We start from the raw sequence: 288,358 nt of genomic DNA, 5'->3' as shown, positions 1-288,358 counted from the left end.
CGCTATTCAAAGCTAGGGAGAACACCACTCCGGTTAGTCACTTAGTCGGCTAGTCTAAGTCTTAGATGCTCAATTTGAGTTTTTGACACAATTTATTTTTACTATTATTAATTAGGTTGGTTATGTTTCTTTGCACTGAGTGGTGGCTGCAATACGGGTTAGACTCGGAGTACTTGATTAAGATTGCAGTTAGAGTGCTCTCCCAGACATCTTCTGCCACCGGCTGCGAGCGTAACTGGAGCACATTCAATCTGATACATTCTAAGAGGCGGAACCGTTTGGGGGTGAAGCGGCTGGAGGATCTTGTATATGTTCATTATAATATGAGGTTGAGAGAGGAGCACATTAGGTTAGGTCAAGAGCAAGGTAATGGGGATAAGATTGAGTTGGCTGACATCTTTGCCATAGATGATGATGAGGAGGAGTACCCCTATTTGAGTGGGTCGTAGAGCCATTATTGGATGAGGCGGGAGGTCGACCCAAAGTGATTGCACGAGAGATGGGAGCTGATGTTAATGAGTTCTTGGCCACAGAGGGGAGAGTGACACCGAGCCTAACCGTCCTTTGTACCACACCCGGTGCATCCAAAGGTCGGTGAGGATAATATTATATGGTCAGATGATGATGATGATATTACTCACCCACCCGCTAGTCGGCACAGGATGATGCAAAGGATGATGATGATGATGGACTTGGTAGTGGCCCTAGTGGGAATGACAAGTGGGAGTGATGATGATGATGATGATAATGATGGTGGTGGTGGTGATGATGATGATGGTGGTGACGGGCCAGCTGATCGAGATTCACCTGAACCACAGAGAGACCACCACGAGAGCCAGCTGAGAGTCGTGGACATGGAGGGCCATTAAGATTCACGGGGAGAGTCAATTCACCCATGCTACCTGTGATGTCGACCACGGTGCAGTCGTAGTTCCACTTGCAATGGAAGGGGAAAGGGAAAGGGAAGCACCATGGACATGGGTATGAGGATGACACTTCATCGTACGGGTCTTACAATCCCATTGAAGTGAATAGCTTGAAGTGCTCCATAGGATCTATGAGTCTAGATGAGTCAAGAGGCTCCACCGTCGGATACCGGATACCGGCAAAGAACTGATCCCCACTGCACGAGAGCGGTGCGCATCTTCTTCTGGGCCTTATAGTAGTGCATCTTATGGTCGTGGGTTTCTCGGGATTATGGAGGACATACGAGAGGGAAGTGGAACAGGTAGGATGTATTATCCAAGCGTCTCGATGGGAGGACGGTATATGTGCATAGGGGTGCAACTTATACAGATGCTGATTCGGGGCACAGATGTTTGTGGAGCAGATCTTCGGGTGCAACCCCAACCCATACCCCCGAGATTCATCAAGAAGGACTTCCCTATCCTTATTGTGCATTCCCTCGATCGGATATCTTATGCATGTTGATGACCGGACCTATAGAGCCATAGTTGTGATTACCTCGACAACCATAGGCATCACATGTCATGGGATGTCTATGTCCGTTGGTCGAGGAGAGGATGTCACAAGCACAAGACTACTCAAGTCACGGGATGGATCCGCCGAGGCACTCCTATTGGCACCGACTTAGTGAGTTGTACTTCCATTTTATTTTTATTACTAGTTACATTGTATCCGATGTTTAAGAGTTTATTTGATATTTCGAATTGAACTTAAAAGTTAGAAGTTAGAGCTTAGAAGTTAATATGTTCATGTTGAATGTTATGCTTATTTGCTTAAGTATTGTTAACTTTATTGTGTACTTCTCGGTCATCTTTACATTAATGTTATGTAATTTAAAAGACATATTTACATTGATTTTTTTACTAAAATGCATGTGCCAATGTGTTCTTTATACACTAATTAGCTTAAATACAGAATCCCACCCCAAAATAGTGTCTAAAACCCGTCAAACTTGATGTCGAAACTTGTGCGAAAAAGTCCTCGGTTTCCTCGAAATTTCCCAAGTTTCCACCTAAGTTTCCCATTTTCACCCGGTCGAACAAAAAAAAAAAAAAAAAAAAAAAAAAAAAAAAAAAAAAAAAAAAAAAAAAAAAAAAAAAAAAAAAAAAAAAAAAAAAAAAAAAAAAAAAAAAAACTTTCTAAATACTAATAATGTATTATCATATAACCAAAAGGATTAAAAAAAACAAAACAAAAAACACTACTTCAAGATTAACTTGCATAATTTGCATTCACATTTAATAACTCAAGAACTTCTTACAAGTATTAAGTATAGATAAGGTTATAGTCATTCAAGATCAACACTTAAGTCAATGTGAAATTATTGCTAGTCATTAGGTCATGGAAGCGATCTAACATTCAAGTAAAAGATTCACATCAATAATATAATGGTATGTATGTTTTCATGGCATTTATATTATAATTGTGTAGGTTTCATATTGACGCTCTCATTTTTTTAATAATTTAAACGTCTTAGAAGAAATAATAATAACATCACTAGGATAGACCTTGATTTAATCTCATATCACTAGTCATTAATTAGGCTATTCCAAATGATTTCGATCTATAAAATGCTAAAGAAAGTGGTGACTTAGGACACAATGCGAGAGAAAGGTTAACTTCAGAGTTTTCTATTTTTCATTTCCAGTGACAATGCTATTTTATTTTATTTATTTACTTATTGTTTTTGTTTTAAGTGATGTCAGGTTCTTTAAAAATTATAAGACAATTAAATGAAGTAATATTTATGATAAACATACATGAGATGTATGTCAACTTAAAGAGGTATTTAATTGGGTTGACACATGACTAATTTAAAGTATGTCATTTCTTTGCATAAGACAGAATAAATACATCACACATCCATTTGGATAGTATACATGCCTCATGGTGTTCTAGAAAAGAACAAACTACAATGAGATTTTATTTGTATTTTTAAATTTCACATTTTCTAAATATTAATATGTTGAAATATATAAAACCAAAAGTCATAGATGTAAGAAAATGATAGTTTGGAAACTTTCTCATTTCTCTCCTACTCCATCAATACACAAATACTAATGATGTTTACTGTTACTTGTAATAGTACTCTAGGTCTTGAAAAACACAAGAATTACAAAAAAAATGTGAGTAATATAACTAAGGAAGCATTCGATTTTTTTTTCTTTTTTAACCAAATGGATATGAGTCATCATGTCTGGGTGCCCATAGGTCTTTTGGGGATGGGTGGAGATGTGGAGGGAACGGACGATTGAACTATAGTCTTGTTAGGACTTTAGGCCTGTAATAAGAGCATGTCTTCCAATGCACTAGAAGCACACCCACAAAGCATTCGATGATATAATAGGTAAAGAGGTAGTGCAAAAAGAACAGGAGAGTTAAAATGAAGAAATGTTTAGCGGCGCTGAAATTCAAAATCCAAGTGGAAGATAGGGTAGAAAAACTACTTGCACTGTTAAGCAAGGAGTGATTACTAAGAGGGATGAGAGTTAATAGTTGCTGAATCTGTTTAGCATTAAGAAAAGGGTTGCTGAGAAAGGATTGTAAGCTTAAATGTCATATGTCCAGTGTATATTCTCTGTACAATAAAGTTGATATTTACAGCCAACACAGAGTTGTTCTAGTAGTTGAAACCAATACCTCTTAGTGAAGAGGACGTGGGTTTGACTTTCGCTAAGATATATTAATATCCCCATCCGCCTGGCCTACTAAAACCCATTTGTATAAAAAAAAAAAAGAAAAAGAAAGAAGCTGATATGTACTCTCTTGACCCTACTTTCCCCCAAAATTCAGGTGAAGCCCACCTCTGAAAGATAATAATAGAAAATTTTAAAAGCAAAACCCTGGTGGGTTTCACATATGTCCCACCCAAATTTGTGGTAAAAGAAATGTCAGTGCTTCTTTGATAGGGAGATGATTTAGAGATTTTTATTTGCAGCAGCCAGCAGGGTGGCAATCGTGTTACATAATTAAAATAAGATCGAACAGTTGAAAATCAAATAGTGGGATTTATTTACAAATATTATTTTTTATTTTACATTTTAAGGGTTTAAAATTTGCTAATTTACAAAATCAGACCCTCATTTACCCGACTCCCACATAAAGTGAAGCAAAGAGAGAAGCGTGGTTTTGTCTTGTTATTCCACATAGAAGAGTTTAATTCTTAGAAGCAGAGAGGAAGCATCGATGAAAGACTCCGCCATGGTCATCTCGATTACATCATCAGAAGGAGCTTTGTTGTTCGCAAGGGTCGAACCCATTATCTCTCCACTAAGAAATATTGATCTTACCACTCTACAAGTAAACTCTCAACCGTTCAATCTTATTTTGATTACGTGGTGTGATCTCACACCGTTGGCAGCAGCCAGTAGTGCTGCAATCAAGACTCAATATAAAATTTATAAAAAATAATGGTGTTATCCCATGCATCTCCACTACCCAAAATAGGGTGGGGTCCACCTCTAGATTTTTTTTTTTTTTTGGGTAAAAAAAGAGATGAACCCCCTTGTGGGCCCCTCCTAATGTATGGGGGAATAGCTGATTACAGGATTTTTATTTTAGAGTCAAACAATGCAGAGTTGATCAAGAGACCACCGAAACAGCACAAGTGAGTGGCCCAAAAGATGTTGAAAGACCAAAGAAGAGCCAGCCTCACAAGATTATGTAATCAACTAACTGACAATTCGACATAAAGAGGACCAACATACTCTGTTCAACGTTAGGGGTTCAGCTACAGAATCACAGTATTCCAAAAGTGGAAAGAGATCGAAATGGGTACTCTGTGTGATTGTGGAGCAGCGGATGAAGAGCGTCATGATCCTCTTGCCATGACCCAAACTCATGACCCAATCAAGAAGCCACTGGATGCCGGAGCTCTCTTCGTTCTCAAATCCAAAGGTGCCCTCTTCCTTCCTTCCACTTTAATAATTTGTATTCTTCTTCATTGATTTGATCCATCTTATTCGATCTCCTTATCCACTGCTTTGGAACAGGTTCATGGTTGCACTGTGGGTACCATTTGACAACATCGATAGTGGCTCCACCAGTTCTAAGTCTACCATTTGCAGTGGCTTCTCTGGGTTGGATTGGGGGAGTAGTGTTCTTGATGATAGCAGCCATGGTGACGTTTTACTCCTACAACCTTGTCTCACAGGTTCTGGAATTCCATGCCCACAAAGGCAATCGTATCCTTCGTTTCAGAGACATGGCCGACGAAATCTTGGGTATAATTAATGTTTAATCCCATGCATTTACATATAATTAAACAGTTTTTGAATCTGGAAATGAAATTAACAACTGGGTTTTGCAGGGCCAGGATGGGGGAAATACTTTGTAGGTCCTATTCAGTTCGTAGTCTGCTATGGCTGCGTTATTGCTTCTATTCTTCTTGGAGCTCAATGCATGAAGGTAATCCGTTCTCTCCTTTTCCTCACTATTCATTGTTCTGGGTTGGTTTTTGTGTGAAAATGGTGAATCTGATGAAACCAAATCAATAAGGAATCTATTCAGGTTTGGATTAACATAATTATTGGAGTATATTGATTTTCTGTGAGGTTTGGTTTAGGGGTCATAAAACCCTAATCTGAAACAGGCCAAAATGTTGTCAGAATCCCTAAAACTAAAGCTTGCAAGGATACTTACCAGCAGCTAATATTGATGTACTTTGCAGACAATTTACTTGCTATCAAGCCCAGATGGAAGCATGAAGCTCTATGAATTTGTGATCATATTGGGAGCTTTCACAATGGTTCTAGCCCAGATTCCATCTTTTCACTCACTGAGGCACATCAATCTCCTTTCCTTGATCCTTTGTCTTACCTACAACATCTGTTCCATGGCTGCATCTGTCTCTATAGGTACACAACATAAAATTAATGAACAAAAAGAACAGAGTCTAGAGTGGTTTAAAGAACTCTGGCTTTTGATTTTGTAACAGGAAATTCAAGCAAGGGGCCACCAAGAGATTATTCTGTTCTGGGTAACACCGAAAATCAAATCTTTAACGCCTTCACCGCAGTAGCTATCATCGCCACTGCATACGGGAATGGCATGATCCCAGAAATACAGGTCTGCATCATCTCATTACTCTTCTCTGTGTTAAGCTTCATCACTAGTTACCTGAAATTTTTGTTGTTGCAGGCAACCATAGCACCTCCAGTGAAAGGGAAGATGTTCAAGGGACTTTGTGTTTGCTATGCTGTAGTGATAACTACTTTCTTTGGTGTAGCCATTTCTGGGTACTGGGCTTTTGGCAACCAAGCTGCTGGAACTCTCCTCTCTAACTTCTATGGCAATGGAGATCTGTTGGTGCCCTAATGGTTTCTTTACATGATCAATGCCTTAACTTTCATCCAAGTCTCAGCTGTTGGCTTGGTAATTCAGAACCAAATTTTAAGCTAAACACTCTCTAATTCTCAGTTACAAACCTACTAATCCCATTCTTTGTTACAGGTTTATCTGCAACCCACAAATGAAATACTGGAGCGTACATTTGCAGATCCAGAGGAAGGAGAGTTCTCTAAGAGAAATGTGGTGCCAAGGTTGATTTCAAGATCAATATCTATTGCAATCGCAACATTAATCGCGGCAATGCTTCCATTCTTCGGAGATATAAATGGTTTAATTGGAGCATTTGGGTTCATACCTCTTGATTTCATATTGCCTGTGATATTCTACAATTTGACATTCAAACCAACAAAACAAACCCCAATTTTCTGGGTGAATACCTTAATTGCTACTGTATCTTCAGCTGTAGCAGTTATATCAGCAGTAGCAGCTGTTAGACAAATAGCTCTTGATGCTGGTACTTACAGATTATTTGCTAATGTATGATAATCCCTAACAACACCATGCTTCAATCACCTTGTGTTGAAGCTGTTCTAATAGCTTCAAAGAATTGTATTTATAACTGTAAATTCCTTCAAATGAAAAAAATGAAGCACTTAATGTCTCACCTCTATAGTGATCAGTTGTTCGTTTACACGAAAGCAAGTACATAATCGGATAGTTATTTTCTTAAATAGGTTCTTCAAAATGGACCTGGTTGAATAAAAGTTTTTGACTACTTGTTGTCATCTTTACCATTTTATTTGTGAGGCCCGTTTGAAATTTAAAAAATTAGCAACTTGCGTAGTTATTTTCTAGAAAAATAGTCACGTATCTCAAGTAAAAAATTATAAAAATAAGTAACGTAATCGGATAATAATCGGTAGAAAACAGGTATACTAAATCTGCATCTTATTAGTAATCGGACGGATTCAGATACTGTTAAGCGGATGCAGATGCAAATTCAAGAGTGGGTTTTGGTTATCCATTTACGCCCCTATATATACGTGAATAAAATGTGAGTCATCCAAATAGAATCCACCATATGGGTCCACCGACCACCTCCCCTTATATGTTGAGTTCAAAATAAAACAATGCAAACCTAGTATCGAATGTGCATACAGAGTTGTGAGGGCAATATTCTTAGGGCTTGTTTGGTTACATGAATGCAAAATTTTCAATTCTATGGATTCACAATTGAAAATTTTATACCCGTTTGGTTGTGTGAATCCATGGATTTCATGAAATCTAGGATTCACATTTTTACACTAAAAACATGAATATGTAGATTTATGGGTATGAGGTGAAATTAAAAATTTTCAACCTTACTATGAAAGCACTAAATATTTGTGCATTCATAAAAGTAACTTGACAGAACTCTCCAAGTCCAAACCACAGATTCAGGTTAACCAAACAGTTAATTTTATGAACCATGACTCCATTTCCAATGAAATCTAGAGTTCTTTGGCCCTATATCTACTTCATTGGCGTAGGATATTAAAAGTCAAAGTGTCAAAAGCACTTAGTTACAAGGCATGATTTAGGCATGACAGAGATTCCACCACATTCCAACAAAAATGGAGATACGTGAGAATATGAGATTAAAATTTGACTTTTGATCGATAACTTATCTCAAAAAACAAGGAAAATAAACTATATTCTTTCTAGGTGTCTTGTTGCATTATGAACTATGACACTTTATTAATTGTGATTGTGATTTAATTAGGCATAGATAATATATGTTTCAAATGAATTTTATACTTATCTGTTTTATAGTCCTAAACTAATCCCATTTAATAAAATTAATCAAAATTTGACAATCCAAAATATCTCCTTTTACATAAAGGGTGATGGCCGAAGACTTTGATATAACACTCTTTAAGGTTTCTTGTTCTATAGTTTCTTTTATTATCTTATCATTTGATAATAACACTTGCAATTCACTCTCATATTTAAACCACGTTTTCTATGTTACCAATACATTGGTGTTGGTCATTAGTTCCATGAATTTCCATTAGTACTCACATAAATTGACCTATCCAATATTGATTTTCTTCATACATTATTTAATTGTTTCTGGCTAATCTCCCCCGAGTTGGCGGGATTCACTATCCCGATAAGTAAAGGATTGTATTCCTTTCACACCTGTCTATTTCATGTTTAGGTGGGAGCTAGGGGTGTCAACAGTGCGGTTTGGAGCGGTTTCGGGCTGAAAAACCCCCCGCCCAAACCAGCCCATTTAAAAGATAATGGTTTCGGTATGGTACGGTTTGGGTTCGGGTTGACTAACGGTTTGACCTAATGGTTTGGATTCGACTTGGCTAACAATTGGACTAAATTAAAAATCAATATTGAAATTTATTTTAATTTTTTCCTGAACTTCAAATCCTAATTTCTCACACACAAAACTACAAAAGATAGAGAATGAAGACTCCAAGTAGATCCAACTATAAGTGATGGCATTAGCATGAAACGGTGAAAATGAAATTTGAAACCCGGATGTTTGATTCACAAAAGTGAAAATGTGAAAGACTGAAAGTCTAAAACTGAAACAACGTTAACGATTAAGATTAAGAATTAAGAATTATTAATTAAGACTGTTAAATTTTAAAATAATAAAGCTAAATGAAATTTGAAAATTAAAAGTTAACGGTTAAGATTAAGACTTAAGAGTTAGGAGTTATCAATCTTAACTTTTAAATTTGAAAATAATAAAACTAAATGAAATTTGAAAATTAAAAAGTTAAAACTTAAAACTTAAACCTTTAAACGTGTTAACATTCAACTCTCAACTACTCAAACTCGAGTCTCAACGTCTCAAACATCGAAATTCATATATCATTAATTACATTTAAACAATACCAAAAAAAATTACTTACATTTAATATGTTAATTTTATTTAGGGTAAATATCACTTACCTCCCCTCTTAGCTGGACAAATAGCACTTACACCCCCTCTTAGCTGGATAATATCACTTACCTCCCCTCTTACCTAGCAAATATATCAAACACCTCCCCTCTGTTAACTTTCTCGGTTAAATTTAACGTTCACCGTTAAATATTTTTCTAAAACCCCAAACTACCCTTGGATTAAAAATATTTTTTATTTTAAACCTTAAATTACCTAATCACTCTAGCAATTAAATACTAAATTACCCTCAATTAAAATAATTATTAAAAACCAAAATACCATAGTTAAAACCCGTTAAATATTTTTCTAAAACCCCAAACTACCATTGAATTAAAATTTTTTTTTATTTTAAACCCTAAATTACCTAATCACTCTAGAAATTAAATACTAAATTACCCTCAATTAAAATAATTATTAAAAACCAAAATACCATAGTTAAAACCCAAATTATATTCAATTATTAATTAAAGACCAATATATCAAAAAAATTATCAAACAATTAAAAAAAACCCAAAATAGTAGTACGTGTTTTTTAAATTGTTTGATAAATTTTTTTTTTTTTTAGAAAACAAAGGGTATGTTGGACTTTTAATAATTTAAGTTTTAACTATGGTATTTTAGTGTTTAATAATTATTTTAATTGAGGGTAATTTAGTATTTAATTATTAACTTAATTAAATTAATTTAGAGTTTAAAATAAAAAAATATTCTTAGCTAAGGGTAGTTTAGGATTTTAGAAAAATATTTAACGTAAAAGTTAAATTTAACCGAAAAGTACGAGGGGAGGTGTTTGATATATTGCAGGTAAGAGGGGAGGTAAGTGATATTACCACAGAGGGGGGAAGTGCTATTTGCCATAAGAGGGAGGTAATTGATATTTACCCTTTTATTTATGTAAAAGACAACAGTGACGGGGCCGCCCGAGGGGCGGGCCAGCCGAACGCGGGCCGAGGACCCGCCCAAACGCCCAAAAGACGGTCGGCGGCGGGCTATCAGCCGGTCGGTCCGGTTTAACGGTCGGTTGAAAATTGACATCCCTAGTGGGAGCTCACCTCCAGTTCATTTTAATAATATTTAGATGTGGGCTCGAAGTATGGATCATCTTCCTTGACGGGAAGTATTATGTGCTCTCCCGACGGCATTACAATCACAAATTATGTGGAACCCACAAGTTAAAAATAATAAAATATTTTAAAAAATAAACTCCATCGCCCTAACCCTGTGGGTCCCCTTATAATCCGTGGTCAACAGTCCTCGGGGGAGACGATCCAGACTCATGGGCTCCCTTCTAAGTATATGGTGAAAGAGTATAGGGGGAGCACAATCATGTATATAGGGTAGAGGATCCAAACCTCGATCTATCCATTCGAGTAGAGGTCCATACATCCATCACAATCTTCCATACAAATTAGGAGGAGATCCAGTGAGATTCTATCTATGATTTATTTTGTCAACATTCAAAGGTACCTCATATCCTTATTGTGAAGTGACTTCAGTGAGGACACATAAGAAAAACATAGAACTCTATCCATCCGGACAAGTAGAAGATCTACACTCCCCACACCCACCATTATCTTTCTTTTCTGTTTTTTTCTCCCAAAGAGAGGAGTGTAAATTGTTATGTGAATGCTCTATGATGGCTTCTCTAGCTAATTTCTCCTAGTGGCCGGAAAGAGACACAAAACCTAGTGGTCAAGTTGAATATTTTGAACTCCTTTCAACCATTGACCTGCCGTTTCCTTCCTTTATTTTAAAGTAACATTTTTCCCTTTCCCACACAGCTGTAGTAGTCTCTTCATCTTTCTCTTCTTTAATTCCTATTGGTATTCAAAGTTTGTGGATTCTGTCCTCCAGTTCACTGCATCCATCCAAAACAAGATCTTATCTAATCGGGTTCATAATAGCAATAAAAATAAAAATAAAAGAAATCATAGCCTTTGTTAATGATCATACAAGAGTTTTTTAATTGGAGGAAATTTTGGTCACTTAATCAGCACTAATATTGTGACATTAAAAATATTGAGGATTGAATAGTAAAATTATTAATTAAGATTTTATATGAATTTATTAAGTTGGTAAAAAACTAATTTCATATTTACGGTTAAAAGAAAACTGGCCGTGTGAAGTGTGGAGGGAGCTTTGTAAGATCTTGATTATGGGGAAGGTGTGGAGTGTTTGTTTCCAATAAAAATGGAGGATGATCATGTAAAGCTTTCTAGAATTTCAATAAATTTATCAAATGAAGATAAAATTGTAAAATCAAAGTTAAAACTAACGGAAACCTAACGGTGTCAAATGTGGAGGGGCACTTTGTAAGGCTTCAATTTTGAGGGGGTGTGTCGAGTTTCCAATGGAAACCGTGGGGGCTTATGTAAAAAATTCATTTTATAAAAGTATTTCACTCCACAATTTGAAGAGGCTCTTATAATTATTTATTGATTGAGGTAGCATACCTCTTATAGTTTATTTTTGAAGAGTCTTTATTTAATCACTTTTAGATTAATTTAGGGTTTGTTTTATAGTTGAATTTACTAAACCATTATCATAACAAGATACAGTTGATATACAATTCTTTTGACCTTGAAAACAATTATTATCTTCATTCGGTTTGAAATTTTATTCAAGTGGTACTCTTGAGTTCTAGTAACTTATTTCGGTTGTTTGTGTATTGACAAAGACCCTATGCAACTATTTAAGTATTTCTATTGATACCCACTTGCTGGCGTAGGTGCCACTCTCTCTCCCTCTCTCTGAGATTCCAAGTTGACACCAACAATTTAGGGGTTTTATGGCAATGTTTTTGTTCCATTTCCTTATTTTTAAGTAAGAGAAGTTTTTCTTGTTTCTATACATTTTCGTTGTTTTTCACTATTTCTAGGTGCTGAAATCATGTATGGATCAACAAGAAAAAATGTTGATTTTTTACGGTTTTAAAATAGGAAGTCACACTTTGATATAAAAAAAACAAGAATGCTGCTTCTTCACCTTTCCAAAAAAAGCATCTTCTTTCATGAAATATTAAGGACCCGTTTAATAACCCACAAAAAACAGTTTCTAGTGTTATTTGCTCTGAGAAGCCAAAAGAATTGTCTAAAAATTGTTTCGTTTTGCATGATTTTTACTACATAAATTGAAATTTATGAAAACTTTTACCTCAAGAAATACTTTTAACATGTCTGTTTTCAGAAGCAAAATTGGGTGTAAGATGGGTTTAAGTGAAAACAATTTTAGAAAAAATATTTATAGAATTTAGCATAATTTTAAATTTTCTACTTCTAGAAGCAAGTTTTATCGAACGCTTACAAAAGTGAGAATTGTTTCTAATTTTTCTCAAAACAGATACACTTCTTAAATTTTCAAACTGGACATATAGTGTTTCTCAAAATGGGGTTAAAACTACTCTAAACAGTTTAGTTAAACCATTTCATTTAAAAAGTAGAAAACAGAATACAAGAAACAAATCGGGTTTCACATACATGATTTGGAGAATCTCCATTTCCAAAAATATTAAAAAACAAAAATCAATAGCAACAAATAGCTGTTAATATTACTATGCAACTCCTTAGATTCCATGAGCTCCTTGACAAAGAAAAAATAAAAATTCCACGACCTCCAACTTACAGCAAAAAGTCGTTGAAGCTGAGGCAATAAAAAATGAGAAAGATATGATTTGAGGGAAATTTGTTTTTAATCTTTTCGCAGTTTTCTGGCAGAAAATGATTTAGAAATTAATATTTTTACTATAAAAAGGGAGTTCAGATCAGGTTTTGAATCTATACGCAAGACACCAATCTCTTCTCCTCCTTTCTCATCTCTTTCATAAACCAGAATTAGAATCAGAGCAGGAGTCTTTATATTACAGTTTTCAGTACATTCAATTTGGGTTATTTGTTTGTTAAGAATTATTAAGTTCTGTTTGATTCCCTTTTCATAGTATCACTTCCAACAGTTATTCATGTAAGATCTTTTTACAAATACAATACTCTTTGATCCACCTTTCTTCTCTCTTCTGCAACAAATCTAAGAACACAAAACATCTCTCTTTTGCAGCTGATTCAATCCCTAAGAGAGATGGGAACCCTGCATATGAATTCAATAGGAGCAGATAAGGAAGAAACAGTTCTGGGTTCTTCTTCTTCTTCAAGACTTGCTGATCAGCAAGGACAAAAGCAAATCGAGCTCGATGCAGGAACTCTCTTCGTTCTCAAATCTAAAGGTACTCTTCTATAAATTAATCTAAACGCTACTGCTGTGTTTAAACGCTTTGATTAACAAAAAAAAGGAATAATTATTGTGTGATTGATTTATGAAGGATCATGGATACACTGTGGATTCCATTTGACCACATCAATAGTTGCACCGGCGCTGCTGAGCTTACCGTACGCGTTCGTCGGACTTGGATGGATTGCTGGGGTGGCGTGTTTGTGTTTAGGCGCAGCGGTGACATTTTACTCTTACAATCTCATCTCTTTGGTTTTGGAACACCATGCTCACCTTGGCCGCCGCCAACTACGCTTCAAAGATATGGCAGATGACATTTTAGGTACAATCATTCAACCAGCAACAACTAATTCTTTACTTTTTTTTTTTTTTATTGTTCTTCTGGTTTCTGTTCCATCTTCTAGAGTAATTTTTATATATATATAATTTAAATGCACAGTAAAGTTTTGCTCATGTTCTAAGAAGCTCAAAGTCTTCTAATTCCTTGTCTTCCTTTTCACTTAAATTTTTTTAGTAATTTCAGTATTGCACTGCCATCTCAAAAATGAAAGTTTTAAAACATTGACACACCACTTTACATTTGAAAAACACAGAAATTCCAAAATTAGATTTTTATTGATCAATTTATCGCTGAAAACTGTTAAATCATGTCTTCTTCTTTTTTTTTAATTCCAAAAGTATCCCTATTATAAACAATGAATGCTTTTCAGTGGCAAGTTAGACTAATGTGTTTAGGATCTCTGTGATTTTTAAACATAAAGTGAGGTGTCAGTACTTTGAGGCCTCAAATTTAGGGTGCTAGTGCAATTTACTTAATATTTTATGTATTAGTATCTTATATTAGCAAATTTCTTTTCTAGAATGAAATTTGCTCGAATAAGCTTACACGTGGATTCCCATATTTTGTTTGTTTTTTTTTTTATGGTTATACGCTTACACCCGATTTATATATATAATTAATGCCCCCCGAACTGCAAACTTCCCTAGGGAAGTTGAGCCTTTAACTGCTTTAGTAACCCATCATTGACAATTCACATCCTTTGTAATTCATTTCATTACGATTCCCTTCTAAAATTGTGCCATGTGGCATTTAAGGATCTCTGTGATTTTTTTGTACGTACGTTAACTACATCATCACCTTGAAAGAATTCAAACTTGGATGTCAAGTTCTTTGTTGTCAGTCAAATGATGTACGGTGACACGTGTTATTTATTTGTTGAAATAAATACGTGTACGGTTGTTATTGATGCAGAGATTTTTTCTCTAATGGACACGTGTTCTGGAATCGTTCCAAACTGCAACTGCACCATCTGGCGCACGATAGTCTTTTAGGTCGGTTTTCTTGTGGTTTATTTAATGCGTTTCTTGGGAACTTGATTGTTGGAGAGGTATAAAATTGATTGAGTAGCAAATAAGTTGATTATGGCAAACTTTGTTAATACTCACATTTTCTAAATCAAATTTTTAAAAAAAAAAACTCCTTAGAATCTATATATTTTTTAGTAATTTTTTTTAATTTAAGAAGAAAGCAATTCAAAAGATAAAAAATTTGATATTTATTACTTTTCGAGGAAGGAAAAGGAATTAAGAGTAATCTTATCAAAGGAAGTGTAGAAACTTCAAGTTTCAATTTATCGGTTCTACTTTTATGTGGTGCAAATCTATTTCTTGTCTCTTCTGAAAAAGATCATAGTTCGAAACTTTATGTTTAACTTTTAATTATGTTAGATTTTTCTTGAATAAGATTTGACAAGTTTTGATTGATGACAATTTAATCTTTTTTCTTTATTGAATGATAGGTCCTGGATGGGGAAAATATTTTGTAGGGCCTATACAATTTGCAGTTTGTTATGGTGCTGTTATTGGTTCTGCTCTTCTCGGAGGTGAATGCATGAAGGTAATTTATAGTTCCAATATTCTCTTCTTTCATCCTCTTTAATTCATTTATAGAGATTTTCATAGTATAGAGTGGTTCTTCTATTGTTATTCAATATTTTTAATTTGATTTTTAAATTTTAAAAAAATACATATTATTTTTTTATTCTTATATAATGGAGAGTTAATTGTCATTAAAGTCAATTAGGCATGAATCACAACCAGCATGACATGCATTTCGATTATGACTTAAATTTCACTCTGACGAATGGAAGTCTTCTCTCATGTGTGTCAAATTTTGAATCTTAGTTAAGGACAAGCGGAAATTAATTGAAAATGGTTCTTCGATGACTCTATAATTTACTTAATATATATATTTTTATATAAAAACTGTATTTATTAAAGTTTAACCAAATTATAACAAAATTTCAAACTTTGACTATTAATTATTAGGTTGGATTACCCAACTTAACATGCCTACATGATAGCTAACTTTTTTCCATATTAGTCTTAGACAATATAGTCATGACTGGTATTATATAGAAAATTCCCACAATCTAATTGGTTCAATAAAGTTGAAGATGACTTAAGAGTTGCCTAATTTGACTTTTACATTTCTTAAAAATGTCTAGATTCTGTTCCCTCAATGATTTTAATGAGATTCCTTTGAATAATTAGGATTCTTTTTGAATTTCTAAATAGATAGATAGAAAGACTATCTCACTCATATGTTTTTAATATTATATTTTCACTTTTATTTAATTCATCAAATGGGTTTTTTTTTATAATTATTTTTTTAAAAAAAAAATAAATAAAATCTATGTAATGATGATTGGTGTGTTTTGTTTTTGAGTCAAAAGAGTGGTAATGGTGTCAATCGTTTAAAAAGATGATATAATCATATAATCAAGTCTTAATCAAACGTCAAAGGGTTATACGATAACATTTCATTTCAGTTCAGATTCCTGCTTTTTATGTTAGAAATAGTTTTCTTTGTTTCTATGCATTCCCCCCCCCCCAACTATTTTTGAATGTTGAAATTATGTACGCAAGAAAAAAAGTTTTTGTAAGAAAATAAAAATAAAAACAAATGAATAAGGCAGAAACTTTGAGTTTTTAAGTTTAGAATTGAAATTTATGTTTTTGATGTGAGAAAGACAAGAGTGTCACTGTTAGAAGATACTGTTTCTCTGCCTTTTTCAAGAGAAGTATTTTTTTTTCCTTCTTTTATTTGAGTGTCTAAGTCTCAAAGTGAACTCAAAATTGTGCAAAACCATTGGTTTGTTTCAAGAATGAAGAAAGGAACACAAGAAACATGTCAAATTGGACATATATGATTTGAGTTATTTCTATTATAAAAATATAAAAGATCAGAAGAAACAAGAACGTCACCATACAACCCTTATACGATCAAATGGTAGAATCACTTTCAAGTAAGTTGATGCCGGACTTTACTCCTAAATGCCCGATCAAGATCATATATTTTTTTTAATTAATTTTTGTCATCCAAAGTTTGGATTCTTACATTAAGGAAATTTTGATTATGGATGAGCAAGAACTGATTAAAATTTGATTTGCAGGCAATTTACACGATAACAACACCAGATGGGACCATGAAGCTTTACGAATTCATAGCCATATTTGGATGTTTCATGTTGATGTTAGCTCAAATCCCATCTTTCCACTCTACAAGACACATCAATTTTGTTTCTCTAGTTCTTTGCCTTGCTTACAGTGTTTTCACCACAGCAGGTGCTATCTACGTAGGTAATGTATATATATATATAACTTTCAAACACTCTACAGCTTACTTAACTAGAGATTACAGAAAATTAATATGGTTTTAGAGGAGATGAAAGTACTAATAATTATCAAATTTTGACACAGGAAGCACATCCAAGGGACCTTCCAAAGACTATGGCCTCCTTGGTGATCAAACAAGCAAGGTCTTTGGTGTCTTCAGCTCATTAGCTATCATTGCCACCACATATGGGAATGGAATCATTCCAGAGATTCAGGTTTGTATAGCTTCTTCTACTACTCTTGTTAGCTTTTAAGGGTGAGTTCTACCCAAGTTCTAACTATTGGCTTTGTTTTCATAGGCAACCATAGCACCTCCTGTTCAAGGGAAGATGTTCAAGGGGCTACTAATTTGCTACACAGTAGTTATGATCACCTTCTTTAGTGTTTCCATCTCCGGATACTGGGCTTTCGGAAACGAATCTAATAGTTTGATCCTCGTTAACTTCATTGACACCGATACCGGCCGCCTCTTGGTCCCCAAGTGGTTTCTTTTGATGACCTATATCTTTACTCTTCTCCAATTGGGAGCCGTTGGCGTGGTAAGTATAGAGGATGTTCAAAATTTGAATTCAAATTCCAAAGTTATACTCAAGTTCCTAATATAAGTTGATTGAATTGTAGATCTACTTGCAACCAGTAAATGAAATACTGGAGAGAGTGCTCGGAGACCCTCACAGCGCGGAGTTCTCCGTTCGGAACGTCGTGCCGAGGTTGGTTTTTAGGTCATTAGCTATTGCAGCAGGAACCACACTTGCAGCAATGCTTCCTTTCTTTGGAGATTTGAATGCTTTGATAGGGGCTTTTGGGTTCATGCCTCTTGACTTCGTCTTGCCAGTGGTATTCTTCAACTTAACATTTAGGCCATCCAAAAGAAGCCTCATTTTCTGGGTAAACACTACCATAGCTGTTGTATTTTCTGCTTTAGGAGTGGTGGGTACCATTGCAGCCGTGAGACAAATAGCAATCGATGCCAAAAGTTATAAATTGTTTGCTAATGTATAAATAGTTTTATTATGGTTTTCCTAAAAGAGAAACTAAATGAGTCTGGGATGCCATTGACAGTTCAAAACTGTTTTGAGGCCTATATGTTGTTTGTAATATTCAAAGCCATTCATTCAAATGATATTACGTTTTTTTTGGTAGGCATTCGAATGATATTTTTGTTTAGTGAACATTCAAATGATATTACATATTCATGAAAACAACCGGGCCGGGGCATCAAGTAGTGGGGACCCATAGGCCTGAGGACTTGAGGGGAGTGGGAAAGGTGTGGAGGGATGGAGTTTTGAACCCATCACCTGCTTGGACTTACTGCGTGATCAACATTGGAGGTTGTCACCGCCATGCTAGAAGCACATCTATTGTTTTTGTATTCATTGATACTGATTAACCTTGCATTAAAAAGTATTTAATAATTACTGCAAAAATGCGTTCAAGATCATATAATAGTGATCTTGACTACAATGGATCTAGATACAAGAGGTGTCTCTTTGTATTCTTGATCTACCTTCACGTACTCTTGTAGGTTATTTCCACACTTCCAAATCGATGAACCATAGTGATGGAAGTTCATTATTGACTTCTTTCTAGAGAGAAGTCACAAAGAGAGCAAGGGAGGGTATTCAATATTTTTTTCCAGTCACCTGTTTCATATTCCATCCCTCTATTTATAATATTCTTTCCCTTAACCCTAATCCTTTAATTAAAGTTTCACTTAGATTCAACTAAGCGAAAGAAAGCAATATTAGAGTCATGCATAGACTCAAAGTGTAGTGGATCCCACCCACTAAGATAAATATCTCTCACTCGCCACAAGGTGGCAGAGTTATCCAAATGTGCTAATCAACTCTAATCCTTTCAATGCAGAAATGAAACGTGCGACCCAAGAGATGTATCTAAGGCATGAGTGTTATATTAATTCTCCATTTAACCAACACGGCACATCACTTGAATTATCTCATTATACCCTAAACAATTCAACTATACACAGGTCACACTCTAAATCCCTCATAGTGAGTAGTGTGAACCATTCTCATATGATGTATAAGTCGTTCGAACAATGAGTCATATCACTATAAGGTATAGAACGAAAAATTTTCCCAAAGCCCTCATGCCATTTAAATTATCCCCAACTGCTTTCCCAGTCTTACCCTACAAGACCGCATCATCTCTGTTGTTGCAACCTAGAGGGGGTGATTAGGTTGTACATAGTGGATTATCACAAATTCTTGGTTTAATTGCAATTTCAAAGTGAATTGACGATTTAAATGAAATTAGACACTATCAAGCAATTACAACGCAAGAATTTATAGTGGTTCAACTTCACAATCTACGTCCACTCCTCTCTTAGCCTCAAGAGAGTATTCCACTAATGAATCTCTTTCAATACGATGGGTAGATAATTAAACCCTTACAATCTTTGTTACGGGGCAAGAGTACCTTTTACAGTCTTTGTTTATCAAGTAAGGCAAGAGCACCCTCTAACAAATTCTAATAAATCTAAACTAGAATACCACAATCAATTCAAATAAAAGAAGTGTTGGATATTACCTAACAAGGAGAGTGACACTTTACCCCTTGTGTGAGTGTGATGCAATGAATGAATGGTTCAATAAAGGCAATGCATCAACAAGAAGTCTCAATGACCTTCAATAACTCCAAGCTTAACTCTAAGGAGTTTGCTTAATGACTTTGGAATGTTCTTCAAAGTTGAGTGGAGTTGGAAAGCTAGTAATCAATGCAAGATCACTTGAGTAGTTGCTTTTTCACTTGAGAGGGAGTAATAGCTTTGTGGGCAAGATTAAACCCCTCAAATGGGGGTGGTTGGGCTTATAAAGAAGTCCTCCAATTGCTTGGCCCAACCTCCCAACGAATATAAATTTTAGTGAAATTTTATTCCAGACGGTCGTCTGTTTGCTAGACGGATGTCCGTCTTAAAGAAACTAGCCGTTAAACTAGCTGTTTGAGTTAAGCCAGGGCTAGACAGTCAACCGTTTGCCCAGACGGTCGTCCGTTTGGCTTAAGTAGCCCAGATGGAACTTTTGTCTGGCCTACTGTGTTTAAAAACACAATTAGCAAACTAGACGGTCGACCGTCCGCCCAGACGATCGATCGTTTGGTGCACATTTGCTTAATCATTTTGGGGCTTGGGCTTGGCTTGGGTTTTTTGACTTTTTGATCAACCCTAAGCTTCATACACCTTACTAACATGTCCTAGTTCAGTCTAATGACATGAATTACATATTATCAATGAACTTACATATGTGTGTATGCAAGAGTGTTATAAGCCCTAATTCAACCTAAGCCTCGATCTTCAACTTGATCTTGTGCATCGGACTTGATACTCATCTTAACTTTGGTTCTTAGTCCAAGATAGCTTGACTTGACTTGAGCTTTGAGTATCCAGTAAGTTTTTTTGGTCCAGTCATATTGCATCGAGATCCACTTTAGTGATGAACTGGATAAGACATATATTAATGAAGACATTAGTAGATTGTGTTTATTATCATTAAAAATGATGGAGGCTGATGTGGCAAATGTTGATATGGCATTTCCCAACAATCTCCCCCTTTTTGATGATGACAAACATATAACTGATAGAGTGATAGAAAAACTTAAAAACTATCACTTATGCACTTGGATAACCATATAGCCATGAAGTATATTAATTAACCTCCATGCTTTGGAACATTTCATAAATCATCACATGAATCTCATATGACATATACATTAAACATTATGCTAATATGTTCCAAACTTCATGCTATTAAGGTTTACAGTCTTAAAAGAATGTTAACTAACTGTAAAATATCTCCCCCTTTGTCATTAATAAAAAGAGAAAAAAGCGTGGCATACTCCCCCTAAATATGAAGCTCCCCCTAACATGAGCTTCTCTTGCAATAAAAACAAGATGACAGTAGAGAAATAAACTTGCATTTCATGAAAAATAAGTCTTTTACATCAGTCAATACAAAGATTCATATGTAAAGATAGGTGTTCAACATAACAAAAAATATATAAAACAATAACTGTTCAACTGATCAAAGCAAAAAATATCATAACATGAAACAAAAGATAAATGAAGCTAGTCTTCATCTGCAGCATCCTCTTCATCACCGCTACCACCTTTGTTGCCACTTCCGCTTGCCTCAACATCTTCGTCCTCATCCCCTTCCTCGTCCTCATCCCCTTCCTCATCCTCATCCTCTTCTTCATCGTCTTTCGCATCTTCAACTTCGGGAAACGGCATAGGAGGAATCTTGAGATGAGTCATCATATGTTGCAACACTGTTGTATGATGAGTCATCGTATGTTGCAGGACTATTGTATAATGAGTCATCATATGTTGCAGGACTGTTGTATGATGAGTCATCATATGTTGCAGCACTGTTGTATGATGAGTCATCATATGTTGCAGGACTGTTGTATAATGAATCATCATATGTTGCAGGACTGCTGTATGATGAGTCATCATGCCTTCAAAAAAGTCCATGCGGGTACCCAATGAGTCAAACCGAGTATCAATGTGCTGTTGCATGATATGGGCTACTCGCACAACATCGTCTCCTGCCGTTTCCATCATCAAAGCCGACGTCTCTGATTCTATTTCACTTCGAGAGCTATGCATCAAAATGAAGCTTGTGTTGAACTACGTCGGCCCCTTTCACCTTTATGGGGAGCCCTTCATCTTTGCTTGTGTTGAAAGGGGTTGTGATTATTGGACATATGTAATGAACCTAAATTCATGAAGAGGATGGAAGCACTATACCACGACAAGGATTTGGACAAGGAGTCCTTTGTGGTTTCTGCTTGTGGGTTTGATTTGATTCCAGCGGAACTGGGTTTGATGTTCCACTTTAATCACTGGGAATCACCGTCGGTGCCTAATAGGTGGAGGCATATGTGAGTTTGGAGTCAAACAAGTGGATATGTTCAAGTATTACTAGCAGAAACAACTGTCGCAAATAAAAATCCTACACCTATCACTTAAAGGTGTTTACCAATAAAAACTATTCTCGAAACAGAAAAAGAAAAAGGGTAATTTTCATCTGGACCCCCTGAGGTTTGGCCTATGTCATTTTCAGTCCAAAAGAATTGAGACTTTGCATCTACCTCCCCTGTACTATAGAAAAAGTCAATTTAAGAACAAATCATCACATCTATGACGAATTTGCCATTTTTTTTATTTTTACATTTTAAAGGGTTAAAGTTTATTAATTTACAAAATAAGACCCTCCATTACCCGATTCCCAAATTCCTGGTTTTACCAATTCTAAATCATTATTTTCCTAAAAAGTTCAACCCTATAAACCAAAAAGAAAAAACAATCAACAACAAATCCCTGCTAGGGCTTCACATATTAAAAGAACACAACGAACAAAGAAATCCAAAACCAAAATCTAGGGTTTTATGAGTAGCTAAAAACCAAAAACACAAAAGAAATAAAATGGTGGAGGAGAAGAAGTGGAATCTGTTTCGTGCGTACTTGTTTTTTCTTTTTCTTTTTTTCTTTCTCCAGTAAACTGAAAACAGTTTACTTTTTCTTTATTCCCAAGCCCCTTCTCTCACTAGCCACTCTTCTCTCGCTGGCCCGTTCTCTCTCTCCCTTCTCCCTTCTCTCTTCTCTCTCTAAGTTTATTCCCAAGCCCCTTCTCTCACTAGCCTCTCTTCTCTCTGAGTTTGGCTCCTATGACAGAAGTGATGGAGATGGAAAATCAGGAAATTATTGGTAAAATAAGTGGGTAAAATGAATTTAAATGTGAGTAGCAAATAAGAATTTAGAATTCATAGAACTAGGGATTTGGGAATCAGGTAATGAAGGAGGGTTTGATTTTGTAAATTTAATAAACTTTAACTCCTTAAAATGTAAATATAAAAAATTTAAATAAAAAAAATAAGAATAAGGGCAAATTCGTCATAGAAGTAATAATTTGTCCTTAAATTGATTTTTTTCATAGTACAGGGGAGGCAGATGCAAAGTCTTAATTTTTTTGGACTAAAAATGACATAGATCATACCTCAGGGGGTCCAAATGAAAATTACCCAAAAAACAAAACACAAAAAACCTAATTCTGAAATAGCACATCTCTTTCAAAAACTATCCTTTTTCTTTTTTTTCTCCAACGGATTCAGTAGCTCACAATTGGGATCTGGACAGAAAAACCTTGTTTCTAGTCTTTCGTCATTATGAAACATGATGGCTGATTTGGTCGATGAGTTACGCTCCAACCCAAGAGAGTGGACGATTCCGATTCAAATCAATTCTATTTGAGCTTCTATAAATGATATATTCTACTAATACATTAAAAAAAAAAACACTTCCAAAGAAAACAAACAAGAAACATATTGACTTCTACCATTATTTAATAATTACTGCAAATATGGATTTAATATCTAGACACTGGAGCGGTGCATCTTTGCATTCATGTTCACTTGATTGCCTTTAGGGGCAGACCCACTAAGGGGCCGGGGCCATATTTCCTCCCCGAAATTTTGTAAATTTTTTTATAGTTCTTGTAATTTTTTTTCATTTTTTATATTAATTTCTTTCATTTTTCTAGTTTTTTCTCTTCTCACATGTGAAATATTATTATTTACCCCACTCCAATATTGAAAACAAATTTTAAAGGTAAAATAATATGTATAAATGTCATCCCTAGTTAAAAACTAACTCCTCAATCCCTATTTATTTGCTCATATCTCCTTTCTCCTCTTTTCTTCCTATTTATTCTCTTCTTTCTTCATATTTATTCTTCCCTTTGTATAATAAGCATGGGTTAAGGAAAATTTGGGAAAAAATCTTCTCCACAATTTGATACTCTTTCTCTTTCTTAATTTATTTATTGTTTCTCTTATTCTCATTTTTTTATTCTTTATTTAATTTTATATTCTTTGTTTCTTTATTTCTTCTGCAATCTTTATTATTTGATTTTATATTATGAATATAATGTTTATAGTTGGTAAGGTAAGCTAACTACCATTAGTTTGCATCTTTTACATAATAAAAAATAAAAAAATAAAAAAATGGTTTGCATCTGATTTTTTAGGGTTGAAGTCATGTGTAATTTTTTTTTTTTTTACTAATGTTTTATTTACCTATATCTTGTTGAAAAAAATTATCATTATCAAACACCCACCAATATTTGAGATTTCAAATTGCTGAATTCATTTAACTAAACATGCCCAAAATAACATCTAATATTCATCAATTCAAACAATTGAAAATACACCAATATATGTCCAAAATATCTACTTATAAGAGAAAATACATACACTAATAATCTAATTCAAAATAAATTTAACGGTAATTTTTATATGGACCCCCCGAGGTTTGGTCTATGTCATTTTTAGTCCAAAAAAATTGAAACTTTGCATATACCTCCTCCTGTGCTATAGAAAAAGTCAATTTAAAGACAAATTATCGTTTTTATGACCAATTTGCCCTTATTCTTTTTTTTGGACAACTTTCATTTGGACCCCCTGAGGTTTGGTTTATGTCATTTTTAGTCCAAAAAAACTGAGATTTTGCATTTGCCTCCCTTGTATTATAGAAAATGTCAATTTAAAGACAAATTATAACTTTTATGACCAATCTGTCTTTATTCTTTTTTTTTTTTAATTTAAATTTTTTACATATACATCCTACCTGTCATGAAACTCCTGCTCCCTCTTAGTCCAAAAATTATAGAAAAATCTTAAGATTTAAATAAATTTTAAAATATGACCAAAATGCCTTTATATGTTAAAATCACTCAAGTACCCTTAGCTTAAACCATATTTTTATATTAAAAGGGGAGTCACGAGTTTAATGGCAGGTAGGATGTATATGTAAAAAATTTTAATTAAAAAAAAATAAGGATAAATTTGTCATAAAAGTGATAATTTATCCTTAAATTGACTTTTTCTATAACACAGGGGAGACATATGCAAAATTTCAATTTTTTTGGACTAAAAATGACATAGACCAAACCTCAGGAGATACATATGAAAATTACCCTAAATCTAACCATATTATGTGATTGATGATTCCATAATCAACCATATCGAACGTAGAAGTTCGATATCCTCAAAAAGATGCATACCAAGGTGCAAAATTTCATTGGGTATCGCAGGTTCGCTGGCGATAGCTTCCGAGCCAAGATTCTCCATGCCCTATTCTCGCTAATTCGATTCAACCACCAAAAAGTAAAGCTTGAATCCAACGCTGTCTACTGTCTCTCTCTCTCTCAGCCATTTCATCAAACACTTGATCACCATTTCTAAAGATTGAGGCAACTCAAAACTTAACTACAGCTGTAGAATTAGCCATTTCTAATCAAGTTAATCATGAAATTTGGAGGCAATCTCGAGTTATAAGACGACAAAAGCAAACCCATTTGTGGATTTGAAGCACCTTTACACTTTATCTACTTCAACGAATTGGGATTCAGATTTAAATTGAACACCCACCCCAACACAGAACCAGTAACACGAAAATCTAAAGAGAGGCGATGAAGAAAAAGTCTACAATGAAACCTTCGAACGGATCCACCACAAACGGCAATGGCCACACTGCAACTAGTTCTGGCCTCAACGTGATGGGTGAAGAAATGCAAAACCCTATAGGCTGTGTTTGTTTACTGAAATAAAGGTGGGGTGGAAAAATTCTTGAAAAGAATGTAAATTTTTTACTTTTTCCTTAAATTCCAAAATGGTAGATTGTTCGATTGCTTGGGGTGGGAAAGTGAGAGACAGGTTTCCTTGTTTGTTGATGTGGCACCACAACTGTCCCACCCCAAGCCATTTTAAAACCCCACATATTTGGTGGGACTTGGTGGGAAAGTTGAGAATAGTAAAAAATGGGACCCACTACCATTATTTTTTCACAAAATTTTTTCATTTCTTTTTTTTCTCCCTCACCCTACTACACATGGGACCCACATATTTTTTTTCCCACCCTTTTTTTCCCACCCCACCTTTGCAAACAAACGCAGCTAACACTTCCAACCATTCTCATCCTCAACTTGATCTCTAAGGTGGATCTAATCCTAAATTCATCGAAACCGGCGGCCTCCACCTTTATCATCTTCGGCGCTGAAGTGGTAAGAGGGAAGGACTGTACATAATATTTCTCAAGCTATCGTTGTTCGGCGATAAATGGCGTATCTCGCCAGTTCGCGGTTCGGTCTTCGTTTCAGTTTGCCATGAACCGAAACCACCAAAATTCGATGATATGCAATATCTCGCCAGTTCGTAATTCGGTCTTCGTTTCGGTTTACCATGAACCGAAACCGAAATTCAACTATGTTTCACTGAATTTAGACGATACTGCTGACCTTGTTAAGAACCTCATTTTTCATAAGCATTAATTAAGTCAAGTTAGATCAGAATTCAATGGATGGGGTACTTGTGCTTAACCATCGCAATCAACCGACAGGCTTGCATTTATCATCTTCATTCATCCACAGGGTGAACCTCCGTTGATCACAACACTCATTCCCACAGTTCCTCTCCTCCTCCTTCTGCGTCACCCATAGCGTCACCACTCACCAGCAAAGACTTACTTCCATCTTTTCACATTAATTGCCACCAAATATATTAACTCTCTTCTTGACTCCATGCTCGCTTGTCTGCTCCTGATCAGGATGCTTTCTCTAATTCTATCGTTGCAGAAATCTCTTGGTGCAACTCTCTCGTCTCGTAGTTCTTGATGGTAGACGTACAGCGGACAGTTGGGGGATAGCACTTGGGGTCACCGACGCTAATCCCTAGACACCTGTGAGCTTCTCCTACTTCCACGTGTTTTTTTACTTCTTAAATTACCTCGATAGCAGTTCTGGAGAAATGCATGTTTTTCTCGTGTTTTTCCACCACACAATAAAAATGAAACCCTATAACTCCTATTGGGGGTTTCATCTCTTGTTCATTTTGTTGGTATTCAAAAGAGATCCAGATCCTCTGTGTTTGCTCAAACCCACAAGCAAGTCATCGTCCAAGCAAACATACGAATGCACAATCTAACCAGACACGAATGATCGATGTGTTACTCAAAGGTGGGCCTGACCTCTATAATATAATAAAGAACTGCTATGATTAGAGTCACGGTACTTCATGTTGGCGATATATCGCCATGTCGCCCAAGTCCGACACGAAACTAGCAATCGAAACGAAAGGTACAAAATGTTGCCGGAAGTCGGTGATTTTTCGTCGAACCGGCGAAATGTCGACGAAATCAAAGATTTTGTCGCCGGCGGCTAGAGTACAACCGCTGCTGGTGTGTTCTACCGCCGGAAGAGAGGAAGAAAATAACTGATACAAGTCGCAGCTTTTCCAGTTTTTCGACGGATTGAATATTCCGGTCTTCTCTCCATTCGCCAGTAACAAAACTAATCCAAAACCCACTCTACTCTCTCTCTCTCTCTCTCCAACTCTTCTCCACCACTGCTGCAAGCCTACAAGGCTGCAACTCTTCTGCCGCATGAGCTCACTACCTCAGTCTGCGATATCTCCCTCTCCAACTCTTCTCCTCCACCGCTGCAAACCTGCAAATCTTCTCCCACATGCGGCATGACCTCTCTCTCAGTCTGCGACGGTGTACAACCGTCTTCTCTTCCAGTCTACTCTCGCGGAGTTGCGGTTCGCCCCACAAAATGTCGGCGACAAGTCGCCGACATTTCGGAGTTTCAGTGATGTAGCCGGCCACCACACGGCGACACCAACCGGTACTTCAGACCTTGATCAAAATACATGTCTCTCCCAAAGAGACAAACTCAATTCTAATAAGGGTCGTGTTTGGGTGCTGTGTAATTAATGTGTAGCACCTGTAGCACAGGCAAGATTACGATCTCGACCGCTCTTTTCAAAAAATTCACTTTTTGAAAACAAGCGACCCTGATAAAATTATCAATCTAGATCTTGATCTAGATCGTACGCTGCACATCAGCCAAGCAAAATCAATTCTGATTGACCAGCAGCTGGCAGCACCCAGCAAAATAAATTCTGGTGGACCGCTAGCTGGTCCAGTGGTTGGTTTTTAGTGAGAAGTAGACGTTAGCTCCCCAAACATATCCATCCCTTATTAGTTTTGCAATATTTTGACGTATGGTCATGAAATTCAATGAAGTATAGCGGTCGTGAAATTCAGTGAGACTGACATTATCCAATTCCAACTCCAGAAGAGGAATATGTCAACTAACCTTCCGCAGATTTGGGGAACTCCATTAATGGCTTCAAATAAAGAACAGGATAAAGATGAACACAAATCAAACTTTTACTGAACCCACGACACCCTTCCATACACGCCAGCTTGGGGTATTACCCCGAACATAATTGCATCTCTTCCTGTTCACTCAAGAGTACGTTGCATTCCTCTGCTATAAATACCTCTGTAATCTCACTTCTACTTCATCAATCAACCATCAGTCACTTGCTCAATCTTGGTTCTTCTTCTACTTTCGCTTTCACTAAACTTTGACTTGATAACCAGTAACTCTCTCTATCTCAATGGGAGAAGTAGGAGAAATCTTTGTTCCACAGCATTCTCAAGGTCCAGCCACAATACTGGCCATTGGCACGGCCAACCCAGCAAACTATACATATCAGGCTGACTTGGCTGATCAATATTTCAGTACCATACAGGATGAAAACCTGATCAAGTTGAAGGAGAAATTCAAGCGAATCTGTAAGTAAAACTCATTCATGTCTTAATAATATATATTTTTCATTGCTTTTTGGTTTGTTTCATTAAATTGATCAGAGTTTGTTTTCATCTGCTTAAAACAGGTGATAAGTCAGGAATCAGGAAACGTCATACTTACATGACAGAGGAAATCGTCTTTCAGAATCCTGATCTCTTCAACCTAAAAGCTGCAACACTTGACATACGTCAAGATATAATGATAGCTGAGGTACCCAAGTTAGCCATGGAAGCTGCATCAAAAGCAATCCATGAGTGGGGTCAACCCAAATCGAAGATAACCCACCTGGTATTCACTACTATTTCAGGTGTTGATGCACCTGGTTATGACTTCCACCTCATCAAACTACTTGGTCTTTCTCCTACTGTTCAACGTGTTATGATGTATCATTTAGGTTGTTATGGTGGTGGCTCTGTTCTCCGTGTTGCCAAAGACCTTGCAGAGAACAACAAAGGTTCACGTGTCCTTGTTGTTTGTTCAGAGTTGAATTCCGTAAGTGGGTTCAAAATGCCTTCAGCGTCTGATCTCCATTCCTTGTTAGCTCAAGTGATCTTTGCAGATGGTGCAGCAGCTTTAATAGTTGGTGCAGATCCTGAGACGTCAATAGAGAAGCCGTTGTTTCAGCTTTTCTCAGTTAGTTCTCATATACTACCCGATTCTGAAGAAATGATTGGAGGACACCTACGTCAAACAGGTCTCCAAACTAAATTATCTATGAAGATTGCAGAAACCATCTCCAAGAACATTGAGAAATGCTTGGTGGAAGGGTTCACAAAGATTGGGGTAAATGATTGGAACTCTATATTTTGGGTGGCTCATCCAGGTGGACCAGCTATCTTGGATGCACTTGAAGTAGCACTAGGATTGAAGAAAGAAAAATTAAACACATCAAGAAAAGTGTTGAGTGAGTATGGTAACATGTCGAGTCCTACTGTAATGTTCATCTTGGATGAGATGAGGAAGATGTCCATCGAAGAAAGTAAAACTTCAACTGGTGAAGGGTTTGATTGGGGTGTGTTGATAGGGTTCGGACCAGGTATTACTGTGGAGACAATTGTACTTCGTAGTATCCCTATAGTTTGAATCATTGAGCAAGAGAAATGCTTGGTGGTTTCTTTCCTTTTTAAAGTAACATCAAAATAAAAGAGGATAATCTTCTTATGGGTTTGTGGGGTTGTTCAGAATCAATAGAACAATTTTTTTTTTATTTCTTGTGACTTGTAAGGGAGTGACATCTCTCATTATAAATGTCTTATAATTGTTATTTGTATAAATGGGTTGTATTTGTTATTATATGATTATTGGAAAATATCTATTCACACGTTCTCTTCATGGTATCAGGTTTTTTCTGGTTGACGCCATTTTGTTGATTTAGTAACTGCTCGTATTTTCCTCGGTGTTTTTCTGTTTTCTTGATTTTCTGATCTTAGTGTTATTCGCCATGGCTATGAGCTATTCTGTTCATTAAAGCCAGGGGCAGTTTAGGTTTCATAAATTTGGTGACAGTAAATGAAGCACTTTTGATGAAATTAGTATGGAATTTTATGAATCAAGAAAACACGTGGACGGCAATTTTGAAAGCTAAATACGGAGGTGATCAACGGAAAGAAAGGTTTGCTACCTACCTATTGACTCCCCCATTTGGAAAGCGATGAGTAGGATGGCTCAAATGGTTCAAAAAAATTGTAAATTTATGGTAGGTAATGGGAAAATAATTTTTTTCTAGAAGGATAATTGGATCGCAGCACGGAAACGCCTTCTAGATGAAGCCACAGGTCAAATTTCAAAAAATATGATGAAAGGAAAAATCTACAATTATGTTAATGACAATCATGAATGGCGATGGGATCGCTTTCAACATCTCCTCCCATTGGAAATATGCACAAAAATTCTAGAACATCCAACACCAAAAGAGGAGGAAGGGTGTGACATTTTGCTCGGAACCCATCTCCAAGATGGCTGCTTTTCCACTAAAATTGTGTAGCAGATGCTTGAGGCGGAGAAGGAGTCTATATCGAATCTAATATTCAATGAAAACTATTGGAAGAAACTATGGGAACTCAAAATGCCAAACAGAATTTTTAATTTCTTGTGGATTCTCAATCACAATCGGCTGCTATCAAATGTTAGATTAAGAAAAATGAAACTTCAATCTCATGCATCATGCAGATTCTGTTTATGCGAATCAGAGAGTACACTTCACATTTTTAGAGATTGTTCATTTGCTCTTGGCATTTGGAATAGACTACTGCCGAAGTTAATGCAAATATGGTTTTTTAGGAGTAATCAAAAGGACTGGCTAATGCTCAATATATGCGGAAAAAGTCAAGGTTGGTACCCAGATTGGGCGATAAAGTTCAGTTGTGTGGTGTATAAAATTTGGTGCTCGAGAAATAGAGAAAGCCATGAAGAAATCTTCACCAGACCAGGAAAGCCTATACCTACGCCTTTGAAGCCCCTACCTATGCCTTCACTGGTGCTGGTTCAACCTTTTAGTTGGCTTGAAGTATGCTACTGGGCATAAAATATACTACTGGGTGAGAGACTGAGCCAACTTACTGCAACATCGACTTCTTAATCTACTACTGCTAATCCGCTAGAGGAGGATTTATTCAATCACATAGTTTGGTCTCCTAGAATATGGCGCCCTTGTGGCAATCTATTTGATTGTATCGAAAGGCCCAATGAATTGAGATTTTCCTATTAGGCCAGGTCATTTAAATGATGCAGAGCTTTGTTTAGATGTCTTCAACCAAGTTAAATCAATGTGGGGAACAAATAGAGAGGAAACAATAAAACCCAAATGCCCTAGAAGGGCTGGTGGATGGATTAATCCTGAGGAAGGATGGTTCAAAATAAATGTGGATGCATCACTATGCAAAGGAGAATACAGTCAGATAGGAGGTGTAATTCGCAATACAGAAAGCAGCTTCCTTGGAGGATTCGTGAAGAGAAAAATGAAGATGAATATTTTAGAAGCTATATTGCAGGCGATCTATGAAGGAATTAACGTTGCACGCGAAAAGAATTTCATGCCTTTATATGTGGAATCAGACTCTCTTAAAGCTATTGATCTGTTAAAGCTTAATGCAAGAATACAAGGGAAAGTAGCAAGAGTGGTGCATGCAATAAAGGAAGAAGTGGAAAGTTATGATTAGATTCCAACATGCGTACCGGGAGTCCAACTACGTTGCCGACTGGATCACAAAGAGACCGACTTCTTTAGAGGAACCTTCGCGATTCTTTCTAAATCCACCCCAAAAATTGGGGAGTTCCTACTGCAGATAAGATTTGCTTGAGTAGTTTTCTTTTTCAAGGTTACTAAACCCCGTTTATTTGTTACCAAAAAAAAAAAAAAAAAGCCAGGGGCAAAACCACAATGGGGCTTGGGATTTTTATATTAATTTCCTTACTTTTTCCAATTTTTTTTCTCTTCCTACATGTGAAATATCAAATATCACTATTCTCCCCCCCCCCCCCCAACCCTCAATATTGAAAATAAATTTTAAAAGTAAAATAATGGATATAAATGTCATCCCTAATTAAAAACTAATTCTTCAATCCCTATTTACTCTCTCCTCTCTTCTCTCTCATTTTTTTTTTCTATTTATTCTCTTCTCTTTCTATAAACGTGGGTTAAAGGAAATTCTTTGAAAAAAAATCTTATTAGATATTCAAAATATCATTCCTAATTAGAAACTAGCTCCTCAATCCCTATTTATTATCGCCTCTATGCTCTTTTCTTCCTATTTATTCTCTTCCTTTCTACAAGCATGGGTAAAGGAAAATTTGAAAAAAAAATCTTCTCCGCACTTAGGTACCTTTCTCTTTCTCAATATATTTAACGTTTCTCTTTTTCTCTTTTTTTTTTTTTATTCTTTTTATTTGATTTTATATTCTCTGTTTCTTTATTTCTTCTGCAATTTTTGTTATTCGATTTTATATTGTGAATAAAATGTCTATAGTCACTAGGTGACTAACTACCATTGGTTTGTATTTCTTACCTAAAAAAAAGAATTGGTTTGCATCTCCTACCAAAGAAAATTTTGGTTTGCATCTAATTTTTAAGGTTGAAGTCATGTGTCTCTTTTTTTCATTATTATTGATGCATTAAGTTACCTATATTTTGCTGAAAAAAATATCAATATCAGTAATTTATCTTTATTTTTCAAATATATATGGCCCCACAAAATATATGTGAGCATATTCTTCAATATAATAAAATAATTCATAGGTGGGACACTGGGTTACTTCTCTTTGTCCAGCCCTTTGCCCCTTTGTATGTCTTCTACATCATGCACAACCGGAAGGAGCTAGCTCCAAGGAATTTGAATTCCATAAGTGAATCTGGGTTGGTTGAACAACTTCAAGGATTTGATTGAAGCTTACTATGGTATCATTCTATCTTAACCCATCTAAACTCTAAAGGTTGTTCATCAAATTACTGATTAAGATCAAGCACGGAGGCACCAAAAACAATACGATAACACAAACGCATCCATCGACAAGGTCAAGTTCCCAACAAGCAGCCTGATCAACAGAATTTACTCCGTTGCAAGTTGCTTGCAACCATGCTCTTCCAAAGATTGTTTATATGATATACAAGTTTCTTTTCAAATTTATATTTATTCTTTATTACAAAACATAAAGCACGAGCCTTGAATCCCTTGATGTCATACATGGAATGTAAGCAACTGATCACTACCTCCCGTCGAACGGATCAAATGATCAATTTGTTGAATCACAAAAAGACACAATGAGACTTGGTGTCATGGAACATTAGCACATGACCACTTACCGTAGGATGGATCTCTGTTTAATGACAAAAAGAATGGATTTCATACTTTCATACCGTAACAAAACCGAAGCGTATACCGAACCGTGCCGTTTTTTAATACCGATTTCTTACCGTTTCTATACCGTATCGTTTTCTAAAATACCGTTTTCATACCGTACCGTATAAATTCGATACGATACGGTTTCGGTAATGAGGTTTTCAAATTCAATACCGTACCGAATCGACACCCTTAGCTCCAACCAACTCAGACTACGGACTCTTAATCCTACCACATAATAAATGGAAAACTCTTATGTCCTCTCATGGGTTGTCTACCGGTCTTGAGCGCCCATGAGCCCAGGCTTATCATGCACGACTCTACAAATGAATGGCCCTCACAGTGTAATTATGTCCTCTAACAGATCGGATACCGGTCTTGAGTGCCTATAATCTCCATTGCTACCATGGGTCACTCACCTTAATACCCACGCTGATAGGGCGAGATATGACAGGATTTCTTAGCCAAACATATCTAGATAAGTCCTAAGTATGTTATCCCGTAATTATGGAAAGCGCCAAGGGGCACCATTGAAAAGCGTCCCATACCACCTCCACTGATGTCCCGAGACAGAAATACCAAAAGGGCATTCCCCATTCCACAATCACATTAAAATATGATTCCATATATAATATCATATCATATCATAATCCATTCATATTCCAACATTCACATTTAACAAATATGCATATCACATAATGATTATCATATTGAAATTACAGAGGCATATCCATCATACACAAGTCCTAAAAACAATAAATAAGATCATGCTCTCAAAATATCAATGTTATTTGTAAGTGAACGTCCTTACCTTATGTTTGATTTGAAATCTCTGAAGAATAGATCGAAGGATAGGTTCAAAGTTGCCAAAGAAACCCTAATCATACAAGGATTAAGTATTAAGAACAAACCCTAAAGAATCGAAGATGAAACGGGATCAAAACAGGGCAACTTGCTATCACTGTACCTTTGGGTTGCTTGGTCTGGTTGCTCAAGGCAGTCGACCAAGCCTTCCTAGTACGGACAGTAAAACCTAGATTTGATCGGAAACCCGTTGTTTGAGTTCCAAACACTCCCAAATTAATAGGAAAACTCTAGAATAATATAAGGAAGCTATCTGATATGGTTTAGGCCTCAATCATGGTCAATGGAATAAAAACCTAATGGATCACATACTAGGGTTCATCCAAAATCAATCCACAAATTTCACGGATAGACTAAAGTGAATGAGGATTCACTCTAAGACTAAGAAAATAATAGATCAAAGTTTGAAAATAACTTAGAAATAGATCTAGCATGGATTAGAAATCAAATAAATCAAAAGAGAATACAATCATGAAAGTCATGCTAGGCTTTTATCGAAATCACATCGTGATGTTCACAAAAGGAATAAAGTGAATAGGTCACTAAAGTAGCATAAGGCCTTCCTCACAATCACAATAATGGGTAGAATCAATAGAGAGAATAGATCTAGAAAGAATAAGAGAGTTTACTTACCTTGAAGAATAAGAGTCTTCAAGCGGAAAATCTCACGGATGCTTGGGAATCTACATTGGCCTTGGAGAGAATGTTCTAGGGTTCTTCTGACGTTCTCCAATAGCTTAATGAGAAAGTGACTTGAATTAGATCAAAGTTTGAATACATAGGGCTTCGGAAACCTAATTTCCAAAAAGTACCAAAACTGTCTTGGGACTGGTTGGTCGCTTGGCTTGGTCACTTGGGGCGACCAAGGCACGCTGCCAACCTATACCTTTTTGCTAGAAACTGAATTTTGGTCTCTAGAAGCAATAAACTCCTCTTGGGGTCCTTTTCCAAGTTTTAAAATGGTCTTACCTGGTTCTATAGGACCTTCCACTTGTGTCAACATTGCACTCATGGTCCATCTACCAAGTCCGTCATCATTCAAGTTGTATCTTCATCCAAAATCAAACAAGGTTTCTATCATAGGATCATCACATATAATTTCATTGGTTCCAAGTCAGATCCAATGGGTTCAAAAGGGATGATCCACAAATGTCTTCTTCCTTCACTTTGAGTCTTCGGACCTACAATATAGGTTCTCGGGTTAGGGTTGTGAGGGATTTCACACATCCTCTGTGCACCCGCTCCAAGTCTGGCATTACTTTCCCTCGGTCCCATCTTAATTTAGTGGTGGTTTGCGATGATACTATAGTTCCAACCAATCATATTGTGGCTTTACAGTCTCCACAATGGCATTCTGCCATGCTTGATGAATTTAATGCTCTTCTCCAAAATGGTACATGGGTATTAGTTTCGTCTTTAGCTACTCACAATGTAGTAGGATGCAAATGGGTTTTTCATGTCAAACGCAATCCTGATGGTTCGATTGAACGATACAAGGCACATCTCATTGCCAAAGGTTTTCGTCAACGACCAGGATATGATTTTCATAATACATTTAGTCCCGCTGTCAAACATAGCACCATACAAGTGGTTCTATCCTTGGTTGTGACCAATAATTAGCCTATTCTGCAACTTGATGATTCCAATGCCTTTTTGCATGGTGATCTTAGGGAAGATGTTTTCATGACTCAACCATCGGGCTTTGATGATCCTCAACATCCGACTCATGTTTGTCATTTGCGTAAGTCGCTTTATGGTCTCAAGCAAGCTCCTCAGGCTTGATTTCAGAAGCTTAGTTCTTTTGTGCTATCATACTAGTTTGTTAGGTCTAAGACTGATTCTTCTTTATCCATCTATCGGTCCAAAACTGTGACATTATACTTTCTCATCTATGTCGATGATATTTTGGTGACTGGGAATAGTCTATCTGCCATCTCATGTCTTCTCAAAGCTTTGTCCGCTAAGTTTGCTTTAAAAGATCTTGGTGATCTACATTTCTTTCTTGGTATGGAGGTTACCCAAACTTCAGAGGGATTTACTCTTACTCAACAAAAATATGTTACTATTTATTGCATCACACTAACATGCATGAGGCCAAACCAGTTCTCACTCCTATAGCCTCAGGGCACTCTCTTTTTGCTGCTAATGGTCGTCCCTTGACTAATGCCACGAAATATCGTCATATAGTGGGTGAATTGCAATATTTATGCACCACCAACCCTAATATTAGTTTCGTTGTAAACAAGGTGGCTCAACTCATGCATTCTCGGTTTGATATTCATTGGGCAGCTGTCAAACGTATCTTGCGTTATCTAGTTGGTACTTCATCTCATGGTTTGTTTTCCAGATCTCAGTCCAAGAGTGCTTTGCAAGCATTTTCTGATACTAATTGGGCTGAATGTCATGACGATCGCCACTCCACTACGGATTTTTCCGTTTTTTTTTTTTTTTTTTTGTCATCATCCTATCTCTTGGAGTTCTAAGAAATAACATACAATTTCCCGTTCCTCAACTGAAGCCGAATATCGGGCTATTACGTCTACCACGGAGTTGACCTGGCTTCATTCTCTTTTTATGTGAGCTTGGTGTCTTTTAGGCAGCTACACCAATGATTTGGTGTGATAATCTTGATGCAACCTACATGACGGCCAATCTAATATTTCATGCCTGTACTAAACATATTGAAATCGACTTTCATTCTGTTCACAACTTGGTGGCCTCCAAACTTGTAAGGGAGTTAATCTGTCATATTATAAATGTCTTATATTTGTTATAGCTATTAGTATAAATAGGTTCTATCTGTCATTATAGGATTATGGAAAATATCTTTTCACACGTTCTCACATAACTGGACCAAGCGAATCTGGGCAGCAAGGCCTTTGTGATTGAGAACCGAATTTCTTCTCAAAGATCTTTGGTTCTTCTCTGCAATAGTCTTATGGGATATTTTAATCTTGATAAACCTTCTTTGCAGAAATGATGTATTGTTTAACAATCATCCACCTGAACCTGATAGAGTTGTCCAATATAGAAACTAGTGGCTGGCTGAGCTGAGTAATGGGCCACCTGGGTTGAGAAGTTTCCAACTGTGGATATGCAAGTTATTCATGGCTGTTTCTGTTTTTTATGGAATTTACTAATTGATATCCATAACAATCTAAAATCAACCAACTTGACCAATTTGATTCCGATTCTTCAAATTAATCACAAATTCACAATCATAGAGATAAAGCTCCTGAACATTAGCAACGTGTAGATCGCATAAAATATCAATAAATTTAAGCACGTGACATATATCAGGATAATATATATATGATTAAAGAAATTGACTCACAAAATTCAAAAAATTTCCTGCACCTTTTAAAGATATCCCATGTGAAACAAAATTTGTCCGGAGTTCACTCAAGATAGTGAGATACCTTCCCAAAAGAATTTCTTGGTTTGGATCAGCTCCCCACATGGGGATGGTTGGAGGGGTGGGGAGCAGAAGAGAGAGATGGGCAGTGGTGTCATGGGTGCTTACTGTTCAAGGAATGGCCAACAGAAGAAGATAAATTTCATGTCAACTTGATCTTTCTCTCTTCAAAGAGTGTATATCTAAAGCTTCAAAAACCAAAATAAAAAGGACAAACCCAGTGCCGAAGGCTTCGGCATAAGCAGAGTCCAAGGGGGTGTAAGCTAAATTGGAAAATAAATCACACAAATTCTCACCACATGTTTCTAAATTTCAAGTTTAAATTACTTCTAAGTATAGTTTTCCAACTATATTTAACTTCTAAAAGTCATTATAAGCTTTTGTGGGTAACACCCACCTATGATCCCATAATTAACAACAGAACAACAACAAATAACAACTACATAATCCCAGGAAATTTCAGAAAGTCTTATGAGCTAGAAATACTACAACGATAACAAAGCAGTTTTCCGCAGCTTCACCTCCCCAATGATTCCAGTCTCTATGAGCATATATCCTAACATCTAAAAAAAGCAAATTAATCATCAAAAGGGGGAAACAAACTCAAAGTGAAACAAACTGAATGAAAAACAAAGCCGGGAAGGGAAGAGAGGAAATTAGAAATGCACCTTGTATATCATTCATCAGTTGCGCATTCATTAATGTCAGGAGACACTTTCTTCGCCGACTTGGTCTCTGAAGCATCCCAATCAGCTTGGAAACCAGAGTTTGAATTTGGGTTTGGATTACCATTCGCACTTTTCTCTTCTTCACCATTGCTATGTGCTGGTAACACAGATGTGGGGGTGACACAGTTGCTATCATCAGGTACAGCTAGAGATATCGGACTTGCTGCTGTTACTATATCTTGGGCACCTTGGACAGCAGAAGCCACTGGATATTTATACTGGTACTTCTTCTTGTGAGTCTTGTTATTTGGCATGAAACTTCCTACCACAACCTGAAAAAGCAAGCGAAATCCCAGATGAATTATACATCAAACATCCCTGTGTAGTACAAACAATATTTATTCTTTAAGAATCTGTTGAGCCAGCTCATTATAAGCTGAGGGTAGAAATCAGAAACATGGCCAAGCCACAATTACTTCTTGATTTCATCAGGGATAAAAAACAGAAAGAAACTCCTGTTGTGATTTGTGAGGGATTCAAATCATTCATGCAATTTTTCATAAAAAATTGACAGTAAATTGATAGATCAGCACTTACCTACTTCCAGTTCCTTACATTTCTAGTCTTTTGATGGGTAATTATGTTGTATGCTTCAGTTATTATTTGTTCTACCTCTAATGCAGTCAAGATTGTTATGCAATAATTGCATCTCAGTCTTCATTTTTACACAATAATATTGTTGTTCAGAGTAACATATGCTCTCTTTGAATTGAAGCTGTTGATGGGCTATAACTCTATCTGAAAGCCACTTTCCTCTACATCCACAATGAATGGATAAGACACTTCCAAACTTGTAAAGTAACCAAATAAAAGTTAGTGTCATGGGTATATCATGGGTAAGATTTTGCTAGACAATGATGATTACTGGTTGGTGGGCCAACATGCAAAAGAAAATAATGTGCTCTATATGATAACGCAAGCAGTTCCAAAACATTCTGGAAAGTAACAGTTAATTCATTCATTTCATTCATGTAAAAATAGAAAAGCAAGGCCTTACTTGGATTGGACTAGCTGCCAGTAATAGACCTGCTACCACACCACCAATCACACGACCATCAGGGCCAGCCAATGAAACACTCAGCCCACCAGTTCTATTGCGCATGATGCCACTTCCAGTGAGTGTATAGGAACCAGATAAAGACAATATCTCAAAACGGCCCTGCGCAAACAAAATTATAATAAGCAATACACTCCTTCTAACAGGAACCATAAACTACAAAAATTGGATTCACTTTACAATGAACTATACAAATGAAGAATTTTCCCATTAAAAAATGATAAATATTGAAAGGAAAAAAAAAACCATGAATTAGGACTGTACAGATAATTAAAAATGAAGAAAAACATGTACTTTTCTCGATTCAGAGTTCACAAAATTCTACTAATCAGGCGAGAAGGGAAAGCTTGCCTTGACCTTACATCTTTAAGATACTGAATGACAGCTATCTCTCTGACCATGTGGAGGCAGGCATACAAAAGTGCATGATAACACAACTGAACCAAAAGATAGAAATATAAAGTAGAATCACATAATAATTCACAATACCTCCGCCCATTTCAGCCACCCCATTCTAATTCTACACAACATATAGCCAGCATCCATCTAAATTGAGATCTAGGGTGAGCTAATAGTTCTAGGAAGATTTCATAATGGTGCTTCCATGGTGTTAGACTGTTAGGGACTGCATCAACCAAATTACCAGATACCAAACATTGTTTATACTATTAAATGAGGTTAGACGCATCCCCAACTTGGCTATCTAATATAAGAGCAAAGCCTGAGGTTAGCTGCAGATAGCATATATCACTCATCCCATTTGAGTACAATGCTGAACCTTTTTTGATGGGCAGCTGGGTGGTTCTGAATATGGGTATTTCATGGGTTAAGTAGTGCTTAACCAGCATGAAGTCATCTGCCCGCCCCCAGTTGGAAAAAAAGCACACCCCAAAAAATTGCAAGAAAGTATCACAAGGCCAAGAAATCAGAGCCTATGAGGAGTGGGCAAATGTAAGGCCCATAGGTGGAAATATAGGTTACAATCCGTATGAGATATTGCATTTTGGAATCTAACAGCTGAGGACTGAACTTACATATTTTTAATATGATAAAAATGTACCTCAAAGAAGGGTGATCAAAGTACATTTTAACGATCAAGAGAAGCATTTGAAGTGTTGGGTGGTTGATGTAACTGACTAGAAAGGCAACTACTATTATTTATTGATGGACCAGAAATGTTGTATGGGCTGAATGCTGGCAAGAAAAGACCAACAAATATAATAGTGGATTGTAACAAATATGAGACCATTGAGATGGATGAGTGGCATGACTAGGACAGAGATTATAAAAAATACATACATCCCAAAATGTATAAATAGACAAAACATAGAAGTAATACCAATAGTCAAAGAGTTAAGAAAAGTAGATTTCAGATTGTTTGAACATGTGCATCACAAACCATCAAGTGCACCAGTGAATTCATAGTTGTCACAGAGTGTAGGCAACTCTAGGTGTTGAAGGAGGTACAAATGAAGGCGATAACAAAAAGGCAAATAAGTGACACCTAAATAAATGTGTCCAACTTTATGTGGAGTTCTAACATTTTGAACAAAACCCTCAATGGTTTATAGTATGCACACCTGCAAAATAGTCTCAATCGCTCTCCCCACTTACATCCTTTCTCCTTACTTTGGTCATATCATTAAGCCACAAGGCATTCGATTACACAGGTTCTAAGCTAACATGTGCTTGAGCAGGTACCACTGGCCGCATATTGACACATGTCACCAGTTTTAAATAGGGGAACAGAACATACAATATTTGCACAGAAAAGGTTCAATTATGAAGTTTTTGGGGGAGAGAGAGAATATAAAAAATAGAAATACAAAGCATTCAACAATCTTCTCAACAATAAGGAAAACAGAAAAGAAGAACAAAGTAAAGTTCAAGATCATACCTCATAAGTCAAAATACCACCATTATAGCCAGGCTGATGAATGGTAACATTAGAAACAGTTCCATTGGCTGAGAGAATGCAAACAGCTCGAGGACCCCTTTGAGCAAATGAAAAAATTTTATCCGCTACATCCTAAAATAACAAATACCACTTTCATGTAAAGACAACCCCAGATCATATGTTCATAAATAGATCTTCAAGAGCAAGTAAAGAATGATAAATTTTGAATTCAAGGGATCATTAAAAGCAACTTGCATGATCGATATATTACCTCCCCAGTATATATTGTAACCACATGTGGTGTGAAGCTTCTTCCAGCTGAGCTCGCAGCCCAGCCACCTAAAACAACATAACAGAGTATCAGTGGTGAGATTGAACCTAGTTACTTGTTCTTGACATCTCTATCTGACTCAAAAAAGTTTTAAAACTGAATGCACTTCTTTAAATCAACTAGATGCCCATTTGCAGAAGGTCTAAACCTTTCCAACCAGACCTTTAATATTTACCAAGCTCATTTCCATATTTTATTTTTCAGATGACTAAAGAGGCCATAATATTAAACATTAAAATGACATTTTATCTACAAAAATATTTTTTGCAGGTGCTTCCTTTCCCTTTTACGTCTTCAAAGGGAACCCAGTAAGGAGAAGGTTGACCCAACCAAAGAAGAAAATCCACAGCGCTATTTGCCTCTGTACAAATAAAACCTTTGAAGCATATTTGAACATATTTACAAGCCAAAAACAATCTGAGTAGTAAAATTCGGGGAGTGCAGGTGGTGACAGTCGCTTTCCAGTTTACAGTTTCCACTACCAGGTTGCTTATTCCAACCTCAACCGCAAAGCTAACACATTTCATCATCTCAAAACAAAAACCTTACCACCATTCCCCACAAAAAACCTCGAAATTCAACCTGTTTTCAGTGTTCACTTACCTTTCTCCTTACAAACTAAAACCACGAAATGTGAGGTTAAAAAAACAAAATCAAATAAAAAACACACACACCCTCATCGATGAAGCTCTATCGGGGAAAGGGGGATTTTAAAAAGGGAAAGCCCAAATCTAGCATATTATTTTCTTCCATTAACTAAAATTCCGAAAATCTCAAAGCCACCAAGCAGAGCATTCACCAGCACACATCAATTTTAGTTCTCAAAAAATTATACAGAGAGAATTCTCAAATGGAACAAAATCAGATCATATATATCTCACACTTAATTCAAGTTCTGCATGTACCATTTTACCATTTGGGATGTTTGAACTCACCTAAAGACTCAAGCACCTGCCGATTACAAGAACCAGGTGGCCGCCCTCTACCCCGCTTTGCAGAGAATTCAGAGGAAGGTGGTGAAGAATAGGCTTGTGTGAGAGCCAATGCCATGTTCCCATCTGGAGCATACTTTCTGGGTCTTCCTCTCTTCTTCTTACCCATCATCAAATCTACCTCACCCACTAGTCCTCCTCCTCCCAAGCTCCTCTCCATACTCATATTCATCATCTGAGGAACTATTTCGCCGCTCGGCACTGCTCCTACTCCACTCATCGGCGAATCACTCTCGGTGTTAGCAGTGGAGTTCGAAACGGTGCTCTCCCTCCCCTCCATGCAAATACTCGCTTTCTTGTAACAGAAGTTTCGAAGGAGAAGGAACAGAGAACAGAGAAGCAAAAACTGAGAGAGATGAAGTCGAAGAAGTCTGAACTCAGAGGAGAAGGAACAGCATTTTTCTTTTCCTTTTTTTTTGAAATCAAGACGTTTCTGTGCAACTCTCGCGCCACAAGTAAAATGCTTCAGTTTGCGAGTTGCCTGAAAATTTTTCAGAGAGGAAAATTAAAAAAAAATGGTAAAAATACAATTCTTTTTATGTCCAAAATACCCTTTTTCTTCTTTTGTCTTCATTTCCATTTCTGTGTAATAATGATAACTTTTTTCCTTTTTCTTAACCAAATTAATTACTGGAGCATGTCTTTCTCATGCCACAGTGAAGGAGGAATTCCTTCACCAATGCTATCACTACCCTTGGATGGGTATCTAGATATAGTGAAAGGAATTTTTGAAGATCTAAAAAGAGGAGGTGTAGTAAAATGGATGTATAAAGGTCGAATCCATCACATAACAAGTATCTCAACTGTACATCAGCTACATGCAAATAAAGTTAGCATTTACCCCTAGAAGGAAAAGAATTTCGACGAAAAATCTCGATTGGATATGGATTACAGTCGTGGATAGGCTCCAGATAAGTACAGCAATATCCTAGTTGTCATAATAACTTTCGCAGTAAATCCCGCATCAACTTAATGCAAAGCATGTGCAGGTTAAACTTAACGGCTCATCTTCTTCAGGCATTTGGAGAGGCCAGATATATATGTGCTGGACTAGCCATTATGACTCTACACATAATTCACGCGTTAGAACGTGCATAGCATGAGTAGCCTCAAGTGATGACTCCTTTTCACATCATAATTTTCGCAGTAAAACCCGCATCAACCTAATGCAAAGCTTGTGCAGGTTAACATAACGGCTCATCTTCTTCAGGCATTTGGAGAGGCCAGATATATATGTGCTGGACTAGCCATTATGATTTCTACCACATTATTCACGCGTTAGAACTTGCATAGCGTGAGTAGCCTCAAGTGATGACTCCTTTTCACATCATAATTTTCGCAGTAAAACCCGCATCAACCTAATGCAAAGCTTGTGCAGGCTAAACATAACGGTTCATCTTCTTCAGGCATTTGGAGAGGCTAGATATATATGTGTTGGACTAGCCGTTACGACTTCTACCACATAATTCACGTGTTAGAACGTGCATAGCGCGAGTAGCCTCAAGTGATGACTCCTTTTCACATCATAACTTTCACAGTAAAACCCGCATCCACCTAATGCAAAGCTTAAGTAGGTTAAACATAATGGATCATCTTCTTCAGACATTTGGAGAGGCCAGATATATATGTGTTGGACTAGCTGTTATGACTTCTACCACATAATTCACGTGTTAGAACGTTCATAGTGTGAGTAGCCTGAAGGTGATGACTCATTTTCACATCATAACTTTTGCAACAAAACTAGCATCAACCTAATGCAAAGCTTGAGTAGGTTAAACATAACGGCTCATCTTCTTCATGCATTGGAGAGGCTAGATATATATGTGTTGGACTAGCCTTTACGACTTCTACCACATAATTCACGTGTTAAATGTTCATAGTGTGAGTAACCTTAAGGTGATGACTCTTTTTCACATATTTACACAGCTAGATGTCTGTGTGTTGAATAGTGGTACCCAGTTGTTACAATAACTTCTGCTACATAAAACTCGTGTTGCATAATGCATAATATGAACAACATGAAAAAAATGGATTTTCTTTTCTTTTCTTTCTTTTTTTTTTTTTTTTTTTTTTTTTTTTTTTTTGGGGAGTCCCCGGTTACATAAATAGGGCCAAAGGCCCAAACAAAGGGAAGTACACTACATAGATGAAAATCCCAGAAGCTCCGTCAAAGGATCTCCTCTAATTTCAAAGGAAGACCCAAAAAGAACACCACAAAGGATTAGCCACCAATAGAGGTATATTTGACATCTAATCAATAGAAAGATTGACCTCCCTGTACACATGGCTAAAATGAATCAACCCCCCCCCCCGACTCACACACACACTAGCCAATGCTAAAATGCCCGAAATTATCTTCACTAATCTCCCAAACACTCCCATATGGCGAAAATCGAGAAGGCTAATAGCCTTAGCCAAATCAGACTCTAGGCATAATGGGACTCTCCCTAACTTCCTTGCCAATACAACCCCTTCTTTAATAGCCATCAACTCTGACTCTAGGACCAAGCAATTCATAAATCAGCTTTGTAAAGGCACCTATAAGACCTCCCTTGTGATTTCTTATCACGTCGTCCATCTTTGCTAAGTATTTGAAGAGGTGAGGTAAATGTATGATGGATAGTGGAATTTAGTTTTTATATTAACTTTTGCTATGTGAAACTCATGTTAATATAAAGCATAGTGTGGATCATCTGAAAGTAATGGCTTCCATTTGGATGTTTTGAAGAGATCAAATATGTGTGTGATGGATAATGGATCTCAACTATTATAATAACATCTAACACATAACCCTTATGTCAATGAAATACATAGCATGGTTAATTTGAAACTTGAAAGTAGTGGCTCCTCTTTAAGTATTTGAAGAGGCCAATTCTGCGTGCTAGATTGTGAATCTCAACAATTACAGTAAATTTTACCACATAAGGTCTATGCTAGCATATGGACAGTCTTAATTAACTCACATTGAATAGTGCTTCTCAGTTGTTATAATAATTTCTACCACATACATCTCATGCCAACATAATGCTCATTATGTTTAGCCTAAAGTAATAGCTCCTCTTTATGTGTTCCGTTAGGCTTGTGTGTGTATGTGTGTATTCCACAAAAGACTTGTAGCCACATAATAAATAGTATGATAGCTTGAAAGTAATAGTTATAGGTGTGTTTGTATTTATTGGATAGTGGATCTCAATTAGCTATTACAATAACTTCTGCCACAAAAGATTTGTGTTAGGTTAAGGCATAATATGGATATCCTAAAGACTGCAGGTCCTTTTTTTCAAGTATTTGAAGAAGCCAGAAATGTTTGTGTGTTGAATAGTGAACCTCAACTACTGCAATAACTTCTACCACAAAAGACCTATTAGTGTAATGTATAGATAGTTGAACAGTAATGACAACTATTTAGGTACTTGAATAAGCCAAATTAATGTGCCTATGATAGGTAGTGGATCCTAACTATTACCTTAATTTAATCCACTTAAGACTCGTATCATCATAATACATGGCATGAGTAACTTAAGTTTAACAGCTCATGTTGTTTATATATGTGTTAACATAACACATAATGTGGTAGCACGAAAATACCAACTATCTATTTAACAAATTTTATTACATAAGACTTATGTTAACATAATCCGTAGGATAGATAACTTGAAAATAATGGTTCTTATTTTAAGATGTATGAAGAAACTATGTCTATGTAAATAGTGGCTCTATACTATTACAATAACATATACTACATAAGATGTGTCAGCATAATACATAGCATAAGTAGTCTAAAAGTAGTGACTCCTTTTTAGGTCTATGAAGATGAAGTGGATACTAGCCATTTCTTCTACATAAGACTATTATCATCATAATGTTTTGCATAGATAATTTCTTCTTCATAAAACTCAAAGGAGAGGGACAGAGACAGAGGCTTCTCCAGGGATGGTCCTTACTTGTATCTAGGGTCATAAGTTCTATAGTACAATGGTGAAAAAAACAATGTGCTTCCTAATGATGATCCTAACTTATATCTAAGGTGCGCTATGTATTCCATGTATGAAAATTTTATAATTAAGTGGAGCACCCCTGTGGTGGTTGCTTCGCTGACATTCCGGACTGCAATTTTTTGCCGATATTTCATTCCATGCTTGTATCTAGGTTTATGAGTTAGTACAATAGAGAAAAGATAGTGTAACATTTTCATCATTTTTTTTAGTAATAATATGACTAAAAAGAGTAAGAGATCACTATTTAATTGCGTAGCACTTCCACTAACTCAAGACCAACGAGAATACACAAAGAAACATCAATACCAACAATTTTTTAAATTTTAGGAGAAACTCAATTATAATTTCACGCAAAGAGCCATATGACCAAATTGCATCATTTTTTTACCTATTATATTATAAATCATTTAAAAGAAAATCATGATCCTAATGGTGATTAGGACATTTTTAAAATTAGTTCATAGTCATATTTGTCCCTAATTATTTCAAATAAAAAAAATTAACTTATTAATTTTTCTTGTCAAACCTAAATCTATGTTGATTTTAAGAAATTCCATTTTAAGATACTTCCTTTTCTTCTTGTAACTTATCAACATTGATAGATTTTCAATCAATAGATTATTGAATTGATTTCTTGTTAATTTAGAGATAATTAACCTCAAGAAGTGAGAAAAAAATTTGCCTATATAAAATTTCCCAACACCACCAACCCCTTGTATTGGGGTTACTGTTAATATTTTGTTGAGAATTATCCAAATGGAAGAAACAGAATAAGGGCATAACTGGAAATGTAACAAATTATGTTCAGGTTCACCTACCTGAACTAAAGGGACCCGACCCGACCCGATTACACACCTAGCCAAGGAAGGAGTTAGTAAGGTTGGCAGGCGGTTTTAACTTTTAAAGAAATAGCCTTGAAATCCAAAATTTGTAGGTATTGGAAAATATATAATACAGTCAACTATTGCTATGCTGTAAAAGTTAATATCCCACTTAAAATATTAACCAAAATGTTCAAATCCCGAAACCTACGTTTTATATAATCCGGGTTTTCCCTTTCTATTTTATTCTTTTTTCTTCTTCTATTTTACTATAAAACAAACAAAGAATATATATATAAGTGTGCAAGCAAAGAAAAGGAAAGAAAGGAAAAGAAAAGAAAAGAAATTTTAGGTGTTAAAGAAAAGGAAAGGAAAAATTATGCTTCAAATCTGCCAAAGCAAACAGCAATTTAAAAAGCTGTCGGAAGACCGTTGACGGCCCGGACCTATTTGCCTTACTGTCTCTTCCCAATCAGAAACCGCAGACATTAAAGCTACTGATTGGATAATCGGATATTCTTTTGTATGTATACGAAATAACAAGATTTTTGTGTACCATGTTTCATCATCGTCGGATTGGAATCTACACATTTTATAGATTTAGATTCTAAGCCAACGGCATGTTGATATGGTCTGATCATGGGTTTTGTGAATCGGATATTGAACCCGAAACGCTCCCAACCTGATCCCAATTCTTGTTGCTCCGGAGCAGGCCACGAGCCATCCGTACTGGGTTTCGAGTAGGATTTGAGAACCAGAATTGGGAGCGAAATTGGATCCAAACCGAACCAAATAAGTCAAATGAGATATTCGTAAGTTTGACCAATAGTTAATCCAGTAACCAACCAAAGTCAAATACAAATTGATTGATTTTGATTTTTCGAAGTAAAATCGATCGATTGATACCCGTCAGGATAAAGGATCTGGACTCCTTATAGGGCACACACATAGGAGGTTGGGCCCACTGAGTAGAAGCAAGTTGAAGGATTTAAGAATCAAAATGGGTCCTATAACAGCTAAAATACAACTACCCCTCTTTTCTTTTGATTCAAATGGTTGGTTATAATTGTAGTAAATAAAATAATTAAATTAAGCTACTCCATTGCATTCTTCCAAAATAAGGCTAAAAAATAAAATAAAGGAAAAGTGAGATTCCCTAGTGATGAGCATGTGAGATCTAAGAGGTTTTGATAGGCATGCCATTAAATATAAGAAATAATAAAATTAGAAAATTGGGATTTCCAATAAACTCTAGAAATTAATGTTATCAATTCTGAAAGAGAAAGTCATTTTTGAGTAGAAAATGGCACACATGCCCACTTTAGTTTTGTTTATCCTCCATCACTCTTATTGATTTTATCATCACTTCTTTGAACTAAGTAGTAAAGAACAAAATTTTAAAGAAGAAAAATCAGGCACAAAAAGAAACAAGAACTAAAGCTGCAAAGTGATAATTAAAGTGATGGATATCAGAATCAAAAACCCTTTTCTGGATCACCTCCATGTGGGTGATTTTTATTGTTAAAACTTAAAACTTTCCCTCAAACTTCAGCATTTGAGAACTATTCCTGTGTTTTAAGTCCACCAATCACATTTGTTGAGACTTTATCAAAGTATATTAGTAAACAAAGTTAATATGAAAAGTTTTCAACAATTGCCTGTCTCATACTGATTTGTAACATTGATATATACCTCAGTTGAAGTATACCAGGCAAAACTGAAACCAACATGATCTGCAACTTCAAAGGAAACAGGGAAGTTCCAATTTCATGACCAAACAGTTGAAGCTCTAGATTCTTCTTGAATCTGAAAATTACAAATGTGAGATTTAAGAATGTCCTGAACAAGGAAACTGAAGCCAGAGTTGTATTGCCAAAGCAGAATTAGAGGAATTGTGTGAAGCACATATAAACTAAACAAAATCTCTATTGCAAGTTTGCAACTATGGCAGTTATTATCCATTAGGAAGTACCTATCCATTATCCAATGGTAGGTTCCATTTTATCAAACACAAGACATGTTGCTTATGGGGGCCATAAATCTTGATGCAGGTCATATGATTAGGGTAATCTAACAAGAGAATGAATATAAAAATGGAAGTGATGGTTACATTTTCTCTGAGATTGCTGAGAGACACACTGATGAGAGTTTGCAACCAGTAACCTGAACTACATATGGATAAATCTTTATAAGCTCAAAATCAACTCAGTAAGCCTCATTCAACTGATTCTGGTTGGCTATTTCCTCCAAAAAGTCCATTACAGTAAAAGTTTCACAACTCTTCTCCCTAGCTACTGGTTTAAGGACTCAAATCATCAGAGGATGAAGAGTGTTACAACAAGTGGATTGGAGTACATAGATGCATCAAGCACCTATTAAAGAACTCTAATACAGAAAAGGGAGGTTTCTCTTCAAATCAACTTGAAATGTGGGATACTTCTCTTTGTTGAAGCTATAAATATGTCCAAACCAGGTCCTGAGCATGATGTAACAATTATCAACTCCTCAATCCCATTAAAGTTAAATAATTTATCCATCACTGTAGCTATCAATGACAGTTTTATCCCTAACCCAAAAGAAAAAATAATAATAATTTCTAGGAGAACAGCTACCATCAAGTCTGTATCTGCAAATACCCTTTTGTACTTTTTATTCACCTCTGAAAGCAACTTAACCCTTCAATTATTCTGAACTTAGCATGCTTTGTAGCTTTAAATTAAAAAAGACACTCCTACTTGACTCTAAGATGCTACAGTACCACAATTTATTCCCCTTTAAAGTTAAATCAAAATTAATAATCTGATCCACCACACCTAATCATACTATTGAGTTTAAAAACATAAAGGATACAGTGCCTATAATATCCCAAGCTCATGACATATCTAGTTTAGAGATCGTATTTGATTTTCAAACTGTGCAATTTAGTCAAACATATGTCAAAGATTAGATTTGTCCACTTGCCTTGTGGTTTACTCAACCCCCTCAAAGCAAAAGATAATTAAATAAATAATGGGCTAATCCAGTAGCAAAACAAAACATTTTCTTAGTGAGCCAACTCATTAAGTTGGTACAGTTCCTTAATTAGGGGCTGTTCATTACCACAAAACCTGGGTTTTGAAGCATCTTCGTCAACTAACCAACAGGCTCCAAAAATCCTCACCAAATAACAGAAACTTCATGCTTGTTCTTCACATCTTAATGTGAGCAAGACAAGGCAGAATTCCCCAAATCAAAGTGCCCCTAGAACTCAATTTAGCAGTTCTCTTATGTAGGTTTAAATCAATGCAAGTTAGGATTCCCCCCCCCCCCCCCCCCCCAAAAAAAAAAAAAAGAGCACACACACACACACCATAGCATTACTATGTAACTAGCCCCTCCACTGAAAGTGAACTAGAATGTAGTTCAAAGCCAATGTTCCAGAGAGCATATCAGTCATCCCTAAAGTATGAGCATAGATCAGCCAAAAACTTAAGATAATAGGTTTTGAAAAGACCTTGAAGATACCAACATGAAAAGCTTAGATCAAAAGTAAGCCAACATCCAGCACTGCTCTTAACTTTCTTGGTGCTCACTTTACAGAGGCAAAAAAACAAACATGTTACAGAAATGAACAGGCTATAAAACTGAAACATGTATCCCATACATGAAATAGATTTAAAGTTAAGGGGATGAACTTTTAGGAGTGAGGTAACCTTTTCTGAGAGATGCCCTAGCTCTGCAATGCTACTATTTTATCCTGTCTGCTTCCTTTAATGGTGGCCGCTTGAGCTACCATAAGGTTCATCCTAGTGGAAGATCTCCATATCGAGTTTCAGAGCCAAACTCTGCAAAGCAAGGCAAGAAAAGCTTGTAGGAACAGAGTACAAGTGAAGAAAGCAACTCGGGTCATGGCTGCTATCGATAGACATTGGCAAGTAGAGTTACTAAGCACCCTTTAAGATTTGGGTCTTGCGAGTCCTACTACAGCCCATATCAGGTTGTTTCAATTTTTCTTCAATTCCAGAAACGTTCGTATGAATTGTTGAAAACGTTGGATTTTTAAAGAGCATTGCAGGGCTTTTAGGTTAAATTCGTTGCAGAGAGGAGAGACCATGATTCCTTTGCTGATACCAGATCTGTCTGTAAATGATGTACACAATCATCATCATCATCATTTGCAGATAAGTATAATGAGTAAAACCCGCAAGAGTCCTAAAAATATAAAGAGTAAATTACGGAATGCAAGCATTAGTGAAGCCTAAGGAAGAACCCTGGATTCCAACAACAATCACAGATAAAACTAAAATTTACTCTGGTTTGGGAAGAAAACTTACATTTTTCTATTATTTTCTGGAAGAACAAAAAATCTTTATGTCATTCTTCACCTTAATTCCTTTTCTTTAGGTGGAGAGAGAGAGAGAGCGGGGGAATATTTTAAATAATAACTCGACCCCAACAATGTGAAGGAACCCAGAATGAAAACCAACAGCTCAAGCTGAAGGTACAATGGAGCAATACAACAAAAACCAGAGCTCAAACAGAGGGCCCAGGAAAGCAAGATCTTTACGTAAAGAGTGTTCCCACAAAGCATCGCAAAGAGTACCTTTGATTCTTAGTTCTGTGCTAACGCCAGAAACGGTCAATTATTCATGAAGAGCATAGATGCCTTTGTTCATGTCCAAAACATAAGGCTGTTTTGGTTGCGAGTTTAAAGAAAGTGATACTTTAGAATCCACCCAAAGCTCTTACATATTTGAAATATACGCAGTCATGAATACAGAGTGACACTACATAACCATATCTGATGTGGTTAACTAGTTAATTACAACAGTATGCAAGATAATGACTACAAAATGTTCACTTTTCCCTTCATATTATTCCACTGATCTTCACTTTTACCCTTCCCACTGAGACACTCCTTTTTTTTCAGTTTTTTAGTTTCAATTGCAATACAATTAAGGGCCACGCAGAGCTGTAAGCACAGCGACAGATACTTCAAAAACCTGATCAAAATTTCTCTTTTATGTTGGCTGTAGAGTTGCAAGTGATAGAATGTCACCCTCTCAACTGCTAAAACATGAGCAATAATATTCGGATCAGGCAAGTTAAGAACCACAACAAAATTAGAGAACACGGTAAATCCGAAATTAGAGCTCCAACAGAGAAAATATGAAGATCAGTGCGAGTAATTTAATCCTTTCCATATTCCTGCAGATAATACCAATGATAACAACATCCACTGCACAATATCTTAGGATGATGATCTTACATGAGGATAAGTAAATGTGTCTTACATTATCTCAGAGAATACATGGACCCTTGAACAATGCTACAATGTTTCCTTTGTTGCTTGTTCAGTGACAACATAGGATACCATTAGCACAATTGAGAAAAATATTGAAAAGAAAAAAGATGCACTAACGTTTCTCCTGTCATCAAGAATACGAGACTGGAACTTGCAGCTTTGCAAAATAGATTAGCAGCTCATTGTGAAAGTAGACCCACCATGCATTTGACTCTACTTGCGGTAAGAATACCAAAATGGGATTGATAACTTACGAAAATATTGCGATCAATCCACTCATAAAAATCTACACACGTGGTGCCAGGCGTCATGGGTTTGTTGCTGCATTTAAACATGGTTTTCTACTTGACAATACTTGCAAGTTGTAGCCGCAGGTTAGTAGCACAATTATCTCCATGCCCAATAATACTTGGAACATGATGAGCAATGCAGATCTATGAGAAGAGCATTTTCAATTCCTCCATACGTGCAGTACGAACTTCCTGATCAGTCAGAGCACCAGAGATTATCCGTTGCTTTCGGGCCTGCACCGCTTCCATTCTTTCTTCAACTGTTCCCTGCCACCAGAACATGTTCATTGTTTATCAATGTCTCCAAAGTACAAACCCCATGCTAAATTACCCTGTCAGTCACGTTCTGGGGAACAAGAGGCCAAAATCCAACACCAGGAGTCAGTCAGCAATTTAGCATAGATGTGCTTGTGGCCTGATTAACCACTTCTCCAACATAGTACTTATTGGTTTATCATCCATATAAGCTTAACCACCCACCCGATCCCCCAGAACCCAAGTGCCAAGCCGACCCCCTAAAAAAAGAAAGGGTTTCCAAGCGGTCACTAATTCATGCATAGAAAAAAGCCCACGAACATTTAAAAGATTAGGTTAATAGGGGTGATTTGGTCACAATGTCCAATGAATCAGAGGTTCAGTCCCAAAATCTAAATTTTAGAAGATTTGGGAGAAAGATATTGAACTTCTGGCTTCATATAAAGCAATAAAACATGCCTCTTGTGTAATCCATGAGTCCCATTGTAAACAAGTATCCATGAAGCAATATAAACACTTCACCTAACGGCCTTCAAAACCAAAACAAGAGAGACAACTTGTGGAAGAGGGTCCACGTTAAGAACTAGGAACAATCAGCTCCATTAACAAATGATAAATGCAGCCTTAGATGATACCACCGCAACCCCCCCCCCCAACAAACACACACACACAAAAGAAGAGCAAATAAATAAATAAATAAGAATCAGGTTCATGCACTATTAATGCTTCAGACATTAAACCTAATCAAGCAACCAGTTACTCTATCAAATACTTGTCATCGAAGGTTTAAAAATATTTGGACCTCTACTTTGATTAAAATGTAGAAGAAAATTGTACCTTTAAAATGAATCTTCTGATTATTACCCTTTTAGTTTGACCAATTCGATGAATACGCATGACAGCTTGTTCCTCAACAGCAGGGTTCCACCATGGATCCTATAAGAGAGACAATAACAGGACTGAGCTTATCTCCTGCCAAGAGGAAATTAATCAAAAGAAACAGAAGTAGGAAACAAAAACTAATCTCAGCTTGGCATATAAAGGGAGATGGAAATTCATGATTATAGGATAAGAACTCATCCCATGCACAAGTGGGCACCCATCTACCTCTAAACACGAGAACAAACTAGATTAGCATTTTGTGAAAAAATGGCAAAACTTTCAAAACCTAACTGCCGAGCCTTGGAATGGGAGGAAGAGTATATGTAGTTCACCGATGGCACTAGGCAGACACTCAAACAACTGCAGAATTGCATTTTGCACAACCACACACCCAACTTAAGGATGAGTTAATGGGTCAACAATCAGAGAACAATGATTATCATTTAAACTTAAAAACCAATTTGTAAAAATATTTAAATTACAGCATAACTTCTAACTTCAATAACTCATTTGAGCCTAACAGAGACCACGATGTTGAGATTTATAATGGCATGACTAAGAATTGAACTCCACAGATTCTAGGGATTTCACAAGAATGTTTCAAGGGGAAAATAATGAGAAAATTCAATTCTTGGTCACTATAAGGATGCCTCACATGCACAGAATTGCATGTTTAGGAACCAGAAAGTACAAACACATCTAAGCACGACATAAAAGAGATTATTAAGTGATCCATGCTGGCTCAAAAGTTGGCATTTCTATCAAAAAAATAATAATACCACTTGTGCAGAAGCCTTCACACCAGGTTCACCCTTTTTATTCATGTCGAAGTATGGAGCCCCAAGTGCAAGCATAATGCCATAATTCATACAACTGGTTGACATGAAGCATCATGGTTCCATTAGCCAATACAAATGCCAGTTGTTTATGAAATCTGCTTTCATTTTCCAACTTCTTTTCTGCCTCAATATATTTTCCAAATAAAGTTACAGGACAGGTTTCTGGTGGGTTTGCGATAACATAACTTCCTGCATGGCAACCCAGTTACCCCCAGAAGAAGGTGGACATGGCATTATCATGTATACACCAATAAAATTTCAAACCAACCTGAAATCTTCACAAGTCGTTATACTGGTCAGCAAAATGACCAAGAACCCAAGGAAGCTGTGCTAAATAAGGACCATTTTAAAAAACAAAGAACCTCATACATGAAGGACCACATGGTGGAGGGGTAGCTAATCAGGAAAGCTCCCCATTTTTCCAATTGTCAGAGTGCAAATATAAGTCCATCTATCAGAAAAAAAAGGGGGCCCTGCTGGGTAAGGATATCAATGTAACCCTCCCAGCAAGATGTTAAAAAACTGATTGCTTGAGTTCCTGAAGTTCATTATATCAATAAGAACTAGCCACCACTAGCTACCAAACCCTATATTGTTTTATCTCTCAATATCCTTATTCCTTCAGGATCTTAAATTGTGAAGTCAACAAGTTCTATACTAGTTTGTAAATTTTCAAAAAGTACACACATGATCCATCAAGATTTGTTTTGATTTTTAATTTTATACCCTTTTGTGGTTTTCATCAGACACAATAGCATATCTCTAACCAGTAACAGTTCCCTGTAATTTGAAATTCCAAATAGAATCATTTCACCACAAGAAAGAAGGCTAGAATGTTCTAAAATACCATAACAAAAGCACTGGAGGCTGCTGTTAGGTTTATTCCGACACCACCAGCCTTCAATGACATCAACAGCACCTGTGGTTTTAGTATCAATGTTCAAAAGGTTAAATCCTGTTCAGCATATCACCCAAAAAAAAAAAAACTATAGAAATAAGATTTTTCATCACAAACCAGGATGTCACTGTCCTCCGAAAATTGCTTTATTACTTTATCCCTTTGCTGTTGATTTAGAGTCCCATCCAAACGAACAAAATGGAAGTCATTTCTGGCAATAAATTTTGAAGCAAACAGTGATAAATTGCAATTGTATGTGACAACGTTCAATAATTTTCCCCCTTCTCAGGGTGTGGCCACCATAGTGTTTCAGAAGACAACTACATGCGCTAAAACAGGAGATATGTATGAGCCATTAAAGTTGCTATGTCGGGGAAAAAAAGAATCAATACTTCTACTTGTTCAGATAGAAGAGTGGCAGGAATGGAAAGATAAAGTCAGAGATAAAATGAATTCACATGACAGGCAGGTAGCCCCATTAGTCCACCAAATGAAGCCAGAGATAAAATGAATTCACATGACAGGCAGGTAGTTCCATTAGTCCACCAAAAGAGGGCAGAAGGAAATAGATCCAAAAGATGAACAACCACCAATGTTTGCAGCAGTGGGAAGTGGACATTCAAGCACTTGCAAAAATAAAAAGCATCTAAAATTTAGAAAGCTGAGGCTCGAATCAGCAGAAAATAGCAACTAAAGTGAAGTAATAGTAAATATAAGCCCGAGGCCCATGTCTCTTTCTTCTATCTTTGGAAAGGGTAGAGTTTGAGCTACTTTCCCCCACATCCCCTGAATCCTTTCTAGATGTCCCAAATTTTGATACAAATCTACTCCCTGTCAATTTGACTTAAAGATTGGCTAGGCCTTTCTTTTTACTATTTTTCAATATTTTATATAAGATTGTAATAGGAGCAAGTATTAAAACAAATTGATAAAAAAGGATTTTCACTTTTGATGATTGCTACCCATGAGATACAATGGCAAAATGTTGAGTGACCATCTTCCTCTTACTACTCCCCCCCCCCCCCGTGGAACCCCAAATGATGTAGCCTTAGACTGAATATGATCCGCTAGGGGCCAGTCTTCCAGGATCCCAGTCCAAATGGTTACGAATTTAGGTTTTTGGGTAGTTGATAATGTTCAAAAGAATATAGGTTAAATTGGTTGGATGAGGATGAAACTTGTATAGAACTCAGGTAATGATATATGAGGGTGATCCCTGAAGTATGAGACTGTTCTAATGGTTAGATTGGTGTATACCTAAGTTTGAAATCTGAGTTTTTTTTGGGGGAGTACAAAAATGGAAATAAAAAAAAGGAATTTAGGGTTGGAAACTTGGTAGGTTAGAAGATTCTTGGGGAGGGGCAGGCCTTGGTGTGATAGTCGGTTTGACCTCAGTTGTAACCTGAGGTCAAGGCATTGAAATAGCCTCTCAGCAAATAACTGCTGAGCTAAGGCTGTGCACGAAAATCTCCACCCCCTCCCCCAACAAAAATCCAACCCCAGGACTCTGCTTGTGCAAAAGACTTCTGCAACAGTTCACCCTTTTAGAAGAAGATTCTTGGGGATGGGGTGATTCAGCTTACTGCTGATTTGAAGAACACCAACTGATATGTGAAGCCCTTGATGAAGAAACCACATAAGAGAGAGAGCGGGGGAGGGCAGGGGTGAGAGAAGATGGTCACACAACCAGCCTATGCCACTATATGTGTACCTAACCAGCAAAAATAAACAAAATTCAATATTTAATTCACGGCTCAAGTGCTCAACTGAGCAATTACACCTATATTTATAGCTGAATTGGCTGACTTTCATACTTAAACTAGGACTCAAAATTGGAAATTGACTCCAAAATAGACTCCTACCTAAAACTAAAAGGGGAAGGCCTAATCTAATCCTAAACCAATTAGGTAACCTAAACTGACTAGAAAATTGAAATAATAAAAGGAAATAGATTTTTAACAGGACTCTAACTAAACCAAAGAAAGAGACTCGTTTTCCTACTTTCTACCCATATAGGCCCACCAAGTTGGCCAATTATAATATAAACCCACAAAATCAAAGGCCAAATACATATATGGTCCACTCCTAGAAAGAAGCTCAATTTAGTGACGATTTTGCATCACCCCACCCTGTTCGCCCACCTTAACCATGGATCCAAAATTGGTCCAATTATATCCAAGAAAAACCCTAAACTTCCGCATCCATATCTAACATGCTAATTCCATAAAACTTAAATTACTGTTGTTTTAGCAATCCAAACCTCACCATATATTGATCACATTCTCCCCATATCCTCCCAATAAAACTGTTTGTATTTGTTTGCATTCTGAATTGCCAAATTCCTAGAATCTCATCTCTTCACTTTCTTAAAACCTGGGAAAACCCTAACTTTTTCTGAATCTCCAAATCCAGCATTCTACCTTACCCGTGAAACCTGAAACTTAACTGATAGACTCCCCATCCCTCACTAGTCATAAATACCATCAGACCCTAACTCTGACCTAATACTAGTCTTCAAGTGGGGCCCACACCCATATTCAACTAAGAGAGCTTATCAATTAGTCCCAGATCTTGGGAATTGGATGTGGCATCAACAGACTGCCAAGAAGCAAAAGGGTTTTGCCCAACCATTTCAAGGCTCAAAAGGACAACGGTTTCGGACAATGAATGGCCTTCAAGAGACGCATAAGTTGGAATTCTGTGGGCACACCTGTTTTGGGCTGTCCGTGGTTAGGAGAGCGAGTGCCAGGGATAACAGACTGAGAGAAGAAGGGCAGGTCTCTGGTGGAGTAGAGAATCAAGGGAGGACAGTAATTAGTAGTAATGGCAAAAAGGAAGCTGCCCTCAGCAACAGGTACCATATCTTGACAAGCATAGACTCACAGATCTTCATACTCCAACCAAAAACCTAGCAGACCAAGCTGTGGAGGCCTCTAGCCAAAGGTGATGTCCTGATGGAAAGAAATTGTCTCCATCTTTAACCGTGATGGAAGTAAGATGGTGCTCAAATGCAAGAGTTCAACACATGCGAACAAAGGCATGGTGATCCTTTCCCTTGGTGTACCCGTATCAAAGAGGAAGAAGGGTACCAAGGATAGAGTCAATGACACTCAAACCCTAATTGCCCCATCAATTAAGGGAAGGCCAAAAAGAGAAATCCATGGAGGTATAGAGGTCAAGTCAAGAGGTGAAGCAAGAGCTGGCAGTACCAAAGGACAAGATGAGCTAGCAACCCACTTGCCATCATCCTCCTTCAAGGATTCGAAGCTGTCTTGCTCATCATCAAATTTGAACATACCACCATTGCCAATTATTAAGTTAGTTCCCATATCTCCTTGTAATACATTGCTTTGCGAGGAACAGCTTTACAATGTGAAACTCTGGATGGCTTTCAGGGAAATGACCAACTGGAGAGTTCTCCAAAAGACTAGCCTCATAGTCAAGCAACCCAGAGAGGCAGTGAGCAGTTTTCAAGTTTCCAACTCTGCATGGGGCAATAAAATGGATGGAAAGACAATCTCCAGAAGGGGCTTGGCAGAATAGTGCAGGAGGAAGATGGAAGTAAAATTTCGAGTAAGAAACACCACACAAGAGAGACCATGGAGGCTGGTGTCAACCATCAGGCTAAGAGGTGAGTATTCAATCCAAAAGTGAAAAACTAACATAGTAGTTTAATAAAATTGCAATTTAACTTCCTTTAAATTCTTTATGTATAAAGAGATTACCGAGATAGAGGAATCTGAAGAAGGTCCAGAAATGCCGTCCACTGACTAAAGACAATGCTTTTGGATCCAGAGGAACGAAGATTTTCTAATTCCTGCAGAAGAAAAGAAACTTTGGACGATTCCACCCAGTTTTCCTCAACATTAATCCGGAATCGACTATCAGTTGGGGCAGTAATAAGTTCTTGCCTGTTGATGGTTTTCCTGTAAACCAATAAAAAAAAGAAGGGGGGGGGGGGGACTAAAAGGTTTACAGGGAGAGACTAGTTTACAAAATCAATGTCTGATGGCTGTCATAAAGAACATTAGAATGAAAGGCAGTGATAATAGCAAGAGATGTGGATTTTGGACATACCTACAAACAGGGCAAAGACCAGAAGTAGGACTTCGCCAGCTTCCCAAGAGGCATTCTCGACATAAACGGTGGGCACAAGGTGTTAAAACTGCATCTTCAAAAGCTTCAAGACAGATTGGACATTCGCCTTTTTCTCCTTTGCGCAGCTCTTCCACAACCTCCTGAATGTAAGCCTTCGACGGCACATCCCTTGAAACTTCTGGGGTATCTTCACCACCTTTAAGGAAACGTCTTGCAAGTTTATTGAGATCAGAAAATTCTTGAGTATCGCCACGACTGGACAAGTATAACCCACCAGAAACAAATGTCACTGTAAGTTATTCCCAAAAAAAATTATAATCTAAGGAAAAAAAGGAAATAATTAACATTATAGGTGAATATATGCATCTGACTGTTTACAGTTCTGGATAGCTAGTAAAAATCAAAAGAAACGGTCGTGATGATCAAAAAACATGAATGTAATGCTCAAGACCTTGAAAGCAATTAACAACGAGAAAGAAATAAATCAAGGGATGCACCTGTGAGTCTGTGACCCATTTCAGTTACATCTAAATTTAAGACTTTTCTGTCTCATATTTCTTTATGGGAAGAATATATCGGGAAAATGGTTAAAAACACAAAGATGAGAGTTTTAACATTTATTGAAGAGATCACCCCAAATGGGATATTCGAGGCTGCAAAATGTTTAGTATCGTCAAAGGCACGGTTGCAAGGACAGTAACATCTAGATTTAGCTTGTCGGTGAACTACAGATGTCAAGTCCCACAGCTTACAAACTTTCCCTCATGCAGTACATTTACTGGACAGGCATGAGCCCATTTGGCACCCAGCTCAAGACTAACCAGGTGCAAATCTGGTTTTTGTCCAGTAGGATATTTAGGCATTATTTTGGATTGATCTTGTAATTTTTGTTTGAATTTTATTTGTTTTATTTCGAGTTAGATACACAGGAGATCAGATTTAATTGTTCAATTTCTTGGTTTGACCTGCCTTCCATTTTCATTTTAGCATTGGATAGGAAGTCTTTTCTTCAACATAATTAACTGAATTAATTATATAACAGAAAGTTTACTTGAATCATCCACAATGGCTGTGAATTGCATGCAACCAGATAATCAATCATGCCTCCCTCTTACTCATTCTTGGTTTCATTTTTCTTCCTTATCCCAGGTATATAGATCGATCATGCCTTCCTCTTCCTTCTAATCTAACTTACATCCTTCTTCCTTATCCCAAGTACAATACCCCTTCATTCTTCCATTTCTTCTTTTCCTCTGTATTTTCTTCTCACATTTGATGACTTGTTCTTAAATGAGAGTAACAGCCCCATATAGTTGAATAGATCACCCTGACCATCAAAAAAATTAGATCCCCCTAAGTCTTCCTCTTTCATTATCATATTTGGGAATCATTATACTTAAGCTAGAGCAACCTAAGTCGCAAAATTCATATCCATTGGACCTCGAATTAGAGTCCCAAACCGAAACTCGTCTGGATCCTTGCCGTTACTGCCAAATCCGATTGCAGGCCTTATCTCCCAGTTAATCATTGTAGTTTTCACTTGGTAACTAAAAAAAAGGGGGTAGGGGATTTTGGACGCTATCCTACAATTTCATTAGATTTGTACCCAAAGGAGATATTTCCCTTGTATTTACTACATCAGGTTGATCGGTGGTTGCTCAGCATCATGAGTTGAAGAAGCCATTGTTACCAATTTGCATAACCCCTTGTTTCACAAAAATAAAGAAAGAATTTATGCTCTGAATTTATCTACACACTTGATCTTAAAGCTAAGCCATTTCATTTTCTCCACACACACACACACAAAACAAAACAAAACAAAAAATTCATGGATGAATTGTCCCCAGAAGGTTTCATTAGTCTGGGTGGGCCCACAACGACCCAAAACTTGGGTTTCAAACATAGAGTTGCATTATAACCCATACAACAAATTTTTTTCCAACGATGGGCTGGTATCTCTTTCCTGCATCCACCACCCTGTCAAAAAGAAATAGATTTCTTCCATATTTCACTTTATTTCCTTTTAATGGTAGCTTCAATTAGAAAACCTAAAGTAATAAACTTAAAGTTGCTCACGAAGCAGGAAAATCCACCTAGCTGGACAGCCCAATTTAATTCTTGACATGGACACTAGAGGAACCAGGCTGCAAAAAACTAAAGATACCCAAAGCAACCTGTCAGCTAAAGGTCCAGCAACTCTAAGGTTACCTTTGAGAAGATCAAGTGATCAACCCCTCGAATAATTTCCCTAATTTGAGCTAACTCCACAAAGTAAACCTCATAAGAGTAGCAACCCTTCCAACTATATATACCACTGAAGCGCATGAACACTATGAGGCTTAAAGGCTTAAATGTGATGTAATAAAAGTACAATAGACTTTCACAGATTTAAAATAACATGTAATATATAGCAGTAGACTGGTAGCAGCTCCAGTAATGTACAATGCACCTTCCACTTTCTTGCCAACATATTATAATCCAACTGAAAAAGAAAAACTTTGAAGCAAACCTCATCACAAGAAACGGATGATCACAGCATTGACGAAGACGCAAAAGTAACTCCAAAATGGAAGCATAATTATGTAAGACTCGTCCTTCCTCAACAAACTGGTCAAACTTCACCTGAATGGTGGACCAGGAATACATAGGTAAAAGAAGTAGCAATAGTAAAATCACTGAAAGGCACAACCACCTAATTAACGTACCTTTGATCTTTTAAAGAGAGCATCATATAAGTCCTTCTCAGCTGCTGTGGGTTCACAATAAATTACCTGAACATCAGCTGGAGGGAGATCCAAAATTGGCCTGTTGAAGAACAAACAATAATAAGAAGAAAAAACATGCCTAGCCAGGAAGAATGGAAAAAACTGCCAAGGAGCTACATGTGATCCTCCATTTTCTTACCTGCCCTCTCTATCCACGGTAGACTTTGTTCGTCTCAACATGATTGGCCTTAATACAGACTGGACCAGCTTCAATCCTCGCTCATCACCCTCCTCAAAAGGCTTTTGAATGAGTTTATACCACCTAGACAGGACAATTTTATTTTTAATTGTGTCATCTTTGCAAACATAGACATGTTTACAGACAAGATTCCAGAAATTTCTATCACGAGGGAGGGGGGGAAGAGAGAGAAAATGTCACTAGAAAACACTCTTTATCTAAGAGGGAAAGAACCCAAGCAGAATCTATGTAACAATGGAATGAAAGCTCTATCTAAGAAGATACCTGATAATAACTCCTACCAGAAACTAAATAATATAGAAAATAAAGCCAACCGTCCTCCCCGCAAGAACTTATTTAAATGAACTTAATGGACTGAAAGTAGGACCCATGACTGGATTAAAACTCCACCAAGAAGGCCGGAATACTACTGGCCATGGCTGGCTTGATGGGCCTTCTCCTTCTTTGAACTACAAAGCTATTGGAAGACATGGAAACAAAGAAAACCACCATTAGCTACTGGTACTAGGGAGCACATAGGAATTGTATGACCAAACCCTGCAAGATTCCCACAAAGATGAATAGCCCGGGAAAAAATAATAAAGGCCCCTGCAAATCTTTAATGATTTTTCCAACCAAGAAGGCCAGCAGAACCTGAATTTTCTTTTGGGCTAGCAGGATTTGCTGATGTAAACCAGAATTCAGCCCCCGGCCGAACTCCTGGAGTGGACCCCAAAGCCACTCCAAAATGGCACACCTAGGGCTGGCTGAACCCTCTAGGAGGGGTAGTTTGGTCCATCCCAGCCCTAATTATTTGCCAATTTAAATTTTCAGAATTTTTTTTTCAATTTTCAGAGGAGTCTTGATCAGTTAGGCCTTAGGAATCTAGTTTGAGATAAAGATAAGCTCTCGAGTCTTTGGGATTCTTCTTTAAAGATAGACTTTTATCAGTCTTTATTTACAAGAAGAATTCCTTTAGTATTTAAATCTTAGGAGGAATCTATTTTCAAGGAGATTCCATTAGATCTTTACTTACTTATTTGGCAGGTTGAGATTGATGGTAAGGGGATCCTAATCTATAAAGGAAATCCACCTAGGTTTAGAGTCTTTTAGTAAGCTATAAATAAGTGTATTCTTTCTTTGTAAGTTTTTTAAGTCTGAATTATTTTGAACAAGAATAGTTGAGGACTGTGGTCCTGTTTAAGGGGGCCATGGAGGATTTAAAGTAAGCTTCTTCTTCAAAGATCAGCAAAACACTCCATCTAGCACTCTTCTTCCAGAAATTCTAACAAGGCTACAAGTAACAACCCCCAGCCCCTTCCCTCTCTCCCTTGCCATCTCACAGCATCCACAGCCCCCTTCCCCACCTCCCCAAACCCCTGCAATGCCCTCCCCTACCCTCCCCTGTTCTGGGCAACTCCCAAACTCCATCCCCCTCGCTGCTGCACCTTGACAGCAGCTTCCCTAGTCCCTCCACAACATCCCTAACCCCCTACCCTACCCCTTACGACCCTCTCTAGTCCCTCCCTACACCTCACCTCCCCTATGGCACTTCCCCTCCCTCCCTCCTCCCTCTCTCTCTCTCTCTTCTCTCTCTCTCTCTCTGTGTCCCCTCTTCCTTGCGATAATCCAGAAACAGAAAATCCGAAAACAAAGAAAGAAGAGAGAAAGAAAGAAGGAAAGAAAGAAAAAAGAAAGGAAAGAAAAGAAGAGAAAGGAGCAAGGACGAACTAGATGAGATCCTTTCCTTCCCAAGATCCATTCTCAAAAACAATTCTATTTTGAAACCCTAAATTTCCCAAATCCCACAAACCATAACCATCCCAAAATTCATCCTAGACCTTCCCATACCCAACCGCAAGTTTCCTGGCACCTTTGTTACATCCCATATTAATATAATATTGTAAAGGGATAATTACTATTGCCCCCCTATACTTTGATTTTATTACTATGTATCCCTGTATTGTGCAAAATTACTAATCCAACCTTTCCCTAATCTTAGGTTTTGTTAAAATTTTAACCTTCCCATATTTCTGTGTTAACCAAACTTACTTATTTTGTTAAATTTAAAGTTAACCAAATTCTTCAGCCCAAATTAAAAAAAAAAAAAAGGGGGAAATCAAATTTGAAACCACATATAATCCATTTGATTGCCGGAAGATTCTGGGCAAACCCTCAATTTTAAGGAATTCTTCCAAAAACCCTAACCCTAAAATTGGGTTTTACATCAATTGCTCTCCATTAGACTCTTTGTGTACCCCCATCTTCAATCCATTGATCCATTCTCAATTTATGGGAAGAATCCCCAAAACCAAGATATATCCTATGCAAAACAACCAAAAACACTCTCTAAATCACACTTGCTTGAGATGAAATGGGTAAGCAACATCATCGCACCATTGCTTTTAAGAAGTCCCAAGCATCTCATTAGTTTTCAACAAATCAATGGCTACAATGTAAAAATCACATAATTTCCTTGATTTGAACAGCTCAATTGCACAAATAGATATCTCAAACTCTAGATGCCTCTGAGTAAGCTTTGTCCAAGACCCGAATCACAAGTATTTTATGGAGAACGATTTTATTACAAAACTCAACAAAAGGAACCCCACCTAACTCCTCATAACATGTTTGCCTGTTGCAGATAAAATCTCTCGTTACAGTTTTGTATAATACAGATCATGCCCTACTTCTAAGTTATAGTTAAAAATTTTCGCTCATCTTAAGCAAAACCTCCCAATTTCTTTCAATAGTACAATCCATAAGGCACCTCTGTTGTTGTTTGTTCCCCATGTTAGGCTCAAGTTATTAAGGGCATTGGAGGCTCAAGCAACATAAATGCAAAGAACATAAAGAAGGAAGAACATGCCAAATGCCTGCAAACTCATTCTTATGGCCTTGATTCATGTTATAAAACAAGAACCTTAATTCAGCATCACCCAATTATATGAACATGATCCTTGTCTTCCTAGAGCTACTTGGTTCCATCGAAACATTAAACCTAGACAACTGAATCCATCCAAACATGCTTAGACGAGCATACAAATGCAAGGAATATGGAAACCTTAAAATAGACCCAACAACCAGAAATTCCCTAGCTTAGTAGGAGGTCCTGAAACGTAAAAGCAACAAAGAGTAAATAGAAATTGCACATATCAAACAAAGAGTTGCAAAATGTACCAAGCCCAGTTGCCCCATGGTTCGACCTTCAAAAATCGTAAGAGACTATAAATGTCCTCCAAGCTATTCTGCCATAGTAAAATAACTCCAATAAGATATAAATGCTACAAATAAGTGACAAACCAAACATTTCAGGCACATGAGAATAAATGAAGTTTTTGTTGGTTCAATGGAGCATCATATAAGGCAGCCATATTCCAAATAGATGCATCAATTAAGGGAAAAAGGACCAAAACACTGTTCACGTGACTGTTCACATGAACAGTCTCACAGCCAATACTTGCCTTTTTGGGGATGATTTCTAGAAGATTCTGTGGACCCGTCAACTGGAAAGATTTTATCCTAATATAGTTTTTAGTTTCTTTTTCAGACATAGAAAGCATGTTTTATTTCATTGTAATAAAACCATAAGTAGTTTCTAATTTCAGCTATTATCTTATGAGTTCCTGTTTTGATGTTTATAGGAATTTTCTATTTCTCAAGTTTCTATTTTTTAAACTTTCCATTTTGTAATGTTGTAATAGACCATTTTCATTGCAATAGAAGACTTGGAGAAATTGAAACCCAGAAGCCTCATTTATGGAGTGAAATCCATGTTCAACAGCTGAGATAGTTGCAGATGAGATGGCCCAGAGTTGAGATAACCCATTCCGCCTACACCCTTTCTTCTTCTAATTTTATGTTCCTATTTTCTACATATACATGTGTATGTGTGTTTTGGCTAATTTTTCTTTCTTTTTTTTGGGGGGGGGGGGGGGGGGGTTGATGTGAACACAAGGACCCCCTGGCAAAACCCCAATGTGGGCCCCAAGACCCTCAACCAAGGGTTACCGATCTATCTTTATTTTTTTTTCTTTGGTTTAGTATTTTGTGAGCAACAAAAGAGTCCCAAACCATTTTAAATTCTTATTTGAGTTGTTTTTGAGTGGGTTTCCACTAGTTAAGTTGGGGATAAGACTTTCTACAAGAAGGGTTCTTATCTTTTAGGAGTTTGCCTTTGATTAGAACTTATCTTTATTAAGTGGTTGTAGTTTATTTAGGTAGGGAGTCTTTTCCTAAAGAGGGACTCTTATAGATAAGTCAGTCTTTTATTTCAAGAAGTCTTTTATTTTAGGTGGTAGTTAAGTTGGTCTCTAAGTCTTAGTTGAGTTTGAGTCAAGTTCTTCTTTCTTTGTAAAGGCTATAAATAAGCCTCATTGCTCATTCTAATTCTTAAGTTGGATTGAATGAAAAGTTATTGAGTAAGGACCGGGGTTCCTGTTTTGAGGGGCCTCGGCGGATTTTAGAAGATCTACTTCAATATTCAACATCATTCAAGTTTCCAGTAGGTTTCTTCAAGCTTTCTGGATTCTGTTCTGCAATTTCCAGCAAGTTTCCACAAGCTGCAGCCATCAAACGACAGCTCCAGATCAATCCCAGGTTAATCCAGTCCCCTCCCAACCCCATCACAGCTTCCCTACCCCCTCCTCCCTCTCACGCAAGCCCCCCCCCCCCCCCCCCTCTCCCCCCTTACATCTGCAGGTCCCCACCCACCCCATGCCAATCCCTTTTCCCCAGCCCCTCTAGCCTCCTTTTTTCCTCCCATTAGGATCACACCACCCCCTAGAAGACAGTCCTACTGTTATTCCATCAATTAAACCCTGTTTCCCTAGCTTTAAGAAAATTCTACCCTTCATCTTCTTCCTCTAATTTCTGCAACTTTTCTCAACTTCTGAAAACCTTAAACTTATGCAATTCAGACCCTCCCCAAGTCCCAGAATCATTAAAAACAGGTTTTGATATTGCAGAAACAGCAAGGGCACCCTCTTTCCAACCCTAGCCCAAACCCTAGTTTTCTGATTCTGTTAAAATTTCAGATCTGAATTCACAGTGCAGCAGGGTTTTAGAGTAATAAAATATCATATAAACCCAAGGATAACCATTCTCTTATGCTAAAAATTCCTGGACATCCTTTAGAATTAGGGAAACTCCAATACTACCCTTAACCATAAATCTGGGTTTAAATCAGGGGACACCAAAGCATTCGAGTTATTATTTGGTCTTCATCATTGAATTGAACCTGCCTGTAATTGATCTTCCGCTGGTTTCCCCAGTTTGAATTAGGAACCACGCATCTTTTTTTGGGTAGTATTAATAATAAACATGCTACATAGTCTAAATATAACATATAAAAGAGACTACATAGTCTAAATATAACACATAAAAGAGACTCATGAATAAAATCCTATTACTTGAAATTGGGAACACCAACCAAACAAATTCTGCAGGAAAACACACAAATTTTCCAGAGCATTTTCAGTTGTAACTTCTGCTTAGTTGTTCTAAAACCAGTGAATCGTATGCAATAAAAGCAGTGCTGGGCCTTGACAACTGCTGTTTAACCAGCAAAAGGCATCTTCAATATCCAAATTTATATTTCCAAACAAAAACTCACCTGAATAGGGGTACCAGTAAGACACCACCGACGATCAGCAGTTAGAGCAGCCACAGCAATTGAAATTTGGCTTTTAGAAGATTTAATGGTGTGTGCTTCATCAAGGACAACTCTAAACCACCTGACTGAATAAAGTCCACCATTGCTTTCAGCATTCTACAAGAAATAGGTGAATGGAAGAAAATAACTATGTCAGCCTAGTAGCCCAGTTACAGCTCCACAACATCTATCTAAAAAGAACAAGCATCTCACTCTACCTCTGCAGAGTATTCAGAAGCTAATACACCATACGTAGTGAGAACAACATCATTCTCAGCTAAAAGTTTTGTATCCTTTGGTCTGCTTTGACCATAATGAACATAAATTGACAAAGATCCAGGTTTTGCATGGCTTTCAATCTCTGCCTGCAGTCAGAATGCAAAATAAGAGCCTTTTCCCATTACATTCGATATGAAGAGTTTTATATGAGAAAGAACCAAATATCTCAGTACTAGAGGCAAAAAAAGCAGAAAATCAGAAAAGAATAGCCTACTTAATGGTAGATGCAGGAAATAAGCATACAACATGAACCCAGTACTTCACCTTCCATTGGCCCAGCAGAGTCATGGGACAAACAATCAGGTTTCCACCACCAACAAACGAGGTCCTTGATTTCATCAGCTTATCAAAACCAGAAAACTTGGTAACTTTCTTTCTTGGAGATTCATCAGAAGCACTGCTGACTTCACTATTTTCAGTGGGAGCCTGACTCATAAGATAACCACTGGATGATGCCCCTCTGTCAGTATATGCAAGCAGAAGACCTATTGTCATAATGGTCTTCCCAAGCCCCATTGCATCTGCAAGGATCTTCACATGCATGATTGGGTCAATTTGCAGCAAAATATAACTAAAAAGAATTTCATATATATATAACTAAGATATGGGGAAGACATACTCCTCCTCTTGACATTTGGAGGGTGCTGGGAAATTCAGTTGTAGCATCCCCAGAAAACGCATTCAAATAGACAACAACATCCCTCCTAAGAAACAAAAACAATAGCAACGTCCATTCCATCAGCACGTTAGAAAACAAACATGTTGAGAACCCAACATACCTCTTTCCAATGTAATATGCATCCCAACATGGGTGCATCATAGTCGCTGCTGCCTCTTCCAGGCACCCTCCCTTCTCAACTTGGATCATCCAATAGAGAGCCTGTTTCTGGTAAGGCCGTAGTTCACAACATAATGTATTTGGAGGGTCCCATTCCTGCATCAAGTAATATGATTGGAATCAACCTCCAGGGATTCAATTTTTGTGGGCAAAGGATAAGAGTAAGGAGATGATTTGGCATGCTAATACCTCAAGCTCGGAAGTTTCTCCAACACTAACAATACTTTCAAGATCAGAATTTGAGATGGACTCCTGATTGTTTTCGACAGTGCTTTCATGAACTGAGGGCTTCTTAGATTTGTCAGCATGAAAAAGCGAAGCATGAACTACAGAACTGTCCTGTTTAAAGCACGATTACTGCCCAAACCCAGTATCACAAACCTAAAAAGAATATATTTAAACATAGATATTAGCCATCACCTTTGACTCTAAGGGTCTCTTCCTTGTGTAAAGTTCCTCAGGGGTGAACTCTGCCTGGTTACGAATAATCATGAAGAAGAATCAGAAGTGAACCACAAACATTGTCATGTCAATTACAAGTTGCAGCAAAAAGTAAAAAAAAACAAACAATCAACTTTTTAAGCTAAATGCAACCAAAACGGGAATCCTCACCTTCTTGAATGGGACAAGTCCAACCAACTTGAACAAAGTAGGGAGAGGATGAACAACTGATTCCTCACTGACATTGCGTGTCAACTTCGGTGAAATATGGCGGCGCTTTTGAAACATTGAAGTACTAATATACACACTGTACAGAACATTTGATGGAGAATTGTTCATATCAAGTATTAATCTAATAAACTGAAATCACAAGAAGCATTATGATACTCCTACATAATTCCAGATTTGACATTTCTTTATAACATCTATTTACCTTGGCATACCTGACAGACAAAAGGATCGTGTCCATAATGCCAAGGACATCTGGAGCATATTTACAACACCCTTCAATACGGACCTTCCTATCATTCACTAGAGGCAAAAGGCACCGGGCCCATTCATTTGGAATTCGACCAATCTATAAATGCGAGAGAAAAGAAGCATTAAAAGAAAATGTCAAACCAAAACAATCCACAAAGAGAGTTCAGACAGCCAAACATGCTACACACCTCTACTGAATCTTTTGTAGAGAACCTCACAATTTCTGAACAAGCTGCCGCCGCTCGTCCTCGCCCAGGGAATTTGGAAGTTGAGGGAGACTTTGACTGCTTAGAGGGGAATGAGAACATCACTTCATCACCAGCTTTCAGCTTCCTACCTTTACAGGTCGACAAAGCTGGTAATTCAGCATCGCCAACGAACCACCATTCAGTGGAATTTGACGTAGAGGGCTGCAGGCTCACGGGTTCTACAAAAGTACGCTCAGGCATACTACTAGTACGTGCCCCAGCCACTTCAGAAACCAACAAGCAATCCCGACTCTCATTACTAATTCTCTCTGGTTTTTCGACAACAGTCATTTCTTGCTTTGACGTTCTTGAGGAAATTCCAGGGCTCCTCCGAGCATCAGTTCTTTCTTTGTTGCCAAAATTGGGCGTATCAAAGATGATGTTAATGGCAGCAGTGACATCGTTGTTACCCATATGAAGGGCACGTATAATATCCATATCCGTAAAATCATTACAAATTACAGACCGTACGGCAGTTATCAATTCCTCTGTAATCTTGCTCCCCATCTAATAAGCTCCGACCTAAACCCTAATTCAAATTCAAAATTGGCTCAGAGTCTAGCAATCAGGAAAGAAACCAAGGTATCTGAAATGCCAAACCAGTGAATTTTAAAAATTTTAAAACTAAAACCCTAGTTACAAAATGCCAGGAAACCCTAGAACTTCGTTACAAATGGTGCAGTGTTGCAATTCTGCAAATAAAAGAAGCAGAGAAAACCTACCTTGGATTTGAGTTTGGTGATCGTCGAGGGGCCAAGCATGAATCTATGTTGCTGACGGAGGGCGATCGATGGACGGTTCAACCAGTCTTTGGGTGTTTAAATATTGGAAACGAAGCAATTAGCTCCTTAGGCCAAAGCGGCGCCAAAGCTCCCTTTCCCGCCTTTTCTTCTATGTTCTTATCTATGTTCTTTAACAGTTTTCACAGTTCCCGGTTCTACCCGAATATCTACCCGTTGTGCTCTGTGACCCGAACTCTTGCTATCCATGTTCCTGGTGAGCCAGCGAAGTTAACTCGGGTAGGGTTTAGGGCATACAATGATTAATGGACAATCCAACGGTTGAATCCATATGCTAATGCCCAAAATTGAGGACTTAAATTTTAGAGCAAATTGCTCTAACACCCCCAAATGGAGGAATTGGCACTTCCATCTTATGTTTAAAAAAATAAAAATACTTTAAAATTGAATTTTTATTAGACACATTAGTCCAATTTGTCATTATAAATTATTAAACCATTGTTTATTTTCTTTGAGTTTCAAAACTATCCTTATCAAAATAGGATGAGGAAAAATAAATAAACAATGATTTAAATGTTTTCTTTGAAAAAATATACTAATGTGTCCAATGAAAATTCAATTTTGATGTGCTTGTATTTTTCAAACATAAAATGGGGGTATTAATGTTTTAAAGCCTCCATTTTAGAGTGTCAATACAATTTACTCTTAATTTTAAGGGTGTCAATTAACTGAATATCCAGTTCAGTTTAAAGTTGTGGAAATGATATCCAAATCCAGGCCGCCAATGTAGTTGTAGACTTTTTCATTAGGTTGGCCATGTTAGTCGAGCATCTAACATCGTCTCTTTAATCGATCACAATGACAAAGGGCCAATAAGTATAGGGGAGGAGGAAACTCAAACCTGAGACCTCCTTAATCTTGGAATTTTATCAAGTCCATTTCTTTGCAAAAAATTGACCATCAATTTTATTCTAGATGAATGACATATGTCCATCAGTCACATTAAAAAGTTGAAGTAAAATTGAAAATATATAAATTTTTTTAATTTCAATTTAATGTAAACCTTTAGATGAAACTGATGGATATGTATCCTTCATCTAGATAAAAATGAATGATCGTAATCAAATTTTCCTTAGTCTTACTCCTTGATACGAAAAAAATTACACCGAACCCGTCGGACCGGGTTCGAACCTTCTGTCTCGGTTAGACCACAATCGAGACCCACCTTAACCTAATATCACAATCGAATGAGGGCGCCGCACACTATTGCTATCAGTCATAAACGACCTCCCGAATCTTGCGGTAGGCAGAGCTAACTTGTAGGAAGCAACTATCGTCAAGACGGAGAAGGAATAGTGCTAAGAACAATAACTACCTACACCCTCGAATATATAGGGCAAAACCTTATGATCGGAGAGTCATCTGAAGAGATTGAGAATTCACTTAACGGTCGAAAATTGGAGGTGACATCTATATAAATGAGTGATCCACTCACTCCAAAGGTATCTGAATTGTTTCCCCACTATTCATATTCATTTTTAGACCATGCATTCAGCCAAAGCATTGTGATCAATTCAACAATTGACTTAAGCTTCGGAAGTGGTCTTCCGACCTCAGTGGTCGGACTACATCTAACCCTGTTTTGTAGATCATTCTCATTAATCCAGAGGCTTAACAATTTCTAGACGCATCACTTCTGGGTAGAATATTGTGACGATTGTGCGGAAGCACATTGGGATAAATTGTCTTGTAGTATTTGAAAACGATAAAAAAAACATGTGATAAGAAATCATCTATAATAGAAATGATACTTTAGTCAAACAGAAAAGCAGTCAGTTTTCCTTTACGAAAAGAAAAAGGCCAAAAAGACGCATTAGTGAATCATAGCACCTCAACAATATTTCTTTTATAGGTTTGAAAAGTCAAACTCTAGAAAGCAGTCAAGAATCACAACAATCTTCATTTTATAGTAGTTTCCGAGAAACATAAACTGACCACCGTATCATATATTATAATCAAGCACATGGTTATTTTTAAGAATTTGTTTTTATACAACATTAAAGAAATACATATCAACCTCATTGGTTACCCATCAAGTGTTTTTATTAAAAAAAATATAAAAAATAGTGTTTGTTTTTTATAAACGAATTTTCTTTTCTATGCATTTATTAAAATATATACTTTTCTATGTATTTATTAAAAGATCTCCCAACTGACCTGACCTGTGACAGTATCAAAGATGTATTCATGGTAAGACGTATCGGCAAAATATTGCCGAAATATGACAATATTTCGTCGTTTCAAAAGGTGGTGAACCGAAAAAAGGGTGAAGTTGATTTTATCAATAAATCACCGAAATGTCGCGTGATATAGCTGATATATTACCGAATTATCAATTTCTCGCAATATTTTTAGGTGAATTTTTGCTCAAATTTTCTTTGTTTTTCCTCTCACGTTTCTTGCATTCTTTATCTATTTTGCTTTAACCTTTGATACTTATGCAGTGTGTGCGAATAAAAAGGCTAAAATTACTCAAAATTAAAAACCTAAATCTAACTAGTAGACTAAAAGTGGCCAAAAAACACCCTGAACGATGGAATTTGGAAGTCAAAACGACACCTACTAAGGTTTGAAGTTTTACAGTAAAATTGAGCAAATGTTGATCAAGAACATCAATGTGTTTATTGGCCTCAAATTAGACTAAACAACAAATTTCGGTAAAAAATGACATAAAATACTCACAACTTGTGTACGCTTTACTTCTTAAGGGGATTTTATTTTAACAACAGGAGAGAATTTTACTATTAACTAGTTAGAACATTGATGGACTTTTCGGTATATAATTAAGGGGATTATTTCTCAATGCGCTTTTATATAATTAATATAGGCGGTGCTTCGCCCCTGACCTCAAGGGAATTCGAACTCTGACCTCCTATGTAGAAGCGTTGGGCTTTGCCAACTGAGCCACCCTCGGGGTTGGGGGTAAAGAATATTACATATACCGTCATAGATGATTGAATCATAACCTTTCAATTAAGAGATATTGGTCATTACCAAGTGACATGACCATTGATGATGTTACGGTGTGAATTCTTGTGGTATTTCCAATGATCTACTCATAAGGGAAATCAAAAGCAAAAGTCACTAAGAAATGGGTATGAAACCTAGATGGGATGATCCACAACTCACGCTCTAGCTTTTGGATTGTCAATCTCTGAACCTCGATATATGGGGCTACAGACCTCAGGGTTGGTTGTTCTTTATATTCTTCTATGAGAATTTTTGTGGTCTATCCAATGGTCAACTCGAAATGGAAGTTGAAAGCCAAAGTCACTAAGAAATGGGCATGAAGCTTAAATAGGACGAGCCATGACTCACACCCCAACTTGTGGATTGGCAAAGTTTGAACCATTGTATTAGGGGCTATGGAGCTCAGGTTGATTATTCAATATATTCATTTCGTGTGAGTTACTGTGTTCCTATCTAATGGTCTACTCATAATAATAATAGAAAGCCAAAGTCATAATGAAATGTGTTTGAAATTGAAATAGTACGAACCCCAGCTTCTGTAATTAAAAAAAAAATGAAATGAACCACAAGATCTGGGGCTATGGAGCTTATAGTTGGTTGTTCTTTATGTTTATTCTGATGAATATTTATGTCAAAACATTGTCATTGTTAATAAATGCATGAATGAAAGACATCAAACTCACTGAACAACATAATAGAGTATTTCAATTGCTTGGATTTATGAGGACAATAAAATCCCAACAACCTGAATGGTGTATATAGCTCCATGATTATATTACAAGATGAATGAGAAGTAGTTTCATGACAATGTTTCCACTAATAAGAACAATAGTGTACAATTACGCACTTCTAGTTTTGATATTGATTGGTATCATCATCGCTAATAAAGGAAAAAATGTTGGTGATAGTTGTGGTATCACCCTACCTGTGGTGAGATGCTTATAAGGAGTTTGATCACACCAAATGTACCGTAGATGTACATTTTGTTAATGCGCTTTTTGTATTACAATCTATATAATTTCAAATAAGTACTTCAAAAGTTGCCCGGGTTGAGCCCTGCCTTTTGTAGATCCCTAAAGATTCCATTTTGAATCAGTCCTACAATCCATCTGACGCCTTGTGGCTCAGTAGATATACCTGCTCAGTAGATAGAACCCTCATTTTGATCTAGGGTTGTAGGCTCTAGGTTTTTTTTTTTTTTTTTTGGTAGAAGGCTCTAGGGTTGATGTGCACATCATTTGCTTCTTCCCCCCCCCCCCCCCCCCCCTCTCCTTAGTTAAACATCAGTTACTTCTTACTCTAGACATATTAATCCTTTCCAAATAATGCAATTTACATGTCAGGAAACTCCCACGACCTTATATCTACCATATGGAACAAATCAACCAACTTTCATCACAAATACCGTTTAAAAGAAATTTTCTCGTTCAACTCTTAAGTACGAGATTTTTCATAAAGATTTGCTTGGAAAATCCTAGTCCAGTAGACAATAATCAAACTCAACCTAACTACAATAATGTAAAGCCAAGACATCATTAGGCAAGTAAAGAAGCATATAATGCCATCACAAGTCGATGTCATTTTCCCTCTAGTTACTATGTCAAGCATCATACGATGGAGCCTGTGAAAATTTCGGATTAGGGGCATGTGAGCTGGCTTTTTTGGTTCGTAATTATATAATCAGCTAGCCATCAAATCAAAGAAGATCAATTATCCAACTGGATTTTTTAGTGAGAGGAAGTTGTGTAAAGTCTATGAAATTTTCAATCCATAAAATTTAGAGGTTGTTGCTGTAACAATTGCCAATGAGCTCCATACCCTAGCTAAAGGAATGTAGAGTATCTCACCAAGCCATGCCCATAGCAAAGACCAAGTGCCCAATTGTTATAATGCCTTGAGTAGCACCATGGTCATTGGCCTTGGAAATGCATAATCCCTAGCGACTCTTTATGTCACATTTTTAGATGTATAGGTATTGAAAAATAAGTAGGAAGAAAATAAACCCAAATTCTAGAGAATATTAAATACCCACATGGTAAATAGTGCTACATTTGTTGCATAACTTTAATTACATAAATGAAAACTTTTGAATCAACCAATCATAGAAACATTTAAAATGCTATCATTCTGAATAGAGGAAGAAAAAAACAGCACGACAAACACAAACAAAGAAAAGAGCAAAGGAGCCACAAAGACAACAAAGTAGGTCAAGATAGAGCAAAAAACCAAACGAGAGCCAGAAAAAGACACAAAACCGACAGCCAGAACCAAGATCCAATGAAAATGCAAAAAAAACAAAAATCGAAGCAAGAGCCAACAAGACAGACAATGAAAAAGGCGAGAGAGAAGCAAACAAGCGAGAGAAAACGAGAAGAGAGCCACGGGCGGCAAAAGGGGAGGCAAACGCAAGAAGACACGGGAAAACATCACGGCGAAAAACCACCACACCACGATCAACAAACAGGAGAGAAGCAAGTGCCTGTCGGAAAGCCGCCAAAGCAAACCACCAATGTCGAGTTTGAAAACCACACAGGAGGAGAGGAACACCAAAAAAAAATAAGAAAAGAAGAAAAAAAAGCAACATCTAAAAACAAAAAAAATAAAGCCACACGTAAAAACAACAAAACAAAAAAACAAGGAGAAGGACAAGCACCAAAGGAGGGGAGAAAAAACATAAAAGAGACAAAAGAAAAAAACAAGGCCGGACAACACCAATGCCAAAAAAAAAGACAAGAAAGGCAAAAGAAAAGGGGGAAACAAAAAAAAAAAAAGGAAAAAAGGGGCAAGATAAAAAAGAAAAAGAAGCAACAGGAGAAAAAAGGAAAAGAGGGATAAAAGAAGGAAAAACCCACAAAGAACAAGAAACAACAAAGAAGAAAGAAACACAAACCAAAGGACAAAAGAAGGAGGAGGCAAAAAAAAAAAAAAGAAAGAACCAAACAAAAAAAAGAAAAAGACAAGAAAGAACCAAAGAGAGAAAGCAAAAAGGAGAGAAAACAAAGAAGAAAACGAAAAAAAACGGCGAAGAAGGAGAAAGCCCAAACCAAGAACCAAAGGGAAGGGAAAAAAAACGGGGAAACCAATGTGGAACACATGAAAAGATGCTGATTGGCTTCTTGAGGAAGACAATTTTTGAGGGCATAGTCTGCACAAAATTGAGAAAAATCAGGATAGTTGACGTAAGAATGCTCTAAAGACCCCTATTTCAAGCTTTCTTATTGGTACTTTGATGGATTGTTGGCTTTATGGATGAGATTGTTGAGTTGGATTGAATGGAAAGTGTAATCTTACTCCATATTATTTTTCATAACCCCATTAAGTGATGAATCATGCTATCCCTTAATTTTTAGACCAATTCATAATCTCTAGGATGCCCGCAGACAACTCTCTGACAACCAAATTAGGGATTTTGTGTTGGAAACTAATTGGGGTGTTTGGAATGTGTTTTTAGGACATAGATGACATCCTATTGAAGCCCTATAAGTCCCAAAAAGTTTGAGTTTTGAAATAGGGCAAGAAGAGGCTTTTTGTTTTGAAGCCTATGGGCGATTGACTGGGTGAGTGATTGACCATATCCAACCAGTCCCCTCTTTGGGTGAGGTGAATTTGACTCATATGATGCTTAGTCTTGTTCCTAAACTTAAATATAATTTAACCCTTTTGTTTCTAGGTTAGTTGTGAGATGTTTACATGTTTTAATTGTAGAATTCTTGAGCATTGGTGATTACATTGTAGATTAGCAAGGGATGGATGCATTTTTATATATCATGTTGTTAATTTGATTTAAATGCTTGTTAATATAAATTACAATTATTATCTTATGAACTGTGTGAGACTTTGCACGATAAATGGTAAGTTGATATTTTATATTTATTTATTATTCAAGCCATTTCAAATTATGGTTGTGAATGTGATGTATTGGGGAATTGGGTGACAATGCATTGCATGTATATCAACTCAGGGTTGTGGGTTCACCCATTGCTCTTGGTGCCTTCACATTCATTTAATCAGTTATGTGCATCATACATAGGTGTATAGATGCATAGCTAAATTACCTTATTGAGTACTACTAACCTTCTAATAAGGGTATTGAAGCCGGGTAACCCATGAGGTCAGTGGCTGGGTCCTGTGTGCATCGAGTAAGCCCACTGCCATCATGAGATGGTAGGGTTGCATATGTATAGTGTTGGGCTCGTGTCACTTTCAGTGCAATGTGCAATTTTCACCAGGAAGCCACGAGAGCTTCCGCCTATGCATTTGTGGATGACCATAGGGTTGAGGAATGAAATATAATAGATGCATCCCATTGAGGATGCCATTCCCATGTGGAAAAGGATATTGGACCAATAAATGCCTCATGTTGAGGAAATATATCTTGACCACATGTAGTATCAGATTATATGACTATGAATTGGACCTAGAGTTATCCTTGACATACACCAGTTCTTAGATCAAATGGTGATATGAGAGAGTGATGATCTATTTCCTAGCCATTGTTCGATGAGACTTTATCCAACTACCGCGGAGAACCCAAGAGACTCCTCTTGTTAAGGGAGAATGACGATACCGTTAAGAGGAAGCTAATGTGTAACTTAATGTGTGTTTGAGCATAATTGCATATTCATTAATTTATTCATCTCATTTACATATATACATAGATTGTTTATTGAAATGTGAGATGGATGCATGATATATGGTCATGTTGACCTCATTGAGTTTTGTTGAACTCAATCATTTTTATATATACTTTTTAGATCTTATTACATGTTGTGAAAATTTTACCATTCCAGATTATGTGCCACTAACCAGGCAGTATGACATTTTGACAAGTGGAGATGTGGACACCCATGGGGATGCGTGTCCATCCTTGGACAACTCATAAGGTGTTAAACCCTTGTGATTACTGTTTGATTTTGAGGTGTGATAGAGTCTAATTGAAATTGTGTAACTCTTGTTTGGAAAATCGAATGATTAAACTAATTTCTCACAAACCTTTATTGTTGATGTTGAGACTTTCGTTGTTTGATATTCACTTCTACCTTAACTCTGATTTACATTTGTTTATCTTTTCGGAAGAGTATAATAACTTTGTTAAATGTTACTTTTATATTCTTTTGTTTTTGGATGATATTATATTGTATCATGGTTGTGGATTGGCTGCGAACCTAGGTCCTATAGTGTGCATCAACCCCACGGGCATTCAGGTAAGTCCAATATTAGCTGGATGGGGTGTGACATTCACATCGTATAGCTAAACGGTGCCAAAAAAATAAAATTTATATTAACTGAGAGTCAAAATTATTACCTAGTAAGCCATTGAAGGGATTCTAAAGCAAGAGCAAGGTAGATTGCCAAGAGTTCCGTGAATCCCATGCAATTAAGGAAAGAATCCAAAGAAAAACATGAAGAATAGAACCGAAACTCAGAAGGGAGACGACTCCACCTGGGAGAGGATTTAGGAATGAGGTATGATCGCCATCGAAGAGTCAGTTTCGCCGTTAAAATATGGGAGAAGGAGTTGGTCAAGTGAAGAGAAAGATTATCCCGCACAAGAATAGAGGATTTGATTAAATAAATGAGAGAGATTATCGGCAATAAGTCCTTATAAGTCGAAAATAATATGACAAAAAGTATATGATAAGTCATTATAAGTGAGAAATAATATGATAATTTTTTTAAAAAAAGATTAACTAAAATTTAGCTAAAGTTCCTTATTAATACTCTGGTTTAATTCCTAAAACTTACCAATAAATAAAAAAAATCATAAATTGTAGCTACTATTTTTAATGCATTTTAATTTTCTATTTTTTTAAAGAATTTACTCTTCAGAATAGTAAGAAAGCTGAAAAAATAATAGACAACTTTATCTAAGAAATAATAAAATTATATAATTTTAAATAATTATATTTGTCCAATAAAAGATTCGTTAATTACTAAATATTTTTATATAATAATAATATAATGCTAATAAAAAAATATTACGATATTATATTACAATCTCTGGACGTAATCGTCATATGCAGAGGAAAATTAATTAAATAATTAATGTAAAAAAAGCTCCATTAAATAATCCCCTGTTGCTGCTGGTGGTTTGTTCTCGTTACGGCGTTACCCTTCTTGTGAGTTGTTAGTTGTTACCACCAAAATCGCCTACTGGACTGATTACGTCTTTCCAGAGTTTTACTCGATCAAGCTTAACTCTTCTCCTGTTCACACTACTCAGCTCGTCTCGCTCGCTATTATCAGTTAAAATGCGAACTGATCTGAGTTTCGCAACACCACAGCAGCCATGATTCACTGACTAGTTAGTTCCAGTGTGTTTACACCTCACACATCCACACACTTTAGTCTTCAAGTGCAGCTTCGCAGCTGTTTCTCTCCCAATCGCTTTATATAAAAGCCATTCTGCTTTTCTCTTTTTCTTTCTACTTCTCTATTTTCTTTTTTCCCGAATCTCTTTTTTTCCCTCTTTAGGGGAGAGATTCGGTGCCCTTAGGACTCGTTACATCATTCTTCTGCAGAGATTCTTCAGTGAGGTATGCCAATTTCTTCCTGATTTATACTGCTTTTATTTGGCATTCTTAACGCCGCTACTTATAGACCAAGATCGACTTTGAGCTTCTGTGGTAGATTCACGATTAAGGGTTCCGCTTTTTATGAGTGCAATTCCACGTGAATTGACATGAATTAGGGTTTTTTTTGGGGATATGCTCATGAAATTCGTCGTTAGCAAAGTCATTTTCTGTTTTAAATAATGATCTGGTTTTGCTGCAGTAATCGCGAGATCTACTGTGGAAGTGGGGTTTGGGTCTTGGTTCTTGGAGCAAGATGGTGATGGAGTCTTGGTTTGGTGGGTGGTGGAAGAATACCCGGAAGAAAAATCCTGAGCCTGGGAAAGTGACCATTGGGGTGTTGGCATTTGAAGTTGCGAGCTTGATGTCGAAGGTGGTTCATCTATGGCAGTGTTTGAGTGATAAGCAAGTTGATAGGTTGAGAGAAGAGATCATGAATTCGGTGGGTGTCAGGAAGCTTGTATCAGACGACGATGAGTTCCTAGTGGGGTTAATCTTTGCGGAAATGGTTGATAATCTGGGGTTTGTGGTGAGATCTGTGGCTAGGCTTGGGAGGAAGTGCAGTGATCCCGTTTTGCAGCGGTTTGAGCATGTATTTGACCAACTGGTCAGGACTGATGAGGATCTTTATGGTTGGGAATTAAGCTGGAAGAAGATGCATACGAAAGTTAGAAAGATGGAGAGATTTATTGGCGTTAGCACAAATTTGTATCAAGAGTTGGAAGTTCTTACCGAACTGGAACAGAGTCTTAGGAGAATGCAGGCAAGTAATGATGACCCAAATCGGATTAGCTTGGTCGAGTTCCAGCAGAAGGTTGTGTGGCAGCGGCAGGAGGTAAAGAACCTGCGAGAGAGATCTTTATGGAGCAGAACATATGATTACACCATCCTTCTCCTTGGGAGGTCTCTGTTCACAATATTTAGGAGGATCAAACTTATGTTTGGAATCAGTCACAATGACTCCATAGATGGATTTTATGATTCAAAAGTTTTGAGGTCAGATAATCTTTCTCGAAGTCATTCTGTTTCCACACTGACGCAAACATCAGTTCATCCATCTGTGAAAAACCGACCTTTGTCCTCTTCAGGTCCTCTTGGTCAGTCAGTTTCAAAATCAGGGCCTATTTATTCAAAATCAGGCCCTATCTCTATATCTGGCATGAAAAGGGCGAGCAACAGGCATCATCATACTCATGAGAACTCGTCTACACCTCTCCATGGCAAGAATCTACTCTCAAAAACAAAGCGGTTGACTACTGTAGGCCCTTTCAAAGGATGCATGATGGGTGGAAGTGACACTCCAGTGTTGCAAAGCTACACACCTGTAACTCATGGTTCTCGGAAGTCAAATGCTATTTATTCTGGAACTCTCAACGAAGTAAAAGACGCTAATGCAGAAATGCTTCCTCAGAGCAGAGTATTCCATACTAATCTCTCTCTCTTTAGTTCGAAGCACAGATTCCTGAATCCTTTTCCATCAACTCTTGGTGCTGCTGCTTTGGCACTCCATTATGCAAATGTTATCATTGTAATTGAGAGACTAGCAACGTCTTCTCATCTTATTGGTCCTGATGCAAGAGACGACCTGTATGATATGTTGCCCACAAGTGTACGAATGGCGCTGAGGGCTAGGCTAAAGTCATACGCCAAGAACATGGCATCGTCCTTTTGTGATGCTGGTCTTGCAGCCGAATGGAATGATGCTTTGGCAAGGATACTAGAATGGTTGGCACCACTTGCTCATAACATGATAAGGTGGCAGTCTGAGCGGAATTTCGAGCAGCAGAATTTAGTTTCCAGGACAAACGTGCTTTTGGTACAGACTCTATACTTCGCAAATCAGGCAAAGACAGAAGCTGCAATAACGGAGCTTCTTGTGGGTCTCAATTACATCTGGAGATTCGGGAGAGATCTCAATGCAAAAGCTTTACGGGAGTGCACTGGCAGTGGAAACTTAGACGACTGTTTGGTTGTGGCTTCTGGCTGAATATCTTCCAAAGATTCTTGGAAGTGTTTTCAAAGGTCCAGTGGCAGATTTCAGGAGCACGGTACCCATAGAGGTTTGACCAAATGTAGCTCGAACTGAAGTTCATGATTTTACTCATGGACACAGTTTCCAATCTGATGAACCCTGGGTCATCTTCTTGGAGGAGTGAGTTGCATGTTTTTCTATTGAATTTTTTGGTGCCATTGTGCTTCATTCAAGAAGTTTTAAGGTACAACTTCAGGATCCAAGCTTTGAGTTTTTCCCTCTCTTGAGGTTAAGTATGAATTTGCCTCTTGGGATGTTGAGATGGCTGGCACAGGCTGCCTATCATGAATCATATTTTGACATTGTATCCTTATCCACCATGGTCTTCCAGAAATTGTATATTGATAGCAACCTTCAGTGAATATGAAAATTTTACCATATAGAAGCTTATATTTGCTTGCAGCTAATTATGGAATATGGTGCGGTTCAATGTTTGCTTAGTCGAACCAAATGCTTGCACTAATTCTCATGGTATCACTTTACCCAAAGAAGAAAAAAAATGCTCATGGTATCACTATCTAATGCATTCTGGTTGTACTAACATACTCTGTTGGATACTTTATTCCTTAATTTGCTTGCCACCCACTTTTCAATTTCGAATGTTCTGATTTCAATATATTCATGCTTTTCTGTATAGTTTCCAAACTTAATAAAATAAAAAACGAAGAAGAAAAGAAAAGAAAAGAAAAAGAGAGTAGGATTGAATTTGGAGAAGTTATCAATTGCATGATTTAGGGGTTTGGACTTTTAAGTTCAGCTTATCTTTTTCCTCAATAAAGTTGAAAGAACAAAATAGCATCTTATTTCTTCCTTCTTCTTCTTCTTTTTTTTTGTTTTTTTTTTTGGGGGGGGGGGGGGGTGTGTGTGTGGTAATTTCAGTTGCTTTTTGAGAGAATCTATGCTCTCTGCTCAGACAACATGAAAATGACTTCTTTAAGAAATCAACTCAGATGCTTACTGGTATGTTCTTGAGGATTGATAAATAATTGCAAATGTGACCTAGATCTTTAAGATAGTGGTAGATTTTTATTTTTCAATTAATCATGTGAGTTTCTTTTGAAGTCTAGGTATTTATTTTTCAAACTTGGATTTTATTCTGATTCTATCTGTTAATTACTTGTTTTATTTTAAAATATTTGGAATAGTGTTCTGTTCTGGTACAGTGACAGATCCATTTTTCATCCCTGGATCTTTCAATTTTATAGCAAGCTTATTTGTTTTTTCAGATTCCATTTGTTTTGCTGGTTCAGCGTAAAGCTATTGCTTAATATTACTTGCCTTAAATATTAAGTTGATTCCTGTTGATAGATTTTATGACTCTTTGATAAACCACCTGTTTAGTTTGAGTTGCACAAAAGGAACATCCAGTTTCCATGTTTCCTTACGTTTTGCATTATACTTGGTACAGATCTATAAGGATGCTGCTGCCAAAGCAGTGGTTTGTAAATCTTTTGTCTGCTCAATTTAGTTTTAGGGATTTATATATTTGAATGGAATTTTGATGCTTTGTACGTGATTTAAGAAAAGCTATTTTTTTAGAAAAAGAGGGGGGGGGGGGGATGGTTGGCTTTTTTCTTGTTTGGGTTTATTTGTGTTTGCTATTTGTTTTTATGCGTATGGCATTTTATGATAGGCTGTAGATTTATTACTCTGTCACTGTTATTCTAAAGTTTTTGTGGCGGCGACCCGTGAGCAAAACCAGTGGACTGAAACCAAGTTTTGGTGCCAAACCCATCACTTGTCCGGGAATCACCAACCACAAAACTTTTCTCCTTCTTCTGTGAGACTTGAGCACAATAAATTGCCTCCTCCTAGTGAAAGTAAGCCTTTATAAGATTAGAAAAATTATCAATGTGGTGACTGATCAACAGCTTGAAATCTATGCATGGACTAGAATTTTAAAATTGTTTAAAGTTAAAGTCTAACTTACTGTGCTAACACTCCTTCCATCATGTTGATACCTAGATAATTGAGCACTTGATGAAAAAGGTCCCAAGGCTAGAAAGACAAGCCTGTTTGATCTGTTGCTATTGAAAGTTGAAACTATTTCTATTGGTCATTCTCTGTATGATTGTCCATAGATACTTGTCTCTCTTTCATGAGGCACTTGAAATAACTTAACCCAGAACTCTGAAAAGGCCAGTTTAGTAGCCTTTTTCTTTTGGCGCTTTAGAAACAACTGCTGAAACTGATGTCCTTAGGTTCTGGTTTGATGATATCTAGTATGGTTTGTTTTGTTGGATTTTCTGCATGATCCCAGTCATTTACTCTCCTTCGATTAGGCACTATGGTTTTGGTTTTCAGGTAGCATTAACCAAAATCACACTTTTGTAGCTGCACTCACTTACAATGGGGGGACATGGGCATGATGTCCATATATATATATATTGATTCATCTGTTTTATGATTTTTTTGTTCTGTTTTCCTTCTAAGAAGGAAGAACTTTTGACAGGTCTTTGGCTTTACTGTTCAGATTATTTTTCCATTTTGATCTTAATTTTCACCTGTTACTTTCAATTCTCAATTGACTGTTCAGGTTACTTTTAACAGTTCTTTTGATTGACCGTTCAGATTATTTTTTCCATTTGAAAGATGAAGATTTATAGAGGCATCTTTCCCTTCTCAATGTCAGTTGCAGTGGAGTATGGTTACTTGACGATGAAATTGTGTATAACTTGGAGGCAATTCAGAATAGAAAAGGAGGCATGGATAGGTAAGAAGTGATGTTTTGAAGAATAAACATGTCCTTAAATGACAACAGGTAACCTTGAAGAGTGTTTTTTTTTTTGGGTATAAACCTTGAAGAGTTGTGGCTAGTCTAGATGATAAGGTTAGAAGGCATAGCTTCATAGCAATGATGGAAGCAGCGTATCTTTGCATTGGGTCAGAGTGCATGGAACTGACCAGTTTCGCATTGGTTAAGGGTAATCTAAACCGGAAAGCCTCCTCATAAACTCCTGATTTTGCTTCAGTCCTGCGGAGTGTCGGATCAGGATTTGGTCGAAATTTGGACTGAAATCTTGATCCGACGGCCAATTTGGTCGGCAGGACCGTCCTGCACCATTATGGTGCAAGTCTGAAGCAAAGTCTGAAGCAAATTCCATAAATTCCCAAAGAATAGAGACTCACTCATAAGTTGTACCCCCGAGGAAAGAAAAAAGGAAAAACAGAGACACACCAGTCTGAGGTGGCAATATTGATCAAATACAACATGATTGATCAATGATATCTAAGGCAAGTGATTTTTTTTTGGCTAATTTTCATTTGGACTCCAGGAGGTTTGATCTAAGTTATTTTTAATCCAAATAAAATGATATTTTGCATTTGGCTTTTTTTGTGGTATAACAAAAAATCAATTGAGGATGTGTCGTCATTTTTATGACCAAAATATGCTTATAAATTTTCGATTTCCTTTGTTCAACTTGTATCATATTTGGTTAGAAGCTTACTTTAATACCAAATTATTGGTATCTCATTTCTTTGTTCAAGATCAGGGTAAGTTGTTTGACCTTTCCATCATTTGACAAAATATCAAATCCAGATGCAAACTATCATTCACCAATATTTTCACTCATCTTCAGGTACTCGCTTCCTTTGAAGATTCTACTAACCTTATGGGACATATGGAAGTTATATACAGAGTTGATAGATAAACCAAACCAACTTTTGTCAATGTAAGAAACCATTTCCAACATTGGTCGTACTTGGGTACTGAATCTATCACACTTGGTTTTCTCGACAAACCCAAAATTCGAGATGCAAGGTTTTTTCATTGGAATGAACTGCCGGTAGGATGGATAAAGATAAATGTTGATGGTTGTACCTTCCATCAAAGGAAAAAATATGGATTTGGGGGTATAGCAAGAGATACAAAGAGGCGCTTTCAATTTGCTTATGGGGTGGGCTGTGGACATTTGGACGCCATTTTTGCAGAAGCCTTAGCAATTCGTAAAGCCATACATTGGGGAGCTAATATGCAGATATCACAACTTCTGATTGAAAGCGACAGTCTATCTCTAATCAACATCCTTAACAATGGATCTCAATCACCGTGGAAAATTTCTCATATCATTGATGATATTCGGCGATAGCAATAGTTTATTTCACAAATTCAGTTTCGCCATATCCATTGCGAATGAAAATTTTCAGCAAACTCTATAACCAAATATTCTGCCTTTCAACATAAATCTTTCATTTCTCTAATTCCGCCACCTTGTATTGAATGGGCTTCATTTTTAAATACTTTAGGTTGTAATATTTCATGTGGTTTTTCTCTCTCCTAATATTATTTTCTTTTATCAAAAAAAAAAAAAAGAAAAAGAAAAAGGATCATGGTAGGTTCAAGACTAGTAAGATTACACATGCAAATGCACGTAGTTGTATTCTATTTTAATATAAATTATGTAATTTACTTTTATAATTACATATTTTCTCAATTTGGGCAAGTGAGAATTCCCTGAATTCTCCCCCAATTATATATATTTTACGTTTTTTTTTTTAATATATTCAGAGTTATTTTTGTTTAAATGAATAAAAAAACCTCCTAATCCATAATAGACTTTTGGTCCATTATGGATGATGGCCAAAAACTTACTTCATTAGCATTTGTACAAAACCACTTAAAACTTAGATTCTTATGAAAGAGATAATAATAAAAACACATTCTTTTGTAAAACCTGTATTTTCTTGATTGTTTCGTTCCAAAACCTTCGACCATTTCTCACAATTTTGCTTCAATGTCACCCTCAAGCATCTTTGTTCACCCAGGCGAGAACCACACCCCCCCAACAAAAAAAAAAAAAAAAGAAAAAAAGAAAGAAGAAGAAGAAAAGAAATCCAATGCTCTCATGGTGGTCCTCAAGGGAGCTCAAGCCCATCAATGCAACAAAAGTAACAAGAACCCCTTTTAGGCGTAAAGGTAGAGCCCAATCTAAAGAAAATGACGACAGAGTTGAAGAAAGAAACCCAGAAGTTCGAAAAATTACTATTGAATCAACTTGTAATTGGAAAACTACAACTGAATCAACTTGTTAGCCAACAAAACTATACTTACGGCAGCTGTAAAGGGTTTAAAAATGTAATCATAAGGCTTGTATGGAAAGGGCCTTTTTGTTTTCAATATCTTAAATGTGAACTACAAGATTCCTTCTTCTGTATCTAAACTCCAGGTTACTGTAGTGTCAAGCTAGTTCTCAATCTTGACAGTAAATGAGTGAATATATAAAGAAGGCTTTAGATATTCTATTGAGGGCTAAGAAGAGGAACCTATATTTTACAAGTGAATTTGAGCTTTAATCTGTGGTTAGGGAGCTTTTTGCATAAGATTGAGAGGAGAGAAGTAGGGAATTGGCCTCTCAGGAATGTTCAAGTGATCTCTTTGGAATGGAAAAGTATCCTCCATGGCAGGGAGTTACTAGTAAGAGGGTTGTGAAAGTGTATGGCCATGGTACATTTATATTTCGAAAGATCCTTAGATCCTCTCCTTCCGTAATGGTCTTCCATCCCATCCTACTATCGTTGATCCTCCATAGAAGGTCTCAAAATTGATTGGTTGAAGGTTTAAGAGATGGAAAGCTGATTCGATAAATCAATCCTTCAACAAGCAAGATGCAGAGGTTATCATGAGGCTTCGAATTTTGTAACAGGGGGCTCAGGTAATACAGTTTTAGGGACCACCAAATCTCAAACTCTTCTCACTAAAATTAGCTTACTTCTTGGCACTTTGAGCTTCTAATGATATAGTTGCTTCACCATCTTAGGCACCTTGAATCCTTGTTGGAAAGAGATATAAAACATGACAATTCAATTGAAAATAAAAATATTTTTCGTGGAAGTGACATGTATTTCTTTTGGCTTGCTTTCAATTACTAAATGCCGCTCCACACACACACACAAAGAAAAAAAAGAAAAGGACAAAAGGGCAACTTTAAGAACCGCTGTGAAACAATCATTTGGCATACATTTTGATTGTACGCTTGCATGTGTAGCAGATCACACTTTTATTGGGAATTAACTAGTGTTAGACTGACTTTTAGAAAAAGTTAAGAGGGGAGTCTTGGCAATGATAGTAAATAGGAGCAAAAGATTTTTAAAGTCAAAGAAAGTATAGAAAAAAATAAGTGAAGGAAGACATCCAAGCCACATCTTAGTTAAAAATGTCTACAATGGAAGGGGGTGCCGGTATTCGCGGTCTTACTCAAGGATCCAGTACTAGTACAAACAAATTTTTTCTTGCAACTCTTCAGTAGTCATTTAAGGATGTTCCCTTCCTCTTCTAATTCCTTGAAACTGAACACGATCACACTTCCTTACTGGTGCATCGGATGATCTTCATTTGACGTGACTATCTTGCTTCAAGTGATTCTCACAAAGCTTTTCCCATATTAGTGCAACTCCATATCCAAGACAATCATTATGCATGTATTCTATCTCTTTTGGTATTGTCACGTGTTTTCTTTGACATCCTTAACTTCGTCACCCTCATCCTATCCACATTATGCTTTTTAATTGCTCAACACCCCAACCCATAAGTCATGGCCGATCTTATCACTATTATATGGATTTCCCCCTCGAGTGTACCTAGTATGTATTTATCACATCACTCTCGAGACACCTATCCGTTTCATTCATTATAGTTTAACTCAATGAAGAAACATGAACTTCTATATCACCCTTTCTATCAAAGATCAATCCAATATATTTAAAGCAATCACTTTGTTGTAACCCTCTTCAAGTTTTACCATTTCATCGCCTCCCTTAGTTTGGCTAGAGTTTTTACATCGATCACATGTTTTATTTTTAGTTCATTTAACTTGAAGTGTCTTAATCCCAAGCTTGTGCTCCATAGTTCTATCTTCACATTAAATGTTCTAACTGCCCGCCCTATCTGTTAAAACAATATCATCTAAGAAAAACATATACCGTGTTTGGTTAAATCATCCAAAAAATGATTGCATATAAACAACAACCTACAACTAGATCTTGATGCCGAGCCTGTTTGAAATTCAGAACTCACTACTTATACGAAAAATGTCCCCCAGGACTTTGTCCTTTTTTCGTTAATCAATTTGCCAATTGGCAAGACTCACTTTCAACAAAGTTTCAACAAAGCACATTCTTTGTTGAAATTGGACATCATCTTTCATTTTCTTGTGCTTACAAGCATTACATCAGCAGCTTAGAAAACCTGACCCTTAGTAAATTAAGTCCATTTATATAGGGTAATAATCTAATAAAATATTATTTGTAATATACTTATTTCTTATTTTTATTTCTATATTTATTTATATATATATATATATATAATTTTTTTTTTTTCTCAAGTTTTTTTTTAAACTTGAAAGCAAATGGCGGGTGATACAAGCAAGAAGCTACCTCGTTCCCGCCAATTATATTGTACTGTTAGTCCCAACAAAAGAACGTGTCTCTGCGACTCTGCCCACCTAAGCGTTCTTCCATTTTAACCGTCACTAAAACAAGCGTGCGTATTCAAATAAATCACCGACTCAAATCATACCTGGTTAACTCACTGAGCTAAAGAGAGTTGACTCGGATACAATTTTCATAGATGTAACTCGGATAAATCGATAAAAAAATTCAAAATCAATTTATTCCAAAAAAAAAATGGACATGCACAGTTAAATTAAAGATTATATTGTATATATATTTTTATCAAAAAGAAAAAGAAATAGTGATGTAAATTGGAATCGGAGTTAAAGCAGTTAAACTCGGCCGAGTCAAAACCTAAAAACGTAAGAGAAGTTCCAATGCCGATTCTAACGACACGACCGTAATAGAGGTGGAAAGATTACAGGAGGTGGTTGAGAGCGTCTCTGAGACCGGCCCAAATAGGGCAGAAGAACACTACTCTCTCACCTTTTCGTATCTTCTATTCTCCCTTACCTCTCGCTTCTCTGGTTTTTCTGTCACTTCCGCCTCCAGCGAAGTTCATTAGATCATCGTTTCTGTGCGGTTTGTGAATCATATTTACAAGGTAAGAAATCTTCATTTTCCAGAGCCTTCTTTCTAATGGCGGATTTTTTTGCAGTATTTTAAAGGTTTGATACATCTTCTACTTGAATGTTGATTTAATCGGGGTGTTGCTGTTGTTCCGGAGGGCCTGTGGAAACCCTAGATTGGATTTGAGATTGTTCAAGGGTTTTGTTTCGTTTTTTGTACAAGTCTCTGGTTTAGAAATTGTTTTCAAACCCTAGTTTATTGAGGAAGTGGGTTGTAATTTGGTTCTTTAAACTTCATTTGGGTTTTGGCGCATGGGGTTCGAGGAAAGTAGATCTAAGGAGGATCGTCCGAAGAAGAGAAGGAAGAAGGGAGTAAAGGACTCGGGTGTTGGTCGACCGGAGACTAGAAAGACAGTTGGGAGGGCTCTGGTGGGACGGTATGTTAAGAAGGAGTTTGTTGGGATTGGGGTTTTCCTTGGCAAAATTGTTTCTTATTGCAGTGGACTGTACAGAATTGATTATGAGGATGGGGATTGTGAGGACTTGGATAGTGGTGAGATTCGTGACATTCTACTAGGGGACGGTGATTTTGATGAGGATCTTAATGCTAGGAAGGTGAAATTGGATCAGTTGATTTTAGGTGGGGATCCTAATGCCAGGGAGGATAAATTGGATCAGTTGGTTTCAGGTGGGGATCCTAATGCCAGGAAGGATAAATTGGATCAGTTGATTTCAGGTGGGGATCCTAATGCCAGGAAGGATAAATTGGATCAGTTGGTTTCAGGTGGGGATCCTAATGCCAGGAAGGATAAATTGGATCAGTTGACTTCAGGTGGGGATCCTAACCCGACGAAGGAGAAATTGGATCAGTTGATTTCAGATGGGAATCCTGATACCAGGAAGGAGAAGTCAGATCAGTTAATTTCAGTTGATGGTCCGAGTGCAATGAACAGAAGATTGGATCAGAATGTTGGGGAATCTGCAAATGATTTCAATGAGGTTGAAACATCTTCCTACAGTAAGTTGGGTCCTGATAATGAGAAAGACTTCAAAGGAGAAGAGGTTCAACTGGATGGAGATGCAGACTCTTCTAGTGACTCGTGTGAGCATTTTCAAGTTTGCAATTCTAGCATGGAGATTGAATATCCTTCTGTTCCACCCCCTGCGCTGCCTTCATCATCAGGCAATATAGGTGTGCCTGAGGAATCGGTTTCTCATCTGCTGTCAGTATATAGTTTCTTGCGTGCTTTTAGTATACAGTTATTTCTGAGCCCCTTTGGACTGGATGATTTTGTGGGTGCACTTAACTGTGTGACCCCCAACACATTGTTGGATGCTATCCATGTTGCTCTCCTATCTGCATTAAGGCGTCATCTTCAGAATTTATCTTCCGATGGAGTCGAGGTTGCTTCAAAGTGCTTGAGGTATTCTATACCCCATCCATCATATTGCTATATATGAAGTATATAAGTTTTACCTTGGGGTGCTCACTATTGTGGTATAAATGGAGGCTCACCCTTCCCTTATAATATACTTCCTTATTTGGTTTTTTTTGGGGGGGTTGGGGATAAGGGCTCAAAAACCTTGATTTTTCTCTATTTTATGATTCCTAGGCCAAGAATTTGATTGAATTATGTAATAGATTATTTTTATCTATAATTTTGGGTACTTAAGCATTAGTTTTTCAAAAGAGACAAACAGGCTCAATTCTTAAAATTTTTATTGATTTTTTTCTTGATCATGAATGCCATAAATAATGCTTTGCAAATGGTGGCAATTGTTTGTCCTCTTTGAGATGCTTAGTTGTAGCTTCATACCAACTCTTTCACCCATTTTATGAGTGGTGTGATGAATAAGCACTTTCTCTGTGTAAAGCTGGTTTTTCCTTGTGATGTTGATCAGCTACTTGCCTCGTGGGTTATATCATGAAATCAACATACTTGCATTATATGCAGGCGAATAGATTGGAGCTTGCTTGACTCATTGACATGGCCAGTTTATTTAGTGGAGTATTTTCTGGTCATGGGACACACGAAGGGACGGGACTGGAAAGGGTTTTATGATACTGTACTAAATAAGGAATTTTATACCTTGCCTGTGGACAAGAAGCTTGTGATCCTGCAAATCTTGTGCGACAACATCATAGAATCTGCGGAGATAAGAGCGGAGATTGATATGAGGGAAAACTCTGAGGTGGGGACTAATATTGATGGGCTAGCTAGTGCACCTCCTGACAATGTTCCAAGAAGGGTACATCCTAGATATTCCAAGACCTCAGCTTGTAAAGATTCTGACCTCATAGAGATTATTTCAGAACCTCACGAGTTGAAGCCAGCTGTGCCTGATGGCTTGTTAGGTTCTAAAGCTGCTGATCTGGGTACAAATGTTGCAGATGTCGAACTGGATGGAAATAGTGATGAATGCCAGCTCTGTGGCATGGATGGGACCCTCATTTGTTGTGATGGGTGTCCTTCAGCTTACCATTCAAGATGTATTGGTATGAGCAAAATGCATCTACCAGAAGGATCATGGTTTTGTCATGAATGTACAATCAATAAAATGGCACCTACTCTCCAGATAGCAACAGGCCTTAGAGGAGCAGAAGTTTTTGGTATTGACCCATATGAGCAGGTCTTTTTGGGTTCATGTAACCACTTACTAGTGTAAGTTTTTCAGCTTCTATGTTCTTTCAGCACTTGTTTTCATTTGTCTCTACTTTGCCTTGTCATGGAGTTGGTCTTTTCTCTTTTGTAAACCAATCCCCAAGGAGCCTTGTTGCTGTCGACTTGCCTGCAGGCTCCCTGTAGTTCTTTGGATTGCTTAGACATCGTTACTACTGTGTTGTGCTTTGGACAGTTGATGTGAATGTGTTCACTTTGATCTACTGCTTGCCTTAGCATGTTTATTTTTTAAACAATTTCTTCTACTTTTTGCAGTCCCTATTTTTTATATTTTGAAATGAGGAGTTTGTGCTGCCTGTTTTTGATATCTTGAAATGAATCTTTGCAGGCTCAATGCCTCGATGAATGCAGGTACTTGTTCCAGATACTACAGTCAGATTGACATTCCGAAAGTGCTGCAAGCACTTCGTTCTTCTGTAGAGCATAATAACATGTATGCAGTGATATGCAATGGCATTATAAAGTATTGGAAAATTCCTCATGGTAGTAATTATTCTCTTCATGCAAAGTCTGAAATTGCTACCAATCCAGCTGATGAAAAGGAAGAGGCAATGACTTCAGCTTCACTCTTTCCCCTTTCTGGCCATAAAACTTGCAAATTGGTGTATACAAATGATTGTGAGAATTGTGTTAGCAGTTTAACTGAAAATAACATGGACAATGCAACACTATCCCGTCCAGAGAATGGTTGTCAAGAAACTGGGGTTAATTGTACCTCCTTTGTTACAGTGAGCCAAGTTGATTCTCACAGCCTCAAGAAAGATGTTCATACTACAACTCAACTGGTTGGTCAACATGAAAATAAAAAATTTCATGAGCAGCTTTGGTCAGAATCTACCATGTCTTCTGGGTCTGTTAGCCTGCTATCCAACCCCTCTGACATAAACAACAAAAACATAGCAGGTGCAATAGAAACTGCTACTTGTACCTCAGGTGATGGGCATCGCCCTAAGAAGGAAAATGGAAATGGTGTAGAATTGCTTGCAACTAGTGGTCCTTTGAGCATGGTTTCTGAAAGCACAATAGACATGATTTATGCTTGCTCATACATGGGATCAAACTTCAAACCTCAGAATTATGTCAACCAGTATGTTCTTGGTGATGTTGCAGCATCTGCTGCTGCTAACTTGGCTGTTCTTTCATCTGCAGAAATGGGAGTATCTGAGTCTCGTACTTCATCTAATACAAAAAAACTTGCTTCTGTGAATATCTCACTTCAAAATAAAGCATTCTCTTCTGCTGTCTTTCATTTTTTCTGGCCAAACTCTGAAAAGAAGATGATGGAAGTTCCAAGGGAAAGATGTGGTTGGTGCTACGCATGCAAGGCTGCTAATACAAGCAAGGGTCGATGTCTTCTAAATTTAGCTGCTTCAAATGCATTGAAAGCAGCAGCTGTGAGGATTTCTGGTGGCTTTCGTCTAATTAAGAGTGAAGAAGGAAATCTTACTGCTATTGCAGCATACATGTTGTATATGGAAGAGAGTTTATGTGGTCTTACAGTTGGACCTTTCCTGAATTCAAGTTATAGAGGACAATGGCGTAAACAAGTTGAACAAGCTACTACCTGCACTGTGTTGAAGTCTGTCTTGCTTGAAGTAAGTCTAGCTTTCTATCTCCTCTCACCTGTTTCCTTTTTTTCTTCACTATTTTATTTATAATGTTCTAGTTCAGTTTGTTTCTTTGTGTTTATGATGTCTTTGTCACAACTATCAAGCACCAGTGACCATCTGTTCAAATTGCACATCATTTGTTTTTCAGGATCATTTCAAAATTAAGGTTCTTTTGTGTAAGCATCCTAGTCATATATATACTATATATATAGATGTATGTTTGTGATCGTAGCCAAGAAAAGGTGTGAAGGAAGGGGAGCCTTCAAACTTAGAATTACTACCAATCCTGTCTATATTCTAAAATACGCTTAGTGCTTTTCAGTTTTCATGGTCTTGTGTTGGGGCAAAGAAATATTTCAATGTCTGGAACTTCTTTTTGCACAATCCTGCCCCCTTTTTTTGATTTTTGCTAGAGTTCATGCACATGTTTTGAGGAAAATAGCTATTTCTTTTCTGATTATTTTCTTTTCAATTTCTTTCTGCACTCTCATTTTTGTTCCCCATTTAGTTGAGATTCTCTTGATGTGCTGGGCTTTGCTTCTTTCTCATACATTCATCTTTCATTTTTCTTTTCTCTTCTCTTTTCCCCTTTGTGTGTCTTGTGCCATTTTATCTGGATATTGTACTCAACCCCATTTGGTTGGGATATGGCTGAGTTTGTTGTTGTAACTTCTTTCCATGCAATGTAAAGCTGGATTGCAAAGAACCTGACACCAGGCGAGATATTCTTGGACTATGTTTAATGCTGATTTGGTCGTTACAAAAAAAAAACTGGGTATGAACTTGTTGCGGACAGTGATAGGAAATAGAGAATAGAGTTACGAACGGATGGAGTATCCTTGTAGCGCTCCCCAACTCTGGAAAGAAGATACGGGAGCTGTCCTCACGGGTTGCCATGTGATAATGGCTGACATCCATGACATGCAATCTTCAATGGGCGTAGAATGCATAATCATAAATACTACAGCTGAAGACTACAAGATCGTTAATTGATAGTAGATTGGTGGCCCTAACTTCTGTAGGATCAAACTATCAAGTAATTACAGTGGTCGCATTGTCATATCAACATCATAACATTCCTATCCCAGTCAATGTATGGTCATAGTTACTTCTTGACTCATACATTTATACAAAAAGATATTTTTAACATTTTAATTGTAGTTCTTCTATCTACCTTCAACATCTGTGTCATATTGTATCACTTAAAACTTAAAAGACAATAGTCAAGGTCTCCAATAGATCAGCATCATCATTATTTGCTGGTCTTTCCGAAGATACATGCAGTGCAGCGGCACTGGACATGGTGTCCTGGTGGAGAATCAAACAGTAAGTGAGCTTATCTAGCCCAGTGAGAAGAATCACATCATATCAATAAATCAGATTTGCATACATGAGCAATCATATTAAGATTATGCTTGATTTATGAATGAGTCAATCTGGTCTATAATTCTTATTTTGGTCCTACATAGGTATCACACATGACTATCAATATCTCAAATATGCATACATGAGCAATCATTCTAAAATCATGCTTGATTTATGAATGAGTCAACCTGCTCTATAATTCTTATCTTTGATCTTACATAGCTGTCATGCATGACATTCAAATCTAATGAAGAAAGAAACTTCAATGAAGACTCTTATTCATCTTTACATTTTATTGCATCAATGTCACTCCTATTTCTTGCCAAACTTTGATGCTCAACAGATTTGAAGTTTACCCTCTTAGTGCTTCTCCTGTTTCTTGCCGAACCTTTGATCGTTTTGAGTCATTTCTTGAGTGGGGTGTCTGCCTTCTTTCATTGTCTTGCCTACTTTCCAAGCACGACAGATCTGAATCATTTCTTGAGTGTGATATTGATAGGCCTTTCACTCTTCCAGTCAAGGGATTCTTTAAGGTCATATCATAGTAGGATCATGTTTATACTGTGTCATCAATGGAGTTCATTTTATTAAAAATATAATTCAATGATGAAAGAAATACACAACAATGTGAAATACTGTAAAACATAAATACTATGATAGAATGCCCACACCAGCATTTTTTTCCGTGTACTTGGTCTTTATTGAGCTAGGAAAAGCTTAGGATAGAGTGCTTAGAGCATTAATTCGGCAAGCACTAGAGAAAAGAAATGCTGCAAGTAAACATGTGGGCATAGTTAAGGATATCTATGATGGTTCCGTGATGGGTGTAAGAATGGTGGGGGGACAATGTAGTGAATTCCCAATTACAGTTGGGCTACATCATGGATCATCTTTAAGCCCATTTTTATCTGCACTTATAATGGATGAATTAACCAAAGACACTCAAGGTGAGGTTCCTTGGTGTATGCTTTTTGGTGTTGATAAATGAGACACAAGTAGGGATTAATGCTAAGTTAGAATCATGGAGATCAACTTTGGAATCAAAAGGTTTTAAAGTAAGTAGAATGAAGACAATATCTAGTTTGTAACATTGGTCATGATCGGGGCGGATGATGAAGTGGTAAAACTTGATGATAAAGAGATTCCTCAAAGCAATTGTTTTGGGTACCTTAGTTCAATCATAAATAAAAAGGTGATATAGAGGAAGATGTTTCCCAAAGAATTAAAATTTGGTGGATGAAGTGGAGAGGTATCTTTGGGTTCTTGTGTGATCGACGTATTCCTTTATAGCTCAAAGAATAATTCTATGGGACTTTCGTTTGACTAGCTTAGATGTATGGTGTAGAGTGTTGGGCTGTTAAAAAACATCATATAGATAAACCCAGTGTAACAAAAATGACGATATTGAGATGGATGAGTAACAAAATTAAGAAGGATAAGGTAAGGAATGATCATGTTAGAGCTGGTCTAGGAGTAGTTCTGATAAGTGATAAGCTACAAGGAAGTTTTTTGAGGGGGGCACAGTCACATTAAGCAGATGCTTGTAAATGCCCTTGTACAAAGAAGGGATATAATCCAGATTAATAGAAGAACTAGGGACAAAAGTAAGATAATCTTAAGAGAAGTGGGGAGAATGAATATGCATAGCTTAGGCCTTGTATATTATGGCCTGAAATAGAGCTGATTGGAAGGCAAGAATTCATCTATCTGACCTGATGTGAACGGGGTTGACCCCCCATAATTGGGCCCAAACCTAGACCCAAAAGGCTCAATCCAAAGCTGGTCGGATGCCCTAGGGATATTTTGGTCATCTTATCCAGCCCTTCTGGGGCTAATGAAGGGTCTGGTTAGAACTCCCTAGATCCAAGGGTCATGGATCTATCTTTAGTTTTTGGATTGGAGTCTTCTAGGATTAGTTATTGAATTTTTGAGGGAAAAATACTTGGTCAAAATTATAGAGTCCCATTTAGAATCTATTTTAAATTAAGCTTCCTTTTGGATAATTAGGTTTTATTTTCCAAGAAGAGTTCCTTTACTATGTGAGTCTTAGGGGGATCTGTTTTCAAGGAGATTTCATTGGATCTTTAAATGTTTATTTGGACGGTTGAGATCATTTGTAAGGGGTTCCTAATCTGTAAAGGAAACCCAATTACGATTAGAGTCTTTTAGTAGGCTCTAAATAGGCCTATTCTTTCTTTGTATTGGCTTGAATCTGGATTAACAAAATTAGTTGAAGAATTGTAGCCAAGAAGGTTCGGCAGGGTCCTTTTGAGGGGACCTTGCGGTTGTCAAGCCCTCTTATTTTCAGCCACGTTCTGTCCCGCGATTCCAGCAAGAATTCCGGCAACCTTGCTCTTCCAGATTCTGTAAACAAGTTGAACCCCTCCCCAACCTCAGCCCTAATCTCTCAACTTTCTCCTCTTCTCCCTATATCCTGCGGCTCCTATTACTTTCTGTTTGAGACCAAGAAACATCAAGAAAACCCCCAAGAATCTCCAAGAACCTTGCTGTCCCATTCTTGCAATCGAAGAAACCCTTCCCCACCCTTGCGGCAACATTGAGGCCCCTCCATTCACCCTTGATGGTTGGATCAGGCTACGTTGATGATGGAAAGTTTTCTCAGTGAAGGTTTGGTAGATGGGAGGACATTACTGAATTTGAAACAGCAATTTAGTTTTTGGTTTCTGGGTTCTGAAAAAGAAAGCTTGGGGGAATCTATGGTTTATGGTAAAAATTGGGGCAGGGCTTTCGGTCAAGTTTTCCTAGGGTGGAGAAGGTTATAAACATAGCATTTCATTGAGGATTCAACTAAGGGCCAAATGCTGTAGGATCATAATAGAACTAGAACCAAATACAAGGGAATTCGATCCCAAAATGGTGGCTGCTCTAAGTTGTTGAAGACTAAGATGGTTAACTGGCTTTAGGGTAATGATGTGTAGGCTCTCGGCTGAAAATAAAGAGAAAATGAGGTGAAGAAATGGTCCTTGACCTGAGAATGGTTGTTGCCTGCCTGAGCCTTCTCATGTGAGGCTTGCCTGGCTAGATGTGCAAGCAGTTTGCTGCCCAGCAGTAGAAGAGGCCTAGCAATCCCTCCTAGAAATGCTCCACAAAAATAGCTTCAAACAGCTGTGATTTCTGAAAGTATGCCCTCTGTTCTTCCAATTCTTTTTTTTTCTTTTTCTTGGGGGGGGGGGGATTTAAATTAGTAGAGGCTGTGTACAGCCGTACAAAAGTCCTCTGGGACTTTAAAACTGAAAATAAAAACACAAAGGGTTCTCTTGGGTGAAAGGAAAGCAAGTCTTAGATGAAGTTGAATTAACCCCTATTTAATCATAATTAACACCCTACCTCCCCCCCCCCCCCCTCTCTTTCTTGGAACACTAAAACAACTATTAGGATTAGGCTGAAAACTACCTAGGTGTTGGGATATTAGTACTCAACTCATGTATCCATGTTTTAGGTCCATAAAGTTTGTCTATTACTGGGGAACCCAACCAAGGAAAGCCCTAGCCCCAAACCCATGGACCTATCAACCCTAGGTTCTTTTGTGGGGGGGGGGGGGAAAGGTCGTCTTTGGTGCTGGATCTGAATCAGTTGTTAAACATGGAAGCAAACTGCTACAGCTTTGCTTTTGGTGCAATTTGGAGTTTCCCAGGAAGGAACTAAGATGGGGTTTTAGGGTTGTGGCTGTTCAGAATTGAACCAACTTGGGTCAAATGTCAAAGGATGTCCAAATTGATTGGGGCTGTATTAATAGTGGAATTGTTCTGTGGGGATTTCTGGCCTTACAAAATCAAGAATACTGAAAAATAGCTACATTGGGGCTATAATGGAGGAAAAGTAGGGGGATGGAGAGGTTGTAAAGTTATAACTGTTACCGCAAAACCTTGGCAGCAGCTTACTTAATGTAGAATGCCCTTGAACTTGCAAGAGCTTCCAGCAAACAAGGATGAAGATTCAATAGAATCGAATGAGAGGGAGCGAGGGACTTTGATGGAAAAAGGGAGAATTTCCCCCCTTCGCCTTTGACTTTTTATTTATTTATTAGTATTATTATTATTATTTTATCTTCCTTGTCTGTTGTTTTCCCCTTCTTTTTTTTTTTTGGGGGGGGGGGGTTTGGAGAAGCACCAGCATAATGCTCAAACAAAATTTCTTATCCGTCGAATCTTGGGTTCGAGTTAGCAGTTACGTCTATATTTAGTCACCATGGCTGACAGAGCTTTCAAAGTTAAACGAAGATTAACAATGAACTATGATTACTATTCATGTTAGAAGTCATATTGGAACTTTAACCTTTTTTTTTTTGGTGAAGTTGGAACTTTAACCCAAGAGAGTGTTATTTGGCCAAAATGGTCATCCTTGTAATAAGAAAGTTGCTGGTAGAGCATGGCATACCATTCTTATCTACCTTCGGTCTAATCTAAATGTCTTACTTAGTTGCTAGTTGTTATGATGTATTGTGAAATCTGCTTTATTTGAACGTTATACTGTCAGCATGGGCATTTGGTATTTATGCAGTTCCGAATTATCTAGAGGATGCACATGCAGTTCCAAATTATCAAGAGGATTACATTCCATCTTTCTATAGGTGACATGATACTATCCTTGTTTGCAGCTTGAAGAAAACATTCGTGTAGTTGCTTTTTCTGGTGACTGGTTCAAGCTGGTCGATGATTGGTCAGCTGGGTCTTTTGTGGCCCCAAGAACCATGTGCTTTGCTGGATCAACTCAGAAGCGTGGGGTTGGTGGGAGGCGGAGCAGGAAACAATCTGCAACATCTGTAGTTACAGTTGATCCTTGCCAAGAGAGCACCTCGGATGTAAGCTGGTGGAGGGGAGGGAAGCTTTTCAAGATGGTATTTCAGAGAGGGATTTTGCCACGTTCAATAACTAAAAAAGCAGCTCGTCAAGGTAAATTCATATTGGAGTTGTTATCATAGATTTTCTGTACCATTTTTAAAATTCTTAGATTAATGAAGAAAATAGATTTACACAACTGCATCACACCAGGTGGTTCTAGGAAGATTTCTGGTATTTATTACACTGAAGGTTCTGAGATTCCTAGAAGGAGCCGGCAGTTTGCTTGGAGGGCAGCAGTGGAAATGACTCAGAATGTGTCACAACTTGCACTTCAGGTGCCTCACTTCTGTCTAAACTCTATCCTAATTAAAGACTTAGGTTATAATTACAATGTTGATGTCCTTAAAAAAGCTATTCCTTAGAGTGATTTGAACTGAATAATTTTTCTATTGAATATTGATTTCTTGCGTCTTATAATAAGCATGACAATCTACTGGTTTATTCAAATTACCTTTTGCTCAGGTGAGGTACCTTGACCTGCATGTAAGATGGAGTGATCTTGTTTGTCCTGACCAAAGCTTGCAAGATTCCAAAGGGTCAGAAACTGAAGCTTCTGCTTTCCGGAATGCACTTGTCTGTGACAAGAAAGCGCATGAAAGCAAGATTATGTATGGATTATGTTTTCCTATTCAGAAGCATCTCCCATCCCGTGTGATGAAGAATATTGTAGAAACTGAACTGAGCCAAGATGAGCAAAGAAAGTTTTGGTTTTCTGAATTTCACATTCCTGTATACCTAATTAAAAAATATGAAGAGAAAGTAGGTGAGGCTCTTGTGAATAATAAGGATTCTCACATGGTGTCCAAGTTACAGCGAAGACAGATGAAAGCATTGCGGAGGGATATATTCAACTATCTTATGCTTAAGAGGGACAATTTGGACAAAAGCTCTTGTGTCTCTTGTCACAAGAGTGTTCTGTTCAGGTACTTGTTTTTTCTTTATCTTCGTGTGTCTAAAGATTCCCTGTTTTTGTGTTAAACCTTTTTTGTTAAATTACTTTCAGCTCATGTTATTACATTTTTATCTACTAATTATTTTCATTTTCAGGTATGGGCTGAAGTGTGGTACATGTCAAGGTAATTCTCAGACCTCTATCCCTCATATTTCTCTTTATAATATATAACAGGATTATTAAAACCGCTTATTTCAAGAACCCAACCTGATCAGTGAGGGCCACAACAATTTATACTAACACAGAATACATACACCTTGTACTTGTCAGAAATCTCTTAGCTTTGATATCATGTTACAACGGTTTATCTTAAAAGCTCAAGCTGTTCATTAATTACCACATTAATTTATCAGAGCGTTTTAACGAGGATTAAAATGTGTTATATATACATCGTGATGAGAATCCATTATACTGTTTGTCAAGTCACACTAGTATTGGATGAATTCAGACAAACTTTTGTATGTCAAAATTTAGTTTCATTGGTTGCTCTCATTTATCTTCCAAGAATCTTTATAAATCTCCATAGTTTCTTTGATCTTTTGGGACAAATCCGTGGTCGTGGATGGTTATGTTTCTTTGTCTGAGATTTTGTGGGGTTACTACGTAGGCATATGTATGGATTTTCTCAGTTAATGATGATTATCTTAAAACCCCTTGGCTTATTTGCTGTTGCATTCATGGCAGGTTATTGCCACAAGGATTGCATCATACAGACAACAGCTAACATGAAAGACGAGGTGGAGTTTCTGATCCTCTGTAATCAGTGTTACCAGGCCAAGGTTCTTGCTTCAAATGAGAAAAGCAAGAAGTCCATGGTCAGTAAAGTTCTTCAACTAGACCATCAGATACCAATGATTAAAGGCACTCAACAAAATGGTTATGATAAGTTGTTACCAACCATTGTAAAGGCGGAGAAGATGACCGGAAACAAGAAGCCATCTGCTATAGATGCTAACTCAGCAAGCAAAAGTCGACGTGGGGCTGTTCCTTCATATGGTCTTATAAAGAAGAAAAAGAATAGTAATGAAACTGGTGCTACTTTCAGGGCCAACAACATTCTCTTCAGAGGAAGTGCAGATATGAAGCCATCACTGCAACCCATTTGTTCCTTATGCTTCAATGATTACAACTTTGATCTGATGTATATCTGCTGTGAACAATGCGGAAGTAAGCTTGCTCAGATATCGAATTCTTGTTTGTTTACATTTTGCTATTTCTTTCTTTTAATTACTCATTCCGTGGTATTTCCTCCAGACTGGTATCATGCGGATGCTGTGCAACTCAAAGAATCCGAAATATTTGATGTCGTGGGTTTTAGGTGCAACAGGTGCCGGAAGAAAAGCTCACCACGATGCCCTTACATGAACTCCGATAGCCGTAAAGCATGCTTAGGGGCTCCTAAGCCAGGCAATTTGGCAACAAAATCTCCCTACGGAATATACGGTGAACAATCTCAAGGATGGGAAGAGGATGATTCCCTTAACTTTTCTCTTGAAAGAGTTGTGCCAATCTCAGAGTCCACTTCAGAAGTTGCTTGTGAGTGGAATACTGTTGGGGTGCAGAAACTTCCTGTGAGAAGACAAGTAAAGCATGAAACAATCTTGGATTCCTCTTCAAATCTATCTCAGGTGGAATCTGATACTCATGAGGCAAACATAGATTTGAATGAGACAGATAAAGGATCATCTTCCCAAGGAAAATCAGAGCTTCCTGTTGGTGACACTAAAGATGAGATGTTCGACTATGAAAATCTGGACTATGATCAGATGGATTATGAGCCCCAGACGTATTTCTCTTTCACTGAATTGCTGGCATCTGAGGAAAATCAGCCTGGATGTTCTGATCCATCGCTGGACATTTATGGAGCAGCCACATCCTACAGTGAGCAGGAACCGTATACAACAGACGGTGCGGACAATTGTCAAGATATGGCACCTGTAGAGCCTGTTGTCAACATGGTGCCTTGTCAGCAGTGTCATAACTCTAATCCTGCAGTCGATCTTTTCTGTGAGAATTGTGAAATCCGGATACATAAGCATTGTTCTCCATGGGTTGAACATCCTTCTGTTGGTGGTAAGTGGAAGTGTGGCAACTGTAGGGAGTGGCGCTGATCTGGACACCCGTGTGCTTATGCAGTTTTGGCCTTTTGACCAGTACACCCATTTATGAGGATTTGACATTTGACAGTGGGAAACAAGCTAAATATTCTTATGCTGGATGAAGTTGGGTTCTTGTGCTTGGGCAGTACTTCCTAGGGACATGAAAATACTTGCAGATATGGTTTTTGAAAGAAGCCTTCTGAGGTCCCTTTGAATAACTGGGAGGGGAGACTCCAGATCCCCAATCGGGATATGACAAATACTGTCTTCTGAGGATATTCTCCTTTCGGACAGATGAGTGGTTCTGTTCTTCGGAAAGTGGGTGTGCTTGATTATATTGCTTGGTTAGGTCAATTTGATATGGATCCTAGTCTTGAGGAAGTCATAGTAAAGTTGTTACAGAAGCAGTCTTATCAAGTACCTTTTAGAAAATAGGATCCTTGGCTCGAATAGTGAAGGATAAGCAAGTATTTTTTTGGGGTGCTTATCCATTTTAGTTGCATGTAAATTCAGTAAAATGTTCAGGTTTGTTTTTATTTATTCTTTTTTCTTTTTGAGAGCAGGGTTGGTCCGCGCATGTCTCTGCTATCCCTACATTTACTCTTAAAGTCAATGCATGAAGCTTCATCTGTACACTGCTGGGGTTCTCTCTGTTGTTGCAGTCTCCTGGCTATGTTTTTTTGTCGTTTTGGTTACCATGAGAGGTTGCAAAAGATTAATTAGTAAATGTGGTTAGGCAAAAGTAATATTGCCTTCTTCAAGTTTCTTGCATATGGATATACCTAAGATGGTTACTTGAGACCAATATTGCCTTCTTCAAGTTTCTTGAAGCTTCACACAAACCTCTTGGTTTTCTCTCATCTTTTTTCTCTTGACCCCATAACTGTTCATGATGTTTTGTACTAATGAGGATCCTTCCAATGTTGCTACCCAATGTTCCAGTTTGGAGGCAATCTTCTGGTGTTCCCTATGGAGCCCTCATCTTCTCTTTAGCTTTGTTACAACTTCTTGAACGCACTTCACTGAACATTTGAATGCTTGAATAGATAATGGAAAAAGATCTCTCTCGGAAGCTCAAAAATATATTCTTTCTTTTTTTTTGGTAGGAAAAACTTAAAATAACATCTCTCTTGAAGCCCTGTGTCATGTACATAACTTCACTGTCCTCAACCTTTGTTTTACCAGAACCCCACTACTGTACTCCTCAGCATCCACCTTTGATCTCTTCACTCTTCATTTCAATCAACCTTTGTTTCTTCTTCCTGCTTTGGGTTTGTGTCTTGCTAAGTTGACATCATCATAGCTCTTCTCTTATCTCAATCTCTAAATCACCTATTTCATCTTTTCCTTTGCTCTCTCCCATCAAGTTCCTGCTGTCAGAATGAACATCAAGAAATAACATAAAGTAACAAGATGAGACAACACAAAGATTTAATATGATTTACATACCATTACAGTGTTTTCTTTTTGTTTGTTAGTGAAAGTTTAGTAACACTAAGAAAAACTTTCATTATATATGAAGATGACAGAAGACACCTAAATATACCATTCTAAACCTTCATAAAAAGCCCAAGGTCAAAATCCTTAAATCTCACATTTATTTAAAAAATATATTTTTTGGGTAGAAATTCTCTTATTTACCCCACAAGAGAACATGATACATGTAACATTTCAAATGGATAAATAAGTGAATCAATGTATTCAGAAAAATAATCTAATGACTGCTTTAAAAATAACCTCAAAATCATCTGAATATCAGTTAGGTTTCTCTAAAAAGATTACTATCTTATGAGCAGTAAGAGTATGTGGTAGGAGACCATTAAATTCTGTAGAGACAGAAGTTACTATTAAAAGTGTTAGGTTTTTTTTTATTAAAATCTATATTATCTATATATTAAGTTTCAAAATTAGTTTTTGTATTTCTTTTATTTAATTATTTTGTTAGTGTGTAGGACCCATGAGGTAAGGGTGGTAATGAGGCACCATGAGTAAAAGAGGCCATTCATGACTTTGGTTATGAGGCTCTTCATGAATTAGTCATGGGTCTTAAAGGTCTCGATCATGGTGATGAGGTGGGCTTACTTGAATGATGGAATTTACTCAAATTCTATCTCTTGGCCTTCATTTCTCATTTCAACTTCATGACCATTATCATGAGTGAGGTTAATGTCTTGAAGCTTCACACAAATGACAAACCCATAGATTTTGCCCTCTTCTTCTTCCCTTGACCCCAAAACTTTTTATGATGTTTGATACTTATGAGAATCATTTGAATGGTACAGCTCAATGTCCAGTTTGGAGGCAATCTTCTAGTGTTCTCCATGGAGTCCTCATTTCTCTTTAGCTTTCTTTCAATCTCAGGAATGCACTTCACCTTACATTTGAATACTTGAATAAATAATGGAATATAAGATTTGACATTCTTTGGTATACATCCATGGAGATTCCTCGTTATAAACTTTATTGAAAACTTTAAATCAAGAAGCATAAATCTCACATTTACTTCCCAAAAAAACAATACACATACAAATTCTTCTTTTTTTTTTTTTTTTTTGGGTGGGACATCTGTGTTCAAAAAAATCATCCAAGGATTATTTTGGGCCTGTTTGGTTACTTGAGTCTGGATATTTCAAAAATTTAGAGATTTCATGTTAGGTTTTTTTATTAAAATCTATATTATTTATATATTAAGTTTCAAAAATTAGTTTTGCATTTCTTTTATTTAATTCTTTTGTTAGTGTGTGGGACCCATGAGGTAAGGGTGATAATGAGGCATTATGAGTAAAGGAGGCCCTTCATGACCTTGGTTATGAGGCTCTTCATGACATTGATCATGGGTCTTAATGGTCTTGATCATGGTGGTGTGTTGGGGTTACTTGAAGAGTGTTATTTGCTTCAATTCTAACTCTTGACCATCAATTCTCATTTCAACTTCATGACCATTCATGGCCATTACCATGAGTGGGGGTTAAGGTTATTGAATGGATTAAATCCAATTCATTGCCTTAAGAATCCTAAGGGGTGTAAGGTGAGGTTTGGGCCTATATAAACCCAACCTTTCCTTGCATGTGGTGTGTAATTGAGACACTCCTCACTCTCACATTATTTGTGTTACAAAGTTAATTTCTTTCTTTGAGTTGTCTAAGTGTTGTGCTCTAGCTTTTGGCTCCTTGAAGGGACTAGAAGAACTACCCCATCTTCTAGTTGGAGGTTGCTTTATCTTGGAGGTGGTGATGTGAAGAACCCTTGGTAGTAGGGTGCATCAATTACCTTAAAGAGAGCACTCAAGGTGTGACTCAACCTCACGGTGGTTCGTTCGGTTGCAACTTCAAGCTCTCCGGATTGGCTAAAGATCTTCATCTCTCAATTGTATTGTAATTTCATTTTTGTGTGTTTGAAGAATTTGTAATACAATTACCCCAACATTTCAAATATATAGATTTCAAATTTATGGAGTCACACTTCATAAAATTAACTGTTTGGTTAGTCTGAATCTTTGGAATGAAATCTGTAGATTCATCTTGAAAAAACATCCATAGAGTTACGGTACAAATGTTTAGCATTTTTATACTAGGGGTGAAATATTTGGATTTCATTTCATACCCATAAGTCTATTTTTATTCTAGGGGTAAAATATCTGGATTTCACTTCTTACCCATAAGTCTACAAATTCATGTTTTTAGTGTAAAAAGCTGAATCTCTAGATTTCATGGATCCAAGGATTCACATAACCAAATGGATATAAATCTTTCATTTAGGAATCTAGAGATTTCAAAATCTCTAGATTCCCGTAACCAAATGGACAATAATTTCAAATCATTTGAATATCAATTAGATTGTTTTTTTCAAAATAGATGATTATCTTATAGGGCAGCAAAAATATGCGGAAGTGAAAATTTTCAAGATGGTCAAGATTAAAAATTTTTTTTGAATGGATTTTATTTTGAAAAATAATTATCAAATCTTTAATTTCATGATAGTTTTTTTCCACTCAACTAATACTCTCCTATCAACTACCAAAATTATCATCAATTCTATCATGTCTTTCTTCTTTTTTTTTTTTTTTGGAACAAATAATATACTTATATTAAACTCTCTAGGCTAATGCTAGAGGAAAGAAAATTAGTGTTTACAAAACAAGGTGGGGGCTACCATCAGATATGATTAAGCTGAAATTTCTTAGAACCACGGGCTAAGAAATCAGCAAGATAGTTACAAGATCTATGGACAAAGAGAAAACTTATATACACCAAACTAGAAGAGAGCCTCAGAATTTCCTGGACTAAGCCGTGACTTGGCCAGTCTAGAGACTGGACTTGGCCATTTAAGGCCTTTACAGCTATGAGGCAATCTGAAAATATTACAACCTGATTAATATGCAAATTACATATAAGTAAGACAACGTCTCTAATTGCTTCTAATTCTGCTACAAGTGCTGAAAAACCAAACCCAAAGTTAACATTTGCAAGAACAAAATGCCCTGTAGGACTCCAAACAATGTTACTCCTCCCTAAATGCCTTGAAGACTTGTCCCACGAAGCATCTGAGAAAACCTTAAAACATGTTTGAGGTGGTAAAAGATTTGTATTTGAAGCACTACTGTTGCTTGCTGTGATATCCACACTATCAATTGGACCTTGGATAGAAGTGTGTTCTTGCACCCATTGAATTTCGTTGATTAACCTATTCATCCAAATCATAGTATTAGAAAGTGAAGCACTTTTACCATTAAATAAAAATTCATTTCTTGCATACCAAATGACCCAACAAAGTATACTACTAATTGTATGCACATGTTCATAATGACCAGAATCTTTAAATTTTGCATCTAAGAAATTCAACCAATCATGAATAGAGTTACCAACAAATTCATCAGTGTCAATTCTAAGAGGAGAAGCTCTCCAACAAGCTTTTGCAAACTCACAATGGAATAATGCATGAATAGTAGTTTTCACATGTGAAGCACATATAAGACATAGAGGTGAAGGACTACTATTCCTAGAAAAAAGAGCTTGTTGAGTTGCAATACCATTATGAGCTGTCTTCCATAAGAAGGTTTTGATTTTTGGCAAAGATTTGATTTTCCAAAGTCTTCCCCAGTTCTCATTTACCGAGATAGATGATTGGGCTTGAGAGTGGTTAGCAGAATCTCTAGAACAGTGATATGCAGATTTCACTTGAAAAGATTCATTTTTTGATAATTTCCATACCCATTCATCTTCAAATTCCTCCGATAAAATTGGAATAGATAAGATAGCTTGTTTTTCATCATGGTTAAACCAACAATCTAGCATTTGAGAATTCCATTTTTTGTTACGCCAATCAATGAAGTCATGTACAAGAATAGGCCCCAAAGGTGTTGGGTCCCTTGAAGCAAAGGAGGAGGGAAGATGATTAGTCAATCAATCAATTCTATCATGTCTGTTTAGTTAATATTATTTACTTCAAATTTTCAAGACTGATTATTAACATAAAATAATAATTTTGAAAGCTAGCAACTTACTCTTATCCAAAAATCTCAAACGATTGTCTAACTATTAGGAATTGAATTAGATAAAAAAGAAAGTTATTAAAAAAGAAAAAAAAAAAAAAACACTAACAAATTTATAGATAAATCTTTTTTAAATCTGACTATCTGGAATTTTTTATTTTTTAATGGGGTTTTGCAAGACAGAGGGTTTTTGCGACCATTTTGCTTGAAAAATGAGAAGAAAACGTTCCAAGCTTTTGGAACGTTGGCTGCTTAATCGATGATCAATTAGCAGATGCAGACCTGTAAAAGCTGGGAGAGAAATGGCGGGGGAGATGGGTAAGTATGTTTACATGGTCTACAGGGCATTGAGCTATGGCGTCGCTCCTTTCCTTTATCTTCACGTCCAGTGCCGAAGACTCCGAGGACTCGAGCACCCTTTACGTTGGCGAGAACGCTTTGGTCGTCCTTCGCTTCCCCGTCCTTCTGGACCTCTTATCTGGTTTCACGCCGTCTCACTAGGTTGGTTTGTTCTATTCTTCTACTTCTTTTCTATCTTTAACTCCAAATTTTGTTCTTTTGATGAGAAGAGGCCGGACTTTGGGAGTTGGCTCCATTCTCGGTTGTTAAAATTTGGGTTCTTTTGTTGTTATTGGTTTTTCGTTGTTTGTACCCAAATTCATTGTCAGGTGAAGGAATGGCTACAATCCCAATAATCAAACACTGTGTTCAGCAACGACCTGATCTTACCATTTTGATGACGACAACTACGACCTCTGCATTGTAAGATGAAATCCAAACAACACCACCTCCCTACTCCCTACCCCATAAGCAAAATAACCCATCAATTCTAAATAAGGTTTCAGAGGTGATTTTTTTTAAAGGTTCAGTAGTCAGTAGGTTTGAGATGGGAACTTAATTTGGAAGAGATGACAGTGAAGTTGTGTTCCATTATTTTGCTTATTATTTCTCATTCGTGAGGATCATATCAACTTCAAGTAGATAAATTGCACTTACAAGTTTGGGTTTTTTCTTCCCGACATGTGGTGGGGAGGAACTGATGTGAAGCAACAGCTGTGGGTAATATTGGTGCTCTTATTGTTGGTTTGCAGCAATGTTATAAAGGAGCGGCTTCCACTCGGTGTCTTGTATCAGGTACCTTCTGATATGTTCATTCAATCTGTACTGTATGGTTGGTTATTTTAAGAATAGAATTGGATCCTTTGGTAGTAATAGTTTTCAATTTATAGTGATCTATTGCACCTGCTACACATCCCAAAAGAAAAAGTAAAGAAAGAAAGAAAGAAAGACTAAAAGATTGTGACTTGCCATAACCTTATCTGTTGGAATTTGATGTAGCTATGTTGTTTACAATCATTTTTATCTCTGCATTTCTTTTTTCTACTGCTATCTCAATCTGGCAATACTTGTTCTTCAGAGTGATAAATGCATTCTAGGTCTCATTAAGTAATTTTTTACTTTTTTCTCTGATGGCCAGTTAATAAAATCTCTATTGTTGCTTCCAGTGAGTGTTCCATTTTAGGGATGCAAATTATAGCATGTATTAGTCTTTGCCTCTTTTCTTTTTATGGCTATTTTTTCCTGAGGATGGTTTAGCATAGTTTGACATTGGTGGGAGCATAATTTTCATATGCTGTCCTTGCATTGGTTTTTCCACCTTCTTGAAAAGCCTTATTTGGTCTAGAGTTAAATTATGCAGAAAAACACTCATTTTATACTTTACTTTTAAAAAGAACATGTATAATACAACTTTGTATTTTATAAGCGTAAATCTGGTGCTGAAGACTTCTGCACAAGCAGGGTCAGGAGGGGCAATTTTCCTATGTGAGCTTACAACATTTTATCCTATACCATTGATAAATATAAACTATTACATCATTAATTTACTAATTTTTAACTTTGTAAGTGCGTTTGGAGGATAAATTCCATCTGAACTTTTACTTTGCTTAAGCTTTTTACTACCATTGGGGATGAGGAAAATGGAAGCTTCCCTGTATGGCTGCCTATTTGTGTTTTTTCGTTATTTTGAACTGCGCTGGGTTTATTTTTAGATCAAGTTCCTTTTCATTGCATGTTTTCTGTTACATTCCTCCTCGGGTGTCCTAAAGCCAGTTATAAGGGGTCTGGCAAGCCTCTTCAGTTGTTTCAACCCTCACTGGCTGATACCTAAATTGCCAAGATCTAAAAAAATCAATGTTATTGGCAATGGCTTTGTAGTTGTCTTAATTTTCTCTGTTTTCCTTTCTCTTTTGGGTTACTTTCTACTTGCTATCCATCTATTATAGTTGCCATCAAAAGCATAAAACTGTTTCTTGAACTTTCAACTATGATTTCATTGTCTGCTGTAGTTTGCGCCTCTTGACACTCCAGCTGCCATCGATGCTTTCCTTGGTTATTGGTGTCCAAGTGCTATTTTTCTAATTGAAAGTGAACTCTGGCCTAATCTTGTACTGGGAGCTTCTAAGAAAGGAGTAGGTGATTCTCAAACTGATAATTTGCTTCTATATTGTGATAATGCATATGTGAGACTAGGGGATTGGCAGACATAATAACGTTATTACAAAGCAATTAGAATAATGAAACACTTCTCTGAGACAATGATAGCAAAATGTTTTCAACTTGAGAACGGTATCATGAATCATTTAATTTTACATAAACATTGTTCTATGGTCTATGATTATTAGCTTACCTTTTTTAATTTGTCTAACTGATATGATTTCCACCAATTATGTCTTCTTATTGTTTGCTAATTACTCCTTTGGGGTATTCTCTTTCCCTTTTTGCATCCTTAGGATCCATGCAATGTCTTTCCCCTTCTTCTCCTTGCATTTACAGTTTGTGGCCATCGTTTCTTTTTATTTTCAATGTCATGATTAAGGATGTCAATCAGTTCAGTTCCATGCAAGGATAGTGCGATCCAAATCTTATCCGAGAACTGATTCAGTTCTAGTATTGGATTCAAATCTGAACTTGATTGGTTTTGGTTTGATTATGGTTCTAATTTGGTTGTAGAATGCGGTTATATATGTCAGTCCCTAAAATTATTAAAAGATATTTTTTTGGGGGCAGGGGGTAGGGGGGCAACGACATCGTTTAAAGGTGGATAATAAAGATACCGTGAAGGAAATACCTTAAAAGATGAAAGATAAAGAGGTGATGAGTGAATTAAGGATTTTGCCCAATAAAGGAAAAAGAGTTGAAGACTAAAGTCATTAAGGGTTACACATACTGCCATAAAAGAAAACCAATTAGAGTTTACTTATATTCGGTTATTTGGTTGGCCTTCGGATTTAACCTCAAAAGCAGATCCGAATTGATTCAAATGAAAGTTGGATCCAAATATGATCTGAATTAATTAGGTTTTGTCTACTCCAGTTAACTTTGTTCAGTTTTGGATTTGGTCTCCAGTTCTGGTTACATCTTGACACCCCCTCAGTCATGATGTCTTGTGTACATGGTTTATGTCATTGTTTCTATTAATTTTCATGAGGTCATGATGTCTTCAGATTGTGGTGGCATTGCTGAATGCACGGATGTCTTCTAAATCCTTTAAACTTTGGTCAACGCCAATAGCATTCCCTCTGATTTCGCTGATGCTGTCAAGGTTTTCATTGATTGCCCCGATAGTATGTCTTTTTCCTTGCCTGTGGTTGTTATCATTTTTGGTGGTGTTCTGGTTGTTATGGTATTTTGTCTATAAAATCATGACTGTTCTTGTTGTGTCAAGCAGAGCTCAGTAGAGGCAATCCAGTTTCAGTTGCTGCAAGCCCGACCTTTTGCCATCAACTTTGCTGGTGACTTGAAATATGGTACACCCATCAACTTGGAACATGAAGTTGGTTAAAGAATTTTACAGTGTCAAGTGAGGAACAGTTTGACAAAAGAACTGTTAATCAGTTTTCCTACTCTAACATGATGTGCTGAGCTAATATGACAAGTTTTTGGCTTCAATAAATGGTCACGTGAATGTTTTATAAAAACTGCCTTCCCACGTGTCTTGTACCCAATCTTTGGTATAAGAAAAAGAAAGTCTTCAGCCTAGATTTCTTCTAACTATCTTGCAGCATGCAATCTTTGAACAACTTGTGGAGGACGGACAAACGGATATTTGTTTCTCTGAGGGATGTTCTGAGTCTTTAGTTTCTTCTGAAGGCCTTTTAGTTAATCTTAGTGTTTGTTTCCATTCAGCTGTAGGGAATGCTGAAGCTTCTGAGCAAGAAATCGCTGTTATGGAAGATCTGCAGCTACAATTTGCCAATAGACCTGTTTGGATGGCTGCTTCTATCCATAAGGGTGAAGAAGAAGGTTAAACCTGGCAGTTTGCTCTTTGTTGTGATCCTCTGCCTCTTAATGCGGATGTTTTTACTTCCAGTTAAATTATTATTGGGCAGATTTGTAATTTATCTTGACTCATCTGCTTTCTTGCAACTTCTGGTAACTTATGGCTTGGCTGCAGCATTCACTTATAGGAATACATAAATATCAGATCTTCTTTCTCCCCCATCCCACAACAACAACAAAAAAAAAAACTAAATATTTTTGAAAAGGTGAAACATTCTCATAATCCTTTATTTGTTTCTGATGATGTCCTCGAGATGGCCATAAAGGCATAGTTAAGCAGCTAGCTTAATTTTAAAACCTCAAATCTTTGGGGGTTCAAAATTCTGTTTGGCGATTGCTCGAGGCTGTTGTCCTGTCATGCTTGATGTGCTAATCCCTTTTACTATCACTTACTAACTAAATAAAAGGGAGAATGTTTTCTTTTTGTAACTATTGGGCAGCTCTAATGTTGTTATGATTGTTAAAAACTATTTTCCTTTTCTTACAAGTTATAGTTGCCTTCTTTGAGTCAATTAAATTTCCAACATATTTGAATTGCAGTCATGCTTGGAGCTCATAAAGCACTTGTAAAGATATATCCTGACATTTTGACTATTATTGTGCCTCGTCATCCGGAGGAAGGCCGTCAGATTGCCACAGTATGGTTCCTAACTTCCTATCCTCTTCTTTATTACAGCGTAATCATATCCTTCAGCTTGATATTAAATGCTTCAATGCTGTTCTCTTAGACCATCAGATCAAATGTTCAGATTGTCTGATAAGTTTGTATTAATGGGACCAAATACACGTAAGGCAGATTCTATGAACCCTGAGATTGGGGGAAGAAGCTTCCTAACTCAACTGGCATACCCTTTACCCACCATCCCACACAAACACTGAAAGTGTCTTACACTCTATAGGAGTGTTGTCAAAGCGTCCGCTTAGGCAGCAAAGCGGTTTTTCAACCGCTTAATTGACACGATGTTTTTTTGCCGCTTTTTTGCCTAAACACTACCACTTTGTTGCCTTGTGCGCTTTATTGCCTCCTAGACGCTAAAGCAACTGCTTTTTTGACATTTTGTACATAATATATTTTTTTAAATAAAAATTTATTCTAAAAAACCATATATAAATTTAATAGCTTAGTCATTTTGGAATTGGGTCCCAAATTGCAAAGGAATTCCGAGGCCCAAAGTGACATAGGACCTCTACAAGCTCCTCCGGGGGTGCTGCCCCCACATCCCTTCCGGGGCGCCCTCCTTGTACCCTGCCCGTCGGCAACATAATGTGAAGCATGAGCCATACTCAACATCGAGAATCAATGAATCATTTAATGGACAATGACTTGAAAATCGGAATAATGAAATCTATTAATCATGTTCGCCTTGTTAGTACATGGTCATTGTTATGATACTTGATGAGATGAACTTATGTTTGTTTTTTTTTTTTTGGATAACTTTTCATAATTATGATTCTTGAATGCTTTCTTTTTTGGATAAGTATGACTATTGAATGTTTTTTTAACTTATTATAGAAAGTAGTTGTATTGAAAAATTTTAACTCAATTGCTTTGGTTGCCTTAGGCGCCGCTTTGTCGCCTAATCGCCCAGGTGGAGCCCCAATCACTTTGGTCGCCTTGCTGCCTTGACATCCTTGCTCTATAGTAGATTTGTAGCTCTGCTTCCTTTCTAATTATTTTGACAATTCCACACTCCCTGGTTCCATAGGAGCTTTGTGTCACCATAGCACTCCTGTCATGAACATGGTGGGAGATCTCGCGAGATATCTCGTTTTTTGAGATAGGCGAGACGAGATGGAGGTCGAAAGCAGAGAGTTGGGATATCTCACTTGAGATCTTGCCTTGGATCTCGCTGGAACTCTTAATTTTTGCCTTTTTTTGTGGATTCCAGCTGAATTTTCACTTACAACTACTCTTAGCACATCTACAACATCAAAGGAAGATCAATCATTCTCTACTTGTCTTATAAACTTATGATTTAATGACTTATATAGAACTTCTAATGGTTGTATAATTTTATTATTCTATTCTTGAAAATTGAGATTGTGATACTCATATGGATAGATTTTGATAACATTATGGTTGCTTGATGCATTTGATACATTTGCTTTTCATTTATATGCCTTAAAGGTTCTATATTGCATGTTGTATAACCTTGCATTCCCTAATCCTACACATTTTGGTTTTACAATGTGGGTAGACTTAGAAGTCATATATAGGGTTGTTCTCTGACAAATCCAAGGCCACCAATGTTTTCAAAATCCCTTAAATAGTCTAAATACCAAGTTTCAACCCCTAAAATCCACAAAAAATTGTATATCTCGACCGAGATCTCACCGAGATGGTCGAGATCTCGGTTTTTTTAGGAGGCAAGATCTCACTCGAGAGCGAGATCTTCTACCATGGTCATGAAATCTGCAGGTTGGTTTTGTTCTTTCCATGCATGCAGAATCTCCTCCTATCTCTTACCATTTCTTGCACCTTCCAAGGCCATTGAGTGCTGCCATTAATGATGTCTACCAGCAGGTCTCTTTCCACATAGCATCTTAACTCCATTATGAATAGCTAGCATTTCCATGGCCAAAGCTGATGAATCTTATCCCTTTTCCTACATAAGCCATTATTGGTTCTCCCTTTTGCATTACAAATCAGCGCCCAAAGGTAGGATTTGAATTAGAAAGCCCTCCGTTACAGAAGTGTTCATATTATTGGACTCCAGACCATGACTGTTGACAAATCCTCTCTTTGCTAAAAAACTTTTGACTCGTCAACAAACCATCTAATTCCAATGGTTGGACCATTTGGGTTCTCACTGACCAATTAGAATTTTGGAGGAACCATGACTCTTTTAAGGATCCATGTATATTTACTTTCAAGAGATTGTTAAAACTTAAAAGTTCTTTTTAGGAGGTTCAACCATCCATGGTATGTGTTCTTAAAATATAATATTTTAACAGCTGTTTATGTTGGGTGGTTCAGACTGTCAACCAACCCAGGATGGTGCCGAACTTAGACCCCGATTTTAAATACTGGTTAATACTTCTCTTGCTGTCAAAATTTCTTTTTCTTCTGATGTTTCATCGTGATTGAGATGCCACTTCAGTATAGCTTGTCTGGAGCAGTTTAGATATCCATATAGAGATCACTCACTTGATCCATGATGTATCAAAGCTGCTTTAATTTGTTCTTCAAAACTTTCTAAAGAAAGAGCACTGCACTTCCCCAGTGTTTATTGAGTCAGGAATCATGAATCTTAACTGTCATTACATGCATCTTCCCCCCCCCCCCTTAAAATGCATGCAGGAAATGTGGGAAGAAGGTTTAAATGTTGTTTTGCGATCTAGCAGTGAAAAGATTTCGGCAAGCACAAACATCTATGTGGTGGATACACTAGGTCTGTATTTTCTGGAGTGTACACTAAATAGTAGATATTTCTGGTAGTGTTTTCATTGAAACTTTATAACTGAGATTGTATAAGTGAAACTTGTTGTCATGAAGGATACATTTGACCAATTAGGGAACTAGCTCTAAACATAACTTTATATTACTTCGGTGGTTTGGGCTTGACAGAGCATTACTTTTTCCTGGTTTGCAGTTAATGCAAAAGATATGCAAACTCTAATTTATAACCACAACAACGCAAGCAAAGCAAAAGCACCCAAATGTGGGAATAAATAGTTGAAAAAGGACCCAATACAAACAATCCTTGTGGAAAAAGCAAACTCATCTGCAATATGGTTGGTTCACCATTGTTTCTAAAGACATTTGAACAATTAGGAAACTAGCTCTAAATTCGACTTTATATTACTTTATTAGTGGTTTGGGGTCGACAGAATGTTACTTTTCCTGGTTTGCAGTTATTGCAAAAGATAATCAAACTCTAATTTATAACCACAATAATGCAAGAGCAAAAAACCCACATATGGGACTAAATAGCTGGAACAGTACCCAAATACAAACAATCCTTATGGAAATAGCAAATTCATCTGCAATATAGTTGGCTGATCATGGTTCCTAATGACATGACTACCAAATCGCACAAGGGTCCTCAGGAGTTAACATCAACATTCAATTTTAATTACGTTCTTTTGTCCCCCCCCCCCCCCCCCCAGCCCCAACAAATGGAAGAGGGGGGAGGGGTGGTTGTTGGACCTGCACTGTGGTCACCTTAGATGAGACCACTGAGACCCAGTGCCTCCAAAGTAGTCAGTGGAAATGCCCTTGAAAGCCTCCACAGGATTCATCCATCTAGCAGTCTATAATGACCCCAACAACTTCTTGCCAAGTTCTCGTCCATTCTCAACACATCCTACTCTTTGTTCCTTTGCAAATGTTCTCTTCATAATGATTCAATTTTTTACACCAAGAGTCAGCTCTGATTATTTTGAATTATGGATCCTAATCTCCCTAATCTCAGAGAATTCAGCACATGCTGACTATAGGTTATTTGAGAGATTTATAAGTGAAGTCTCCAAATATGCATCATCATGCACTTCAGCACATTACCATGTTTTGAGACTTGAAATCATCCTAGCAAAATAGGAAGACTCAGCTACCTTAGTTGCTATAGTTAAACCCATGATGACTGGTCAGATTAGTTTTTTCATTTCCTTTGCGTCAATTTCACTATATAGCTATAATAGTTCTACGATTTTAAATGAAAAGACTTTCCATGCTAGCAGTTATCAACCCTTTACTTGGCTAGACCTTTTGTTCTGGGCCTTCTGGCGATGCGGAAGGATTTGTGCAGCAGTTCTGTACAATCACTTTTAAGGATTTGCATTGTCTGGGACCATTCCAATCCTATCATTACATTGTTGATGGATTTCGCTTACTGATTGGTGATCCTTTATTTTGATCCCCTTATCCATAATGATCTGACAAGTATTACCAGAAAATTAACCTAGTTCCAATACTGGTCTTTAAACTTAGATCCTCAATCCTGATCATCCATCAAATAGGTAATCTATAGGCAGGCCATGTGTCCAGCATTCATGAACCATATTCCCCAATGTATATCCGATTCTTTCTGTTCTAATATCTACTCGAAGTTTAAATGATCACATTACCAAATGGAGAGGAACCTCTTGATGAGTGTTCTCTTTGTCCGATGTGGAAGGTTGATGTGGCTAATCTGATGGTTTGATAGGTAGGCCATCATTTGCATTATGTGTATGTCATTTTTGATGGTCAATGACAATGCTAAATGTGGGAGCCTTGTCACTCAGTGTGGCCTTTTTAAATCCCGGTTTTTTGAGCTATCAGATAATTAAAAATTATGAATGTTCCTCAAAACAGTTTAGATACAGAGACATAGTATATGGTTGTTTTTGAAAGACTTGGAGAATCGATTTTGTTACTATGCCTTTCAGACTTGTTGCAGGTGAACTAAGCTTCTTATATAGGTTAGTTCCAATTGCTGTGATTGGGGGTTCTTTCCTGCCTGGTTTAGCCGGTCATAACATTTCAGAGGCTGCTGCAGCTGGTTGTGCTGTCTTGACTGGTGACTTTCTAAAAACTGCTCACGTGCTTAATGTGTCTCTAGCCATCTGTCGAGTCCTGAAGCATGGTTCTCATCCAAATCTTTCTTATTAACTTCTAGGTCATTATGTTGGGCATTTCTCTCACATGGTACTTGAAATGCAACGATCAAATCCTCTATCAGTTACAAAGGTATGAAGGTCCTTGCTACAAAAGTTATTTTAGTACGGAGGATTATTTTAGGGCAACTCTTCCTTTTCTGTGGAGGCTATTATCTGTTGAACATCATGAGTATTATACTTCAAATTCTTCTGTATTGTTTTGATGTCAATCCCAGAATTGTTGCTAAGAAGCAAATGTGCTCTTCATCTCCTTAGTAATTAGACATATACTGGTCCTGGTGAAGCTATTACCTACAAGATGGAGGATCTGCTTTCTGTTTTTCCTTAGACAGAGTATATAGAACCATATAATTTCTTTTTCAGATGGGTAGATCAGTGCATGGTGACCATTGTAAATGAAAGACTAAATTCCTCTGATTTGATCATATTCCTAGTGGCATCTGCTTTTTGTTTTACAGTAGACTCTGTATATGGAATGATATGGTTTCTTTATCACTTGCATAGATTACTTCATGGTGACCATTTGTGAATCAGAGACCAAATTCTTATGTTATCATATTCCTATTGGTGAAATTAGTGTCTTCTGTCTCAGTAGTTAAAAGAGACTGGTTACCTCTTATAGCAAAGAGACGAACCAGAAATTTTTCTAAACGCATATTTCCCTGTCCTTTTGGCACATAATCGCCTGCTTGGAGGGCTTCTCCAACCACCTTTACTGCTTTATTTCTGACATGTCCATAAATGACTACCAATGTGACGGCAACCAAATGCCCTGAGGGTTTCCATATGTATACATCTATACCGCCATAGTTGCGCCTGAGCTTAGCCTGGACTTTTTAAATTGGATGACAGAGAAGGGTTGTCCTATATGTAGTGCTTTTCCAGCTCTTTTCTGTTTTGCTTCTGAGATGCCTAACCAGAACCCCCTAAGGTCTCTGTATATATGCATCTATAGTCTAGACCACCCATAGTTGCCCCTGAGCTTAGCCTAGATTTTTAATTGGAGGACATGGAAGGGTGACCTATGCGTCTTGCTGAATTGGTTGAACCTATTTTCAATTCATCTGGTTGCATTTTCCTAAATATTTAACTTTCCCTCATTTGATGACCTTGCTGGGGTTTTCGTTTTGACAATTCATACAGGTTTCTGCTAAAAGAGAGTTAGTGGAAGCCTTGAAAGAACTCCTTAGCAATCCTGAAGTTCTGGAAGCGCATCGTATAGCTGCAAAGCGGGCCTTCTTTGCTCTATCAAGTGGGATCATCACAAATTTTTGGAATCTGATAGATCTCCATGTTTTCAGGAAGGCATTTAGATGATGTGAAATAAGTAAATGGAATATCAAGTTGGATGTGCAATATGGTCCTTCATAGACTTTCAATTTGGAACCACATTGAGATCCTGCATGGTACGGCACACTGGTCCCGGATGTTTCATTAATTAAGCTAGAAGACGGGTAGCTCTGGAGATTCAGGATTTTATTCGTCTCCACACCCCATTCCTGACCTACAAATTTTGTTTGACAAAACCTTGCAAACTAACAATAGATCAGTTGTACTTCTGTAGTGCAATTGGTTTGAGGTGAAAGTATGAAGAAAATAAGCATGTAATGGGCTATTTAGCATCTTAATCTTCTTGAAAATTTGGGAACTTGCTTCTTGCATGTTCAGTGGTAGAAGAGCAAACTGCAAGTCCCTCGTGGCAGTTAAAAGATACCAACTTATCTGTAGTGGTGGCCGGTGGGTTACTTTTTCAGTTTAATATGTTGAGTATGTGTTACTGGTGGGTTTTTGGTTAAACAGTGGTGGAATATAGCTTAAGGAGTTTCCATTTGTCCAAATGTCAGGTGCTAGTATAAATTCACTGCCGTGGGAAAGGAAAATAAAACCCAGAAATGTTTGGGCCCTCAAACATTATAATTGTAGTTAAAGGTTGTAGCAAACATTTTCTTTTTTGCCAATGAAAGAATGATCATGGAATTTGACAGTTCGATGTGTAGTAAATGAATTGGTTTTGCTCTTACCCAAAAGAAAGATAATGACTTTTGATTTTGCTGCTTGTCAAATAGTGTCATGTTACACAAGGATCTCACAACTGCAGGGCTTGGAAGGGACAGAATTAGGAAGCATTTACAGGAGAGTGCTGTTTCAGTATCTCTTCACATATGTATATGCATAGACAATCTCCTATGTCCATGCTATTTTACTTCTAGGTGAGTTTGTGCTCAGATTCCTCCCGCTATGAACACTTTAAGTCTACACTAGCAAGAGCACTACCAAACTTTAGTCCATACTCATCACATTGTTGTACACAAAAATGGCCATTTATGGAAGGAATTGATAAGAAATGTTGCACAGCAAATTGGATCTTTATTTTCTTGAGCAAATTATATATATACTCCTTGGTTTTAAAAACTATTATGTTTACACCCCCCTAAAATCAGTTATATTACAAACGTTCACTTGTGCCTAACCTCATGAGTCTTAAAATAGAAAAATACATATTTATTATTATTGAATCTTATAAATGAAAAAAAAATTTTGAAAAAAAAAACTAAAAAAAACTAAAAAACAGTCATGGTTCTTCACTCCCCTTCCTTTCTTTATACTTCTCTTTATTCCTCCCTTTTTTTCTTTCTCCTCCTTGTAAGTGGAAATGGTATGAGAGTAAAGCAGATTACTTCAAAATTTTGAAAATACAATAGATGATGACTCATCATTTAACCTTATAATTTTGATAGTAGAAGTATGTTTAATATATGATTTAAAACATAAGGAACGCGAACATGGATGTAATCATAGTAGTTTGCAAGCTCAAAGAGTGCATATGCCATTTGCTCCTACTTTTCTTAATTAATAAACCCGATGCCCAAGGTTTCTGCACAAGCATAAGCGGTAGGACATTATCCCTAACAATTTTGGCTAAGAAATTGACTCAGTGCCTTGAGTTACAACTATGGTCCACGAACCACTGTGCGGGAGAAGTTGATTCAGTGCCTTGAGTTACAACTGTGGTCCATGAACCACTGTGCGGGAGAAGTTGATTAAGTGTCTTGAGTTACAACTATGGTCCACAAACCACTATGCCAAAGCCCGCCCCCAATTACTTTTTTGGTAACCAAGCATATCATTAATTCTGAGCTAAGGATGTGGCCAAGCAAAGCTCTAATAACCATTCATTGGAACATGACCATTCTTTCGGGTTCTCAACCAAAAGGGTCTTCCGAGCTAGGATGTCTGCTAACACAATACATTATCTTTCCTAGGTACATAAGAAATCACAAAATTCAAAAAGCTTTCCGCCAACTTACAAATATCATCCACCAAAGGCTTCACCACGGGGGGGGCAACTTGTGCTATGGTTTAAGTAGATTGACCATAGTTAGTTGTCGGATTCCACATGCACATAATCAATACCGTATGCCAAAGTAGAGTAGTGCTTCACAAAGTGATAAAGCCTCTCCTTCCAAGACAGAAGAAAAATGTGATGGTATGGACCATGCAATCTTTAGCCCCCTCTCCCAGCTTCACTCCACAAATCCAAGACCACATTTCCTCTCCTTTTCCTTCGATGAAGCATCAACATTTAATTTGATGAAGGGATGATCTGAAAAAACCCAATTAGAGCTATTACTTTCATGAGAACTACTTGTCCTTGTTTCTTTAATATGAGTCTTCCCATTCTCTTTTATGGACTCTTAATGCTCCAAGTATCACTTTATAAGCTGTCCATCTTTTGTCCCTGTTATCCCCTTTCACACGATTATTTCTTGCCCTCCAAAGAATCCAAGCTATGAATGAAATAAAGCTATAAGATTCCTCACTTACCTTTATTACCTCTCCCTCCATCATTTTATCCACTGGCCCCAGCTAATTTTGTCAATCAGTTCGCACATCCAAAACACACTAATTATGAGATCAGACAAGATACACTTCCAGTTAATGGCTTGTTGGTAATTGATAGAACGGACCTGCCACACGAGGGGGTGGCGTAAAAGGGATGCAACTCAGACTTCAATTAGGCAAAACCGAAGACGAATAGCCAAGTATTACAAAGACCAATTACTAATTACAAGGAAAACGCCCCCTGGAAAACCAAAAGAATAATTTTGTAGGGGAACCATGAGTTTGCTCTCATTAATTCCTTCCTCTTATTGGTATATCGAAATGGATAAACCACAAATGCAAACTGTTACAATGACTAACTCAACCATTTCCACATTCTTTAATATTGCAAGATTACAAATGTGTATAACCTAAAAACCATAAACTACAAAACAACCCTGACTCTTATAAAAAAAAAAAAAAAAACACAACCCTGACCAAAGCACCAAGTAAATGCCCAAAAGAATCCCTCAAACCCAACCTCAGAAAAATGCACTCATACCAAAAGCCGATCACCTAATCTCCGCCAGCCCTTGCATTGTACCAAGCCTCACCACCCTAACACCGCAATCTGCAGACTGAACAGGGTTAGGATGTCTATATCAGGTACAACCGTTAGTAGTTAAAAAAATCTGCACACGTCATTCAGTTCTGTCCTCTTAGAGCAACCCAGCGAGCATTGCACCAGGATCCATTACAGTCGCAGCTGGGTTCGCAAGCTGTGCATGTGCAGGCACTGGTGGAGGTGCAGGGGTTGCTGTAGGAATGTAAACTAATTGCTCCTTGACAAACTCCTTCAACCTGGATAAAGATGTAAATAGAAATCCCATATTAAGCATTGAGCAATTTCATTATAGACAATTCACAATTTGAGATATACTTACTCAAATGTTAGCGTCGGGTCTCCAGAAGCAACTGTCATTCGGAGTTGGGTCCTATCGGATGGGTCTGTTTCAACTCTAACCTGTGATGCATAAACAAGATTTATCATATGGATATCCTTTGACAGTTCCATATAGAAGTTCTACCGAAAAAAAAAAAAAAGGAAGACAGTTTCATGAAACAGTAACATGTATGATTTATAAGCGAACAACAACAACAACAACAAAAGCCTTGTCCCAACTAAATGGGGTCGGCTACATGGATTCTTGCCCTCCAATTAGTTCTGTTCGAGGCCATGCTAGATACAAGGCCTAAGCTATACATATCCTTTCTCACCACTTCTCTTAAGGTTATCTTAGGTCTACCCCTAGCTCTTCTAATTCCTTCAATATGGATTATATCACTTCACCGAACAGAAGCATTTATAAGTCTCCGTTGAACGTGGCCGTGCCACCTCAAACGACTTTCTCTAAGCTTATCACTTATGGGAGCAACTCCCAGACCAACTCTAATACGATCGTTTCTTATCTTATCCATCCTAGTTTTGCCACTCATCCATCTTAGCATCCTCATTTCTGCTACACTGAGTTTATCTATATGATTATTTTTAACAGCCCAACACTCTGCACCGTACATCATAGCTAGTCGAACAACGGTCCTATAAAATTTTCCTTTAAGCTTTAATGGAATATGCCGATCACATTATGATTTATAAGCGAACTAACTGTTTAAAGAAACTGTACAGATATTCAGACATTCAGAGGATGCCAACCCAGCTAAGGAGAACCTGTACCTATGGCCTGAGATGAAGTGTATCTCGACCTGAATTAATATGGAGGCGGTGATAAGTAAGCTAGGGTTCCCATGCCGTAGACTGTGGCTAAGAAATTAATCTAGAAACATAGGATCTTTCACAGGTAATAGCTTAGAATTAATAGATGTTATGAGGGAAAAAATGATTAATATAGCTTGCATTTTAGACACTAAATGCAAGGATAAAAAAACTAAGGATTAATATAGCTTGCATTTTAGAGACTAAATGCAAGGATAGAAAAGCTAAGGATTAATATAACTTGCATTTTAGAGACTACATGCAAGGATAAAAAAGCTGAGGAGTCAAATGACTTTAAAATTTTATGTTGGGGATAAAAGTAACAAAAGTGGAGTCGGTATAACAATGGATAAAGATCTAAAAAACGATGTGATGGACGCTAAAAGATTAGGTAATAGGGTAATATCTATCAAGCTTGAGCTGAAGAGAAAGTTAGTGCATATGCGCCTCAAGTAGGATGGGTGAAGTAGTAAATTACAACTTTGGGAACCAATGGATAGATTAGTTGCAAGGAATTCGTTAAGGGATATTATCATAAGGGGGTGATTCAAATGGATATATTGGGAAAGATCAAAGAGGACTACGAAAACGTACATAGAGGATATGGTTATGAAGAGAAGGAATCTCAACTTTAGATTTTGCTATTGGTTTTGATTTATCTATTGTATATACTTTTCAAAAAGAAAAGAAAAGCATTTAATTACCTTTAAAAGTGAAAAACATAGAAGCCAAAATTTCTTCCTACGTAGAAGGTAGGATAGATTGTTGTGTAAGGATTGTTAGGTGATACAAGGAAAAGTTTAGTTGCACATCATAGACTTGTGGTCTTGAATGTGTGCCTCACTCCACGAACTCTTAAAATTGCGAGCTTAATTATACTAGGATAAGGTAGTGGAGCTTAAAAGGAGATTGCTTAAAATTCTTCATTAATGAAGTAGTCAAATAAGGAAAGTGGGAATTTGAGCAGAAGACTAATACAACATGGAATGAGATGGCTATGTATATTAGCAAGGAGGCTAAAGATGTTATAGGTGAACCGAAAGAACATCATTCCTATAGAGGGACTTGATCATGGGATGGTATGGTTCAAGGCTTCAAGCAGCCATTAACAATAAGAAAACTAGCTTTAAGACACTGCAAAGGACTAAGGATGTAGAGGACCTAAAAAAGTACAAGTTGGCTAGAAATGAAGCTAAAAAGTTGTCAGAAAAGCAAGCGAGAAGAAACATAAAGATCATCTATATAATAAGCTAAGCACAAAGGAAAGGGAAAAAGCTATTCATAAGATAGCTAAAATAAGGGGCATGAAGAGTAGAGATCTCGACTATGTTAGATGTATTAAAAATGAAGATGGTAAAAGTAATAGTCAATAATGAGAGCACCAAGAAGAGATGGAAAGTTTATTTCTCTAGCCTAACAAATGAATATAATTCAGGCATCTGTGACTCGGAAGACTACACCATGGCACTAAATTTCGGACAAACATATGAGGAATTACAATGTTCGAAGTAAAAGAAGCTCTAAGGAGGACAAAAGCAGGCAAGGCACAAGGTCCTGATAAAATATTTATAGAAGTACAGAAGAGCTTAGAAACCTATAGGCTAACTTGGTTAACCAATGTTTATTAAGATTACGAGCACAAAGAAAGTGTCGGATGAATAGAGGAGAAGCATTGAAGTCCTAATTTACAAAATAAGGGGGAAACTTAAAGCAGTAGTAAGTTAGCAACTGTAAAGGTATAAATCGAGTCTACTATGTATGCGAGAGAGTAATTGAAACCCATTTGAAACAAAGAACCACTATTATGGAAAACCAATTTCATTTTATGCTAGGAAGATCTACAACAGGAGCTATTTACCTTATTGGGAGACTTACGGAAAATTAGAGAGTATAACAATGATCTTCGCATGGTCTTTATTGACCTAGAAAAAGCTTAAGATAAAGTCCCTAAAGAGTTAATTTGTCACATACTAGAGAAGAGAAATGGTGTAAGTAAATACGTGGACATAGTTAAAAACATATATGATGGTTTAGTAGCAAGTATAAGATAGTTGGGGGGGGACAAAGTGGTAAATTTGTGATTACAATTGAGCTACATTAAAAAAATCAGCTTCAAGCCATATTTATTTGAACTTCTAATGGATGTTTTAACCAAAGACATTCAAGATGAGGTTCTTTGGTGAATGCATTTTGTTGATAATATCGTTTTGGTATATGAGACACAAGTAGGGACTAATACCAAGTTAGAATTATGGTTAGAAACTTTGGAATCAAAAGGTTTTAAATTAAGTCAATCGAAGATGGAATATCTAGTGTGTAACTTCATTATACAAACGATAAGGTGGTGACACTTGATGAGAAGGAGATTCCATAAAGCAATTATTTATGTACCTTGGCTCAAACATTAACAAAGAAGGTGGTATAAAGGATGATGTTTGCAAAACAATTAAATAGGTGAATGAAGTGGAGAGGTGTGTCAAGGGTTTTGTGTGATCGACATACTACTTTAAATCTCAAAGAAAAATTCTATAGGACCGCCATACGAACAGTTAAGTTGTATGGTGCGAAGTACTGCACTGTAATGAAGCATTATACAGATAAAGTACTTGAAGCAGAAATAAGGATGCTCAGATGGATGAGTAGCAAAACTAGGATTTGCATTGCTTATGCCTTATATCCAATATGGCCTCAAATAGAGCTTATTGCACACACACACATATATATGACGTCTAGTCAGGGTTGAGTTTTCCAGAATAACTGATTCCATCTCCAAAATTAGATGTCCTTTCAAACTACAAAAGGGTATCCTTCTTTTCTACTTCTCTTCTTCCTTTTTATACGGTGTGTTTTTGTTTTTAACCTTTGACAAGGTTTAGGTAGGCTGAGGTCTTCATGAGAAGGCAAAATAGGAAAACAGAAACAGAAAAAGTTTTTCTTTCCATAAAGAATGTCACCAAGACATTCTAAATAAAAAAATGACTGACAACTTGTTTCCACCGTAACTAAAAATTCTATGATAACAACTCATTCATACATGGCTAAAAATTCAGAAGCAATATAACCTAGATCAGCAAAACTCCGCTGAATCTCAAAGCAAAGCGAATTGGAGATTCTTCATCCCTGCCACCCCCCTTTAAAAAGGGACTGGGTCATAAATTGATGATTCAATCACGAAAATTTAACCCAAACTGAAAAACTAAATGTATTTTATTGCAAAAACAAACCAGGGGAAAAACAATAGATGACAGCAAGGAAACAATTGAAATTCCTTACCAAGCAAAGCATCGCCTGAGTACTCTCAGAGTAAAAGGTAGTGCATGCAACAAGATTGTTCGGATTTGGATCCTGAAAAAAAACTTAAAACTTTGAAAACTTATACCAATGACACGTAAATCAGGGTGCACAACAAACAGTACTTACGAGACCAGGTACAACCAGTAAGTGAAAGCTGTTAAATAAGTTAGCCATCTCTGAAAGCAATAATGGTTTTACACCCCTCACCTGCACAAAACATGGAATACAGACTTGAGGGATATTTATGCAAACAGAATTCAATCAAAATTGGCAGGATGAATAGACAAATGCCAGCCGCATTGAGCATAGCTACAGTGAAAATAGGCATACAACCAGAAAATTATTTGTGATAGAAGTCTTTATTCAGTTTGATAAAAACAGTTTTTGCCCACCAAGCAAATTTCCAATACTGTCTCACAAAGATGAGATATTGCTGTCTTGAGTGGCTCAAACTTTGCACTAAGACTGGATCCATTGCAGTTGTCACACTTAACAATGATTCAAAAATATAGTAGTCTCTGACAACAAAGAAGTTCTCATGCAACTTGGTTTTCTACTGTAACTAAAAATAATTCGAATAGCTGCAACTAGCAACTTTTTTAAGACATCTTACCATATTACTAGCAATTAGAATTATTCTTTTGTATATGTGCATCTATAGGCATGTGTGCATGTGTTCTTGGTGAGAATCAAGCACAAACCATTAAAAATAAATATAAGTAATGAACTGATATACAGGACAACCGTAAACAAAGCCCTTTTTGCCAATTACGAGGAAAGACACTATTGAAGACTTAGATTTGTGTTAATAAAGAAAATAATACTTCTCATGGAAAATATATTTTTTCCAATGATTGTGCTAGTTTGGAGTAAAGGAGATATTTCCTTGCCAGTCAAGCATTGAAATTTAAAAGAATGGCAGAACTCGGCAAGATCTCTCTTTTCCTTCAATTTAGCGAGACGAGATGATGTGCAAAATGAGACAATCTGCTTAACACATAGGGTTCTCAAGTCCTAACTCTCAAGCTGTGATTTTGATGAATTGATTATCATTTGAACTATGAACCTGCATTAGACACCAACGTATGAGTATATGATGTGTATGTAGGCCATTTCAATGTTTTACTTCAACATAGTCATTTCCCAATGGGATTTGAAGTGGAAACTCACATTTAAACCATTTTTTTCATAAATCTGAGGTCACCAGTGCATTCAGAGGGCAGAAATAGGTTGGACAGAAAGTTTCAACCCCAGATGATCCCTAATACCCCTCGAGTAGAGGGGAAAAAACTTCCAGCTCAGAAAGATCTACAGCCAACTTTCTTTTTTTGAGTTGGCAAGATCGAGATCTTGAACCATGCTTAAGAAATACATTTTGGCCACCTCGATCAAGCTGACTATTGTATGTGTTTGGGTCCCTTCTACAAGATTGGCACCATCAAAACCATATTATCTCTCATTGTGTTTGTTTTTCGTTATTACGATAATTGAATCTTATTAGTTTTACATCCGATTTGTGGGTTCCTAACAAATTGGTATTAGAGCGCGTTTTGACCCGAGGGAAGGAAGACAGAGACTAGATTGTCCATGTAATCCGGTAAAGAGTGTTGTCAATGCATGGATTATGGAGATTATGCCTTTTTATTGGCAGCACCAGGTTGCGCAGGGTTACTGATTGTGCGTCTCTCCAACACCTAGAAGGGGATGCATTGGAATGGGTCTGTTGAAGAAATCAGCTGGAGTTCAATCGGACAAGCTTCACAAAAGCCCTACAACTCGATTTTGGTGAGGGGAAGATGACACAGGCAAGCAGGGACTTGGAGCACTGGAGAGAGAGCTTGTCATCGCAGACCAAGAGCTGCTAGTAGAAACCGAGGTATTACAAATTCCAGAGGCAGAAAGTGAACTCCTTTCTTCTTCTTTTTTGGGGGGGGGAACAAATCCCATATCAATGAGAGACAAGGCAAAAGCTTGAAGGAGGAGAAGGTTGATGAAAAACGCCTAAACAACAGAGGAAGAGAAAACATGAAGAGAAAAAGGGATCAACAAGAATGACCGTCGGTTATTGAACAAAATAAAGGGATTTTGGACACTATTGGTCTTGTGTGATTGGAGAGATGCAATCGGCAAACTTGAAAATCGAAACTCAGTTCGATTTCAAGGAAAGATGCAAAGTTGGAATAGAGTGGCAATTGGCTGCAAACCATAACCGCCGTGGAAGAAGGCGGTGGCAACAGAGGACAACTGCAAGATGGAGGAAGGCTCTCCAGCAACGTGGGGGCCATTAATGCGTGAGTTGAGCCCGCAATCAAGAGGAGTTGGTTGCATCCAGATCGGCGGCAAGATTTGAGGAAGAACCGCAATCGGTTATTCTAGATTTGGTGGCAAAGATTTGGGTGACAGTTAGGGTTACAATCGCAAGGAAAGAGGAGGAGACGACTATGTTGGACCGAGTGGCGGTTCAATGTTCAGACCCCATAAGTGCTCAGCTGTTTCCATCTCCACAGGTAGCCTTGTTAAGCTCTCGCAATGTGACTGAGCTGACCAAGCTTTCCAATTTCAGGTGGTAATCCTTATACCTCTGTACACTCCCTCGGGAATAAGAGTTGAAGGTTGACAAGATTGGGTAATGATGGTGGCAGAATTTCTATCCCAGCATCCCTCCAATCAAGTATCTTAAGCATAGGCATGTTGTTTACAAAGTAAAATTTGGGTACACATTCTAGGAAGAGTAACTTGTGCAGTTTAGGACAGCAATGTGTCAATATGGGTAAGGACTTTAACTGGAAAAAATTTTGCATCAATGAAATCTTAGTGCTTTGTGTCACTCTGAGGATGAATGTGTGTCACTTATTCAGCATCCAAATTGCCACATCTCTGACAACACAAAGCAACTAAATTTCATTGATGAAGAACTTATCCAATCGATTAATCTTGGACCAGACACCGGTCTGTGTTATCTAATTCGATGTGTTAAAACAATAAAATAGGCCTTAAGTGGGCAAGCTAAAGCCAAACCTCCTAACATCACCTTATCTAGCCCATTCAAAAGGATCTCGCAATGGGCTCTAAAGTGGATTAATATGCCCAGCCCAACAAGCGGACTAGGTAACACGCAGCCAGTCCAAAACTTTTATGGGCCACAAATAGGGGTTATAAGCAAGGTTTAAATTTTCCCCCCTACCCTACCCTACTTCCCATACATATCTTTTTTTTCCCCCCCCCCCCCCCACCCCCCCCCCCCCCCCCCCCTCCCCCCGGTTATAAGTAGGGGCAAGTGGAAAAATCACTCCCTCATCCCCCACCTACACTTGTTCAACTCAGCCTGCACATGAGAGAGTGTCAGCGATAGTGGAGTGGAGTAATACCTCAACACCGACGACAGGGGGCACATTTCACTGATGTAACTTCAGCAAAAACTCAGGAGGATTAATCCCTGGAATTTTGTGGTACTTTTTGGGTAAAGACGGGGAAAGTATTCCAATGGCACCCACAGTGGAGAGGAAGCCAACTACGGACAAGCCTGGGAAGGGGAAGAGGCTATCAACAGAAGGCAGGGCCAGTGAAAGGAAGAAGCGCACGATGCAAGGGGGCAAAACTTCCAAGATCGACTTCTTCAAGGGCATTGAACTTTATTTCGGAAGGTATGTGACCAAGCTGTGAGGAGTGCAGGATCCCTTGCAGCCATGCGAGATGCCAACTTTGCAGATTTCACTAATTTCCTAGTATGGTACTCTCAAGCCGGGGGACCCCATTGTGAAGGTCACATCATCATTCGATGGTGAAGCACAGACTTATTTGCTAAAATTCAGTCAACAAATGCCACCAATTCCAAGGAAGCTGGTGAAAGAACCAATATACATTACGGTGACAGTAGGCCTCCTATATAAAAATGGGAAGGATATGCCACTTGGTTTTGTGTCTCATGACGGGATGCTGCATCAGTTGAAAAGAATGGTCAATCGGTATTCACTACAGTACTCCACATGGAAAAAGACGGAAGAGGAACTTGAGTTCCTTGATATACCTAAGCAGCCAACTCCATCTTTTTTTACAGGGTTACAGCGCTCCTATCTGTCTCGATTTTGGTCTTTCCCATAGCGATTGTTTTTTTGCTCATGCTTCAGATGACTTCAACAGAGAAAGCTGATGCTCAGCTTTGTGACTGATTGCATGCAGAACAAAGAGTTAATTCTTAATCAGAAATTCAAGGTTCGAGGATGTCAAATTGGTCCCTATCTAGCCAGCCTGGAGTTTGGCAAGTTACCAAAAGGTTGCTGCGGAGGGGCATCTTTCATCCAAATATCCTTCCCTGCTTGAACATGGAGAAGTTCGGAGCGGACATTTCCCAAGAAGTTTGCTTTTAAGGATGCAGAGTTGGCATAGCTGTGAAGCAAACATGTGAAGACCAACCTTCTGATCCTACCTCACCTTGAGGACAAGGTGAATTCAAGGGATGGGAATGTTAGGACCCTAGGAGGATGCCAATGGAGGAAAGAGAGTGGAGTTATCATAACCAACCACTGGTTGGTGGATTAAAGGGGGAAAAGATGTTAGGAAAGGTTATCTAATATTTTATGAGTGACTTTGGAGCAGCTGGACAATGGATGCTGTAGGGGTGACTAGCACCGTCAAAACAATATTATCTTCATATTCGTTCCGCAGGTTTCTGATACTTTTCACTCCAAATCCCAAGAACCTGCCCTGGTCCATCCATATACCTCATAGATCAAAATCTCTCCTGAGCTATCCAACCACCATATAACCTAATTATGTACCCCAATCAACTAACCCAAAATCTTAAACCCAACCCTTACTTATTGAATTGAGATCTCTAGAGAGAGAGGGGGGGGATGCTATGTCATTGTAACCCCACCGGCAGCCATAAATAAAACTCAAAATTCAATTCTTGGCTCAACTGAGTAATTACATCTATATTTATAGCCATATTGGCTGGCATAGTTTCAAACTCAAAATTAGAAACAAACCCCAAATACGCTCCTATACTAAAAAGGAAAGGCCTTTCCTTAACCTATTAGGTAACCTAAACGGAATAGGAAATTGAAATAAAAAAGGAAGTAGACTTAAAACAGGAGTCTCACTAAACCAATGAAATAAATCCCATTTTCTTACTTTCAACCCATTTTTTAGGCACATTAGATTGGCCAGTTTACAAAGAAAACCCATGGAACCAAATGTCAAACACATATGATCCAATCCTATATGATCACAAAGGAAAGAAGCCCAATTTGGTGATGATTCTGCATTACAAGTAGGAAAATGACCTGAAACCCACTAGATGATATAAGTTGACATGGACAAAATGTTCACAACTTGACTTTCAAATGCAACATGGAAGATATATAGGGCAACATATGGAGTCGCTTCTGAGGAACATAAAACTAGCCCAACTTAATTACTTGTGGGATAACATTAATAGGTATGGAACATATTACATGCTTCACTGTTCCCCAACCTACACTTCCCTATCAGTCTAGGACGGAAAGGAAAGTCCCCAACCATCTAGCAGGCACAACAAATTCTGCATACAAAAATAAGTCAATACGACTGGCAATAACTCAAACAAAATCAGAACCTCTTAACCAAAATAATAGTACCATGACCCTGCCCCAGTTATGGTTCAAAATTCAGGCTTATTCCAGTTTCACAAGGCCTCCAAACAAAATGACAATGAAAAATACCAATAATAATGAAAGAGATGTGCCCTTTAAGGTATTAACTTTCCACCATGGCTCACTTTTTGGCTACATTATATAAGGGAAAGATTATAACATGCTATGACATCCACTGGCAACCTGACTGCTGAAGCCAAACTATCCTTTTCAGCATGTGTTTTCCGAATCATTTAATTCAACAATGTATTAAACACTAAATAAGATGTTTTCTTTTATAAATTTCAGGTTGAATTCCACCTTTTGATAGAAAAATGGACCAAAGCTGGTGCCATTTGAACCATTCGGCCTTCGTAATTAGGTTTTGGCTACACTTGAGATGGCCACACCGCACAGAAATCAAAATTTAGAAACTCGAATTCTAGTTGCTTCCATTTTTTCAGGCAGCTGAAATTGGTAGTTCTATAACACAAACCAAAACTAGGTGGAGGATTGCACTAACATGGGGGGGAAACGAAAATAGATGCATCACAAGATTCTTATATCAGCAAGAAATAGGCATCAAAATGCAGTTACCACTTCTTGCAGTTTCAAAGGAGGGCCAGAAAGTGATCTCCATTGAGGGAAAAACTCTTCGGAAGCCAGGGGAATAGGCTGCAAAAATTTGCTCAAGATAGCTGGAAGACGAAGTTTGACATTGACCTACAAAAAGCAAAAACAATGATATCTGAGAAAATAAAAGCAACAATAAGTAAGAAGATAAACAATACAGAGGAGTCAAATTTAGAACTTCACCACAGTAGTTTCAAACTTATATGAGAAATCAAGAACAGCTACATCCCTGCTTGGCCGAAGATTCACAATTTCAAGTGGACATTGCACCTAGTCAAGAAACAGGGGGATAAAAGAAGAGAGAAAGGATAAGATTAACAACAAATAAGGTGGTTAAAGGATTTTAAATCCACAGAAAATACAGTGTAAAATTTAAAAATAATCTTCACCTGTGCCCTTGGAGGAATTGTTTCTGGTACTAATGAGAGTTCTAGCTTCAAGTGGATAGGAGGTAATATCATAGCTTTGACAGAAACAAGGGGTGATGTACTCTTATTTCCCAAGAAAAGGACAAGACGTCCATGGTGGGTTCGCCATTCTGCTTTTATTCCAATCTGAGCAGGCATTCACAAACATTTAACCAATATTCAATGAAATTAACCAGAAAGATATTTAACAAATATTAACTCATGGTAGTTTGAAATCTGACAGCTATGCTAGACATCCAATTATTTGAAATATTAGCAGACATATGAAGTACCAACCAATTGCAATTAAGTGATCACTAAAGAACAAAACACAGAGAATGACAGACCTGAATGTAAGGGTCCTCATATAGCACACCACTGTCCTTCAGGCACAAAACTTGAAACCTTTCAGCAATGTTTCCTATTGGCTGCAACCATATAAAACGGAATAAGTGGCTCATTTATTAGTACAGCAGGAAACAAGTTTGAAGAAAGATTCAGGCATGTGAAGTTGGGAAACTGGGAAGTATTATGTCAAAATATAAGAGAAAAAACTTCAAACTGGTCTTTCCCCGCACTCTGTTGGACCATGAACAGATAATTCAGAGAGTCAACTGACAGGCCTCAATTTGACTCCAAGGGAGGGAGATCATTTGATGACTTGGCCATTAAACGGTCAATCTGATCCAGATCCATGAAACCTGACAGTTAAATCACTAGTCTGCATGGAGCATGGACTCCAAAACCAAGGAACAAACACACCAGCCCAGCCTGTGGAAGCTTCATGTAAGAAACTGTTAAATAGGGCCAAAAAACCCTGTTAATTACTAAATTTCACGGTCAGAAAGCAATCCCAGAATTGAAATGTGAAAACTTAAGTTTAGAAACTATCTTAAACTGAAAGTTTAGCTATTGCTGACGATAACCAAATGATGTCACTAACTGATGGATACAAGATCCCTATTTTAGAGTAAGAAAGTTTTTGATATCTAATAACTAATAAGGTGAATTTCATGCACCTTCCCCCCCTTTTAGCACGGCATATACAGCGTCCCAAACCTGTTTGGTGAATTTATCATTCATTATCCCCATTTTTATGTTCAAATATCAGATTAGTCTACTCTGTCAGAAGATTCTTGTCAAGTGATGACATTAGCACATTATAATTCCCTTGATTCCTAAATTATCCTCATCAAGGAGTAAGATTTCCCCTTTACAATGTGCTTCTATTAAATGCAGTAACAAGGGATTTCTTTTCTCCCTCCCTGCCTTACAATGTGCTTCTATTAAATGTAGTAACAAGGGATTTCTTTTCTCCCTCCCTGCCCCCCCCCCCACACACAAAAAAAAAAGGAAGAATGAAAAAAAAATCATGTTTTGAGTGAACACCATTAGTTTTAGACATGGTACGAATTTCTGTTAAAACAAACAGAAATTTTGCCTCAAAACCTAGATGAAACTTTGTGGGGAAGTAAATCATTTTCAGTGACTGTTCATACTTCATAAAGAATAGCCCATGCATTATGCCTAAAAGCCTTAATAGCCTGTATACTAAAAATCAGGTGGAAAAACATACTATCTGGTGTTGAAACCACCTGTCAAGACAAGCTGGGTAAAATTCTTTGTTTCAGCCAGGTTCCCCGAGATCTCGATCAGATCTCAGTTTCTGGCTGTTCGAAACTAGCCTTGAAACCAATATTCTAAACCATGCTTTTAGAGGTGTAGTTGATATTTTTCCAAAATGGGGGCTTAATTCCCTGCTGTTTTGGGCACGCTAAAAACTCTCAAGGAAACTTGCGGCTAGATCTGATTGGGTTCCCAATGCTTGGACCTAAGTGTGGAGAGGTCTAGGGTAATGTTTAGGCTAGGATTAGGTTGGGCAACTTGAGAGAATATTCTGTTTTTAATAATCTGCAATTGCAGAATTTTCCCAAGTAGAATTAGGTCTCCTATAGGGTTTGGGACTCTTGGTTAGGGCTAGGGTTGGGATCGAAGGTAGGGTAGGGCTAGGGATACTAGTCCTAAAAGGTTCTAAGCTTTGGGTCAAGGGTTGGGTAGATATTGGGTTTTTAGTAGGTTTAGGGTTTTAAGGACGAAGATGAAGAGCAGAAAATTCTGCAAATTCAAATAAGGGACTGGTTAGGGTTTTAGAGGTGGGAGAATAAAGAGAGAGGAAAGAGGTGCTATCCTAGGGGTAGGGTGATTGGGGAAAGGAGTGAGGGTTTTCTAGGGTTTCACATTGGGGAGGAGTGCTGCTGCCATAGGGAAGGAGAAGGGAGGGAAAGAGGGGTCTGCGATTGGGATTTGCGTAGGGAATAGACTGGGGAATTTTAGTTACTAGTAGAGAGTAAACTGGTTCACTCTAGTCTGCTGCAGAAGTTGAAGAAGAAGATGGACCAATTGCAGAATTCTCACACACTCAGCTGTAGGGATCCTTCGGGAATCTGGATCATCACCCCCGACGGGGAGCACTCTGTGCTCCCCAACGGGTTTTCCACCACAAAAGAGGTGGGCCCCACCACTGAAAATGTAAAAAAGAAAAAAAAATAAAATAAAAAATAAAAACCACTCCCATCACCACCCTGGGCCCCCCCTGTTTTTTGTGGTGGTAACCCGTCGTTTGTGCTCCCCCGACGGGTCGCACTTTCCGGACTCCCTCTTGGAACCCACGACTCCAATGAATAGCTAATATCTAGAAGGAATCCTACTTGAAAATTGGACTCCAACTCTGACCAGGACTCAAACCAACAATCCAATTGTAAAACAAAAATTAGATATGGACTCAAAAAAAATCAGGGAAATTACTGGACCTTTTTGGTGTTCAAGGGGGTGGGAAAATTCCAAAATACCCTTCTGAGGGTTCGGCCAGCTCTTTGGTACACCAATTGGGGCTTGGTTCTTGGTTTAATCTTTATTGGACTTCGTGGGGTCTAGGCCTAGTTACATCACTACTTGGTCCACAGTAACCTATATTGCCCATTTGAGTCACAGTAACCTATATTTGACTGGTAGAGGCCATTGTATGAGGCTCTATTTCTGCCCTCTTGTGGAGTATAATTACCACCTACTACTTGCTTTCCAGCAAAGAGCTTATGTGCAAACATTGGAGTTACACTTTTATCTACTTGTGTGGACATTGGAACTGCATTTTTACTACTTGCATCTTGTGATGTAATCACTAGAGATGCTATACTTCTAAGACAATTGCTACTCACTAGTATTGGCATTGGTGCCTATGATATTATTGTTGATGTTATGCTTGTGGATGAGGTTCATGTTCACTACCGCCTATCAATTTCATTGCTGGATGGATGGTTCATTCAACATAAAAATTAATTATTGAAGTTGTTGACTACCTCCCAGGTGAAGTCCTTTCAGTATTTATTGGCATCTATTATTTATATTTGAGCTCAAGATTGATGAAATTTTTTCATATATGTTCTTGTTAATCCAATCTAGAGCCTTTGATATGTATACTCCAGTTTGAGGAGTGTTAAACAATATCAGGTTTTTACTTTTTACCATCTTATTTTTAGTTTCTTGGGTGTCAAGTTAGGTGTCGCAGGTTAGATTTGGCAATGATTTAGTTCTAGATTCCCTATGTAGTTAATTAAGGAAACTAAGATTTAGATCTGATTTGAAGTGAGCTGTAGAAGTTACTATTTTCAATATTACAATTTTTTGGAACGTGGACAGAATATTATGTCCAAATCTATGTAATATTTTTATATAAATAAAGGGCATGCGATTCTAGGATCTTATCCAGAGTTGTAGGAAGCTTCATCCCAACTGGTTTGGTCTTCCCTTCTCCTTCTCCTCCACTACTTCTTCTCTTCATATCACTGCTCTGACTTTCTAAACTGCAGGTTCTGTTACAATTCTAACTTGGTATTAATCCCAGCCTGTGTCTCATCTACCAAAAAAATGTCATCAGCAAAAAAGGGACAACAAGGAACCTCATCTTGAATGTCTTGGTTAGATCATCCATTATAAGTGTACATAATTATGGGCTTAAAACTAATCCTTGATGTAGCCTAACTATAATCAAGATCAACTTGTCCCCCTACTGTTCTTACACTTATCACTGAACCATCATACTTATCTTTAACTAAATCCACATATTCACAACATTTTTTCCTCTAGTACTTGCCAAATTAACACTCAAAAGACTTCATTATAAGCTTTTTCTAGGTCAATAAAGACCATATGAAGATCTTTCTTACACTCTCTATATCTTTCCCTAAGTCTCCTAATAAGGTAAATAGCTTCTATTGTAGATCTTCCCGAACCAAAACTAAATTGGTTTCTCCATAATAGTGGTTTCTTGTCTCAAGCGGGTTTCAATTACTCTCGCCCATAATTTCATAGTATAACTCATCAATTTTATACCTCTATAATTATTAGAGCTTTGAATATCTCAATTATTAGTGTAGATTGGGACCACAATGCTTCTCCTCCATTCATCTGGCATTTTCCTTGTGCTAAAAATCTTATTGAACACCTTAGTCAGCCAAACTAGCCCATAGGTTCCTAAATTATTCCATCTTCTATTGGGATTTCATTCAGAACTTTTGCCTCACCTACTTTCATCCTCCTTAAGCTTACTTTACTTCGGACATCCTAATTCTCTATATATGTCCTAAAACCGGTGCCATAGCAAATGGTTTAATCATCCGAGTCACAGAAATCTAAAGTATGTTCGTGTGGTAGGCTAGAAAAATAAACTTCTAATCTTTTCTTGGTGTTCTCATCACGTACTAGTACTTTACAATTTTCATTTTTAATACATTTAATATAGTCTAGATCTCTAGTCTTGTTGTTCCTTTTATCTATCTTATGAATGGTTTTTTCCCTTCTGTTTTGCCCAGCTTGTTATATAAATCTTTATACTTCTTGCCCCTTGCTTTGGCCACAATTTTCTTAGCTTCATTTCTAGCCAACTTATAACTTTGTAGATCCTCTATTCTATCCCTTGCTTTTTCCACAATTTTCTTAGCTTCATTTCTAGCCGACTTATAACTCTGTACATCCTCTACGTCCTTAGTCCTTTTCCATGTCTTAAAGCTAACTTTCTTATTATTAATAGCTGCTTGAACCTATCCACCACCAAGTCTCTCTATAAGAATGGTGCTTTCCTTTCGATTCACCAGTGAGTTTGTGACACCTTTAGCCACAACATGCAGCCATCTCATTCCACATCATATAAGTGTCCCCTTCAAATTCCCACTTTCCTTATTGGAGTACTTCATTAATGAAAGATTTCAAGCCACCTCCTTTTAAGTTCACCAGCTTATCCTAGGATAGTTAACCTCACACCTTTATAATTTGGTGGAGTGAGGCACACATCCAAGACCATTACTAAAGTCTTTCTCTTTTCCATACTTAACCGTTAACATAATTAATACATCTCTAGGATGCACATTTTGACCTTTGTATGCATAAAACCAACATATAACCCAAATTCACAGCTTTCCAAAACATTCAACCCAACCTAAGCTCAAAAGAAATTACTCATCAACTCACAATTTTCAAAAACAGGAGTGATCAAGTCCCTGGTACACATCCAAAATCCAAATCATGAGTCGAGTATTATTCCCCCCATCTCCAAAGGTAGTATTCTTTTTCAATCAACTAACCTACGAAGTTAGCATTGCGAAAGAATACATGATATTTATGTATAATTTAGTCTCTTCCTAAATTTCTTTTACTCATCAAAGGAAAACTCCCAGACCTACCAAAAAGAAGGGCCTTGTAGGTTGGGTTTTTAAGCATAGCAACTAAAAGCAAATCAAAACTACACAAAAAGACAAAAACAGAAAGTAGTACCTGAACTGAATTTGACTGCTCTCCAGTAGGAGCAAGTGCTAGGGCATCAGCTGCATTTGTTGCACCTTCTAATCCAGGGACAACATTTTGCTGAGCTGAGACAGAAACTCCAGGAGGACCCTCAATAGCAAGTGGACCCAAAAGATCACCAAGGAGATCTGCTGATGGTGCACCAGGTTGGGGATCTACTATGCTCAAAGCCCCATTTGCAGGTGTCAACTCTTGGTCTGTAGCATTAGCATCCTGCAGTATAATTACTTCATATAAAATCCTAATTGCAACCATTGCTTAGATCTCTGTATAGCAATCTGCATGGAAATAAAAAGAGTAAGATCTTACTGCATTGCTGCTGATGCTAGGCATTTTAACAAGGCTAAGCTGTCCAACAGGTAGAGATCCATTAACAGGGCGTTGATCAGTTACAACCAAAGCATTTGAAGTCTGCTGCTGAGCTCGCAACTTTATCGCACTTTGTTCCGCAGTATCAACTTCAGTATCTTCAGCTTTTTTGAGTAATGCAGACTAGTTGCCACAAAATTTAATATAATAGGTATTAGCTGTCTTGGTTTATGCTATGTAGATGACAATTTTTTTCCTAATAAAGTAATGCAGCCGAAAAAACATCTGCTGTTAAAACTGGACCCTCTTGTACATGATTTATCATTGTCACCATCTTTCATCACAAGCTCATCTTTCACAATTTTTAAACAAGTATGTTTTGTTTACAGCGCATAAACTCAAGTACCTGACGCTCTGGGAACTTCGGCATTTCGGCCAGTATATCCATTAAAGCTGCTCCTTTCTTACTTAATGCAAAATATTCAACCGCTCGCTGCTGTATCTCTGCGTCAATGCAACTCTCATACCTAAATCAATGCATCAATGAGTTAGATCTTACCACAAAAGTAAGAAAAATTCCACTTTAACTAAGTGAATGGAAAGCTTAAAGATCTCACTTATTGAAGATTGCCCAGACATGATCTTGTAATTCTGGATCTGGGGGCTGAGTGTGCATCAAGATCTTAGCATATGTTGAAAGAAGAAGAGGAATAGTAGCGACCCTGCAAAAAAGCCATTTCTAGGGTTAAGGAATGGTTAAACACCACATATTAGGAAAACAAAGAGAACAGATTCAAAGGTTGAATCGACTTACGACACAGTAGGAAGCTTCTCATGTATAATGCAGAAGATTTCCTTCGGACTACACCCAGGTCTTCTTGCCAAAAGATGGCTGTATTCTCCAAGGAGATAAGCACTGACCTGTCACATTAATTCCGATTTGATGACAAATAATTGGAACCCAGAAAGTGCAGGGTCGAAAGGATCATTGATTGTCAATTCATTTGTTAATTGTATCAACTGTATGCATAAACTTTTATCAAATGTATATAGCACAAAGTGACTCACTGGAGTTCTGAATATTGATACAGAAATTGCATCACCAAAATAACTAACAATACATAGCATATGCTCTTCGGCTAACCAATATATATTGGGGAAAATAAGTGATAGAAATAAGATGCACACCTTCACCATTGTCTCATGTATAGCAGATTTGTCCATGTAGTCTTTGGCCTTGGCGGCTGCATAAGGCTGAAAACAAAAAGTATCATGCATAAATACATCTTTCTGAAAAAAGTTAGTATATAGTACATACATATGAAATATATGCATCTGAAAGAATGTGAAAAGATAAGAAAACAAAACACCTGGAGATCTTCATTATTTGTAACAAACTGCACAACACGAAACCATATGTCATCACTAACAAAATCGCCTGCCTTATCAATCAACTGAAGAATCACATCGACATACCTGTATAAGGAACAAAGAAAAAGACCTTGTCAATTCATTTCCAACTTAACTCACTAAACAGACATGTTTAATACTCACTAAATAAGAACTAATAAATGAGCTGCTATGAATGTCAATGTATCCCATCCAGGCACCATGTAGCCCAATAATTGGTTCACCCAGACACCTAGGTCCCTCAAATGCCTTCGATCACATAGACGCAGAGCCAAGTATGAGAGGTGATCTAAATAATAATAAATGAAATGAAGTTCTGAAAGACATATCAATTCCACAATAGCATCATTTCCAGTTTTTACAAATAGAACAATTTAAAGTCTCCCAGTTGATGTGGGAATTATTCCCAATACTCCCCCATCACATGTTGGCAGTACATGTGTGGCCACTCCACACAAACACACACAACCCCCCCCCCCGCCCACGGTTTGGTGCTCTGGTACCAAATTAAGACTTACACTCATAATCTGTAATAGAAAAGAACCGGTAAGATGGAGATTATTCGGTTATTCCAAACACTCCCCCATCATATGTTGTCCTTATTTTAGGTGGCAGTACATGTGTGAGCATTCCACATATACACACAATCTGCTAGGGAACAGAAGACAACCAATTGCAGTTGGTAGATAAATAGGAAGAAGAAAAAAAGGGGGGAGGGGGAGGAAGATAGAAGAGAAGATTGATTCATGGTTCAAGAAATCACGCGAGATATCTCGGTTTTTCACAATGTCGAGAGGAGATTAGGTGCGAAAGCGGAGAGACTCAAAAACTCGGCCTGACCAAGATTTCAGTTCAATCAAGATTTCAGTCAAGCCACTTCTTGAAATACGGCTTCCCATGGTCGAGACAAGTCAAGATATCCTGACTCAATCATGACCAGTCTCATGCAGGCTTCTTCCCCCTTGCTGTTTACACTCTTGATTCCCCACTTTTTTTGCCAGAATCTCGGTCTGAACTCCACCTAACTTGAATCCAACATGTTTATGGCATCTACAACAAAGAGCAAGTGATTTCGAAGCACATCTTGAAGCAAGGTGAGTGTTCTTCCCAAACTTCATTGTTTTGGAAAAATACGTTCTGCATTACTTGTTTGGATGTGGATTAAATATAGGTTGAACATCTTGGCTTGGTCTATATTTTTTTTGTTACAATTTTTTTTTTTTTTTGGAGTTTTCTGAATTAAAAAATATTTATTATTTTTAAGAAATTAAAATTGAAGTATAGTGAAAAAAACTAATGTTTTGGAAATGGCTGTATATATGTTAGACTCCATTGGAATGGCTACAACCTCATGGAGTCATTTTTTTCCATAAATCTTGGTATTTATTTCTAATTTTTAAATAACACTATTATCTGTTTTTTTTAAATGATTCTTATGTTGTGTTTTTTAAAAATACAATCACGTCAAAGTATGCTATGTGTTTTTACAACAAAGTGTATATGTGATATATTGAAAACCATTTTTAGATGATTTTAATTAACCTAAACGTATAATTTCAGTAGTCTAGTGTTTTTAGATGTTGAATATGTTAAGTTATTAATGCAACAGCTTAGACTTCAATAAATAAGTGTATGTGAACACTTTATGTATACACTTTTATTATGTTTTTCAATAGATAATAGTGTTTGATGATAGGTATTAACGTGTTATGTTATGTTATGTATCAGTTTAAATGGCTGTACATGGAGGTGGAAGTGGTGACCGCGGCAACAAGAAGCCTTCCCCCCCCCAAAAAAAAAAAAAAAAAAAAATCCCCCCCCCCCCCCCCTTTTCCCAAAAAACCCCCCCCCCCCCCCCCCACCCCCCCCCCCCCCCCCCCCCTCCCCTCTCCCCCCCCCTCCCTTCCAGACTGCAAGGCAACATAGAGATTTTTAACTGCCAAAACCCCCAAAAATTAAGAAAAATAATAAAATAAAATAAAATTTGTGTCGGTATTGTGAGAAGATGCTGAATTTTGGAGGTGTAACTAGATTGAAGCAACACTTGGCTGGGATACAGGGATGTGAGTCACGGCCAAGTGTCCCAAAGTACCCTATGAAGTGCAAGGCAAGCAATTGCCAACAATTTGGAAGGAGGGAGAATGAAGAGGGTAGAGAAGGAAAAACAACAAAGGGAGTTTGATGAGGTTGTGTCACAAAAGGCAACCTATACATGTGGAGGAGAACGAGGATGATGAGATGACCAGAAGAAGTAGAGTGGAGGAACTTGAAGACTACTTTTACTGCAAGTAGAAAACCCTTGCATCTCGACAATGTGGAGCAATATGAACCGGAAAGAGGAGCAAGTGCATCTGGCAGCTGCACCAGTATTTAAGCAAGGAGGTAAGAGGAGGAGAAACACTAGACATGGGGAGGACCCAACAAACGCGAGAGTGCCATCCCCAGATCCTAGAATTTAGCATCACCCGACCACCTTCAGGCAACAATACTACTACCAACCAATCATCCATCAAATATTCGGAAGCAGGGAAGATCAAGCAAGGAATGCCATCGGCAAGATTATGTTCAACAACATCCCCCCCCCCAACGTAGCCCATGGGACATATTACCAGGTGATGCTTTGATGCAGCTGGGAGGACTGCTCCAGGAATGAAAGGACCCACACCTTGAGAGTTGACGAATGCATACCTGTGCAAGCAAAGAAGGAATTGGAGGAGTACATTGAGAGTTGAGACACTTAAGCCACACTGGAGACATACGAGTGACAAAGTGCTGATGGATGGACTGGACCTACTAGAGCATCTATTATAAACTTCATGGTGAACGATAATGGCAAGACAGTTTTCATAACATCTTTGGATGCATCCAAGGAGGTAAAGATGCAAATTTCATCTATAAGCAATTGAGGAAGGTAGTGCCGGAGGTAGGGGCAAGCAATGTTATCCAAGTTGTCAATGAAATCAGTATTAATTATAAGAAGGCCAGGGAGACGCTGATGAACAAGAATAGCAGCAGGATTCATCTCTTTTAAACACTTTGGGCTACCATTCCATTGATCTGATGTTGAAGGACATTGGCAAGAGGAAGTTTGCGAGTGGTGTGCTCAAAAGAGCAAGGCAAGTGAGCACATTTGTCTGAAAGACTAAAACCATGTGTATGCCTTACAACTGTTGAGGAATAAGTATGGTGGTGATTTAGTGAGGCCCTATATCACTAGATCTGCCACCAATTATGTTGCACTTAAGAGCTTCCAAATCCAAAGTGGTGGGTCTCAGGCCTATGTTTGCTAGTGAGGATTGGTTTGGGTGGCTTGCATTAAAGAAACCTGCAGGGACAATAGCTCAACAGAACATTGCTAGTGATGCCTTTTCGAGGGACTTGAACAAGGTGGTGGGTATATTGGAGCTAATTGTGACTGTTTTAAGGATGGTTGACACTGGGAAGAAGCTCACCTTGGCCCACATATACACTGCCCTAGAAAAGATGAAGGAGATGGTATGAGCTGCTGCCCAGCTTCAAAGTCCTACATCAGCATAATCGATGAGAGATGGGAGAAGCACTTGAGCCATCCTTTGCACAAAGCCAGTGAATGCAATTTTATGTTTTATACTTGATTTTTTATAGTTAAGAATATTGATTACACTTTTCTAAACAACTAATTCACTAACCAATTCTATATTCCTTATCACCAGCTAACTACCTCAACCCCAAATACCACTACAAGGATAATCTGGGGCTTACCATTGACTTGATGGGGTTCGATTCAACAGCTAGTGGCAAAGTTAGAGCTAAATCCCAACAACTCGGGGATCACTAATGCAAATGTGAGAACTTAATTCTTAATTCTTATACATTCATTAGTACTTATCCTTGTGCTAATTTAAAACTTGAACATTGGTGTAAAATTCAAGGATTTAAGGGATGCAATCATGAATTTTGGCAAGGAGGCGGTAATTGCAACCAGGAACAAGGGAGACCCTGATAAGCATACCTAGTTCAACTAAGTATACAACCAACTGACCAAGTACTATAGCATTTGGACTCCAAGACCCTAATGTATTCTAACATTTTGCTAGCAACTGGCTGGTGCATGCTATAAGGAATAAGTGTCCTAAATCTGAGGAACATAGCCATTTGGGTGCTATCACAGACATGCTCATCCTTTGGTTGCAAGCAAAACTAGAGCACCTTCTCTCTTTTGATGGTAAGAGACGCAACAAGTTGGGGAGCACGAGGCTTTAGTAGTTGGTATATGTGCACTACAATATGAGATTGAGATTAAAGCACATACGTGAGGATATGGGAGGTGTCTTTCTCGAGAACCAATTGAGTTGGCGGATATTTTTCATGAAGTAGAGGATGAGGAAGACGAAGTGACATACAAGTGGTCAGGGAATCAGGGATTGAGTGCACTAGTGATGGATCATCCTAGGGGGTTTAGATCCCACGATTACCGTTGTCAAAAACTCAACTGATGTGGATGCCCACGTCTTTAGTGGAGGATGCAGAGTAGCTACACAACCTAATGTATCATATGAGAAGCCAACCCGAACATCCTATTAGTGCAGAGAGTTCTAGCAGATCCACTACATAGGGAGATGCTGATAATGCCATTAATTAGAGTAAGTCATCAAGGTAGTGCTGGTGATGGTGCAGGTGGAAGTTGTGCAAGTGATAGTGCTGGGGGGGAGGTGATCAAGTAATAAGTGCTACCCAGGGATTTGGTGCAGAGAGCTAGTGTAGTGGAAGCCAAAGGGGGAAGTCACTGATCAGATTCACTGATGAATCACAATTTACCAATGATGTACAAGATATTGACCATATGGCCACCCCACCACTTACAAGAGGCATAACTGTGACACACACATACAAGGATCACACAGTGATATAAGCATGCATGATTTGGTAGAGAGAATGGGAAGCATGAACATTGACACCAATGGTAGTCACCACCATCATTAACTTTACCAGCCCTCATCATACTCAAAATATCCTACAGTGACCACAGTAGGGGTTCGGATGATAGTGCCTACTCATAGTATAGAGGACATCCTATTCGTTATGAAACCAACATGGCCAGTATTAGTATGAGATTGAGGGTGGGTTATTGAATGACTACTTCAGAAGCCCATACCCACCTATTTTGGTGCCAGTATTGGAGTATGGCTTTAACATCCCCACAGTTAACAGTTACCCCATGTTGTTATTCCTTCAATTTGCAGATCATATGACATATTTGCGTGTTATAGACGCATAAGAGAGCAACAAATCAACAATAGGGATGAGATGACTTGGGGAACCTTCTTGATATAGATTCAGAACATGTTATAAAATGTTGAATGTTAATCACCAGTCAACACTTCTTTACATTTCAGCATAAGGTTTGAACTTCAAACACACACTTTGATTGTTTGATTAACATATAACAAGTATCTTAATTGGTTCACTTTGGCATTGAATATGATGATTTCTAGTTATAGGTTGATTCCTAGATCTTACTTCCTAATACTAAACAATGGCAGATGACAATACTGCTTATCAACAAAGAGTCCCAATGGATGCAAGAAGACATGAGGACAATGTGTAACTACAGTGGTAGAGTCTTGGCTGGAGGAAAAACAAGGTTCAAGCAACACTTGGTTGAGTTTATGCACATACACCTAAGTGCCACCAACTCACCAAGTCCTTCCTGAGGTGTAGGAAGGTACAGCCAAAAACTTATATCATTTGGAGTTGGCTAGAGCTCAATGACATCGGGGAGATGCAGGACCTCGTGGAGTTGGTGGAAGTGTAGTTGGTACTGGTGCTGGTGAAGCAAGAGTTAAGAGGAACTCCTTGGTACCAAATGCCTCATTGATTTTACTCTTACATTCTTCTGATGTAACTTATAAGAACACCAATCTTAACAAGTGAAATTCTGAACAACTGAACATGTTTGATGTATCATTTGACTTTAAACCTTTATGTATTCATTTATATCAAGTAATGGTTGTGTATTTCTTTTACCGAAAAAAATGGGTGTATTCAATGTTTTATAAGTTTGCGCATTCACTCCATCAACATATCAATTTCATAGTTAGGGTTGAGTTGGAACTCACACCTAGACTTGATTTCTAACAAATCTAAGACCACCATCGTGTTTAGAATGCCTAAAATAGCCTATATAGCAAAGTCAAGCCTAAACTGAGCACTAAAACCCACCAAGCCGGTCACCGAGTTGGCTCTAGTGGCAAGATTTACCAGATCTCAGCTGTTTTGGGGATCGAGATCCCTGTCGAGATCAAGACCTCAAACCATGGGTTGAAGGATACACACCGTATCATTGTCTATACATGTGAGGGGGAAAGAAATACCAGCATGTCCCTTACAATGTTGGACATTACAATTTACAACTACAATAACAAACACATACATTTCATCTAAACATCCATACCCTCACTTACTAATATTGTAATAGTAAAGTATCTAACAATGATCATACATCATGGACATGATTTTTTAATCTGTATCAAAGCAAGGTTGTCAAGGCAAGGTGAGGCAATAGGTCGCCATGAAAACCAAGCTGACACCAAGTAGGATGATAAGGCGTCGCGTAGGTGACCCCAAGTTGTCTTGACCCAAAAAAGGGTCAAGAAGTCCATGGTGGGAGGTCTCACCGAGATCTCACGAGATATCTCATTTTTTTGGCTAACCGAGATGAGATGGGAGTTGAGTTCTGCGAAATGGGATATCTTGCTCAAGATCTCGCCATACCTTGCTATATCTCGTCATATCTAGCCCCAGATCTCACCATATCTCATTGGAACTCTGATTTTTTGCAGATTTCAGCTGTATTTTCACTTACAACTACTCTTAGCACATCAACAACACCAAAGGAAGATCAATCATTCTTTACTTGTCTTATGAACTTATGAGTTAATGACTTATATAGAACTTATAATGGTTGTATAATTTTATCATTCTATTCTCAAGAGTCGAGATTGGGATACTCATATAGTCACATGGATGGAATTTTGATGACACTTAAGTTATTGATGTATTTGATACAATTGCTTTTCATTTATATGCCTTAAAGGTTCTATATTACATGTTGTATAACCTTGCATTCTCCAACCTACAACATTTCGGCTTCACACTATGAGTAGACTTAGAAATCATACTTGAGGTATTTTCCCACAAATCCAAGGCCACAAGTGTGTTCAAAAGGCCTTAGATAGGCTAAATACCAAGTTTCAGCCCAATCGGGACCCTAAAACCCACCGAGTTGACGCAAAAAAAAAAAATCACACCTCTCGACCGAGATCTCGCCATCTCGGTCTTTTAGGGAGGCGAGATCTCACTCAAGAGTGAGGTCTTCTACCATGAGGACGCCTAGGCGACGCCTTGACAACTTTGATCAAAAGCATATCATATTCTAGTACTCTACTCCCATAATAACCCATCGGTTTTAAATCTAGAATGAATTAGGCAAAAAAGAAATGTTTTTTGTAAAGACAACTACTAAACAGGCACCCGTCTAGAGGTAGGTCATAATCCTTGTGACTTGCTGCACATCAAAAGTTACAACTACTCCATATCACACAGTCATGAGTCTTATGACACAGGATCCAAGCTGTTTCAGTTTTTAACATATTCATTTATGCAAATTCCAATACCACACGATGAAGTTTAACACATGATCGAAGATTCTTTGCATTTAACAAGTACCATATTATAAACCATATCCATTTATAAAAATTTCCATTTTCAAATTCAACTGCAAGCGCCAACCCCATCCCCAACCAAAAAACAAGGGCATTCACTTGTGGTCCCCCCCCCCCCCAAAAAAAAAAGAAATAAGAATTGATTATAGCCTATGAATCATAAGCAGCGCATGTGATGGAATCAAGTTCAAGATTCTGTTACGTGGAGAACCAATCCTCACCATGATAGATCAGGGGCAAACTTTTCTGCAAGAATAGCAGCTTTAAGAGCCAGTTCTTCACGCATTGCAAAGTCTGCAGCACTGAGAAACTGAAAGAGATGAAGATATCAGGAAGATGCCTGTTTCAAATCTCTGGAAACAACTTTCCTAGCATGTGGAAATAATGAAGCAGCCGGCAATGTTCTAGGGCTATAAAACAAGGGATGCTGATTGCTGATCTGATTCAACTAAAATCCATAAAATTTGTTTAACCAACCATTAATCAGAGTAAATTGATTCACTGTTTTTAAGAACCCTTAGTTAAAAAAGAAAAAATAATGGTGTATGCAGTGCACAAGGCTCTCATCACCCAAATGCTAAAATCAGGGAAAGCTATTGGATTTTCTTAACACTCACCTGCAACAACTCTTCCACTATGTCCTTTGCATTTGTCACATCACACATGCCATAAAGTAAATCAAGAGCACGCCTACGAATACTGCAGGGGGAAACGAGGAAATCATTACAATCACTAGGGGCCCTTTTCGTTAGATAGGAAAGGATCAAGAGGAGACCTTCACATATAAAGAGAAATAGAGAATCTAAAGAGCAAAGTACCATGGCAGTTCAAAAATCGACTCATACTATCATGTATAATAGATGTATTAGAACTTGACACCAACTTTTCATTGCCACTTGTCTTATTCTTAACATTCTTCAAGTTAGGGGGTATAAAAGGGTTTTCAAAGTGATATATCATTAGTCTATCATCAAAAGGTGTCATTTTCATGCAAAATTTTCAAATAACTATGTAAATAACAAGATTTGCTCTCATTAAGAAAGATTGTGTAAAACTAGAAGGGTCCGAAAGTAAAATTACAACTTACAACACCTGGAATGGTGTCAATAAGAAAATCCTACAGTACATATGAATTACAATTTACAAGTCGCAAGAACAAACATGTATGTCCACAAATATAGGAATAACAGAACCAACTCCGACAGTAGAGCCTGTACAAGCACGCAGCAAGAAAAGGCTGCCTTTCTCATGGAGTCCCTTTTTCCTTTTCTTTTTCATGGGGAGAGGTGGTAGATAACGAAAAAAGGAGGGTCGTGAGACAAAAACAAGGAGCACCCAAAAGTCCAATCCAAAGGGGATCCTGAGATGATAGCCTCTTGACCACAATAGACATCAACCATCACTTTAGTTATTTCTAAATCTAGATAAAAGATTGTAAATCAAATTGAGATTGACAATGTCTGCTGCACAATACCATTAGCTACATACATTTCACCAATAACCATAAAAATTTAAAAAGAGGGGCTGGGGGGAAGGAGGCGGAGACATCGGAAATCAGATCATATCTTTCAAAGTTCAACATCCCAATTGTGAGGATTAGGACATCGGAAATCAGATCATCATGCAGGTCAGAGAGTGTAACCTGATATCAGGATCCTTCAATGAGACAAGGATCTGGGGTTGGTGCCTCTTAATAAGATCCTGCACATCTGCTACCATCAACATCCGAGTCATATTCTCCTGCATAAGAATAATGCACATTATACCATGAACACACACACATATCAACAGCATCAGACAACCTTGCACTGCATTGCATTGAGGACCATAGGGAGCATATCAACCCATTCTGACCCATTGTAGCTCCTCAACTAGAAAAAAGCGTGTGGTAACAATAAAGGGATCTCAAGTAAATTCACCATATTCTTGATCCAGGAAGCACTTACCAGTCCAAGATATCGGATATTGGGCTCACGGACAGCAATAAACTTCCCAAGCAATGCAACACATTGAGTCATCATTTCCTTTTCAGCATCAAGATGCATAACCTACAATAGAAGAATTTAAGAGAAAAACCATTATCCAACAAGTTGAAAAGGAAAATCATAACAATAGCCTAAATCCCATGTAAAACATAGAGCTTAGAAGATCCAAACACTCTAGTTTTCAAGCAGATATAATTCATCATATATAGATCAAACAGACAAAGTGACATTATAAACAAGATTTTTAGTTATCTTGCCAACTTAAACTGGGGACCGATTTCAGCTGTGCTTTTCTATTTCAGAGCATAGTAAAACTTCAAAGGATTCGATCAAGAAAGAAAGTTATAAATCAAATTAATAGTTCCCTTTTATCAATCTATGGGACGTAATTTATAATTAATAACTGAACCACATTTTAGAAATAGAATTAGAATGTTGCATATTGCAATAAAAGAATTCAGCCCTTGCTAATATCAAGACTCTTTTGATACCACAGAAATGCATCAAGTAATCTCCAAATCATTTTCATGGGAAAATGATATATGCAAGACAGCAAACTTGAACCCCCAAAACTGTTAAATTATATGCTTACCAATGCAAGGGCTTCAAATAGAACAGCATGGGATGCATTATTCTTGTTAACATTTTTCACAACATCAGTTCCCACGAGAATACGTTGTAAAACCTACAGAGGCCAATGCAAAAATTGATGAGAACTGATAGATCTTTTGAGTCACTTAAATATATTTCACAAGCAAAGACGGACCTCAAACAATGATCTTCTAATATTTGGATCCTCAATGGCAGGAAAGTATTGAAGAACCCTCATTGTCTTAACCTGTAACAAGTAACAATCAAGTAAATATTAGCGACTGCTAATAAACGACTTCCATGGAAAAACCATCACAGCTTGCAAAACATGTATTTATCTAAAGCAGAAGCATGAACAGGAAAACACATACAACTAAGGATTTCAGGAAGCATCTAAGGAAATTGTACACAGCCATTTCAAGTGACTGTCAATCAACCATGCAACTCAACATGAAAGGAAACCAAGAAAATGGACAACATTTACCTACTTGTGCAACCCACTACCTTTTGACCTTTGCCATCCACTGAAAGATAAGTGCAAGAGAACATTTCACCAAAAAAATTGAAGGAAGAAAATAAATATAGATTGTTCCAATGCTTGCATGGTTTCTCCAAAGTCACTGGGCCATGCAAGGGAATGATCTCAACTTTCCTTTGGATGTTGGTCTCTTCCATTTTCCTTCCAGAATATTAGCCTTTCTGAGGTGCACATGTAAGATCGCCCAATAACAGGATAGCGAATGCATTATTCACCAAAGGAGCATAGTAATAGCAATGGGATTTTTTAGGTCTGGAAAATGCTCACACAGAAAAATATAACCTCCCACCTGGGAGATTTTAATTTTTCTGTAGTCCAGTTAATGCTTGCCAAGTTGAGCTATTGCAACTAACAAATTGCAGGTTAGGAAATATAGAAAAAAGCCTCTTCTCCAAGCTGTGGGTAAGGTTGCAGCCCCTCTTAGACCCTGCAGGAGCAAGAGCCCTCAAACGTCGGGACGTAATGCTTGCTAAGTGATATTACTGAAAAGATAAGCTCATTGACCGTATGAGCCAAGCTATCTCAAAGAAATATCCATTACTGTATCGATAAGTCAAACACTTAATAAGTGCATCTCCTTTACTAGCACCATACTCATTCTACCACAAACTGTTTTTTTTTGTGGGTTTTTTTTGGGGGGGGTGGTGATAGTGAGGTTAGCATGTCATTTGAGATGTAAAGATCTCTTCCAATCAAAGAGCCAAAGCACCAAGAGGTTTATCTGTCATGTCAGCAAAACTGTCAAACCATCTAAAGCTTCAGAAGAAAATGTTCATCGTAAGAAAGACTCCTTGCATTATAGCAAGTTAATGAGGTGAGTCCTATTTGAAGTAGGACTCCCCACCTTATATTTTTAGGTCTTCTTATGTTTTTATCTGATTTGTACTCCTATTCCCTCTCTAAGTTAATTCTAAACTATGAGTTGTAAATCTATAAATATCCTATTAGGCTGAATGAATAAAATCATCTTGGTGTGCAATTTTCTCTTAGTTTTATACATGGTATCAGAGGTAAGGTTTTGATGCAGCGCTAAAGACATGTTAGAAAAAAGAAGCCCAATGGGTCATAAGGTATGACCCAAATTAGTCTGTGGCTTTCATGGGCAGGGCTATTTGGTGGGTTAAAGTCTGCCCACATGTTATGATCTCTATGGGCTAGACCTAAGCCCAAGGCTAGTCCTTGCAAAATTCATCGAAGTCAATAAAAGGGGATGTAGTTTGAAAATAAGGAACTCATTGTCAATAGGAGCTTTCCCTTGTCAAGAGTTAGGTAGTGGTTGATAGGTGGGTGTTAGCTAGTGGACGGATAGTGTATTAAATGCTTTTGTCTTTAGAATGGCTATATAGAGGGACTTATGTATGAAGGTGGATCACTCACTCATCAATTGAAATCAAAATTGCTTTACTAGCCCTTCTTCTCTATGGAGAAACCTTGTGTTTGATCAAAATAGATTGGTGTTTGATCCAATCGATCCACCTTACAGTGTGAAACCCGGGTGTTACTTTCTTGTTATCATTGTTTGTCAATTCCCTCATTGTTTCCTCACTTTTTTTGTCTATTAAGAAGTCTACTTTAGCGACATTTTCTGCTTTCGTTACTATTCACATCTGCCATCTACTTGATATTAGATCTCGGAGAATCTTTGTCATTTCATAGTGGTAATCTACATTTCAGTCTCTCAAATCTGGTTCATAGTCCTGCCCCTATTTATTTTGATCGTCAAATGGTTTCAGTCTTGTTTTGCATCCGAATTCTATAACATACTTCTTCTGTCAAATGTGAAATTTATTCCCTGTGAAAAGATCTTGATTGGCTACTATTTTGAACATTCAAATGCAGTACTACATTAGGTTTAGGATTGATTCCTATTGTTGAGCAAAAGCATGAAGTTTCTTCTCTCCAACTAAGTCACAGCCTCCCCAATCATTCTTGTAGCCTCTCAAATCTCATTCGCGACCTTCTTCTTCCTATCGTAACTGGTGTCCATCGCAGCTTGCCAGTTCTGCTCGTATCTTCATCCAACCCTGCAAAAAGGCAAGATCAGCCATATCTCATCACATAAAACCAGGTAAGCTACGATCGGTTTTCCTTCTCCTTGAAATCCCTCGCTATAGTATAGTCTATTCTTGCTGTTTTGAGGGCTGCAACAGAGAAGATAATGATTGTTGACCTCTCTTTATCCCTTATTCTCATCAATAGAAGCTGAGATTTCAGGGGTTTAATCATCCCTATTGGACCTTTAGTCATTAGGAATATCAGTCCCGTACAAGTTGGGAAACTACTGGTCTGAAGCAAGCAGTTTTCTGATAGTAGTCAAATTATTTCATGGGCATCTGGGACCAGGATAACCCTAATCTGGTGTCACATTATTAAGCCTCATACAAAAATTTCAAAAATAAACAAATAAAACAGAATGCTCAAGTGTCCAAACTCCCCAAGTTGACTGCTAAGCCATCCTTTGCCGATTCAACCAATTAAATAGTAAAGAACTGAAGACCCAAACTAAAAGGAAACAACTCTCCATATCAAAGGCTATCTTAGAAAGGCAGTACTTGACTCAAACACTAAACTAGTTTAACAACTTAACCCACAAATGGTGGATATACTTAAAATCATCCTGGGCTGTCTAAGCAACTAGACAGCAATAAATAAAATACATAAACTCACAAAAACTAGCTACGACTTGCAGGAGGCAAGATTCCAGAAAAACTGGAAATCCACATCGAAAAGCGTAGAAGACACTTTCAAACTCGACCCCGCAATTGGATATGCAATATCTGGTTCACAAAAACCACATGTGAACCAATCTTGAACCATGGACTTAGTTCTGAACCATAAAATATGGTTTGAGATCTCGCTTTCAGCCAAGAGAGACAAGATGAGTGGTGAGACCAAAAAATTACCATATCTCACGTATCTTGGTCATATCTCGGCTACCATGGATAAATCTCGGTTAAATCTCAGCGAGATCTTGCTAGTATCTTAGATTCTCTGTAAGATCTTGGTTTTTCTTGGAATTTAGTTTTAAATTTAAGCCCATCATGTCATGTGGAGTTTGTAATTTGGACAATAATGATGATTGATGAACGCATGTGATGTATAATATGCTATAATTTTTTTAGTTTTTAACATTAGTGTGTTCATAAATATTAAGTATGTGATGTGTACATTGTACAATAGGTTTCGTAAGCAGGCTTCTTTAGCACATAGGTTTTAAACTTAGAGTCAAAAGGAAACTCATGCATTGTGTCTTTCAACAACAAGAAGCCTTGTCCCAAGACTCCCAACTAAACGGGGTCAGCTACATGGATTCAGCTACATGGATTCTTGCCCTCCAATCAGTTTTGTTTGAGATTATGCTAGATACAAGGCCTCAGCTATGCATATCCTTGCTCACCACTTCTCTTAAGGTTATCTTAGGTTTGCCCCTAGCTCTTCTAGTTCCTTCAATTTGGATTATATCATTTCTCCGTATAGGGGCATTTATAGGCCTCCATTGAACGGTCATGCCACCTCAAATGACTTTCTCGTAGCTTATCACTTAAGGGAACAACTACCAGACCAACTCTAATATGATCGTTCATTATCCTTCATAGTTTTGCCACTTATCCATCTTAGCATCCTCAATTCTGCTACACTGAGTTTATCTATATAATTCTTTTTAATAGCCAACACTTTGCACCGTACATCATAGCTGATCGAACGACCATCCTATAAAATTTTCTTTTAAGCCTTAATGGTATACGTTGATCAAACAAGACCCCGAACACATCTCTCCACTTCATCAACTCTATTTTGATTATTTGGGAAGCATCATGCTCTATATCACCTCTTCTATTGATGATTGAACCGAGGTATATAAAACAATCACTCTGAGGAATCTCCTTATTGTCAAGTTTCACTACCTCATTGCCTGCCCGATCATGACTAAAGTTACAAATTAGACATTATGCCTTCGTTCTACTTAGTTTAAAGCCTCTTGATTCCAAAGCTACTCTCCATGATTCTAACTTGGTATTAATCCCTACTTGAGTCTCATCTATCAACACAATATCATCAGCAAAAAGCATACACCAAGGAACCTCGTCTTGAATGTCTTTGGTTAATTCATCCATTATAAGTGCAAACAGATATGGGCTTAAAATTTATCCTTGATGTAGCCCAACTGTAATTGAGAATTCATTACATTGTCCCCCCACTATTCTTACACTTATCATTAAACCATCATACATATCCTTAACTATATCTGCATATTTACTTGCAAGTTACAACCCTTATTTTCTCTAGTACTTGCTAAATTAACGCTCTAGGAACTCTATCATAAGTTTTTTCTAGGTCAATAAATACCATATGAAGGTCTTTCCTACACTCTCAAAAGGGAACTCATGTATGTTGTCTTCCATCAATCTAAAGCCACCATTGTGTTTAGAAGGCCTAAAATAGGCTGGACGGCAAGTCTCAGCCCCCAACAACCCTTATAAGTCACCAAGCTGGGCCATCCCCCAAGCCCCAACTAGCCTAGATCTTGGTTTTATTGGCCTAGTGAGATGGCTGGCGAGAGCAAGTTCTCGAAACATGCCATAAAAAAGACCCAAAACCTGAAGATCAAGAACCCCAAAGGCATCTGCAAACATGCTCCTGTATTATCTTGATACCTCCATAGAATAGCCCCTTCATATAAGTCATTTATTTTCTCCTAATGAAACTGTTGTTAGTCACCATCACAAATACAGACATTATGTCTGTATGTGCATACACAAGCAAGACATGGGGAGAGATACAGATAAGAAACTGCACAGACATGCGCACACACACACACACACACACACACACACACACACACACACACACACACACACACACCTGTAGCCAGGGCGTCGGGATACCATAATATGTATACTCTTGTGGGACATCATGATTCCTAGCAAGCCTCTCCAAGATTTTAACGCATTTTGGAAGACAACTCCAGTATGCATCATGATTATTTGACACTAAAGCAACAAGAAGGCTCATAACAGATGTCAGAACTCCAAGATCACGCTCGTCCAGAAGTTGAGCCATACGATCTGACCTGGAATGTTTGAAGAAACAAAATTATCAAAATTTAGAACTCATTAAGATATCTAGGAATGGAAACATGCATGTTGAAATAGAACATAAAATTCAAACCAACCAGCCATCTACATTCACAACGTCAGGATTTTTTCTGTACAGGCGTAGAAGACACAAAGCAGCCTTCTTTCTTACAAGTGGTCTACAGCTGCTGGACATCTGAAAAAGAAGAAATAGCTAGCATCATTAATATTCAACTTAAAGCTAACCGAGATAGAAAAATTGAGCTTTTTCTTACAAGCAACTTTTGAACATCAAGTGCCAAAGATTCAGAAAACTCTCTCCCACCAATATTACCAACCTGTAAAATTTAAATACAACAAAAAAAGAAGTCAAAATAATTTAGAGAAGATTTTAGATCAATTGATTATCTTCCAACTCAGAGCGGCAGAGCCCATGTAGCACATATAGTAACAGGCATAGACACTTGAATGGCAAGAGACTGGCACGTTGGGTAGCCAGCCTATTTATACCCTTATAATCCTATTGAGGTCAAGAAATAGTTATGGCTGTTGAGACTTGAGAGAAAACAATACCAAAAATCTGTTGGCTGGCAGAATTAATGTCCCATACTAGACCTGACATTGCCAATGATATAGGTATTATAGTCATTTTCCGGATGATCCCAACATCTCCCCTAGAGGCAGTGAATTAAACTAAGGATTACAAACCAGCTGCAGTAAAGGGAATTTGTTTCCTCAATAATGGAAACCTCTGCATGAAATGTCGATTGGGTTAGATCCACTGAAAATAGGGTTCTACCTCTAATTATTGTTCCTTCCTAGGCAGGAACCTTTGTGACATGGAGTAGTAAGAAACAGTTGGTTGTCTCTCATTTCGGTGAAGTAGCTGAAGTCTGTACCAGCGCACAATGAATTTGAACATATGTGGCTCAATGGTCTGCATGATTTTGGAATCCAGTTTGAAGATCCAAGTGTCTTTACTGTGACAACAAGGTTGCCATTAGCAATGCCCATAAACCCATCCAGCATGACCATACAAAACATGTGGAGATTGTTAGACACTTCATCAAAGAATGACCTGCCTTCCTTATAGCCAAAGTATTCACCAAGGGTTGAATTGTATGGAATTCCGTCTCCAAATTGGGCATATTCAACACATTTGCACCAACTTGAGGGGGAAATGTTGAGAACCATGGCAATGGGGTATCATCACCTTGTCTAGGTTTCTCTGCAGTTATATATTATTTTTCCCTGATTTAACTTCTTGCCGTTAGGGTTGTAACTCTCACTATAAATAAGGGGGACCTCTGTCATTAATGACAAGTCACATCATTCTCTTAACTCTAACTTGGAACTAAACTTATGACCACTTCTATAAACTTCAATCAGGATTTTGACTTCCCTATCATACATCACCTTCAAGAGAATCATGCAAAATTGCAAAGATGATGTAAAGCATAGGCAGTTGCAGCAGTCCAGACTACTGGTAATGGAGGAGTATCCCATAATTCTTGTACCAGCCAGGTAACCGCTAATAGTATAAAAAATAGTACTGCCAAATAGAACAGGTGCATTCTTCTGTGCCACTGCAATTTCCACACCTCATAGAAATATGACCATATAAGCTATCAAAGCTGATAGGATAACAAAGCAAATATACAGCCAAATGGTGCCACTTGGGCACCAACGGATCCAGCTTTTACAGAATCATTTTGAATAGTAGGTTCAACTACAGGAACAATGATTTTGAGTTCCTACAGCTTTATACTTCGGTCAGTTTTAATTTCACCTTAACTCAAGAATTAGTGTATTTTGGAAAATTCATTGAGGCTACTAAGCCCATATTAGTATATATTTTGTTGATAGTTTTAGGTGTGGGTCAAATTCACATTTTGGGATCATTAAATGGTTTAGGTTGGTCCTAGTTACAGCAATCATATGGACCCACTTTATGATACACTTTTTGGCCTTTTTCCTTTTGTATTTAAGTATAATTCAAAATTTACTGCATAAAACCGGGGGGGGAGGGGACCATGTGCAGTAAGGATGCTTTACAGGAGCAGAAGTCCATACCAACCATCTACAAAGAGCAATCCTCAATATAACACTCCACTCCATTGCACCTCTAACCACTCTTATCATTTAAGCTTCTATTACTAGTAACACACCTTTTTTATTTATGGCTTTAAATTCATAGATCGAGAGAAATAACATAGGCAAGAGTATGTCCATAAAGCACTTTCAGATATTTTAGTTGATGAATTGGATTGTGTGGCTTTTCTGTGAAATAGTGAGTACCTTGACCAATATACATCGTGGATTTGCAAGGAGTATTAGAAGACAAAAGCCCATCATCTAATAAGCAAAAATTCATTTCAAAGATTTCTTTTTTACTCTTTCTCTAGTTGTTACGCAACTCCTTGAGCTATTTCAAGATGTATTATGTTCCTCAATCTTTGGAAAAGCTCAATAAGGACTAGACTTTTATCCACCCTTAATCCTAGTTCATAACTTTTATCAAGACTTTTGATGGATCTTGTGCTACAGTTTCAACTTGAATATTAATTTTCATACAAATTATTAGCATTTAGCAATTGAACCAAGCTTCTAAAACTCTCCAATATTTGAAGCAACCTATTTTTTTCATCTTTTTTCTATCCTCCTTGCAGGGTCACAGATTAGGGTCCATCCTCCTTGAAGGCTTGTTATTCGAGAACCATAACCAAGAGTTGCAAACTTTGCAGTCTTGAATCTGAAGAAGTTTGTGCCACAAACCAAGTTGATGGATGCTAAGGCACTAAGAGATAACAAATTACAAGACATAAAATTCGAAAAAAATTATGTGCCTATGCATGAAAACTAACAGCCGATAGCAGCATAAGCTATCTGATTGCAAACATTTTGTAATTCTGAAAAGAAAAGCACAAATTAAACAAAATAGAAAGGGAAGTATGCCTCAATCTAACAAAAACAGCCTTATATATTCCATACCATGGTCAAGGCCAAGCACTGGAAAGTTTCATTCCGCCCAATAATATCATTGCGAACAGTATTAATAGCCAATCTGAGAAAATCATGGTTCTCATTAAGCAAGCATGATGTCACAATGTATCCAACCTGCAGAAATATTTAGCAAAATAAAGTACTATATTAGGGCAGCCATGTGCTGTTAACCCGGGAAACAGTTCACTAAAAGGTTTGGTTGAAACAGAAACAGTTGATATAGTTCAAAATTTTGGAATACTACAGTTTTGATACTGATCGAAATGCAATAGCATGTGAATTGAGAGGCCTTTGATGTTATTGTCAATTCACCAAAACAACCATACGTCAGCTTTGGTGGTATATTTAGACCCTTTAGCGGTTTGAGGTTGGAGTCATTTCAGCTATAATTAGGTGCCATTTCTGTCATTTTGATGGCGTATTCAGTTTAGACAAAGGTCGAAACTGTCATCTTGAACCTTGACCATAAGTAGATGGAGCACTCATACAAACACCAGGTTGTGTGGAACCTGGGCTGAATTGAACCAGTTCCCATTGGGCTAAGTCAAAGCAGTCTAGCATGTATACTAGAAGGACCAAAAAGGAGCAAGGTTCAAGATCTATCTCTTGAGCATAATCTCGCCCTTGAGAAAAAGAGATATCTCACTCAAGATCTGGTATTTTTTTTCTTGGGGCAACTCGAGCCCATCTCAGGGGGTTTGAAGGGTCAGGTTGGGCTCAAAGTTGGTATTTAGCCTATTTTAAGCCTTCTAAACACACTACTGACCTTAGATTTGTGAGAAAACAACCCTAAGTTTGAAACCAAAATGATGCAAGGTTATAAAACATGAAATATAGAATCATTAGGACATATAAATGAAAAGCAAGTGATAAGATACATCAAATAACTAAAATACCAACAGAATTCCATCCATATGAGTACAATAGAACATCACATTCTCAACTTTCGAGAATACAATAATATAACCATCATAAGTTCAATATAAATAGTAAGTTCAATAGTGTTGGGCACGAGTACTACTCATGCTCCACATTCTGTTGCCAACAACCCACGTTCGAGGGGGTTGCCTAGGTGGTGGTGCAGGAGGCAGTGCCCCCGGACTTCTAGAGGCCTTATATCACTTTTGGCTTTGGGATTTTCTTTGCAGTTTGGGCTTGGGCCCATGAATAGCTGTTGTGGCTTAGGGAAGCTGTCAGCAAGAGGAGGCGACAATCCAGCAAAAACTCCAGCAAAAAATGAACTTGAGAAGTTGCTGGCCAGATGGGAGGTGAGAGGAGGCAAGGCGGGTCAACAACTCGACCAGTCTCGCTCCACACTAGGCTTTCAAAAGAAAGGGTGGGCCGAGATCTTGGGTCGAACCGAGATCTCGGTAGAGTCGGTGCGTTTTGTGAGACTCAATTGAGATCTCATCTTGAGTCTCCAAAAATGCAAGATCTCACGAGATCTTGAACCATGTTTCCAAATCCTCCATCCTGCTCTCCATCCAGCTCCTTGCCATTCCTTTGGGATCGAATTGTTCTGGTACCAATCTGTTAAGCTCCTAATCTGGCTTAATAATGGCTTCTCTGCCTCACACTTCACTCCACAATCAACACAGCAAACACAGAATAAAACCAGCTTATTGAGACAAAAATAACTTTTTTAATCATCCATTCAGAACGGCTAGCATAGTTCAACAAATAGAATTAGATAGATTCAGCAAAACCACTCTTCACCTACGGCTACCTGAGAGACCTACCTTGCAAATTCTCTAACAGTAATCTAACCTACCTCCCCTTTCTTCCCTTCCCCTATATAACAGTTCCAACCCACAAATTCTTCCTCCTTTCCAATTCAGTTGGTCCAGCTGTCTCTCAGATCTGGTTCTCTTTTTATTGCTGCTCATGTGATCCCCTGCTTCTCCTTTTATTTTTGTGAGCATACACCACAGATATTAGAGGCCTATCAGCTGTCTCCCTGATTCACAAACAGATCCATAAAATGCCTACACCAAAAAGTAAATCTTCAACACCATTCTTCCACTATCTGCAATCCTCACAAGAAAATTCCACATATATAGTACTCACAAGGAAGTTGGAAGCTCAATAATCTCCCGGTGAACTTCTGAATGCTAAAGTCTAACTGACACATTTCTATATACTGTTGAACCGAAGCATTTTCTAGTACCACTATATTTTGAAGTCTAAAGAAAGCAGTAGCAAAGAAGGCCTCTCCAACCAAAATATCCTCCAACAGGCTGACCTTGGATCCATACCACAAGGAAGTCTAACTTTCTTTAAATGCGAAGCCTCTCCTGCACCTCACAATCAACACTACTAAGTGGGTCACAGGCTAAACATTTGTTGAATTTACAAAGCCACTTCACCATTATAGCTCTATAAGTTAGCTCAATGTGTCTAACTTCCAAATCCACCATATTTCAAGAGCCACAAACACACTTCTGTTTAACAATTTACGGTTCTTGTTTTCCTCTTTTTCTTTGACAAATCAAGATTTTCTCTATATCAACCCCATCCCACAAGAAGTTTTTGATATTCGCCACCTCCAAAACAAAACCCATACACCATTTAGAGTAACTAACAAATAAGTTTGCATGCACATGGCAACTAGTTCATCTGGTCCATGTAGAAAAATACCTTTGCTTTAAGTTCTGATCTCAGAACCTACTTCCCATATTCTCTATAGTGGAACTCCACAAAGCAACCATATTTCGCTCAGCACCAATAGGAACTGCCTAGTACGTAAAATGTAATTTACTTATTATAGGTTATAGGTCCCAAATATTAAGCACCCACTTCCACCACCTCTTGGTCAATGTTGCCAAGACATTCACCCTGAGACTGGTCAGAGCAACAAAATCCTCAGAAGAACCCTATAATGCAATACTTGTTTAACATGGAGCTTGATGAACAGAAAGGCAAAAATAGGAGCATTCAACTAAGCGCAATGGAGAGAGCACTCATCCATCATAAAACCATGAACTCACACATAGAATTCACTAATAATCATCACCCCACTGACAACTTGTATGCATCAGCCTGGAAAACAAACAGTGATGCCCTTTGGAAAGATCAGTTTTAAGTATTTCATTAAAAAAATATTAAGGGAGAAAAGGCTTTTTTCTCTTCTTCATTGACAACTTCATTCGTCTCATGGTTCAAGAACTCAAACTAAAAGGTTAAACAAGATTCAACAACCAAGTTGCATCAGAGATCTCAGTGAGTTGGCGCAAGTTTTGTTTGCCCATCTCGTGATGTTTTTTATGGGGGACGGGACTGAAACTTCATAGGTAGCCTACTCTAGACCTTTGAACACAATGGCACTATCATATCTATGAAAAAGAAGAAAGAAGAAGAAAAAAAAGTCTTGTCAGAAGTCATGGAGTAGGCTGTAAATATTTGCTAATATCTACTTGTCACTAGCCTTTTTACTAGCTCTCTGTTCCCTTTTGCTTGGTCAACAAGCAAATCATATCTAGGATAGTTTCCTATTTCAGAACTTTCCTTTCTGCAGATAATACTGTATTTCCTTTTTCTGTAATTAGTTTAGGAAAGATACCTTAGACTAATCTCGACTATTATCTATAAAGTAAGGAGAGTGGGAGCCTTCCCCTTCTCCTCTTTTCTTCTCTCATCTCTAGTTATGATATCTAAGCTGCTGGATTGTTAAAAGTCTAAATTAGAGGTTGATTTGGGACCATAGGGTTGTAAGAGCAACAATGAATCAAGTCTAAAGGGCTCTATTCTACATATAAATTAGTCACCAAAAGTGATTAGATCATACACTAATTTACAACAATTTCAATAAACAATAGAAATGTTCAGATTACAATTTTCTATTCAGATTATGATTAATTACAACTCCAACGAAGATTCCGACAAAAGTCTACCAAAAAGTTGATTAACACAACTTCTAGCAACAAGATGCTTGGACATGATGAACCCTTTCAGTATCAGGTTGGTTTGAACTCTTGGTCAAATCAAGATCTCAAGATTTCAACCTAGTTGGGTAGCCCATTAATTCAACCTATCTCCCATCTCTACCTTTGAAAAAACTGAGATATCTAACGAGATCTTACAAGTTTTTTAATAGATGATTGGTCTGTTTCCTCTAACTTATTTAGTGACTTTAGGGTTCCCAAAATCAGCATCCACCTTGTCAATGAGAGGTTCCTCAAAATACTCTTGATAGTATCTTCCTTTGACTGTTTGACAGTTTGACCCCACTCAGAAATCTGACAATCACGTGATAGAACTTCTACACCAATAAGTAAGCAATTCCAAAGACAGTTTTAAGGAGACAGCACCAGTGACAACTGCATCACCCCACATACATGCAGCACTGGAAACTGAGACAGGTTCCTACTCTATCACTTGATGCACAGCTTTTGCACCTGACCAGGCTCGACATGCACACAAGTTCATATTCCCTTGAGTCTCACTCAAGTCTGGTCCAACCCTCCGCCCTACCCCCTTCCTTGCGACTGCATTATGTGGCTCCCATCTCCCACTGGTTCCTTTTCTACTTCCTCTGCTTGGAACCTTGCCCGTTCACCGGGTCCCTAAGTCACCTAGTACCCTTAGGTTTGGTTCAAGAATCACATCCCTCAACACTCATTTGCCATCTGGCAAACACAATCTTGCCTTACCAGCTCCCACCAACCTTTTCTCATCCATCGGCACCTCTCAGTTAGCCCTAATTGTGTTCTCTGTTGGGATGGCCTTGAAGATGTTAACCACCTCTTCTTCTCCAGTTCAATCTAGGAGAAAGCCATTGTCTCTATTTACAGCCGCTCTAGATGTCCTTTGGATTTCAGAGGGATTGATCCTAGTTCATGCATCCTTTTCTGGTACCACTATTTGTAATTCAGTAGGGAAGTTGGTCTTTTGGTGCTATGAGTTCTTACTTCTGGAGGGAAAAGAACCTTAGAAGATGGACATCTAAAGTCTAGATCTCTCGATGTGATTTGGAAAGCCATCTTATGGTTAGAGGTTATAGGCTTAGGGTTATTGAAACATAAATCTGAACCTTGTTATTTTCAGTTTAAATTCAAGTTCCAGAGTTTCAGGGTTTGGGAATATAGGGTTTCCAATTTTATGGTTTTTTATGGTAACTAGGGCTGAGGTTGCGATCGAGTGCTAGAAGGAGTGGGGGGGTGTGATTCTAGAAGGGGAGGGATTCTGTGGAGGTGATTGGAAGGTATGGAAATAAGGGTTTTGGGAAGAAAGGGAAGGGCTGAATGGGGTAGGGGAAGATGGGGAAAGGCTAGGGATGATAGCTTACCACTTTAGAAGGCTGGTGATGAAAAATAGATGAAAGAAGGCAGACCAACCAAGTTGCCGCAGGAGATTTCTGCAATTGAATACCTTAAGAACCCTACATCATCCTTGATCTCTGCTGTAACTCTCTTTTTAATAATTTTATTCATCCAGCTGTCTTTGTTACAACTTACAAGCATAGGTTGTTTATTTATGGCCTTTATTACTGACTCGTAACAGGACTTAACATCAAAAATAGAATTGTAATAGGATTCCTATCTTAGATAAGACTCTTACTTATCTCAACATAGACTAGCTCAAATACTAATTAAAAAAAAAAAATTGAATCCTAGCAAACTCCTGATAATAATTACGCCCAGCTGGGCTCAAGCAGGACTGCCAAAATTACAAAACTACCCCTGATGGCGAACTATGCTTCTTAAGTTCTTATGCAGGGCAGCAACCTAGGCTACTGGCAGCAAACCTACGACCTTCTTCAGACCTTAGAACTCTTCTTGGGGTGTTTTTTTCTTCCCTTCCAGGTACCATCAAATAATAAGATGCAAAAAATAATTAAGAGAAGTTTTAATGTCACTTTTTAGGATAAGTTTTATATAAAATACAATTGCTTTAGAAGTCTTTCAATCTACTAAGTTTAACATGTAAGCAATCAATTATTCAATTTAGCAATGCTTGTACCTGCTTTTCAGGGTATTTAGGTGCAGATATTAAAGACACAGCTTCCATGTGACCAAAATCTACATCGTACCCCAGCATATATATGTAGAGCATTTTCCACACATATTTCTTCTTCTCATATGGTGTCAAACCCTGTCAAAAGAACACCAGCAAGCTGAATCACTTTAGCTTTCTATAATTCAAAGAACTATAAATGGTTTTAAACTATACCCATTTGATATTCAGCTCCAATAATTATGAATGTAAATGAAAATTTTACCACATTTGAAACATGACATGCCAAATGAGTTCATAATCCTCATTTTGTAGAGAAGTGTATATTATTCAAAAAATTAAGGGACAATGTTAAATAGGACTCCAGTTTAATATAATTATAAAAAAGAAAATTAATTAAGTTACATAGTTGCCAAGGCATCACCTAGCAAGGCTATCGATGGTATCAGCTTCATTCAGGTGCTCGCCAACTGCCACTTAATTTTGAAGTCATAGGATGAGTTATTCATAAAAGAAGGGATGCAAACTTATAGCACTGATGGATACCAGTTTGACAGAGTTCTTAGTTGCCAGGGCATCACCTAACAGGGCTTTTGATGGTATCAGCTTCATTCAGGTGCCCACCAACTGCCACTTAATTTTGAATTGGATGAGTTATTCATAAAAGAAGGGGTGCAAACTTATAGCACTCATGGATACCAGTTTGACAGAGTTATAAAACCCACACCCAGAATAGACTTCACCAAGGCTCTATATGTGGAAACTAAATACTAACTCTAGGCAGGACAAAGAATGACCTCTCATGTATTGTTAAGATGACAGTATATGGATACATCGTGAGAGTTATATAACCAATCAATTTCACTTGTGGAGGCTTAGGTTTATGAATTCCTAAACAGATTCTTGTCAGCAACTAAATGCTGGGTTTTTTTCCATTCTTCAATGAATAGAATTGTTTGAACATAATGTAAAGCACAGTGGACATTCTTGTGACAATACCAGATTGGTGAAAGGGAAGACAAGAAAAATAAGCACGGGAAAAGAATCCCAAAAACACACACACACAATAGAGCAACTTGTTGCAGTCACTGATTTACATTTCAAATGATAAATATATCGTGTCAAACCTGGAAAAGCTTCAGTGGGAGAAACAAGAAAATTTTTGCTTTCCAAGGCATATAAGGTTCTTTGTCATAAAATAATTTTCTTATTCTCATCAGTACAAACCTACAAGGTGATGAGGAGGTTGTCCTGTGGCACCAAAACATACAGAATTCGAAAATTTTGCCAAGCTGCATTAAAGCTTTTCAAGACCACAGCAAACTGCTCTAGGACATTGGTAACAAAAGCTAGAAATTCCCAAGAGGTAGCCAAAAAGATTAATAACCTCTCTTTGCAATTTCAAACGTGGTAATTGAGCATTAGCTTCAACCACCAGTTGGTAGCAAATGAGCTGTTTTTCTATATCGAACAAAATGAGTAATTTTGAATTTTGGGTTCCAGGCACTGCCAATGGCACGAAATGAAGTGATGGACGCAGAAGACAAAAATTCAACTACCATAATACTCTGAAAGGAGCTCCAATATACCAACTGTTAGGAAATGTAAACTTCAGTAACCGAGTATGATAGATCACATAGTGTTTCGGAATCTTTAATTGGATAAAAGTGAAAGGGTGATGTTTTAAAATAACATTGAAAGAACGAAATTCCAACCTTTTCAGTTTTGAAACGAGTCCTGATGTTGCCAAGCTCCTTATCAACCCTGAGCCTCTCCTGCTCTTTGTTCTGGCAGTTCCGAACATCGCTAATGAAGACGGAGAGACCTCTCATTCCAGACAAGGCCATCTCCTCTCAGATCCAGAGGGTAATCAACGAAAACCTTTCGCAGACACTAATCTTGGATTTTCTTCTCGATCCTGTCGAACCTCGGCCAGATCCGATTATCAATAGCCGAGATCTTCGGGACAGTCTCCTCCAATTCCACTCTGCCCTAGATGTGATACGACCAAACTGCCAGACGAGAAGACGATAAAAAGAAAGAAGACTAGAAATTATCACCTTGGCGATACAAGAGAGCTGGACTGAGAAATTTGAAGAAAAGAAAGCCGTCGGTTAAATGTAGGAAATTAAAATAAAGGAAAATGTTCCCCAAAAAATAATGAAAATTTAAGTTTTTAAAACATAAAGCAAACAACTACTACAGTTTTCCAACATGATTAAAAGGCTTTTGAAACCAAAAAGATAAATTAAAGGGCTTTTTAGTATAAATTTTCCTTCTTATTTTCTGGTTTTTTTTTTATGTTTGGTATTTATTTCGAATCTTATTTTGATTTAAAAGAAAAACCACCAAAATTGGTAATAGACTTTTGCTTGATAGGTCAATAACTCATTATATTCATTTTTGCACACCACAACATACATTCTTATAAGAACAATAACAAGAGCCAATCTCCCACAACTCAACCAAATGCACTCACACCAATATTACCAAATCTTGAAACATTCACATTAATTTGATTAGGCTGCATTTGGGAGCAACTCAATACACCAATTTCCTTAATAATAGTTTAATTCTACAATTTCTAGATATAATGTTGATGGTGTAATTGTGCCTAAACTCAACTTAGCCTTTTTCGGCAACTAGTCTAGACCATCAGTTTTTATTGAATAGCTTCTATAAATTTCGTCTACAAACATTTCATTGATAAGTTCATAAGAACTCATGATTTGAACAAAAAAAAAACAATAACTCGTGATAAAATCCCAAAACAAAATTTATAACAGAAAATTTAATTAAGTGGTAAAATGATAGATGTTGACTCCATCACTCATTGCAATAATTAATGTATTCGTTGTTCTGTGTATGACCCTTGGATTTTGAAGGTGATGACAAAAGTAGAATAATGTTGTGAAAGCATGTTATGACCATCTACCATAGGCTCTGAATCACCTGTAGTTTTTTACTCATCTTCACTTTCTTTTCCATGCCCTCTTAATTCATAATATTGACTATTGGCTTTTCAAGATATATAGATTGGCGGATTGTACCATCAAAACCAGGGGCGGACCTAGGATGAAATATTGGGGGGGGGCCGAAGAACGAAAGCCAGATAACCTTCCCGTTAGGGAAGCACTTTTTTGTCACACATATTATGTGGGCCCTTATAATATTCATTTGAGGTCTCACTTCTAAATTATTTTATTATATTAAAAAATAGACCCACATATATTTTGTAGGGCCCACACATTTGAAGAAGAAAAAAAGGTAAATTATTGATAATGATTTTTTTTCCCGACAAAATATAGGTAAAATGAGAGCAACAATATAGAAAAAATACATATACATGACTTCAACCCTAAAAAGTTAGATGCATGCCTTTGTGTTCTATTTGGTGATGTAAACCATTTTTTTCGTTCATTGCAAACCATTAGGCAATAAGGCTTTGACCTACAGGGACCCTAGGTACAATATTTTATTCAAATTCAAAATCAAATAACAAAAATTGTAGAAGAAATAAATAAACATATAATATAAAATCAAATAAAAAGAATAAAAAAAAAAAGAGAAAAAGAGAAACGATAAATAAATTGAGAAAGAGAAAGAGTACCTAATTGTGGAGTAAATTTTTTTTTTCTTCCAATTTTTCTTAACCCACACGTATAGAAAGCGAAGAGAATAAACAGATAGAAAGAAAAAGAATATAATAAATAAGAAGAAAAGATGAGAGAGGAGAAAAGATATAGAAGATAATAAATAGGGATTGAAGAGTTAATTTCTAATTATGAATGACATTTTGATTTTTGAATGCCTAATAAGATGTTTTTTCAAAATTTTCCTTTAACCAAGTTTATAGAAACATAAGAGAATAAATAGGAAGAAAAAATAAGAGAGAATAGTGGGGAGAATAAATAGGGATTGAGGAATTAGTTTTTAATTAGGAATGACATATTTGCCCATTATTTTACCTTTAAAATTTGTTCTCAATATTGGGAGGGCCAAATAGCGACATTTCGCATATGGGTAGGAACAAAAAGTGGAAAAAACAATGGAATTGAAGGGAATTTATAGTAACAAATTGTAAAAGCCCGTGGCCAGCCTCACTGGCCCCCTCGTTAGGTTGCAAATGCAAACCTAGGCGTTAGGTTCCCCTTGTAAAGATAGCACCTCCCCCCCCATCCCCCTAGGACGGTGTATGCTAAGCTATGCTTCGGAAGGTTAAGAGCGTACCATGGCTTAAACTATTATTATAGAGGCTATTGCATGATGGAATTTACGTTAAAGAGGTTTTCTACCTCGTGGAATGTAGATAGGCTTTTAGATTATTATTGTTGCCTTTGTGGTTCACAACTTGAGACTAGCTATCGTATTTTCCTTCATTGCCATTAGGCTACAAGGCTTTGACTTAAGGGACCCTTGGGTTTACAATATTAAGGATGTCAATTGGTACGGTTTTTGTACCATACCAATTTTGAATAACGAAAACAAAATCGTATTTGATTGACAGGGATAATTTTTATGAAAGTGCAAATTGGGGTATGGTTCTTCTCGGTGGGGGGTGAAAATCATATCTCATATTGTTCCCCTCAAGAAATTAAGTTTGCTTACTAATACAACGCTTGTGTTGTTGGTGGTGTTTGTTTATTGGGTTTTTTCATAATGGTGCCTACGTGTCTTTTAAGATCAATAATTTGGAGGTAGCAGATGATCGAGAGCTTCTCAATGCTGCTATCCTTTTGGGTCTCAAGGAAGTCAATGGTCATTGCTTATGTGTTCATCAAGTTATCTCACATCTTGAAGACTTGAGTTACTAGCTGTCTAGCCCTTTGCCAGCCTCACTGGTCCCCTCCTTATTGCAAATCACCTAGGCGTTAGGTTTTGTAAAGATAGCAGCTATACTAGAGGTTTATGTAACTACGCTTCTCACCCTTGAGAATTAGGTTATGCTATGGTTATAATGGGGTTGTCATATAGATACTCCATTTTTCCTAATAACAAAAGTTAATAAAATATAACTGAATGCCTTCATCACATTGACAAGAATTAACTAGCAAATTAATTAAGGGTCTGTTTGGTTACATGAGTCTGAAGGTTTAAAATATTTAGAGATTTCAATTCTATGGAATCATAATTTATAAAATTAAATGTTTGGTTATGGAATGAAATTTGTGGATTCATCCTAATAATCTATTTGATTGACGTGATTTTTATAAATGTAAATGTATAGTTTTTTTGAAATCCGGATTTCATCACCTTCCCATAAATCTACTGATTAACGTATTTATTTGTGTAAAAGGTAAAGCATACTAGATTTCTGAATGAAGAGATTGATACCAACCAAACGGGTATAATTATTAGATTCATGAATACAAAGATTTCAAATCTCTTGATTCATGTAACCAAACAGGCCCTAAAATGATGATAGATTATCAACTTAAGGGTGGGTGGCACATACATTTTTACCTTTAAAGAACTTCGGTAATAGCTTTATTGGATTTTTTGTTATCATCAACTTAGGCTCTTTTTGGTACCAATTATCATTATCATAAATTTATTTTTTTCATTATTTTAAATACCGCTATTTGGCCCCCTTAAAAATTTATAATAAAAAATCCAAAATTCAAAATCCATAATGAATTTTTTTTGTCTAGTATGAATTATGGTGAGAATTTCATTCTCTTCATTTATACACAAGTTTACTTAAAATTTTATAATTAAAATGATAGTAAAATAGTCAATATATAAATTTTTTTTTGTTATAAAAACCATAAATTTCCCTTCTTTTATCACTTGCTCACTATTATTTACTAACAATAATTTATTTTGACATCAAAACTTATTTTTCATCTAATATTTTTTTTTGACGAAATTCATCAAACCATTTTTCATTATTGACCAATAAGGAATTATTGTATTTATTTTTTTAAATAAACATAATAGAGAATAATAATTGATACTAAAAAGAGCCCAGTTATACGGATTAATGGTCAATGGGCTTAGGGAAATGGAGGGGAGAAGCCAAATGAGGGAAGATACATACCATTAACCAATGATAGGTTAGTCGAGCGGTTAAAAGTCCAGACTCCTAGACTAGATTGCCACCGGAACACTTGCATTTATGATTTATTTTTTTGGTAAGACCCCTACTTATGATTCAAATCTTATCCAAGTAGTTGGACGCTTGGACGGGCATCACAGTCAATAGGGTAAGTGGATTTCTGCATAAATAAAAGAAGAAAATGAAACACCGCAAATGCTTTGATGCGCGTCACGTAAGTCCAGCTGTAGAAGGCATCAGCAGTAACTTAATTCGTGACGGCAACATTTGTCACGTGACAGGTTTTGGGCGTTTGTATCCCAGAAAAGCAAAAGTGAAAAAAGAAAAGAAAAAGAGCGGGGCGCTAAAGGCTGGGAAGCGGCGACCGATGGAGTGCGGCTACCGTTCAGAGTCAGAAGCAGTCACACCTAATTCGCCCCCACGTGTCTAAATTGAATTAATCGGTGGAATCTTAACTTGCCCCGCAAGAGGATATACCGATAGAGAAACCGTCAAGAGGATCAGACACGCGAGTTTGGTATAATTTGCGTAAACGTACCCCCAAAGAAGAAGCGTTTGATGTCACGTGGTGTTCTCGACGTTTGCTTGAACGGCAGGAGACAGTTGGGTGACTTGGGTCGTCATTTATCTTCAATCATCGTTATTACTACCGCTACGGCGTCGGAGTTCTTGTCATGGCTGCGCCCAGATCACGCGTTCCTCGATCGTCATCCTTGCGCGACTCCTATGGTCGTTTATCTGAGTCAGAAAGGCTGGAAGGCACCGGCAGTTGGGATGCTATAGAGTGGACCAAAATTGAGGTGTTCTTTGTGATTATTTTAGGGTTCAATAATGTGAGTTAGTTTTGTTATCGTCCTTAAAAGTTCATGTTCTGAAACTTGCTTTCCCTCTGTCATGTTCAAATTACAGCCTGTTAAGAGGTCAGTCTCTCACGGAATGTCTTCTTTGCTGTTAGAAGCGGAGGATGTTATTGTGGAGGTATATTCCTTTGCTATTGGATTGGATGAAATGTTTATCTTGTATGTATATTGTTGAATTTGAACGCATAATCATGCATACAGAATTTTAATGCACAGTGCTGCTTGTAACTTATACTCTGTCAAATTTATATATTGCCCTAACTGCAGAGGCGTTTTTCCTCATTAATTTTGAATTTATGATCTAGCCCCATTGTTATGCTCATTCAAAGTAGAGGCCTTTAAATGCCCCAGCACAAAGGAATGATTTAATTTGAGTTGGAGGCAATTATAAGAGATAGGGAGAAGTGGTGAGAAAAGTCATGCATGACTTAGACGTTGTAGCCAACCATTTAGTTGGGATATGGTTGAGTTGTTGGTGTGTTTATTCCATAACAAATTGCAAATTTTAAAATCCGAGAGTTTGTTTTCCTCTATTTCTGTTTACCGTTTACAAGTCAGTAGAAATGCAGACCGTCTTATGGAATGTTAGAAAGAGGACATTGAGAATATAAATTGATGGATATAAAATGAAGTTGAGTAGTTTTGGTTGCAAATGAATAAGGAGAGTTTTTGGCAATTTTATTTGGTGGAAGAACGTGTCTATTGAGCCAGCTTTGGATATAAGTTATGAAATATGTGTGAAGCATATGCTCCCTTTAACTTATAGTGATCTAATTTGAAAGCCTTTTACGAGGAATTATAGGGAAGATTGTAGGGATGATTCATGGGATGAATCCAAAGATAGGGAAACATCTTTTTCCGAAATAGTTCGGAGCCCAGAAAAAACTACTTCTTCGTAAGTGAGGTACTTCTTTCGGCCCTTATTTTGTTTAGTAATAGGGGGTCGCCCTTTTTTTGGTTGAAGTAGCCATGTCACCTTCCTCCTTAGGAAAACAAACTGATGACCAACTAATCCAGTGATGTTTTTTAAAATTCTATTTCTCACCCCATAAAAAGTCCGCCATCAAAACCTCGACGACAACCATGGGGAAGAAGAGCTCCTTAATAGTCTCCTGCTTTCTCGGTTGTGATCGTAGACCACCCTCTCCCGAGATTTTTCTATTCCTTTTCGTTCCTGTTTAACCAACCATCGGGCTTTGAGCTATCCCGTATTTAGGATTTTGGGAATGGATCTTGGGTAGGGTTTGAAGATCTTAGAGGAGGATTATTGGATCTTGGGCAATTGTTCTCAATTCTTTTTTTTCCCCCCCTCCTTTCTTTCTTCTCTCTCTCTGTTTTTCCTGTTTTCTGGTTACTGAAGGTCAGAAGAGGGAGAGAGGAGGACGAGAGGGAAAGAAGAGAGAGAGGGGGTGCCGCAGGGTTTTGGGGATGGTGGGGAATGGTCTAGGGGTGTCGCAGGGGGTAGTTGAGGGGATCTAAGGGGGAGGGGAATTGAGGGGCTGCAATGGGAGGGGGATTGAGGGGCTGCAATGGGAGGGGGTAGGCTCCAAGGGGTAGGGGTTGCGCAAGAAAGGGAAGAGGACAGGGAAGGCTGCGATAGGTGTGGGGGACGCAGGGAAAGGGGGTTGGGTTTGTTACTTAATTGGAAGCTGCTGGAGATGGAGGTGGGCTGCTGGATCTTGAAGAAGGTTGCTGCAACTGAAGGCAAAAAGCTTAGAATTCTGCCGTGGCCCTCCCAAGAGAACCATGACTTGTTTCCCACAAGAATTCTTCAAATTTATTCAAGGTAGACTGCCTTTACAATGAAGGGAATGGCTTATTTATAGCCTTACATCAAGAAAGAAAGACTTTAACTGGGAAATTGGCTTAGACTCAACCAAGAATTAGAAGCTAACTCAAATAGGGTTCCCTTTATAAGTTAGGGTTTTCTTCAGAATTAAATAACAACCACATAAATAAAAAAACTTAACTTGAAATAGAAGATTTTATTATCCATAAAGAATCTTGGTTAAAAGATAGATACCCTATGATGCTAGAACTCAACCAACTTCAAACTAGGACTTCAAAATAGAATTGGACTTAGAAAAATAAAACAAAATTTCTGGAAATAAAATAAGCAACTAAATCAAGAGAAAAGCCAAATTGCCCTTACAGGGATCGAGCCCTAGTTGCATTACTTTGGTTGGGCCTTGGGACCCAAACCAGTGTTTTGGCCAGGGGGAGGGCCTTTGGTTACACGAAGGGTTTGGGAGATCTAGGGTTTAGGTTTAGAGGAAGATGGGGGAAACTCAGGTTTAGAAACCTGGGAATGCCATGCTGCCACAAGAGGGAAGAGAGGAAAAAGAAGAAAACAGAAAGGAGGGAGAGGATTAATGAGGGGAAAAGGGCGGGGTATAGGACAGGATTCAGGGAATACGGGTAGGGAGGTGTGGAGGTGCTGCTGCAGGGGTTGGCAAAGGGTTAGGGAGGTTTATGATAGGAAGGGGCAGGGTTGACTGGAATTAGGTTTGGGGATGGGGGTGGTGTGTTGCTGCAGGCAAGGGCGAGGGGAATAGAGGGGCTTTGAGAGAGAAGAAGATGAGAGAGGTAGGGGCTAGGTTTGGGGGTTCATTTGCACTTAACTAAAAAAGAGAAAGGGGGTTGAAGAATTTGAAAAACTTGCAGAAATTTAAAACGCTACAGCAGTTGCAGGTTTCCCTCCTTAGGAAAATGCACGACTCCAACTTGTCACCTTCAATTGTCAAATTTTCATTAATCTCGTTGCCAGCTAATGGGCTTTATTAGCTTTACATGAGTGTACTCACAATAGCAATCAACATTATAAGGTGATTCAAACTAGGACTCTTATTGGACTTGGGACTCTCATTCTAACAAAGGACTCTAACATAACTCATCCTAGGGTAGTCCAAAATTACAAAACGTGAGGACTGGACTCCTTGTAGAAATTGGATTGCAACTAAGGAAGTCCCTCTTTAATTGGGACTCCTAACTTGACTAGGACTCTTCAATGGCTTATCCAAAACTAAACCAAATTCAATAACAAAAGTAGAGTTGGAATCCTACTAACATATTGGATCCAATGAACCCCAACTTGACTCAACTAGAAGAAGCAAAACTTACCAAATTGCCCCCTTTCATGTGCAATCTCCTATAGGTCATAGATTGTTGGGCTATCACCCTAGGCCCTGTTTCGGCCCTTAGTGTGGCCCTGAATCTCGTTCACATCAAAAACATTTCATGATAAACTCAACTTGCCAAAGCATGTCCCACCAAAACAAATAAATTGAGTATTCTATTTTAACCCAAAGACCCAACCGGATTTGAACCCTGTTTGTCTTAATATGGGTCCTCCAAAGGGTTTAACCTGCTTCCAAGGAATGGCTCCTAGATGAGCTTCCCCAATGTTCAAAAAAAACCGTGGCCACAAACATTATAAAACAAGAGGGTCACTCAATCAGAATCCGCAAACATTGGCTTTCCCAGGCCACTGATCCAATGCATATCACAATTAGCACGTCACAATCTCTTGATGACCATGAGGATGACTTCTGAGGAAATGACTTCTGTTTAACAAAATCTGATCTGTGTGGGGTTTTACAACATAAATTAATTCGTCAATGATTTAAGCCCAGTTTTAGGGTTAAGGGTAGGATTGAAATTTCCCTAAAACTAAGGGCTGCCCAGGAATATCCAGCAATGAGAGTGGTTATCCTAAGGTTTACAGTGTATTCTATTACTCTAAAACCCTGCTGTAATGTGAACTCAGACCTGACCTCTTAACAAAAATCAGAAAACTAGGCTTTTTTTTTTGGGGGGGGTGTTTCAGCGAAGGTGGAAGAAGGCCTGCGCTTGCTGTTCTATAATTTCAGAATTTATTTTCACTGGTCTGGAATGTAGGGTAGGGTCACAGGTTCAAATAGGTTCAGATTCAGAAGTTCAAAATAATTTGCAGAAGTTTCTTGAGGAATAAGATAATATGCAGGAGCTTTCTAGAACTAGGGAACTAGGTTGAATTGGGGAATTAAGAGTAGAACTAAGGTCTGGGGAAAGGAGCAATCCTAGGGAGAGAAGAAAGGGAAGTTAGGGGCTGGGAATGTTGAAGTTGCAGGGGGTGGGATTCTAGGGCTGCCATGGGGAAGAAGAAGGGGTGGGGAGACCTGCGGGTGCTATGGGAAGTGGAGGAAGGGCTGGGAACAGTTGTGGGGTTGAGGCTAAAGGGGCTGCAGGGGGGATTGAGGGCTGCTGCTGTGCTGCGGCAAAGGGGGTTTCAGAGGTGTGCAGGTCAGGGGAGGGGGAGGGGAGGAGCTGGAGTTCAAGGACAGGGGTAGGGGAGGCTTGCGGGTGAGAGAGGAGGCAGGGGAAGGGGATGGGGGCTGCTGTACTTGTGTGCTGCTGTAACTTGAAGAAGAAGAACTTGATTGCTTGAAGGTCGCTGGAATGAAGAAGGATATGCAGAAATCGATGGTGGTAGCTGGTCCTTGAATAAACTTTACTCAACCAGGGCCTCTTCAACTAGGAATCCTTGATCGTCAACTTAATCAACTTTATTCAATCATCAAAACCGCAATTGCATAGAATGCTAAGCTATTTATAGCTTTCAAGAGACTCTAGGACCTAGTGGGATTCCTTAAGAGACAAGGATCCCACCACTTAACTTGGACTCTTGTTTTGGAATCTAATAACTAAAGACACATGCTGAAATTAGACTTTAAGTTAACTTAAATAACCACATGCCTGAATTCTTTTCTAATTAAAACTCCAAAGCACACCAATTTAAGATAACCAAGGACTCAACAAAACAAACTTTACTAAAAACACGACTCCTAAGACCAATTCAAACACAACTCAACTTAAGAAATTAAACTCAAAAAAGACTCTAAAATTAAATCTGGAAATAGTGCCAGCATTAAAAGAGGGCTAAAATGCCCTAAATTCCCCTACTAGGGGGGTCAGCCAGATCAAGGGGGCTTCTTGGAGCCATCCAGGGGGCCCCATTTAGGGTTCAGCCAAGGGGGGTCCCTGTGTTCACATCAGTCAATCAATACTTAAACTATAACCTTGATCAGATCACTCTCTTCAGCTTGATCATCACTTCTGTTGTCTGCTTTTTCTATCACCAATCACTGTCAGCTTGTCCTCCGAGGCTTCTAATTTGCTTTCCACATTATCGCAGAAGTGCTTGGCATTATTTATAAGCTTTTGGATATCCAATTAGAATGGAATGCTTTGACATTACTGAGAGATTGGATCAGACATCAATCCTGGTCCATATTTGCCATTGGACCTGAGTTGCAGCCTTTCCCCTTAAAAATTTGGGTCTCTATTTGGCTGGAATCAGCAAGTCTTTCAGTTTCCGACTCCATGGAAGTTTTAGGGTGTTGGTAGCAGAGATCACCATTGGTCAACATTGCTCAAAATCAAATCTGGTTTTCTGCTTTTCTTTTCCCTAACATCTGGTTGAAGAAGACAGTGGATCCTTATATTTTTAAAAGCTGTTAAACATCATCTTCCACAAGTACCATTTTTCTTTAGGGTAGTCCAACTTTATCATAATTTTTTCCTTCCATTCCATGTCTACCCCCTTACAGTAAATCTTATTCCTCTCCATTCTTGACACACATCAACTTACCTGTTTAAAGATTCCCTTTGAACTGTGTTCTGTCATTGTTTATATAGACATCCGCATATTTATAGTATTGTCATCAGTCCTTGATATTTTCTATTATAAATGATCAATGACCTGCAATGAATCTGATTTGAGTATATACAAATCAATCTGTAAAACATTATTTCCCAAAAAGAGTTGCTAATCTGATTTTTCTTATACATTGTTGAGTTAATGAATATGGTTTTTTTTTTTTGGGGTGGGGGGAGGGGATTAAAAAAAACCCATAACCTCCCTTTTGCTGCATGTTAAGCTATTTTTTGTGAGGACAAACAATAGAGACTTAATATCTACTGTTAATCTTTATCAGTTACTTAAGTTTTGAAATCATGGAGAACTTCTTGGATCATTTAAATTTAATATTTACGCTCTGATTTGTGGATTCGTCCAGGGACATGGTGTTGTACTAGTGAATACCGATGAGGCAGGGACATTGTTGTTGACCAATTTCCGCCTACTTTTTGTGGTACGTATTTGATATCATGTCGATGGTTCTTTTTTGTCCTACTTGTCCCAATCACCTCTTATTCAATTGTAAAAAATTGGGTTTCAAATTTATATTTGAACACTGATGATTGATGATTCTGTTACCAAACTTCTTGAGCACTTATAAAGTTGCAATACTTCATCATGCCAAGAAGACAGTCAAATTGCATGCTTCTCAAGGTTTAGTTGAAGCACTGGCAAGAAATCTGGATATTAAGTGGCTTTGGGTCAATTGTAGGTGACCTATTATGATTGCGTTGGAAATATAAAATACAGATGAATGCATCTTGAAAATGCATAAGAACATTCAGATACATGTAGTTTGTTTCCATGCATAAAGAGCTGCCACTGTGTTCCCCAAGTGATTAAGAACTGATGCTGAGAGACTGACTAAATTTAACTCACCTTGTGGGTACAGTACAGAGGGCTTTTGATGTAACCCAGGGTCTGAGCCAGTCTTCAGGATTCTCTCAAATAGAACCAGCAGTAAATTAGGTTTAAACCCTTGCTGTTTGGGTTGAAATCTCAGTGGAAAGCAGCTGTTTTTATACCTAACACCTTATGGATAGGCTAATTTGAAGCCCAAGTCTTAGGGTTATGTTTAGGGTTAGTTGTGAAGGGGTTTTAGCGTTCAGCCAGGTTAGGTCTGAGGCTGGAATTAATGAAAAATAACCCGTGTTAACAGAGATGTAATTGTTGAATTCTAACAAGTTAGCATTTTACGTTTTCAGGCTTCTAGGGTTAAGTATGGGACGTTTCAAGGGTTTGATTAGGCCAGAATTAACTGTGATATTGTTATTTTATAATTTCAGAATGAATCCTTTCAGGCTAGGGCTCAACTAGGTTTCCAACTTGGCTTAGGAGTTAGGACTCTTGCTTAAGGTTAGGGCTTGGTCCTTTGGTCTGAAATTAGGAGGGAAGGTCACCAGGTTTGGAGAATGCGTTCCTAAAGTATGGGGCAGATCTAACGGTTAGACTGCTGTAGATCTGACCTTGAATTTCAGGCCTAAGAAAAAGTCCGAATTCCACAAAAATTCTGGAAAAAAATAAAAAAGGATATGGGGAGGTGAGGAGATGCTGCCGCAGGGTTAGGGGAAGGGTGGGTGTGGAATGTCAGTACTTGTAGAAGGTGTTCCTTGAAGAAGTTGCTCAAATTCAGAAGCAAGCTTCAATGGCTGCCCTAGTCTTAGGGAAGAAGAAACACAATTGCTGAAAATAACAAAATTGTGGAAAAATAAGAGAACTCTCAAAACTCAGGTCATGGGGCTCTCTCCCACAACTCCAAATCTTCTTTCAATGCTGGGTTTTTATTCATTCATAATCTGCCTTGTTACATGAGGGGGTGGCTCTATATATAGCCTTATATTGAAGGAAAATTAAACTAGGACTAGAAAAAGAAAACCAACTTTGACTCAATTTAGGGAATCCAATTTGGATTAGAATTCCCTCTTACAACTATGCTTAACTTTCTAATCTAGAGAAGGACTCTTTAGTAAGAGTTCATAAACAAATATAATTTGCAAATTAAACAACCAACTTCTAGAAAGGATCCTACTTGAAAATCAGATTCTAACTGGGACTCCTAAACTCAAAACGAAAGTAGATGTCGAATCCTTGTAGAAAGTGGGGGGACATCCCTTCTCTAACTGGGAATCATAACCCTATTGGGACTCTAACCAACTGACCAGTTGATAAACAAAGAGTAGATCTTTGCTCCTAAAATTATTTTTGATTCTTTTGGAGCACTTTGGAGCCCAAAGGAGGTTGGAAGATGACCAAAATACTCCTAGGGTAATTCAGCCTACTCTTGGTGTTGCATGATTGTGGCTGAATTTGGGCCTAAAATATGAAGGCTCCTACGGTTACCAATCCTTGTTACAGCAGCTTTAGTCATATGAGGTTATAAATCTTTATATTTATGGAAATGACTGAAAAAAGCCCCAAGAGGTCTAGATAATAGACAATTCCAAACAAACAAGATCAATAGAATTGTTATTTTGTATGTTGTCATCCTCAATGTTCATTTTTATGAAGTCGAGCCTTTTCAGTGTTATTTCCTTCTTATTGGGTAATGAGATTTACTTCTAGTGGTTGTTAAAAATCAATATATAATGTATGCTTTCAAAATGAACTAAAGTAATAATTCATATCTTTTGTTTTGGATGATACCCCATTGGGCCATCGATGAGGAAGATATGATTCATTGGAAGAGTTCTCAACCCTAGTAGGCCATATGGCGTTTACTCTTATATCACTCTCTTTTGGCACGGTTGGTGGTTTCTCACTTAGAAAACTTGGAAGCTGGAATATCTGAAGCAGGAGCATAATTAGGAATTTCTATCTTTTGGTTGATATCTGGTATACTTTGGTTGGCTATTTTGGTGGTTAAATGACTATATTTTGGCTTGAAATCCAAGGAAACTCTAATCTAGTTTCTCTAAAAATCTTTAGATCGTTAAAAGAACATACACCCGAAATAGTAGTTTGGTTTCAGACCTATAATTTCTTATATATATATGTGCTTTTGTGTATAGTTTAGCACTAAAACCATGGTTTGGGAACCCATGAGATATCTTGGTTTTTCACAAACCCAAGATGAAATAGAGTGTGAAATGGGGAAAATTCTAAATCTCAACCAAGATCTTGGTTCGATTGAAAATCTCAGTTGACCCCATCTTATAGAACTGTCTCAGTCCCAACCCCCTCGCATTTGTGCCCTCCTCTCTTGCTAGATTTGTGGTTTTTGTCGGAGTCTTGGTTGAAACACCTACTAAGCTGCATGGGCAACTTGTTTGAAGCATCTACAAAAAAGATTCTAGTGATTGTCAGGCAAATCTTGAAGAAAATTGAGAGTTCATCCCAAACTTTATTTTTTTAGTAAATTATGTTCTAAATATTTGTTTGAATGGGCATTAAACACATTTTGAACAACTTAGCTTGATCTACACTTCTTTTGCTGGTGAGGCATGAGTTGGAGGTTGCTTAGTGTCTCATTGAAATTAGTTTTGTTACTTTTGTACTCTCGTGGTGCAACTTATAACTACAATCTTCTCATATGAAAAATTTTGATGTACTATTTGAGTTTAAACCTCAATACATTCATTTAGTCATGGTTGTGCACTTTATGTTTTATAAGTATGCATCTTCACTTCTTCAGTGCATCGGTTTCAAAATTAGGATGGAAGTGGAATTCACACGTACACTTGTTTTGTCATCAATAAGGTACCACTATGTTTAGAAGGGCTGTACCAATTTTCGGCCCTAATTGAGCCCTAAAACCCACCTAGATTAGCTACTGAGTTGACTCGAGTTGGGCTGAAAAAACTGCACCATCTTAGCGAGATCTCAATTTTTTGGGTCACCAAGATGGCCATTGTGATCGAGTTCTTAAACCATGACTAAAAACATAGTTGTCAAGAAGATGCCTAGATCACCTTCAACGCTTTAAATGCTTTGATTTTGTTTGCAGTTTGCCTTGCGTCTAGGCCCCCCCTCCAACAACTTGGCTTGCCTAGATGCTGTGGGATCCATTGTTTGAGAACTTGCTCTCAATAGAAATCTTAGTGACCTAAAAAATTGGGATCCCGTGAAATCTTGTCGAGATGGTGCATTTTTTCTCGGTCTAACTTGAGCCAATTTGGTGGCCCATCTCGGTGGGTTTTAGTGCTCAGTTTGTACTTGAAATTGGTATTTACCATATTTTAGACCTTCTAAGCACAATGTTGTCCTTAAATTTATGAGAAAACAAAATTAGATGTGAAATTTCAATTCGACCTTAACTTTGAAATGGATACCTTAAAGAAGTGAAGGTGTAAACTTGTAAAACATCAAGTACACAACCATGATTCGATATAAATGAATACATTAAGGTTTAAACTCAAATAGTACATTATGACTAGATTTGTGTAGTTAAATCAATGAGGCACTAAGTAGCTTCTCCAACTTTTGCCTTGCTAGCAAAAGAAGTATAATTCAAGCTATTTTGTTCTACAAATGTTTATCCACATCCAAAGAAGTAGTGCAGAAAATAGTTTTTTCAAAAAAATCATGTTTGGGATGAACTCCCAATTTTCTTCAAGATTTTCTTGCCACTTGAATCTTTGAAGTGAAAGCTTTAAACAAGTTGGTGATGCAGCCTAACAGGTGTTCCGACCAAGATTCCAGTGTAAGTTCTGGCAAAAACCACAAATCCAACAATTAAGCATGCGTGAGAGAGTTGAGAACCAGTTGAGACGAGTTAAAATGAGTCAAGATGACTCGATCTCGATCGAGACAGTGTAGTTTTATAGTGTAGGTTCAACCGAGAGTTTAGTCAAACTGGGATCTTCGCTGAGATTTACGATTTTCCCCATTTTGCACTCTATCTTGTCTCAAGTTTGTGAAAATCCGAGATATCATGCAATGCAATGCATAAACCAAAGCTGCAGGAAAATCTAAACTTGAGATCCCCTTCTCATAACTCTCTCCAAAACCATATTCTCCATGTATTATTCATAGCCTCTTTCATCTTTCCCAACATGTTCATCTAGATCACCTTTTATAAAATCTTTTCTCCTTGACCAAAAGCTTGCACTAATCCATGCATTTGTTCCTAAAATTGTAACTTCCTACTGGATGTCCATATGTAATAATTGTAGGATAATTACTAATCACTAATGTTTCCTTGTACTATAGCTTAATTACATAGCGGACACTGCATTTTATGAAATTACCGTTGCCCCCTACTTTAAATGGTGTTTAGAGGTTGTTAGTTCTTATACAAAATGTCCTTTTACCCTTCATTAGAATCTGATTTTGACTGGTTTTAAATAATGGGCGAATAAATACTCTCCTCACCCATCTTCTTCAACCAAACCTATTCTCTTTCTGCATTTCTACTAGCTCTCTATCTTGATCTTCCAACAGTGAATCTACCGGAGGCCATGTCATCAGTAAACAGATGGCTCTATTGAATCAAAGACTCCAAAACAAAGTTTTTAATTGATTTCGGTCGTGATCTCATCGCTCCCAAATTCCTTTTCAGGAAACTTTGAAATCAGAATGGCACTGAAATGTCTACTTTGTTAGGTAGTTTTGTTCTATGAAACAGTACAGCTAATAATCATATGTATCTTTTCTATTATCTCCCTTAAGAATAAGTGACAATGAAATAGCGATAATTAAATTAAATACAGGGAGGAACTCTGATATACTCTCTTGGATCCAGCATAATTTCATGATATTTTTTGTTAATCCAAATATAAAGGAAATAAGGAATGATGAAAAAGAGACTAGCAGCTAACAAAGAAAAGGGAAAGATGGGGATAGGGGAAGTAGGAAATGAGTAGTAAACTAGTAATAGACATATACAGGGAAGAGATCAGCATGAGAAGGCACCACTTTTCTCTCTTTTCATTTTCATTCTTCAATGATTATACAGATCCACTGAAGCAGTCCTCATGAGATGCCCTCCGCATTCAGCAGCACTCCCAAAAAGTGCTTTTCTCCTTCAAGATCCCCCCTTCTTAAGTCCAAATCCACATTTGTAAACTCCAACCAATTCTCAATTTCACAATCAAAAGACCATGAAACTCACGTCTCCTTCCTTGACTTCCTTCTTTTTCTTGTTCTTGAACTCACTTTGGGCCTACCTATCTGCAACTCTCCCTGTTCAATTAGTCTCTCTTATCTCCCTTAAAGCTTCTTTGGAAGATCCTCTCTGCACTCTCCATTACTGGAACCCAAACAGCCTCACTACAACTACTGGTATATCTAACCCTGTTGGGTGTTCCTGGTTTGGAGCTGAATCTGACCAGAATATCTTATAAGTTACTTCTCTCAATCTTTCTCATGGAAATCTCTTGGGATTGAACCCACCCGAAATCTGAATTTTGAAGGTTCTACATTTAACTAGAAATCTGCTTCAGGGGCCGATTCCATCTGAGTTGAGCTTATTGAGTTGGCTCGAACACTTGGAGATCGGTTATAACGAATCCTCCCGGGGGGATCTAGCTTGAGTTCGCTCTAATATTAGACCTCAAATACATCAAAATTGTGAGTGTCAGTCTATCTGGTTATCTACCATCTTAGCTCAGGAATTTAACTACTTGAGTCTCTGTTCTTTTTAGAACAGGTTTAATGGTGAAATTTTGTTGAGTTTTTCCTAATCTGGTAGCTCTGAAAGCTCTTGATTTATTGGATAATTGTTTATCAGGCTTGATTCCAAGAAGATTTTCTTCATTGAAGGAGCTCTCCATTTTGAGCCTAATGAACAACAACTGGTGAAATTTGAAACAGAACCAGCGAGCTTCAGTACCTTTTAGCATTAAATCTTTGGAACAGTTCTCTTAAGTAAAGCAGTAATACAGAATGACTTAGGGTTTGTTTGGGCATTTGGAAGATACATAGATGCCATGTGATCAATTAATAAACTGCTCTTAACGGCAGGGGGCAATTGTAAAATCAAGCAGTGTCTAGGGTTTGATAAGTAATTTCAAAAAGTACAGGGCATACGTTACATGGGGTATCAGTAATTATCCCATAATTATATTTATAATCCCATCTCCAAACCTTTTAACATTTGTCACGTTATCTTTAAATTTTTATATACCATCTAATTTCTATTACTTTGACTCCATGTCTTCTTCCCATTCTCCGTCGCTCCCCTCCTCATCCTCCCTTCCCTACCCCCACCACTGACCTCTCTCATCCAACTGCAAAACCTTAGAACTCCCTCTTCACTAAGCAACCCCCCTCAATTGACAATCTAAACCTTTCCTTCAGTCCCCCTACCACCAACAACAACCTTACCCCTCTTGCTCATTGCCCAGCCACCACCACAGCCCCTGGTATCACTTGCTGGAAATCCGCCATTATTGGCCAATTTCTAGGCCCTGTCCCCCCCCCCCCCCCATCAACATCCTAAACTCTTCTCTAGCCAAACAATGGAAAGCTTTGGGTCGCATGGATACTTACCTGCTTGAAGTTGGAATTTTCCTATTCAACTTCTCTCCCATTGACTGTTTAGATCATGCTTTGGATGGTTCCCCTTGGTCTGTTGGGAAATCTCAGATCTTCGTCAAACCTTGGTCTCAATCTTCCCCCCTCCGCAGGGTCGACTTCAACACCCTTCCCCTGTGGATCAACCTTCTAGGTCTGCCTCTTGAATTATGGAACAATGACTGCCTCAGTAGAATCGGCTCTGCAATCGGTATCCCCTCGCGCACTGACATCAAAACCCTTAAGATGGAGAGGCTCTCTTATGCCAGATTGTGCGTCGACTTCCCTGCTGCTAAACCTCTCCCTGCTTCGGTTTCGATCATTGATGACAACGGCCTATTGTAGAACAAGTAATTATGTATGACTGGATTCCTTTGCACTGCAATATTTGCTCCTCTTTTGGACACGAAGAAACTTCTTGCGCTTCATCCATTCAAGCTCACACCAATATCAGCTCTTTGAAGTTCCCTGCCGCTCAAGAAATCTCTGCAATTCTGCCCATCGAGCCGGCTCAAATAACTGAGAAGATGCCTCTGGTTACCAAAGCACCTCAGAAAATAATTGATGCTCTAGAGAAAATTACAATTATAGAACTTCCCGCTCACTCCACCACCGTCGACGTTGCCGGCAGAACTGAAAATGCAAGACCCTTTCTTGCTAACACCTACCGGCGAATTAGAAAAGGCTCCAGAAAACCACCGCTGGTGACCAGCTCTGCTCCCCAGGCTGTGCAAGAAAATTCTGCTACAGTCTGTGCTTCCCTGCCACCTGCAAATCTGGAATTCCCGCTGCAGCTCCACTGCCGCTGCAGCTCCACTGCCGCTGCAGCTCCTTCAAGTTCCATCATCTCAGATCCAGCTCCCAAGGCTCTGGAAATCAAGCTCAGATCGATTCGGTCACCGCCTGGTAAGTCTAAACCTGAAGTGCACCAATCCCTCACCTTTCACGAAAACAGCAAGCACCGCTGTTCAGCCTCTACCCAGAAGACTGTCACAACCCTTCCGCCAGCTACATCCCTTTATCCTCCGAAGAAACCCGGTCTGAAAATCCTGGTTTAACCATCCCTAAAATCCATTCAACCAACATTCCATTTAATAAGCCTATTTCCCATTTGCCCAAACCTAACCCACCTCCCATTCATCTTCCTAAGCCCACTCCTAATGGGCCTTTCACCCTTAAATCCCTTGGGCCTTCTCTCTTGGCCCCGACTGGACTGCCTAAAACCCATAAGCTCCCTCTCTCCAACCCACCACACAAGCCCACCACCACCAACTTAAAGCCCAAAGCTACGCCTACCAAGCCCATCCCCGTCTCTTTGCTTTCCAAATTCCCTCCAACTAACCCAACAATGTCTACAGCTCCCATTAAAACCACTGTTCGGCTCACCACCTCTTCTTCTCTCCCAAACTTTGTCTCTGCAAACTCTCCATGCTGCCTCTGAACCAGACCAGCACCTCTCCCCTTTGAACAACCTTTTTGTCACTGAACCTTCTTCACCAAACTCCAATTTCTTTATTGACTCGGGTCTCTTTGAAACCCCCTCACTTCTTAACTCCCCCTTGAGTGAGAATCTCACTTTCAACCCCTTTTCCATCAATGACATTGGTACCCCCTCTTGCTTCACCATCAGCAGTGACTTTGATGGCCTCTCCCCTTTCGACCCATATGTTTGAGTTCTTTATGTGGAACGTCAGGGGCCTCAATTCCCTGGCAAAGCAAGTTGAGGTTAAAAATACTATCAAGACCTCCAAAGTCTCCCTTTGTGCCCTTCTCGAAACTCATGTCCAAATAGAGAATGCCCATCAGATTGCCCAATCTATTTCCCCTTCTTGGTCTTTCATCTCGAATCATCTCGTTTCTCCCAACGGTCTTATCTGGATTCTTTGGGACCCTCGAGATTCCAAGTCTCTCTCCTAAAATCCTCCCCCCAACTTATGCATCTCAACATTCTTTTCAATAACTCTCCTTCTTTCCTTCTTTTTATCATTTATGGTTTCAATCGTGCCGATGAGCGCACCCCCCTTTGGGAGAATATCCGCTTTATCTCCTCTTCTTTGGATCTCCCTTGGGGTATTGGTGGGGACTTTAACATCGTCTGGTATTCCAATGAGTGTGTCGAAGGCTCCTCTCTGGATTTTACCACGATTGGTGACTTCAATGCCTGTTTGGACGATGCCCTTATCTCTGATCTCCGCTGGTCTGGTCATCCCCTCACTTGCATAATCGTCGATATGGAGCTGCCAGAATTGCCTTTCAGCTAGATCGCTTCCTCTTGAATACCCCTTGGCTCTCTTCCTTCCCTACCTCCAATGCCATTTTCTCCAACTGCAATCTTTCTGATCACTCCCCTTGTTTTGTCCACCTTTCCCCCCTGTCTCGTTCGGCCCCAAAGCCTTTCAAATTCTTTGATATGTGGACTTCGAATTCTTCCTTCATCCCTACTGTTAAGGAAGCTTGGTCGAAACCTGTTCACTATCCCTCCCTCCCTCTTATTGCCTTTGCCCGCAGGCTTCACAACACTAAGGAAGCTCTCCGTTCCTGGAACTCATCCACTTTCGAAAATATCTCCTCTAGTGTTTCTTCTTGCTGATCAAACCTCCAACGAGTTCAGTCTCTTCTCCAAGATGATCCCTCCAACCCTTCCCTTGCTGATGATGAAAAGACTCTTTCCTCTAAGCTTTCTTCCCTCCTTGCCATTGAAGAAAGCTTTTTTTCGCCAGAAAGCTAGAATCAAGTGGCTCGAGCTCAGGGACTCTAATTCGGCATATTTTCATTGGTCCTCAAAGCTCGAAATAACTTCAACTTTATCCCCGCCCTCCTCTCTAGTAGTGGCTCTTGGATTTTCGACCCTGCTAGCATCAAGGCGAAGGTAGTTTCTTTCTTCTCTGATCCCCTGGTTCCGGCTTCCCTTCCTTCCCGCCCCCCTCTCCCTCCTAATCTCATTTATAAATTCATTGAGCCTTCATCCGTCTCTTCTCTTTGTACCATCCCTTCCTCGGAGGAGAACCTACTTGCCATTCGATCCCATAAGCCCAATAAGGCCCCGGGTCTTAATGGCTTCAGTATGAGTTTTTTCTTTGTTGCCTGGGACTTCATTGAAAATGATCTTGTTCAAGTTGTCTGTAGCTTCTTTTTCAACCTTTCCCAGCTTTCCTCCATTAATCAAACCTTCCTCTGCCTCATCCCCAAGAAGCAAGGGGCCTTCTCTCTCTTTGATTTTTGCCCTATCTCCCTCTGTAAGGTCTTAGCGAATAGACTCAAAAAGGCTTTACCCGACCTTGTGAGCTTAAACCAATCTACCTTCATCTCGGGGCGTAGTATTGCGGACAACATCCCCCTTTGCGTGGAAATTGTCCGCGGTTTTGATAGATCTGCCCATTCCCTGGCTGCTCTTCTAAAGGTAGATCTTCACAAAGCTTTTGACTCTATTTGCTGGGACTTCATTAGTGATGTCCTCTCTGCCATGGGCTTCCCTCCCCCTTTCATTTATTGGATCGAGATTTGTATCTCTTTGCCCTGCTTCTCCATCATCACCAACGGCTCTCCCGCAGGCTTCTTTTCTTCCCGTGTTGGCATCCGTCAAGGTTGTCCCCTCTCCCCTACCTCTTTTCCTTAGCTCTAGAGGTCCTCTCCTACATTCTCCAATACAAAACGAACCATCTTCTCATTTCTTCCATTCCCAAATGCAAAACCATCAACCTTACCCATTTCGCTTTTGCTGATGATCTCATGATCTTCTCCAAAGAGGATCTCCAATCCATCTCCTCCATCATCTCTGCCCTATTGCTCTTTGAATCCCTCTTTGGCCTTTGAGTCAACCTCGATAAGTCTACCCTCTTTCTCTTCGGTGTCCCTGATCAGCTTCGAACCTCTCTTCTCCAGCTCTTGGGCTTTAAGGCTGGTTCCTTCCCTGTCGTCTACCTTGGCCTTCCCCTCATTCCCAGTAGATTTACCTGCAATTACTGCCTCCCTATGCTCGATAATATCCGCAAGAAACTCCAACTCTAGAAGGGCAAGCTTCTGTCCTTCACCAGTAGAGTGGTTCTTATTCACTCTGTGCTTCAATCTTCGTATCTTTACTGATTCAGAATCTTCTCCATCCCCAATTCCACCATCCATGCTATGGAATCCTTGTTCTATGCTTTCCTTTGGAAAGGGCGGGAAGCCTCTTATTATCTCCACCCTATCAGTTGGTCAACTATCTGTTGCCCAACTTCCGAAGGAGGTCTGGGAATTCGCCGGATCACCGATGTTAATCTTGCCTGCCTCCTCAAACTCATTTGGAAAATTTCCTCAAAGCATGACTCCATGTGGGTTAATTGGGTCCACTCTTACATGCTCCGAGCTGATTCCTTTTGGATTGTTCCTATGCCCTTTAACCCTTCATGGGTCTGGAGGAAAATCCTCTTACTGTGTCCCCATGCCCTCTTTGCTATTTCTACCATCATTCTCTTCTGGATCTTCTACCTCATTCTGGCTGGATCCGTGGCATCCGATGGGCACCCCCTTGTCAGCCTTCATCACCAATGGTTCCTGGAACCCTTCCCCCCTTCTCACTCATGATTGGGATTCTCCCCCCCTCTCACTAGTTCCTCTCATGATCACAGTTTGGCTCCCTTCTCCCACCAAAACCTTCTCCACCCTCTTAGCTTGGAATCTCCTCGGAGCCCATAGCCCTAATCCCCCATGGGTCCCCTTGGTTTGGTTCAAAGGTTTCATCCCTCGCCATTCCCTCACCCTTTGGAGAGCCCTCAACCATGTCCTTCCCATCCAGTCCTTCCTTATTAGCCATCATATCCCTGTAGACCCCAGCTGCATCCTTTGTTGGAATGGTCTGGAGAACCTTGAGCACCTTTTCTTCTTTTGCCCCTTCTCCAGAATCAATTTGGAGAGAAGCCCTAGCTTTCATCTGGCCCCGTTCGAGGCGTTCCTTTGGGTTTGCTTTTGATTGGTCTTGGATGGTGTGAAACTTTTGGATTGGTAAAGCTAGTTTTTTGTGCCTCCATTCATCGTCTTTGGTGGGAGCGCAATTTCAGGAGATGGACTTCCAAATCTTGCTCTTCAGACATGATTTGGAATGTCATTTATTCTGATGTTTCTTCTAGATTGTTAGCTTATCCCCATCCCCCTGTTGATGATACCCCAAGGAACAGATTCATTGTTGTCTCCTGGGGTGTTAGCTCCTCTTTTCGGTCTTCCTCTTAAAGACCTTGTTTTCAGGGTTTTTTTTTTTTTCCTTCTTCTTTCTCTCTCTCTCTCTGTTTTTTAATATATATTATTCATTCATCAAAAAAACTTCTATTACTTTTATTTCCTGTCTATCAAAGTCTTAAGTTATTCAACTTCTCAGTTTTTTTACCCTTCCATCTAGTCTTTTGATTACAAGCTGTAGTAATCCTTTTTCCTCATAATGTCTATCTACTCTAGGCTTTCTTACCCATAAAAAAATTCTATTCTCTAAGATACCACCATATCTGATCACCAACACAGTGCAATGCCTGGGTAGACACCTGAGCTAACCCTGGACCATTTTTCACTACACCCAAGCCATAGTGTAGCATCATAGCATGTCATTTATTCTGTCGGAGAGTGCCTTATCATGTAAAGTTGTAGAATCCATGTAAAAGGGGTTGGCTGTTTTTTTTTTGTGGTGAGCTGCCAACCTAACACATCAACCCTCCTTATTTATCTTGGCTTGTGACCGGCAGCAAATACTGATGAAGATCTTTTTATAGTACCATTTGCGGATGCTGTAGACTGGTTTTACTCCCACCATATTGATGTTTTTCTCTGTTCATGAGGACCTCATTTAACCCTTCTTCATTTTGCTGTTCCTTTTTTTTTTTTTGAGGGAGGGGGGGGGGTTGGTGTCGTTTACCCTAAGAAAATTCCATAATTCTAGGATGTGCTGCCTGCCTGCATCATAACCAGATGCCCATGTCATTACAATTTGACTTTATGGGTTAGAGAAAAGAGTTTGCAGTATGATTCCAAGAACATTTTAGCAATGCTGATGAGTGCTTAAATGAATTAATCTCCAAACACCACACCCTTTTTTTGTGGGAGGGCACTGAGGAGAATGCTCCTATGCTTTCAACCACCAAAACTAAACCAACACTTGTCAAGCATTGATTTGAGCATAAACAACTTTAGTTGACTATTTGGATGCTCCTGCCTAGTATCTTCAATTCTAATAAAAGTATGTTGTAGTGGTCATGATTGGTTCTGGTTTTAAGGTGTCCATATGATGAAGTTGCTGTAGCCTAGTTGGACTGTTATTGACATACTTCAGTGGCCCAAACCAAGGACTTGTTCCAACCAGTTTTTTGATCCTGTGAGCGGTTGTAGTTTATTTAGGATGCAATATTTATTTTGGTTATTATGTTGGAGCTTCCCTGATGGTTTCGTTTTCTTAGATATAGTTTATTTTGGTAAATTTCCTTTTGAAGCTATTCATTCTAGACTTTCTAGTTGGTTTTCTGTTTTCATGCAAGAGTTTTTTTTTCTTCTGTTTATTAATTGTAATCATAGTAAATAGGAACATGAAGATTTGAATAAAGAGATTTTATTAGTATAGCTTTGTGTGAGTGTACTGAACTTGAGTTACTTCTTTCCCCTCCTCCCATCCTTCTATTGGTCTCTTTGAAGCCCACTGTAGCGGATCACCACCTTGTACTCACTCGCTAGTCTGTTTATTTTTCAAGGTCATTATCAAGCATATACTGATTTCTATTTTGCTTGAACTTAATTCCCACTGTCTTTTTGTTCCATATTCGCTAATGCTGGTTTTTTTTACCCCACTTCCCTAAGATTGAAGGAACTAGGAATATAAACCCTCTTGGCACAATGCCACTGGCAACAATTGAGAAATTCAGCAAACAAGTAAGTGTTGCTGCATAATTTAAATTACCTTGTCTTGTGTTTATTGCATGAAAACATTATGAAATGTGGGTTGTTACTGGAGGTCTGCAATGTGAGCATCTGTGAGTTTGTTCTAATATAACTGTAATGTGGAATATGGATGTAGGTGTTGCTGCATAATTTAAATTACCTTGTCTTGTGTTTATTGCATTAAAACATTATGAAATGTGGGTTGTTACTGGAGGTCTGCAATGTGAGCATCTGTGAGTTTGTTCTAATATAACTGTAATGTGGAATATGGATGTAGGTGACGCATTTCAATTTTTTTTTTTACTGAACTTGAGTGAAAAGCTAGCTTCTGCTTACGATATTTTACCTCATCTTGGAATAGTGTGTTACTCAAATTCAGCATTAAAGAGTAGGTGTCTATGGAAATATTTAGTCAACTGGTGTCAGGCATGCTGACGCTCTTATGAGATGCAGATAGTGTTTTGGTATTGTGGTGATTTTTGTAATTTCATGATAAGTAGTTCAATTATCAAAATACTAAAGCTCATCTGTTAATGGACAATGAAGCTTGTAGGTGTTAAAAACAGAAGTGCTTTCTGATGGAAGTAATGTAGGTCTGGCCCCTAATTAGAGCTTTCAGATTTGGCAGTCAGCAGTTAGAATCCCAAGTAAAGCCCGTAGGCTTGCTTCCCGGTAGCCAAGGTTGCTGCCTGGCGGCACATTAGTAGTTTAATGGTATTTATAATTATTTTTTTCCCTTCAATTAAATAAATTTCAGCTGGGTAAGGGCATTTTAGTAAATCTGATCAGCCAGGTTAGGACACTCTAGTCCTTTACCCAAGCTGAGGTGTTCCCGTATTTAATTTCAATTTGAGTTGTCATAGAGCTCCCATGATGGGGAGTCCATGTGAGGCCATGAGGGTCATATTTATGAGACCCAAATCTATTCCAATTTCCTAATTTCAGTCCAAGTTGAGGATTTTAGTAGGACTTAAGATGTAAGGCTATAAATAGCCCCCTCATCAATAGAACAGTTAACCATTGATTACATAGTTGTCATGGCGCCAAGGTGATCCAAGGTGTTTTAGGGTAGTTGATGCATTTAGGTGGTAAGGAACCTACTGTCTCTCAAATTACCTATCCAAACCTGTTGAAGCTTGAGGAGATTATTCCAGGTAACAAGGTCTAGATTCACTCCAAGTTTCACCCCATGTCTCAAAGATTCATCCCATTCAACCAAATACTCATTGCTCCAAATTTAGCCACCACTATCCCAATAACCAAACCAAACCTGATTTACTTAACCAAGGGAATGAGAGGTCATTTATTCAAACCCAATTGGGAAATGAGTTCAAGAGATATCCCGTGCACCCTACCTGAAATCTAGGTTTGGGCTTGGAATACAAGACCTAGGGATCTTCGAAGTAACAGCCCTGTCCGAGTATAGCTGCATCAAGATTCTTGAATGACCACTGGAAGTAGGGGAAAAAAATTTAAGAAAAGGAAAATATTCCAATGGTTTAACCCATGTGTAATCAAATGTCACTAGACCTTGCAAGAGACGGAACACTCAAGATACATATGTACGTTTTTGGACATGAACTTGAGTTACCACCTGTGCTATGCTGTCATGAATGATCATTGGCAGTGGAAAAAAGAAAGAAGAAAAAAGCAATTGATGTAAAGCTGTTCTAAGGTTTTGATTTTTGATATTATGATCGAAGACAAAATATCTAGTTTGTAACTTTTGTTATGATCAAGTGGATGATGAGGTGGTGAAATTTGATGATAAGGAGACTCAGAGCGATATGGTTCAATTATAAATAAAGAAGGTGACATAGAGGATGATGTTTTCCAAACAATTAAAATAGAGTGGATGAAGTGGAAAGGTTCATCTGGGGTCTTGAATGATCGACATGTTACTTTAAAGCTCAAAGGAAAATTCTACAGGACCGTTGTTCGACCAACTATGATGTATGGTGTAGAGTATTGGGCTGATGAAAGAAATCATATAGATAAACTCAATGTAGCAAAAATGAGGATGCTAAGATGGATGAGTGGCAAAATTGGGAAGGATAAGATAATGAATGATCATATTTGAGTTGTTTGGGAGTTGCTCTGATAAGTGATAAGCTACGAGCCTACGAGCAAGTTGTTTGAGGTGGCACGACCACATTCAACAGACACTTGTAAATGCCCCTGTACGGAAAAGTGATATAATCCAGATTGAAGGAATTAGAAGAGCTAGCGGCTGACCTAAGATAAACTTAATAGAAGTGGTGAAAAAGGAAATGCATAGCTTAGGTCTTGTATCTAGCATGGCCTCAAATAGAGCTGATTGGAAGGCAGGAATCCATATAGCCTACCTCATTTGGTTGGGAAAAGGCTTGATAATGATGATGATGATGATGATATTATGCTCTAGGATTGGGTCCACTCTATGATCCTCTCTCAGCAAACCAGCTGTCCTTAGGAGATTTCTTGGACGAATTAGAGTTTAATAACCCAACAGTACCCAGGATGGGTTTGGCCAGACTTAGAAACAATAAACTGTATGCTGAGAAGCTTGTACCTTTGCTGTAATCGAAGTCTCAAATCTGAATTTAGTTTAGGTTTAAGCTCCAATGGTTTAGAGGGTTTGGAAGAGGGTCAAAAGGGTTCAGTTGTTGCTGTTGTTCAATTTCAGATTAGGTTAGGCTTTAGGGAATGCTATTTAGGGTTTTGGTTGGGCTTGGGGAGGGGCTGCTGTTATTTAATAATTTCTGTCTAGGCCAGTCCTGGTTGGTTTAGGATAGGCTTGAAGCGTCCTAAAGGGTTTGGGATTCTTGAATTTGGTTGGGACTGGGATTGAATGTCGGAGAAGACATGGGGATGCTAATCCTAAAGGGGCGGGCTAATTGGAGTTGGGATTTGAGATTTATAGGGGATTTGAGAGTTATAGGTGTTCTAGGGTTAGGGAAAATTTCTGCAATTGGGTTTTCCTGGTTTCCTATGCTGCTGTTGGATAGAGGAGGAGGGAAGGAGGGAAGGAGGGAGTAGGAGGGTGTAGGGTTAGAGGAGGATGGGGGATGACTTAAAGTGGAAGGGGTCCTAAGGGTGCCGCAGGGTTAAGGGGGAGGCTGGGGCTGGAAAGGGGAGGGGGTGGGGCTGTACTTGGTTAATGGTAATGGGCTGCTAGTTGTTGAATTGCTGCTGGAGATTGAAGAACTAAGCTGGAAATTGAAGAAGATGATCTCACACTACTCTGATGTGGCCTTCCCAAGAAAGCCACAACTTGACTTGCCTCCAAACTCAGTGTTATTTTATTAAATTCAACTTCATGATTACAGAGCAAGGAGGCTTTATTTATAGCCCCAAATAAGAAAATGTAAAAGGACTTGTAGTTGGAAAATCAATTAGAACTCTAAGGGTGCATTTGGTAGCTGGCCGAGAAACAGTTTTTGGCACTTTTCGTTCTTAGAACGCCGAAAAAAGCCAAAAAACGTCTGGTAAAATGGGTCATTCTATAATTTTTAGGAAACGAACTAGTTCAACTTTTGTGTTTGAGAAGGCTTTTTGCAAAATAACTTTGAATGGTTTTGTCGTTCTCAAAAACAAAAAGCATGTCTCAAAATTATGCAAGAGGGACACTCAACCCAAATGAACAACCCAAATTTCATTCACACACAACTTCTAACTCCTTCCCGTCTTTATAAGAAGAAAAAAAAGGCCTCTAACGTCTCCCTTGAGAAACCTTTTAAAACCATCTATCCGCCTTCTCTTTGTCTCTCTCTCATCTCTGCAACTAATGAACTCAAGTTTTGCTCTAGTGGTAGCCTTCTTGATGAATCTCTCTGTGTGTGTGATCTCTTCTGTTTTCATGTTCTCAGCTATCTTTACTGCATTCGAATCTATTTATTATTCTACCATGTATGGGTGGGATGCTAGTGGCAGTCAGATTTTGGTAAAACAGCCTAATCACAAAAAGAATTTCTGAAAATTGAACCCAACCACCGGTGACAAAGGTAAATTTCTAGGAACTTAGTATTTTCAACATTTATTGAAGAAACAGTTATATTGCTCTCCTCACATACAGAATCACCGATCACCACATGAAAGAGAGGAAGTGCTAAACTCATATTTTAGCAGGTGGCAAGGGATGGGGGCAGGAAAGGGAAGGAGGCAAACACCACATGCCTCCCACTCATCATTTTCCTTTATGTTAGTTCAAGAAGTTATCAGCACTGATTGATTAGTTAACAATAATCTTTCACTATGAAGACAAATTTTAGACATATGTTAGCATCACCTGCAAGCGATTTGAAGTATGAAAGCTACCCAAAATTTTCAATCCCGTTCTTTTTGTAGATGGTCATTACTTCTATGTTGTCGTTGGAGTCGACAGGAGGAAGCTTTCCACTGGGCTGTTTGACAAGGCGGGACAAGGGCTGTACTAATCACATTTGAGACTCGCTTCCAAGTGCTAACAATGCTGACTCAACACCGATCTTATGGCTTGAAAACTTCAAATTGTTTCTTTCAGATTCTTTATTGTATTGTCTCTACTTTTTCTCATCTACAATACAGAAATAATGACTATCTATAAAAAGAAATGGGATTGAAAATTAGTGATGTGATTGTTCTTTCATTCACTATTTTTGACCATCTCTTTCAGTGTTGTCCAAGATTTTCTCCTTTGTTTACTTGAGCACTTACCGGACCCTCCGTGTCAGCAGTTACAGAATTGCATTCAGTTCCACTGGCCTGGTTAGAAGTTAGAACCTGATCTTCTCTTCTTTCTTTTCTTCCCTTCCTCCTCCACTAGGAAAAGACTTGTCTTCACCAATGACATTAGTGGGTTATCATCCTGAGCAATCTGTCCACCTGTTGCCAGATCAGCCACTGAGCCACTAGGTTTTGATTCTGATATGGATGTCTTTTCTAATGATGAATACTCATTACCCTGTTTCCTCTCCACACCTTTCTCCGAATCTCCAGAATGGTAGACTCCTTTAGAGTGGAAGTAACACGTTCCAATTGGGTAACTGGTCTAGGTCTGGAGACACAGATCACTTTCATGTAACCTTTTGCTGTCCCCTTTTTCAGATTCCTATACGAATAGAAGTAGCATGTATAAGACACATTGTTTTGAGTAGGATTGTTGAATTTCTTATGATGTCTCGACTCTTGATACCCTGCCATCATCTTTTACAATTCAAACAGCTTAGTTGTGGCCAGGCTGAAGAATAATCTCACATCTGTAAAGAAGTGAATTTACAATTAGGAAAATCATGTATGAACTTCAACAAGGGAAGCAATCTATGCCACCAATTCTCCTAATGAGTCATTTATGCTTTAAATTTCACATTAGAAACAATGAAAAAATCAGTTAAGAAGGCTGAGAGAAATAATAGAAGTGGTGAAGAATTTTGATCTAACATAAAAAAATGATGTATTAATCACTTTACATTAAGTATAACTAATCAATCTTTGGATTTTTGTACTTTAAATCAAGGTTGTCAAGGCGGCAACGCGACCAAAGCGATTAGGGCTCCACCTAGGCGATTAGGTGATAAAGCGGCGCCTAGGCGGCAATAAGGCCACCAAAGTGGTTAGGTCAAAATTTTTCAATACAATTACTTTTAAACTACTTTTCGATACAATTATGTTCTATAATAAGCTAAACAAATATTTAGTAGTCATATTCATAAAAAAAAAAGCATTCAAGAATCATAATTATGAAAATTTATTCAAAAAAAGAACACAAACATAAGTTCATCTCATCAAACCATGGTTATCAAAGCGTCCGCCTAGGCATTGACTGATTCATTGATTCTTGATGTTGAGTACGGCTCATGCTCCACATTTTGTTGCCGACGGGCACCGGGGTCCGGGGAGGTCGCCTTGATGGGGGTGTGGGGGTAGCGCGCCCCCAAAGCAAAAAATAGGTCCTATGTCATAGAGTTCCTTTGTAGTTTGGGCGTCAAATAAGTTGTTCAAAACAAGGTGGTTGAAAAACCGCCTTGCCGCCTAGGCGGATGCTTTGACAACCCTGCTTTAAATATTAAAATATGGTGTTTTAGGCCTCAAAAGGCTTTTTTTTGGGAGGATTTATTTCATATATGTAGCCATGACATTTTTTGTCAAAAAAAATTGTTCTCAAGAACAAAACTTGCCAAACATCGATTTGTTCCACAGGCATTCTCAAGACAAATTTTACTGAATGGTCAAAAATGTGCTCAGACGACTGTTTTTTGATGAAAGTGCTAGAAAACGATTCCTAGAAAGAACGCTGTTCTAAAACAAGATTGTTACCAGACGCGCACTAACTGGCTAACCAATTCTAACTCCTAACTACTATTTGACTGAGATTTTAACTTGCACAAGAAACCTCCATAACTTAGTTTAGAGGACTCCAATCCAAATTCTAAGAGTAGATATGGAGTCCTAATAAATAGGAGAATCAAAGAGGACTCAAACTAGGGTATTCCAAGTTCCAACATGACTGGGAATCTCACATAGACTAGGACTCTACAATAAATTTCAAAATACCTAACCAAATAATAGAACAAAACATATCTAGGATCTAGACAACCAACTGGACTCATTGGGATCCAGACCTAAGACACCCGAATTTTGCCAAAATTACTAAAATGCCCCTGGTTCGAATTAGGGTCCTAGGGTTTGGGAATCAATCCTAGGCCTTGTTGAACCCCTAGAAATAATTTACATCACCGGTGTTTTAATCCATTTTTATTCAAATATCACCTGATTTCTGAAGAGACAGAACACTCCACATCTATATATATATATTTGAACAGTAAATCAATTTTTAGAAAAGATGTGATCCACCAGTGATAACAAATAGGATCTTTTCTAGGCTCCTAGCTGATGAAGGATTGTATACAGATATATTATCTGGGGCCCCTTCTGCCGTTTTATGTGGTCTTCTTGTTTGTTGATTACTTCTGTCTGAATAGGAATGTTTGTTGATTCCCTTGCTATCCTTCATGTTCTAGACTTCTAGTCATGGGTGTCTCTTTTTGTCATCTTGTATTTTTCTTGCCATTGTTTTTTTTTAATTTACCTAGCCACCAACTTACTTCGGTGTGATGGGACGTTTGAATAAATTAATTATAATTATTCATATAGTTTTGTAATATGAGCACAATCTTCCATGTATGAATGTACTTCTATGTAAATTGCTCTAATGAATTGATTATTTATACTTTATCTTTGTTCAACATGTACTCCTTTCTCCCTTCTATTGTTCTGGTTATTTGTATGCACAAACTGTATCATTTTGTATGCAGTTTCCATTTATTGTTCTGGTACTTTCTTATGAGGTCTAATTGGACTTTCAGGTTTCAAAACCTCCTTCCAACCCTCGTCAATTCGACAAAACTCCTTCACACCGGCTTCTCCAGGTTATTGGTATGCCTTCGAATAGTGCCTCCAGTTAATCTTTATTTTAGGAGAAAATGGAGTCTTGTTACAATTCTTGCTATTCTGATCTAGACAATGAATTTTATCTCTTCTCATACACAATGCATTCATATTCTAGCTATTGCTGATAGAAAGGAGGCATTCACTTGCAATTTAAACTGCCTTAAAACTGCCTAGCCATTTTTTTCCTTATAAGCTCTAGCTATTTAAATTCTTTAATGAATTCTCTCTCTCTCTCTCTCTCTCTTGCTCTCTTGCTCTCTTGCGTCCACATGAATCTGGAAGTGAATATGGACTTTAACTGAAGCAAACATTGTTTGGAGCTAGAGTTGCTTCAACATTGAGGAATGTAGCAGAGTAGCAGCGTGCCAACTTCCTGTTTGATGCTTTTCTTTTCTGATATTTTTTTGCACTTCTTGAGGGGCATTTATTGGTTGACTGTTAAAGAAGTCACGTTGTGGATCATTTTTAGTAAATTTGTTGGTTGTAATGAAGTGCTATAGGAGCTTTCTTCCATTTTCATTTTTGGAAATTTTATTATTTATACATTTGGAATAATCTGTTTTATTATTAAGAGACCAGAAAAAGGAAAAAGATTGACTGTAAGAAATGAAACCTGTAGCAGCTTGTGCAGTTTAGAGGCTCAGATCAGCGGGGACGATGAGAATGAGAAGAGAAGAGGGGAGAAGAAGCAAAAGATGAAGGAGAGAAAGAGGGGGAGAGCTTGTGTATGTGGCGCTCTCCTCTATGTACAAACCAATCACATTTTAAGAAAACTTTTCTAAATTGAGTTACAGCATATAAGCCATAAAGGAAAAATTACATATTGCATAGAATCTCTCAAATCTACTAGAATGAACAATCCTAGGAAGATTACTTGTCATCCAAGCAACAAGAAGATAGTAAGTAACCATATATTATACTAAGCAACTATCAAACTGTACATGGCCAAGATAATCCACGATATCTTGGCTAAGGTAGCTCGTCAACAAAACCAATTTCAATTAAATTTTTATTGAAGTATAATATAAAGATACATAATAGATGGTGTTTAATGGCTTGGAGATATGGATTCAAAATTCTTTTATTTCACCTTAACCTCTAAGGCGGTTATTCAAGACATTTCGATTGGTTGAGATCAGGGTGTTACATGTTGCCTGTATGGTGCTTTGGTGTGCTTCTCAATGACAACGCATGGCATGGTTTATTCATTTGGTAATCTTAGACCTAATTTATTTGACTTTCCAGAATTCCCAACAGTTGTCGTTACTTTCCAAATGTACCTCAAGTTCTTTAGTTTTCTTTAGGTAACTCAATTATCTATTAAATGACACAAAAGCACCCTAGAATGATGAATGTTGATAAATTTCCAGAAACAGACGGAAACTTAAGTGGCTGAAATATTTAATTTCCTCACCTCTTATTCTCCAAAACAAATCCAATGGTTAGGGCTGCAACAGGGATGGACTGGGTCTGCGCTTTTTCAAACGCAATCCCTGCCCTAAATGCTTATAGGTAAGCTTGTTCCTGCCCTGGCCCTAATTCAGGCCTAAAATCCTTGTCCCTTATCTTAAGCCCCAACGGGCCAAGCCCATCCCTGTCTTGCCCTGATTGTCCCTAATTAGGCCAGGGCCTCTGTCCTTATCCTTGATTGGCCTTGACCCTAGCCCTAGACTAGGAACTTTAACATTAAAATTGTCTTTACTAAGTTGAAAATGAGATGCCAAATCGAACAATGACATTTCCAAAATCCATACTCTTATTAATCTTAAAATGAAAAATTAAAGTAGAGAAAAAAAAAGAACTTCCAAGCTATTATTATTAAATTAGATATGATAATATCTTAATTAGATGTACAATAAAAAATTAAACTCCCATAATCTAATCTTTTGTTCAATCTAACTCTTTGATATAAAAAGAAATAAATAAACAACATAACTTCCAAGCTTTTCAATATCCTTGATAACTTTGATATTCAATAACATCTCAATTATATGAATAATAAAACAAAACTCTTATAATTTAACCTGTTCGTAAATTTGAATTACTTGATATATAAATGAAATTAAAGAAGCAATAGATTTTCTAAAATGCTGTTAAATCTGATACAAAAAATAAAAAGTATCTCAGGCAAACAGAGAATAAAATACATAAAAATAGGAAACAACTCAAACTCTATATTGTTTTCTTCTCCATAAAACAATAAAACAATTTATAGATTCATATTATTGTCTTGACCACAAAAATCAGGGTAATGATTAGGGCCAAAATCAGGGCCGGGGCGGATAAACACTAGTTCCAGGCTCTCTGTTGGCCCTAATTCAGGGTTACAATATTTTGGCCCTGACCCACCTCCAAGGCCAAAATCTTTAGCCTAGACCCTATTCAGACTCAGGGTGGGACAGTGCTGGTCAGGGCCAGCAGGGGCAAACTTGCACCCCTACCAATGGTTTTTCATGAGCTATCAAATGTTCCTGTATCAATACATGTGGTCAAGGGAACAATGTTTTCATAAACTTGTTTTGATCCCACCTCCGCTGACGCCTATACCGGAACCATAAGCCATTGGGTTCTGATTTGTTATTGGAAACTGATTCCTATGATTTTTGAGTTCTGAATCCATGTCCCATCTGTGTCAATGGTTTTAAAAATGTTTTGTGTAGCATCATATTTTAAGCTTTTGGTGAGGGGGAAGGCTGACAATAGGTAAGTCAAGATGGTCATTTGATAAACCTTTTTGAAGGATTGAAGCAACTTTTGGCTTCAATTAGTTTGAAAGGGAAGACACTGAAAATTTGCCAACCTTTTGTTTGTATAGCTGGGAAAGTTCATTGAGAAGCTATACCAAACTCCATGACTGCGTGGTGTTTTCTCCATTTGTCTGGTTTCCTTTCCTAATAAAGCTAAGCAAGATGCTCAGAGAACCCTCCCTTTTTCTTTTAATGTAGGAAATTTAAGTTGTTCAGTCTTGGATATAGGTCCTTACAGCCTTAGATTGCTTTCATTATTCATTATTTATTTCATCTTTAACTCTTACATTATTATTTGTACAATTCCTCTTTTAACGTGAGTGATATCCTTGCTTTCTAAAGATGTAGGCATGTATGTTTGCATGGAAGAAATTTTATAGGAATGCCTTTCCTGGTTGTTGTCCCTTTGTATTGCAGTCCTAATCTATATCACTGTGGTAATGAAACTGATGTTGCAATGTTGGGGTGGGCAACACTTGTTAGCACAAATCCTTGTCTAGTCTGTAACACTGTGGTAATGAAACTGATTTTGCAATGTTGGGGTGGGCAATACTTAAACCCTTGTTTGTCCTATTTCTTTCTTCTCTCTGTTTAGTGGTGTCTATCTGATAGTTATGCTGTTCAGGTGATGTTCAAAGGGTTGGTGCGACTCTATTTATGTTTTCTTTATGACCCATTTGATTTCTCATTTTTTTTGGGCAGGTAAAGACATGAGAATTATTGTATTTGGATTTCGCCCTCGTACAAAGCAGGTCGGTCACAAGGAGTTCCTTGATGAATATTGCAGGGTTATCCCTATGAATCTATGATACATTTCCTGAAGAGTGGACATAATTCAATAATTGGATGACTCTCTGTAAATTATTTGATGCTGGAGTGTCAAATTTACATTTGGTTTAAAATGGCTGCCTTAATTATGTCACATAGATTTCAACATACAGTCAGTTTTTAGCCATCCTTGGCTAATTTTTTTTATGGAGTATCTGGTTCTTAGACTCTGTTATACTATGATATTTAATCCCAACATCCAAATTTGGCACTAGTGAATACAGTGATATAATATCATGGTTCTGTTGCAAAACACCACCATGCTGATTACAATTGGGTCTTCCCCTAATGAACTTTTATCTCATCTTGATGGGGCTTTTTTTACAGCCAAAAAGCTGCATCAGTACTCAAGCACCCTTACCATTATTAAGTAAATAGAGTAGCTTCCGAGTTCCGACCCAGCGAGAAAACCAAAACAGCCAGTTCCGACCAGGCTGAAATGCATATTGGTTAATATATTGCATGATGCTATCAAAGGGCCTTGATTGATGGCTGCTCAGTTGGAAAGTAAGAGTCCATGCTGTTTCTGATGTAGGAGAAACCCTAGAAACTAGGGGACCTACAAAGTGGGCTACTAGACTCTTAGAATTAAACACCTATTCTTGACAGATAGTAAAGAAAGGAATTTGCAGCACTTGAAATCTGATTAATCATGCATGTAAGACAGCTAAAGTAGAGAAATAAACACAATAAGTCTTACTGGTAAGCACAACTAAACAAGAATCAATAGGGAAACAAGGGGATGGGGATCTTGGACCATAACACTAAATTGAATGCAATGGTATTAAGAAACTTAAAGGAAAATAGAGCTGTCCTAGTCAATATCAGATTTCTAACAAGGAATTCAACAACTAACAATGTAAAGGAGTCTTGGGAAGTTTTTGTTTTAAACCAAAACTACTGTCAAATAATAAATGAGAAATATTTTGGGAGAGAAAATGTTACCTGCTAATCTTGGCTGCAAAACAGGGGTTAGAAAGCATCTAGGAACAGAAATAAGAGAAAGAAAAAAATATTTTGAAGTAGTGGGGAATCCTAGGAAAGGAGAAAATAATATTTTGAAGTAATGGCATATCCTAGGAAAGAGAGTAGGTGATAAGAGAGAGGGAGAGAAAGAAAAGAAACAAAGAGAAGGGAAATGAGACTAACAAAAGACAACTAGACTAACAAAGAAGGAAGAAAAGAAAAGAAGGTTTTTTTATTTTGCCAGAAAAATAGAACCGTGGGGTTTGGGGAAGAAGAAGAAGATTTCCAGGAAATAAATTAGGTCTTTTTTTAGAAAAAAGAGAGTAGATCTTTGTAGAGGAGAGCAAGGGGAAGTTTTCTAGTGGGAAACAAGGGTGAAAGGAGGAGAGAAAGCTTACCTGGAGAGAGGGGGAAGAACTAGTACCGCCAAGAGAGAGAGAGAGAGAGAGAGAAAGTGAGCAGCGTGAGCTTCTTTTTAATTTTTTTTTCCCTTGATTGATTGCCAAAAACGAATTTGATACAAGGTTTAAATATAAAATTTGATCTCTCACAACCCTACATGTTTAATTCCCAAAATAACCCCAACTTAAGTTGTAAATATAACCCAAACTCCAAATAATTCAAAATTGGGCCCAAATAGACTCTAGGCCCAACCCATAAAGACTCAAACATGAAATTAAAATATGGCAATAGTAAACTACTACCCAACCCACTAAGACTAAGGAAAATAACATAATAAACTGCCTATGAGCAGTGTTTCTCATCGAACCATAGGATCCTAGCAATCCGATAACCTCCGAACTCATCATCCATCCACAGATGCTGTTGTGGGATGATCTCTACGTCGGCGTCGCCGGTAAACTCGGAACTGTTCACTGATGTCCTCATCAGTTTCTCTATTCTTTTTAAAGAAAAACTAAAGAGGAATAATAAAAAAAACTTCGAACAGTGCTTGTCCAACTTGCTTTTCTACCAAAGTGTGATACTGGTGATGTAAACCAAATTCTAGGGTTTAGAGTTTTAGGGTTATGCCTTGGAATTGGGTTCACTTCAGGATCCTCTTTAATAGAATCAGTAGTCAATTAGGGTTTAGACTACCCTAGGTTGAAGTTAATGGGGTTGGTTATGGTTAAGCTTAATCACTTATGGTTTTGAATTTTAGGGTTTGAGAGTACTTAGGGTTTTTGGGAATGCATGGGATATTGGGTTCCTTTGTGATATGTCTTGTGAAGGCCGTAGCATTATGGTCAAATATGTCAAAGATATGGAACCCATCCCATAAGAGAAATAGGATAAATTCCTTGAGATAGGAGCTTCAGTCTATAGGTGTCAGAATGGGTTGAAACTTGGAGGGAATGTAGGTAATAATATAGGGATATGATTCCCCAAGTTTGGTGGGGGGGGGTGTTTGGATGGCTAAATTGAAAGATATTAAGGTTCTTGTTTTTAGGGTCTTGGGAAGTATGAAAATTCAAGAAAATAATTATATCTTGAAATTGGACGGTCAGAATGGGGTCAAATTGGGATCTTAGGTCAGTGAGGTTGAGGATGAGGTTCCTAAAGTTTGGGACAAATCTAACGGTTAGATTGGTGTAAATCTGACCTTGGAATTTGGGGCTATAGAAAAGTCCGACAGTTCAAGAAAATTTTAAAAAATAAGCAATGGATGGGGGAAAAGAGGGAAGGCTAGGAATGCGGTCGGGGCTTTGTTTTCTTATTTTTGGATTGAATAAGGCTGCTGGAGTTGTTGAATTGCTGCTGGAATTGATGAACGATAGCTGAAGGTTGCTGGAGCTTGAAGAGAATAGCTGATTACTCTTCTAATACAGCCATGTCCCTCCCAAGGAAGCCACGAATTCTCCTCTGAACTAAAATTTTTTATTGAATCAGTTCAACTTGATTTTATGAAGAGTGGAAGCTTTATTTTATAGCCTCAAAAATGAAATCATAAAAGGACTTGAAGTTGGAAAACCAATTATAACTCTAACTAGCTAACCAATTCTAACTCTTAACTACAAATTTACTAAGACTTTAACTTACACAAGGAAGCTCCATGACTTACTGTAGAGGACTCCAATCTAAATTCTAAAGAGTTCTAATAAAAAGTAGACTCAAGATAGGGGATCCCAACATGACTGGGAATAACACCTAAACAAGGACTCTACAATAACACCAAATACTAATCCAAATGAGAAAATAAAAATAAATCTAGGGTTCAGACAACCCAGGTCTAGGACACCACGAAATTGGTAAAATTATCAAAGTACCCCTGCTATGACTAAGTGGCCTAGGGCTTGGGAAAGAAACCCGCCCTTTGCTGCTCATGGAAACAGTTTACATAATCTGGTAAAATTATCTCTCTCCTCATCACAAGCCTTTGTGCAGTTGTCGATTGGACTATTGCAACCAATAGACTGCAGTTGAAACATGGAAACTGCCTCTCTGTGAAGCAGGGGTTAGGCTGTGTACATTCGCCCCTCCCAGACCCAGTGGTTGTGTGCGTCATGCACTGGGATTCTATTTTATAAGCCCCTTATCACTTTCCAGGAATTAATCTATAAGTTTAGAACTATACTATACTCATTGAAACAACAGATTAGTCTGAAATATATACCCATCAACAAAAGCAACTAAAAAAAAAGTGACTGAAAGGTTAAAAAACCGAATCCCCTTCACAGTGGATTCCATGATGATGTGAAAGCATGAAAGGCGTGGGACTATCCCTTGAGCACCAATAATCTTCTCCTGCAAGCAACTCTTGTGCAATGGGGACTTAAACTATGCATTTCTACTTGAGGTTTATTTTTCCAATTGGATTCAGTGATGTATGCTGTATACATTGTATTAACTCGTAACTTTTACAGAGACGTGCTGTTTTTGAGGCACTATGGAGGTATACAAGGCCAGCACAATTATGGGATCTCTATTCCTTTACTTGTGGACCTTCCAACTTTAAGAACATCAGCCCTAAGGTGCGGTTACTCAATGAGTATTTTCGGCTTCTTGGAAAGAGGTCACCTCTTGCATCAACTCGTACTGTTGAAGATGCATCATTTTGTATATCTAATGAGTGGTGGAGAATAAGTGGGGTAAATTCCAACTATGCTATGTGCCCTACTTACCCATTCTCGTTGATTGTCCCCAAAACTATCAGGTGGGGTATTGTATTCCTTTAATTACACTGATTATATTTGTTAATTGTTAAATTCTCATAATTTTTGAATATCTTAATAAATAGCAAATTGCACTGGCACCCCAAAATGGAGGCCTTAAAGCACTGACATCCTACTTTATATTTGAAAAACACAGACACCCCAAAATTGGATTTTCATTGGACACATTAATCCAATTTGTCATTGAAAACCATTAAATCATTGTTTATTTTTTTTTCCTTCATATTTTGATAGGGATATTTTTGGAATTGAAAGAAAATAATCAGTGATTTATTGATTTTTAGTGACAAATTGGACTAATGTATCCAATGAAATTCCAATTTTGGGTGTTGGTGTTTTTCAAACGTAAAGTGGGGTGTCAGTGCTTTAAGGCCTCCGTTTTGGGTGCCAGTGCAATTTGCTCTAATAAATAACATATTCTTTCTATGAAACACTTGGTTTTTTGGACAAGCCTTCATGTCTTTTGATTTTCTCGGTTTCCTATAATAGGGATGAAGAAGTGCTACAGGCTTCAACCTTTCGTGCAAGGTGTCGCTTACCTGTGATTTCATGGTGTCATCCAGGTCTTCATATGTTCTTTGTTTTCCCTTAGCATCTTATTGACTGTATGTGGTGGCTCTTAAGATTGTATATGTACTGCAGAAACTGGAGCTGTCCTTGCACGTTCTTCCCAACCTTTAGTTGGCCTCATGATGAACACAAGGAGGTAATTGCAGTTTTCTATTTTAAGCTTGTCGCTGAATGGTGTCATTGCACAATATGAATGAGTTGTTTACTTGGTGATTGCTATGATAATATCAGTTGAACACTAGGTTTTTGAGGGTTGTTTTTGGTCTGCTTTTCTTCTACCCATGTTTCTTTATTGGGTGATATTTTCTTGATTCAAGGTTCTCAATTGTATGCAGCAATGCTGATGAAAATCTTGTTGCTGCACTTTGCACCAAAACTGCTGGTGGCAAAGGACCAAGAAGGTGAGCTTGTTTAATTTGTTTTTCCAACTCATGTGTTCTGGTTTTATTTGTGGTCTTGATAATTTATTTAGGTCAGGTACACTTAGGGGATAACAATCGAAGGTTCTAGTCCACTGGAATAACTTAACCTTAGTATAGTTACATTCCAATATTTGCTTTCATCATGTGCTGAAGAAAGTAAGCATTGCATTTTGCCTAACAAAGCTTTTTTGCTTGGGCCTTTTAGTTTGTTTATAGAGTCGGTGAAGCCCCAAGGGTTGCTGTCCAGCAGCACATCAAATCATTATTGCTCTGACCATGCTTTGCTTCTTTTCAGTCTCAGTAACTTTGTTGCTACTTGCTAGTTTTGTAATTTTGCCCAATCTAAGGGGTATTTCAGTATTTTTTTAATTGGCTTTTAAGTCATTAAATGGCCCAAGATTGGTCGAGTCAATGTAAAAGCCTGAGTTATAAAAACCTATTTGAGTAAGTACTTCTCTTTCCCAGTCTAAATCAATTAGTTTCTATAAATGGGCCCTTCCACTCAGTGAGCAAGGTACCAATCCAGATTATCAATAAAGTATTCTCAGTTCAAGTCCCCCTTTGTGGGTGCTGCTGCTGGCCTGCTGCAACAACGTTTTGTTCATTAGTTGTCCAAGATTAAAGAAATACTTAGGTTCTTGTTGAAGTCGAACAAAATCCTTTCTATAGCTGAATAGTCAGCCTTCAGGTAGCCATTCTGTCTTTCCAAGCTCCCCCCCCCCAAAAAAAAGAAAAAGAAAAAAAGAAGAGGTTCTAGGTTTTGGTAGTCTACCCCATTCCTTCTTCTCTTTTTTTTTTTTTTTTTTCCTTCAGTTTTCTTGAATTTCAAATTGCCCAAGACACCCAAAAATTCAAGGTTAAATCTACACCAATCCAACCGTTTGATCTACTCCAAACTTTGAGGAACATCATTCTCCCATCCTTAGCAGCTTTAGATTTTAGTTTGGCCCCTTTTTGGCTAACTTATTTCAAGATATAAATATTTTGTTGAATTTTCTACTCCTTATAACCCCCGAAACAAGAAACCTCATATCTTCTAGTTTAGCCATCCAAACCAAAGTAAACTTGAAAGATCATTTCCTTATATCATTATTTGCATTCCATCCATGTTTATGTTTCAGCTCATTCTAATGCCTTTATGCCCAAGTTCTCCATCAGTCCATCTTAAGGATCTATCCATATCTTCCATGTTCCAAGTAACTCTTGAAACTTAACACTTCTTCTCTGAAACCATGCCTGACCAAGTGACCATCCCCCTATATGATTACTAAGTCTGCATTGATTATCACTGTTAGTGTTCACAGAAACTATCTCATCACAGCTCATACCACACACCCCCCCCCCCCCAAAAAAAAAAAAAAAAAAAAAAAGAAAAAAAAAGGGTAGCCCGTAACTGAAATTCCTTTCTTGGTTGCATTCGAGTTGGTTCTCTTAAAGATATTGGATGAACTGTGCCCCTCATTCAATTGAGGCTACAACACATATTTACCTGAAACATTTGTCTTCTATATGGCTTGCTCTCTAGGGACTTTGTCATGGACTCTTTCTAAAGGACCACATGACCATCATTGTTGCAATGTCAAAAGCCTTTCTATATTTCTCCTAAATTCCTAATTAGGTAAAATAGTTTCTATCTTGGATCTTCTTGGCATAAAGCCATTTTTTGGATGAATAGTGTAAAACCAAATGGTTTTTTTTTTGCTTCTTTCTTTTCAATAGTAGTTTCTTGTTTCAGGTGGATTTCAAGACATAAATCAACGTTATATTGTGAAATACATAAAAAAATGTAATCTAAGGGTTGCTGTCACATGTTCACAAGGCGAAACCAAGGCATCAAAGACAATGCCTGGTGTCTGTGCCTTTCTTCCATCAAACAGTGCATGCTGTCTCCTTGGACCCGAGAAGGAACCTGGGGAGGCCTTGGCCAACCATTTACAGATGTGTTAAATATTATGTGTTTTAATTGTCCTATCCTTATCTTTCTTCTACCAAGCTTCGCCTGGGTCCATTTTACCACAAGAAGCAATTGTTTTTAATCAACTTTAAATTCTGAGAGAGGAGGACTTCTGATTAGCATTCTTCAGAAGCAAAGGATGCAATAGTATGGGATTATGTTTGTCTTGGTCCCATTGAGAAGTTTTAATATAAAAATATAGAATTTCTAACTTTTAAGAAAAATGATCAAGCAGAAGAAGTGCTGAAAGGACCAACAAGGGAGCATAGTCTAATTCTAAATCTTTTCTGGCATTAGTACATCTATTCTTTATTCGATTTGGATTGCTTATGTTCAATCCCATGCTTTTGTTACTTATTGGGTACTAAGATTCTGGATGATGTTTCTATAGGAAGCTTTATATTGCTGATGCAAGGCCAAGAAAAAATGCTTTAGCAAATGGGGCAATGGGAGGTGGTTCAGAGTCATCCTCTAACTATTTCCAATCCGAGGTGTGTCAAATGTTTGGTAACTTTTGTAAGTCCTTTTTATATTATTATTATTATTATTATTATTATTATTATTATTATTATTATTATTATTATTATTATTATTTATTATTATTATTGTTATTATTATTATTATTATTTTATAATTGCTAATAATAAAATGAGCAATTTACTTTCAGATAGTATTCTTTGGGATAGACAACATTCATGCTATGAGAGACAGCCTTTCTCGGCTCAGAGAATACTTAGATACTCATGGTGCTACTTCATCTGATGGAATGTCATCATTCTTGGTCAGCTTTTGTACATCTTTTTTAGATATCTATTTTGTCCTCAAGTATATTTGTTTCAAACTTTTGTTGAAGTTGCATTGGTTTTTGGATGAGAGATTATAATACGCTTGGAACTGTTTGATGGATTAATTACACTAGGTAATGTTTTGGTAGAGATCATTTATTTCTGTATTAGTGCTGTTTTGACATTTAGTTAAAAAATATGGTTATTTCTGTTTGTGATTGTTGATTTTGCATAAAGTTGAGAATCTTTTTCTGTCAGTGCTTTCTGTAGTTTTATATGTGGCCTAAAAAGAGAAGTTGTAGATGCAATAATTCTTTTTTTTTCAATGTATTGCATTGGTTTGTGTCAAATGCTGCCGGCCATGGTAAGAAATCTCGGTCTGAAGGTCAATCTCGGCCTTCGAGAAAAATGAGATCTCGCGAAATCTCAGTCGAGATATGGTAATAATTTGGGCCTAACTCAAGTGAACTCGAGGGCCCATCTCGAGGGATTTCAAGGTTTAGGTTGGGCTGTCTTAGTTAGCCTATTTTAAGCCTTCTAAACTCAGTGATGACCTTAGATTTGTGAGCAAACAGCTTGTATATGAGTTCCAACATGACCTTCTGTTTGAAGCCGAAACGCTGCAGGAACATGTAATGTTATATAACATGAACCATTAATTGATATAAATGAAAACCAAGTGATAAGATAGGAATCTGGCAAAAATGAGGCTAGGAGGCTGCTGTTGAGAGAGGTGACTGAGAGGTGCGAGATCGAGTTGAGATGAGATAGGAATCTCGTCTTGACTTGACCGAGACTTGGTAAAGAGGGCCTGGTTTTGACCGAGATTCCTGGTCAAACCTAGCTCTTGACCGAGATCGTGGTTGAGTTGGAGTAATTTTCCAGTCTTGCTTTGGATCTTGTCTCGACCTTAGAGAAAAGCAAGATCTTGCCGAGATCTTGCAAGTTCTCCAACTGCTGGTGGCGCCTTACCTAAGAAGTTCACCATCTTGCTTTTGTGTTTTTAAGCAACCAGTACAAGGTACCAATGTGCCCCCTCCACTTTGTGTGCTCGCCATTTCCTTTTGGAGGGCATTGTGGCTAACCTAGAACTTTCGTCTTCAATGAAACCTGAATTAGCCACACATGTAAGAACTGTCTTCAGTGCCACCTGTACTCCTACCAAGTGTTCCAGTGCTCTTTGTGAATTTAAGCTCCTCTCTCTACCCTTTTGCGTTTGGCTGTACCCTATCTGATGCAACTAAATAGATGGATCTACTTGTTGGTTTTCAGGTTGCAGGTATGAGAGAAAAGAGCGAGGAGAAGGAGTAGAACTTGAAACAGCAAAGTGAGGCAACAACCTCAAGTTTAGAAGAAACTTAATCAATTCCATCACTAGAAGCCTTGTGTGTGTGAAGCCTTACATATGTTTTTACAAAGGTTGTAAAGAGGGTTAAAAAAGAAAGTGAACAAATAAGGAGATTCTCTCATGTGAACAATATTAGGATCATCCTGGAATGACTTGAACTCTTAGCAAAGAATGCTCAATATAGACCAAATACTCTCTCTCTCTCTCTCTCTTTCCAGCCGGAGGTTAAGTAAGATTCTGTATTGGCTTAACTTTCTGAGGGAGGGAAAGGAAAGTCCAAGTTACGGAGGGAATGTCCTCCCTATGCAATGAATACTGGAATATCCAAAAGCAATTAAAAAACTGTAGGCAAGGAAATAATTTTTTTAATAAATGATGTCTGGATTTATATGTTCTCATGTGGTTGAAAATGATATACTCTTGAATGAGGGGCTCAAACAAGGACCAATGTTGCTAGGAACGCTAGAAAACAGAACCAAATCAAGGGATTTGCAAACAAGTCTAAGGGGTGACTGTTGTCTTCTTGGCCCCAGTTGATGTGGGACTTTAAGGAGAGGACTGGTATGAGCTAAAGGACTGATGTAAGTTTGGCTGATTTTGAAGTACTCCAAAAATTTAGGAAGAATTTGAGTCGAAGTAGGAAGTTATGGTTAACGGGTTTCAGGTGAAATAATGAGTTATAAAATTGGAGGAAATGTAGGGATGGTATATATGGTTGATCCACCATGGTATGAAGAAATCTGATGGCTTGGTCGTGTGGTCTAACTTTAAATTTTCCGTGCGTAAGGGAATTTGAAAATTCTAAGAAGGGACTAAATCTATAGTTTTAGCAATCTGATATGGCTGAAAGATGAGAGTTATTTAATGGTTTGATGGGGCTGGGTAGAAAACTCTCAAAATGCACCTTGCTTATATTTCCTAGGAAAATATGGAGAAAAGTTGCACATTTAATTGAGTTCTCTATCTGAAAACACAAACCAAAGAAGATGGGGTAGAAGAAAGGTCCCAGACCTTGGGAGGGGTGGCGGATGGGGATTTCCTGCCTCGTTGACTTGGTTGGTGAACCTTTAGAACATCGCCCAGCAGCTATCGGTAGAGGGTGTTAGGTCTCAGATCTGGCAATGACTCCTGTAGTCCTGTCTAGGTTTCTGCCTTGCTTGTTTGTCAGTGGTGAGCACTTCCCAGCAGTCTCAAGGAAGAAGAGGTCCCTGACCATCTTCTAATCTCTCAAACTCTATTGAAATTCTGTCAGGTATTTATGGATCGCCAATCATCCTTACAACTCATAAAAGAAATTAGGAAACAAAACCCTACAAGAAATAGTACTTGAAAACCTACTAGACTTCAGACTCCTTATAGACTTATGATTTGGACATAATGAAATACTGTCATGGCCTTATAATTCAAGTTGGGCAGAATTACAGTGAAGTACCACTTGGAAATTAAAATTAAACTAAGCACTAAGCTATTTTCATATTCAGGTTTGGACCTCTAGATGAGGCCCTTTATCACTTAGACCGATGCTATTAGAGGCCTACAACCTATGTGTCCATGCAAGGCTTTTTAAGAAAGATAAGCTTAGTTGGAGCTTGATCCACATCAGAAAACTGGGAAATACATTTTGACAAAACGGATGAGGGGCTAATTGAAGATTGGGTTTTGGAACCCAGCATCACATTGATCTTCAAAGGGAAAACATAAGCCTTTTGTGCTGTGGCATAGATCACCAAATGATGCTAAACAGTGTTGGATTGATTAAATTTTGGGGGACCTACTCGGGGACAATGTTTTATAAATTTTGTTGAAATTAGTCTGTGCGTTTATTATAGAAATGTAATGTGTTGGCATGTTTCAAAATCTCAAAGGAAATTCACCCAGCCAAAACAAGATGTTATGTTGAGACGAAAGATGCAATATTCCCAAAAATTTCAGTCATCTTGTTTAGAAATTTTAGAATTTGGTCGAAGAAAATAGTGTTTCATTGAAATCTTGGTTATTATGTCATTTCACACCCCAAAATGGCCAAGTTTAGTTCATAGAAGAAAAAAAAGTTTTGTTATCTTGGAAATATTAGTCTTGCCAAGGTCGCCTTTTAGAATGAGATTTTATACTGTGGAACCTAGTTGTATAAAGTATTTTAATATGCATATGTGATTTCCTATTGCTTTGAAAAAACTAGGAAAATATCATTATTTTAATCATAAAAGGTAAAAGTAAATTGCTTTAGTTATTGTGTAAAATTCGTTAGCTGAAAACTATGGCTGTGATCTTCGGACCCACATATTTTTCCCTAGTTCGTGGAAAACTGGTTCTTCTGTGTAGGATCCTGAACAAGCTTACATGTGGCACTTGTTCCGGTCGTTAGTTTCATCATCTGGGTAGTTAAGTTTTACAAACATGGTGTAAGTGTGACTAGAGATTAGAGAATTCATTTTATTACAAAATCATTTTAGGGTCTTTGCTTATGGACTGGTATAACCGCATATAGTGTTTTTCTAGTTGATCTTTATATTCTGTCATTGAACTGTACAGCAGCATTTAGGGCTTTCCTAATTGACCTTTATCTGTCTTTCAAGATTGTATATCTTTTTTACTGATTTTGCCTTTTGAATTGACAGAGAAATGGTGGATGGACGTGGGGCGGAGGCAATCTTAGTAGTATGTCTGCGTCAGTTTCTACCCTTGGAGACACTGGGTGGTTAATACATGTTCAGAATGTCCTAGCTGGTTCTGCCTGGATTGCTGCACGTGTCGCTTTGGAATCATCATCAGTGCTTGTGCATTGCAGGTAGATACGTAGTTTATCTTTTTCTTTTCTCCTGTTATTTTTTTTTTCAACCACCGCTAATAACTTTCTGCGTTCTCAAATTTAACTGGAAGGTGGGATTTTTTCTTTTTGGGATAACTCCATGATTCTCTCTCTTCCCTACTGTTGAGATATTAAGACATCGACGTACTACCCTGCCCTATGCTCCACCCAAAATTTATAGCTGAAGCAACCTGATTTGCAGTCTCCTTCATTGCAGTCACTTATGTGCCTCTTTATGTTTTGCTACCCTGCTGAGGATCATTAGGTGTAGTCACCATGCGGACATTAATCTTATAAGTTCTTCCTCCTTTCATTTTGGTAGAGTGTTCTGTATTTTAAACCCAATAACTGTAGTTAGCCTGCAGTGAGTCGTTCAAGTCCACTTGACTGCCAACATGCATTTTCTAGGTTTTGATGGAGACAATATCATGATTCGATGGACTTCTCTAACCAAGGAAGATCCATCTGAGTTGAAAGAGTAAAGATTCACCTTAGTTGAAAGAGTAATATCAGTCAGTATTTATTACTTTCTTAAAATGTTTTGAGTTTGGTGAGACGATCCATAAAATCTTGTGGATGTGCAGCCAGCCATTCCTAATTCCAATTAAGGGATTAGAGGCTGGAGTAACTGCTTCACAAGCCCAGATATGAATTATTGTTAACAAACCAGGCTGAAACTAGGTGTGCCAAGTCATTAGCAGCCTGCAATGGGGACAAATAAGGGAAGAATAAGATAGAAAGATGAAGGAGAAGATATGGGGAAGAATAGGCAGTTGATTTTTTTTTTTGGGGGGGGGGGGGGAGTATGATGGATAGCTACGAAGCAGCTACCAAATCAAAGAGATATAAATAGAGAGTAACAGGTAAGGGGAGAGAGATAGAGAGCCAACAAAGCGAGCAATTACCGAATATAAAATATTTAATCTATTCTATTCCATTTTGTTAGGGAAAAGAGGGGGAAGTTGTTTACTTGTTAAATTTAAACAGAAGAAGGTTGTTTACTCCTTGATGATTATAGACTCACTACTAATGGATCCAGCTACGAATTGGGTACGAGTCTTAGACGCCACCGGGATTTATACTTTTGCCCATTACAAATAAATTGAAAAGATTTCCCCTGTAGATATATAAATCCTAATTCAAGAACTTGAACTCCAGGCCGAACTTGCTACCCCAAAATATCAAGTTGCCTTGGGATGATGCCATGATGGTGATTTGGTGCATTCATTTTTTCGGTCAATTCAAATTGCCATCTCAGTGGGTTTCTAATGGGTGTGAAACTTGTTACATTGCCTTTATTAGACCTTTTGAACACAGTAGCACTGTCAGATTTGTGAGAAAAAAAAGTCTAATAGAGTTTCGATTTAGACTGCTAAGATGAACTATGAGTGTGGAACACCTAGTTTACACATAATATAGTCATAAAAAGTTATCAGCGTACTAGAAATGTCCAAATTACATTCTCTTGTATTTGCTTGAAAGAAGGCTACATTGGTTGTAGATGTAGGTTTTGATGTAATAATCATCTGCAGAGGCAATAAGACATTTCCTGTGAAATTTGACCAAAATCTGATCGTCTGAGCTTCTAGCAGCAAAATGTAGGAACTTAACCAAGTTGCGCTGAGATATCTCATCTTGGGTGATTTTCTTCTATGTTCTGATTTGTTCTGACTGTCCGAAGTCTGGTCAAATTTGAGATATTGACTTCTGGTCTTTTAGATGACTGAGATATCTTGTGAGTTGGTGTAGTTTTTTTAATTTGACATTTATTTCATCTTTTGCCATTTCAAAGTAGCAAGATATCTCAATTTTGTGAGTTCTTGATCTATGATACAAACAGGCTAATACTAGGCCTGTATTATTTGCCAATTGATTAGGAGGCATACCATTATGGTTAGCCCCCCCTACCGTTTGTAAATTTTATTTTGATGAACTTGGTGCAATTTAAATCAGAGCATGATGAAGGCCAAAAGAATTTTGTTTTTCTTTTTAAATCACTGTTCTTTTGAACTGTACCCCATGATGCTGTTCACGTGAACAATGATTTGGGCATTGATACCGACTGGGCTTAGAGAAGTTGATTTTTGGTGTTATTTTGTTATTAGGCACTAACTTACTTTGCTTGATGTGGCAACTGTGAGATACCATGAGAGGATGATGGGCTGGGATAGTGCAGCTGAGATAGCTGGTCGGATCCCCTCTTCTATACCCCTTTCTCTTCTTTCATGTATAAACAGAAAATGGCAATAAATAAAAGGAGTTTCAAGTATCTAGTTTTGTTCTTTTATTTTATTGATCCTGGCACCCTGCTGCAGTTTATCTCCTGCCGTCTTCCCTTGTCAAGGTGACTTTGCATTATAATGTTTATGGGATAGTTGTCAAGAATTTTAGGACCATCAGGTGCCTTGAACTTTGCCTTCCAAAAAAATGCCTTGGGTTGCCTTGATGCAGACATACTTTGTGTTGAAAGCCTGAAACTGAGCCTACTTTAATAACTATAATACAAAAGTAGCATCACTGGCTATTTAAGGCTTGACTTTCTAAAGCCAGATGATACAATGTATATCTTTTGTACTATTCTATATAGATAAAATCTCTTATTTAAATGACTTGATGAGTACTGTAGACAACTTGACTTGGTGATCTATAGGCATACATGCTTTTAGCTTCATCTGGTCCCTCCATGAAGCTACCGCCCAGCTTATTCCTGGATACATTAATGACATGGGTAAGATTAAGCACGGTCATCGTGGCTGCTGGGCTTAATTATCACTCTTTTTGAGCTCATCCATGAGGTATAGATCATTCTGGCTACTGTGCTGAGGGCCATAGGAGTATAGGACAAACATATCTGTGAAAGTTTGCATTTTCTTTTGTGCTTCTGATCGCTTTACAACAATAGCTACTCAGCCTTCTCCCAACTTAATGGGTTCGGATACATGGATCCAAGTAGAGACAAACCGTTAGAATACATAAATAAATGTAATTGACATCAACGCAAACTCAGATTCTATGGCATCGACTACATACTGCTTCTTAACTACCCAAAGTTCAGCTCTAGGCCTCAAAAAGAGGTATAAAGCAGCAGCAACATCACAATATTACAGTCCAACTAAATGTGGTTGACCTCATGGATCTTTGGTCTACAATCAGATCTCTTTGAAGTCATACAGGCAGGCAGGAATGAGGCCCAAGTAAGCTTATCTTTCTCCGGCAATTCTTGTCTTATGTCGCTGTTTGCCACTTGTGATTCCTTATCTGAATCAGGTCACTTTCACCAAATTGGAGCATCCAAAGACTCTGGTGAATATGACCAGATTACCTCAAACAACCAAGTTTGTCGTAGATCAGAGCTACACAACCAATCCCTGCTCCAATATGGTCATTTCCTTAGTTTATTCTTCCTAGTTCCAACTTCCAACACATCCATAGCATCCTCATCTCAATAACATCAAATTTATCTATATGACACTTCATAGCCCAGGAGTCCACATTGTACATCATTGTTGGTCCAATGACAACCCTGTGGAATTGTCCTGTAAGCTTTAATGAATATGCTGACCACATGGAACTTCTGATGCATCTTTCCACTTTAACTAATATTAATCCTTAGGGTAATGTCTTCTTGTATGTTTCCCTTGTTATTTACCATTGATCCTAGAAATTCGAAGTGCTCATTTTTTGGGATCTTCGGCTCTTGAATATACACCAACTCGTTCCATCTTAGAGTTTCTGTATACATTTCTTGGTTGTGTCTATCTTTAGACCTTTCGGTTCCAACATTGATCTCCATCCTTGCAATGTGCTGTTAGTCCCCCTTTTTGTGTCACTCACCAGTGGAATATCATCTGCAAGGATCATAACCATAGGACCTCATCTTGTATGCCTTACCATGGAACCCAAACTTACGTTATTATCCTTCCATGAGTCTCTGAAGTATGATAATTGCCTTCATTGTGGATTTTCCTGGCATAATCTGATTTCTGAAACAGTTTTCTCCTCTGTCGGTAGGTTTCAGTAACCGTCTACGGTAGTTCCTGGCATCTTGTATGCCTTACCATGGAACCCAAACTTACGTTCTATTTCTCGCCTATGCTTGCTCCCTATTTACTTTTATTCACCTATCAAAAGTTTCACCTATGATCCTCCCCCCCTCAACCAATTTAAAAAAAAAAAAAAAAAAAGAGAGAGAAAAAGAAAAAGAGGGGGAACAATTACCTTTCCTTCTCCTTTTATATTTCAAAATGGCCAATTGCCATTCATTTTACTTTTTTTCTTAAGTGATTTGTTCTCTTTTTATCTGTTTTTCTTTTGTTTCCTTCATTTTCTCCCTCTTTTAGCACAGAATCGTTATATGTGATTAGTATTTTTATTTTTATTTTTAGGAAATTTCTCTCCGTTTGTATACTTTTTTGATTCTATAACTGAGGGAAAATGGAAAAATAAATAAAATAAAAGATTGCATCTAACTATTCTCAATAGATTCTTACAAAAGAAGGTGAAAGTAAAAATAAAAAATACATCTAATCAGTTTAGTAGATTCCTATAAAAGATGGTAAAAGGAAAGATTAACAAAATAAAATAATATACCACTTATGGATTCCTATAAAGAAAGAAGAGAAGGAAGGGGAAAAGAAAACAAAATAATACAAAAAAAAAAGAGAAGAAATCATCCTAATTGATTAAAAGAATAAAAATAATTACTTGGGCATTTTGAAGTATTAGAAAAGAAGGAGTGGTAATACTTCACTTTTTGTGGGAAATCAATGGTGAAACTTTTGAGAGGGGAGTAAGAGTAAATGGATGCTAAGCATAGGGAAGAGATAGAAATCTAAATATTTCCTTTGTTCTTTAAATTAAGACAACAGTTTTTGGACCAAGAGTTGACTAACATGCAATGTTCAGTGTTTTATATGGGCCATGAGCGTAACGTTTAAAAAGACAGAAATGTTACTATTTTAAGATAAATCTAATGTGTTGTAGTTGCAGCTGTTCACTATATATTTAGGGCGGGAAGAAAACTTACCTGTTATGCTGGGCTTTTCCCCTCTTACACAATTCTGCATTCATTTGAGTCTCAAATTATTGCTTTTGAGTTTTAAGTTCTAATTCTTAATGAAGGTTTCCAGCTGCTAAATCATCTTCATTTTTCATTGTTGAGGTCATTTACAGTCACTTTCTGTTGCACATTTCTTACCATGGGGGGGTGTATCTACTAAATTTAATTTGTATATGCATCGCATTTCAATTTTTTTTACTAATTATGTTAGCTGCTTGTTGGTCTGTACAGTGATGGGTGGGATCGGACAACTCAGTTGGTTTCACTTGCTAGTTTGCTGCTTGATCCATACTATCGAACATTTAAGGGCTTTCAGGTATTAATGTAATCATCCATGAAATTTCAATCATATTTGTACTGTCAACAATTGACTTCATGTAATATTATTTTGCTAAGTTGTGAACATAAAGCTTGCTCATCCTCTTCGATTCTGAAGATACACATAAGTTTAGGGGTAGGACCTTTTATGGAACTTATTTGTAGCCATAATAGGTTATAAAATGAGAGACTAGTTTGAGTTTTTTACAGACGTGTAGAAATGAAGAATACTTGACATGCCTTTGGAAGGCTTAAAGATTGGAAAGGTGCAATTTATAAGGGGAAAGGTTAAAGAGGGAGGCTGAAGTTGACTGAGCAATGTGATGAGTCAAGACATGAGTACTTGTTAGTTGGCAGCAGACTGAAACACATAACAGGATTTGTGCTGCTTCTATTGTGAATTGAGCTGAGTCATATTTTAGGCATGAAAATAAGAGTCATTTTTGTCCACAACTGCTAGCTTTTTAAGCCAAACCTTTTTATCAAGGATTGAAATTTTGATTTTCAAGACAAGGTTTATGTAGCTGTTGACGATTAAGAATACTCAAGTTGAAATAGCAGTTAAAAATATGGAGTCCTACTATTATACTATTATGGGTGCTCTGGCATTTATGCTGTTTGCCTGATATGTAGTTGAATGTAATATCTTGCAGGCACTTGTGGAGAAAGATTGGCTTGCTTTTGGTCATCCATTCTCAGATCGCATGGGAATACCGACAATATCAGGAAACAGTAACAAGGCAATTGAATTACCCCGACAATCCTCACTTGGGAATTTTCCATCTTCGCCTGGACGGCACCCATCGGGATCATCAGTCACGCCTCCTGCTAGTGGGTCATCACATGGACAAACTTCAAACAACTATTCTCCCATATTTTTGCAGGTATTTTTTATGCAAAGTATGCCTATTCATTAGTACATAGTTTCAGTTGTGCTTTATTTGCAATGCATGCCTTATTTGCAATAATGCATGTTACCAAGTTTTGAAGTATTGGTGGTCGGTGTCATATCAGAATGGTGATTTTGAGAGACATGTATCGTATGAGAGTCACTGATAAGGCCCCCTTGCTATTAGACTTAGCTTCCCCAAAACAATAAAAACAGCATCAAAACAGTAGGACAGCAACAGAATGACATTCATTTCATCACAATATTCTGATAATCAACATGAATAGATACAACTCTAGTTTTATTCATTGATACTCAGTTCTTGGAATAGGAAATTAAACATACTAAATCTGTAACTGATACATTACAGACCCAATACCCTGCCTAAGAGGTTTCCCCCTTCCCGCAAGCAGATTCTTTCTATTTTTCCTCCTCTTAACATTCTTCTCTCCCTCCCCCAGCTTTCGTAACAAACTCTAACAAACTGTTACTCTCCTATCCAATGTTCCTCTGCCACCTGGACTGTCGTTTCTGCTCCTCTGCCCATAGCAGAGTGGTGGTTGCTGTCCAATAAGGAATTGCCATTTGTCCTCTCCCTTTCCTTTGTTGCGAGTGTTGCTGCTGTCTCCCCTGCACCAGCTGCTAGTGTTGCTGTATTCTCCCCTGCACCTGCTGCTGCTACTGCTGTCTTCCCCTGCTTATTTCTACGTTTGTATACCTGAGTAATGAGGGTCTCATCAGTCACACCATGTTGAAGACAGACATGAAAATACACTTTTGGAGCAAAAACGACAAAGTATATGAGTAATATATAACATGTGCAATGCATGAACACTAAAATGGAGTACATGTAACAAAAACAAGATGCTTTCATCAATTTGAGTACAAATCCTTGAAAGGGGGGAAAACAAAAGAGCTGACTGAAAACCATGATATTGAACAGAAAGGTTAATTTCTCTGCTCTTAAAGACAAAACCTGAGTTTGATAGTGACAGGCACTTGGGCGTTAATGGATGTATCAAAATTTAGGAGTTGGCATCAGCTACATCACGTATATTGAACTGTAGTACTCTATCCATAACAATACTCATCAACACTCTTGGAAAACCTTTAATGTTCATAACTATTTATAGGTATTGTTCCCATGGAAAAAAATCGAGGGAAACTCAAGTTTCGACCGGGTGAAAATGGGAAACCTAGGTGGGAAACTAGGAAATTTCGAGGAAACTTAGGACTTTTTTGTGCAAGTTTCGACCTCAAGTTTCGATAGGTTTTAGGGAGCATTTTAGGGTGGGACTCTGCATTTAAGCTAATTAGAGTACAAAGAACATATTGACATATGTATTTTGTTAAAAAAAATCAATGTAAATATGTCATTCAATGTACATAACATCAATGTAGAGTTTTCTGAGAAGTACAATATAAACTTAACTACTTAAGTACATAACATTTAATATATAATTTCTAACTTCAAAACATCAAATACAAAGTAATTGACAATAAAAGGACAACTTAGTGCCAAGAGGAGTGCCTCGGTGGATCCATCCTGTGAGCTAAGTAGTACTATAACTGTAACATCATCTCCTCCAACCAATGAACATAGACATCCCATGACATTTTATGCCTATGGTTGTCAGGTAATCGACAACTGCAACTTTATAAGTCTGGTCATCAATATGCCTGAGATAACCAGTCTGAGGCAATACGCAATTTGGATAGGGAAGTCTTGATGAAGGGGGTATTTGTCGTTGTATTTGGGGAAACAAGAAAGAAACAAAAAAATTGAAAATTTGTGAAAGTTATGAAACTTGCAGGAAAAAGTCTTAAGTTTCCATGAAATTTCCCAGGTGTCCATTAAAATTCCTAGGTTTCCACAAAATTTCCCATGTTTCCTACGAAATTTGAGAATTTGTTTTTCTCATGAACTGGTCTAGTTGGGTTGAACCAAGTTTTGATAGGTTTTGACGAAATTTCGACAGTTTCGATCGAAACTTGGGATTTTTTTTCGGTCCCCTAGTTTTTCGTTTCGAAATTCCCAAAATGGGAAATTTCAGTGGAAATTTTGCAAGTCTCGACCAAATTTTGTTCTATGATTGGTCCAATAGCTGATACATATGAATACAATACCATTTGGGACATACTATTTCCTGAAAGAAGATATGTATCAGTATCAGTTGATACTTTAAACCGGGCATGTGTTGTCATAACTCATAAGTCATGTAGACTTGCTCCCTGCCCTTCTAGCCCAGGCAAAGCTCCCAGCTTGCTGCCCAGCAGTACCTCAAGTCATTATTGTTTTCTGTAATGTTTTTTCAGAAGTTAGTAATTTCAGTGGCAGTTTAGTAATTCTTCTCATCTTTAAGTCTAGGACAGGAAAATTATTTAGGTTGTTAGTCTTTTATTGAAAGTCTGTCTCACTTTCCAGCATTTAATTACTTAATGCAGCCCTCTATAAGGCTTGCTTGCTTAATTAGTAGGTTAGTTGCTGTCCTTGTTTTAGTCAGCTTCTAAGTTCTAATTTACTAGGACTAAAAATAGCTTCCATCTATGAGATTGCTTTTCTGTATGTGTTGCTATTGCAACTATTGGTTTATGTCAACTTTGGTCAGGGAAGGTCCAAGAGTTGAGTATTTCATTAAGGTTCTTGGTGAAATCATCCCAAATCCTTGCTATTGCTGAATAGGCAGGCTTCAAGAAGCCATTCTTTCAATCCAAGCATCTGTAAGCCTCCCCTCTGTCCAGCTATCTTGCAGCTACTCCGTCCCCCTTCTCCTATCACCCATTTTCTCTTTTATTATTATTATTTTTATTTTTTGGAGTTCCCAATACACAGAAAATTAAATATCATATATACACCAAACTGTTGGATCTGTCCCACACTTCAGGAAGGTCATCCATCCAACCCGACTGTAGATATTTGTTTGACCAATTCCAAGATTTAAATATTTTGTTCGTTTTTTGTACTCCCTAAAACCCCCAAAATAAGAACTCTCATATCTTCCCACTTAACCATCCAAACCCAACCAAAAGGGTTCCTATCCCTATATCATTGCCAACATTCTGTCCAAGTTTCAGCCTGCTCTGACACTTATAGATGAAAGTTTCCCATCGCAAGGAATTTATATCTCCCATGGGATGGCTAAGTATCCTTGATACCCCAAGTATCATTTAGGAGCACATTACTTTTAATGCTTGAGCCCTAGCTTAACCATTTTCTCCTAAAACCAAATCTATCCACTCCATATGAGTTGGTTCTCTTCAAGATCTTGGAAAAAATGGCCCTTGGAGGCTACATTGGGAGTAGAGAGGAAGGAATCCACATGCACAGCCAGACAACCTTTCAGACTATAATTCTCAATTCATTGTTTGGAATCTACTTCAATCGTTGGTTACACATCTATTTATAAACCCAAAGAAATAAAGATTTTGAGTTACTTCATAAAACTTTACACTAACTAAAATAGAAACTCGATAGAAATCAAAATGGAACTTCTAATAGCTACCTAAAATGTAAGATTACATCCTTTTCTTAAATTATAAATTCTAGAGTTTTCTTTTTTTTTTTTTTCATTTTGCCCACTTAAGTTGGGCCTAAAATCTTGCTTGCCCACTTAAGTGGCCAATATTACATGTTGCCCAATTTGGTGAACTTGGAATATTACACGTTACCCACGGTTAGTTTTCTATTAACTTTGAATTTGAAATTACCATTTTTCCCATGGGGTGAAGGGAAATATTTTACAAAACTTCATTTATTTTTTTTGAATTTACAAAAGAACTCCATGTTCACTTTGTGAAATTAGGGCAAAGAAGGGAGTTGAATCACTGAATCAGTGATGGGAAGACGGTTAACTTGCTTCAATTTAGATCGATACACTCTTTTGGTTTTGCTCAAGATTGGAATTGGATCCTAAGTAAGTTCTCTGGTTCCACGATTTGCGACCAAGTAGGTAAGCTTGTCTTTGCTGCTACAGTTCATCATTTATGGTGGGAGCGCAACATGAGAAGATGGACTTCCAAATCTCGATCCCAAGTCTTGATTTGGAATGCCATTTATTTTGATGTTTCTTCTAGGCTCAGTTCTTTCCCCCATCCCCTAGTTATGGACTCTCCAAGGAATAGATTGATTGTTAGTTCTTGTAGTCTTAGCTCCTCCCTACAGTCACCTGCTTGACTGATTGTTGCCCCCCCCCTCTCTCTCCCCTTGTGTTCTTTGTTTCGGTTTTTTAAGATATTATTTATTCACCCCAAAAAAAAAAACTTGCTTCAATTTAGGTTTTTCTGGGGTGTTTGTAGTTTTTTTATGTTTAATGTGTACAAAAAGTGAGGGATTTGAAATTGAAATCTAGCAGTACTGGGTATGAGGTGGGAATGTTTTGGCAGTGTAGTCAGTGAAGCAGAGTTCATCTTTCATTACCGGCTCGAATCGTTAGAGAACGAGATTCAAATTCTTAGGTCTCTGTCTTCCCGTTATATAGTTCAGTACCTTGGTGATGATCTGACCCATGAATCCGGCAACATTTCTGACTGGAATCTGCACATTGAATACTTGCCAGGCGGCACAGCTGCTGATGTGGCTTCTGGGTTTGCTGGAATGGGTGATCATCACAGTGCCGTGAGGTCTTATACATGGTGTATCGTATTTGCATTGAGGTATGTTCACGCTAAGGGTTTTGTTCACTGCAATGTCAAGGGGAAGAATGTGCTGGGGGGGGGTCCTAGATGTGTTAGGATTTTTGGATGTGTTTCACAGTCGGTTGAGAGAGAGAGAGAGAGAGAGAGAGAGAGAGAGAGAGAGAGAGAGAGAGAGAGAGAGAGAGAGAGAGAGAGAGATTTTCTGGCCAATGACGGTGGTGGGCAACAGGAAATAATTGGAGATGGCTGATGGCTCCCTCTTTTAACCCAAGCAACAATCAAGTGAACATGGAGTTCTTTTGTAAATTTGAAAAAAATTAAATTTAAGTTTTGTGAAGTATTTCCCTTCACCCCATGGGGCAAAATAGTAATTTCAAATTCGAAGTTAACAGAAAACTAACGGTGGGTAACTTGTAATATTCCAATTTCACCAGATTGGGCAATGTGTAATATTGGCCACTCAAGCGGGCAAGCAAGATTTTAGGCCCAACTTAAGTGGGCAAAATGAAAAAAAAAACTCTAAATTCTACGTGTCCCACTGATCTAGGACATGGATGAGATTAATGTGTTTCTACATTGCCATGTATGTGTTTCTTAGAGTCTTGATGTGTACTGCATTTTGCCCTTCCTAGAAGGCCGAGCTTTTATAAACTGTTGTAGTACAGACCATTCATTTGACATTTGATGTTCAATATTATTACTTCAAACTTCCCCATGGCTCAATTAGGCACATCATCTGGAGGTATCCTTTGGACATCTCCCCAGTTGTTCGTTTTTCTTTATTTTGTTTTTTGAAAGGCCAGCAGTCTTTATATTGCAATCGAGCCAATAAGAACAACCTGAACATTTGTGTTGCTATGCAATTACCATTGTAGATATTGGACCTCTAAAAGTAATCTTCTTATTCATCCTCCCCCTTCAAATATCTATGCCATTTTTCGGAACTCTACCAACATTCGTGTTGCTATACAGTTGCAATGGTCCAGATAGGACTACTATAAAAATCTTCTCATTCACCATCCCCATTCAAATGTTTGTCAACTTTGTTGTCTGTATTCAATTAAATCTTCCTATTTATTTTGTAAACTAAAGTATTTACCCCTCCCCAAGTTCTGGAAATGTAGCTATGAGTCTCTTCACTTTCTTGTCAACTGCAACTAATTATCCTTGGCTTGAAGGCCTGGACATTCCTTTCTTTCCAAATGGTCCAACATTTTATCAACGGCACCATTTTCCAGAAAAGGGCCCCTGCTTCCGTTGGGCTTCCTTCCCTGGTCTCCATCATTATTAATAGAAGATTAAATAATTATTTCGGGGGTGTATAGTTGATAATAGATACCACTGTCTGTGCATTGTTGTGGGTCATACATTTATCTTTTTCCTGTGTTTCATGAACGCTATGTGAGGAAAGTTTTCATTATGAATGCCATCTTTGTGGTGACAACTATGAATGTGCATGTCTTCTCCTAATCATATATGGGTATAATGCTTGTGGGTTGTGGATATTTGTCTTGTTATTTTATTAGTCTGAGTTAATGGACCATAAATCCATCATTGTCTAGATGTGCAGATACAGACTTGTTGTGGTTAAGATACCATTTCCACCATCTTTGCCAAGAGAGAGAGAGAGAGAATTTCAAACTTGCCCATGAGGTAGGGGTGGCGATGGGTTGGGTCATGTTGTGAGGTGGTAACAATTTGTGTTCGGGTCACTTTTGAACCCAACCCAAAAGGGCACCCAAAAATGGAATTAAGTATTGTTTTTGTTATACATTATGTCACAATGGGTGAGCAGGAACATGACCTGAAAATGTTGTCATTTGAGTTTAGGATGAACCACAAACCATAACTTATACATAGAACTATCAGGGTTGTATTGGGTTAGTGGATCCTGTTGGATTTACCCCTCCCACTGTCTGGTAGCTTGAATGAACATCCTTCTCTTAGTCATTTGATATGTGAGTAAATTTATATTGGAGAGAATCTGCACTTCTGTGTCCACGACAAAAGGCTAAGATGCATAAGAAGGCCTTTTGCATTGGGGGTGTAATATGTGCAAGTTCATGATTCATGATTGTGAATGCCTTGGTTGTGAAGTGTTCATCTTCTGCTTTTATGTTACTTCTACTTTAAGATCTTTTTAGAATATTTATATCAGTTGTACTGCTATTTTGAATACTTTAATCCTGAAATTTAGCTTATGTTTCACTATTGCATTCTTTTGGAATATTAGATGCTTATATGGCTTGTGGATCTTTTCTCTACAGTGGGTTGATTGTGTTTCACAGTTACTGCGGATGTATCCTTTTGCATTTGAGTTCTCTTCGGTATGTGTGGTTTGATATTTGATACATGTGTGTGCTTGGATTGAAGAGCGTTGTTCTATCATTTTTGTTTTTGGAGAACAACATGCTGACTTTGTTTGATAAATTGGTAACTCAGGCCTTCTTGGTTGATTTCTTGGACTGTCAGCTTTCTTGTCGTTTTGGGAACTTCTTATGCAACAGGTAATAGTTTTATGAATTTTGAATCAGAATCTTTCTTTTGCTTTCTAGATTTTGCTAAGTTAAATTAGTAGCAGATGAGTTGATTCAGTAGTCATTGTGGCATACTATAATATGTATGTTTTACAATGAGTTGTCTTAAGATATTTGTTGATGGGGGCCATGTGGGACAAGGCACTACCAAAGGTTGATCACCAATATGCACCCCTGAGCATGGTTTGTATTCTTGTATTGGATTGGCTGATTCAGCCAGATCAGGTATTGACCGTGACTCGTGAGATCCATGAGTGATCCTGAGATATGACCACTTTGACAAATTTTCCATGGTTTGGTCGTACTGATTGGGTCAGCTGATCCAATCCGATAAGCATGACTAGAAACGTTAGTTTTTGTTTCTTCTTTCGATCGTTTCTCATAGTTAAAAATCTGGAGTCGTCAAAGCATGACTAATGAATTTTAGAACAGCAAATCTCTGGGGAACAAGGGACCTTACCATTTTAAACTGGAAATCAATCAAGTAGTGATCTTTAATATTGATTCAGTCCCAATTTTAGAGACTTCATTTCACAAGGTAGGTAGGATTTTAAGACACATACTATGATGCTCTGAAGATTTTGGGGGTTCTAAATGAACAAGAAAAGAGGGGATATTACTGTTATTTATTAGGGAACAAATGGAGCAAGATATAATTCCATAAAAGCACATGATAAACAAAGAAATACTCACTATAAGTTATCAGCACTGTCTTAGATTGAATGTCAATAAGATAAGTCAACGTTCAATCTCTAAGTTGGGTTTCTGCTGAGAACGGAATATCTCTGCTACTATAACTCTAGTTACACCCTCTGCTTCTGAAGATACTTGCCTTGTCTCATGAAAAAGTTGGTATACTGGTGGTAGGGGTAAGATTGAAGTTACATAAGCTAACGAGTAAGGATTAGGTATTACCCTATTAGAGATTAAACTTTGCAATAATGGTAGCAATGGGTAAGGTTAATCCTGCCTGTGATCATCCTTATCTTAGGCTCTTTTTGTATAGTTTAAATTTATGTTTATTTGACCTATAGACATAAATAGATTTATCTTAATGAGAAACAAGGATCATAAAACATACCAAATACATCTATTTAAGATAAATCAATTTAAAAATATATTCATAAATATATCGAGGGATTTTTTATGATTTATCACCATAAAATATTAAATTTTGTTTATGTGGGTATCATCAATGAACATGTGCAGATTTACTATCTAAGTAGGGGTAAAAGTTAAAATTACAAAAGAATTTTAAACAAAACCTTATTTTTCTTGCTCTCCAACAACCCCATATTGCTCTCATCTCCACACTAACAATATTTTAGGGATATTAAAACCAACCCAAACCAATAAAAGTGAGCCAAAACTAAAGCAAATATATATTTTATGAGGTAAGCCAGGACTTACTCACAACCAAACTGATGATACATAATAAATTGTTTATCTGATGGTACCAGACCTATTTCTTGTTATGTAATATATTATGTCTAGTAGTAACTAAACGAAAAATGTTAATCACTTGTAACTGATAATCATAATTGATTATTCATAAATAGCTCATAAACGTAAATATAAATTATGCCAAAGAGAGCTTTATATTTTATTTATTTCAAATGTTTTAATATTTCTAACTGATACTCTCTGATTAAAGGACTTATCCAACAAAACTTAGGTTTATTTTGCTTTAGAATGATCTAGAGTGGGTATAACCAATCTGGATCAGTATCGGATTTGTATCCAGCTTGACCACCCTGAGTCATCTTGGATTTTGAATCTTGCTCCTGAATGACTGTTCTTACATTGATTTACTCTCTTACCTAAAGATTTGAGTTTTTTGGGATGATTTCCTCCCTGGATTAGGAGCTTGGTTCAAGGCGGGGTGTGCATCTCTAGTGATATTTACTGGACATTCCTTTTTTTTTTTTTTTTTTTGGGGGGGGGGGGGGGGGAGATATTAGGAGAACGAATGAGTAACTATACTTGTCATGCTTTATAAATAGATTGTTGTGCAATAAAAAAAGAGTATCTTTAGTGAGCTTGCCTGATAATTTATTGGAATAGATGGGTGGAAGTAATGCTTCTGTTTCAAGAGAATTTACGAGTAGTCTTAGTAATTGATTTAAAAAGTATAAGCAGGAATGTAGAATGAATAGTCATGTAGAAGTAGCGGCTAACTGGTTTTTCCATGTGTTACACCTGTGATCTTCTGCTGCCCTTTGTGGGTTTTCTCCTTGCTTTCGCCACTCATTGGCTGCGAGAGAATTTTTAGGTACTGGAAAACCAATTGTCCATTAGGGATTTTCTTCCATGCTTTTTCCAGTCATTATGTTTGAGAGGCTGAGAGCATCTTTATGTATTTTGGATATTTATTGCAGTTATGCATTTCTTAAATACACTTGGCGTATTTTTCCTTAAAGAAGAAAACAACAATTGAGTGCAGAAATTTGAACATAAGTTCCAGATTATAGAGGAAATGTCTTGCAAGTTGCAACTGGAGTAGAGACTGAACATGGTATTCCAGATTATGGAGGAAATCTCTTCAGCAAGAATGAGTTCAGACATTTAATTTAACCTTAGGGTGCATGTTTATTTTAAGGTGCAAAGTTGCTGGTATACAATGTTGATGCCCTTGTGTAGCAGACAAGCTTTTAGGATGAACAGTTGTTACATGCAAGGTCTGGCATTTTGCTGAAATGTCGGGTTCGGGTTTGGTGGTTGCAAAGCTCGTCATTTCATGGAATTTTTTTTGGGTGGGGGGGGGGGGGGGGGGGGAGGAAGTGTTTCGGTCAATCGGGGTGTTGGCAGTGGGCACTTGGCAAATTTGAATTATTTCCTGGAAATTCTTCCATGCAGATTTTTCTCCCTAGCCGCATTTGGCATGTTGCCTTCTAAGGCCTAAATCATTGGGACATAAATGGTAAGATTGCCTGTTGACCTTGAAGATTCCACTTCAAAATTCCGTCGTAATTTGAATTATTTCCATAAATTCTTCCATGCAGATTCTCCTCCCTAACCACATTTGGTATGTTGCCTTTTGAGGCCTAAATCATTGGGACAGACTTGGTAAGTTTGCCCATTGACCTTGAAGATTCTGCTACAAAATCCTTTCCTAATTTGAAATATTTCTAGAAATTCTTCCATGTAGATTTTCCTCCCTAACCACATTTGGCACGTTGCCTTACGATGCCTGAATCATTGGGACAAAATTGGTAAGATTATTCGTTGACCTTGAAGATTCCGCTATAGAATCCTTTCATATTTCCAAATTTCTTGAGAATTTCCAAGATTTTTTTTTTGGATGAATAAATAATTATATTAAAGACAACAAGCAATACAAAGCCACAGACCAAGTAGCACAAAGTACTCAAGCAGGGGAGGTAAAAGATGAGCGGAGATCCCAGAAACTAACAATTAATCTATTTCGGGGGAGTCCGCCACAGGGGGGATGGGGGATAGACAACAATCTGGAAGATACATCAAAGCAGATGGCGTTCCAAATCAGCTCCGGAGAATTTCCAAGATTATCACCGAATATATTGTGGTAAAATGAATAATCGTTGAAATTTCGCCAATTTCTTGACGAGTTTTTGTCGATTTTTTGCATATATCGTTTCACCTAGGGTTTCCTTTTCGCCTACTACCGAAATGGCGAAATATTGCTGAAATTTTGTACCATAGTTACATGATAGTATCAGAGTAGGGAAGTCAAGTGTTTGATTCCTGGGTAGTGCAGCAGGGTTCCTCAACTCTCTCGGTGCTTGTGATGGTGTCTCTCATTATGTCCTTCTCATGTGGAGGGGTGTGCTAATCTAGATTGTTGTTGCCCCAACTAACAGCTCGGATGTGTTGGGATCAGTGGTGGTTACAAAAGGTAGAGGAATATTCTGGGTTTCCTTGTGCATGCGTATCACAGAAGCATAGTATTGTATCAACTTAAGGTAGAGGAATATTCTGGGTTTCCTTGTGCATGCATACAACAGAAGCATAGTATTGTATCAACTTATGTTATACACAGGGTTTAAAGTTGGTTGGCAATCCTGTATTAGTCTAATCTCTCTAATGGCATATGCATAAAATAAAGAGAAAAATATATTAAAAAAGAACCTGGACGTTCTGAGTTGCCTTTACCTTAACAGTGCTGTTTCAATTAAGGATGGAGTTTTCAGTTACCATTACATTCTTTCTCAGTAACATTCTGGTGCTGGGTGCAACTGATAGCTCAGTGATTGCATTGTTCTTTCTCTGATAATTTATGTTAAACCTCAGTGAAAAGGAGAGGGAGCAGGCTAGGGTTTCAGATGCTTGTGGGTGCTTGTGGACATACTTGGCTTATTTGCGTTCTTCTGAAGGAAGCTTGCATGCACATTGTAATCCCTTTTATGACTCATCAAAACACGACGGTCCACTATTACCTCCAGCAGCAGCTTTAGCTCCAACACTCTGGCCCCAGTTCCATCTTCGTTGGGCTTGCCCATCTGAAGCACAAGCTGGTGAACTTGAAGCTCACTACCGGAACATGGCTAAAAAGCTTCGTGAAGTGCAAATGGTAACATCACTTTCCTTTTTTTGTACAGGTTGTCTGCTTCTAATTTTCAAATGCTACACACTACATTTTGAGACTATATTAAGTGCACAATATAGACTGATGCCTTCATAGTGGTTATGTATCAGTCTGCCATCTTCCAATGGCTACCTCTCAGTTCATAAGCAATTGCATTCCATGAATTAATGCTCTTGCACTTCTTAAGAACCCCTTATAATATTTGCTAAAAGATGCAGAATATATGAATGAGTTTATAAAGATGCAGAATGTATGAGTGCATATGGGAAGGCTCAATAGATGCAAAGAGTGGGTAATAAGCAGGGTGGTTAATATAAATCTTTGTTTCATAGACTTTGACGTAGTACACTGCAATTAAAATGTGTTACAGTAAGATCCCCTAAATCTTTACATGGTAGTGAGCTATTATTTTTATCTATGATTCAAGAAGTTGCTGATGTGTTTAACTTTCTCTTTTTCCTTGTCCGGTTTGGCTTTGGAGAATTCAGATGAAAGAAGTGGCAGAAAGGAAGTTTAAAGACTTCGCAATCAGCATGGACTCGTTGGCTTCAGAACTAGAAAAGGAGAAGAAGCTTAGCAATTCAGCCATGGAGTTGGCCAAGGGTGCCTGCAGGGAGAGTGCTGCCATAAAAAGAGCAGTAGAATCTCTTGGGTGCAAGGTTCACTTCTCAAGCAGTGGAGACTGTTCCTTAGATATTGGTACTGGACCTGAACTACAGCAGAAATTCATGTATAGTTCAAAGAAAGACTTAGATGGTAATGAGCAGCAGGAGGAGACATCAGATCTCTCTGTGTCCGTGTCTCTTATGGCAGATCAAACTGTTTCCCGGAGTCCAGTTAATCGGGCATGCGAAACGTTGTGCCCATTACGTACCAGAGAAGGTAGTTGCAAGTGGCCAGATGCTGGTTGTGTGCAGCTAGGAAGCCAGTTTGTTGGATTAAAGGCCAACTTTGATGCATTTGATCGGCTTTCTATTGATGATCGTTATTTTGGATCAGAATGAAGTTCCTCCTTAATCCTTTAAACCTTGTTTCGTTGGTACTTCCACCGAAGGTGATGATGCCAAACCAAACAAGAATTCAGCTGTGTCAAGGACAACAGCATTTGCAGCTGCATCCAATTGAGTTCCTGTTGTTGGAGGGGACAAGAACTAAAAGAGAAATCAGACCTCCTAATGAGGGGATGGATTCTTAAGTTTTTCAGAGAACCCATTGATTGCCTTGGCATTTGAAAAGAGCTTTGTTATTTGAAAAGGGATATGTACAGATTAATTATAGAGCTATTGGGAGGGTCAGGTGAAAATATTGTTGGCCCAACTTTTGCAGGCATCTTGGCTAGACATGTATAGCCAGGGTTTGTTTTGGAGCTATGAGTCTTACAAATAACCGAAATTCCTTGTCTGTACAGAATTGTGTTGAGATTATTTGTAAATATTCTGGATCTCATATATAGCCAATTTGGCCTAGTTAAGAACAATTCTTGATTTCATTGTAAATTAGCTGTGGCTGATGCTAAGGCTGATTTGATGGTTACCACAATGTGATTAATGGTATAGTGATCTCCAATTCTACTTTGGCAAACAAGAAATAATTACATCTCAAAGTAGAGTTATTCATACAAGCTTAAACCAATGCTTGCTGTCGTGGGATCAACATCGGGAATCTCTTACAGAGGATTGTTGGTCTCAGGATTATACGGTTTTGATCAACCACCTGGGAATCTGCTATTCGTTGTTCCGGTTTGAATTTCTCCTTGTTTCTTATGAGAACGTAACTTAACAATATAATATCTCTCTTTGACTAGTAAAACGAGCAGAGGAAAATAGCCCACCACAAGAGCTCAGTCAAGTTGTCTCCTGCTGCGTTATACTGTGCGGGTGTGGCTTGCAGCTCCTACGCTGGCTTGCCAACTTTTATCTCGCTTGTTCTTTTTCTCATCTGGTTATAGGAGGTTACGTTTGGCTCGAGTATATTAAGTTGAACTGGCCTAGCTAACACAATCTATTTTGACATTTGCAGGGAAACATTGCCACCATAAGATTGACAACCCAGTCAAAAACCTGGAATTTCCCAGAGAATCCGACAGAACTGTTCAAGTGTTATTGCATAATTGAACACTAATTACAAATCATATATCGCCTATTTCAGGACACCTAACAAGAACTACAGAGAGCTACTGATCTAACATATTGCTGAAGGGCATATTGGATGGAACTGACATTGAAGCACTAATTTTACAACAATTTTACCTTTCTTTTCCATCCATATTTTCGTTGTTCGATCTGGGTTCACGTTGGTCATCTTGCAAAGCTACGAAGAAGAGGACTAGCATCTCTCCGTGAGTTGAACTCAGCTTCTCTATCAGAACAGCTACCTATACTCTTGCATTCTCCCAGTGTCTGGATGATACCTTGGAAGACAAATTCATCGCAAGGTATCGCAAGAGGGCCACTGTGGTTGTGACCATACACTTCATATGCTTGTTCCAAGAGCTTCCTGAAAACTGGGTGGTTCAGATATGAAGTCTTTATAACAAACCTTCTACCTGCATCACCTACACTGATAGCCAAATGGCCTGGAGGCACGTCCTTGGGTGGTTTCCACTTGCCTCTTTCGGTGAGTTTCTGCCAAAACCTCAGCATTTGTCTGGGCCTGATAACAATGCAGATCTTGCACTTCATGCTGTTTAGCTATAGCTTTTGTGGTCAGAAAGCTGGAAGAAGATTGCAGAGGGAACTGAAAACTGAGTAGTGTGTTGGGCTCTTGAAGGCAAAGACCTATGAAATTATACAAAAATTGGTGGTGAACGTGCATGATCAGAAAATGACCTACTGTGCTTGTGTCACTTGGGATCGTATACGGCCTTCTTTCATGTGTCTTACACGTGAATTGCTTCATATAGGACTGACAACATTCTGTGCTCAGCACTGTTTGTGGTTGCTGTACAAGTTGGTGGGGATAAGCTTGGGAACAGCAAACAGAGATTTTTGCTTGCAAGTTACAGGAAGGACCCTCAAATGGCCATCCCTGTTTACTTAAAATCCTTATTTAGGCACTAAGAGTAGTGGTGTCATGCACAGTTAAGAACCCAGAAAGCTTTGTTACTGATCACTTGGAAGGGAAGAAAATCCCCTGCAAAAAAGATTTCATTGGTGACAGGATTGTTCTTGCTGCCCAGTTAGCAGTCAATGAAATAGAACAATCGGTTTCCTGTTGTTCATAATTGCCCTCAAGGATTTTGGAATACCCAGATAGCAGCAAAATTCATTCAATAAGTGTTAAAACTCACCCTAAAATGCAATGAAGAACAAAGAGAACAAGAAGAAGAAAAATAAACAGGGTGCTTCCAATGTAGAGAACCTACATCCACCAATGAAAGCCCTCATCTCATTGAGTTATTGATGTTTTTGATTATCTTTATATAATCAATATAATTTGGAGATAACTCATTCGAGCTTATATCAGTTAGAATCTAATACAACTATCTGTGTTTTGTTACACATTGAATTAGGAAGTTGAGTTCTAATAGGATTCTCTTGAACGCCAATCTTTTCAACACAAACACACAAAAAAAACCCCAATATGTTGATCACTGAAAATCTCCTCTAGGCTTGAACCAGACCTCATGGCAAACTTCCTCAACTGATGTAGAGCCTTATTCCCATTCTAAAAACAAGTTCATGAATACATCTCCAGGGCCAATTTCAACTAATAAATTCTCAAGGGCCACTTAATCATTCATGAAATTCACTATTCCTTGTGCATCTGATAGGACAGAAACATCATTAATCCCTGTTGTTGATGGAATTTTTCACCGCTGTCACTTTGGCTCGAATATGATTTTTGAGCTGTAAGACATCGCTATTCGCGTTGAAAAGAGAAGAAGGATTATAAAGGAACTAAAGTGTTGGACTCCGTCACAACCAAGAGAATCTCTTACAGCCAATGGACCCAACCCTCTCTGATTTGACTGAGGAAAGTTCAGGCCTTCGTCAATAGCAAGCCAAGTTGATGGGACTTGTTATTCTAAAATTCAATAATAAATCAGACAATCACCATAAGTGATGAGAAAACATACCCAGATCAGCATTTTGTTTCAGTTTAATGGGTGTTACACCAAAACATTTCATAGACTTCTGGAACGTTATTAACCGTCTAAACCAGAGACAACCAGTCCCATCTTAGTCAATTGTCTGGTTTGGCACTTTCTAGAATTCACTTCTTGAATAACCAACTACCAGTTCTCTGAACCATGCTCACCATTTGCCAACTGGTATATTCCACATGTGGGACTGAACGCTTGGTGAACTTCTCGGCAAGAGCTTGATTGGATGCAAGATAGTCATTCTAAGGGCATACGCGTGTGAGAGCATTAAATTCAACATTTAATGCACTGTAGTTATACATTTAATGAACCGCTCTTATCATGAGATATGCCAATATGTCTAAATCTCTAGGCATTGCTTCTAGCCGTTTTGTTAAAGATTTAATGGAGCTGCATCTTATCATGAGTATATTTGGCAAAGTACTCTATAGACCTCGTAAAGAGTACACCAAACCAAAGGCTTCTTGTGCAAGCTTGGTTCTGGCCTTGATCTCATTTCTAAAATCAGATTTGGCGATCAAACGATTGAAGTTTTATCTCCTCCATGGTGTTTCACTCATTTATAAGAATGGTCATGTGAACCTTCATCTGGTAAGCAAAGAAAAAACCTAGCATAAAATGCTGCAACCACCCAAGAGAATGACGTCTCTTCGAGCATTTACTCCTTAGGAGGAATTGTGTTATCCATAATGTAACTTTACTATCGGAGGCAGCTCCCTATCCACAGAGGCAACCCCGTTCTCATTGATTTCTTTGTCAATAGATCTCTAGTTTGTGGCATTCTTTGGTTGAATCAAAGCTGGAAGATTCTAGAGCAACAGGTAAGCTCTCTCCACATACCACTTTTGTGAGATTCCGTGTAGATTTCACGATTCTCATGTTTTCTTCCATGGAACTTTGGATATTTTTGTAGATCTACGATACTCACGGCATTCTCTTCACTTTCCCATGTATTTCGGTTTAGATCTGCACTTTATTCGCTCCATCTGGTGAATTTTTGTAAAAAACACTATTCATGCACTATTCACTCCACTATTCACATCATCTCATTGTTTTGAAATTTTCTTTCAAACTTAGATGGCTCATCATGGTGGGGGTCATGGTCGTATGGATGGACCCGGTGTTGGTCGAGGGCAAGGTCGAAGAGTCTAGCGTCCTAACTTATTTGGCACCGCGGAGGCAGAGTTCATGTACAACAATTTTTTTCCAACACAAACCCATCGAGTATGGGCGATTCATTGAGCCGCTCCCGGTGGCTCCCTTCCGGATTCAGGAGAGATTTGTGGCACTAGGGTGGAGCTGCATGCTAGACCTAGATGAGTTAGCTTACCCTAAGCTCATCTGCTACTTCTATAGCAATTTGACCTTCATCGAGGATCCAGCTATCCGGGGAGGCAGCATACTCTCCATCTAGTCTTGGGTTAGAGGTACGTCATCCATTTCGACACTGAGTCATTAGCTTCACATTTTGGATGTGTTGTACGTCCCGATGAGATGAGATGGATCCCACACAGTGGTGGGGATGATTCCACCCACTACACTAAGAGGTTTCTCATCTTTTCGATGTTATATGACTGAGAGTGAGACCACGTGCGACAGGGGAGGAGTATGCTTCCTTCTCCTAGACTTATCTCCAGCATCGTGAGTCTCAACATCTTGCCCAAGGGTGGGCATTAGGATGAGATTTCTATACTGCAGGCATTCATCGCTTTTGCCTTATATGTGGGATATCCCATTGATCTTGCATATTTTATCCAGCGTGCCATGATCCATAGGGTGCAGCACCTCGAGGTATCCAAACTAGGGTATGGGTGTCTCTTGACTCGTATCTTTAGACACTTTGGGGTAGACCTTACTAGTATAAAGGAGTTAAGGGAAAACCATGGTACAAAATTCGGTCGAAATGTGCGAAATTTCTACCGAAATTTCCTATTTTGGAAAATGCAAAACGGAACTTGTGAGGACTGAAAAAAAGTCCTCAATTTCGTCGAAACTTGTCGAAACCTCGAAACTTGTCGAAACCTGTCGAAACTTGGTTCAACCTAGTTGGACCAGCTAGTTCATGAGAAAAAAAAAATTCCCAAATTTCGTAGGAAACTTGGGAAATTTTGTGGAAACTTGAGAAATTTCGTAGAAACTTGAGACTTTTTCCTGTAAATTTTGTAGCTTTCCCAAATTTTTAATTTTTTTGTTTATTTCATGTTTCCCCAAATACCACAACAAATACCTCCTTCATCAGGACTTCCCTATCCAAAGTGCGTATTCCCTCAGGCTGGTTATCTTAAGCATGTTGATGACTAGACTCATAAAGTTATAGTTGTCGATTACCTTAACAACCATTAGGCCAAAAATGCCATGGGATGTCTATGTTCGTTGTTTGGAGGAGAGGATGTTACAAGTATAGTACTACTCAGCTCACAAGATAAATCGAATCTTGGCACTCTTCTTAGCACTAAATTGTATTTTCCTTTTATTGTCAACTCTTTTGAAGTTAAAAATTATATATTGAATGTTATGTGCTTAAGTAGTTAAGTTCTTGGAGGAGTCTGTAGGCTCCACATCTGCTTATGGCTATGGGGCTTATGGTTATGGTGTCCCTTCTACTTATGGACACGATGATACATACCCTTTTTCTAAGAGTTCACACTACCATGGGTATAATGATAGATCTTCCGTGAACTTGGGTTCGTAGGATGACAACACATCTACTTATGGGGGTTATGATGGTTGGGGTCATCATCATCAGAGTGTCCCGATTATGCCTTCATTTGGCTCAGAGACAATTGCTATGTTGGAGACAACATACCGATATCCGTTTCGATCATATGATGCCAATTACAAAGCTCCGTTCACGTTACCCCCTGATGGGAGTAGTTTTCTAGCAATAGATGATGCCATTTACAGAGCTTTGGTTTCTTTGTACATAAAAAACCATCAACATGAGATGACATGGAGTGACTTCAAAAAAAATAGAGCGTAAGCTTGAAGTTGTAGCTTTTGGGCCTTGTACCACATTATCACTATACACAGAGCTAACGGTTCCACTAAGGCATAGTACTTGGTATTGAGTATTGACATGTACTTAGTTGTATATTTGTATTTGTATACTAGTATAGTAGTATTTTTTTAATGATGTTTATCACTTTATTGTCATTGTGCATATTTATGTTGATTTAATTGTTTAAAATAATGTTATAGAATTCTAGTTTTACTCGTATACAGTAAGGTATGTGCCGATCAAGAACACCAATTTGGGTGAGGTCTTAGGCAAAACCATTCATTCCATTGTGTTTATTGGCATTAAATTAGGGTAGACACCAAGTTTCAGCCCAAAATGACCAAAAATACTCCCCGAAATGGGGGGGCGAAATTTGCCGATATTTGGGCAAAATCTCGCCTAAATATCGGTGAGATTTCTCCCTCTCGGCCGGTTTGCAAGGCAGCGAACCGGAGAAACATGGCAAAAATTCGCACCAAGCCTTGAAATTTTCATTACAAAATCCCTTCATAATTTAAATTGTTTCTATAAGTTCTTTATATACATACTCTTCCTTAACCACATTTGGCACGTTGACTTTTAAGGCCTAAATCACTTGAATATAATTGGTAAGATAGCTCACTAATCTTGAAAGATTTTGCTATAAAATGTCTTCCTAATTTGAATTATTTCCAAGAATTATTCTACGTAGATTCTCCTCCCTAACCACATTTGGCACTTTGCCTTTTGAGGTTTGAATCATTGGGGAATTGGTAAGATTGTCCATTGACCTTGAAGATTCCGCTATAGAATTGCGAGAGAAAATGCGAGAAATCTCCAAAATACCGAAATTTTAAAGATATATTGCAAATTTCGGCAATATATCAGTTATTTTGCCAAAATTCACCACTAAAAATATCCAACCTTAACTTGTCAATAATTACTAATCCCTCAACGTTAGTTTTGATGACATCTAAATTTTTCTCAAAAGCCCCCAATATCTTTTACAGATCCAAATAATACTATCCAATAGAAAAAATTAAAAACAAAAAAAACCACCAAATAAAGGAAAGATGATGTAAAAATAAATCACCAAATAAAGGAAAGATGTAATTAAATAGAAACTAAAATATAATAAATATAAAATATAATCAAATGAAAATTGAAAATACCTAATATATGATACCATATATATATGTACCAAATTTCTATCAATTAGATCTTATATCAATAAAACCACAGGGATAAAAAATAAGAGAAAAAAACAACAAAACCCACAAACCAAAACAATTCTAAAATATAATATATAGGATATAATACATCAATATATATATATAAATAGGGTAATCCATATATATATACCTTAATTTTAAGGCAAAATAGACATATCATATATGATGTATAAAGATAACACCTATAGAATATATATATTTTAGGGTCAATGACTCTGTAATTATCTATAATATTTGATGTGACACACATTGCAATTGATGTCTGTTCCTTCTTTACTCTGCTCAGTGTATGGGATTATTGGGACTCAAGATCTTGTTAGAACCTCTGCAGCCTGTGCTGCTTTATATAATGGTAAGATCGAGATGTCTAATGCAGTTAGTTTTGACGCTAAGGTCTTGGGATATTTTTTCAAATCCTACAGAAAAGACGAGAAATACTTAATTTGAATCCAAGGGGTCGTCAAATTGACAACAAAGATAGTCTTGATCTGAGGTTTTGAATTCGACTTTTCATACTCTTTGGGCCACTCACATAGGGGTGTTATAGTGTTTTTTACTGTTTTCACTGAAAGTTAAATGATCCTCTGACAACCTCAATATAATCTGATCTATACAGTTGTGATCTATAACTACACTAGTGTTCAATCTAAGTAGATGTTTGTGAAATCTACTTTCCAATGCATGGGCTTTAAATGATCAGAAACTAAAGTCTACTCTTTTGAGATCCCAAATACAAAAGTTTTCTTCACAATTCCAGTCTTTACACAATTGGTAGTGATTACATCCCTCTGTCTGAGACCCACATGCATGTTGACCTTAATATGTTATCTGGGTCAGATAGAGAAGATGGATTAGAGTTTAGGGAGGGGAAAACCATCATGCAAGAGCATGATTCAGAGAGTTTGGAGTCATGTGTTCTTTTCAAAAGGTCAACAATGGTAGGTAACAGCTCTGCATTCTTCTTTTCCCCTCATTTTACTGTCAGGACCACAAGTTTTCTGTGATTATGCATCTCTCCAACTAAACAGATAAGAGTATTAATTAAAGTGTAGTTGGATATGAACATCTCTCCAACAATGGTAGGTAACAGCTCTGCTTAAATCCCAAAAGAATGTCCAGAGAAGATGATTGAATGGCCAACTAACTAGATAAGAGTACTCATTAAAGTGGAGTTGGATATGCCCATATCTCTAAATAGTTTCTCTTTTTTATTTTAATCAGAGGTACTACACCACTTTGTTCCTCCAATTGTGCAGCTAATTTGGATTCAATCACCAAGAACTCTCCAGTTTTTCATGACCATCTGCCAATTATGGGTTTGAAGCCTTTTTTGCTATGATAGCCTTTTTCTTTTTCCATTATTAGGTTTAACCACATGTACAGTATATAAACCTTTTCCATAATCTAAGAGATAGTGATTTCTGAAGCAATGGAAAACAATAGCCACAGATTTAGGTGTATGAAGGAATTGTTTTAGAGAATAGACCCTATAGTGATGAAATGACTTGTGAGAAATTTTAAGAAGATTGAGTCTTTTTCAGATTATTGGGAACAAATAAGCTGTGTTAAGGGATCATAAGATCATGTCAAAAGGAAATCTCTCCTATATTCAAACCTCAGATATCAGTGTCATCATTAAACTTTTCTAATAACTTTGGTGCATCATATATATATAATCACAAAACAATAAAATAATGGATAATGGCATATTGTTGCTTACCATAAGGCCCTTACACAAACACTCTTCAAATGTTGATTCAATTAGGGCTGCCCTAGTCAGGCCTTGACCCCTTCTAGGTCAAGATTTTGAGTCCAATAGCAATAGAAATGAAGACCCTTTTCTAATGATATGAATAAAAACATTTATTATTGTGTGATAATGAACTTTCTAGTTCCATTAATGTTGATATCAGGGGTATGTAGAGCTTTTCTCTTATAACAATTGTTTAGTTTGGGATGGTAAAGGGGACAATTATTTTATGTATTTGGATATTGAAAATAGAATCTTTGAGATGATTGTTCTTTTCTCTGAGTGAACAAACTTTTTTCCTTTTTTCTAGTTATTGAAATTTTAATTATTTTGAATAATATACTTAAGAGTGACAGTGAAAGTTAATACTATGATCATTAAATCTTTGATAATAAATATAGTTTCCTATCAAAGAAAAAGACAATAAATATAGTTGAAATATTCGCATTAATAGTCCCATTAAAGATTATCTTCGTTCTGAAATTAGCATTGATAGTTATAGCTCCATTTCAAATGGTGGTGACATTTACATTGTACTACATTTTTTGTTTTTGGTTAGCCGATCATTTATTCAGCAATAAAAAAGCTTATGACGAAAGAGTTAAAGAGAGGAAAGAGGCCACTTTGAAGAGTTACCATGAAAGTTATATTTTCAGTTATGTTTGTAATAAAAGTGGACATTATAATATAAGTACAAGAACTACCACTAGCATGAATGGTAATCATCTCAATATCAATATAAGAGAAGGATATGATGATCTGCATATAAATAAAAAATACAGGCATTTGTGGGATCAATGCAAAAATTGTTATGGATTTAGTTATAAGAAATGATTTTAAGGCAAAAATGAATATCATTTGAGAATGAGTAGTTTAGATAAAATTGAACTTTCAATTGACCCCGGTACTTAGGATCTTATGGATGAGAACAAGGCCCATAGAGTCCGGCCATAGAAGAGTTTCAAACCATCAAGGCCAAACCTACACCGCTGGAAGATTTTATATTATCTTAATTAGGGGTACTCTGGTCCGAAAAACTTTCAGTCCTGCAAAATTTTGTCCATCGGATTCGAGATCTCGATCTTGACCATTAACAATTCAGAATGTCTCGCTGGACTGTGCATTCTGAAGCAAGGTCCACCTTGGTCTGGCTTTTTAATTTTTTCTATCTTCATTTGGTAATTTTTTTGGCAGTTAAAAGCCAAAAGACAACCTCAGCAAATGGCATTGTTTCTTTAAACAGCAAAGGCAGTACGCCGTGTTAAAAACAGATTAAATTTCAAATGTGATAATAAAATGCAATACATATTTTTCTTCTTTTTAAAGATAGAGTAAGATGAAACAAAGAAGTTCCAAATGCCACCACAGAGCCACAGAGGTGTACAAAGGCCAAGCAAAACTAGAAAAGAGGGTGGGTTTGTTTTAACTTCTTTTCTTAGCTGTGTTCCATTGGTGGGAGACCACAGATGAACTTGGTCTTTGTGAGTGAAGATTTATGGAATAGAAGCTTTGGACAAAGAAGTCAATAAAAAGGGACTATTAGGATGATGAGCAACGCTTTACAAAAGTTTAAAAAAACCCTGATGAGAAGAAGAGAGAAAATGAAGGTACAATAATATAGAAAATTCTGAGAAGAAGAAGATTACTGTTAATGTATAATTGTACTAGAAAGTGAAGCTAAAGTGAAGTTTGGTGTTTCTTTCTATTTTCTGGTCTCAGCCTCTAAGGGCTCTGTGCCTGTGTGCCACCTCCATTAAAACCTTATAAATAAAAGGTTGACAAAGACTCAAAAGAGGGATTTGTATTGATTCTGCTGTTCCTCATATGATGTTGTTTATTGGAATATGCAAAAGGTCTACTTGGCCAACTATTAGTCTTGTATTTTAAGTTCAAATTTTATTTTTTCTCTCTTTCAAAATTTTGAAAGAATAGCTTCTCTGTTCCCCTCCCCACATGTCATCTTAGATGTCTTTTCTTTATTAGCAGCGCTTTTCCTTTTTCTTTGTTGGAAACCGGACCCTGCAGATGCATTTTACTTCACCTACCCTGTCTTTCCTTTTCCACTTTCTTCCACTATTCACTGAGAAAAGATAATTCCATTCAGAATTGCTTTTCCAAGCTAGAAAAAAAAGGGTTTTATCCAAAACAGAGACCAAAGAAGCACATCATGTGGAGGTCTCAAAATTTTTTCTAGTTGTGGGTAAAGAATAGCTCTTGCATGGGGTTGAACCTTTGAGCAATTCATGAAACTTCCACCTTCCAAGGGGAAAGAAAAAAAACTCTAAGCCTTCTTCTGGGTTGGAGTTTGCTTATCAAGTGAAGAAAAATTAAGACAGCAAAACCTCATTACTCATACTGGAAATTGAAAGTTGACAAATGCCCAGAAAAATTCTCTTAATATCAAAAATAAAATTTCCTCAATTGCTTTGGTGCAGTGTTTTCAGCAAAAAGAATAGCTAAAAAGGAAAATCTGTCATTGCATTTCCATCCATTGACTGTGAAGAGAGGGTTTTTAGCTAAAGATAGAAAAGGAAGAAAGTGGTACTTCTCTCATCTGTCAGTAGAAGAGTAGGAAACAGTCCCCACAAAGTAGAGGCCAAAAGAAGCTGGTATCATATACTGTCTTCTTTGCCCATCTGCAGTATCTGCAGACAGAACCGTTACATTTCAGAAAAAAAAAATACACAGAAACTCAATAAACCAGTGTAGAGGTGAGGATGGGATGGACACACGAGATTATGTCTGGAAAATTAATGACTCAGGGAAGCATCAGATTGGCATAAATTAATAAGAGTCTAGGAGCCATTCTATAATATCATCTCTTCCCCAATCTTTATTCTAAAGCAACACTTGCAGAGCAAGCAAGAGAGAGAGGGAGCGAAAAAGAGAAACACGCGACATGAAAAAGTGGAATTTTGAAGGTGATAGCTTGTTTCAGTACTCATTCCATTTAAGGGGGAGAGTGGAAGGCAGCAATTATTCAAACCACCATCACCACCTCATACCCTTCCCATTCCTCCCCTCTTTTTTTCGCACTTTTTAATCATTCCTCTCCTCCTCCTTTTAGTTCTCCATCCAGAAGCCAATGGTGGTAGAAAACCATAAGAACTCAGAGAGAGCTAGAGGGTCTCTGTTTTCTTCTAATTTAGTTTTAGTTTAATAGCAGTGTGTGGAATTGGAGAGTAAGGCTCACATGTAGAAAGAGAGAGAACTGGGAATGCAATGCTTGCATAATTCAAATTTGAAAACTTGCATGAGTTGAAAGTTGAAACCCAGCAGAATAAGGTCAGTTTGGGTTAGTTTTTGAGTTTCATCTCCTTCTCCAATGGGGGCAGCTGCCCTCGCCTTGTTTCCTGTCTTCTTCGCTACCATTCTTCTCCCTTTAGCTGCTCAAATCAGCAACAATGACACTGAAGCTCTCTTCAGATTCCGAACTGAAACCGACGCCCACGGCAACCTTCAAAGCAACTGGACATCCAGCGACGCCTGCAAGTCCTCCTGGCACGGCGTTCGCTGCAATGCCGCCGGCAGAGTCGTCGCCGTCACCCTCCCATATCTAGACCTTCGAGGACCCATCGATTCTCTTTCTTCTCTAGACCAGCTCCGCCTTCTTGATCTTCACGGCAACCGTCTGAACGGCTCCATCTTACCCATTACTAATTGCTCCAACCTGAAGCTCCTGTACCTCGCAAACAATGACTTCTCCGGCGAAATCCCCTCCGACATTGTCTCCCTGAAGCGTCTTCTCAGACTCGACCTCTCCGACAACAATCTCCGTGGCCCCATTCCTGCTTCCATCTCCAACCTCACCCGTCTCCTGACTCTTCGTCTCCAAAATAATCTCTTCTCAGGCCAACTCCCTGATCTTTCCTCTTCTATTCCCTTGCTCAAGGAGCTCAATGTATCAAACAATGAGTTGATAGGAAGACTTCCTACTGGGTTACAGAAGAAATTTGGTTTACGAAGCTTTGCGGGCAATGCAGGGCTCTGTGGGTCTAGTCCATTACCTGTTTGTTCCGATGCGTCTCCTCCAGTTTCGTCGGATCAGTCTGTGGTGCCCTCAAACCCTAGCTCCTTGCCCACAACCATTACAGCCGATCCAGCCAAGAAAGCACAACCACGGAAGGGACTCAAAACAGCCGCCGTGGTTGGAATTGTGGTGGCGATTTCCGTGGTTGTACTAGTCATTATGTCCTTCGTAGTCGCTCATTGTTGCAGGAGATGTCCAGGAGAGAACAGTTCAAGCTCCAAAGCGGGTAGTGACTACTCGAGGAGCAAGAAGAGCTTCACGGGTGAGAAGAAGATTTATGCCAACAATGGCGGTGGTGCAGATAGTGATGGAACGACGGCGACCGATCGAAGTAAGTTGGTTTTCTTTGACAGGAGAAAGCAGTTTGAGCTGGAAGATCTACTTAGGGCCTCTGCGGAGATGTTAGGAAAAGGATCCTTGGGAACTGTATACAAGGCTGTGCTAGAAGATGGGTGCACGGCGGCTGTGAAGAGGCTCAAAGATGCAAACCCTTGTGCTAGGAAGGAATTTGAGCAGTACATGGATTTGATCGGAAAACTGAAACACCCCAATATTGTTCGTCTCAGGGCATATTACTATGCTAAGGAGGAGAAGCTTCTTGTCTATGATTATCTCCCCAATGGGAGCCTGCATTATCTGCTCCATGGTATGGCTTCCAACAGAATCCTCTGTTTGCCCTGTTATTTTTTTGTTGTTGACGATGAACTGTGTTTCAGGAAATCGCGGTCCTGGGAGAATTCCGTTGGATTGGACTACCAGAATCAGCTTGGTATTGGGTGCTGCTCGTGGGCTTGCTCGAATTCATGAGGAATACAATGTGGCCAAGATTCCCCATGGGAATGTGAAGTCGTCGAATGTGCTGTTGGACAAGAATGGTGTGGCTTGCATCTCTGATTTTGGGTTGTCGCTGCTCCTGAACCCAGTTCATGCAACAGCAAGATTGGGAGGTTACAGGGCTCCCGAGCAAGCAGAGACTAAGAGACTCTCTCAGAAGGCAGATGTGTACAGTTTCGGAGTGTTATTGTTAGAGGTGCTGACTGGGAGAGCTCCAACTCAGTATCCTTCGCCTGCTCGTCCAAGAGGGGATGATGAAGATCAGGGTTTGGATCTGCCGACATGGGTGAGATCTGTGGTGAGAGATGAGTGGACTGCAGAGGTGTTTGATCCGGAGCTGCTGAGGTACAAGAACATCGAGGAGGAGATGGTGGCCTTACTACAAGTGGCAATGGCTTGTGTGGTGCAACAGCCGGAGAAGAGGCCTACAATGCTTGAGGTGGCTAAGATGATAGAGGATATTGGTGTGGAGCAGTCTCCACTGGGAGAAGACATGGATGAATCTCGCGACTCCCTCTCACCTTCGCTTGCCACCACTGACGAAGCCATGGCTGCTTATTGAGTTCTCATCTCCCATCCCTCACCTGGCTTTGCTTTCACTGGTGTTGATTTTCTGCTGCAGAATCTCACTGTTCCTCGTATTCTCTTTTAGATTTATGTGTTATTTTCGTGTTTATTTGATAGTGGCATTTGATAATGGGCTTCTCCATGTATGAACATCTTCTTCCCCGTTGACTGTAATCCAACACTTCTTGGTTGCAAATTTTGTTTGATGGAATCAGAAATTTCACCGAAAAGCAGCTCAAAAACCACCGGCAGTTGCTAGGACTTCACGCAAGGAAAAAGAAAATATTTGCAATTTTAGTGGGTCACAACCCGTAACACCAAGAGTTTTCTAGGATTTGGAACTACCATGGCCATAATTATCAACTGCAATTTTGTGCATTTATTCTTCTATATTCAGAGTTCAGAGACTTTCGACATTCAGATAAATAAACCATATGACCTCCACTGTCAACACAATTTACAGTAAAAATAAATACAAAGGGGCACACAACAATGGCCACATACACCACTAAACCTGTATCAACAGAAGTGGCCTCCCCTGCAAACTTTGAACAGATAACTAATTGGTTTGTTCTACAACTCTGCCACTTAAAAAATACTCAGTGGCAAAGAACGAATCGAAACCTCAGCTACAACCCTGTATCCACAGACAGCAGCTTCAACTTGAAAGAAGAAATTTGCCGAATTCACTGGGGCTTCAAATGAGTGGCGATCGGCCACAAGGAACAGTTTTAGTGAACCAAGATTACATTATATGTTCAGTTTGTATCTTATGGTCATCTTGTTTGTGCTTCTGAGGCTTCACCCATGCACCATCAACTAAACGCTCAACATGAATTAGCTGATCATTCCCGCTTGATCAATCAGGGTACCAACTTGGTCTCCGCATAATGCTCTTGAAATGTTCCCGGGTTCATTTAGATTGAAGACGACAACTGGGAAGGAAGGAAACAGACGCTTAAGCAAGAGGGTATCATGTGTTTATCACACTAAAGAAATAGGAACAACAACATACCAGGGATACGATTTTCTTCACAGAAAGATACTGCCATCATGTCCATGGAGGAAACACCTCTGGCGATGAACTCTCGATAGGAAACATGCTCAAAAGACACATTGGCATTGCTTCTAGAGTCGAAGGCATCCTCAACATTGGTACCTTTCAGAATTGCTTCTGCATTTACTGCCAAAACAAGTAAGATATGGAACATTAGCACCCACTTCAAGAGGAAGCAAATTGGAAAGGAGCAAACAGCCAAAAATGGATTTTAAAATGGGAATTTCCGGGTAGAGTAGGATCCTACTCTCTGATGCTCTTAAAGCTGATGCTGTATCTGTTGTGAAGAGAGGATTTCCCATGCCTGCCCCAATACCACCAAATATAACAACTCTTCCTTTCTCAAGATGTCGAACAGCACGTTTGCGGCTGTATGGTTCAGCAACCTCTGGAATCTGAAATACGGTTTGCACACGAGTCTGAACACCCATTTTCTCTAAAGCTGACTGAAGCAAAATGGAGTTCATTACAGTTGCCATCATCCTGATAGCATAAAATTCCCAACAATGCCCAGTATTAAGAACCACTTCAACATGAAATAAAGTTTGATAAATAATTATCTGGCAGCAATATTTGAGTGAAGGGGGAAATTTAAAGAACAAGGCTTCAAATAGATCACCCTATTAAACAACAACTTTCAATTTCCATGTCTAACGATTAAATACCAGATAATACTCTATTGATAATTCTAATTAGAAATGAGAAAGAATTTATCACCATTCCAGAATGAAAGAAAAAAAATGTGTAAAAGAATCTTCAATATATGCTCAGAAATTTAAAATAGGAAACCAAATAGTAGGGACCGTTGGATGAAGCATTTATGCAACAAAAAACCACCACGTATCCATTTACACCGTTTAATCCATCTTTCTTACATGTTTGATTAAACTAGGGGAATAAATTCTGCAAATGGAATGTTTGCAGAAAAAAAAATCCAATTATAAGTGAAAACACGTTGCAAATGCTTGGACAATACAGACAAACCAGTAAGCATGGCTTGTTAGAAAGGATAAGCCTGCCACAGAAGGACTAAATTCAACCATTTCATTCTCTGCCCTATGTCCTTTAATGTTGGACTGTTGAGTGAAGCTCTAGAAAACTGAATAAATCAATTGATCGAAGATCATTCTCCAGCGCTGTAATTTCAGGGAAGAACTGACCAGATAAATTTCACATCAACCCAATGAATGTACAACCCAGCCCATATGTCAAAGCAATGTCAGTATCACTATAGAATAAACTTACAAATTCCCATCAACCTATTCAGAGGGGGGAGGGCACTTACAAATCCCAGCAGTTTATAAATGTAATTAAACAAATAAATAATAAAGAGAAGAAAAGAAATAAAGTATGCACAGTAATACAGAAGATACGAAAAACAATAACATTACCCTATCTGGTATGCTGTAGATCTATCAAGACCAGTTGCAGCTACCCATGTGTCTCCGCAAAAGAAATTACGACCCCCAACAACAACTGCCACCTAATTTTAAAGCATAATATGCATCAGAAATCAAATGTACAGATTATAAACCAAGTCAAAATGGAGATACATCCAGAAATGAATAATTCAGACCAGAAATTTAAGGGAAGTAAAGAAAATACCTCCACTCCGAGGCGGGAAGCCAATGCTACTTCTCTAGCAATCAACATGGTCACCTGACAATAGAAGGAAGCAATATAACACAAAGTCCAGGCCCACCAATGAATTGAGATGACTCCATTCATCAACAAAACTTGTTTCATTTCATTCTAAGGAATCCAGATTACAATAGCAATACATTTGATTAAAAAATGCACCTTTGGGTCGATATTCTGAGAACCAGTCCCAGCTAATGCAGCACCACTAATTTTAAAAACCACTCTCCGCCATCTAGGGTTTGTCAATGATTTGGACTTCAGGGTGTTTGGCAAGCCACCAGGACTAGGTGCTTGGATACCATATCTGTATATTAATAACAAGTGTTTGATCAGGATAAAGCAACAATATTCTTTTCATTCACAATAGTCATGATGGACCAAACAGAAATGCACCTTTATGTACAAAATGATAAATTTTCTTGAACACTATAAAAGCTTTAAACTAAAAATTCCACACCTATGTGATTACCTGCAATTCTTTCCTAAAAAATAATTTTACACAAGCAAACTGCTTTAAAAGCTCGTACTAGAACTTCTAAATATTCTGAATAAACACTATCAGAAAATTCATCAGATACTAACAACATCATTTAAGGCAGATAGGCAGGAGGGTTCAACCAAGACTGAAAGGAAATCTAGTCTTCAGGACCACTTTGTAGGTGGCTTGAAAGCATGATTACTTAGGCTTTTAGGTCAGTTGATCTCCATTAGAAACATAATGGTTGACCATACCAAAGAAATAAGTGAAGGACCTCCACTTCGCTCTCCCTCCATGTAAACACACACATGAAATATCAAAGTTTAAAAATAATAATAGTAACTAGTAAGAACTAAGAACACATACATATCACATGCCAGTAAAGTCATTAATGTAAGACATTTTGGGAACACCTGTTGCCTTTTAGATAAGGTTTATTGGAAAATAACAGCAAACTAAAACTTAAAACTGTGCTAATTCTTCATACGCCTACTGTAGATTTCATTAGATCATAGATGAGTAGTCAATTAAAGGAACTATTGTTCCAAAAAGGTAGGTTTGATGAACCCTGGCCAAAAGGACAACCTATTATAAATTCCAATACCCCACCCCCCCAGAAAAGAAAAAATAAACTAATCTAATTTCTTTGACAGCATCATCTCAGTGCACAACTGGATAGAACTTACATGTCACAAATATCATCGAAGTCAGATCAAATGGTACCCCTACGGCCTACCACAACAACATCACAGAAACCAACCTTAAGAAGTATTGGAGTCTTTGTATCACCTTGCCAATCCCTTTTAAGGATTCATGGCAAACAAGGAAGGGAATTAACTAAAGATACCCCAAGTAACTTACTGAAAAACTAGGACTGCTCCAAGATAAAGTTGAGAAGTGAGAGCCTCAATCCAACTAATCATTTTTTCTAATCTTCTTATGTTCTCTATCTTATATTCCAACAAATTTTTGTGAGAGTTCTACCGTGAAAGTTACTGATCAACTGAAAAACCTTCAAATGACTGAATCGGCTCTTTGTTAAATGATGATGACCTGTGAATATCAACACATCAATATTACTGCAGTGTTAACCTATATATTAAGATGCCTCCAGTGAACTTGGCAAGTATAACTTAATTTCTAAGATGGTTCAAAATAATACCCATATAACAGATTCAATTGACAAATTAAATCAACAACAACAATAACAACAATAAGCCTTGTCCCAACTAAATGGGGTCGGCTACATGGATTCTTGCCTTCCAATTGACAAATTAAATCATGGAATCAAAATCCCAAACAGAGACAAAAAAAATAAATACCTTACATAATCAGAAAGACAATGTGATATACGATGAGACACAGCTAGGTCCTTTTCAGGTATGGTAGACCACTAAATCTCTCAACTATTACCAGTCACCTACGGCATCCACACAGCCTTATTTATTCATTTGGTTTCTTTTATCAAGAGAGATGGCCAGTGTAGAAAAAAGCATGGAACAATAAGATGACTCTGTCGGCTAAATGCAGTACGGTTCAAATAGTTGGCATATAGCAAGCACAATCTGAAGTTGGTCATCTCATCTTTTAGAAAAAATATTATAGAAACAAGTCAGAATTTTAGAGATGATACAGAACTCTAATTAATCAGCCAATAAGGAAAAGAAGAATTCTTTACCAACAAAAACACCAAGGAACAGAGAATTCAGTCAGAACAAGATTCCAATGACTTGCAAGAGAACAACTTAAAACATGCATCCACAGATAAAATCAGTCATCAGAAACAGAAAAATCCACTAAACCACATTAAAGAAGAATTACCTCTTGTTCTGCCTAAGCATGCTAGAAGAGGCACCCATGGACTTGTCATCATCGGACAAAGCCCTGGATGGGGCAGAGTTCCCAACAATCTGCTCCATCTTCTTAAACCAAGGCCAGTGACTTACCGACATACCACCATTATTCATCCGACTCCTTTCAACCTTGTACCTCTTCTTCAAATTATCCACCTTATTCTTACACTGCTCCACACTCTTATAAGACTTCTGCTTCTCACACCTATCGCTGACAATCGACGACACCTCCTCCCAGTCTCTCCCTCTCAGATTCCCCCGATTCAATTGAACAAACTTCTCCGTGTAAGCGTCAAGAAGACAACCAATCGCAGTATCACTCCACTCCTCACGATCCTTCCTATAATCACCACCACCACCACCAGAGGTAGCCGTAGCGGAAGCGGAACCACCACCAGCCTTGGACTTCTTGTAGCTATAAGGGGTACCTCCATCGCTGAGCTCGTCACGATCCTTACGCTTATCGATGCGAACATTATCGGGTCCAGCTTTGTTAGGGTCTGACTCGTCCTCCGCAACGAAGGGGTTTGGATCGTCTTCGGTAGCAAAGCAATTAGGGTTAACATCATGAAAAGTGGGTGGAGGGCACTTGGGATCAGCCTGGGAGCAGAAGGCGGCGTCACTATATGCATCTGTATCGTCTTCATCTCCGGCTGTCCCAGTGACCTTCTTAGGGCTTACGCCGCCGGTTCCGGCGGCATTGGTAGGTCGAAGGTTGTTGAGAAGGTGAGAAGAAGAGTGGATTGTAATAGGCTTAGCAACAGCAGCAGCAGCAAATCGATGAGAAGCGAATGATGGATGGGGGTGATGAAGGTTGTGATGGTGGTGAGAGGTTGTCTGGTTATCGTCACTGAGCAGATTGAAATCGTCGTCGCAGGAGGCCATAGAAGAGAGAGAAGAGAAAGATTTTCGGGGGAGAAATTAGGGTTAGGGTTTCGAACCAGGAAGACGGAACGGGAGGTAGACGACGTTAGGTTCCAGGGAAGGATCGTTTGAAGAATGTGAAGAGACCTGGCTTAAATTAGTAACGGTAAGTATGTAACGTGGCCAATCCGTACCGGTTCCGTCACGGTGTGTTACGGCTCCGTTAATTTTTGACAATGAAACCGCACTTCCTAAGGACTGGACCCCACTTAGGCAATCATATTGATAAGTACCGAACATCTTTCAGGCTTTTTCTGAAATCCTCTGAGAGGGAAAAGACACCAAACTACCAAGAGTCCCAGAGAGAGTCTTAGGTGAGGAGTTAGGTATTTAATGGTTGCAGTTTGGTTTATTGGTGTTGAATCTTAAGACCATATCCATAAAGAAATGAAGCATCCAAAAGATAGATAAGATGACTATCCATTCTTTTTTGCTTTAGAAGGAAACCCAATGGTCCAAATCCAATTGCTCTTTTAGTCACCAACTCAACTCTTTTGCTGTCCTATCAATTTCAATGAATGGAGAGGGGAAGGTACAGCACTGAGATTTGTGGTTGTGGGTAATGGAGTTGGACCCGCCATAGCGATTCATATCGTTTACAGCCAACATTCGAAGAATCTTGTTCGATATCAGCTCGCTCTGGCCCGATACGGCCACCGAGAGTGACATCTCTATTCATATCAATGGCAACAATAATACAACAAATATGAATAGGAGTAAGTGCTATCAACCATCACAATGGTTATATTGGGATAATGATAAAGGGAATACAAAAATAGCAGGAGAACAATTATCAGAAAGAAATCTGTAATGTCACCATTGTTTAGTGCCAGATGCAGAAAGCTGGATATATTTATTTATGGAAAGCATTTATACAGACTCATTTTCAAGTACTATACTTGTATCCTTTTGATGCTCTCCTCCTACTCCCCCATTTAAACATTGGTGGCAAACCATCCATACTCGTTTAGGATATGGATTCTTGCTGTCTGATTCAGTTCCAAAACCACACACTTTTGAGAGAATTTGACAACCTAAAGCTGTCATCCATGAGTTATATTATCTGTTTTCTTTGGTTTTCAGAAAACAGCATTTCCTTTTTGTCAACCAGAGTTCAACTTTTCTTTGTCTACATTACTTAGTCCCTGTGCCAGTATATTTTACTGCATTTTCTTCTTATTTTGGGTAAAACATTAATCTTTCTCAAAACAGAACCAATAATCCTTGCAAATCAGAATTCAGTTTTCACTCCTGAAAAGAGATCAACTAAAGCAAATATTAGCTTACTTAAAGATCACTTTATCCCCCTAAGCATTCATTTTGATACTTCTCCAAATTGAAAACCATCTAATGATTCTAACCAAGTTTCATCATCAAAAGCAATCGACATCATATTCATGTTCCAATCCACCATTATCATGTAGACTAGCTACTACCATGAAAGAGATTCACTAACTCACAGATTGGTATTATTTGTTCCAGACCACAACATCTACTGTTAAAGATTCCATTCCAAATTGCTTAGTCAATGATCCCTGATTCTGAGTTCTTCTTTAGTTTGAGTTTGAACTTTTCTTTTCATCAACCTCCTGAGCTTAACCTCCCTTTCAACCCCCCCCCCCGCCCCAAAGGGTTGGAGGAAAGGGGGTTAGGCTGAAATGGATAAACTGGACAATTGCTAACTCATGGCTCCTAGAGGCTAGAGCTGATTTATTGAAATCCAGTTTATCCAGTTCACTTTCTCTCAGAATGACAAACATCTTCTATTTAACAAATAAATGACAGAACCCATGGTCTTAAACCAATTAATAGGGTTTTGTGCAATCAAGTTAATTTTCTGCTATTTACCCCAAAAAAAAGGTCAATTTTCTGCTTGATACTCTCTCAGTCCATCAAGCTGCCCCAAACAATCAAAAAAAGAGGAAAGGCCATATCAGTTATCAACAAGCATTGACATGGGACTATAGGAGTTGTTGCACTTATATCGCTGGTTTATATCACTTGACCAATGCCATGTACCAACTGCTGCCTCTAACTTTGGATAATAATCATCCCTGCTGTTATTACTTCCACAAATTTATCTATCATTTGAAGAGAGGGGGAAAGGAAAATACCTACCAAACTGAGCAATTGATCATGTTCCTCAGATAAGGGAAGAAGTCAACATGCGTATTTCGTGTAAAATAATAACATCCTTCTGAAATGGATAAACTGGAAAATTGCAATAAATCAGCTCTAGCAATCATGAGTTTGCAGATTCCACTGACCAAGATGTAAGGAAAGTGAAGAGAAAAGATGAACATTCACATTATAGTTTCAGTGAAGGAAGGTTCAAACCTTTCATAGCTTCCCACTGTATCTGAAACTTTACACATTTACAATGCTGTACACTTGCTGAACTACGTTCAAAAATGAATATTTATGTAGCGATTACTTCTTGAGGTATTCTTGAGAGTAGTGACCAAGCAGTGTTGTTGTTCATATGAACTCATAGATCTGGAGATTCGATAGGCCAAAGGTCTAAACTTCCACAGGTAGCAGCATCCAAGAATACTGGCACTCTTTCCAGTGGGTGGCAATGCTTGAACTTCAACAATTTTGCCCCATGATTCTAACAGAACATTTTAAAGGGAGGTTGTATGCCAGATACGTAAAGGGACATGGGAAGCCAGGATGAACAAATCAAATCTCTGGCTTCAGATGAATTTTTTTATGAATCCTCTAGGAATGCAATAAATCAATGTCAGACCACCCTTTAAGTTTGTCTTAGAGCATCTTCAATGGCAACTCATAGACAAGGTCCACTATGCTGCCTGCTGGGCAGTAGATTACTATCAGTGGAAGGCAGGAATGATTGATTGCTTTATGATGTCAGCCCAACTGCAAGTGTTGTAATGCCCCATATTTTCCCCCACAACATATTCATTCTTTGCACTGCAATCCCAACAAAGAGAAGCTTCTACGGTTTCTGGAAGAGCGAGGAGGGTGTGACTGGTCAATTGGTACTCTTGGGCTCCGACCAGCATTTTCAATAATATCTACTTCTACAACTTGTGACCGAGGTAGAAGCTTGCACCCAAATCTCCTTGCCAATAGATGAGAGGAACTAAGAGAACTACGAGAATGAGCTACCTTTTGCATTTCTTGCTTTATTCTAACACATTCCCGTTCAAGCTCCCCAACCCTGGTCCTCATCCGTTCCATGTCTACCCTCAATACCCGATTCTCGCGAACAACTGTGAACCATCCATCTCTCTGCCGTATTTGCCCAGCCATTTCACTGGAGGTGGTAATGGCACCTGCAGTAGCGCCTTCATTGTCTGAGACATGAAGAAAGCTGGCAATGGCTGTTCTCAACCGCAACTGCTCAAAGAACAGGACTTGAAGAATAACTCTAAGAGGTAGCCGCTTATTTTGAGATGCATGCGCACAGGCAGCGACTGAGAGCTTCCGGTAGTCAATTATGTTGCAGAGTTGCTCCTTACCATTCTCTGAAAGCCAAGGATGTTCCTGCATAGGTTCCAAGATAATGATTGAAGCAACAAGCATAAAAACTTGGGCTGCAAATACAACTTAGTATAGGAAGAATCTGTATTTTCCTTCCCTAGAAATCCATAATGGATGGCAAAGGGATGTTAATCATCTTCCAATATTAGAGTTGTTAACGAAGAAGTATGTGTTTGGTAACGGTCTTCTCTGAGAATGGTGTTCTTTCCAAGAATCGTTTTCTAGCATTCTCATCAAAGACCAGTGGTCTGAGCACAGTTTTACCATTTGGTAAAATTTGTGCTGAGAACGTTGGACAACGACTGTGGAACAAATTACTGCTACTTCTTAACAATTAGAGCATCGATTAATCAAACAACACATGGCAGAATTAACAAATAGAAGATTCAAATCAGTTCCTTGTTGCAGTAAAACCATAGTTCATAACCTGCTGAAGAGAGCAGACAACATGAAGACAGGAGATTAGAGAGAGAGAAATTTACCTCAAGAAGGCTACCCAGGAGGAAAACTTAAGTTGTGTGTGGGTTGTAAGAAGGAGATTGCAGAGATGAGAGAGAGATAGAGAGAAAGTATGAAGGCCAAAGAACAAGGTGGAGAGATGATAGAGGTTTTAACAGGCCATCGTGGGATTTTTTTTTTTTTTTTGTACGAAGGTAGGAAGGAGTTAGAAGTTTTGTGTGAATTGGCTCAAGTGTCCCTCCTTGTGCCTAATTTTGAGACATGCTTGTTGTTTTTGAAAACGACAAAACAAATCAAAGTTGTTTTGCAAAAAGCCTTCTTAGACACAAAAATTAGACCAGTTCGTTTGCAAAAAAACTCTTTAGGGTTCAAACCCTCCTCCAAGATGATCCTCTCAGTCCCTCCCTAGCTAAGGAAGAAAAATCTCTCTCCTCTCTCTCCCTCAATCTCTCTACCCTTGTCTCCCAAGAAGAAAGCTTCCTTCGCCAGAAATCGAGAATCAAATGGCTTGAGCTTAGGGATGCTAACAGTGCCTATTATCGATCCCTTAAAGCTCGCCTCAATCTCAACTCCTTTCCCTGTCTTCTTACTAGCAGTGGGACCTAGATTTATAACCCACCTAGTATTAAGACTAAAGTCATCTCCTTTTTCTCTAGGCTCCTCTCTCCCTCCGCCCTCCCCTCTAGGCCCCCTTTTCCCCCCTCCACCTTAAATAAGTTTGTAGATCCTTCCTCCCTAACCTCTCTTCCCTCCATTCCTTCCTCGGAGGAAATCATTTCTGCCATCCGCTCCCATAAATCCAATCGGGCCCCTGGCCCTGACGATTTTAGTATGGGGTTTTTTCTTGTTGCTTGGGATTTCATTGAGAATGATCTAGTTCATGCTATTTGAAGCTTCTTCCTTAACCCTTCCTAGCTAGCTTCCATCAACCAAATTTTTCTCTGCCCTATCCCCAAGAAGCCTGGAGCCTCCTCCCTCTCTGATTTTTGTCCCATCTCCCTCTGTAATTTCCTCTATAAATTCATCTCCAAAATCCTTGCCACTTGAATCAAGCTTCTCCACCCCTCTCTTGTAAGTCCTAACTAGTCAGCCTTTATCTCCGATCGTAGTATCTCTGACAACATTATCCAATGTGCAAAAATTGTAAAAGGTTTCAATAACTCCTCCCACTCCCCAACCGCTCTCCTTGAGGTTGACCTCAATAAAGCTTTTGACTGCATCCGTTGGGACTTTATCAGTGAGGTTCTCTCAGCCATGGGTTTCCCTCCTTCCTTTGTCCACTGGATTGATATCTGCATCTCTTTTGCTCATTTCTCCATCATCACTAATGGTTCCCTACGGGCTACTTCCCTTCTCGTGTTGGAATCCGTCAAGGGTGCCCGCTCTCCCCCTACCTCTTCACCCTAGCCCTGGGAGTCCTATTCTGCCTCCTCCAATCTAAGACTGGTCAACTCCTCATTTCCCCATTCCCAAGTGTAAAGCCCTAAAGCTCACCCATCTCGCTTTTGTTGATGATCTAATGATCTTCTCTAAAGCAGACCACCCCTCTATCTCCTCTATTTTCTCCACTCTCCCCTACTCGAGTCCCTGTCTGGTCTTAAAGTCAATCTTGAGAAATCCACTATCTTCCTCTTGAGCATCTCTGATTCCACTCGTTCCTCCCTCTTATAGCTCTCCAGCTTCAAGCTTGGTGCCTTTCCTTGACCCACTTGGGACTTCCCTTATCCCTGGTAGGCTCACTCGTCACCATTGCTCCGCTATGCTTGATCACATTAGGAAAAGTTCCAACTCTGGAAAGGCAAACTTCTCTCTTTTGCCGGTGGAGTATTTCTCATCAGTTTTGTCCTTCAATCTTCCTATCTCTATTGGTGTGGCATCTTCCCCCTCCCCAAATCTACCATCCATACCATGGAATCCCTCTTTTCTGCTTTTCTCTGAAAGGACCAAATCCTCTCGTTTCCTCCATCCTATCAGTTGGGCTGCCACCTACCAGCCTAATTCTGAAGGAGGGCTTGGTATCCGCCGGATTTATGATATTAATTTGGCCCGTCTCCTTAGACTCATCTGGAAAACTCCCTCAAAACATGATTCCATTTGGGTATCTTGGGTCTACTCATATATACTCAAAGCGGAATCCATCTGGACTTCCCCACCCTCTCCACCTCTTCTTGATTTGGAAAAAACTTCTAACTCTTCGACCCCTTACCCTTTCTACAATCTCTATACAAATCTCCTCCGATTCCTCCACCTCTTTTTGGCTTGATTCCTAGCATCCGATGGGCATTGTGTTCTCTATTTTTGGTCCCTAGGTTGTTTATGATTCCCAAATCCCCAAAATCATCCCCCTTTCCTCTTTCATCTCTAATGGCACTTGGTCCCCTTCTCCCCATCTTTGTCTCACACAAGTTTGGAGCTCCATCCCCCCCTACCTCCCTCTGCTTCCGACATACCATTTGGATCTCGTCCCATACCAAAACCTTCACTACCGCCTCTGCTTGGAACCTCCTTAGATCCCCTTGTCCCCCTGTCCATTGGGCCCCCCTAGTTTGGTTCAAAGGCCACATCCCCCGCCACTCCTTCACCCTTTGGAGAACCCGCAACTTGGCCCTCCCTACACAAGCTTTCCTCATTAGTCGCCACATCCCCGCGAATCCCAATTGTATCCTTTGTTGGAACGGTATTGAGGACCTTGACCACCTTTTCTTCACCTATCCCTTCTCCCGATCCATCTGGAGTTTAGCCCTTCCTTCTATTTGGCCTAGATTGAGGCGGTCTTTTGGTTTTGATCAAGATTGGAAGTGGATCATAAGAACGTTCTTTGGCTCCACGATTTGCAACCATGTGGGTAACCTCGTCTTTGCTACTACTGTTCACCACTTATGGTGGGAGTGCAACATGAGAAGATGGACTTCCAAATCCCGTTCCCGAAGCTTGATTTGGAATGCCATCTATTTTGATGTTTCTTCTAGGCTCATTTCTATGCCCCATCCCCTTAGTTCTGACTCTCCAAGGAATAGGTTGATTGTTAGTTCCTGATGTCTTAATTCTTCTTTCCAATTGCCCTCTTGAATGGTTGTCCCCCCCCCCCCTGTTTTCCCCTTTCTTTTCTCTTTGTATTTCTCTTTGGCCATGGTTTTTTAATATATTTATTTATCCATCCAAAAAAAACTAGAACTACCAGGTGACTCCAAGCTAGGACTACTTCAATCAAAAGAACAGTTAGAAACTGTAATCTAGCATTAACAATGATAGGAAAGTGTAAATAGATGTTAAGGATGCATGAGGACAAATATATTTGCTCAAATATGAGAACCTTTTTTTTTTTAAGAGGGGGGGTGTTCTGGGGAGCACTCAAGATCAGCGAAATTGGTAACTATTCATCAAGAGGAACTAACACCCAATGACCTTGATTCAGGAGAGTGACAGCTTAAACCTTGAAATAGATATCCAATGCTCTATAAAGCCCATCATGTGAGGTCCTTGAACATTCTGGAAGGGCCTCCAAGAGAGACTGCAGCTTTTTAGGAGTCAAATTCACATCAGCAGCTACCTCTGCAATATAGCTATCAATTAACTTAGCAACTTTCTTTAATGGTTCAGATGAATCGGGGGACATCTCTTGTTCAAATGATGATGGGGAAAAGGATGTTATATTCGATCCTGACAGAAAATGTTGAATAATTTGCTCCACACAATCAGTGTTGTAAAGAGTATCAGCATCCGAATAACTAGGAATGAGAAGACTATCAAGAGTTGCCTTATCCAGTTGCCTCCCCACTCGCCTCTCTAGAGAGTCCTTGCATGGTTGACTAACATCCAGAATAATTGCAACACGTAGAAGTCCCAACAAGAAGCGGCAAAATGATTTTCCTTTCTTTTCTGGAAGCATTTTTTCAATGCTTTCCAGTAGAAGTCTCTGATCAATGCTCACAGGTGTCGAGTTGAAACTTGCAACTGTTCTTGGTTTTCCACTTTGCCCACTCTGCCACCGGCCAAGCCCTGGTAGATATTTTCTTGCATAGTACATAACTGCAGCCACTAAAGTTTCAGGTTTCATCCCTTTTGCATTCATTGTTTGAATAAGTCTTCCAAACAAATGCACACTGAGGCAAGAGACATCTTCAAACCACCAGTCAAACTCCGAGATCCGGATTCTTGCTCCAGTGTTTATTCCATTCCATAAGATGCTTCCACCAGGGCTCTGTAAGCTACCATAATTCATAGGCCATCCAGACAGATTTGGATCTGTACAGGCCATCATAGATATAGAATTCAGGCACTTTTTTTCAATTTGTAGATTCTCTGCCCTTGGAACTACAAGATCAGAACTCTGAAGAGCCAAAATACAATCCTTCCAGTTACAAAGTATGTTCTTGTGAAAGAAACTTTCTGACTTGGCCAATAAATTATCTTCTCCATACTCCTCCGTCATCTCAAGATAGTCTGCCGCACAATACACCAGTACTATATTCTTTGATGTCAACTCCACCCGGATCCCGTAGCAGAATTTGGCCACAACCAAGAATGTGTCTGGCCCACCTGGAAATTCACTTAATGTGACATTCAAAGTACTGCTGTCCTTATTCTGGGGTTCTTCTAATATATTTGCCATTTTCCCACATCTAAACATTATTGGAAACTGCGCAGGAATGTTATGTTAGATGTAAGATTTTTTGAATGAGGAACAAGGGGGGATGGGAGCATGCTTTCTTCTCTTGTAAAAAATATCCAAGCTAAAGCAAGATTTTTATTATGATAAATGAAGAACCAAAGAAAGTAAGATAACAAAAGAAGTGCAGTTCAATAATTTGGCTAAGTGGTGGCACATTGTTGGAATTATCTCCTTGTCAGCTACATCCACATAAAAGCCCATACTTATTATTAACAATGTCTGCACAACACTAAACAAAAGGGAAGCACAGAGGAGCAAAAGTTGCAAGTTCACAGGTTAAATAAAGAATTCAACCTGTTCTATTTATGCAAGGCGCATATGCATACACAAAAGTGAAAACTATTCAACAGATTAAACAAAAAATAGGAAACATCAATCTTCCTGTAAACTAAACAGGGCAGAAAGGCCCGAAACAGGAAAACACAACTCTTATCCCAGGAAGCAAATGGAAATCCAAAAAGGTGGGAATGGAGACTAACGTGCATGCCATAATCCATAAACATGTACAAGAGGGACCCACCATCCAACCAGTTCCACCAAGGAACGTGAACTCTGTATCTTTCATAGTTGTCAAGAAGTTGCATAGTTCCCCCCCCCCCCCCCCCTCCTCTCTTCTTCCAAACCACCAAAAAACAAAGAATTTTCAGTCATCACCACGGCATCCAAATTGTTTTTTTGGGGTCTAGGTGACTGTCATCTGAGTGCAAGATACTGGTTTAATTTGTTTTATTACTCTTTTATTCCCTTTTTTTTTTTTTAATTTATACAAGGACAATGATCATTTCCAAGAACAACATAAAACTATGTTCTAAATTGCTTCAAACTTTTAATAGCTTGCTTCTTTAGCTCCGCTGTCTTTTAGTTTTGATGATTTGGTGTGGCTTATTGTTGATTTTTTAGGATATAAGATATATATTGTAGCAGAGGGTGAGCCTTGGTGCAACAGTAAGATTGCTCCATGTGACCAAGTAGTCATGGATTCAATATGGAAATCCTTTCAATGGAGAAAAATGAAAGATGGCTTATATTATGATCCTTCTCAAACCCCACAATGGTGGGAACCTTGTACACTAGATACTTCCTTTTTAAGGTATATATCATAACATACTAAATAATGTTATAAGACAAGAGAAATAAAATAAAAATAAAAATAGTAATAGCAATAGAAAAAATAATCTGCCTTTGGCACCCCTCCACCACCTCTTGTATCCTTAATGCTTTGATAACTCTGGTATCTTTGGGAACCAGACAACTGGGACCAACTAGGTAGAGAGTCCAAGTGACTCTGCAACTAACAAAAATTTGTAATATACTATGATATTGCAGCTTGTAGTCATTATTAGATGGTAACTCAGATTTTCTCATCTCTGAATTATAAAAGAATGAGTGGAACAATGGGATCTAAATAATTAAGGCAAAAAATAGAGTTAGGCCCCCATGGATTAATATGAGAGACTGAAAAATATTTCTTTAAACAAAACAGACTTGTCACACTGCAACTAGAGAATGTTCCATCGAGTAATCATGAATTCCTTACGAATGTCTTGAGAAAAATGGGCCAATTTTTGTGTGAACCCATCAAATTCACAAACAGAAGTTCGGTGCTTTACGCAGATTAACAAGCACCACACGTTGAAGCATGAACATAATTACAGACAAAATGGTATCATAAAAGGAAGATCTCGTCTACTTCAATTTCAAACTCAACGGCAATCGACGTGAAGAAGAAAAAAATACCTTGTGAAGGTGAAAGAATACGCCCTCTACTTCAATAACAATATCGCTGGGCAGAGTAGCATTACAAAACCTGGTATACAAGAAGGAGAAATCATTCTAAGCTGTTTCTAAAACATACCATATAGATAATTAAAATTTCCTCTAAATTGGCCTCTTTTAAGGATTAGAATTCACAAAGTTCAATCTGAAGAAGAGTCATCCTGTGAGAATCAGAAATGAAAGAAAGCAGAAAGTACCAATCATTTCCTTCGCCATAGAACGAAGTAAGCTTTCCAGCAGGAGCCATGACCCAACGGTCTAACCCAGAACTAGATACAATTCAGCCGTATCAAGGATGAAAAACGAAGAGGGTTTGCAGCATCAATCGTCAAGGAAATGGGTTGGTAAAGAATTGGAAAGAAAGAGAGAAAAAGAACAAGAAATCAAGCTAACTCAGTCAGTGGAAGGTGTATTACAAGGTCTTTACAGCTATATCTTCCAAGTGTTCGTGAAAAGGCGAACTCCATACTTTAGCCAACCCCAACGGCACTCATGACCCAATAACGATAACAAAAGAACAGGGAAAAAGCAAAAGGGTGCACAGTTCACGACATATGAATAACCAGTAAGACAAGGATGGAATGTCTTCTAATTCTATACTCCAATAGCCAGCACAGACACCATAACCACCCCTAATAATCCATTTAGTAATGTTTCAAGAAAAAAACATATTCTACTCAATTGTTTGGCAGTGCGTGTCTGGAACTTCGAAGTGGAGCCAATCAGTCACGGCCACACGAAGGCACTGAATGAGTAGCAGTTGTAGTCAGCCACTAACAATGGTAATCGTTGGGCTGCTCGGCAGGCTAAGCCATCTTCTCACGCATGGGTGTCACAGCCTCGCAGTGCCTCACAGATCTGCGCGCTTTTCCAACTATAATCATCTGTCTCTTAAAATCCTCTGATCATCATTTACAGGGAAGCAAGTAGTGGGGTAACCCCCAAACCAGTGAGTTGCCAGATTTGAATAGAAATAAATGCTCCAACTCTTCCAAGCAGTGGCGGAGCCACGTAGGGACCGGGGGCCATAAACCAATGAGTTTCCAGATTTGAATAGAAATAAATGCTCCAACTCTCCCAAGCAGTGGCTCCGCCACGTAGGGACCGGGGCCATGGCCCCCGGATTTTTGAAAATTTAAAAAAGCCTACATATTTGCCTAATTTTTCTCATTTTGTATGAAATACCACTATTTAGCCCCTTCCAAAAATTAAAATGAAAATTACGTATCGATATAGATGATGGTACAAATGTCATTCTTAATCATAATCAAATGGTTATCATTAAATCCCTAGTTTTAAGAAATAAAGAGTTAAATTCTATTTAAAAACTAACTCACGATCCATGAATTTCTCCTTATATTCTTTCTCATATTTTCATTTCTATTTATTCTCTCATGAATCTCCTCTTTTATTCATATTTCTTCTCTCTTCTTTTTTTCTCACACGTCTCACAAAATATTGGAGTAGTTAACAGACATTGAAATTTTTTGAAATCTTTTCCACAATTATGTCTCACTCTCTCTTCTTAAATTATTCCTCTCTCTCTCACATTCACGATTTTTCAGTATTCATTTCATAAAGTATAATTTTATTTTTTTATTTAATTGTTTTTTTTCTCCTAAAATTTGATTATACTAATAGCAATTTGAATCTCGTTAGAATTTAGTCATTGATTTTATCAGATCTAATCATAATCATTGATTTTTTTTTAATCCTTAAACTTTTTCCTAAAATTTCATTCCTATTAATAGAAATTCAAATCTAGTTTTGAATTTCAGCTTAATTTACCTAAATTTTTAATGTAGGACCTACACGTCGAAATATAATAAAATTTTATGAGATGGACCCACGGTGAATCCCGCATTGGCCCAGGTATATTCGGCCCCACAGTGTTCAATCCTGGCTCCGCCCCTGCTCTCAAGTAAGGGTACGAGGGTATCAACGGTTGGATTTAGGGTGATTTTGTTTGTGGTCTAACACTTTTCGTTTGAAAGCACCAAGCCCAAGTAGGGAACATTGGGAAAACTGTGCTTTTGCTCCAGTTTCGATTGTTTGAGTTCATGTTGATGATGATTTGAACTAATGGTTTGGGCTTGGTTTGGATTGGCTTTTTTTTGGTAAACTGAGTTTTAATTAGAAGAAGGGCCAGCAAAACCCAAGACATCCTGATTACAAGCTTCAAGAAGCCAAGGAGCGGAAATAGGCCAGACAGTCCTACTAGCCATGGACCGGGCCTTCCTAGCTAGGGTATCGGCTACAGAATTAGCCCACCTAGAAACAAATTGAACCGACCATAAAGGTTCAGAAGAGAGCATCCTCCGAATGTCCTCAATCACACGCACAGCATCCACCTGAATAGGAAAGGAGGGGTCTACAACAGCTTTACATAAGGTAAAGGAATCAGTTTCAAAAAGCGAACTTGTAAGACCAGCCTGTGAAGCCCAAGAGAGAGCTTCCCTGAGGGCCAACGATTCACCAAGCAGAGTGGTAGAAGCCGAGGAGGGGATAGAGCAGGCGTGGAGACACGAGCCACTACTAGTTCTCGCGATGAAGCCGAGACCTGCAGAATCGTCTATTGGTGACCAAGAGAAGTCAGAATTCACTTTAATGACATGAATCGCAGGGGGAATCCAAACTCTAGAGATCGCAGAGCCATCATCACTCAGAGGAGATCTTGAGCATCCAAATTCATGATAAGCTTTCCAGGATTTCTGCACAAGCTGTTCGGGATTCCAAATTGTGCCATTGAAAGTTAAATCGTTTCTAGCTAACCAGACGAACCAGCAAGTAAAAAGGAAGATGCTCAATGCCTCTTTACTTGCCCTTGAATCCGGAAACCACCAATTCCCCCAGTTGTTGATGATGCTAATCAAAGATTTATGTTGCTGTGATTCAATCATACCAGAAAGGCCCATGCCAAACCATATTGCTCGAGATAAATCGCAATCAAATAAAGTATGATCAATGGATTCCATTTCATAGCCGCATCTTCTACAAGAAGGATCACCCCTGATCTGCCGAACTTGAAGATTCTCCCCTATGGCCAGAGCTTGGTTCACTGCTTTCCACACAAAAGTGTGAATTTTTGGATAGCATTGTGCTTTCCAAATTCTCTTCCAAGACTTGGATAAAACAGCCTCCCATGCGTGCCTGCGAGAAGACGAAGGAGCTAAAGAGATTTGTGAGTCTCTATGATTACACTGAACATGGTATGCAGACTTCACAGAGAACACTCCATTAGAGGCACCGCCCCAAATGATTGAATCTTCTGAAGGTGAGTGGCCAAGCTGAATATTTAGAATTGCCTTTACTTCCTAATCTGTAAATAGTTGTTGTAGGATGTGTCTGTTCCATGATCTTGAAAGTGGCTCGATGAGTTCCGAGACCAGTTGAAAATGGCACCCTCTCGGCTTTGTAGATGAGATCCGGAAGTTTGGTAGACCAGGGATCCAGTTTGAATCCCAAATTCTGGTTTGTTGTCCATTACCAATCAAACTAAGAAGACCCAAACTGAGAACTTCTCTCCCTTTGATAATACTTTGCCATGCCCAGGAAGAACAGGCACCTTTCCGTGCATCCATAAAGTCACATTGGGGAAAGTACACAGCCTTGATAAACTGTGCCCAGGTAGAATCCGGCTGAGACCATAATCTCCAGACTACTTTAGCCAAAAGAGCCCTATTATGGAGAATGGGATCACGAAATCCAAGCCCCCCCTTGTCTTTGGACCTACACAGTCTGGACCATGACATCCAATGTATTTTATGTTCCTCCTCTTTTTGACCCCAGTAAAAATTAGAGATGGATTTCCGCACATCATTATGAAGACCCACCGGAAGAAGGAAGTGAGACCCTGCATAAGAAGGAATGGCAGATGCGACGGATTTGATAAGGACTTCTCGCCCAGCCTGAGAGAGTAACTGTGCTTTCCAACCTTGAGTTCTCTTGAAGACTTTTTCCCCCACCTCTTTAAAAATGTCTGATTTCTTGACCCCAAAATCAGACGGAAGGCCTAAGTATTTAGAAGGACCGTCCCCATATCGGATTTTAAGAACTCGAGCAAACCATCTTCTAAATCACACTGGAGTGTTGGGACTGAATGTAAAGGAGGACTTGCTTGCATTAATTGCTTGACCACTTGCTTGACAATATAAATCCAGACATGCTTTGAGATGGCATAGCTGGGGAAGATTAACTTCAGAGAACAATAAACAATCGTCTGCAAAGAGAAGATGAGAGATCCGAGGAGCCCTATTCTTCACACTGATGCCCTTAACCAACCCCTGATGCTCTGCCACATTCATAATGGAACTTAAAACCTGTGAACCAAGTATGAAAATGAAAGGAGAAAGGGGATCCCCCTGTCGGATACCACGAGAAGGGCAAAAGGAACCTTTCTCCACCCCATTGACCAAAAGGGTGTATGAGACTGAAGTAGTGCATTCCATTACCATATCCACCCACCGCAAAGAAAAGCCCAATTTTAATAGAGAGGCTCGAATGAAAGGCCTTTCCAGACAGTCATATGCCTTCCTCATGTCCATTTTCATAGCTAAGAATCTCTTTTTCCTTTTCTTCCGATGTTTAACATAATGGAAAAGTTCATGAGCCATAAAAATATTGTCTGAGATAAGCCTAGTAGGAACAAAGGCAGACTGGAAGGGGGAGATAATACCTGATAAGGAGCCTTTAAGTCTATCTACAAAGATCTTTGAGATGAGTTTGACCACCACCCCGCAAAGACTAATAGGTCTGAATTGATCTGGAGTCTCCGGATTAGGGCATTTAGGAATTAAACAAATATATGTGCGATTCAGATCTTGTGCTAAACTCCCCGTCATGAAAAACCTTTGCACACAGCTACACACCTCCTCCTTTGTTATATCCCAGAATTGCTGGAAAAAAATTGGGGGAAACCCGTCAGGCCCCGGAGATTTCAATGGACCCATAGCCTTGAGGGTAGATAGGATTTCCTCGTTACTAGGGATTCGGCATAATTCCTCATTCAATGCATCCTGAACCACTGGCTGAACCCCTTCCAATGCCTGATTAAGAGCAATTTGTGAAATGCCTTCGAGGTTGAAGGCTGTTTTAAAATGATCTACCAATAGATTTTCAAGCTGATCTTCATTAGTTGTCCAAGACCCATCTGAGATTTTCAGCTTAAGAATTCTATTCTTCTTTCTTCTTTGAATCGTAGAAGCATGAAAAAAACTAGAATTCTTATCCCCTGATTTGAGCCAAGCAATTCTGGATTTTTGGTACCATAAAAGTTCTTCGCGAGCTAATTCTTCATCAAGAAGCTTCATTAGCTTGTCCTCTTCTTCCATACAATTCACATAATTGGATTGGCCCTGAATCAGCCCAATTTGGAACTTCAAATGTTTAATCTTCTCTTGAACTATACCAAATTCCTTTTTATTCCAGCTCTTAAATTCCTTTTGGCAATTTTCAAATTTCTGAGATAGAGGATGAAGGCCTTCTCTAACATCCGTGATGCACCAACCCCTATCAGCCACCTCCTGACATCGAGGATGTCGCAACCACATTGCCTCAAATCTAAAAGGACGATTACCTTTCACTCTACCACCCACCGAATCCAATAGTATAGGATTATGATCTGAGCAATATGCAGGTTTAACTACAACTGCAGCATCTTCAAATAATAAGCTCCAATCTACATTGGCCAAGACTCGGTCCAGTTTGATTCGAATATTAGACCCTCCTCGGCGCCTATTGTTCCAAGTATAACGTGGCCCTTTGGAACCTAGATCCAGCAAACCACATTGGTAAATCATGTCCTGAAAGTGCTGAGTGTCCCTGCCACCAGTTGCATTACCCCCTGTTTTCTCATGCCAGCTCAAAAAGCTGTTAAAATCTCCCAAACACAACCAGGCACCGATTCTGTGCTTGCCAATGCTGATGATCTGATCCCATACATTTTGCCTAAGATGTTTAACCGGATGACCATAAACACAAGAGAGAAAGAAACACTTATCTTCTGCCTTAACTTCAAGATCAATCACATGCTTATTTGCTGATATCAGAGTCATGTGTATGTTGTTCCTCCATAACACTGCTAAACCACCTGCTGAGCCTAAAGCATCCACACAGAGACACTCATCAAACCGAAGCTTTTTCTTGATACCCAAAATTCGATCCAATTGACATTTAGTTTCCACTAAGAACAGAATATCAGGTTGCTCAGCAGAGGAGAGATTCTTAAGAGCCCGAATTGCCCGGGGACTCCCCAGACCCTGGCAATTCCAGCTAAGAAGCTTCATATGTCCCCGTGGGACTGATAAACCCCAGTCTCCACGGGTCCAGATTCTAAAAAATGCACCAATTCCTCCGGCAGAACATCAGAGGCTGCAGACATATTCGGCAATTTCTTCCTTGGCCTCCCTCTCCTCCCCTTAGACACCATTCGGGATGGTTCAGAAATAGTGAGGCTGGTCCTCTTTCTAGAGATGGGTTGGGTGGATGAAGAAGGAAAGAGTCGTTGAGGAGTTGGGCTGAGGATTTCCGAGGTGGAGAGATGGTTTAGCTGAGGGGATGGCCCATGGGGTGTAGGGAGAGAAAGGTTTGGATTGAGGGTGTCTGATGGGTTTAAAACAGGATAAGAGTGAGGCCCATAATTAGGGGGATACGGCCCATGTAAAAGAGAATCTTTATCATGAAGAAGTGGAACCATCCGCGTGGTATTAGGGTTTTGAGAGGGTAAAGTAGGGGGGATTAAAGCAAGTTGGGAAGGAGTACCGCTGGGCTGTGAGAGGGTGCAGTTCGCCAGGTGATGTAGCAGAGAGGCGATGGCAGGGGTGTGGTCCGGGCGGGAGCGAAGAAAGTCTTGAATGGGTAGGGGTAGCAGATCCTGATTCATAACCGTTTGTGCAGAGCTTTCCAGAGCAGATGGACGATTTTGTCGATGTTGGTTGGGTTGGAAATGGAAAGGGACAGGAGGTATTTGCAGAAGCAGCTTTATCATAGTTGTTACCAAAAAGGAATGAAAGATGAGGGGACAGACTGGGCATCGCGACAACCTCACCTTGGCTGTCAGAGCTATGTACAGGGATGGTCAGACTGCCAGCTATAGTACCATCATCGTCTCGCTCTATGGCAGCGCCCTCAGCGAGTGGAGTCGGTGCTTCCCTGTATGATCCGGTAGCCGGAATACCTCTCTCTGGAGTAACTTCTGAGCAAGAGCCTTCGTTGTCAACTGAATATTGCGTAGTAAAGATAACCTTAGCTGCTTTAACTAATCTGGCATCAGTAGAATAACCCCTGATTTCCTCCCCGCACTTCGGTTTTGGGCTTTCTCTGCAGAGGTTGAACTCGCCGCAGCCGTGACTGAGACGATGTGCCTTCAGATCCTCAAATTTTTGTAAACAACGACCCTCTTCATGACCGATCCGAGCACAAAAGCAGCAATAGTGAGGAAGACGTTCATATTTCATTGAAGCCTGAACTGCCAAACCTTGCGAGCTGATGACTTTTATGCAGACTCGAAGAGGCTTTTGGACGTCGATTTTCACTCTGGCACGAATGAATGAAACCTTGTTACCAAATTGCAAACCATCGATAAGCATGACGGAACTTGTCTCGCCCAGCTTTCTAACCAATTTCATAACAATGACAGGGTCCAGCAGCTCGACTGGTATTGAATGGATTTGGATCCAAAATTCGCAGAATTTGAAATCCCAATGATTCCTCTCATTCCAGGGTTCCAGTAAGAGAAGATTGCCGGCGACCGTCCAGGGTCCTTCTTTCACAACATTTTCTTTATCAAGAGGATGATTAAATTGAAACAAAAATTTCCGCTTATCCAATGTTGTGATATCTACTCGGTGATAGGTATTCCATGCTCCAATGAGGCCTTCAGTTACAGCTTGTTTTCTGAAGCCTCTTCCCTCCATTACAAAACCAGCTAAGGTATTTTCCCAGGATTTGGAGACTCGTAGTTCATCGGCAGCATCTAAGAATACATCGTCGTCGGATTCCTCGGAGGGAGCTTCAGTATCGGGTGCATCACAGGGAGATTGCGAAGATTGTGAATAGTACGGTGTTCGTTCACCGTTGATAGGAACAGGAATAATAGAACCAGAGGGAGTGGGATTTAGTTTTCTGGATGTCATAGTTCAATGGAGAGCCCGAGACAGTCACCACACCAAGAAAAACAAGCACTCACTGAGAAGGCAGCAGCAGGGAAAACCGTTGCAAACCAGAACCCAGTAGTTTCATAAGCACGCCGGACGGCGAGAAAAAAGAAGCACGCCGGAAGGCGGAATAAAACGTCACCGAGAGGGCCAACTTACTTTTAGAACTTCTTCACGGAACTTTTTCAATGGATTGGCTTTCAAACCATTATCCACCTGTTATCAAACTGTTGCAGTCCATTTTAAATTAAAAAATCATATGAGTCTTCGATCTTGCCTCGTTGGCGTAAGAAATCAATCTTTTTTAACTTCTCTTTAAAATTTTCAAATAATAGTAAAGTAAACTCAAAATTTTATATACAAAAGCACATGAGATATGGATGCAGAAACATTAGGGCTCTTTCTTGTATCAATTATCATTCTCTATTATGCCTATTTAAAATAAATAAGTATAAGAATTTATAATTGGTCAATAATGAAAAATGATTAGGTGAATTTTGTCGAAAATAAATTATAGACTGAAAAAAAAGTTTGGTGTCAAAATAAAAAATTGTTAGAAAATAATAGTAAACAAATGAGAAAAGAAGAAAAAGTTTTTTTTTAAATGTGTATTGACTATTTAACCCTCATCTTAACTATAAATTTTTAAGTAAACTTATGCATAAATGAAGAGAATGAAATTCTCCACCATAATCTATAACAGACAAAAGTCTATTCTGGATTTTGGAGACTTTTTTATTATTTTAAATAAAATAAAATTGATAATAGATGTTAAAAAATTTAAAATAATGAAAAATTATCATAATTGAGAATGATAATTGATAACAAAAAGAGTCTAAAACTATCATTTCGAAATAAAAACCGAAAAGCCCTAAGTAATTGTAACGGCTTAAAACGGTTTGGGTATTTTAAATGGTTACAGTGGCTTGGTCCATTTGAATTAGTTGGTTCAAAACCAATCCCAAACTATTATCCATCGAATAAGCTTCGGTTCGTTTGGTTCAACAAATTCGTTTGGTTTGGTCTTAATAGTTCAATCTCAAAATTGATACTCTTACCCCCCAAGCATGCTCAAAAGCGGAACTCCACACCCCCACCCAAAGGCTAATCCAGTGCTGCAAGCATTCACACAAGGATATTCTATGAGGACAATTTTCTTATAGCCTTACCAGCAAAATATTCACAGCCTTGCTTGAGCAACTTTAGTGAGACCCTGCTTGATGCCTCAACTTTAGACTAGGAATTTAGTCCATTGACGATTGTGCCAAGACCCACTACTTCACGCCTGCACCCAGGGCAGGCATCAAATCTATTGGACCAGCTTTGCTGTGAGATAATAATTAGGGTTCATTAGCTTGTACCTACAACTTCATAGGGTTCTTTCCCTTAAACAGTTTGATCAAAATTTCGTTGAGGTACTGGTACCATTATGTTTGGATATAAATATTAAGAGTAATTCGAAGAATATTTCCATCCTGTATAAAACAATCCCATGATCATCTGATCAGCAGCAGTCTACTAGAAATAAGGGAAACCATTAAAGATGCATCGTTAGGTCATCACCACTGCTTCAAATCTACTTAAACCAATAAATCTGTACTAAATTTCAATATAAAATTGAAAGAACTAGTCATTTCAATATGAAATTAAAAGAACTAGTCTCTCAGGAATTCGCCATTGATGGACTGCTCAAGTTTGAACGTATACCCACAGCCTTAAAAAGGTGTCACTATTCAGTAACGGCCCTTTAAGGGCCAAGCAGAGGTGTTATATCCCACTTCAGATTGCTGGTTATAGTGAATATATGTGACATAGTTCCTGTGATCTTGACCAGTGAATAGTTAGGGAAGCCATGGATGTCTGCTACCAACGCTTAGGTGGGAGGCAACAAGAGTCTAATCCCTTTAATTACAAAGAAAACCTGTTTAACCCACTCAAGATTCCAGCCTTGAAAAATAAATTGAAGGCTGCCCAAGTTATGGATCCAACTGTTGTTGAAGCTTATTCAAGAAAAGCAATCAGAAAAAGAGGTAGGCGAACACCTTCAGCAGCATACAGGTACACGCACAGCACAACAAAAGTAAAGCATGTTCCAAACCTGTATACTATTATCTCACACAGATCACATCTTGTAAAGATTCAGATGCAGGCCTCCTACAAGATTTAGAGTCCTTCATTCATTTTCTTGGCCTCACAAATCATCATTTATGTGCTACGGAGCTTCTGAAATATTTTTGGAAGGGAACTCAAACATTCAAGGTTTAGAACATTAGAGGTAACACTAGATGGCCCTGGAATAGACGTGATAAATATGGTCTTGAACACTGAGGAAGGAATTAAACATAAAAGAAGAAAAAAATGAAAGCAGATGAATAAAACAACAATACAAAGATTTTTAATACCAAGATCTTTGGCCACCTCGAATATTTGTTCAAAAATGGGCTGAATACATTTCTGAGAAAATCTCCCCATTAAAACAACGCAAAAGAATACAAAATCTGGAAGAAATTGAAAAAGCTCCGATTTCTAGTAAGACAAACAATGTCTTTAACAAAGATACTGGATAAAAAGAGGTTTAACCTATTACTCCCTTTCAGGCCTTCACTGATGGTAAAGTGAATAAAGTTACAGGATTTGAGCAGCCGTGTTCAACTTCTCTGCTAGGCTGAGCTGTGTCCTTGTGAGGCTTGACAGGTAAAGCAACAGCAAATCGTCCTAGAATGACAAGATGAGATAAAAAGTGATCAACACAATCTGTGAAGTTAAAAAGAAGTCAAAAAACAAAAAATCATAGATCAGGTTTATTCTACCTGTAAACTGTCATTTACAAGCTTATCAAAAGCTGCTGGAGACATTTTTGGGATAGAAGATACAGTATCTGATAGGAATCTCCCTATGCTGTTATCCGGAGGAATGTGGCCTTCCTGAGAAACAAGACAGGTTACAGATTTCCCCCCACAAAGCATAGAACATGAAAATCCAGCAAAATAAGAATAATTCTCACCACAACATTGTCTACATATTTATAGACATCGTCTATGAGAGCAAGCAGCCGCTCCATTGAGGCTTCCATACCTTCCAAATCACTCGGCATCTTGTCTACCATTGTCGTCTTTAAAATGTCAACTGCATATGAAACATGTCCTTCTAATATTCTCCCAAAATTTAATTTGCATTGTAAAAAACATAATCAGATTTTTATGAACTGGAGAGTTAATTATTTCCCTTCTTTTACCAGTTCAAAGTTCAAAAAGTATAGAAAGAACGACAAAAGGGAAAGAAGAAGAAAAACAATTCAGCCAAAACCTATACTACTCATCATTAGTCTTCTTTACGATGTTCAATTGTACCTAAACCTTAAATAAACCAGAGCAAAAAGATATGGAAAGGAAGAACCAGATGAATTAAGCTGTAAAGCAAGAAGATATGGAAATCAGGGAGCAAGCAAAATGCATACATCCAACACGCTCGGCTTCAACCATCCTCGAATCCAAAGGAATTTCTTGGAATTGGGCAGCAAGTTGTCGATCACCAAGAGATAAGTTGACAGAAACAAAAGCTTTGATACTAGCTTCCCCATTGCTGAACCCCGTATCAACAGTCAAATGAACAGGATTTGATACTTCTCTTGAATAAAATTCATGGATCAAAGCACTCCCCCCCGAGACACCAAATCCAGTTGAGTACCTGCAATTACATTAAAAGTGTAATGCCACATTAAAGAGTTTTTTCCCCCTTAAAATATAACAGTAGTATACTTAGAAAGACAACTACAAGATAAGTAATCTAATGTGCCCCAAAATTTTCAACCAAAAAGCCGCATCAGAGAAACATCCCATGGAACTTCAGGCTGGATCTAACAACTGGGACACGCATTATTCAATATGAACCCACCGTTCATCCAAGATTACCAGGAGATTAAATCATCTGAATTGGATAATTTCAACCAACTGTTAAACAGCTTCAAAAGTGCCTTTATGAGCTCATTTTAATATAACTAGTGGTGGAACTAAAACTATGGCCATGCATAAGTATCTGATTTTTAATGGCATCAGGATAATCCAATTGGTCAAAATTCTGCATAGAAGATTTTTCGACTGAAGCACAAATTATGGACGAAAATATTCGGATCTTCTGACAAATGTGCAAGAAAGAGAGAGAGAGCCTGTTCAAAATCACCTTCTGCGCAGTTTTCACTGCCATATGGCAGTATTAGTCCTGTGTGCCGGATCCAGGACAAACCAAAGAAGGCCCAAGGGAGGTTGCCAGCCCTGCGACTCAGCCAACAACCCAGGGAGATTCGACCAGCATACCGGCATTTTGGTCATTGTGGGTAGCCCTAGTCCAACCCAATTTGATCTAGCCCAAATCAGAATCTTGGTAGGAGTCCGAGTCTGTATTTATTTTGTTATTTGAGTCCTCCATTATTAAGTTATGAAAGAGTCCTAACCTAGCCAGGAATCCTAATTAGAGAGGGATTCCTCTAGTGACAGCATAAAATTCTATTGAGAAACTAGTTCTACTTTTGTTTTGAGCTTGGTTTAGTTCTCGTCAAGTTATTGAAGAGTCCTAGTCAAGTTAGGAGTCAAAATTAGAGAGGGTGATATAAACCCCAAACTGAAAGCGAGTCTTCAGGATCAATCCAACTAACCAGCAGTAATTCAGGGTATTAAACACCCTGCAACTAGTCTTCTAAGGCAATTCAGGAGTAGACAGCAGCTGATTAAGGCTGATTACACCCTACGGTTTGGAAACTATGACTTCAAACCTTGTGGCTAAGATCTAGATGTCTAGGTGGACTTAGGTTTAATAAGGAAGAGGTATACGTTCAGTCAGTAGGTATAGGGTTAAGGTTTTGGTAGGATTAAACTGAATTTTTCTGTTTTACTCTTTAGGTTCAATTCCAGAATTCTTGAGTTTAACTAATTAAAGTTTTCTCAAACTTAGGGTTTCTGAAGGGTGGCTAGGGTTAGGGTTGAAGATAGCGTAGGGGGAGGGGACGATGATTGTACAGTAGAAGGGGGCTGAAATGACGGGTTAATAAATATGAATGAAACTAAGAGTAGGGTTTCTAAGGCTTTAAAAGAAACGGGGAAATTAGGGTTTACTAGGGTCGCATGGGCTTAGGGAGATCTAGGGTTAGTTAGGACTTGGGAAAATTTTGGGTTTTAAAAAACTAGGGATTTTATGCTGCCGCAAGGGGAAAAAGGAGAAGAAGAAGAATTGGAAGAGAGGGGGTGGGGAAATGAAAGGGAAATAGGGGAATAGAGTTGGATGGGGAGGGGAAGGGGGAAGGGCTTGTGATAGAGAGGTGAGGGGCTGTTAGTGCAGGATTGGGATTTAGGGTAGGGGAAGAAGGCTACGAGTGGAAGAAAAAGGGAAGGGAAGGCAGGGCCGGGGTGGGGCTTATAACTTATGGAAATTCTAGATCTCAAAGTGCCACAGGCTCTCCTATCTCGAAATTCTCCAACACTCCTCAATATCTTTCAATCATACATTTTATTAATCATCGACTTGCCTGTTTACATATGAATGGCTGTTATTTGTAGCCATGAAGGATTCCCTGATCAGACTCAACAAACAAGTAGTTCAATTTGAAATTAAACTCACAATCACACTTTAACTCAACTAGGACACCAATTAAAGAAAGAATTCTGTTGTTAAGACTCCTACATAAATAATAATTGCAGAATTAAAAGAAACTCCTATCTTAAAAAGAATATAATTTGAAATAGGATTGCAACTTGACTCTCCAACTTGGACTGTGACTCTAAAGTCTAAACAAGGACTCAAATAACAAAGTCAATGTAGATTTGGACTCCAAAAATCATGCTGCATCTAACCAAACCGAAAGGGACTCAGAAGGGGTGGAAAATGACCAAATTGCCCTCCATATGGTTCGGCCTTCCTAGAGGGCCACATGGTATTGGGGCTTCTCTAGAAAGGGGGTCCCTTTAATTACATCAGAAGGAGTCCTTAGTTGTATTTTAATTCCTACAAGGAGTCTAGTCCTACTGTGTAATTTGAACTATCATAGGATGAGCCAAGTCAAAGTGCTTGTTAGAATAAAGTCCAATAAGAGTCCTAGTCTAAGTCATCTTCTAATGTTGATACCTAGAGTGAGTCCATTCATGTAAGGCTATAGACAAAGCCTCTAGATTTGGATTAATGAATAAACTTAAGAATTGAAGGTGAACTAGTGGAGTTGCCGGTTTCCAGAGGAAGGAAGCCTGCGACTGCTGTTGTGCTTGATTTTGCTATCCTACAAGTAAGTGCAATTAAACCCCCAATCCCTACCTTTCTCATATCTCCTTCTCTTTCGCAACCCTTTTTCTTCAGCATTCCCCATAGCCTGCGTCAGCCGTAGTTCTTCCCACAAGCGCCCTACCTACCTACCTAAATCTCTTTCCTTTTAGGAAACCTCAACTCCACCACTCCCCTTTTTCTTGATCCAAACCTCAGTCCTAACTCCTAACCACCCCCTTAAACCCTAGGAAAGTTGAATCCTTTCTTCATCCCCTAAGCCTTGATATCCATATCCTTTCTTTTTCTGGAATTTATGGACTTCTCTAAGAACCTGAAATTCAAGATCAGATTTACAGGAATTTAACCATTTATATATGTCCCAAACGTTAGGAACCTCATTCCCCAAACCTAGCAACCTCCCCTCTAATTTCAGCCCAATTGGACCAACCAAACCTTAGTCTAAAACCTAATTCCTTTGTGCCCTAAACTCCCAAAAACCCTAGAAACCCCAGCCTTCTTTTACTTAGCCCTTTCAAACCCTTCACCTAAGTCTTACTTCCTTTTAGACTCATCATCCCCAACCCCTCTTTACCTTTGTCCTTACCCTAGCCACAACCACCTCCTGAAACCCTAAATTCTAAACAACATAATCTTCCTAAACACTAAACCTGAAGTTTCAGTTCTGAATTTAAAATTACAGAAAGGTTCAGGATTCAAATTCAAACAACTGTAGCTCCCAGCCATAACCAAACCTAGTTTATTCTATTCCCAAACCCTAGAACCACCTTATTCAGCTCTAACCCCATAACAGCAGGGTTAGACAACCTTAGAATCACTGCTGGTTCACTTGAACATATCCCGAAGACAGACGCTAGATTTGGGGTTTAACGTCAATCAGATCGGAATTTTATCATGGTTATATATGCCTCTAAGAACTGTTCAGTCACCTCTTTTCCTTGACTATTATGCAGTGATGTCATTCTCATTTAATAATTAAAAAAAAAAAAAAGAAGCGGGGTGAAAAAGAAGACATCGAACACATATGTCAAAGGAGCCATGCCAAGCCCAACTTATAATAGAACAAGATCGCAATAAAATGACTAACAAGGCCAGGGAAATTACCATCCAACAATGACTTCCTTTGGATTCACCTTCTGGTGAGACACCAACATATTATGATGATAATCAATATCCAAGGCAACCTGTAAGCATTTCACCATAAATTAATCAGATTCTTTAATGTATCACTTTGAAAGCCCCCTAACGTTCTGTAGTGTTCTTATGAAGACCAACCAACAACATAGCAGGACGAAAAGGAAAAAAGCATTAAAATAAGAGCCAAAAATAGCAGAGATGAATTAAAGACTATAAAGTTGAATATCTTAGCCAACATTATAAAAACAGAACAAAAATAAATTATAGCATGTTTCCTTTTCCCTCTTCAAATTAAGTACGAGAAAAAAGTTTATCAGTTACCATTTCCTCTACTGTAGACCTAAAACCAAAACAATCGGAGGGATACATAACATCTTTACAGAAAAAGAAAATTTTATTCAAGTCCAAGGTTCTACCGACACTAGAAGTGAAAGAAAAAGTTCTTTCGGAAGGAAGGAGAGAGCAGCAACAAACCTGATCAGAAGATTCGTTGTGCGGAACCGCATAAGAGTTTCGAATATCAACAGTTCCATCTGGGGAGATTGAACCCAGAAGAGTTCCGATGACTCTCTCCGCTTGATCTGGGCGTCTAACGTAACAATCGCAGATGTTGAAGATCACTACAGGGTGAATCTTCGCGGACAAGCTCGCAGATGATGGGACAAACTGCAGCACAGTGCTACCCTGAGTTGCCATGTTTGCAAAGTGATGCCGCTCAGACAAACTAGGGTTTCTAGGAACGACGAAGAAGAAACGTCGAGGTTATAGGATCATAATCGTCTGCAGCGCCAATTCGTAACGGCTTCGGCTTGAGATATGAATCCGAAAAGTGAAGGGTTGATTGGATTTAACGGTTTTGATCGGTGAACCGGGTTAATTAGACCGGTTTAAAATATACAGATACTTGAGCGCTCAACGGTTAGGATCTAATATTCGCCACGTGAGCCAACGAAGTCCCATCTGGCCCGAATGGAGAATTCGCTACGTGGCTATTGACGGTTCTAACAGTAAAGCTCTACCGTATTTCCTAAAAATAAGATATATTGCAGTTTCTCCCTATTATAGTCTTGTTTTTAAGAAACATGCTCAAATGTGTTTTTTTTTTCTTCACAAATGATGCTTCCTCACTAATATTTAAAAAAAAAACAAGCAAACAAACAACTTATCTCGATTCACAAATCTTCTCATATCTATCCTCTTCACAAACAACTGGTACAAAGGAATGATAGGAACAAAGTTTAAAGTATCTTACGATACCATATGATACTAGTCGATACATATTCATATTGAACACAATCGAAACGATACATCTCGATACGTCTCCCTATTAAATTGTACTAAAATACATTAAACAATACTATACAATACTCGATAAGGTATGATACATCTTTTAAAATCACATGACCGATTTGATACTTGATATCGGCACTTTAAACTTTGAATAGGAATACTTGAGAAATGTTGGCAAATTTCTCAAACCAACTCATATTCAAAAAAGGTCTTGAATACCTAAATGAGGATATCTGTAGTTAGTAGTTTGGCATGTATTGTGGTGGTGGTGGTATGGTGGGTAGTTAAGAAATTCTTAATACAAGAAGATGAGTTTTTTTTTTTTTTTGGTGTATCTGAGGTTTATCTGGGCCAGCTTGCGCGCACATTGATTACATCCTCAGGGGGGAGCTTTGTCGTCCGCAAGGTCGAACCCATGACCTAACCACTAAAAAGTATGGATCTTACCACTCCACCAACCGTGCATTGACTGAAGACGAGTTTTTGTTTATGAGACTTGTAATTCAACGTCATATTAAATGATTCAATACAAAAACATGTATTTATTCTAAGAAACCATACCAAACACAATCTTAGTTTTCACTCATTATGTAAAACATATGGGTCATTACTGTAATCCCCCTTTCGATTATCTTCAACAATTTGTGGGTCTTATGATCTAATCTTAAATATGTTACGGATAATGAACTATACAGATTATTTTGGGGGTTACAATGAACTATACAGTTATACTTAAAAATGCATTTCGATTACCTCTGAACTTAAGACCCCTTTGATTTGATTTTTTTGAGTATTCCCCAACCCATGGTGAAGGATAAAAGATCACCTTCACATTGAGTCACTATTATAATGAGATAGACATCAATTATAAGAGAAGAGGTTAGGGCATCAAACCCTAGCCCAGACTCGTTATATTGATTAAAAGAAAACCCAACTGAGCCTACGAAGCCAATCCCCCCTATTCAAACACTCCACACAACCAAAAAGAAGGTCAAATCTTTCTTTTCTAGGGATGGTAATGTTTTAGCACACTCCTAGCCCAGAAGACATTAGCACATTCCCTAGCCCAGAAAACCTTATCCGTGGCGTACCAAAAAAAAAACCTTATCCGTTGCAAGCAGGACAATTTGGTCTATTTCAATCGTGGATCCTAGACACAAGGAACGATAATTCGTTCATCTCGCCCGGTTCGCTGGGCAGCGAACCAGCGAAATGGCGAAATCTCGGCGAGATTTCGCTAAGTTTTCGTTCAAATTTCGAATTAAAAAATTAAAAATATTAAAAAGGTAAAACTCTTCACGTCCTATTTATACCAACTTTCACGCAGCCCAAAACGATCAATTAATAATAGACTAATAGTCTTCATCCAGCCATTCACGCAACCCTATTTTCTCTTTGGGGTTGCATGCATCACCTTGTATTTTGTTCCTTCTCTCTTTCTATCTTCTTCTTCTTTACTTTCCAGCGAAATTAGCAGCGGCCAGCGGGTCTTCTCTTTTCTTTTTCTTTATCTTTCTTTCTTCTTCTTCTTTTCCTCCGGCGAAAATAGCAGTGGCTGGTACTGCTCGTCTTTTGTTTTTTTTCTTTCTCTTTCTTTCTTCTTCTTCTCCTTCTCCATTCTGGCGAAAATAGCAGTGGCTCCTTCAACGAACCGTCAATGATGAAGATAAATGGGTTTTGAATAAGATAAATAGGACTCCTACGTTCCTACCCACCTCAGACTCTCAAAGCAGAAAGCTAAGAAGATCATCAACAGAAGAAAAAAAAAAGAACAAGGGTTTAGAAATTTCGCCGGAAAATCAAGAGTTTCGCCGGAAATCGCAGTTTCGCCGGAAAATCGTCGATTTTCCGGCGAAATGTTGAAAATTTCGGTTTCGATGGGTTTTTTATTTCGCCCATTGGCGAAACTGGCGAAATTCGCCGAAATTGCGTTCCATGCCTAGACATATGTGATCTGGGCAGCGAGTTTTCGTCTGGCTTTTCTGAATGAATGCAGTTTACCCAAAAAAGTAAAAAAAGAAAATACCCGGGCAAATCATCTGTATTTTTCTTCAGGTAAATGGTTGTAGCCATCAAGACAGGCCTCCTATTGTATTATGCCACACAGAATGGTAATGTACCCATTTTAGTGTTAATTTCATGGTATATATCTCTTGATAAGCCACATTTGCCAAATTTCGCAATCTAATTGAATCATGTGGCCTTCCATGTATGCTCACTGGTACTCCAACGAATACTCATTCCATTGTGGTCTAGACTTTTGTACCTGTTTCTTCCCAAAATCGAGATTTGAGTAGAAAACTTTGGACCTTCATAAACATATAATTCAGGTAATTTTGGAAACATGCAACTCAATTATCTGATCGGCAGTAATCCACACATAAATAAGAAAAACTATTAAAGATCCATGGTTAGGTTTTTAGAGTGCTTCCTTTAATGAACAATATAAGTGAAAATCTATCTAAACAAACAAAACTGTAATGATTTGAGATATAACATTGAAGAACTAGTCGTTTCCAGCAGATGATGGTCCGTCAGATGGCTCATCTTTGGGGCTCCTCCTTTCTTTCCATCTAGCCAAAACCCACTTTAGAATCAAGAATCCTCCAAGGGCATACACCTGAAAAGAAAATGACTTAAACCCACAGCATAGAAAGGAAAAAAAAATAATGCTTTACTAAATAATTATAAATTATAATTGGTTGAATTCAAATATATTTAACTACAATAACTGAACAATTGCATTTTAGGAATGCTAATAGGGGGTGCTGATGATAGGCCCCCCAGAGCAGGAGACTTGAAGCACAGAGCAGGTTGGTTACCATAACCAACAGCACTTGGTGGCAGATAAAAAGGAGGTAAAATGTCAAGAAAGGTATCGGTTATCTTGTGAATGTTTTGGGCAGCCTTTTACCGAGGGCAGCGTGTGTTATAGGGGGTGACTGGCAGCATAGGAGCCAGATTTTCTCTTATTTTCTTGCTGTAATCATTACTGTGTAATCCAGATAGGAGGGTTTCTATCAGATACTATTAAACATTCTAGCTATTGGCTGAACTATAATACCCCAAAACTTGCTTGCCAAACTTATTAGTTTCCATGTTAGCATGTGGCCGAACCATAAAACCCTAGAAGTTTATAGGTAACACATGTTTCTATTGTCACTAGTTGCTAGATTTACTAGTTACTAATTTCTTAATTTTTAGAAGCTAGATTCATAATTAGGCAGCCATGCTTTGTAATGTTAGAAAATAAATCATTAAAT

General features: G+C 38.2%; 15 protein-coding genes and 1 pseudogene across 20 annotated transcripts; 9 read left to right on the top strand and 7 right to left on the bottom strand.

Annotated features, from left to right (window-relative positions):
* The first annotated feature begins 4,490 nt into the window (after positions 1 to 4,490).
* Positions 4,491 to 6,873, top strand: LOC149008187 (GABA transporter 1-like). 2 transcript variants are annotated; one of them, XR_016175177.1, is made up of 7 exons: positions 4,491 to 4,863; positions 4,959 to 5,189; positions 5,276 to 5,373; positions 5,636 to 5,822; positions 5,903 to 6,033; positions 6,106 to 6,339; positions 6,418 to 6,873. XR_016175177.1 is itself a non-coding variant. In XM_089166476.1 (6 exons), the coding sequence occupies exons 1-6, from the start codon at positions 4,737 to 4,739 to the stop codon at positions 6,280 to 6,282; spliced, it is 951 nt and encodes a 316-aa protein (XP_089022602.1). In that variant the 5' UTR covers positions 4,491 to 4,736; the 3' UTR covers positions 6,283 to 6,411. The 2 variants fall into 2 exon arrangements, 1 of the variants encoding a protein (XP_089022602.1); XM_089166476.1 differs by lacking the exon at positions 6,418 to 6,873 and having other exon boundaries at positions 6,106 to 6,411.
* Positions 6,295 to 6,798, top strand: LOC149008188 (GABA transporter 1 pseudogene; annotated as a pseudogene).
* A 6,107-nt stretch (positions 6,874 to 12,980) lies between the features above and the next one.
* On the top strand, positions 12,981 to 18,265 carry LOC149008186 (GABA transporter 1-like). Of its 2 annotated transcripts, XM_089166474.1 has the most exons (8): positions 12,981 to 13,159; positions 13,253 to 13,418; positions 13,515 to 13,745; positions 15,223 to 15,320; positions 16,879 to 17,065; positions 17,186 to 17,316; positions 17,401 to 17,640; positions 17,723 to 18,265. In XM_089166474.1, exons 2-8 carry the CDS (start codon positions 13,274 to 13,276, stop codon positions 18,101 to 18,103), a joined length of 1,413 nt encoding a protein of 470 aa, XP_089022600.1. In that variant the 5' UTR covers positions 12,981 to 13,159; positions 13,253 to 13,273; the 3' UTR covers positions 18,104 to 18,265. The 2 variants fall into 2 exon arrangements, with proteins under 2 accessions (XP_089022600.1, XP_089022601.1); XM_089166475.1 differs by having other exon boundaries at positions 12,981 to 13,418.
* A 10,235-nt stretch (positions 18,266 to 28,500) lies between these two features.
* LOC149008185 (chalcone synthase 2-like) lies at positions 28,501 to 30,122 on the top strand. The gene is made up of 2 exons (XM_089166356.1): positions 28,501 to 28,760; positions 28,862 to 30,122. The coding sequence occupies exons 1-2, from the start codon at positions 28,583 to 28,585 to the stop codon at positions 29,857 to 29,859; spliced, it is 1,176 nt and encodes a 391-aa protein (XP_089022482.1). The 5' UTR covers positions 28,501 to 28,582; the 3' UTR covers positions 29,860 to 30,122.
* Positions 30,123 to 37,895: 7,773 nt separating this feature from the next.
* Positions 37,896 to 43,370, bottom strand: LOC149008184 (AT-hook motif nuclear-localized protein 1-like). Of its 2 annotated transcripts, none has more exons than XM_089165772.1 (6): positions 42,839 to 43,370; positions 41,844 to 41,911; positions 41,573 to 41,704; positions 39,616 to 39,777; positions 38,559 to 38,890; positions 37,896 to 38,446 (listed from the first exon to the last, which is right to left on the bottom strand). In XM_089165772.1, exons 1-5 carry the CDS (start codon positions 43,173 to 43,175, stop codon positions 38,567 to 38,569), a joined length of 1,023 nt encoding a protein of 340 aa, XP_089021898.1. In that variant the 5' UTR covers positions 43,176 to 43,370; the 3' UTR covers positions 37,896 to 38,446; positions 38,559 to 38,566. The 2 variants fall into 2 exon arrangements, with proteins under 2 accessions (XP_089021898.1, XP_089021897.1); XM_089165771.1 differs by having other exon boundaries at positions 37,910 to 38,453.
* An 8,961-nt stretch (positions 43,371 to 52,331) lies between these two features.
* RAD5 (DNA/RNA helicase protein) lies at positions 52,332 to 72,011 on the bottom strand. Of its 3 annotated transcripts, XM_089165042.1 has the most exons (21): positions 71,865 to 72,011; positions 71,083 to 71,671; positions 70,858 to 70,991; positions 70,586 to 70,721; positions 70,394 to 70,447; positions 70,163 to 70,312; positions 69,915 to 70,069; positions 69,755 to 69,839; positions 69,400 to 69,666; positions 69,075 to 69,221; positions 68,818 to 68,973; positions 66,384 to 66,451; positions 63,165 to 63,287; positions 62,966 to 63,065; positions 62,770 to 62,882; positions 60,240 to 60,515; positions 59,888 to 60,088; positions 56,280 to 56,373; positions 56,112 to 56,183; positions 54,381 to 54,479; positions 52,332 to 53,555 (listed from the first exon to the last, which is right to left on the bottom strand). In XM_089165042.1, exons 2-21 carry the CDS (start codon positions 71,647 to 71,649, stop codon positions 53,433 to 53,435), a joined length of 3,120 nt encoding a protein of 1,039 aa, XP_089021168.1. In that variant the 5' UTR covers positions 71,650 to 71,671; positions 71,865 to 72,011; the 3' UTR covers positions 52,332 to 53,432. The 3 variants fall into 3 exon arrangements, with proteins under 3 accessions (XP_089021168.1, XP_089021167.1, XP_089021169.1); XM_089165041.1 differs by having other exon boundaries at positions 69,755 to 70,069; XM_089165043.1 differs by lacking the exons at positions 52,332 to 53,555; positions 54,381 to 54,479 and having other exon boundaries at positions 56,280 to 56,327; positions 69,755 to 70,069.
* Positions 72,012 to 81,024: 9,013 nt separating this feature from the next.
* Positions 81,025 to 84,259, top strand: LOC149008182 (protein PSK SIMULATOR 1-like). The gene is made up of 2 exons (XM_089167452.1): positions 81,025 to 81,448; positions 81,687 to 84,259. The coding sequence occupies exon 2, from the start codon at positions 81,741 to 81,743 to the stop codon at positions 83,469 to 83,471; it is 1,731 nt and encodes a 576-aa protein (XP_089023578.1). The 5' UTR covers positions 81,025 to 81,448; positions 81,687 to 81,740; the 3' UTR covers positions 83,472 to 84,259.
* Positions 84,260 to 91,322: 7,063 nt separating this feature from the next.
* Positions 91,323 to 106,387, top strand: LOC149008181 (DDT domain-containing protein PTM-like). The gene is made up of 9 exons (XM_089164785.1): positions 91,323 to 92,898; positions 93,430 to 94,137; positions 94,484 to 95,750; positions 101,749 to 102,043; positions 102,143 to 102,267; positions 102,455 to 102,915; positions 103,040 to 103,068; positions 103,629 to 104,111; positions 104,199 to 106,387. Exons 1-9 carry the CDS (start codon positions 91,787 to 91,789, stop codon positions 105,053 to 105,055), a joined length of 5,337 nt encoding a protein of 1,778 aa, XP_089020911.1. The 5' UTR covers positions 91,323 to 91,786; the 3' UTR covers positions 105,056 to 106,387.
* A 4,327-nt stretch (positions 106,388 to 110,714) lies between these two features.
* Positions 110,715 to 122,823, top strand: KDTA (KDO transferase A). Its single transcript, XM_089165365.1, has 12 exons — positions 110,715 to 111,035; positions 111,203 to 111,296; positions 111,626 to 111,668; positions 112,883 to 113,005; positions 114,041 to 114,160; positions 114,265 to 114,343; positions 114,723 to 114,839; positions 115,416 to 115,513; positions 118,177 to 118,267; positions 120,257 to 120,376; positions 120,476 to 120,546; positions 121,620 to 122,823. The coding sequence occupies exons 1-12, from the start codon at positions 110,837 to 110,839 to the stop codon at positions 121,791 to 121,793; spliced, it is 1,329 nt and encodes a 442-aa protein (XP_089021491.1). The 5' UTR covers positions 110,715 to 110,836; the 3' UTR covers positions 121,794 to 122,823.
* A 1,259-nt stretch (positions 122,824 to 124,082) lies between these two features.
* On the bottom strand, positions 124,083 to 170,601 carry LOC149008179 (AP-2 complex subunit alpha-1-like). The gene is made up of 27 exons (XM_089164859.1): positions 170,156 to 170,601; positions 168,447 to 168,578; positions 162,477 to 162,602; positions 159,761 to 159,823; positions 159,584 to 159,681; positions 159,274 to 159,481; positions 154,048 to 154,119; positions 153,874 to 153,966; positions 153,243 to 153,344; positions 152,939 to 153,036; positions 151,914 to 151,995; positions 151,518 to 151,606; positions 143,554 to 143,659; positions 143,372 to 143,437; positions 142,998 to 143,104; positions 142,801 to 142,905; positions 142,590 to 142,710; positions 142,184 to 142,366; positions 141,845 to 142,087; positions 136,366 to 136,446; positions 136,001 to 136,165; positions 135,795 to 135,881; positions 135,576 to 135,701; positions 129,493 to 129,573; positions 129,346 to 129,417; positions 125,243 to 125,322; positions 124,083 to 125,159 (listed from the first exon to the last, which is right to left on the bottom strand). The coding sequence occupies exons 1-27, from the start codon at positions 170,285 to 170,287 to the stop codon at positions 125,018 to 125,020; spliced, it is 3,060 nt and encodes a 1,019-aa protein (XP_089020985.1). The 5' UTR covers positions 170,288 to 170,601; the 3' UTR covers positions 124,083 to 125,017.
* A 4,382-nt stretch (positions 170,602 to 174,983) lies between these two features.
* MTM1 (Myotubularin-like phosphatases II superfamily) lies at positions 174,984 to 238,129 on the top strand. Its single transcript, XM_089164737.1, has 19 exons — positions 174,984 to 175,298; positions 175,408 to 175,476; positions 181,415 to 181,489; positions 195,298 to 195,369; positions 202,701 to 202,770; positions 206,235 to 206,284; positions 210,191 to 210,480; positions 210,989 to 211,062; positions 211,142 to 211,205; positions 211,405 to 211,470; positions 213,837 to 213,936; positions 214,113 to 214,226; positions 218,197 to 218,366; positions 223,678 to 223,762; positions 224,418 to 224,648; positions 231,556 to 231,615; positions 231,731 to 231,795; positions 236,095 to 236,374; positions 236,878 to 238,129. The coding sequence occupies exons 1-19, from the start codon at positions 175,173 to 175,175 to the stop codon at positions 237,391 to 237,393; spliced, it is 2,577 nt and encodes an 858-aa protein (XP_089020863.1). The 5' UTR covers positions 174,984 to 175,172; the 3' UTR covers positions 237,394 to 238,129.
* Positions 238,130 to 249,271: 11,142 nt separating this feature from the next.
* On the top strand, positions 249,272 to 251,879 carry LOC149008177 (Leucine-rich repeat protein kinase family protein). Its single transcript, XM_089164960.1, has 2 exons — positions 249,272 to 251,129; positions 251,200 to 251,879. Exons 1-2 carry the CDS (start codon positions 249,779 to 249,781, stop codon positions 251,877 to 251,879), a joined length of 2,031 nt encoding a protein of 676 aa, XP_089021086.1. The 5' UTR covers positions 249,272 to 249,778.
* Positions 251,838 to 258,149, bottom strand: LOC149008176 (uncharacterized). Its single transcript, XM_089164961.1, has 7 exons — positions 256,882 to 258,149; positions 254,742 to 254,886; positions 254,547 to 254,600; positions 254,333 to 254,424; positions 253,189 to 253,424; positions 252,900 to 253,067; positions 251,838 to 252,819 (listed from the first exon to the last, which is right to left on the bottom strand). The coding sequence occupies exons 1-7, from the start codon at positions 257,796 to 257,798 to the stop codon at positions 252,722 to 252,724; spliced, it is 1,710 nt and encodes a 569-aa protein (XP_089021087.1). The 5' UTR covers positions 257,799 to 258,149; the 3' UTR covers positions 251,838 to 252,721.
* A 1,595-nt stretch (positions 258,150 to 259,744) lies between these two features.
* On the bottom strand, positions 259,745 to 269,257 carry LOC149008175 (BTB/POZ domain-containing protein At3g44820-like). Its single transcript, XM_089166261.1, has 4 exons — positions 268,449 to 269,257; positions 268,213 to 268,282; positions 265,237 to 266,442; positions 259,745 to 261,347 (listed from the first exon to the last, which is right to left on the bottom strand). The coding sequence occupies exons 1-4, from the start codon at positions 268,496 to 268,498 to the stop codon at positions 260,760 to 260,762; spliced, it is 1,914 nt and encodes a 637-aa protein (XP_089022387.1). The 5' UTR covers positions 268,499 to 269,257; the 3' UTR covers positions 259,745 to 260,759.
* Positions 269,258 to 270,380: 1,123 nt separating this feature from the next.
* Positions 270,381 to 276,383, bottom strand: LOC149008174 (uncharacterized). The gene is made up of 3 exons (XM_089167210.1): positions 275,011 to 276,383; positions 272,571 to 274,581; positions 270,381 to 271,538 (listed from the first exon to the last, which is right to left on the bottom strand). Exons 1-3 carry the CDS (start codon positions 276,381 to 276,383, stop codon positions 270,381 to 270,383), a joined length of 4,542 nt encoding a protein of 1,513 aa, XP_089023336.1.
* A 2,394-nt stretch (positions 276,384 to 278,777) lies between these two features.
* EIF2 (eukaryotic translation initiation factor 2) lies at positions 278,778 to 284,621 on the bottom strand. The gene is made up of 6 exons (XM_089166426.1): positions 284,280 to 284,621; positions 283,773 to 283,852; positions 279,862 to 280,091; positions 279,409 to 279,530; positions 279,215 to 279,328; positions 278,778 to 279,119 (listed from the first exon to the last, which is right to left on the bottom strand). The coding sequence occupies exons 1-6, from the start codon at positions 284,499 to 284,501 to the stop codon at positions 279,030 to 279,032; spliced, it is 858 nt and encodes a 285-aa protein (XP_089022552.1). The 5' UTR covers positions 284,502 to 284,621; the 3' UTR covers positions 278,778 to 279,029.
* Between the last annotated feature and the right edge of the window lie 3,737 nt (positions 284,622 to 288,358).

The sequence above is a fragment of the Hakea prostrata genome, chromosome 8 (assembly GCF_041222555.1).
Source record: "Hakea prostrata isolate BN-2017 chromosome 8, UWA_Hpros_2, whole genome shotgun sequence".
NCBI classification, from domain to species: domain Eukaryota; kingdom Viridiplantae; phylum Streptophyta; class Magnoliopsida; order Proteales; family Proteaceae; genus Hakea; species Hakea prostrata.
Note: the sequence above shows the minus strand (reverse complement) of the source record. Positions and strands in the feature narration are given on the sequence as shown.

Coding starts and splice junctions, on each gene's coding strand:
- LOC149008187 (XM_089166476.1), top strand. CDS start 4,737: ATGGGTACTCTGTGTGATTGTGGAGCAGCGGATGAAGAGCGTCATGAT. Junction 4,864..4,958: donor CTTCGTTCTCAAATCCAAAG/GTGCCCTCTTCC, acceptor GCTTTGGAACAG/GTTCATGGTTGCACTGTGGG. Junction 5,190..5,275: donor CATGGCCGACGAAATCTTGG/GTATAATTAATG, acceptor TGGGTTTTGCAG/GGCCAGGATGGGGGAAATAC.
- LOC149008186 (XM_089166474.1), top strand. CDS start 13,274: ATGGGAACCCTGCATATGAATTCAATAGGAGCAGATAAGGAAGAAACA. Junction 13,419..13,514: donor CTTCGTTCTCAAATCTAAAG/GTACTCTTCTAT, acceptor TGATTTATGAAG/GATCATGGATACACTGTGGA. Junction 17,066..17,185: donor AGCAGGTGCTATCTACGTAG/GTAATGTATATA, acceptor ATTTTGACACAG/GAAGCACATCCAAGGGACCT.
- LOC149008185 (XM_089166356.1), top strand. CDS start 28,583: ATGGGAGAAGTAGGAGAAATCTTTGTTCCACAGCATTCTCAAGGTCCA. Junction 28,761..28,861: donor GGAGAAATTCAAGCGAATCT/GTAAGTAAAACT, acceptor TGCTTAAAACAG/GTGATAAGTCAGGAATCAGG.
- LOC149008184 (XM_089165772.1), bottom strand. CDS start 43,175: ATGGAGGGGAGGGAGAGCACCGTTTCGAACTCCACTGCTAACACCGAG. Junction 41,912..42,838: donor GCAGGTGCTTGAGTCTTTAG/GTGAGTTCAAAC, acceptor ATGTTGTTTTAG/GTGGCTGGGCTGCGAGCTCA. Junction 38,891..39,615: donor TGGCAGCTAGTCCAATCCAA/GTAAGGCCTTGC, acceptor TTGCTTTTTCAG/GTTGTGGTAGGAAGTTTCAT.
- RAD5 (XM_089165041.1), bottom strand. CDS start 71,649: ATGGGGAGCAAGATTACAGAGGAATTGATAACTGCCGTACGGTCTGTA. Junction 70,992..71,082: donor CTACAAAAGATTCAGTAGAG/GTGTGTAGCATG, acceptor TCGCATTTATAG/ATTGGTCGAATTCCAAATGA. Junction 70,448..70,585: donor GACTTGTCCCATTCAAGAAG/GTGAGGATTCCC, acceptor ATTCGTAACCAG/GCAGAGTTCACCCCTGAGGA.
- LOC149008182 (XM_089167452.1), top strand. CDS start 81,741: ATGGTGATGGAGTCTTGGTTTGGTGGGTGGTGGAAGAATACCCGGAAG.
- LOC149008181 (XM_089164785.1), top strand. CDS start 91,787: ATGGGGTTCGAGGAAAGTAGATCTAAGGAGGATCGTCCGAAGAAGAGA. Junction 102,044..102,142: donor TAAAAAAGCAGCTCGTCAAG/GTAAATTCATAT, acceptor GCATCACACCAG/GTGGTTCTAGGAAGATTTCT. Junction 103,069..103,628: donor GAAGTGTGGTACATGTCAAG/GTAATTCTCAGA, acceptor CATTCATGGCAG/GTTATTGCCACAAGGATTGC.
- KDTA (XM_089165365.1), top strand. CDS start 110,837: ATGGCGGGGGAGATGGGTAAGTATGTTTACATGGTCTACAGGGCATTG. Junction 113,006..114,040: donor TGGGAGCTTCTAAGAAAGGA/GTAGGTGATTCT, acceptor TGATGTCTTCAG/ATTGTGGTGGCATTGCTGAA. Junction 114,161..114,264: donor TTTCATTGATTGCCCCGATA/GTATGTCTTTTT, acceptor TGTGTCAAGCAG/AGCTCAGTAGAGGCAATCCA.
- LOC149008179 (XM_089164859.1), bottom strand. CDS start 170,287: ATGGCCTTGTCTGGAATGAGAGGTCTCTCCGTCTTCATTAGCGATGTT. Junction 153,037..153,242: donor ATATCCGATATCTTGGACTG/GTAAGTGCTTCC, acceptor ATTCTTATGCAG/GAGAATATGACTCGGATGTT. Junction 143,105..143,371: donor TACATGAGACAATGGTGAAG/GTGTGCATCTTA, acceptor TTAATGTGACAG/GTCAGTGCTTATCTCCTTGG.
- MTM1 (XM_089164737.1), top strand. CDS start 175,173: ATGGCTGCGCCCAGATCACGCGTTCCTCGATCGTCATCCTTGCGCGAC. Junction 206,285..210,190: donor TTCGCCCTCGTACAAAGCAG/GTCGGTCACAAG, acceptor TAACTTTTACAG/AGACGTGCTGTTTTTGAGGC. Junction 211,206..211,404: donor CTCATGATGAACACAAGGAG/GTAATTGCAGTT, acceptor AATTGTATGCAG/CAATGCTGATGAAAATCTTG.
- LOC149008177 (XM_089164960.1), top strand. CDS start 249,779: ATGGGGGCAGCTGCCCTCGCCTTGTTTCCTGTCTTCTTCGCTACCATT. Junction 251,130..251,199: donor CCTGCATTATCTGCTCCATG/GTATGGCTTCCA, acceptor ACTGTGTTTCAG/GAAATCGCGGTCCTGGGAGA.
- LOC149008176 (XM_089164961.1), bottom strand. CDS start 257,798: ATGGCCTCCTGCGACGACGATTTCAATCTGCTCAGTGACGATAACCAG. Junction 254,601..254,741: donor CTCAGAATATCGACCCAAAG/GTGCATTTTTTA, acceptor TTCTATTGTCAG/GTGACCATGTTGATTGCTAG. Junction 252,820..252,899: donor TGAAGAAAATCGTATCCCTG/GTATGTTGTTGT, acceptor CTTCCTTCCCAG/TTGTCGTCTTCAATCTAAAT.
- LOC149008175 (XM_089166261.1), bottom strand. CDS start 268,498: ATGGCTCCTGCTGGAAAGCTTACTTCGTTCTATGGCGAAGGAAATGAT. Junction 268,283..268,448: donor TATGGCGAAGGAAATGATTG/GTACTTTCTGCT, acceptor CTTGTATACCAG/GTTTTGTAATGCTACTCTGC. Junction 266,443..268,212: donor TATTCTTTCACCTTCACAAG/GTATTTTTTTCT, acceptor ATTCCTGCGCAG/TTTCCAATAATGTTTAGATG.
- LOC149008174 (XM_089167210.1), bottom strand. CDS start 276,383: ATGACATCCAGAAAACTAAATCCCACTCCCTCTGGTTCTATTATTCCT. Junction 274,582..275,010: donor CACCCTCTCACAGCCCAGCG/GTACTCCTTCCC, acceptor TGCATTTTTTAG/AATCTGGACCCGTGGAGACT. Junction 271,539..272,570: donor TTTTCATACTTGGTTCACAG/GTTTTAAGTTCC, acceptor CTAAATATTCAG/CTTGGCCACTCACCTTCAGA.
- EIF2 (XM_089166426.1), bottom strand. CDS start 284,501: ATGGCAACTCAGGGTAGCACTGTGCTGCAGTTTGTCCCATCATCTGCG. Junction 279,531..279,861: donor TGAAGCCGAGCGTGTTGGAT/GTATGCATTTTG, acceptor TTTCATATGCAG/TTGACATTTTAAAGACGACA. Junction 279,329..279,408: donor AATATGTAGACAATGTTGTG/GTGAGAATTATT, acceptor CTTGTTTCTCAG/GAAGGCCACATTCCTCCGGA.